The sequence below is a fragment of the Lepidochelys olivacea genome, assembly GCF_965140295.1.
Source record: "Lepidochelys olivacea isolate rLepOli2 genome assembly, chromosome: 14".
Taxonomy (NCBI): domain Eukaryota; kingdom Metazoa; phylum Chordata; order Testudines; family Cheloniidae; genus Lepidochelys; species Lepidochelys olivacea.
In genome coordinates this window covers 23,278,461-23,566,818 of record NC_140424.1, presented here as the reverse complement: position 1 = coordinate 23,566,818, position 288,358 = coordinate 23,278,461, and the positions used below count along the sequence as shown (strand labels likewise).

At 48.5% G+C, this 288,358-nt stretch overlaps 4 protein-coding genes across 6 annotated transcripts; all 4 read right to left on the bottom strand.

The window, feature by feature from the left end:
* Positions 1-53,487: 53,487 nt before the first annotated feature.
* CCDC42 (coiled-coil domain containing 42) lies at positions 53,488-60,177 on the bottom strand (the record flags this gene model as incomplete). The annotated part of the gene is made up of 7 exons (XM_084646708.1): positions 53,488-53,586; positions 54,159-54,317; positions 55,978-56,199; positions 56,757-56,954; positions 58,693-58,797; positions 58,976-59,081; positions 60,101-60,177. The coding sequence occupies 7 exons, from the start codon at positions 60,175-60,177 to the stop codon at positions 53,488-53,490; spliced, it is 966 nt and encodes a 321-aa protein (XP_084502834.1).
* Positions 60,178-109,855: 49,678 nt separating this feature from the next.
* Positions 109,856-166,880, bottom strand: LOC311530185 (bMERB domain-containing protein 1-like). Of its 2 annotated transcripts, none has more exons than XM_084646661.1 (7): positions 166,743-166,880; positions 149,345-149,462; positions 123,333-123,406; positions 119,137-119,251; positions 115,924-115,997; positions 114,965-115,123; positions 109,856-113,429 (listed from the first exon to the last, which is right to left on the bottom strand). In XM_084646661.1, the coding sequence occupies exons 1-6, from the start codon at positions 166,819-166,821 to the stop codon at positions 115,005-115,007; spliced, it is 579 nt and encodes a 192-aa protein (XP_084502787.1). In that variant the 5' UTR covers positions 166,822-166,880; the 3' UTR covers positions 109,856-113,429; positions 114,965-115,004. The 2 variants fall into 2 exon arrangements, with proteins under 2 accessions (XP_084502787.1, XP_084502786.1); XM_084646660.1 differs by having other exon boundaries at positions 109,856-113,426.
* Positions 166,881-182,038: 15,158 nt separating this feature from the next.
* On the bottom strand, positions 182,039-189,762 carry MFSD6L (major facilitator superfamily domain containing 6 like). Of its 2 annotated transcripts, none has more exons than XM_084646803.1 (3): positions 189,680-189,762; positions 186,247-186,307; positions 182,039-184,173 (listed from the first exon to the last, which is right to left on the bottom strand). In XM_084646803.1, exon 3 carries the CDS (start codon positions 184,141-184,143, stop codon positions 182,182-182,184), a length of 1,962 nt encoding a protein of 653 aa, XP_084502929.1. In that variant the 5' UTR covers positions 184,144-184,173; positions 186,247-186,307; positions 189,680-189,762; the 3' UTR covers positions 182,039-182,181. The 2 variants fall into 2 exon arrangements, with proteins under 2 accessions (XP_084502929.1, XP_084502928.1); XM_084646802.1 differs by lacking the exon at positions 189,680-189,762 and adding an exon at positions 189,540-189,585.
* A 9,747-nt stretch (positions 189,763-199,509) lies between these two features.
* Positions 199,510-259,208, bottom strand: PIK3R6 (phosphoinositide-3-kinase regulatory subunit 6). The gene is made up of 20 exons (XM_084648285.1): positions 259,078-259,208; positions 240,321-240,441; positions 232,371-232,454; positions 228,557-228,648; positions 224,177-224,245; positions 222,892-223,024; positions 221,167-221,236; positions 219,949-220,132; positions 218,352-218,499; positions 217,405-217,491; positions 215,795-216,251; positions 214,505-214,604; positions 212,316-212,438; positions 211,409-211,519; positions 209,887-209,977; positions 208,890-208,960; positions 207,395-207,485; positions 206,567-206,637; positions 204,315-204,427; positions 199,510-202,618 (listed from the first exon to the last, which is right to left on the bottom strand). Exons 2-20 carry the CDS (start codon positions 240,331-240,333, stop codon positions 202,462-202,464), a joined length of 2,265 nt encoding a protein of 754 aa, XP_084504411.1. The 5' UTR covers positions 240,334-240,441; positions 259,078-259,208; the 3' UTR covers positions 199,510-202,461.
* Positions 259,209-288,358: the final 29,150 nt, after the last annotated feature.

Below are 288,358 nucleotides of genomic sequence, written 5' to 3'. Positions count from 1 at the left end.
GACTAACCAATTTATTTGAGCATAAGCTTTCGTGAGCTACAGCTCACTTCATTGGATGCATACTGTGGAAACTGCAGAAGACATTATATACACAGAGACCATGAAACAATACCTACTCCCACCCCACTCACATGACCTCAGGAGGGGACCAAAGCCTGAGCCCACCCAAGCTCTGCAGCCCCAGGTGCGGGGGCCAAAGGTCCTGGGCAGCAGGGTCCTGTAACTTGCGCCTCGCCACCCACAGCCAAAGCTGAAGCCCTCGGACTTTGGCTTCAGCCAAAGGTGGTGGGGCTCAGACTTTGGCTTCAGCCCCGTGCCCTAGCAAGTCTAAACCAACCCTGGTGATCCCATTAAAACAGGGAACCGCTGTACTAAACTATCTGTTACATCTCGTATTTAGCTGTCACTGTGAATACCTTTCCTAGGACCCAGACCTGTAGAAAAGATCTGTGTAGCTTGAAAGCTTGTCTCTCTCCCCAACAGAAGTTGGTCTAATAAACCCACGTTGTGTCTCTAAATATATATATATATATATATATTGACAGAAAATGCTTTTTTCACCAAAATGATTTTTTGCAAACTTTTTGCCTCTCTGATTTTTCTGTTTTTCAGTGAAAAATTTTGATTTTTGGGGGGAATATTTTGGGAAAATGTCACTTTTGCTTCCCCCTCCCCCCATCTTTTTCCCCAGTGGAAAATACATTTTAAAAAATGAGAGGGTTTTGTGTTTTGTTTTTTAATTTACCGCTGAAACAAACATTTGATTTTTTTAAAAAACCTAGAAAATATCCAACATTTTTATATTTTTTAGACATTTCATCAAAAACAAATGAAAATATTTCATGGAAAAATTTGAACAGAAGAAAAACTCCTTTGCTTTGTCAATGGTTCCCAAAATACAGTTATTTTTTTTGGGGGGGGGACCAGTTACAGTTAAATAAGTGCCCGTCTCAGAGCCTGTAGGACCCAAGTGCACTTTTAGCAAGTAACTGACAGAAGAGAGAGAGGCTGTGAGCCAGCATTTCAGGTGTATGGGGAAGTAGGAAAGAAGAAGACAAAGGTGGGGTTCAAGGCTAATGGAGCTGAAGGGGAAGGGAAAGATTGTAAAAAGAGTCCAGAGTACTGATGGAGGGCAAGGGGTGTCCTGATGTGAAGGGCTCTGATTGTTTTGAGCATCCGTAGCTGTTATTTGGCTTGTTCTCTGCTGTGGCATACCTCAAACAGTATAAGAGAGTTCCAGATCTGATTGACATTCCATCCAAACTGTATTCATTATGCTCATCCAAAGTCTCCACTCACCTGTTAAGAAGATCTGCACTTCAGTCTGTTTGCCAGAAGCTGGGAATGGGCGACAGTGGATGGATTGCTTGATGATTACCTGTTCTGTTCATTTCCTTTGAAGCACCTGGCATTGGCCACTGTTGGAAGACCGGATACTGGGCTAGGTGGCTCTTTGGTCTGACCCGGTATGGCCGCTCTTATGTTCAGTCAAAGCAGTGACTGCAGCTCAGAGCTCTGGGTACATACTTGTGTTGCTAGTCCAGGCCGGATTCTGTGCTGCTGTGTGTTCACTGCTACTTTTAGCCATGTTAGCTAGATTATGCCTACCTGATCTGCAGTCACACCTCCAATTACAGCGTGGACAGACACTACGTGTCCAGCTTTATATAATGCCACTGGGGTAGCCCAGTTGTATAATGAATGCTTTGGGATTTCAATGTAATGTTCAGCAGGTGTGTTGGATTCTTGCTCATATTTCACATTGAGCAGGTAGGGTGTTATTCAAGACTGTATAAGATTTGTATTGTAGTTTTCTTCATCTGTTAGCTGTAACTGCTGGCAACTAAGGTTCTGGCTACACTAGAAAGTTGTATGGCTTTAACTATACTGGTATACAATGCCTCTAGTGCAGTTGCCGTTACACTGGTATAAAGATGCTTATAATAGCATAGCCTACTCCCATATGGGAATGGGAATAAGATATCCCACTATAACTGTATCTACAGTAGGGTTGTACCACTCTGTGAGGAGCTCTGTTGATTCCAACGGGTGTTTGTATAAAGTAAGATGCTGTTTACTTTGAGGAGGGTTCTGGAATCTAGGCCTAAATGATTACGCTCAGCCACCATAAGCTGGCAAGCTAGGAGAAACTAGCTTTTTAAAATAATAGATTAATTGCAAATAATATTTGTTGTGAATTTTGCCCTTTTTCAATTTGTGGGTGGACCCTGAATTTTTTTTTAGGTGCGCTCATTTATTTGTAATTATTCATTTTGTAGTTTGGGTGAAGAATATTCAGCCTTTGGGCTGTTCATATTGACTGTGGTTTGCAGTGTCTGATTGGCCAGCTGTGTCACATGGTATTGACTATACTCTCTAACTGGATGAAAAAAGTTTTTAAACGGAAGGTTTGGTTAATGGCAAACAATGAATAACATGCTTTCTGGTGTACCTTTCTGGCATAATAAAGATTCATTCTCAAATATATGAAACCGTCATGAATACTCCATTGTCATCCCAATAATATGAAGCCATGGACTGAAGTTCATAGAATCACAGAAAATTAGAGTTGGAAGAGACCTCAGGAGGTCATCTAGTCCAATCCCTTGCTCAAAGCAGGACCAACACCAATTAAATCATCCCAGCCAGGGCTTTGTCAAGCCAGGCCTTAAAAACCAATAAGGATGGAGATTCCACCACCTCCCTAGGTAGCCCATTCCAGTGCTTCACCACCCTCCTAGTGAAATAGTTTTTCCTAATATCCAACCTAGACCTCCCTCCCTGCAATTTGAGACCATTTCTCCTTGTTCTGTCATCTGCCACCACTGAGAACACCCTAGCTCCATCCTCTTTGGAACTTCTTTTCAGGTAGTTGAAGGCTGCTGTCAAATCCCTCCTCACTTTTCTCTTCTGCAGACTAAACAAGCCCAGTTCCCTCAGCCTCTCCTCATAAGTCATGTGCCCCAGCCCCCTAATCATTTTCATTGCCCTCTGCAGGACTCTTTCCAATTTATCCACATCCATTCTGTAGTGGGGGGCCCAAAACAGCCAGAATGCAGAGATTTGTGGCTGGTCCTTTAAACAGCTTGTGATTTATGGGGGAAATATCTGAAGGACAGTTGAGCCCAGGGCACAGCATTGGGATCTAGATCTGAAGTTCCAGCACTCTCCAGTTTGGATGCAGCATTTTGATTCAGAGGAACATCCTCGTCACGCCCCCAATCCTGCTTCCTAGTGAAGCCAATGAGAGCATGGCTGGGACCGGACCGTAACGGTATAACAAGATAGAAGAAGACAGAAAAATATGGTGTCGGAGAAGAGGAATGCAGCTTCAAGCAGGGCAAGAGGAGGGCTCGAATGAACATCTGGCTCAGAATCTGTTTAAGCGGCTCTGCGGCTTGAGAGTGTATTTAGGGTAACAGCAGAGCCAGCCAAGACTTCCAGAGTTTTGTAAACTAGCTAAAACAAGGCAATATCGTGGCATCAACTGTGGAGAAGAAAGGAATGTTGAAGGAAGCAGAGTTTATTGATCTGACATCCTGCCTGTCAGGGATGGCAAAACAATTCTGCTTCCGCCATAAATCACAGGCTATTTAAAGGCTCTGACCCAAATATATACATTGCATTCCGCCTGTGTAGGACACAGCTGAACCGAGAGGAAACTCGAGCAAGAGCAGTTGGGGGTTAATTGGAGATTAAAGCCAGCTAGTTTCTCAATTCCTCCCCCTTTGAAGAGCCTGGCCTTCTGGATGGAGCTCTGAGGACCAGCCTGCCTTGCTTTAGGCTTTGCTTCTGTTGTTACTTGAGCTGGTTCAGGTTGGTCTACACGTGCTGACATCACACAAAGGACTTGCCCAAACTTAGACAGGAAGCCTGGGGCAGAGGAGGGAATTGAACGCAGGTCTTCCACAGCATCTAACCCCTGGGCCATCCTTCTACACCAATGTCAAGCATTTGGGCTCTGTGGAAATCACAAATCCCAGTATGGTCTGCTTACCCCTTCATCCTTCTGAGGTAGTGCACCTGGGCCAAAGCCAGAGGCAATGTGTAGGTTACAGCCCTTTAACCCAGTGGCTCTCAACCTTTCCAGAGAACTGTACCTCTTTCAGGAGTCTGATTTGTCTTGCGTACCTCAAGTTTCACCTCACTTAAAACTTACAGAATCAGACATAAAAATACAAAAGTATCACAGCACACTATTAGTGACAAATTGCTGACTTTCTCATTTTTACCATATAATTATAAAATAAATCAACTGGAATATAAATATTGTACTTACGTTTTGGTGTACAGTATATAGAGCAGTATAAACATGTCATTGTCATATGAACTTTTAGTTTGTACTGACTTCGCTAGTGCTTTTTCTGTAGCCTTTTGTAAAACTAGGCAAATATCTAGATGAGTTGATGTACCCCCTGGACGACCTCTGCGTACCCTCAGGGATACACATACTCCTGGTCGAGAACCACTGCTTTAGCCCCATTTATACTTGCTTACTGGTACCGTGAGAGTATCAGGGAGCCTAAAATGGTGTAATATACACCTAGAGAAGACCAGAAGAACCTGTAAATTATGTCAATTCAGCCTCACTTCTGAAGCTGACCCACTGAGTTCCAGAGACAAGATGGGTGAGGTAATAGCTTTCATTGGACCAACTGCTGTTGGTGAGAGAGACAGGTTTGGAGCCCCACAGAGCTCTTCTACAGGTCTGGGAAGTTTACCCAGAGTGTCACAGCTAAATACCAGATCAAATAGATTATTGAGCATAAGAAGTTAGCACATATTCTATGGGACCATTCAAGGTGAAATGACCTGTTAACACTCCTGTACTCATAGGACAAAAGGGGGGTGGGTGGGTTACAGGTTGCTGTAATAAGCCATAAATCTAGTGTCTTTATTAAGACCATTTTTTTTTAGTGTCTAGCAGAGCGATAAATTTAAGCTCCCAAGCTCATCTTTTAAATGTGTTGTGCAGGTTTCCTTTGAGGATGGGGACTGATGGACCTTCTCTCACTGATATCCTGGAACCCAAACGGCTACAACAGGGCATGCAACCACTGAGTTCACTGTGTGAGCCTCCCTGATGAGCCCTAAAGAATCCACCATCTTGTGCACTGTGCCTGGCCCCTGAAGAGACCGGGGCATTTCTTCATCGAAGCAGAGCTTTGCTTGGACATCGTCCCCCAAAACTTCCCCTGGCTGGTGCTGTGTGGTGACTCCCTCCCCCGGAGATGCTGTCTGCATGTGGACATAGGCACAGGAACTAAGGGTGCAGGGGGTGCTGCAGCACCCCCCCGGGGTCCTGGTCACTGGCCTCACGTGCCCAGGGTCCTGGACTCAGCTCTGGGGAGGGGGGATGGACAGAGGGGGGCTGGCTTTCAGCACCCCCACTATTAAAAATTTTCCAGCACCACTACATGAGGAGCAATCTGGGCTCTTTGATGAGGCATAGAACCTCTACACTGGGCTCAAAGGGGTGAAAAGGCAATTGTGGGCACAGATAGCCCTGCCCCTCTGACTGGCGAAAGCCCAGGCAAAGGGTGGTGGCCAGGCTGCAGGGGAGAGGAGTTATTTGCTGGCCAGACAGAGGGCTGAGCCTGAGGGGGGAGCATAGGGGGTGAGGCCCAGATATGGGTAAAAAGCTGAAAATTCCTGATTTAGGGTCAGGAACAGAGGCACCTCTACTGCCCTGACAGAGAGGCAAGGGACTGGAAGCCAGGTCTACTACCCACTAGGCCTCCCAGCACAGTATCACAGGGTCTTTCGAGGTGAAACTCACGTTGGAATTGTAAAGCAAGCCTGGAGAACAGGACATGAGTTAGATCTACAGCCCGAGCTAGGCTCCTAACAGGGCAGAGGCCCCTTGCAACAGCATTTTACAGCACATCCTGAGAGCTCTGATGAATCCAGCAAAGCCCATCGCAGCTAAACAGCCAAGCCAGCTGTCTGGGCAGGTTACACAAAGCAGCACTGTGTGTGATTCCCTCCAGCTGATGGGAGCAGCCAGAGGCCAGGGAACTCATGATCAACTACCAATTAGCAAAAGCACTTGGAAAGCCCTCCAGCCAAAGGTTAAGTGCAAGGTGAGAAGATCAGGGCCAGACTGCCTGTGCTGACACAGGTGTGCTGTGGGGGTCTTCCCCCTTAATGAGCCCATCTATGAGCCTGGCAGAACAGCAGTTCCACATTTGGGGGCATGGCAAGGCTGCTATGGCCCAGATCCTCAAAGGTATTTAAGCTCCTAACTCCTCCTTTGAGGATCTGGTGTGTGTTCCTATCCTGCCAAGGGCACATGGTCCCCCAATGGGGCTGTGGGGGAGGCAGGGCCAGGGTTCAGCCTTCACGCACCTGCAGAGCTGGCTGCTTGTGTGGGGAAGCTCTGTAGTGGGAGCTGCTGGAGGCCCTGTGCTTCCCTCCAGCACCTCCCAAGAAGCCCCTTCCCATGGTACAGCTGAGCCTGTCCCCTGGAGGAGGAAGTGAGGGGCTGGTTCCAGGACCCCAGGAGAACCTGTGCAATCCGGGCAGCAGTGCAGAGTGCCCTGGGGTTCAGTGGCATGGTGCTGAGCTCTACTCAGAGCAAGGGCAAGCACAGTGGTAATGGGAAAGGCTGGCACCACCGCGAGCACTTGTGAGTGGCGGTGTGGGGCTGGATAGGCGAACCCAGGGGATCCAACTACCTCTGTAATGTAGACCAGCCTGTAGGCAGTTGTGTTACGGTACGACTTCTTTTTGAAAACCAGGCTCCCTGCTCCACCTCTGGCCCCATTGCCTGCTCGGCCTCTTCCCTTGAGGCCCCACCCCCACTTGCTCATCTCCCCCCTTCCCCCTCCCTGGATCCTCTCCACTCACCGCCTTCCCCGCCCCCATGCCCCCCCTTGCTGGGCTCCCTCTCCTCCAGGGCTGGAATGGGAGCTGCAGCCTGCCGCGGAGCCTGCCTGCAGGTAGGAGGCGGCCCCAGCTGAGCATGGGATGGTGTGGGTTGATGACCCACCACCTTCCCTAACCTGCAATAATGAGACTTCTGGTGTCCAGTCAGTATGTCTGACCGGACACTGTCAGGTCCCTTTTACGACTGGACTTTCCAGTTTAAAACTGGGCATCTGGCAACCCTATGAATGGTATTAAATAAGCCCACAGTGTTAGCGCAGTGGTTCCCTATGGATCACAGCCTTCACCCAAGGAGCTCAACTAGGGTTGGGTGTCCACTGTTCGACCGGAATGCCTGGTCAAAAAGGGACTCTGGTGGCTCTGGTCAGCACTGCTGACTGGGCCACTAAAAGTCCGGTTGCTGGTGCAGCGGGTCCAAGGCAGGCTAGTCCCTACCTGTCCTGGCACCGTGCTGTGCCCCAGAAGTGGCCAGCAGGTCTGGCTCCTAGGCGGGGGGCACGGGGCTCTACGTGCTGCCCCTGCCCAGACCACCAGCTCTGCACTCCCATTGGCCAGGAACCACAGCGGGTGAGAGTGGACCTGCTGGCCGCTTCCAGGGCGCAGCAGGGAGCCAGGACAGGTAGGGACTAGCCTGCCTTAGCCCCGCTGCACCGCTGATTGGGAGCTGCCTGAGGTAAAACCCGTGCCCCAATCCCCTGCCCCAGCTCTGACCCCCCCCAACCCCGAGCCCCCTCCTGCACCCCAAAGCTCACATCCCTAGCCCCACTCCAAGCCCACACCCCCAGCTGGAGCTCTCACTCGGTCCTGCACCCCAACCCCCTGCCCCAACCCAGAGCCCCCTCCCACACCCCGAACCCCTCATTTCTGGCCCCATTCCAGAGCCCACACCCCCCAGTCACAGCCCGATACCCCTCCTGAACCCCAACCCCTGCCCCAACCGGTGAAAGTGAATGAGGGTGGGAGAGAGTGAGCCACCGAGGGAGGGGAAATGTAGTGAGAAGGGGTGGAGCCGTGGGGCAGGGGCGGGGTCTTGGGGCACGGGCGGGGCTAGGGTGTTCAGTTTGTGCGATTAGAAAGTTGGCAACCCTACACTCAACCTGCTTTGTAACCTGATTGTGCTTCCTTATTGCTGCTGGGCCTGAGTCAAGGGTCCCGGCTGTGCTACCCCTCGAAATACCTGGGGAGTGGGAGAGGCTGAACAGGGCTGGTTGGGTTCCTGGTGCGAGTCAGAGCTGCCTGAGGGCTGGTACGGCTGATGGGCCTGGCCAGAGCATAGAGACACCCCAATGCTTTCCCTGCCCTGGGGGATGGGAAGGGTGGTGCAGGACCACAATACCAGCTCTCCACTAGTCAGGGTCCTCCCGCCCCCTACTCTGGAAGAGCTCCCACCTGGGCATCAGGTTTCCAGCCCCTGCGCACGGGGGGAGCAGCACAGGCTCTGCAAAGAGTGGGGTCCTTTGAAATCAGGGGGGTTAGTTGTGCAGTGAGGCAGCAGAACAAGCCCCAATTAATTAACTTTCAAAACACCCCACTGAATTTAAAACAATTATCCCTCTTACAGAAGGGTAAACGGAGGTGCAGAGCAGTGCAATGACTTGCCCAGTGTCCTACGGGGGTTGGCAGAGCCAGGAGTAGGTCTCAGGTTCTGCTGGTCCCATACTCTAACCACTAGACCGTCTCACACGAGCAAAGGAAAGGGCTGTGCTGCCTCTCACCATCCTCTTCTTTTTTTCCCAAGGGATGAAACCCGCAAGAGGGGGCTGTAGCGACACCACAGCACATAGATCCTTTGGGATCCCACACGCAGACTGGCTTTCACGGCACTGCCAAACCCACCCGGTCCCAGCTCCGGCCTCCAGCAGGGCCTGCAGCCCTGTCGACGCACCCATCTGAGTTTATTGCTAAAAAGAGACACTCCTTGCCCCACTTCACTGCCCTTCCCTGGGACAGCGGCGGGGCTGGGGCACCCCGACAGCCAGGGTGAGGACAGTGGGGCTCCGGTGATCTGAGAGTGTGTCACCCAGGCACTCTGCTTTATAACCATATATGTAGAGAATTACGGTACCTGACATGAGAATTTCTATGGGCATTTGCTGTGTTTGATCTAGTATCTTGGCATTAGTCAATTTGTTCTAATATCCTGGCACAAAGACATGTGCATTAGCTATTGAGTACTGTCTTGGGCAAAGCAGATCATTAAAAGTTACTGATTGCTGGAATCAATTATGACATTAACTTTTCAAGGTAAATTTGCTTTTCCCCCTCCTTTTTCCATTGTTAAGAGGCTGTCACGCTAGCAGCCCTGGAAACTGGAGTTATTTGTCCTCCGAAGAGGTACAAAATGGGCACTAATGGGGGAGAGACATGCACCCTGCACTAGACTTGCTGTCCCTAAGGGAGAGGAGGAGTTCATTTGCCATGGTCCGTTCAATTACTTGGCATCGTTGCTGAGATTGCTAAGGCAGGTGGAAGTGGGCTCTTGTGATGTGGACATCTGTCATTCTGGAGTAGCAACACCTATGTTGGCCACCAGGCCCCCTATAGACAGCGATGACGCTAGGGCCCAATCCTGCAAAATTCGGCGCTCTCTCAAATCCGGAGTCCAGGGCACTCAGAATATAACAGGAGATGCTCAGCACCACACAGAATTGGATCCTGAATCACCGCTAGCTCAGAATTAACCCACTGGGCCTGATTCTCCCTTGCCTTGGAGTTTGTGCAGCCATGATACCGACACAGCATGAGTGTGAAGTGGATGTGCAATGTCACCCCTGTGATGCGAGTGAGTGGAGAATTCTGACCGGGTGGCCATTTTACACCCACTTGGGACAGGTGTGTGTAGCAGGTGAGTTGTAAGGCAGGAGGCAATCAGGTCTGTTGGGTTTTGACTGAGGTTTGTGCTGATCCTCATGGCAAATCCTGGTGAAACGAGCATGCCGTGCCACATTCCCAGAACTCTGTGCTGGCCCCAGGGCCAGTGGCACGCTGTATCCCTGCCAGCAGGAAGAGAGAGGAAATATCTTGTTTGATGATTGCATCCTGTGTTTCTAGAGGGCTTGCCATCTATGATAATCCAGATGTTTCCTGTCTCCCTGCAGCTGGGAGCAGCTATTTGCTGACTGGCTGGAAGTACTTCCTAATCCTAATGTGTCAGTGGGGATTTCCCTATGGAATCCGAGGGAAATTAACTTCCAGGCAGATTCTCTTCCCAAAGCCCTGATGACCATTTTCCCCCTCTCCCTGAGGATGAGTGCCTTCTGAAGGTCATGTAGCCCAGCACCTTTGGGCGGGAGTGGAGCCTGAGGCCTCTAGTTCTGAAAGCACAAACCTCTACTGCCCGAGCTGCAAGATCCAGCTCCGTTAGGAGAGGCTGTAGCCAGCTGACCAACCTGTCTGTGACCCCACCGCCACTAGCGGGGACAGAGTGCTGCACTGAGTGGGTCCCAGTTATTGAGCTGTGAGGGCCCCACGGGCGCACGTCCAGTGGATTCGAAATGCTTGGATATGATCAAATCAGCTTTGCTGTGATGCTGGCACCTCCCATGCCAGTGTGTCTGGGGGCTTCCTGGTGTGTGAATGAGACATTTCCTAGGATGCTACCCTAGGCCATGACCCCTTGCATTTCATTCAGTGCCTGAGCTCAGGTCTGGCTGGTTAGTAAGGAGTCTGGACACCAGAGTGACAAAAGGATCCGAAATCTATAAACAAAAAGGCAAGAGGTGTGTGCCTAGATTTACTGAACCTGACACAGGTGGTAGAGAGCAGCTAAGTGAGGCACTGACTGTTAGATACTACCCGAGGAGCCATGACAAGCCTTTGTCTGCTTCTCCTCTTCCTTACACCGGTAAAAGAAGTGGTGCTTGTAGTGCAAAGGGGCAGTAAAGGTGCTCAAACCAAGAAGCTGAAGATTGCCCCGGGGGCATGTCAGAGAGTTGTGCTGCTCTGATGATTCCTGGCAAGTGGAAAGGCCCTGTGGGGGCTGTGACTAGCTTGCATAAATTAGCGCAGCCCCAAAAGATGCCCCAGAGAACTCAAATTCATCCCTATCACACTCGTATGCTATAGCTTGCATCTGTGTGTACCTCTGAAAGTTAGGCACGGCACTGTGCTGCTCTGGTGCACTGGCTGTGTGCCTACCTCACATATTCACATGGAGCAGGGGCAGCTGTGCTGCTCTCCGCATCTCTCCTGCAACCAGGCATCTGTGTCTACCACATCGAGCAGACTGCACTGCCCCGAGCCCCGTGCAGCTTGCCACCTGCTGCCAGGAGGGACGGCGTGGGGAGGTCAAGAGGACAACTGGCATCTCCGGGTGCACTGTAGCTGTGGTGACCTCGGGGGGCTCTGTGGCAAGAAGAGCTGAGGGATTTTTTGAAATAAATAGTTTGAATGACTTAGAAAAGACGACATTACATTGTAACCAGGGCTGCTTATAGCACCCCAAGCCCAGTGCTTTAAAATGAAGGGAATTAAAGCTAAGGTTCTTCATAAATCACCATTTGAAAAATCCAATCTGCACATTTCCCCTTCCCACCCCCCGGGATTCCAAGAAGTGAAATGAGGTGATCTAGAGTAAAATATTAAAAAATGCCTCAGTGACTTAGGAACCTATGTCCCATTTTCAAAAGCGTTTTAGCACTTGAAACCAGATTTTCAAAGCTATTTAGGCATCTAAAGATGTAGCTAGGGGCCTAGTGGTGCTGTCAAAAGCAACTAGGAACCTAAGTCCTATTGAATTAGGTGTCTAAGTACTTTTGAAGGTCTGCACCATAGGCACTCTTGAAAATTTTATCCACTAAAAATGTAATTCATGCCTCAGGCTGCTTAATCTCTCATATACAGCCTTAAGTACCACTATAATAACAGATAAAACAATTCCCTTTATCTGTAATATTACACAAACACGCTGTGTTCGCTATGGGGAAAAATGCATTCATTTACGATATCTTGTGTATTGTTTGTTGGAAAGAACCTTACATAGTCAATGTAGTTGTTTATGGTCTTGCATTTTTTAAACACATTCACTTTTCTTAAACTTTTGACATTAATTTGATAAAAACCTAATTATTAAATATGTGGTTCTGTGCTAGTGTAACCCACACACCTCCTGGGTGTGGTGTGAGTGAGTGAGAGAGAGGGATTGGATTGGTTTGAGATTATAAATCTGCTCTACAGCCGTAGCTAACAGCCATATGGCTTTTAGCTCATGTGGTAGAGGCTCATGCACTAAACTCCAGACGCCCCAGGTTCAATCCCACCAACTGACGTCCGCGGTCCATCGGCATTTCACTAATAAGAAATGTAAGTGAATGTCCATAGACTTCATTTCATCCATTTACTTTATTGTGTAGTCTGTGGTATGTATATCACATACAAATTTTGCTTTTCAATAAAATAAGTGGTCATAATTAAGGTTGTATAGGACAATTTAACACCATAGTAGAGAAATTAATTACAGTTTTAATAGAAAAATGTGATTATGTCAACTTAAGCCTTTGTACCTTTTTTCCCAAATAGGATTCCATTTTCCAAATGAATAGTTATGAAAAACTTTAACTTTTAATTTCTTTCATTTTTAAAGCATTGAGTTTGTGGTGTTATAAGCAAACTTAACAGTAATTTCACATAGTTTCTTGTAAATCATGTTTCATATTTTCATTCATGTCGATCTTTTCATTCAAAGTACTTTTTTGGTCTACAATCAGATTGAAGGAAATAGACCATACACTCATGTTTCTTAGAGAAAATTGTCTCTATTCTTTGATAGATTTTGTAAAGGGGGTATGTAAACATTTGCAAATTCTGCAGCACTGGACGGAGTATATACATTTGTTCATTCTGTGGTTGTACTTCAGAGACTATCAATTGCTTGAGATATATATGTTTTATTTCTATCTGTCACACTTACAAGGACCCATTACAGTAGTATCTGAGGACCTCACAATCTAAAATTTGCTCATTGTTTTCCTTTACTCATTTGAACTCCAAGGAAACATGCTGGCATTAAATAAATATGGAAACTATTAATAACTTCTATGCAACATTATATAACTTCTGTATCATTATATATAATGTTATTAAACGAAAACACTTACTTTACCTTCAGTGGACTCACACTGATCCTCTGCTGATGTGTGCCCTTTTTCAATATATTTCTATTCAGATCTGCCTGCAGTGCTTCATGGAAGTTGTAGTTTGATGGCTTTATGCCCTCATTCTCTCTTACAGGCAGCTCAACTACATTTTTCATGATGCACTGCAGCCTCCCTCTGACTCAGCCATGTGGTGCATCATGGATGATATAGTACAGCCAGTGAGCCCCTCCTGAAGCATCTGAGCTACAGTTCCCAGGAGGTACCGTGGCATTTGAGGCATTTGCAGTTTAATAGCGAACTGATTCAAAAACAAATGTTTTAATGTTTCCAAATCGAAATGTATTAGAACTTTTTTGCATTCTGTACAGAAGTCAGTATTTTGACTTTTTGTCCCAATTCAGGATGAAAACAGAGAAATGTCAGACTTTTTTCTCATGGGATGCAGATTCCAACATTTGCTCAGCTCTAGTTCCCAGCTAAGCTGCCTGCCCATATTTTATAGCATGAAGTGAATGCCCTTGAGTCTCCAACCTTCCCCCTTCCCTTCCCCCATCTATCCAGCAGAGCTGAAGCCCCTCTGCAGCTCCAGCAGAGTTTCCTTCTTTGCCAGGGAGACTGGGGTTGGCAAGTGGTCCCCTCCGCAACTGCAGAATCACTGGCCTGGGGACCATGGTGCTGTGAATCCCTTGACAGTGTTTTATCTTCCGTCAGGGTCACCATATGGAATTCATTCAGAAGAGGCATGTGCAGAGCAGAGGATGGGGAGGCGGAGGTGGGGGGTGGCTCTCTTCCAATAGTCACTGCTCTATCTAGGTTTGTCAAAGGGACACTAGGGGAGAGCGGGCACCTGGCAGCCTGCTGGGAAGAAGAGCCTGGGTTCAGCTGATGTTTCAGTGAAATTGCTTAAGAACAGCTCATCCGTGGAAGAGTCTGATCCCAGCCAAGCTGCCGAGGCCTGGGTAGACGTGCTGCAGAAGTGCTGGTAATATGAGTCCCAAGTGCCTGTAAGCTGCTTTCCCTGGCACCACTGTTCTCTCTCTGATTTCAGAGAGTCTGGGAATGGGAGGGAGGGGGGCTCACTCTCAGCAGAGCCAGTTTCCCTACTTCTCCCTTTTTTCAGTGCAAAGGTGGCTCAGAGCTAGAGCCTGGAGAGTGTGAAATCGGCCTATGCCTCCATCATCCTCAATCCAAGCAAAGAACAGTGGACACTGGCTAGTTACTGAGCTGGCTCTCAACACCTTGGTATCAGAGCGCTTCCGCAGCGGTTCTAAAGAGACAGACAGTGCTGAGAAACTCTCTCTTCCTCCCCCAATTTGTGGGAGGAAAGTAGGATGGTGGATTGTTTCCTTACGTCTTGTTTCTCTCTCTCTCTCTCTCTTCTTGTCACAAATGCTGAAGGATCATTAGAAACAGCCACATTGTGGCACACGATCAAGGTGTCTGAACAGTGGGCAACAACACATTTATTTGGTAAGGTTCACCCCGCTTCCTGCTGGGGAATTGTCTGAACACGTGCCAAGAGTGCCATATTGCTGTGCTATTCAAGGGGGCTGCATGGATTTGGGGAGGACAAATAGCCCCTGCTTTGTGTCCGAGCCAGGAAGTGCAGGGAGGCAGGAAAGGAGAACAAAGGAGGGACCCAGACTGTTTCCAACTGGTAAGGAGAATCAGCCAGGGGCTAAGTTTTGGGTGATGGTTCCATTCCCATGGGTTTGGCCAGCCCCAGGTCTCACTGATCAGCCTTTGGCATGTGAGAGAGGAAGGATGTTAGAGGTTGTCTCTGCCACAAAGAGCTTGCAGTTATGCTTTATTCCTTGGGATCATGCAAATGCCACAATCTTCCCGTATCCTTTGCAGGGGGTTAGTCAGGGAAAAGGAGCCGCATCTCTGTCTCTCCGTCTGACTACATGGTCTCTGGGTGCACAACATGGGCAGTGGGAGACAGTAGGATTCTGGGGTACACTGGGAGCATGCTGTGGTGAGCTATGGGTGACATCAGATGCATCCCTCTCCAGCTGCAAGGGCTCTAGTAGTATTAGACACAGGCCTTCTTGCTGACCAAATCCCATTGGGAGCCTCACTGGATGGGCTATACCTGATTCTCCAGCTACACTCTGCAGCCTTGGGACAGAGAACATGGCCAGTCACTGGAGCAATAAAGGAACAACCGAGACTGCTGCACATCAGACTTTCCTCCTAGCTCAAAGGAAGGCAACCCTACCAGTATGGGGAGGGTTGGAGAGGGTTATGGAGCAGCTCCTGACCTTTCAGAGAAGAACCTTGGTAGGTTTCTTTGGCAACCTGTTAGCTGGTGGGTTCTCAAAAAGCACTTACTAAAAGGGGAGAAGGGAGCTGGAATGCGGTGGACCCCCTGGGACAGCTTTTGAGAGGCAGGTGCCCTCTGAGTGTTTGGTCATAGGCCTGCTGGGAATTCAGAGCTAGGATAGCTGGCCTGTGAGATTGGTGATATATCAGTCATATATTTATGACATCTTATTTTGCAAGCAGTTGCACTGATTCTAGGGAGACTGGCCTAGCGAGAAGGAAGCTGGAGAAAGCACTCCTGGGTCCAGAGCTGAGAGTCGAGGCTGTAGTATGGTGGGGGTTGGAGAATCAGTCAGACCCGCCAGAACAAGCCCAGGCTGGTAACACCAACCTGGGTGCTATGAGATATTAGTACGTAATGTGCTGATTGCCCCAGTGCCCCAATTAACCTTCTGTCCCAGAACTAACCCTTCTGATCTTTCAAATGCCAGCACCTAGAAACCAGCACAGTCATCACCAACTCTCCTGCAAAGGGGCTGCTTCTCCATCTGCCCCAAGAAGCAAGACAGCTTCTTTCTCCTCCTCTAATCTCAACGGAGGGGAAATGCTTCTCCCATCCGTAGCACGCCCAAACCTCTGTAAACAGCAAAAAGATCATGGAGAGAGAGACTGGCTCTCAACGCAGGCTGGTGCTGCCTCTTGCCAACCAGGGTGTTAGAGCTAAAGCTGGGGGAGAGGAGAGCTGTTTGTAGCACAGGCTCAGCGTATAGCCGTGAGCCAACTATTTATCCTTTCCGTGCCTCAGTTTCTCCACTAGATTTGGGAAGGAGAAATTAGGGAATGCTCATAAAGCACATCGCGAATCTCTCCTGGACAGTGCTGGAGGGGGCAGAGTTTTATTATTATTAAGGGCGACAATCAGTTCAGTTTCATTCCACAGTTAAGCCCACCACGGTCTCACCTGAAATGCACAGCACGGCTCTCACCTGAAGGCCAGTCAGATGACCTCTTTAGCTTGATTTCTTTTTAAAACGTCTGGAATAAAAGGAGAAAGAATACTATCCTCCTACATCATGTCTGGTAACACACTCAGGATGAGAAAGTGGCACAGCGCCACCTACAGGAGCAATTCAGACAGAAACAATAGGTCCAACTTATAGATCCAAGGAAGGATTTTCTGCAATGGGTTTGCTTGTGGCAGCATCAGGGGGTGGCAGAACCGCTCATTGAAAGGATGATTTGCGCTGGGGAGAGTGGTAAGTGGTGGGGCTGCAGCTGGTCTTGGGTTCTGAGGAGGAACTAGGGAGAGATGCAGTCTCTGACTGAAGTGTTTCCTAGTCATTCCCCGACCCCAGAGTGAAAAGGGCGAGCCGTCAAGGGGTCTGGTCAGAATCTGAAGCGATTTCTCTCTTACAAAGGGCTTGATTCTCCTCTCATGCCATTCACATGGGCACGTAGCTCCCTCAGGGGCTTGACTCCTGATTTACACTGGGGTAAAGAGAAGGATCACACCTCAAACCTTTATCCTGACCAGTCTCCTACCTTCCTACTGCATTTGCTCCAATCCCTCAGACAGAGACAAACACCTACAAGATCTCTATCAAGCATTCTTAAAACTACAATACCCGCCTGCTGAAGTGAAAAAACAGATTGACAGACCCAGAAGAATACCCAGAAGTCACCTACTACAGGACAGGCCCAACAAAGAAAATAACAGAACGCCACTAGCCGTCGACCTTCAGCACCCAACTAAAACCTCTCCAGCGCATCATCAAGGATCTACAACCCATCCTGAAGGACAATCCCTCACTCTCACAGATCTTGGGAGGACAGGCCAGTCCTTGCTTACAAGCCCCCCAGCCTGAAGCAAATACTCACCAGCAACCATACAACAGAACCACTAACCCAGGAACCTATCCTTGCAACAAAGCCCGTTGCCAACTGTGTCCACATATCTATTCAGGGGACACCATCATAGGGCCTAATCACATCAGCCACACTATCAGAGGCTCGTTCACCTGCACATCTACCAATGTGATATATGCCATCATGTGCCAGCAATGCCCCTCTTCCATGTACATTGGCCAAACCAGACAGTCTCTACCCAGAAGAATAAATGGACCCAAATCTGACATCAGGAATCATAACATTCAAAAACCGGTAGGAGAACACTTCAACCTCTCTGGCCACTCAGTAACAGACTTAAGGGTAGCAATTTTGCAACAGAAAAGCTTCAAAACCAGACTCCAACGAGAAACTGCTGAGCTTGAATTCATATGCCAACTAGATACCATTAAGTTGGGTTTGAATAGAGACTGGGAGTGGCTGGGTCATTACACATATTGAATCTATTTCCCCATGTTAAGTATCCTCACACCTTCTTGTCAGCTGTCTAAATGGGCCATCTTGATTATCACTACAAAAGTTTTTTTTCTCCTGCTGATAATAGCTCATCTTAATTAATTAGCCTCTTACAGTTGGTATGGCTACTTCCACCTTTTCATGTTCTCTGTATGTGTATATATATATCTTCTTACTATATGTTCCATTCTATGCATCTGATGAAGTGGGCTGTAGCCCACGAAAGCTTATGCTCAAATAAATTTATTAGTCTCTAAGGTGCCACAAGTACTCCTGTTCTTCTTCCTTAGCTGCGGTGCTTCTTCCGAAAAACCAGCCATCCCCAACAGCAGGTGACCCTGGTCTGATGCATGGAGAGCTGGCATGGCCTAGTGCTTGAAGCCCCGGCCTAGCACCCAGCTGTGGCAGACTCAGAACTGGATAGGAGGAAGATGCCTCCTCCCTACCCGTCTTTGCATGAACGTTTGTGGCAGCAGCTGACAATCAAAATTGTTGCCATTGCTGACTGTGCCACCCCCAGAGTCCCAGTTTCCGCTGCCCTCTGAGAGCTGGTCACTCCACACTGGGATTAGGGCTCAGACCTCGGCCTTACCTGTTCTGTGGATAAAGAGCCCCCTCTGTTCCATATCCCCAGCTGTGCAAAGGGGAAAACAACCAACATCAGCATCGTGACCGTGCAAAACCAAAAATGAGCCTCTCAGAAAAAAGGGGATTCAATGCCAGAGCCAAAGCCACAAACAAGCAAACACCACGAAAGCCATCTGGAACGAGAAGCGGGAGTGCTGTGCTGGGAATGTCGTCTGATCTATTAGGAGGGGTCTGGCAGCACATGCCGCTTGGGGAACAGAGCAGAGAGAGTTTACAGCCAGCTGCTGTTTCATGATAGGCCAGCCATGAGTGTGGCTGCTAAAAGTCCTGTGCCCTGAATGCCATGGTATGCTATTCTCAGTGGCCATGGGAGGGCAGTATTGCTTGTGCATGTAGCTATGGAACTGTGGTGGTTTTGTTCTCTGGGTACACTGCCTTTAAATTTCAAAGCCCTCCTCCAGCAGGCAGAGGCAGCAGCTGGTTGGTGATTGGTTGCCATTTACAAAGGAGCTGCACACGCTGTGCTCTCTCCTGGTGACTTGACACGCTTCCATAGTCTAAAGCAACAATTGTAGGCGGGAGTAGATGCTACTGAGACCCGCTAGTGAGTGTATCCCAGAAGCCCCTTTGGGGATGATCCACAGAGGTTATGAGTTGGTTACAGTCCTGCCTAGGGAGAGTTGGCATTTTAGCTCAAGCTGCAGTAGCTTCTGAGTTTAGCTCTGGAAGTTGCTGGCCCAATTCCTGGAGCATCAGCCAAGGGTAGTAGCTCCCACCTTTGCTTGTTGCGGAGAGGAAAAGATGTGCCTTTTGGTAGTGGGATGCTTTGATGCTCTCCTCCATGCAACTCTTATCGACAAGCTGCTTGGTGGCCAGATCAGGCCACATCCCAATTCCACAGGGAATTTTTTCATTTTGGAAATGTCAAAACGAACCATTTTGGCAATTTCCAAACTTTTCTCTTGACTCTTTTGAGTTGGGCAGTTCATCAAACCCAGCCCCGTGTCACTCACTCTTTCACTTCCGACGCATTGGCATTTTCTAATGACGAAACAATTTGTCGGCACATTCCTTACCAGTTCCAGTTCCAGACAAACGACCTTCCGTGGCTGCATGTGCAAACTATCCCAGGCACCAGGGGAACACAGCAACCCTGGATCAATTCAAGTGCAGAGCCAGAGCCTTGGTGCTAACCTTTGGCGTCCAGGTGGGCCCAGTAAAAGCAAGGCTCAGATATTTCTGAATGGTACTCAGCACCCCAGGCAGGGAATCTCCTGCCCTGTATGTTGTATGGGCTAGATGGGATGGACGTGGTATGTCAGCTCCTAACACAGGACGCCGTCCTGCTCCTGTTTGAATCAGTGGGAACTCTGCCAGTGCCTTCAATAGGACCGGGGAACTAGATCCTGTGATTTTCATGCTGCTGCAGTGCCCTATTCACAGGAGGTGCCTGGGCTTTTCTGTAGTCCCTGTGTGCATCCCAGCGTTGCAGCTCAGTGAGTTGCGTCTGCCACTGGCTTTGCTTGCTGGTGGTGCATTAGCAACTGCGGCAAATGGCAGAGTCTGCACAAGCTATGGTAATCTGAGCCCACCAACCTGCACAGTGTTCAGCTAATGTGCCTTGCCCTTCCGCTGCCTTTGGGTTTCCTGCCGAGGTTCGCCACAAAGGGGCCGACTGGTGTCAATCGACAGTGGCTTTTATGATGTGGACACAACTGGACCGAGACCGGTCATCTCCCGTTCAGAGGCCAGCAAACAATCCTGGGCTGGCACGAATTGGTGATGTCAATCTCATGATCAGTTCTCTGATTCCTCCAGTTCCTCTTGCTCAATCGTCTTTCAAAGACAAACTTTAAGCGTCTGTTTAAGTTTTGCCCCTTAGGAGACATAAGCCAGTCAAAGCCAAGAGGCCAGGGGAGAATTTATTTCCAGGAGATGTAGCATCTACTCCCAGTCTACAACATTCTCTGTTCCTCCAGGGAGCTGAAACATGCGTGCCGTGGGCTAATTCAGCGCTTTGGCAAGTCCAACGCCCCCTTTCCATATGGCTCTTGTTCTGCTGCTGTCATGTTAGTTGGTGGGGCTGAGATGAGTCGGAGCCAATTCAAAGAACAAGCATATTTGAAATGTCACTGTCTTGGTCTCTGGGGAAATAAGAAACGTTGACTCAAAGCCCATAAACAACATTCCAGATTAAAAATGTATTAGCTTGCTGTTTCCTTGCTCCCATCAACAACTCAGAGTCGTGTGTCTGTTTGGACAGGCTCCCAGTCACCCCTCAGCACAGGAGAAAGCAACTCACTCATGGGACAGCTGCTGCCTTTGAGGGAACTTTCAGCCCTCCAAGGATTTTAGGACTTTTTAAAAATTTTGGCTGCTTCTCTGATCCCCTCCCCTTGTCCCAGAGTCCCAGATACCGAAGAGCTGGCAGCTGGGTCACTGCTAAAGAACGTGGGAACGAGCAAAGAGCTGGTGTGATCTACTGGACCGTTGGTGCCTTTGTCTTGTAGCGAGACAAACCTCAAGTGGTTTGGATGGGATCAGCATCCCAGCACATCCCTGCTTCTCCTAATCTTAGCTGATTAGTCCATAGGCACCGACTCCGTGGGTGCTCCAGGGCTGGAGCACCCACAGAAAATAATTATTGGGTGCTCAGCACCTACTGGCAGCTAGCTTTCCCCTTCCCCGCAGTGCCTCCCGCCTGCCTGCTGCCCCACCGATCAGCGCCTCCCCGTCCCTCCCAGTGCCTACCGCCTGCCACAGTCAGCTATTTTGCAGCATGCCGAAGACTCTGGGAGGGAAGGAGGAAGGGAGGGAGGAGGAGTGGGGATGGGTCATGCTGGGGGGAGGGGGCAGAACTGGGCAGGAATGAGGCAGGGCATCATGGGAAGAGGCAGGGTGGGAGTGGGGACTTGGGGGAAGGGGTCGGGTGGGGGCAGGGCCGGGGCCTGCTTTTCGGGGGGTGGGGGTGGGCAGAGGTCAGCACTTCCAGAAAATCAGGTTTCTTTCAGGTGGCCCTACTTGAAATCACTGGGCATTTTAAAAAGTCTTGCCCCAGGAGAGCAGCCTCCATGGTGTTTCAGCCTGATTGGGGCCTAGCCCACGGCAGGAAAAGCACATGAAAAGGAGGTAGAAGTTGACCAGACTTGTTCTAACCCCAGAACAAAGCAGGACCCAGGTTGTGGGGAGAGCTTTTGGGTAGCGTCTTCTCTTGTTCAAACTGCTTCACTCGTTCCTACGAGTAATGGCGAGAGCGTCTGTGACTCTGAAGTGGGGACTGGGCCTAAGGACTCGTGGGCTTGGTTCCCAACTCTGCTCCTCGTCATGCTATCTTGGGCAAGGCCCTGCTCTGTGCCTAAGTTCGTAAAGTGCTTTGAGACCCTCCTGTGATAGGCGCGAGAGAATGCGACGTGCTGTTCTGAGCGGCATGACGCAGAAGGCGCAGCGTTGGGAACCTTGGGCAGATTTAAGAGGCCAAACATAAGCTCATCTCGGTCCATGTGCCCCTCCCTCCCCCGTTCGGAGTCTTGTTCTGATGAGCAGTGCTCTGCTATGTTGTCACTGAGGGCCATCCCCCTAGTCCTGTGTAGGTCTGCCCTGCAAACTGCAAGACCAGCGCATTTTGGGGACAAAGGAATGTGTCGTCGGGGGGCAGGCTGGTGGGATGAGAGTGAAGGATGTGGAGTTAGCCGGCAGTGGGGCCTGGCTGGGTCCCTGCACTGTTCGTTCCAGACTCTCTACCTTCGGCTCTTTGAGACGTGTGGAATTATCTAGAGGAAGTGCCACATTGGGCCCTGGACTCTTTTGGAACAGAACAGTTTTGCTTTGGGAGTGGCCTGTCTGCAAAGTTCCTACCGCTCTTAGGGGGCACAATATATGGAATCAATCACCAGATTTAACAATATGTGAGGAGCCGGGGCAGGGGCACTAGGGCCTACTGGAGGGTCCTGACAGGAACGACAGCCTATTGGAGACGGCACAGTGGGGAGCAACAGCTGTGCTCCCTTGTTCTGACCCCATTGGGAGACTGGGGGAGAAGTGGGAGGGCATCCTCGGATTCTAGCCCATCCCTGGCTTTTTGCCCTGCCCCCATACATACCCGGAGGCGGCAGTGCTGGATCATACACATGGCTCTTGCGACAGGATCAGCGATGCTAGAACCAGGATTTAGAAGTAGCCTGGAGTTTATTACTGGAAACACAATCACCTTCTTTATTCTCCTAAATTCCTGGCCCCTTTATGCTGCTGAACTCCTGGATGTATGTTAACACCCAGCAAGGTGAGGGTGCAATTTTCTTCCTTTTGCTGGGCTAGTCTCTCTCTGGTATGCACATTTGGGAGGCACAATCCCCAGGGCACTCAAAGGTTCATTTTCTTAGCCGCTCGGTGAAGAGCGCTGCTGTTCCAGGGACTATTTTCTTGTATAATTAACAATGTTTTCCAGCTGTAAATACGCCCAGGGGCTTCCAGCCCTGGGAGCTTGTTTGTTAAATGTGGCTGTAAATCAATAAGTGCGCAGAAAGTTGGGTTGCATGACAGCTTGGAGATCACCCCCCTCACCTGGGATTGTGAAAGGCAGGGGTTTGTGCTGATGTCCAGGAGAACAAGGCTCTGGCAATCACACCAGCAGCTGGCTGGAGAAAATGGCCTGATTTAGGTGCCTTTTTCTGTACCATTGCACGGTCTGGCTGGCCCAGAGGGGAGTGGGCAGCTATCTGGTCGATCCAAAGGGGAGTGGGGCTCAGCTTCCCAAGGAGAAAGGGGGTGTGACAAGCCTGCCGAGCAGCGATAATGTCACACCCTAGGTGGGTTGTCACCAGCTGGGACTGAACCTGGGACCTCTTGATCTTACTGTGGGGCCATCTGCTGCCTGAAATAAAAGGCCCAGCTCTGTTAGCTTAGACTGTAGTGGCTCATCCACCTCTATATGTGGCCCAGCCACCGAGTTCTCAATGTAAGACTTGGCCCCCTCCCTATGATGGGTCAAAAGAAACTCCTGGGTCCAGGCAGCCTAGGGTTTTGGCAGAATTTAGAGGGAGTCAGAGCACCACCCGGAGTGGGTGGGGGTTTCTGCGCCATAGGGCAGCAGCGGGGAGGGGCTCTGTGGCACTTGGGAGGATGCTGGGGTTCGAGAGTGTCAGGCCACCTTCAGGGAGCAGGCATTTGGAGGTTGCTGGGTTGCACGAGCTGGCGTGACGACGGAACTGCTGCCCTGGGGTGATGTTGTAACACTGGGCCCACAGGAGGGTTGAACCCATGGCCTCTATGAATGGCTGAGCCTCTTCTGCCTGAGCTAAACGACCCATCTCTGTCAGCTGAGGCCGTAGCAGGCTTGTCAGCCTGTGTCTGTGGCCCAGCCACCTCCAGGGCACAGAGCGTTACGCATGCACAGCTGGATCAGCTGCTAATGGCAGCCACTGCCTCCGGGCGGGAAGACAGTGCAGGGGGGCCCTGATGAGGCATACCGTGGAACTGAACTGCGGCCAATGGGACTGGCAGGGATCCCCAACTATCCCTAGGCAAGGGGACCACCCAGGGACCAGGGGAGGGGAACACTAGCCAGAAATACCCCCCAGGGCCAAACGAGGGCTGACTCCATCATTGTAGTTGGTTAAAGGAGGGAGCATTTTACTTGTGCTGTGTGTAGCTATGAAAATGTCTTGTATGACCGCTACAAAGCCTTTTGTTTTCTGGGGGCTGCATCTTTGAATGTCTAAGGCAGGGGTAGTCAATAGGTGGATGGTGGGCAGAATCTGGACTGCCAGATGCTTTTGAACAGATCCCTATGACATTCTGTACCCCAAAGTGACACTCTGCACTCCATATTCACCATAGTGATATGAGTATGATATGATTATGATGCATCTTGTACAAAATATGTCATAGAATAGAATATCAGTGTTGGAAGGGACCTCAGGAGGTCATCTAGTCCAACCCTCAAAGCAGGACCAATCCCCAATTTTTGGCCCAGATCCCTAAATGGCCCCTTCAAGGATTGAGCTCACAACCCTGAGTTTAGCAGGCCAATGCTCAAACCACTGAGCTATCCCTCCCCCCTTGTCATATGAGGTGTCAATGGGAAAGTTGTGGATTGCTGAATACGATTATTCTATTTGTGTGCATGTATCATTTTTGTATCTGGAATTATGAATATTGACTTTGCATCTGTATTTCAAATGTGTTTGCTCCTGGATAACTCCCACAAAGTACAGTCAAGCAAGCACATTATGAATGAACTATTCAAGATAATGACCCATCAGAGAAAACAGTGGGCCATGGGAACAGCTTATCCTCACCTAATGGTCTTTCCTGTGAACATTCTAGCCAGAAAATAGGTAATGGCCCCTGCCATGACTCATTGAAGCATGCAAGGGCATGTGACTAAGTCATGTGATACTGGACTCCTGTACTTTTTCCACAAACGGTGCTGGGGACTTTGCTTGGAACAATGAAATTCCCACCACATACAAGAAGCTATAAAAGGGGAAAATGACATCACCACAGGGCCTCACTCCTCCTCCAACACAACACCTAGGAATACCTTAGGAACAAAGACTGAACTGGGGGAGGTGGTCCCAGGTGGGAATAAAAGGAAGCCCAGCCTGTTTATGGAAGATTGGTGGACTGTTTGTACCATCAGGGTGAGACACTGCTTGGTTCAAATCCTGTCCGGTTTATAGAATTTAGATTGCAATTTTGTTTATTTCTTAGGTTACCCAACTTTGGTCTGTACGCTGTCACTTATAATCGCTTAAAATCTATCTTTCTGTAGTTAATAAAATTTGTTATATATTTTTCCCTAAAACAGTGTGCTGTTTGAAATGCATGAGAAATCTACTCAGTGAACAAAAACTGGTGCATGTCCTCTCCACATTGAGGGAGGGGTGGACTGGGTAATAAACATACACTGGTCAGGCTTTTGACCAGGGCGGGACGGTACAGTTCCGGGGTCCTAGGCGGAAAGCTGAGGAGAATTGGCTGGAGCCTCTCTATTGTTAGTTCACGAGTGGCTAAAAGAAGCATTCATGTAACTGCAACTGGACATGTCCATGTTTGTGTTCGGCTGTGTGAGTGCAAGTCCTGGAGAGGACTGCAGTTTGTCACAGCCTCACAGTGTGAGAGAGGACCCAGACTGGTATGCCAGAGGGCTCAGTGGTATCCCAGTTCCAGGTTGCACCCTGGGGAAGTCTGTCACAACCCTGAAATCTTTTAATTTACTTATTATCATTATTGTTATTATTTTTTATTATTATTTACTCTGGAGTCTGGACCTTGACTATACCTTGACCGAGAAATTTGGACCTTGACAAAAAATAATTGACTACCCCTGGTCTAATGACCAGTGTGACCTCAGAGCTTCTGCAGATTGTCACAGAGGCCATGCACATTTTGCGCTTGCTCTCGGGCGTGCTCTCTTGGAGGCTTTACTTTTGTTCTTTCTTGTTGTTTGTCCTTCATCCAAAATTCAGATTGAAGTACCTGTTTGCTCTTTGTGCGTGTGGCAAAGCAACACTAGGAAAACAGTACGCAAAAGGGATGTGCTACCTGCCTAGCACAAGACAGACATCCATCTGGCCAAAACTCCTTAGATTGCAGGGTTGGGAGGTCTGGATGGCCAAGGGACTAGCCAAGACAAAAGGTAATGGATGGATGCACCGTGAATCCCAGTCGCCAACAGCAGGCACCTGTGGGCCAGGGGGAAGCAAACACCAGCCTGCAGTGAGAGGGAGAAACATAGGTTTTTGATTCCAGACATCAGCTCAGCACCGCTGAGATGTCTGCCAACCACAATTGTATTCCCTGCTGCTTCCCACTGGGTCACCTGCATGGTGAGTTAGGTTGATGATCTCTATCCTACCTAGCCCATCCCTGATGAACTTTCCCTGCCTATTTCCATTTCCTCCTGCCCGGCCCTGTGGCATGGCTCCATCCCCCACTGATCACTGCTTGGCTGATTCCTGAGGTTGTGGTTTTGCAAGAGCCTCTAGCTGGCCATCATCCTTCACATGCTGCACCTTTTGGTGCCTCTGCCCTGGCTGGTTGGGCACCCCCCATGTGGCAGAGGGAAGGGTTTGATGGGTCATGTCCTGGCTGCACCCTGTTCTCGGGTGTTTTTTCTTAGCATATTTTCCCTCCTTGGAACCATGGGGCTCCATAGCAATCCAGTGGCAGTAGGAGAAGGGAGGGCTAAAAACAGGACAACTCATCGCTTCACACCCCTTTTTTAGTATGCAGCAGCTGATTTGTTTTGAAACAATAAAAATCCATTTCCCTCTAGTGCCCAGCAGAGGGCAGCACATGCATGGTATTGCAGGCGGCAGAGCCCTGTACCTATGGCTGTAACAATAGGGGTGTTTCATATCGCGATAGCTATTGCAAGTTACAATCCTAGTGGAGACACGGCTCTGGAGAATTTACCCCAAGGGAGCTAGCTGAGGTCAGCCCCAGCTGGTGGGATAGGGTTGACCTCGACTAGCTACATCAAGGTCAGATTACCTGCACCAGGCCTCCTCGGGGGTTGTACATTGTCCTAGCTATCTTGGGGTAAGAACACACCTCTTTTTTGCAGTGAAGGCGTAACCTAAGAAAATGGCAGAACAAGGGGAGCGTGTGGGGATGGGGAGGTCAAACCTTGGGGAAATCACCCTTCTTTCGGCTAAGGATGGAAGAATTAGCCTGGGTACAGCCTGAGCCAGCCAGAACTGTGAGTTTCTTTACTGAAGTGCAAAGTCCATTGAGTCACTTTTCCTTCCCTGGTTTTGATCATGGTCTCTGCACATGTGTGCTGCAGCTGGGAACAGAGAGTGGAAAAGAAAACCAGATCCACACATCAACTTCTCCATTTCAGCACCCTGCTCCTGTGAGTATGGAGCCATACATCAGTCACGAGGACGGGGTGGGCATCCGAATGCACGGAAAGCTCCCCAGCGACCATCAGCCATTCCATTTGGAAGGGCCTTGTTCACTCTTTGCGCTTTCTGATGTTGCTGTTTTACATAGTTCCATTCATCAAATCAGGAACGAGGTAAAAGGCCGTGTGATCAACCACACACGGCCGACAATGGAGCTGGTCGCAACATTTCAAAATCTGACATTTCGATGGAAAGCACAGGATGAACTTTTACGAGAACGTTCATGAAAATTTGGACTTGTTTTTCAACCAGCTCCAGCAGATGGCTGGCAGGAACTTTCCAAGGCGGCGAGGGGGGCAGGGGGAGTTGACTTTGACCCCAGGGTTTCAGACAGTTTTGGGGTGGGGGGATGGGGAGTTGTGAAGCAGGAAGCCAGGGCCAGAACAGGTGGCAGCAATGCAGACAGAAGAGGGTCTGGGGAGCATAACAACGGCCATCCTGGGTCACACCAAAGGTCCAGCTAGCCCAGTGTCCTGTCTTCCGACAGTGGCCAATGCCAGGTGCCCCAGAGGGAATGAACAGAACAGGTTAATCAAGTGATTCCTCCCGTCTCCCATTCCCAGCAGGGTGAAGTTTGAGAAGGGGGCCAGCGAGGAAAGAGTGGGTTCTGGGGATGTAAGAGGACAGACGTGACTGGGTGTTCAGTGCCAAGAAGGGGGAGCAGAGTTGGAGCTGGCAGTGAGAGTGCAGGCCTGGGTGGCTTGCCATGGTGATGGCTGGAGCAAGCCAACATTCTGCATGAGCATCAAGCTCTTCCTTGGGGTTCGTCACTTGCTGAAGTGATTTTCTTGCCTTGTCTTGGCCTGACTTTACCAACAGGCTGGGGACTTGGATTCCTGCTGTGCTCCTAAACCCAGCGTATCGTTTGCATTTCCTCCCTGTGATGCAGGAGACAGGCTGAACCCAGCACAAACCTTGAGACCCTGGGCACACAGTCCAATGGCTAGAGCAGTACCTCCCCTGAACCCCCACTTTCTGAGGTGGGTATGGACAGAGTCACCAGTCGGCTGCGTCAGCTCTGCATGCAGCCGCTTTGCACAGCCAGAGCATCACCAAGCTGATGGCACTTTTTGGGGAATCTGGCCTGCTGATGACAGTCAGCCTGCATCACCCTGCTCAGACTCCATTGTGGCCACATCTGTTTCCTCACCACATGGGTCTCCATTGCGACGTGCGTGAATGTCAGGTGCCCCCTTGCCAGGGCCCCGCACTGTGACCCCAGATTTGTTAGTTATACCCAACTGCTGTGAGAATGAGGCTCTTGCTTTTATTATTATTACACATTATTATTCATATTACTGCCCTTGCGCTAGGCACTGGACAAACACTGACCCAAACGAGTTCTATTTCATTCATTTATTTGTTTCTTAAATGGCTTTTTAGGCAAAATGGAAATTTTTTTTGGTGAGAAACTGCCCTTCTCATTGAAAATGGTCGGGTTTTTTGTCCAAAAAACTGACGATCTTTTCCTTTGGTTTTTGTTGAAAAAAGAAGGTTTTTATGAAAAGTGTCATTGAAAATGAACTTTTTTCCTTTTGGTTTTGGTCAGAAGTTTTCATGGGGATCGAAGTCATTGCCTGGCCAGCTCTGTCTATGTGCACAGAAAGAGACAGTGATGCTTGGGGTTAGCTCTGGGGGGCAGGAAAGGAAGACCTCCCCCCTCAATGAGCTGCCACATCTCCAAGGAGATGTGTGCGGCACCCTCTGCCCCCACCCTTCCTTTATGTGAGAGCAGACAGATGGGGTGCCCCCTGTCGGGGCACAGTGAGATCACATTGATTTCTCTGCACCAACAGACCAGTGGGGGAAATGGACCAGCAATGCATCAGTTTCTTCTTCCAGTTTCTTATTCTCCTCTCTGCCTGATCGGGGTCATTTTTCACCCTGATCCTGCCGTGCTCAGGTCAGAAAAACAGCTCTGGCTGCTTCCAGCAGGCGAGGGCTGGTGGATTGGGCCCTTTTGGCTTCCTGTCATGGGAACATTCTGCTTTTGGGAAAGAATTTCCCACTCGCCCATCTCACAGATAATTCAAGTCTCCAAATTGGGAAACCTCTCATGGGGAGAGGAGAGGGAAGCTGAGGCCAGAACACTGAGGATTGAAGCAGAGTCTCCGTTTAATCTGTTTAGAGATTAGACAAATACAGATTTTGACATCAGAGCCAGAGGGGTGATGAAAGACTTCTGCGTTCTCACTGCAGAGGAGCCAGATGTTCCCTGGGAGCTGCTTGGACGGGTCCAAAGTACACGGCTCCTTTGTGCAGCCAGCCCTGGGGCTGCGGCCTGGGGTGGGAGAGGGGATTGACAAGTTCACATCACTGGCTGTAAGGAAAAGGATTTCTGCAGCTTTCCTCTCTGCCCTGTGGAAACAGACATGGCATCTGCCCTGGGGGTGTCAGGCTGGCTCTGAAACTGACTGGCGCTTGTCAGTGCTACTTTGTGCCATCATGCCGTTGTGAGTCGGTCCCAGCTGAGACTGTCCCAATGATCCCAGCTGAAATGCCCGCACTGAGGGCCAGACGCCTTGCTGAGTTTCTCCAGTGTGACGCTGCTGAAATGCTGCTGCGTGTTGAGATCACTGGGGCTGCAGGGTCTAAAGCTGAAGAACAGCGGTGGGGATTCAAGCACAGGGCATGAGCACAGAATCAGCCCTGGGACTCCCCCTGTTCTAACCCTCCCTCTGCCTCAGGCATGTTTCTTCGTCTGCCTGCACTATGCCTTCCCCCTCTGCAAATGAGGCTACTGGGCCAAATTTGGCTGTTACAATGATGTAAATCTGGAGTAAGTAGAGTGGGCTTGAACTCCAGCTGCACTGATCACAAGGGGCAAGAGGCAATGGTGGGTCTTAGGCACCTTTCTGCTGGGAGCTTAACTGGTCCCTGGTATACATTAGAGTAGCCACAGGGCTGCTCTAACTTACAATAGGTGGAATGATCCCCTTGGCAGCATGTCCCCAGAACACAGCATGCTCTATCCCCAACCCCATCACACTCCCTCCCTGCCCCCAGCCAACCCCAGAATGGGGGGGTGGGCAGATGGTGTAAACCTGACTGTGCCCCTCAGGGATTCTCCAGCAGCACAAAAGGGACTGACACTGGGCCAAGGATCTGGTCCATTGCTTCCGACTGGCTGACTTTGGATTTACAATGGTGTAAATGAGTGTAAAATGTCATACAAATGTAGGGCTGGAAGGGACCTCGGGAGGTCATCTGGTCCAGACCCCTGCACTGAGGCAGGACCAAGACAACCTAGACCATCCCTGATGGGTGTTTGTCCAACCGGTTCTTAAAATCCAGTGACGGTGATGCCCCAGTGGTCCAACACAACCTCTGACTTTCCTATATTAGCTCAGCATACAGGCAGATCTCTGGGCTGGTCAGCCAGCCGCAGCTGCAGTCTCCATGCTACCGTTTTATGAGGAAGGGCCATGGCCTCAGTCAGCAGAGAGCATCCCCCCCACCCCAGCGTACCTCCATTGTGCAGTAGGGAACTCAGGAGAGGTCTGTATGGCTTGTCTTCTCCGCCCCATGCAGAGCTGTGTCTGCCCCACATGAGGTAACCCTGTGTTATCAGCCTCTGATCCCGATCCTATTGAAATCAGTGGAAAGAGAAGATTCCCCTTGACTTTGACAGGCCCTAGATCAGCCCCTGAAGCTCTGGACCTCTCCGCTGATGCCCTCCTTTTGAGTTTTATGGATTGGAACCGTCTCATTGTACTGTAGCGCAAGAGCGATGCTGCTATTTAATTAAATTTCAGCTCTCAGCATGAGCGCCCATAAGGCTGCATTAATGGAGTTAGAGCTCATGCTCACACTTCTAAAGAAACCGTTGTAATGTCTTTAGCGAGAGAGGAAAACATCTTGCACACAGCACACCGGGGTGGAGGTTTTTACTCCGTAAAGATGTTTAAATTGTTCCTTTAATATTCAGTAAAATTAAGTCATGTTGGGAATTATTGGCTCTACACTACTGATCTGAACTCAGCCACACGTATCCAGGATCACATCTGCAGCTGAAGGAAACTGATTTCTCGTCTAAGCTGATACAAGCCACGTCAGCTGAGCATTTGGTCCGTAGAGAGGAGCTGGAGACAATAGACCCCGATTCTCAGCTGGTGTAAATTCCTGTGTATCCACTGACATCAACAGAGCGACATCAATTTATACTAATTGCACCGGGCTATAGTGCTGCAGCTACAGCAAGGGACATGAGCATCATTTGATTAATGGTCTAGTTCTCTTAACAGGTCCCCAGTACGGACATGCTACGCAAGAGCGCATGAGTATGCCAGTGTGCGTGTGGGGGGCGGAGGGGAACTGATGTAAGTGCATCTTCCATGTGTATCTTTTGTGAACAGCACACTCGGTAGTACACACAGCAGTACAAGATGCAACATGATGTAGCCAAGGAACAAGTGTGTGATGACATGAAGGCGATGGGCCATGCTGTCAGCAGTGTCGAAGGGCCAGATTTCCAAAGGTAGCGAGGCACCTGGAGACTCAGAGAGGGGCCCAGTGGGATGGTCAGATGTGCCCAGACACTAGCCCCTATCGATTTCAGCTGGGTGAGGCACCTGGGCACATCTGACCATCCCACTGGGTGCCTACCTTTCAAAATCCAGCCCTAAGCGCCTGACTCACTTGTGGAAATGGGGCTTTTAAAAATCGCATCCTGTATTCTGAATCCACAGAACCACGCGGTGGGGACGCAGTGCGGGCTGCTATGCACACAGCATGCCACATACCAAACCGCAAAAGGAAGGTAAAGTTAAGGCACCTAACTGTACATACCCTCGTCTCCACTGAGACACACACCTTACCATCCCCTCAGATACCGTACACTGCATGCCATGTACCGCATTCTCAACACTGCCCCCATCTCACCCATCCGCACACACCCCTGTACCAGGTGACTTCCCCCAACCGCTAGCCATTGTGGATGTTTGGAGCAGTAGTGGATTGTGCTGGGAGAGGGTCAATGGTGGAGCCAGGTTTTGCCACTGGGAGGGTGATAGGTCACTGGTGGCAGGCAGCAGTGGCTCCTGTCCCCTGGGGCTGGGCCGGCTCCCTGCTTCAGGCATTTCAACCTGGCATGGGGGGGTCGCAGCACCATTCACATTTGGCCCAGCTGCCCCTCCATCATGACAGAGGGGCAGCTGAGTCAAACCTGAGTGGTACTGCGACCTGGCACATGGGGTCACAGTGCCACACGATCCTGTGTGCCAGGTCACAAGGCCTGGAGCAGGGCGCCGGGCCCAGCCACCACTGGCAGGTAACAGCGGGGTGGGCTCGCTTTCCAGCCCCATGGGAAAACTCATGTTATGCACCTCCTAGGGTCAGCTGCATAATCTGCTAGAACAGACACCACACAGAGACCTAATGGCTGGGTGCAAGGGAAGCACTGGCCCCCGCAGCTCCCTTATTAGCTCAGCCACTGGATAGGGTAGCTTAAGGCCATGATGGAAGGATGGTGCCCTTAGGGGCCAGAGTGTTTGCACCTGCCCACCCCCATCAATTACACACACGTCCAATCAATTATGCACCTGTACATCCAGCCCCATCAGTTAGTTTTATGTGCACCCAGCCCCCTTCCCCATCCATCAGGTTTCTGTGCACCTAGCCCCAATCAATCAGGTTTGCATGTAACTGGCATCAATCAGACTTGTGACAGATTTCCTGCAATTTCCTGCAGTATCCTGGACAAGCCTTATTGAATTAAGTGTAAGGATCTTGGGAGTTCACTGTATTAAAAATGCAGATATTTCTGTATTGTTGTTGGGAGGCTGGCAAACCCAGAGAGGGGGGGAGCCAGGAACGTAGGCCAAGGCTCAGGCGGAAAGCAGCGAGGTGTGCAGTAGGCCAAACCTTGGTTGCTGATGAGAGGGCCCCTGAGCCGGGACTTGGAGTAGAGGGTGGGCCCAGGTCCCCTGCCAGTCACTGGCGAAGTAGCCCCGGCAGGGCAGTAAGCAGGCAGACTGCCAGAGCCCATTTGTCAAGAGGGACTTTGATACCCTGGAAGGGGGGCAGAGCTATGGTGACCTGGCCAGAGACTGAGTCATGAAGAGGAGGCTGTGGTTCCTGGAGTGAGATCAGCAGGGCAAGAGGGTGACGGGAGAGATGCAGGGAGGGCACAGTGCCTGGCCAGAGCTAATGCCCAGGATGGCCAGCAGGAGGCACCACCAGTGGGGTGTGAACCCCATGACATGTACGTACAGCCAGCTGAGTATGCGTGCGTGTTTGCTCTGTGCATGCAAAGGGGTGTGTGTGTGTGTGTGTGTGTGTGTGTGTGTGTGTGTGTGCACTGGGTGAGTTTGCACTATCTGAATGTGTGCGTGCACGCTGTGTGAGCGCATCTGGGTGAGCATTGGTGTGTGCGCACTGAGTGCACACCTGTGAGTGAGTGGGTGTGGGTGTGAGCACGTATGTACTGTGAGCCGGTACAGGTGAGCACGTGTGCACACACCCTGCGTGACCATGTACAGATGAGCGAGTTGTACAGGTGCGCACAGGCACAGCATGAGCGTGTAGTGCTGAGCCTAGGTACAGGCACGTTGTGTGGGCACGTACATGTGAGCCTGCACATATGAAGGCATGTGTGTGAGCACGCAGGGGTGAGCACTGGTAAGTGCATAGCGAGGATCACCTGTGGATTTGCGTGCACATGAATCAGTGTTCACTGAAGAAGCAGGGGTGTGCACAGGAATACAAATTTGGCTGCTTTTGGAGGGGCACTTTCTGTGGCCCCCTGCAGCCGGAGGCGCTGCCTTTCCCCTCCCCTCAACCGCAGCCGGAGGAGCTGCCTCTCCCCTTTCCCCACTCCCCCCGGCTGGAGTAGCTGCCTCTCCCCACTGCAGCCCCAGCGGAGCTGGCTCTCCCCTAGCAGCTGGAGGAGCTGGATCTCCCCCCACAGCTCCAGGGTCAGAGAAGCTGTCATCTTCTCTTCCCCCCACCCCACCCACCCCGGTCCTGCCCCAGGGCCAGAGGAGCTGGCTCCCTGACCCCCTTCCCCAGAGCCAGTGGAGATCGCTCTCCCCTGACACCCGGAGGAGATGGCTCTCCCTCTGTGGCCCCGGGGCCGGAGGAGACCAAGCCCCTGCTTGCCCCCCTTGCGCACATCCCTGTGAAGAAGCCAGTTTCACCAGAATATTCCCAACCAGCTGTAGTCACATGTCCTAAAACACCAAGGAGGGGCAGAAAAACATTTGCTGAAGTGCTGGTAAAGCGATCAATTGGTGCACAGGGCCCAGAATGCAGAGCTGGGCAGGCAGAGCAAAGGAGAGACTGGGGTACACATCGAACTCTCATTTAAAATATGACTGTCTGCAATTTCTCAAGTCAGAGCAGATTCTGTTAGTGAACTGGGAATTTAGCCTATCCTCAGCTGATGTAAACCGGAGTTTGATTCCAATGGCACTACATCCATTTACACTAGCCCTAGTTTTCTCTAGGTAAACCTAATCTCTTTGCCTTCTACTCACTCACTCTGAGATGGACCCGCTGATATGAATGACTGTAGCTCCATTGAAGTTAATGCAGCTCTCTGATTGTGGGGCTGGTGCTATGCCAGCCCCAAGTAGATTAGAGCAACCTTGAGGCTGCTCTACCTTGTGCCAGCTGGTAACAGCCCGCAATGGTCTGTCTGCCAGCTAGAAATTGCCAGTGCATAGTAATACTCCAGCAGCCCCCAACACAATCCGCACATGCCCCTTTAGGTGGGGGACCGTGGCAGGAAGTGGTGTGGAAGCTGCCTACGCTGGCTTTATTCCCTGCCAAGGGAATGCAGTGCCAGAGCAGTGCCGAGAGACCAGAACGCATTAGAGAACCTGGCCCCATACTCAGCACCTGAACTCTGTTCACCGTAGAGATGGGCTTGAGCCAAACTTCCAGATCCAAACGCCCTCAGACTTGGGAAGAATCAGGGTCAGGAGCTGGATGGGAGAGTTGCACCTCGGGCCCATCTCTACTTTACTCCCCGTATCATTGTCCATTTAGGATGGGCACCGTGGGCTCAGGGCTGCTGAGATATTGGGGCATCTGGCAGAGACGTGTGAAAGAGAACAGATAAACTGAACGCAGCTACTCCTGTCATTTAGGCTGTAATGAGGATTAGCATTCCAGCTCCCCCAAAGTCTTTAATTTAAAAATAAACACTGCAGCAATTAGTTTAGCAGCATGGTCCCCAGAAGTCAGCTCACAACTGCGGAGCGCAAGAAACATCAAAGCTTGTGCCAGTGACTGGTTTTGAAGAGCTGCCATAATTGCATGACTGCAGTGCGATCAGGGGGAGCTGCTGACGCAGGTTCATTGAGGACCAGCGGAGCAATAAAAATGTCTGCTCTCTGGAGGCTGTGATGAGTCATCCTGGCCTGCCTTGTTGGATCGGTAGATGCAGGGGCTCTGCACTCTTGGCACTGCTCATGGAGAGGGAAATACACAGTGGCAGCTGCTGAACGGGGCTGAATTCTGAGTCTGCAGTCAGGCTGTGGGGAACGGGAGGGAAATCTTTCCCATTGCTACAGCACCATGCGCCCTAGGGACCCCAATGAGCTTTGCAAGCCCTTATGCAGGGCCTGCTTCGCTCACCACTGAAAGGGGCAGGAGACTGAAATCTAGCCCAAGGATGCTTCCTTGACAACTAATGTAGCCTTCCTCAAGGATTTAGAAGGGATCTAAGCCCTCAAACCGTCCCTTGGAGCAAGTTATCCTATAACAGCCTCCTATGGCGTTTCCTGCACTGTCCTTTAAAGCTGGCTACTGGACTAGATGGAGCATAGGTCTGCTCCAGGCTGGCGGTTCCTACATTCTCACTTGCATTCTCATTTTCTGCTTTCCTTAGCTCTTCAGAAACCAAGGAAATTCCCCACCAGTGACTCTGTCAGTGACCTGCTAAGGTGGCATAGTCCTTTGCACTTCCTATGTAGTTGTTGTCTGGTTTCTCTTTATACATTTTTGACAGGCATTCTCTGGATCTGTGCTCCGGCTGTGCCCGTGAACCTGACTGATGAGCCTCCATCAGCCTTGTCACAGTTCAGGGCACCTGCCCCGCATCCCGCTGTGTAGCCCGGCAAGGGCACCCACTCTAGGGTCCTAGCAGCTCAGCCGTCAAGTCTTCTGGGTGGAGACCTGCATCTCTCTCCTGACTGGTGTTTTTCCTGCCTACGCTGTGTTATTCCCCAGCAAGGCAGATGGCCTTACCTGGCCAGCGTCTGCACTTTGCTTTCTCTCCAAGACTCTGAACAGCGTCATTACCCACAGTTATGTTACCACCCAGCTCCTCCCCACAGAGCTGTGACTAAGCATTTTAATGCCCGGGGTGAGCAATCATATTTGTGCCCCCTAGAGATGACGTGGGGGTGGGAAAAGTCACATACCCCTCCAGATTTCTGCATCCCATTTAGCACAGAGGTTTTCAAACTGTGGGGCACACCTCCCTAGGGAAATGCACCCCACAGTTTGAAAACCATTGCTTCCTGCCAGGAGTCGGCAGATCAGAAGCTGGTGGGAGCTGCCTGGCCCGCATGGGTCCCTGATTCTCCGCACCGGGGGAACTGAATGGCTCCCAAACACACCTCCCTTCACCCAGGGAGTGACTGCAGACTTCTTCCCTACAGCCCCCTCTGTTGCCAGCTTCCTGGCTTATATAGGCTTCACCTGTTCCTGCAGTGCTGAGCCTGTTCAATGGGAATCCCTGCTCCCTGTCTCCTTCTCCAGGTGTAGCTTGGGCAGTTAATTGGCCCACTTAGCCATCTTCACCCGTCCAAGCCTTGTGTGGGGTGAATGCCCCATCACCGTCCACACGCAGGGCATGTACATCCACATGCTCACCCATACGAGCATAGGGAACACCCCCCGTTCACCTGTAAGCGCACGCACACGCACACTCACACACTGAGCACACACACACTGAGCACACATGCTCACACTCACACACTGAGCACACACACACTGAGCACACATGCTCACACACACACACTGAGCACACACACAGTGAGCACACATGCTCACACACACACACTGAGCACACACACACTGAGCACACATGCTCACACACACACACTGAGCACACACACACTGAGCACACATGCTCACACTCACACACTGAGCACACACACACTGAGCACACACACACTCACACACTGAGCACACACACACTGAGCACACATGCTCACACACACACTGAGCACACACACACTGAGCACACATGCTCACACACACACACTGAGCACACACACACTGAGCACGCATGCTCACACTCACACACTGAGCACACACACACTGAGCACACATGCTCACACTCACACACTGAGCACACACACACTGAGCACACATGCTCACACTCACACACTGAGCACACACACACTGAGCATGCATGCTCACACTCACACACTGAGCACACACACACTGAGCACACATGCTCACACTCACACACTGAGCACACACACACTGAGCACACACACACTGAGCACGCATGCTCACACTCACACACTGAGCACACACACACTGAGCACACATGCTCACACTCACACACTGAGCACACACACACTGAGCACACATGCTCACACTCACACACTGAGCACACACACTGAGCACACACACACTGAGCATGCATGCTCACACTCACGCACTGAGCACACACACACTGAGCACACATGCTCACACTCACACACTGAGCACACACACACTGAGCACACACACTGAGCACGCATGCTCACACTCACACACTGAGCACACACACACTGAGCACACATGCTCACACACTCACACACTGAGCACACGCACACTGAGCACACACACACTGAACACACACACACTGAACACACATGCTCACACTCACACACTGAGCACACACACACTGAGCACACAGACTGAGCACACATGCTCACACACACACACTGAGCACACACACACTGAGCACACACACAGTGAGCACACATGCTCACACACACACACTGAGCACACACACACTGAGCACACATGCTCACACTCACACACTGAGCACACACACACTGAGCACACATGCTCACACACACACACTGAGCACACATGCTCACACACACACACTGAGCACACACACACTGAGCACACATGCTCACACTCACACACTGAGCACACACACACTGAGCACACACACACTCACACACTGAGCACACACACACTGAGCACACATGCTCACACACACACTGAGCACACACACTGAGCACACATGCTCACACTCACACACTGAGCACACACACACTGAACACACACACACTGAACACACATGCTCACACTCACACACTGAGCACACACACACTGAGCACACACACACTGAGCACACAGACTGAGCACACATGCTCACACACACACACTGAGCACACACACACTGAGCACACACACAGTGAGCACACATGCTCACACACACACACTGAGCACACACACACTGAGCACACATGCTCACACTCACACACTGAGCACACACACACTGAGCACACATGCTCACACACACACACTGAGCACACACACACTGAGCACACATGCTCACACTCACACACTGAGCACACACACACTGAGCACACACACACTCACACACTGAGCACACACACACTGAGCACACATGCTCACACACACACTGAGCACACACACACTGAGCACACATGCTCACACACACACACTGAGCACGCATGCTCACACTCACACACTGAGCACACACACACTGAGCACGCATGCTCACACTCACACACTGAGCACACACACACTGAGCACACATGCTCACACACACACACTGAGCACACGCACACTGAGCACACATGCTCACACTCACACACTGAGCACACACACACTGAGCACACACACACTGAGCACGCATGCTCACACTCACACACTGAGCACACACACACTGAGCACACATGCTCACACTCACACACTGAGCACACACACACTGAGCACACATGCTCACACTCACACACTGAGCACACACACTGAGCACACACACTGAGCATGCATGCTCACACTCACACACTGAGCACACACACACTGAGCACACATGCTCACACTCACACACTGAGCACACACACACTGAGCACACATGCTCACACTCACACACTGAGCACACACACACTGAGCACACACACACTGAGCACACATGCTCACACTCACACACTGAGCACACACACACTGAGCACACATGCTCACACACACACACTGAGCACACGCACACTGAGCACACATGCTCACACTCACACACTGAGCACACACACACTGAGCACACAGACTGAGCACACATGCTCACACTCACACACTGAGCACACACACACTGAGCACACATGCTCACACACTCACACTGAGCACACACACACTGAGCACACATGCTCACACTCACACACTGAGCACACACACACTGAGCACACACACACTGAGCACGCATGCTCACACTCACACACTGAGCACACACACACTGAGCACACATGCTCACACTCACACACTGAGCACACACACACTGAGCACGCATGCTCACACTCACACACTGAGCACACACACACTGAGCACACATGCTCAAGCTCACACACTGAGCACACACACACTGAGCACACATGCTAACACTCACACACTGAGCACACGCACACTGAGCACACATGCTCACACTCACACACTGAGCACACACACACTGAGCACACACACACTGAACACACATGCTCACACTCACACACTGAGCACACACACACTGAGCACACAGACTGAGCACACATGCTCACACTCACACACTGAGCACACACACACTGAGCACACACACTGAGCACGCATGCTCACACTCACACACTGAGCACACACACACTGAGCACACATGCTCACACACACACACACACTGAGCACACGCACACTGAGCACGCATGCTCACACTCACACACTGAGCATGCATGCTCACACTCACACACTGAGCACACACACACTGAGCACACATGCTCACACTCTCACACTGAGCACACACACACTGAGCACACACACACTGAGCACGCATGCTCACACTCACACACTGAGCACACACACACTGAGCACGCATGCTCACACTCACACACTGAGCACACACACACTGAGCACACATGCTCACACACACACACTGAGCACACGCACACTGAGCACACATGCTCACACTCACACACTGAGCACACACACACTGAGCACACACACCCTGAGCACACATGCTCACACTCACACACTGAGCACACACACTGAGCACACATGCTCACACACTCACACTGAGCGCACACACACTGAGCACACATGCTCACACACACACACTGAGCACACACACTGAGCACACATGCTCACACTCACACACTGAGCACACACACACTGAGCACACACACACTGAGCACGCATGCTCACACTCACACACTGAGCACACACACACTGAGCACACACACACCGAGCACACATGCTCACACTCACACACTGAGCACACACACACTGAGCACACACACACTGAGCACACATGCTCACACTCACACACTGAGCGCACACACACTGAGCACACATGCTCACACTCACACACTGAGCACACATGCTCACACACTCACACACTGAGCACACACACACTGAGCACACATGCTCACACACTCACACTGAGCACACACACTGAGCACACATGCTCACACACACACACTGAGCACACATGCTCACACACACACACTGAGCACACACACACTGAGCACACATGCTCACACACACACACACTGAGCACACACACACTGAGCACACATGCTCACACACTCACACTGAGCACACACACACTGAGCACACATGCTCACACACTCACACACTGAGCACACACACACTGAGCACACATGCTCACACACTCACACACACACTGAGCACACATGCTCACACACACACACTGAGCACACGCACACTGAGCACACATGCTCACACACACACACTGAGCACACACACACACTCATGCTTACGCACACACAGTGCACACATACCCATGCTCACATATGCCTGCATACACATACAAGCTCACACACACTATATAAGCATGGCATTGCAGTCCTGGGGGAGGATGGGTTGGGGGTGGGGGAGACAGGTTGCTTTACCCTCCATAGCTGCACCCAGCATCAGCCTCTGTCTGCTAGAAGAGAATCACTAGTCTCCCAACCCATCCAAAGCCATCCAGCTGCGTGATCACCAATACAGGCGGATCAGCCTGCTCATATGAAGGATGGTCAGGATCGGGGTGCTCAGCAGTGTGCCCGCCAGGCTGCCTGACAGTGATTGGACAATGGCGCCAGCTCTCAAAAACCAGCTGGGGTGGCTGGAGAGGAGTCATGGGACTTGTTTAGTTTGACCCAAAGTCCCAGAATTCCAGTCAGTTCCAGTAGGCATCCCACCATGTACTGTGAGAAAGCCCCAGAATGTATAGGGCCTCATGGTGGAACCGTGCACCATGGGATAGCTGCGCAGAATGCTGCTCGGCAATGATTGCCAAGGGAAGTAAATTTGGGGGGGGGGAGGGATAGCTCAGTGGTTTGAGCATTGGCCTGCTAAACCCAGGGTTGTGAGTTCAATCCTTGAGGGGGCCGTTTAGGGATCTGGAGCAAAAATTGGGGATTGGTCCTGCTTCAAGCAGGGGGTTGGACTAGATGACCTCCTGAGGTCCCTTCCAACCCTAACCTTCTATGAATCTATGAATAAGTAGCTTTAACCGGCAGAAACCATGCGGAGTGGATGCACTGCTTTCGGACTTTCTCCCTCATTACTTACAGCGGAAAAACGTGGTCTGAAAACACTTTCGTATGCAGCCAGTCTGCTGCTTCTCTCCCCAGCTGCCGGCCACTAGCAGCACTGCAGGACGCTGCTGCCTGTATTCTCCTTCCCGTGCTTTCAAACCTTTTGCTATTTTCCCTGGAGGCTGAGGATGGCATTACTGCCCCATTTATGTGGCTTTGGGGCTAGGAACCCGCCGCACACACAGAAGCTCACAAAACTGAGTGTGCTGTTTTCAGCTGAATATCCTGATGGCTCTTTTGATGCAATACAGGGATGTATGGCTCGCAGGGTCCCATTCAGATCTGTTTATTATTAGTCATTCTGTTCAGAGTAGCAGATAATTGCTTTATAAAACCCAGAACCAGCCCATGGCCCTCACTCTGCAAATAATCACAGTGTAACTCAGACACACATGACACACGAGACAACAGTTCAGTGTCTTATCCCAACTCCCTGAGCTGAAATTCAGGGTATTCACAGCTCAAACCCCCCATTTTATAAAGGGACCGAACCAAACTCCGGATCCGAACTGCCCAGAACTTTGTGGTGCTTGAACACTGGATCCGGAGTTTGTGGCTTGCGCCCATGCCTGGTTTGAAGAAAGTTTCACCTTAATCAGAGAGGAGGCCAGTGCAAGGGGTTTGCTGGGGGAAGTGTAGCCAAAGGAGGGCTTTGAACAGGAGTGGTTGTGCGCTAAGTCACATGGTGAGTGGGACACTGTTATTGACAAAAACGTGTAGCCAGTTGTTGTTTGACTCCACTCGCGGCTGGTTCTCAGAAGTGTTCAAGAGCCCATATAACCAAATGTAGCCAAATTTATTGTTTAAAGAGAAAGCAGGACAATATGAAAAGGAGACACACATTCCCCCCTTCTGGGAAGCAATGCTTAGCACACAGCATGGTCACCTGGCACAGAAGGTGTGCTTCAAAGACACGCATTTCATCCAGCCATATTTACAGGATGATTTTACAAGATACAAAACTCTTTACCCATCACTAAAGTCCAACCCCCCAGTTCGTTACAGTTCTGTAACTGGTTGTTTTGTTCTGTACCTTTTTTACCGTAGGTTTCTCTATGTTCAGGCCATTCCCAGCCTGTGCGAGGCCTCACCAGTTATGTATCTTGGCTTTGACAGGCTTCTGTTTTCTACTGCCAAAATGTTGTGGGATACTTGGCGTGGGTGAACGGACTAGCGGGGAGAGCCTAATACATGCAGGTGACAATCCCAACACTTTATCTATCTATAATGCATTTTATGATGTTAATTCCATGCACATAGCACTCATTCATGTGGCGTATACAACCCCAACATGTATGTATTGGCCAACATGGTTCACTGCAATAACATACATGTTAATGTACAGCCAGCACATTCAGGGCCTGATCCTGAAGGGTGCTGAGCACCAATAACATACATTTCCTGGGAGTTCCTGGGAGCTCCTCAGGATCAGGTCCTGAGGACTCTGGATCAACCTCTGGAGGAGTGAATAATGCATCCAACTTGTGAGTGGGAGCCATGATCACACCAGGGTAAATGACAAGTGAAAATAGGTTTGCTGGCCTTCACTTATGGTAATTCCTATCAAGCCTCATCCCTACCACACATTTCAGCACCTGAATCCCTCCTACCCTTCAGATCCCCTCCTGGGCCCCTTACACTCTGCTTCTGACCCCCCCTTGCCTCCCAAACTACTGCAGCGGGACCTCACCTGCATCAGGAACTCAGGGTTTGGCCCATTAGTAAGTCCCCTCTGTCCTTCAGTTTACCCACCTGTAAGATTACTGAGCCTCACCCCAAAGTCCATGCTCAGCATTTCCTCCAGCAAATCCCCCATTGCTGTCAATGAGATTTTTGCCCAAGTAAGGAGTGAGTAAATACTGTTGAGGAGTGGGCCCATGATCATGTAGGAGTGAATGCTGAGAGTCACAGGGGGACTAGCTCCTGTAAGAGAGTCGCAGCATGGCTGGGACTTCTCAGCTGCCTCCCAACTGGGCTTAAGGGAAGGCACCTGGGCCACAGGAAAAGGGAGGCAGGAAAAGGGCGGGTGAGAGCTGCCTGAGGAAGAAGAGAGAGACTCAGAGAGAAACAGCAGCAGTAGCAGCAGCAGAGCTGGGCTGGACCAGGGAGCTGTTGGGAAGAGCACACGGTGAAGATAGTTGTTGGCGAGGAATGGCCAGAGCGGCTGAGATACAGGAGAGCTGGTGCAGAGGCCCTGAGGAGCCAGGAGAACCAGCCTGGGGTGGGGAAGCAGAGCCCAGAACAAGAGGGTTGATACTGGAGGGTGGATCCCAGGAGCAGGGGTCAGAGTCACGGGCAGGGGTCCTGTGGAATGGAACACTGTGGGGAGAGGCCTTGTGGCGGAGGAGGACTGTGAGAAGCTGAGCCCAGGGCCCGTGGGGTGGTCATGGTGGGATGTTCCCCGAGCAGGGGAGGACTCACAGGTGAGGAGGCCTATGGAGTGGAACACTGTGGGGGCCCCTCTCATGGGAGACCTGACTTGGGGCTCCCAGAGAAGTGCTGTGATAGAGAAGCGAATCTGGGATCTCTTGGGCAGACGGCCTGGACGGCAGAGCCCTTGAACAAAGGCAAAAAGAGGCGGGGAGCAGGCAGGAGATGGCCTGTGGGGAGAATGAGTGGAGATGAGGTCCCTGGAGCGGGATGGGAACTGCTGTGATCTGTGGCATTTTAGGGTGTGGGGAAGAACATTTTTATCACGAGGGCTCTGCATATTATTTCACATGCTCATGAATAAATTATCCCCAAAGATGGAGCTTTGAATGGACCCTGGGAGAGACTGTGTTCCCTTTTCTAGGGAAACTGAGGCAGGCATACTGGTTGTGCCACGGCCTGCTGCAGCTGGGGTGCTTGAGGTGGGGGCTACCCTGTTACAATGAGGTCCCTATTGCTGGCCTCCTGGAGCCACTCCATAAGTGGCATTCTTAATAATACATGTAAGCAGTGTCAGGATGAGCTCCACCCTGACATCTGGTGGTGAGGTGTGGCAAGTTGTGGAAAAGAACTTCAGGGGCCGATCTCATTTGCATAGGCACACCCACCACGCCTAGAATGAGACCATAGCTGCCCAAATGGTCACTTTGGCTGCTGTGGGATCCCCAGTGTCTCTGTTATTGGGGCAGGAAGAATAAATTGTTATTACCCTGATTATGGGAACTGTGCTTGGAACTGTACGTGGCCTTTTGTTACGATGGAGGGATTCACCATCATCTAAGTAGCACTCGCTAGGCAAGGGTCATGGGTTCCAAAACTGTGTGAATGGAGAGAGGCTGGGGACAAGTATTAATACTTGGTGGCATGGGCCCCTTGGTGAGGGCCTTACATGCTAATTGCACTTCCTCCTCTCTCCACTGTGGAATATCAGAGCTAATTTTGATTTCATTAGAAGTCTAGTTATAGGCTGCTGAGCTCACTTTGGGCTGACAGTGCACCAGCACTGGGGCTCCCCTATTATAAGCTGAATTCACCTAAGCGCTGAAATCACTGAGTGTTGTGTTAAGTAGTGGGGGAGCCTGAAGATATATTGTGGAGCAGTTTGCAGGACGGCTGGCGAAGCAGTTCGACACGGAGCAGTGTGTGGATGGCAGGAGCTGCTTGTGGGCCGTGGAGCTGAGCGAAGGAGTTCGTGGGGCGGCTGGCGGAGCGGAGCGCAGCTGAGCAAAGGAGTTCGTGGGGCGGCTGGCGGAGCGGAGCGCAGCTGAGCGAAGGAGTTTGTGGGGCGGCTAGTGGAGCGGAGTGCAGCTGCGCGAAGGAGTTTTGTGGGGCGGCTGGCGGAGCGGAGCGGAGCGCCGCTATGGAGCTATGGGGCGGTCAGCTTCAGATCACGTAAGGTGCCTCTTACCCCCGTCCCATTTCCACCCAGGTTGGGAGGTAAAGCTCCGCCAATAAACTTTCGAACTCTGGGGCTGCCCTGACCAGGGACAGAGACTTTTGGGGCATTGGACTTTTGGGGTTGCTGGACTCAAGAACCAAAGGGAAAAGGGCATGCCCCAATTTGCCTGGGGTGGAGTTGTTTTTGCTCATGGGTTGTGTTATGAATCCGGTTGGTGGTGTTTCCCCAACATAATGCCACATTGTTTCTCTGTTATTAAAAGACTTTTGCTACACTCAGACTATGTGCTTGCGAGAGGGGAAGTATTGCCTCTTGGAGGCGCCCAGCGGGGGTGGTATATATTTGTCCCAGGTCACTGGGTGGGGGCTCGAGCCGGTTTGCATTGTGTTATTGGAATGGAACCCCTAGATATTGAACCCGGCCCTTGTTGCTGCCAACTCTGACGGGCAGAAGGGTTACATACAAATACCCAGGCTTCTGAGTAGCTGCTTCCTCACTGCCGGAGCTCGGGCCTCTGACCTCTGCTAGGCCCACACCTTGTGTGGCCTCCTGACATATGATCTTTGTCAAGCCTGAGTTACCAATAAGGTAGCGCTGCAGAAAGAGCATCGCTGGCAACTCACTTCACCCTGGAGCTCAGATTCACTCTTCATAGAGTCATATCAACAGTAAATGCTACTGCTGAACATCGCCAGGAGCACACTGGGCCCAGCAACCTTTTCATCTTGGGCTAATGCACACTGTCAAATGCACCGATTGATGCCTTCATTTCACTAACAATGCTCTTCTTCTCCTGAGCAGGCCGATTCCACTTGCAGAGATAGACCCTTCCCTCCCCCCACTCTCCCTTCCTTGCAATCGCTACACCAGGAACTGCAAGAAAACAGCTTGATGATGTGTTTTAAACCAAGGACCTATCGATGTTTATTCTGGGGACGTGGTACAAGCGAAGGGCCAGGTTGTGATCTCGCTTGCACCAATGTAAATCTCCAAGGGTGTCACACCAGTGCAAATCCCACAGAAGTGTGATCTGAGTCGGGGCCTCGGCAGGTGAAAAGAGAAAATATGGACTATACATGCGCACGGATAGCAACATACAGACATTGATTTAACTACATTAAACCCAAAGACAGGGGCCAGATTCCAAGATCAGACTCCCAGGACATGTAACAGTCCTAACAGACAACCCTACACTAACAATCCCTTGTGGGTGGATGTATGCATGAAGGCAGAAGTGTTGTGGGCAAAGCATTGTTAGAAGCAGCTGGGGAAGTCCCATGTTCTCCCCTCCCCTTGCACTATGTGAATCTTGTTGATCTTAAAACCTCACAGCTCCAACAATCTCAGGTCAGTCACCCTGCACCCAAGGACCTGCTCCCTCCATCATTGTCCTGGTTCCCCAACCACCTTGGAACACTCTGTCGCCCTTTGCACACTAGCAGCATTAGTGCCCTTCACCAGCCCAAGCTCCCTGGGCTCTCTACCTATGAGACGCCAGGTCCAAAGAGACAAGGGATGGATGTGGTGGGGAGACACACATAGGAAAGACATGGGATGGAGGTAGTGAGGAGACACAAATAGAAGAGACAAGAGATCGACTGGAATTTGTTGTCCACTACAGCTGCTGGGAACATTTTAGATGAAATGAAATTTTGCTGACGCCACCATGTTTCATGGAGACACAGCAGTTGCAATGACCGTTTTGTTAGGAAGAGGGCATGCTCTTCTTGTACTCCATAGCCTGGTTGTTGGTGCAGTGGCCTGGGATGTTCCAAAGTCCCTGCTTTGTCTGAATCATGCTGATCTGGGATGGAAAAACTCTGCTATGGAGCAGGGATTTAAACCTGGGTCTCCTACATCCCAGTCCGGTGTCCCGGCCACCTGCCCCAAATTGAAAAGCTCAGGTTTTGATATAAAAAAAGCCCACCCCAGACATTTTGACACAATCCCATTTGGGTGAACATGTTCAAAAGGCTTTGGTTTGTTCCCATCAGAACAAAAACAAGTTTGGAAACCTCGAACGGTGCCACAAAACCAGGCTTGTCCCACGGCCAGCTCTAGTGGCCACGCATCCCCGTTTAGGACCAAACTTGCTATGCCATGTGCTGTGCTGGCCCAAGCTGGCTGTTGAGAGCGAAGTAGCTCTGTGCACCGGGGCGGGGGAGAAGAGGAGCAATACTGAAAAGGCCCTGGGAGGCTTTTCTTGACTGTCGCTGGGCCCCAGCCCCCATTGTCCGGCCAGCAGCTTGGGGGCATTCAGAGAGGAAAATGACATCAGATAATTTGTAATTAGGCCAATCCTGTGTCCCAAGCTTTTGAATGAAATCAGGACAATGCTGGGGCTCGAGGAGGATCTTTACTTTGGTCTGCTTGGACTTGCGTCTATTGCTCCTCTTTTCTAGTCAGGGTCATTATCACAGCTGTGGTGCCTGTGAATGTGGCATCCCCAGTCAAAACTCCAGAGATTTCGGGGGACAGTCCTGAGGTGACCTGAAGCCCCCCAAAGTCTGAGATGAGGCAGGCAGGGAGAGCAAGAACTGGATTGCTCTTCAGTGCCACCCTGTGCCTGACTCAGGAAGCGCCATTGACTGGACAGAGGAACCCTTGCCCTCAGCCGCCAATGTGATGCCAGGACCTGTGTTTAACTAGGGGTGGGGAACAGCAGAAGAAGGGAAGTGGGGTGATCCTGCCCTATTAAGAGGAAGAGCAGAGACTAGGAAAGAAAGAAATGCAGAAACAAAGGGAAGGAATGAGGAGACTGGCAAATACCAAGGGGTGCAGAAAAGTGATGCAGAACGGAGTAGATGAAAAAGGAGCCCCGGGACTGAGAAGTGAATGAATGATTTGGGGTTGTGTCTGAGTTTCTCTTGGTTACCACCTGCATGGGCTGGGAGCTGAAAGCATCTCCAATAAGTGTCCCATTCTACAGCTTTGTAATGATGCTGGTGTGTAGCAGGGGCAGCAGGCAAACCCTGGAAAGGCAAAGCAAGAGCTTATCAGGGACTATTTGAAACCAGATGCCTTTGAATTAGAAGAAGACATGATCCAGCTCATTACTTCAGCAAACAGTTCGATCCCCTGAGGATTGGCTGATTTTTATAACTAGATCAAGTGATTATTTGGCGTTTGTTTATAAAAACTCATTCCGGTGCTGAGCCTTTCTGCAATTTTAAACACTTTGAAATGTGCCCATCCCTAGTGTCTGCAGGACCTTAACTCACCTGTTACTGACTATCTCAGGGCACAGGGGAGCTCCCGAACTCGAGACTAGTCCGTGGTTAGCTGCATGACTAAGCCTCAGTCATCATGTCTGCACTGTAGGAGTAGCCACACAGTGCTCATTAAACTCCTAAAGTCCTCTCCCAGCTTGCATGGGTTCTGTGTAAAAACTAGGGCCTCAATCCTGCAAACACTTATGCATGCAAATATTTTTAAGCATCTGAGCAATCAGGCAGTATGCAGTGGTGCTCCTCACGTGTTAGTATCTACAGGCTCAGGGCTTAGGATGGATCCTCTGAGGCTGGTCTGTACCTTGGTTGGCCCAAAGCCCTGGACAGGAATCTGGAGGCAGTAACCCAGGTACATAGATACTGCCCGCGTGTCTCACTGTCCACACACCCACACGCCCTACCCCCACCCCGATTTTAATAACTGTTTCCGAGTGGTGTAAATGAGGCCACAGGGCTTGTTTTATCACCGGTTCATGTGCTGTTGTTGCAAGGCAGGCATGGATCACACACACAATGCAGCCCCTCCCCAGCCCACCAGCCCGGGGCTCACACAGTGAGCTGTTTGCTAGTATTCCACCTTAAAAACCAAAAAGGAAGAACACATGAGGTGTTTTCCTTTCACTGTGGTGGTTTGCCGTCTCCGATCGATTCTCTGGCATTATCCAAAGACTAGGCTCGCCGCCTTTCTAAAAGCTTCTCTCCAAAATAAATATTCATTTAATTCCCCCTGTTACTGCCAGGACTTGAGTTTAAAGCACTCCCATTACGAGAGCTAAACCAGTACTGATTTCAGCTCAGGCTGATTTCAGTTGATTGGATCCCACACGCCTCCTTACTCCTGGCAGACTGGTCTGAATTCCAGGGCCTCAGCACAATGGTTACCAATGCCTAGAACAGGGAGTGAAGAGCCAGGCTTGCCTACACAGGAACATTATTCGAGTATAAGCTAAGGTGTGCACCCTGCTCAATGGTATCAGAGGCCTTTATTCACTTTAGCTGATGTCACTTGGGAAGGAGTGTAAGCTAAACTGAAAAAAAACCAATCTTATACCAGAATAAGGTGTCCACACAGAGGCTATACTGGTACAGCTAGATTGGTTTAACTTCAGAGTAACTAGTAAAATGTTCCTGTGTAGACAAGCCCACAGGCTGTTGCTCTGAAGAGATCATCGTCTGAGGCCAGTGAAGTCTGAATGGAAAGTGCGAATGATAAACAACTCGTTAATCCTTGGCAATGTTTCACAGCTGATGGGAAGCCAAGTCCCTGTGTTCTCTTTCCTGTCACATGTCTGCCTTGCCTGGAGCGCCCCCTGCCCCCTTTGGCCTAGATTGGTCTGCCCCTACCTTGGCAATTATGGTCCCTGCTCCCACCTCCCTCACTTGTCTCTTTCACTCACCACGTCCCATATTAACACTTTCCCTGGTGTCTCCTATCCAGCTCCGGCCTCAGGCCTTGTAGCCAATTATTTCATTTAATAGAGGTGTTGTTGTGGTTAAGTATAATTAAGTCAGGTGTGATGGAGAGGTTTACGTAGGATACTATTGTAGGAGTATAACATTAGGTATATCAGTAAGTACTGCAAGGCCTAGAGGATGAAGCCTGTCAAATTTCAGTTTAGCCATGTTAGGTCTCAGGCCTATGGAGGGTTGACATAAGTGACCCAGGAATAACTGTGGATCAGTAAAGGTACAAGATTCCTGTAAAGAATGTGCCCATGGGTGATGTTCAGGAAAATATGCCACAATGTCTAGACTGCAAGATATTAATGTAACACCATGGGAACTTTTGCAGGAACCTCAGGTCACCATGGGGATGTGTTTACATAGATGCATAATGGAAATAAAGTAGGGTTGCCAAGCCTCCAGGGTTGGCCTAGAGTCTCCAAGAATTAAAATTAATCTTTAATTAAAGATTATGTCATGTGATGAAATCTCCAGGAATACATCCAACCAAAATTGGCAACCCTAGAATAAGGGGAACTAAGAGGGTAACCTGTGGAAAGCAAGGCACCCCAACCTTTATGGGGTGCAGAAGTACAGATAAGGAAAAGGGGGTTGGAATTCTTGTACATATGCATAAGATGGTGGGTTTGGTTATAACCCAGGATAAAAGGATTTCCTGCCCTGGTATGGATAAGGTGGGAAGGCCCCATCAGGAGACTCCCCCCCGCCCCCTCCCCAAAGGATGGCTACCTGTTGAGAGAGCCGTGAAGCTCTCTGATATCGCTGGGTATGTGAATATGAACACGCTGCTGGATATTGCACGGGTTCGCTTGGTGTTGTTTGTGATTGTGACATTGATTGTCTGTGGAGTGGAACGTGTAGTAAAGACACAATAGCTCACTTGTAGCTGTGTTTGTGGTTGCTGTGTTCGTTCTTCATCTGCTCCTAGAACCTTCAGGGTAAGTCTCACCCCGCTGATTGTAAAACTGGAGCAGCCTGGGGACAGACTTGCTCTCTAGGGACAGTGCGCTTTAACACAGAACTATTAAGATGCCTACTCAAACTGAAATAGGGCAACAGCCTCAAGCCATTGTTCCTTACTTTGCCCTCTCCAGAGGCTTGGAATAATCCCCCTCCTTTATTTAGATTGGATGATGGTGGGTATTTGTCAAGAAAGACCCCACACCAGCCCAGCAGCCCCGCTCCCCCAAAACCTCCATGCCAGCCCGGGAGACTGTGACCCAGCGATCTCTTGGTGCCACCTGGCAGAGGGCACGGAGTGCCTAAGGGTTAGAGGGATCCCCTGGGTCTGGGATCTGCGTACTAGTTCACTCATGAATGTCATGTCTACTGAAAGCTTGTGTCACACTGATCATCACCATCATTGCAAGACGTATACAGGAAAACTATATGAGGAGTTATGTGTATAGTGTAAAAACGGTGCTCGGTAGGACTGTGTATTAAGGCAGGTCACCAAAGGGTGATGCACATGCTTCTCCCAGGCAGGGGGCAGAGACGCTTCTCTCTTTGGCTGGCCACGGGCAAACGGAATATTGTATAGTTCTCAACAGATGTCCATCTACAGTCGGAGCCAAATGCGAATCAGTCAATTGCTGGAGCTGCAGGAAAATATTAAACCAGCAGGGGGTAGCCTGTTTAGGAGTTAATATGATGAACGTTTGAAACTATATCTGGGGAACAGAGGAATCCCCAAGGATTCCTTGAGGAAGTGACCTGACAGTGGGAATTGGTGCCTCACAAAGATGGGTTCTCCTGGGCAGCATCACAGAGACCTGCTCCTCCCGCAATCCCTCCTGCCATCCCAGAAGACTCTCTCTCTTCCCCCCAACCCCTCACACCAGCCTGGGACACCAACTCCCCCAAACATCCCCCCGACCTGGGAGACGCTCTCCTCCCCCAGCCCCTCAAATCTGCCCCTGCACCCACTCCCCTCCCTGAATTCCTCACCCCAGCCTGGGGGACCTGCGCCCCTCCCTCAGCCCCTCAAACCAGCCCAGGCACATGCTCCCCCCTCTCAATCTCTCACACCAACCCAGGGCACCCGCTCTCCTCCCCAGGCCTCCTGCCAGACTGGGAGAGCTGCTCCATTCCCTCCATATCAGCCTGGGGGAATTTTTACCACGGGAAAGTGACCTATCCCTGAGTGAAGTGAAAATGCTGTAACCAGTCCCTGGGTGCAGGGGGAGGTTCAGGGAATCAGATAGAGGGGGATGCATAACAGTCAGAGCAGTCTCTGCCCTAGCCAGAATGAGGTGTTGCTGGGAATGAGACACAGGCAAACCCATTGGGTTTACCAGTCTCTGGCCCAGCCTCCTCATTAGTGCCTTTCTGGGGTTGGGTTCGCCGGGATGTTCTTTCCCTGTGCAGAACATCCCACTCTCTTAGTACCGAAGAGGATTTGTGGCTGTGATACTGGGGGAGCGATCATCCCCCCCGGGAGAGCTGGGCAAATAACTGGTTTCTTTAGTCATCTACCAATTCCGAAAAATCAGATCACATATTAGTTTTGGGTCAAGTTGATAACTAAATTCCCAAAATTTTCCACAAATCAAAGAGTTCACTTGGTATCGAACTAAGCATTTTGTCTGACCCAAAATGGAACATTTAACTTTGGTTTTGAGCTTTTTTTTTTTTTAACATTTAAAAAAAATAATAAAATGGAAGGAAACGTCTCATGGAAACAGAATGTTTTGAATCAAAAGAAATGCTTTGGTCAGAAAATGTTGAAATGAAACGTTTGGAGTTTTGGGGGATTTTGGGGGAATTCAGGAAGAGTTTGCGAAATATCTTGGTTGAGCCAAATCTATAGTTTTCAGCAACAACGTGTAAGTGGAGAAATGCCCCCAGCTCTATGTCAGGGCGCTGTGGGGTGGTTTTTAATGTAATGTGAGGAACAAACTCCATGAAAATGACGTGGAGTCTTAGAATACATTGTCTTTATAACACAGACAGTCTCCGTTTGCCCAGGAGCTCAGAGCCAGGAGGACGGAGAGCACCAAAGTACAGTCTGCAGCATCCATGGGAGACCCTTTCCTTTCCTGTCTCAGCTGGCCAAGCCTTCCCTTGGCAGAACAGGGGCAGCTGGTGTTTCCCTTACACGTCCTTGACCACAACTATCATTGATCGGCTTTGGATGTCCTTCTTTCTCACCTCTGCCCAGATATCGGAGAGGTCCTGGATGAACTGCTGGATCTGGGGTAGAGAAGAGAGATGGCAGGGCTGGAGGTTTAGGACTGCTTGGAATGGCTTTTGCAGAGTGAATAGCAGGTGTTTGGCTCCTCTGAAAGGCACATTTCCCATGGCTTTAAATTGGTCTGCAGAGGAGGAGGACTGGACATTTGCATCCCCAGCTCAGAGCAAGTGGGATGGCTCTTTGGGGGCCAGTCTTTGAGGGCAGGGAGCCAGCTAATGGAAGCGTGGAGTGATGGCCCAGATACACAAGGGATTTGTAGCCAGTTCAGTCACCCGCGGTCCCAATTCATCCAGCCTTCTGCCTCCACAAATAGACCCTCCCTCTCCTGCCCTGGCCCCTCTCTGGGGCGAGAGGGGGCAAGGATCAACTCAGACACCATGCTCATTTATTGCTGGTGTACACCCCCCTCTGCTCTGCCAACAGCACCCCAGCTCTGTCCTAAAGAGTCCCCTCCAGGGTGGGGTGAGGTGCCTGATATACTCTGTTTTCTCCAGGCCTCTCCTGCAGCTGGGGCAGGTGCTGCTCTCCTTCCCTGATCTGGGGGTGAGGGTAGGCATCAGCCTGGCTGTACCATGTCCAGCTGCTTGTGGGTGTCCTCCACGGGCACGCTCAAGGTCTCCTTCAGTTGCTTGCTCACACTCTGGAAGAGGTTCAGGGTGGCCATCTTGATGGTGCCCAGCATGAGGGTTTTCTTGGCGGCTGTGTTCTGAATGTGGGCCCAGCGAGACTCCTGCGGAGAGAGGAGAGGACGGCAGAGAGCATGGAAATAAGCTGCTCAGCAGAGAGGGTGGCAAAGCACTGGAGATACCAACTTGATAGCGGCCCATCTGCCACCTGGGCAGTACCCACCCTCCCCCTGGACACTACACAGCATGGATCTGTCCTTTCACTTCCATTCACACCTGGAAAAGCCTCGGCTCGGGATCATGAGCCATAGCTGGTGATCATCATTACGAGAAATCAGCAGAGTAATGGCAAGTTCCCAGAATGCACCTGCACAAGCAGGTCAGAGTTCACAAGAGTTGGTTTGGGGAGCTAAGTCTAGTGAGCATGATGCAGAGGGAAGAGGTATGGACAGTCTGGGAGCACTGGAAAAGGCGGGGGGAAACTTAAAAAACACCCTGCTAAAGGGGCAGCACATTGTAATGCTGCTGGGAAAGAAAAACAATTCACACCACCAGCAGCAGCCAGCGTGCCTTCATCAGGGAATGTTCAAAGAGGTAATGATATAAATACTGTATAACAGTACTAGAAATGGGGAAGGAACCAGAACCAAACAATAAGACAGGATGCGTCGCATTTGGAAGGTTTTCTTCACTTTTCTTGTGATTTTAAATGAAAGCTTGGATTGCAGAGCACAATTCTGCAGCTACTTCTAAAACAGGGGGAATTATGCAGCTATTTACGCAGTCGTGTCATCCCATCATTCACAGGGCCCTGGCTACCAACCATGAACCAGGAGGACCATGACAAATATCTGCAAATCTCTGAAGGGTATAAACAGAAAAGAGGGGTGAATCAAGGGCTATAAGGGGTATAATTTGGAGTCATGGATTACACTTGGACAAAGCAAAGGCTGAACAGCTGCAAAACCATAGCCATGCTGAGGTTTCTGAACCCCTGGGATCTTCATCCCAGGGACTGGTGAAAGCCCCAAGACTTGAGGCCTATATAGCTACATTAGACAAAGCCATGGAGGCCCTCCTGTGGGGAACAATCCAGCCCTGGCCCTGGGGGATAGATTGGATATGACCAAATAGGTCTCTCGTATCCCAGCAGTCTGGTCTAAATGAGAAAAAATGCACCCACGTCATGCCATTGCTTTATTGTCACCCCCAAGCACCCCCTAGCGTAGATGCAGGGTGACCCTGACTCAGCAAGCTATTCACACCTGTGCCTAACATGAAGCGTGGGCAGAGTCCCACTGGTCCCCGGTTCAGTACTCCAATGAATCAGGGCCTTATGCTGGGTTAGGCCTCTCTTAAATCAGTCTAGCTTCGGTCGCCATGCAGAACCAACTCAGGCGAGACTTAAATTGTGGCAAGGGCAGCGGCATTTGGGGTTTTCCCTGGTGTAGATAGACAGATTTTAAATCGACCGAATGGAACTCTCCTGCTATGCACAAGGGCTAACGTCTATGATTCTGTGACCCACCAGTGCTCTGAAACCCAGGGTCTGTCCTCCTGGCCCAGTGCAGTCATAGATTGAACCCTGGGATGACCCACTGGGTCAGGGGTGAGGCACCCACCCAACAAACAGGGTGGCAGTATCCTGCTGCCTTGCCAGCCTCCTGTCCCACCACTGCCCAGCAAGCTGGGAGAGTCCCTCTGCCTGTGTCTGCGGGGAGGAAGAGGGCTTCCTCGGGGCACGTGTATGGGGAGCCCCCTTACCCAGACGATGACATCACTGCGGGCGTGGTCAAAGCGCATCTGCAGGCGCGCCAGCTGGTTGTTGTGCTGCAGGATCTCGTCGTCCTTCTCCTCCGTGTAGTGCGACAGGCGCATCTTCGCCTGCTCGATCATCTCCAGCCCCTCCTGCGCCGACTGCATGAGGTCCTGGTGCATGCCCACCAGCGTCTTGTACCGGCCAATGACTTCCCGTATCTCCTCAAACTGCAGCACAGTGCACTGGGCGTTACTGCCCCGTAGCCCTGCACGGCACACGGGAGCCTGTCACACTGCCACTTGGCGGCACTGATACCCAGCCCAGGCAGGGAAGGACATCCCCTCCCCTCTAACAGGGGAGAATAGCACATCTGCCCCAGAGTATCCTTACCACACCAGCGCTCTCCTGTGTCCCAGCTTCGTCATCACCCCTACCCCAGGAAAATATCACACCTCCCCCTGGCCTGAGCCTCCCACGCATGCATGGGAGGGCCATGCTCATCCCAGCCTCACCCTCTGTTCCCTGGGCCAAATCCCTGGGGTCCCACCTCCACTTTGCTAAAACTTCCAGTCCCTTCCCTAGGTCCCTGCCACACAGCCCTGCTCCTTTCTCTGGCTCCTTTCTAGCACAAGGGAAACCCATCTCACCTCCTCTACACTCTCTACGCCCAGCTGCAGGGAACCCTGGGCCCTGCCTCATCTCTCCCTGAGACTTTTGCCGCTGCCCATGGTCCCATCTCAGCTCCCCATCTCAGCATGTGGGAGCCCCTAGGGTCCAGGCTCACCTCCGACACCTCGACCACCGTCTCCAGGTACTTGTTGAATATGGAATACTGCTGCAGCTTGTTGGAGAGCTGCTGGTGCTCCTGTTTTAGGACCTCCATGTCCAGCTTGGCCTTGGCCAGCTCCTTCACCCTCTGTTTCTTCAGCTCTTTCTCCTTGTTGGCTTTCTTCAGGGCCCTGATTCGCTTCAGGTCATTTTCCTAGCAATCCCCCCCGCCACCACCCCAGAAAGGAAACCCCAGACAAGAGATGTGGGAGGTTAGCGATGTGACCACATCATAAGGAGGTGCCTCCTATCCAGCCCCACGCCCCTCCAACATCAGCAGTACTTGGAAAAGGAGAGAGACTATGGTGGCGTGGAGGAGGGGAGGGGAGAAGAACCCTGAATGAGCCATGATCATGCCAATGGACAGCAATCGAGCTAGACAGTCACCAGCAGCTGGCATGGGGTCCCATAGCTTCCACGGCCATTGGCACCTAGTCCTAAGGAGGACTGCAGAGAACACCCTGCTACCAGCACTAAGGGAAGATGTTGGCTGAGACTTTGGGATGGATGCCACTTAAGCTGGGCATGACAAAGCTGGTGTTGAAGGCTCATGGCAACATAGAGCAACTCACCCCTGGCCAGCCCCTCCTGAGACCTTCTCTGGCAGAGATACAGAGTGAAGAGGCTCTGGGGGAGGGGCCCTGGCAGATAACATCATGGCTACTGCCCTGCAATGTTCATTCCTGTTCTATGCTGAGAAGAGAGTTGAGAGGGAGGGAGTCATGGGTGTGTGCAGGTGTATCATGGAGGAGCCCTCTATACATAATGGGAACAGGCAGCTGTGTTACAGCTCAGGGGTGTGTGCGGGTGTACCACACAGGCGACGTTCACATGGAATGGGAACAGGTGGCTGTGTTACAGCTCAGGGGTGTGTGCGGGTGTACCACACAGGAGACGTTCACATGGAATAGGAACAGGCGGCAGTGTTACAGCTCAGGGGTGTGTGTGGGTGTACCACACAGGCGACGTTCACATGGAATGGGAACAGTAGGCAGTGTTACAGCTCAGGGGTGTGTGCGGGTGTACCACACAGGAGACGTTCACATGGAATGGGAACAGGCGGCAGTGTTACAGCTCAGGGGTGTGTGCGGGTGTACCACACAGGCGATGTTCACATGGAATAGGAACAGGCGGCAGTGTTACAGCTCAGGGGTGTGTGCGGGTGTACCACACAGGAGACGTTCACATGGAATGGGAACAGGCGGCTGTGTTACAGCTCAGGGGTGTGTGCGGGTGTACCACACAGGCGACGTTCACATGGAATGGGAACAGGAGGCAGTGTTACAGCTCAGGGGTGTGTGCGGGTGTACCACACAGGAGACGTTCACATGGAATGGGAACAGGTGGCTGTGTTACAGCTCAGGGGTGTGTGCGGGTGTACCACACAGGAGACGTTCACATGGAATAGGAACAGGCGGCAGTGTTACAGCTCAGGGGTGTGTGCAGGTGTACCACACAGGAGACGTTCACATGGAATGGGAACAGGAGGCAGTGTTACAGCTCAGGGGTGTGTGCGGGTGTACCACACAGGAGACGTTCACATGGAATGGGAACAGGCGGCAGTGTTACAGCTCAGGGGTGTGTGCGGGTGTACCACACAGGCGATGTTCACATGGAATGGGAACAGGCGGCTGTGTTAGAGCTCGGGTGTGTGCGGGTGTACCACACAGGAGACGTTCACATGGAATGGGAACAGGCGGCAGTGTTACAGCTCAGGGGTGTGTGCGTGTACCTCACAGGAGACGTTCACATGGAATGGGAACAGGCGGCTGTGTTACAGCTCAGGGGTGTGTGCGGGTGTACCACACAGGAGACGTTCACATGGAATGGGAACAGGCGGCTGTGTTACAGCTCAGGGGCGTGTTATGTGAGTGCCACTGGACTGGTTGTACCTGTATGAACTGCTCAAATTTCTTTATATAAGCCTTCAGCTGAATCTCCTTGGCCCTGAGCTCCTCCCATCGGTTATTCAGGGCTTCCATCCTCGTCCGGAAAGCCTACAAGGATCATGGAGAAAGGCAAAAGGTGAGCCAGCTGTTCTGACTCAGTGAGCCCCCCTTCCGGTGCCAATAGTCAGTGTTCCTGCACCCTGACCCTCCAAAGCAGGGCCAGAGGCCAGTGGGACAGATTTTGCACTGTGCCTCTCAGGGGGTCCCTCACGCACGCCTCTCTCACCTCCTTCTGAGCCTCCATAGCCCTGTGCACCAGCGTGGCCTCTTTCTTCTTCTCCAGCAGCCGAATGGATGGTGATGGGGATTGCTCCTCCGTCGCTGGGAATTTCCTGCAGCAAAGATACAAAAGCTTTCCCTGTGGGGCTGCCTGTGGCTGCGCCCATGAGCTCAGTGCTGCCTGCCCATCGCAAGGGAGACGGCCTCGTTGTTCGGTCGGCCTGTGCCCTGGGGGCTCTGAGCTACTCGGCTAGGGCTGGGGTGCCATGGCAGAGCACCATGTGTGGATGAAGCCCAGGGCCATGACCATGGAGACTGAATTCTACTTGTGCCCAGGGAGAAAGGCAGGATGGGAGGGAGATCGAGGGATGTGATCATTCCCCTCTATTCGGCATTGGTGAGGCCTCATCTGGAGTACTGTGTCCAGCTTTGGGCCCCACACCACAAGAAGGATGTGGAAAAATTGGAAAGAGTCCAGCAGAGGGCAACAAAAATTATTAGGGGGCTGGAGTACATGACTTATGAGGAGAGACAGAGGGAACTGGGATTGTTTAGTCTGTAGAAGAGAAGAATGAGGGGGGATTTGATAGCTGCTTTCAACTACCTGAAAGGGGGTTCTGAAGACAATGGATCTAGGCTGTTCTCAGTGATAGCAGATGACAGAACAAGGAGTAATAGTCTCAAGTTGCAGTGGAGGAGGTTTAGGTTGGATATTAGGAAAAACTTTTTCACTAGGAGGGGGTAAAGCACTGGAATGGGTTACCTAGGGAGGTGGTGGAATCTCCTTCCTTATTGGTTTTTAAGGTCAGGCTTGACAAAGCCCTGGCTGGGATGATTTAGTTGTGGATTGGTCCTGCTTTGAGCAGGGGGCTGGACTAGATGACCTCCTGAGGTCCCTTCCTACCCTGATATTCTATAATATTCTATGAGGGGAAAGGTGGAGGGAGGGCAAGGGAAGGTGGGAGAGGGAGAGATGGTGGAGAGACAAAAAGGCAGAAGGGATGTGGGAGAAGGACTGGATGTGGGGGAAAGGAGAGAAGGAGGTGGGTGTATGGGACAGAGGAGGGTGGAACAGTGGAAGGCCATAGAAGGCGGGGGATGGATGGGATGGGGAGGGGAGCGTGTTACTCACATCAGCAGCTTCAGGAGCTTCTGCCCATACTGCATGCGGAAATACTCCGACAGGTCCTCTTCCTCCATGGTGGCCATTGTGTCTGCTCCCCCCGGCGAGCCCTGCTCTGGCCCCACCTGTGCAGCCTCTCCCTGGGGCTCAGCTCAGCTGCCCTATGTAGGAGTTAGCGGGCTGGCGTGGGACACACCCACAATCCCTGAGCACCTCCCTCCTGCTCTTCCCAAGGTCCTCTCTTCCCTTCCCTCCTTGTCAGAGCCCCCAGCAGACAGAGGCTTGGTGGCTGGCTCCATGTACCGTTGGAATCCATGGAACCCCAGCAGCCAGGGTTGGACAATGCCAGGTGGTTACTTAGCAACCTTAAAGCTCCTGTCCCTTAAGGGGAAATTTGTTCCTATCTGGCTGGGCTGCAGGGAGCCATCGCCCCAGTCCCCAGCTCCACTGCTGCATCCTCCCCTTCCCTTCCATGTCCCCTTTGGGAAGGGAGGAATTGGATGAGCCTCTCGGGAGGTCCAGGTCAGCAGGGCTGAAAGCCCGGTGCACAGCCTGTGCTCCTCCTGCTGGCCCCCCGTGCACCGTGTCGCTAAGCCGATTGAGTTGGCAATGGCCATGACATGAGAAAGGGGAGGAAGAGGGAAAGCTGTCAAAGGTTTAGCCATAACATACATGGCATCTTTGTAAAGACGGAGCATTATTGCTGCCAGGGTTCGGGGGACGGCAGGGGGTTCCCTCATGCTGCACAGGTGACAATTCTCCAGGGTCACCTCTCTCTGTGCCCTTCACAACCATTGCAGTATTCCCAGCAGGAAAGGCAGCTCCTGCGTGTAGGCAGGTGTGTCCAGGAGGAGGTGAGCATCAGATCATTATAAAATTCAATATATGTATGTGTATGTTAGTCACAGTTACAAGCCATAGCACCTCAGTCTTTTAGTTGTGGAGGTTCCCAGTTCAATCTGTGTTGGCCAACATGGGGGCAATCACACACACACAGTAGATCTAAGATATTTGCTCAGAACAAAACATAGAGAAGCCCTGTGAAGACTCATGCTGTGATAAATAATAACATCCCAATGAGATCCGAGCCATGCAAATGGAGCATTCTACTCCCTGACCGGAGAACTGTAATCCCCAGGTCCTTTTCTGCAGAACTGCTGCTTAGCCAGTCAGTCCCCAGCCTGTGGCAGTGCATGGGATTCTTCCGTCCTAAGTGCAGGACTCTGCACTTGCCCTTGTTGAACCTCCTCAGATTTCTTTTGGCCCAATCCTCTAATTTGTCAATGTCCCTCTATATCCTATCCCTACCCACCAGCATATCTACCCCTCCTCCCAGTTTAGTGTCATCTGCAAACTTGCTGAGGGTACAATCCACGCCATCTTCCGGATCATTAATCTGGGGTATACACTGAGTTTGCCTTGCAAGATGTATTTACAGCAGCTAAGCTGCAGTTAGTTACATTTGTGCCCTTCTCAGTGCAGCTTGAGTGACCTGATCCCTTATATCAACTAGGGAGGTTTCCTGCCCTTCACATGCTGCCCAAAGGAAAGAGGCAGGCTCAGGCTTATTCCTAGTGAATGAACAGAGAACTGGCTTGGATAAACAGTCCTTAGGGCTGGATTTCAGGCTTCAGGCTCTCCGAGGTTTGGTTCTCTCTGATACAGGTTGGAGATGGACGTCTCTCCCTGACAGTCTGTTACACTTTGGCCTTGTCTACACTGAAAACTATTGTACCCCTTCCCAGCCAGTGGCGCAGCAATGCAGTTTAAGTGCCAGTGTTCACATGGCTCAGGCATCTTTACTAGAGCTCGGCAAAAAGTTTTGACCAAAACGTTTGTTCAGAAAAAAAATGCAGATTCAGTGACACAGAAATCTCTTGCAAATTTGTGTCAATTTTGCCAAATTGTTTCAACTGAAAAAAAATCCCCCAACTAAAATTCTGAAAAAAATGACACATTTCATTTTGACATTTTCAAAATGACTTTTTGTTTCAAAATGTCCTTTAATTTTATTTACGTTTTTTTAAACATTAAAAAATGTTCAAGTCAAAACAAAATGATTAATTTGGGGTCGAACCAAACACTTCAATTGACCCAAAATGTTGGTTTTTTACTTTTTGATTTGCCAAAAATGTTGAAACCCAAAATGATTTCTTTCAATTGTTCAGAATTGTCTGTGAACCAAAAAATCCATTCTTTGCCCAGCTCTAGTCTTTGCCACCTGAGAGCTCTTTGTCCCCCTCTAGTGGCTAGAGCTCGGGTAGCAGGTTGTGAACCTGCTATTGCCACTCATCTACCAGGCCAGGCCATTCAGCTGAAACAGCCAGAGGAACTGAGGCCAGTCCTCAGGGCCATCCTTTGGATTTATGGGGCCCTACACAGTATTATTAAACTGGTGCCCCTATTCCCGACGGTAGCCTGGGCTTGCAGCCCGGGGCGGGAAGGGACGAGGCAGCAAGGATACCGAGTCACCCAGCCCACCTCACGGTGGCGGAGAGTCACAGTTCCCCGCAGAGATCCCCGTACCTTCTGCCTCATGCAGAATGCGCCACACCAGCGCATTTGGTTCTGTGAATACAGCCCCTGCCTAAGGAGACTGCAGCGCACGCTGGGTGTGTGGAAGCCGACCTGCTCTTACCTGCTGTCATGGGCGGTGGGTGAAGCTGCCGTTTGGGGAGGCTATAGGGTGACCAGATAGCAAGTGTAAAAAATCGTGATGGGGGGTGGGGTGTAATAGGTGCCTATATAAGAAAAAGCCCCCAAAACTGGGACTGTTCCTATAAAATCAGGACAGCTGGTGACCCTAGGAGGCTAGCTCCCCAGCCAACCTCTTCCACCTGTGGCCCCGCCCACATTCCACCCCTAGTCTGCCCAGGCCCCACCCTCTCCCCACGGTCTCCCTCCTCTTCCCTCCCACTCCCTAGTCCCTGATAACCCCTTCCAGCCAAATCCCTGAACCCAAATGAAGCAAATGATATTAGAAAGAAATTGCAGAAGAGTGGTTTTTTTAAAAAAAAAAATAATGGAGCATGTTTTACACTCCATGCCAGATGGTAAAGACTGGACATGCAGAAGGTAAGGAGTAATGGTCTCAAGTTGCAGTGGGGGAGGTTTAGGTTGGATATTAGGAAAAACTTTTTCACTAGGAGGGTGGTGAAACACTGGAATGCGTTACCTAGGGAGGTGGTGGAATCTCCTTCCTTAGAAGTTTTTAAGGTCAGGCTTGACAAAGCCCTGGCTGGGATAATTTAATGGGGGATTGGTCCTGCTTTGAGCAGGGGGTTGGACTAGATGACCTCCTGAGGTCCCTTCCAACCCTGATATTCTATGATTCTATGATTCTAAGGTACCTAATTAAAAGCACTAAATTTGGGAATAAAAAATGTCAGTCACGGGGATTTTGATATACCCTGAAGTTTGTCAGAAATTTATTTGCAAAAACTTTGTAGTAAGGGCAAGTCAGCTGTCCTGCTGAATACAACATTAAATATTATGAAATACATGATGCAGCTCTTCTCTGTTTTACATTTTCTTAATCAGTATTTCTACGCTGATTTTATATTTTAAATGTACTCTTAAGCCTTCATAAAGTAATCATTCCAGATTACTACATATGTAACTCACTGAAACAAAGACATTATTGTAATCAGTCACAGAGGTTTAGTGTGTTCATAACAATATTCATTGCTTTTAGAAAAAGGGAATATTAATTTACTTTGTGTGATCTCCACAACAATAGACATGTTTATGAAATTTCATCAACTTTAAAAAAATGTTTCCAAAGATTTTAGGCATAACAAAGGATTTTACATCTTACTAAGGTACTGATTTTGCTAGAGGGTTCTCTTAAAACTAGTTCATCAAATAGTCAGAAGTAAAGAAAGGGAAACTCGTTTGTCCAGCTATCTGGAACGAAAAGGGTGTTGTCCCTTTAAGAACTCTCTTCAACAGGGGGCTGAAGGGAGAAAGGGATGGACAGAAAGGACAGGAAGACTTTGGAAGCAAGTTTTTTGCACTACAGTAATTAAAATTAAAATGTGTATTTTAGATAAGGGTGGTCTTTTGAAGGATTTGTTTAAAAAATTATATGTCTGAAGATCCAAGCATTTAAGGCTAAAGATGAATACTCAAATTGTGCATCTAAAATATGCAAGGATTTTTTAGCGATGTGATTTTATAGTCTTCAGCAACACACTAATGAAACATTTTAAAGCAAATTTTAAACTAAGGTCCTGTAGACTAACATGTTCTGAGTAAATATTACAGTAATGCACAATTGGTTTTGTCAGTAAATTCAGAAACTGACAGTATATACCTAGGTTTCAGAGTAGCAGCCATGTTAGTCTGTATTTGCAAAAAAAAAAAGGAGGACTTGTGGACCTTAGAGACTAACAAATTTATTTGCGCATAAACTTTTGTGAGCTACCGCTCACTTCATCGGATGCATTCAGTATATACATAGGAGTTGGCAAATGCCTGTGAAATGGCTTCATTACCACCTGAAAGGCTCTTTAACAGTTTCAATGTTGTGCTAATAGGTCTGGCGGGTTGGAAGGCTTTTTCATTTTTAAGTTACTAGATCCCCTCCTGAGGAAGACTCCCCAGGCTGCAGCAGCTAGCTGTGGGAGCCTGCAGGAAGGGTCAGAACAGGGATAGGAAGAGGTGGGAGGGTGGACACTAAGAACCAGTTGGAGAACACTTCAGTCTCTCTGGTCACTCGATTACAGACCTAAAAGTGGCAATTCTTCAACAAAAAAACTTCAAAAACAGACTCCACCGAGAGACTGCTGAATTGGAATTAATTTGCAAACTGGATACAATTAACTTAGGCTTGAATAAAGACTGGGAGTGGATGGGTCATTACACAAAGTAAAACTATTTCTCCATGTTTATCCCCCACCCCCAACCCCCCACTGTTCCTCAGACGTTCTTGTCAACTGCTGGAAACGGCCCACCTTGATTATCACTACAAAAGGTTCCCCCTTTCCCCCCCTCTCCCCCCTGCTCTCCTGCTGGTAATAGCTCACCTTAAGTGATCACTCTGGTTACAGTATGGTAACACCCATTGTTTCATGTTCTCTATGTATATAAATCTCCCCACTGTATTTTCCACTTTATGCATCCGATGAAGCGAGCTGTAGCTCACGAAAGCTTATGCTCAAATAAATTGGTTAGTCTCTAAGGTGCCACAAGTCCTCCTGTTCTTTTTGCGAATACAGACTAACAGGGCTGCTACTCTGAAAACTAAGAACCAGGGGTGCCCCAAATTTTCGGGTGCCCTATGCAGCCGCGTATGCTGCGTATGCCTAAGGACAACCCTGCTAGTCCTTACAAATTGTCCAACTAGGGGTGTTTGCACCTACACTAGCACGTAAGCTCTGACGAGCAGTGCAACGTACAGTTGCTGGAAAATTGACACATTTCCTAACTTTGATGCCTCATTTATGTATAATGAGAGTTCCAAAAGCAACAAGCTTAATGAAAATCATTCAAGCTTAAGCAGAGCATGTCTTCTTTCCTGTCCTAATTCAGCTCCGTTCCCTGCTGCCAGCTGTCTGAGATGACAGCTAACGTGTGTGTGTGGGGGGGCCTACCAAAAACAATCTACTGTGAACAGCACACTGGGAGCCTTAGCTGGACTAATTAAGCCCTGACTGTGCTTGGTGCTAGAAGAGACGTAAAAACGTCTCGGGTTGGAAGCGCTGGTGGGGGAGGTGAAAGTTAGTGGACTTTTAATTTTGTCAGAAAAATACCATCAGAGCAACCGAACAAGTTGCTTTGCATGGCCAATGCCCACGGTTGGCATAGGTGATTCTGGAGCGTCTGGAGGTTGGGGGTTCATAGTTCCTTTCCAATGACTAAGTCTGTTTTAAAAATCCAGGGGTGCTTTAAACTCTGAGATGGTTCCTCATTTGCAAAGTCCTGTCCATGAGTAACAAAAGCCAAGACGGCCGGAGGGGGGGGGAGGGAATGGGCCCAATTTTCTTGGAAAATTTCATTTTCATTTTTGACACGAGTCCAGCTTTCGTTAGGAAATCTTTTATGGTCACATCCTTGCGACCCTCTTTCACTGTAAACAGGAGTGAGATGAGAGAGCTGGCCAGGCATTCCAAACCGAGAGCAGACTGATGGGCTCCTTTCTTATTATGAGATGGCTCATTTAGAGACAAGCGACCCTAGCAAAGCAGAAGTGCCTGGCTTTTATCACTGGCATTCAGACTAGTCATGTCAGCAAACAGCCATTTGCTTCAGGGGCAGCAGAAACTGCTCTCTAGTCCCTGCAGGCTCCGGGGGTCCAAGCAGAAGAAGAGAACTTGAGATATTCCTAGTGGGGTGTTTGGCAGCGACAGGGTTTCTTTTAGCTCAGGGGCCTTGGCTAGTGTCTGTCTTTATAACCCACCTGAAGTGGGTTTGGTGGCCTCAGGGGTCCAGGTCCCCTTTAGAAATGCCCTGCAAAGTGTCCTGTCCCACTGGGAGGTAGTGCTCAGGAGTAATCAGGGTGCAAAAAGAATTGCTTTCCAAGAATGACAGCTAGGAGTTAGGTCCCTGCCGGAGCAGTGTGTGTGTGTCGAGGTGGGGAGGGGGGACATGTTCAGCAGCATGGGACCCTCTCACCTTTCGGGGGCAGGACTTTTCCCAGTGATGCCACCTGAAAGAGCACAGAGATTCATCCCAGGAACAAAGACCAGAGGAAACAGCAAGGAAGCTCCCGTAGGTCCGTGGTGATGTTTGTAGCTATGTAAACGTGGGAGAGATGTTCCCATTCTGCTCTCTGTGTCCATCCAGCACCTGTAACTATAGAGGGATGGATGCTCCGCTGCCCTGCGCCTTGTGCCATCAGTTAGAACAATGCACAGTGAGCATGCCCAGCATGGCTAGACCGAAGTGGGAGTGCTGCTTTCCCTGCAGTGTGCGCTGGGGTAAATGGCTGCGTGAGGTGCAGGGCTTTTGTGACTCAGGCACAAAGAATCTCCCTGCCCCTCCTGGGGAGCCCAGAGGGAGAAGTGCTGTCTGAGTCAGTCCAAGATGAGTGTCACAGTCTGTGCTCTTTCTCATTGAGACTTTACATTTGTTCTTACTTGGTTGTTTTCCTTTATTTCCCCAGACTGGACAAGTGTTTTACTCTCTGTGAGCCTGATCCAAACCCGCTGCAGCCAATGCAAAGACTTCCGTTGTTCTCAGTGGGCTTTGGGTCAGGCCCTGAGCATGGTAGACATGCTCAGACGCACTCCCTCACACTCATACACACCCGGGGGAAGATACTGCAATTTCTCCTTCACCTGTTGCATCCTTAGCCCCTTCCCCAGGCGAGCGCCTCTGCCCGGAGCGCTGGGTACGGATACTGGTGTCCTAGAGATACACCCTTTCCCCTTTTCCCAGAACAACAGGTGAAAGTGCAGCACAGAGAGCCAGGCCTCTGCGGAGGAAGCATGGGACGGATCCTGGAGCACATCTGACAAGAAAGCCCCCAGCCCAGCTGCCTCCCCCTTAAGAGTGAAGGGGAAGCATCCCCATATAAATGAGTGTGCACATCTCTCTCAGGCCACCTGGCCAGTCTCCAGTTCATTACTGAGCCAGAGGGTTTTATGGATCCCGTTGAGACAAGGCTCCCTACTTCCAGCTAATCACAGCCGGAGTCCTGCAGCTGCCAGCATGTCACCTCCTATCAAGGCTTCATCTGTCTCTGCTTCTCCATGCTGGGCTCCTAGACCTTTCTCATTACTGAGGATATGGGCATCTTCTATTGCTTTCCCAGCACTGCAGAGGAAAATACAAACAGCAATCGTAGCAGCCAAAAGAAAGCTCTCCCCCCACCCCCGAGGGAATGAGCCCAGGTGGCAGCTCATGGGCAAATCCCTCTCGCTGTCTGCTGGGCACCCATCAGCATCTGCTACAGCACAGGAATAGCCAGGCTGGATCAGAACCGAGGTCCAGCTGCTACCGTATCCTGTCTGACAATAGCCAGCACCAGATGCTTCAGCAAAGGGTCCAATAAACCCCACAACAGACAGATACGGGATAATCTTCCCCTGTAAAGTCTCATCCAAATCCCTAGTGGTTAGAGATTGGTTAATGCCCTGAAGCATGAGGCTTCATGTTCCTTCCAAAACACTTCTTTTAGCATGAACTGTTGTGACTCTGGAAATTCCTGTTATCCATATAATCATTCAATGCCTCATTGAATCTTGCTAGATACTTGGCCGCGATGACTTCACCTGGCAGCAAGTTCCACAGTCACTTTTCCCACATGGTGTGTAATTAATTTCCTTTCTCAGTTTTGAATTTGCCACCCTTCAGTTTCATGGAAAGTGCCCTTGTTCATGTGCAATGAGGCAGGGTGAACAGAAGCTACTGATCACCCTTCTCTAGACCAGTCTGAATTTTATATTCTTTTATTTTATAACATTGATTAGCCCTGAGATTTGTGCTTCCGCTCTCATAAATAAAGGCTCACTGAATGTTTGTGAATACCAGGGGCCAGGAAACTCAGGGAAGTGGGCTGTGCATTGTACTCAGGTGGATATTCACAAATACGGGTTTGTTGTAGAGCAGTGGTTCTCAACCAGGGGTACGTGTACCCCTAGAGGATCTCCGAGGTCTTCCAGGGGATACATCAACTCATCTAGATATTTGCCTAGTTTTACAATAGGCTACATAAAAAGCACTAGCAAAGTCAGTACAAACTAAAAGTTCATACAGACAATGACGTATTTATACTGCTCTATATACTATACACCAAAATGTAAGTACAATATTTATATTCCAGTTGATTTATTTTCTAATTATATGGTAAAAATGAGAAAGTCAGCAATTTGTCACAGTCAGCTGGGACACTTCTGTATTTTTATGTCTGATTCTGTAAGTTTTTAAGTGAGGTGAAACTTGGGAGTACACAAGACAAATCAGACTCCTGAAAAAGGTTCAGTAATCTGGAAAGGGTGAGAGCCATTGGTGTAGAGGCCTGGTTCCCTGTGTTCTGGGAAATGGGGAAAGGATGTCTCTTTAGGACAGGGGTATCTGTACCCAGTGGTGCAAGTAGAAATCATTTCTTGCTAGTACTGCACTCATGGGAGGGACACAAGGGGAGGCATGTGACCTCCCCATGTGACCCTCCATGTGACTCCGTACTGCCCCACCCCCAGCCCAGGACTCCAGGCTCTGTCTGTCCCCTCTGATACCCCTCTTTGTATATACAAACATCAACATGCTTAACTACTCACTTTCCCCCCAAATATGTAGTAGTATTCAGTCTGTTTATATGGAATATGGGAGTTGGGTGAGGAGCCATTTCAGCATATGTATGACTTATTAAAAGACAAATTTTAAGTAGAACTGTATCCTAAACTGCTTTACGGTATTGTACCCAAACATTGCATTGCAATGGGGGATTCAACTTGTTTTACAGGAACAAACTCCTGAAACTCTTACCAGCCCAAAAAGGTGGTCCATACTCTTGCAAATAGTCCCATTGTCTTCAATGGGATTGATCAAATGATTAAGGGTTTACAGAATTAGGTTCCAAGTTTGTAAATTGTTCTGGATTAAACTGACAATGCCTGAGCTGTCAGATCAGAAGGAGCTTCATTCAAATAAAGGTGGGCAAATGTGTGATAAGTCTTAGCTCCATTGCTAAGATGAGGAACATATTTTCAGCAAAGTTCTTGGCAGATTCCTGAGGCAGCTGGTTTAAGGCTGTCAGTGTCCAGCATTATAATCTTCGCTTATAGTTCTCTCACCGATGAAGCTGGAAAAGGAGACAATTGTTTTCTTTGTTTTGCTGCTCCAGTTCCAGTTAACAAAATGCATGTTAGACTAGTTTGGCTGCAAAGAAGAATGCTAGGTACACTGGGGATAACACTTGATTCCCATCAGGCTGCAGAACTGGGCTGACATCAGAATCCAAACATCCTCTGGTCAGTGCAAGCAGAGGCATTCCTCTAATGATTTGGACTTGATGTGCTGCAGTATGGATGTCATGGATAATTCAGACCAATGGGGAGAAACAGAATCAAAAACACTGTTTAGACACCTTCTGTCCCCCCACCCCCCCCCACCCCCTATCTCTCTTGAGGACTCCTGATCAATGTAACAGCATAATACATATGCTAACAAACTTAAACAAAGCCTTTGTTTAAAATTGTTAGCATATGTATTGTGCTGTTAAAGCCATATAAAGAATGAATGTCCTCCCTCGCAACATTCTGCTCCTTTAAGGAGCAAAGTACAGCCCCCACCCCCGGAGGGGAGGGGTTAGCCCCAAAGTCTTTCCGGTACCCCATACCCGCTAAAAATCTCTTGCCGGTACTGCGTACTGGAGGGTACCGTCCTACTTGCACCCCTGTCTGTACCCAGCACACAGAGCAGAGACAGTCACTTGGAACGGATGAAGGAGAGATTGCTGTACCTTCTTCTGGGTGTGTATGAGCGTGAGGGAGTGTGCACAGCTCTGTGGGCATGAAAAATTTCAGCCTGAACAGATAGTTTGTCAAAGTTTTACACAACTGAAAACAGGGTCTTATAATGGGAAGCAGAGGACAACCTTAATAACAGGCAATTTTTAGCAGCCCCACCTCTAATGACAGTAAGAATAGTAAGAACTTGTAATATAAATGACAGACACAGCCTAAAAGACAGAGGATGCCTGAACTTTACAGACTCTTAGACCACTGACTGTATGTTTGTTCTTAGTCCCTGGAACCAACACAACTACAGCCATACTGCATACTCTTTAACAAAAACCCATTGAAGAAACTTCATCTCCTGTTGCATTTGGCTTTGCTGTAGTTCTGCTGGTCCCTAGGAGGTGGTGTTTGTTCATGCCAACCTGAGCATTGCAAGCATGGCCTGTAATGGAATGCCAGCTGTTTCCATTTCTTGCTAAAATTCCCTTCGGGAGCTGTTAGCTCAGTGTTCAGGTTCAGCTCAGTCCATGCTGAATATTTTCAGCGATGTTCTTGCTCACTGCAAATTTATGAATGAATGAAAATTCATTGTAGTGGATTTTAGCCGTACTGATCAAAGTAAGTTGCCCCAGGGCCACGGTTACTGGCATCCTGGTTTGCTCTTTCACAGGTCTGTTTGAGTGGGAATGTGATACAGTGGTAAGGTTACCAAGTAGTGACTCAGGACACTTGCATTCTAGTCCTGGTCCCGTGCCTCAGTTTCCCCATCTGTAAAATGAGGGTACCTGCTTTTTTAGCCTGTTTGAGATCCAGGCTCTAAGGATGTTGCTATCCCTGGCTCTGCCACCGGTGTGTTGTGTGTGAGATCAGGAACAGCACTTCAGTTCTCTGTGCGTCAGTTTCTCCTTGTGGAAAATGCATCTAGTGATACTTAACTGCCTCCCAACCCCCTACTGTCCCCCAGCTCCTTCCCCAGCCCCCCACTTTACATTTCACAGGGAGGTTGTTGTGAGGTTTAATTCACCATATCCCTAAAGGTCCTTGAGACCCTTGGATGTACAATGCCATAGACATGTGAAGAGTCCCTCTCTCCGTCAGAGCATTGAGGGCTAGAGGCCCTGAGGGAGAACCTATGGGCACTAGCCTTCCGAGCTGACGGACTGAGGAGCGTCACCTCCAATGCAAGTAGCGATCGTCTGGGTATTTCATACTCTATTTAAATGTCTGAGATGCAGCACTGGCAGCAAACACACAGAGATGGGGTTCTCTGCGGCCTTTCCTGGGTGTGTTGAAGCACAGCTTAGGACTGGTCTCCTTCGGCTCTTGGGGGCTACTAAGAAATAGCTCTCGCTGTCCCTTATAACATTCTGTTCATGTGACATCGGCGCTGGTGAAAGGTGCTAGACAGGCAGGGCTGGGATTGCTGAACTCTTTATCTACAGGGCAGGGGCAGCAGCCATGGGAGCTTCCTATGCCCCACCAACATGCTTCAGCCTTCTGTCTTTCCCTGCCCCCACTGCCAGCAGACACCCATCTTCCATACCCTCCTGTCCTGGCCCCCACTTCCCAGAACAGGCCCCCTGACGTTCTCCTTTCCCACAGCCAGGTGACTGCCCCTCGTACCATATCTTGCATCCTGGTCCCCAGCCTCCCAGATCTTCCCCCACTACATCCCTGCCCCTTCTGCCCCCCAACGCCTTCTCCCAAATCCCCCCACCTCTTTACTCTTTACGCCCCATGGGATGTGTGTGGGTGGGAGTGCTTTTGGGGAGCTATCAACTTCCCATCCCTCCCTTGGACCCCTCTGCCCCATATCTCCTCCCAGGCCCCCACAACCCCCCCCCCCCAATGACTCCAAACCCCACTCCTGAAATCCTGCTCCAAATCCTGGAGTCCTTATTCAACTACCCCAGCGGAAGCGCAGAGTCGCTCTGAATATATACAGGGTAACTGAGCTCAGAACTGAGCTTGGGGGCACTTTGAATGGGTGGACACCAGGAAGGCCTCAGGGTATGGCTTTGCAGTATGACGGGCCAGACTGGGATCTCACTTACGGTGGCACAAATCAGTGGAGTTACAGCGGATGGGAGAGCCAAGGCAGCAGGCAGCACTTGCAAGGGGAGGAAGAGGCTGCTGGTGGGGGCAGTTTTGGTGTTTTTTACAGTTGCCGTGAAGGAAGAAGGAAAGAAAGAGCTAGACTTGGTAAAAAGGAAAAGCGAAAGTGAAGAAAACTGCTATGCTCCAGGTATGCCATGTGCCACAGAGCCTCCATCTTGATAACCCCGTCTCCAGCACCACACTTGGCTGGATCTGATTGAGACAGTGATGCTGGCCCCTGTAAGGCACCGTTAATCATGCCAGGTGCTTGTCTGGTGTGCGCTAGGTTTAAAATCCCCTGTAAAATAGCTCTTAAGTTCCCAAGATGCAGACGCAACAGACGGTGATGCTGAGAGTTTTGCTGCCTGGTAGGGAAGAGATTCCCTTCAGCGATTTATTTCGTGGAGCTGTGGCTCATGCTGCCCTCCATACGTGATGCAAATTGAGCACAGGGCTTTACTGACTCTGCTGATGTTCTGTTTGGTGGGCAGGAAGGAGGCAGGGATGTAAAGCCCTCTGAATCCAGCCTGATCCTGGGCTCCCCAGTCAGGAGTAAGTCAAGAGTGTAAGTAAGATCAGACCCCTGATTTCTGCTCTGCTGCTGTGAGGGAGAGGAGGGTTTTCTTGGACTGTCCCTAGTCACCATTTGCTTCTTTCATCCACACACTGTGGCTTTCGCTCTGCTCCTTTGTCAAGCGCTTTCCTCCTCAATAGACTGAAGATTTCTTTTTAAAAGGGTTTCTATCATGCTCTCCATAGCAACTGCATCAGCTTGCCATGAATAAATTACCTCTGACGTGACATGGCTTATTAGAATATCGAAAATATCATTTCTGAGTCAGATCTTTCTAGTGGGAACATTTTCAGTTCATTCTCCCCCCATCCAACCCGGCCTCCACTCTCTCTTTCTAAAGAAAACTGCATTTTAAATCCCCTCTGCAGGCTGAAGCTGCCAAGGGCTGATTAAAAGGCAGGGTAAAGTTTCCTTTCCTGGCCTTCGGGGGCTGCTGGAGCACCGGAGAACATCTATGTAGGTGGATAGCTTGTCAGAACAGCGGAGCTAGGGCTCAGCGTTGGCATTAACCTTGAAGTCTGTTGTCCTGGCATCTCCTCTTCGCACTGTTGTTTTATGTATTTTTTCAGTTACCAGCCTCCCCTTCACATTCGCTGTCTTGGCTGCTGCAAGTTGAAAGGACGTGGCACGAATTCTTCTCACCTTTACTTTGGCTGTAGCCCTTTGACTCTGGATTTACCCCAGCGTGGATGAGAGCGAGATTTGACCCTTTGGTATCTGTTTATTTCAATTCAGATAGTTTCCAGTGGGGAAATCAACATTCACTTTCTTTCAAATGAACTGGTGTCTCTAATGCCACAGTCATAGCTCGGATGTTAAGGCTGTGCCGTTCGAATGAGGTGCAGGGTGTAATGAATTGGGTACAGATGGGATTCAGGTTTGCAGCTCAACCCAAGCAAGTGCTGAAGTCTTGCAAGCTTGGATCCCAAACACTGCACATCTCCTGCACTGCACCTCTCCCGAGATCAGCTGTTCTCCTAAGATCAGCTGTTCTTGCAGGAGACTGCTTCTATAACCTGCACCCAAAGCAGATCAGGATAATAGGGCCTGGTCCCTTTAAGGGGGCATGAGTCCAGTTCACCTGTAACTAATTAGCCACCTCCCAATGCGGTCAGGTCGAAGGCAGGTTATATATAGAACCCCAGGCAGTGGGGCGGAAGATAAGGCAAGATAAGGGAGGGAACTGTGTGAAATCACCCTCCCCCCAGGGAGCAGGAGCTACTGTGGGGAAGAGCTGGCACAGAGGAAGAGCTGTCAAGAGCTGGTGGGACAGGACTGTCTGGAGCTGGGGGACCCTACTGAGCAGAAGGCTCATGTGGTAGCCCCTGAGCAATGGGGAAGATGCAGATCAGCCAGAGGCCGGCTGATCCCAAGAGAAGAGGTCGTCTGGAGGAGCTGCCAGGAGTGTAGGACTTGCAGGTAGACAGCCCTGAGGTGAGGGTTGTGGGGGAAGAGTTGTAAGGAGCTTGGAGAATGGCCAGCAGGGTGGGGGCCCTGGAATGGGAGGGGGCACAGGGATTACCCTCTCTCAGGGAGGTAACTTGCAGAGCGTGTGTCCTGCAAAAGGGAAAGCAGAACTGGAGAACTGCTGCCTTTTTAACTTTAGGGTTGGTGACCTGTTCCACTCTGAGGTACCTGTGAATAGAGGCACTTGTGTTAACCTGTAAACAGGACTTTTATTAAACTCTGGGAGGGACATTGTTCCTTTCCTGGACCAGTCAGATGACTGCTGGCCTGGATGCCTCAGGGGACTGAAGGGGAAACTGAGACAAGATGCATCTATTGCTCTGTGGATGGCCACTTGAGGGGGTTCTGGTGGGGCGAGCCCTATGACAGGGCCTCTGTTGCTTGGGATCTGACCCAGCCTCCAAGGCACAGGGGCAACTTTGGATCAGGTGGTTCACATCTGGGCTTTCACTTTAGGTCCATCTCTCATTTTGATTCAAGATGAGCTTAGAAAGCTGGGTGTGGGTTTCGCAGAACCTCCTCAGAACCAAACCTGTCCCAAAGCCTGGGGCAGTTGAACACTGGTTCCACTGTATCCAAATTGCTGAATTTCTGGAAAGTTCAAGATAAAGGTTTGGTCTGGGGCCATTTGAACATTTCTATTTGACTGAAGAGCTTGTGTGCAAAGCCTTGAGTTTGCTGAGTTCTCTATTGTCATACACGGGCTGAAAGGGATCTTTCCCACCCTGTGGCCATGGATGGAAATCTAGAACTCCTTGGAGCTCCACTACTTGGTGATTGCAAGGAAATGATGGGCCAGTCGCAGGGGGTCCAGAGCTTTGGATGGGGTTGGAAAAGCACCTAAAGCCAGATCCTCAGCTGGGGTCAATTGGCATAGGTCCATTGACTCCAATGGAGCTACTGCAATTTGAATCAGTTTAGAATCTGGCCCCTAGACTTTTGGGTGCTTCTCCAAACTATCTACACTCCTTAGGCCTGCAAAGTTCAGCTGAACTCTGATGATAACATGCTCTCTCCTTGCATTTCTGATACTTCCTGTTGCTGTGCCAGGCAAGTAAGTATCACAGGATCAGCCTCTTCAACTCTTGGCCTGAACCAGGCCATGCACAGTCAGCTGTGGAAGTGGAACATAATGGGCTGGAGGGGTGAGACAGTTAACTGAAGTCATTTCCCCCCTGAAAAAGGGAGGGGCTCAGACAGAGTTTGTTGCAGGTTTGTGGGTCAGTGGGGGGGAAGGAGAGCAGCCTCTTAACCTAGCTGCTAGGGTTAAGGATCTAAAAGTTCTGCTGGTTTTCTGAGAGTTATTTGAAAATTCCTCAGACTCTGAAAATCCTGGGATACTTCTGGTCTTCCCTGGCTTATCTTCACTGCAGTGTTAGCTCGAATGTAACTTGAGTGCTGCCCTAACTCAGATCCCCAGCCCAAATCTCTGGCTCCAGTTAAGTGCTCTTTTAAACTCAAGCTAACTGGCCCAGCGGCACCATGGGTTAGACTTGCATGCTGCTGATGCTCCAGCTAGTAATGCAGCGGGGATGCGGCTACAGACTGCTGCTCCTGTTAGCGTAACTTGTCAGCTGCTAATGCAGTGCCTCTGGGCAGCTCAAGTGCTGTTTCCCTGTGTGGATGCTCTAACTTAAGGGGACTACGCTGAGCTCGCTGTTGCAATGCAGACAAGCCTGTGTCGTCACTTCTGTTCATGTCCCAGCCTGACCTTGGAAGTCACCGGTGCAGTATTACTATTATGTACCTTCTGGTAGCACAGTTGGCCTAGCTGAGGCCAGGATCCCATAGTGGTGGGCTCTCTAGCTGTAGAAGGTAGCCCCAGCCTCTGAGAGCTTTCAGTCTCAGTAGACCAAACCAAGGGTGAGAGGGAAAGTGGGGAAGTGACTTTTCCAGGGTCACAGAGTTGACCAGTAACAGGACTGGGAACAGAACCCAGCACTCCTGATCCCCAGCCTGTATCTGAGCCACTAGGCCACACTGCACCTGCCTCTCTGGTGCAGGGCAATGAATTAAAAAGTTAAAGGGATGTCTTCCTGCCTCAGATTCAGTGTAAGTGGGTGGTGAGTTTGGTTTTCTCCAGACCAGCTCCCCACACCCCAGTCTCCTGCTTCAGTCTGGAGACAAGCCTGAAACAAACCCCCAAGTTTGAGCAGCCTCAACTCAAACTTTGGGTCAGGATCTGGTTACGAATGTCCTGGCAAACCCCTGTATCAACCCAGAACACTGAATCTAACCCCCAAAACTTTGATGGGGAGCCACTGGGGATGGGGTGGAGGAAGAAGATTAGGAAGATGGGAGCTGAGTGACTTGGCTGCCATCCCTTGCCTGGGAATCTTCAGGCTGAATATTCTTGTTCTCAGGAGTTTTAAAGGTTAAAGGAAAATTCCGCAGTGCTCCAATGGCTCAGTGTTGTACATGTCAGGGGAGCACAGTGAGCGCATCAGAGCTTGGGGAGGGAGACGTTGTACAGATTAGTGGTGACGCAGGGCCGGCCTTGCTCTCCAGCTCTGCAAGATTGTATCGCTTTCATTTCACTTTGCCGCTGTAGAACAATAGCGCAGACACGCAATACAGCAACAGAAAGGGTTCTTCTGTCGCTGTAGTTAATCCACCTCTCCGAGCGGTGGTAGCTAGGCTGTGGGAAGAATTCTTCCATTGACCTAGCAGTGTCTACAGCAGCGCTTCGGTTGGCTTAACTATGTTGCTCAAGGCTTGACATTTTTCACAGCCCTGAGCAGAAAAGTTAGGGCGACCTAGCTTTGTCGTGTAGACCAGCCCCAAATATCTTTCTGAAGGTAAGCCTTTTATCCAGCTTCAGGGAGAAATTCTGTGGTTGTGTTGGGTGGTTGTGGTGGTCTCATCTGGCTTTGTTCATCCCCTTCCTTCATGGGCCAGGGGGAGCAAGGGATCACCTGCATTGCCCTCAGCATGTTCCTAACACCTGCCTCTCTGCATTAAGCTAATGATGACTTATCAAATCTCATGCTTCAGGACTTCAGCTGCAGGGGTCAGGAAGGACACACCAGACCAGTGCACAATTGGTCAGATATATTCTGGGCACAAGGGGGTGTTTCACCTTCCTCTGAAGCATCAGAGATTGGCCATGGATGGAGACAGGCTGTCAGATGGGATGGAGTGGTGTTCTGAGGTGATACAAGGAATCCTTTCTACATGCCCGGCTGGTGGGTCTTGCTCACGTGCTCAGGGTCACCAGATTTAGCATGAGGAAGGAATTTCCCCCCCAGGTCAGACTGGCAGGGACCTTGGGATTTTTTCATCTTCCTCTGTAGCATTGGGCATGGGTTGCTTGCTGGCATCAGCTGGATATGGCCCATCGGATCGGAGCGGGGTCCGCCTGGCCCCAGCCCGCGGGGGCAGGAACCGGGTTGACAGTTCCATGCCTTTACAGGGGTACATGGGTCACCTCACTCTCTGCGAGTGGCACACAACACTGTAGCTTCCTGAAGACTGAAATGTTCAGGTCTAGCTAAAGGCTTTGGGTGTAATACAGAGGTCTCTAGGTGAAATCCCGTGGCCAGTGGTTAGAGGAGGTTACAGGAGATTAGAACAAATGAGCTGATGGCCTTAAACTCTATGAAAAATGCTGGGTTTCCTGGTGAGCCTGATTCACGAGTGTTCACTAAACAGTGCATTCCCTGCATGGCTGAACTACCCTTTACAGCCTTCCCTTCTGCCCCAAACAAAACAGCTTGTGTTTCTTGGCGAAATAAGTTCCAGGGCCTGCTTTCGATGAATATTCAGACAAACAAAACCGTGCTCAGACAAGCATTCACCAAGAAGGAAAGAAGAGGGGCTGCAAACAGAGAGAATCTATGGTTTTTATTTGAATGAACAGCCATTCATATATTTTAACATGCCCCCAAACAACAACCACTATCCCACGGGAGATGGTGAGGACCAGTGGACAGCACGCTGGACTTGGACCCAGGAGACCTGAGTCTTATTTCTGGCTCTGTCACTGGCCTGCTAAGTGACCTTGGGCAAGTCATTTTCCCCTCTCTGCACCTCAGTTTCCCCATCTGTTAAATGGAAATAATAAAACTGACAACCTTCGCAAACCACTCTGAGATCTACAGATGAAAAGCAGTAGGTTTTTGGAATCTGATACTAATTTATAGTTTATTGAATAATATTTTTCAATAGTTTGGTAACCATTTCTTTAACGTTAATTCATTAGTTAATTAGACTCAGACTATCATGGAACCATCATGATTATCTAGTCTGATGTCCTGCACATCGCAGGCCACAGAACCTCACCCACCCACTCCTGTCAGACCCCCTAACCTCTGCCTGAGTTACTGAAGTCCTCAAATCCTGATTTAAAGACTCCGCCATTTACACTAGTTTAAAGCTGCAAGTGGTCCATGCCCCATGCTGCAGAGGAAGGCCCTGAGTGAGGTCATCCACATGGGGGTTTAACATGGTTTAACTTATGCACAGCAACTTCACATCTTTAGCTGATTCACCCTAACTTTCCTGAGTGACCCTATGTAGACGTGGGCTCAGTTCCTTTTAATGCTGAAGCAGCCGAGTCTGAGTGAAAAGTTGCCATCCGGGTGCGGAGTTTGGGCTGTCACTCTAGGAGACTTCAGAACTATTACTACATTAGCCAATTAGTTATAGGCATGGGTAAAATGGCTGTTTACATCTCTGATGGCTTCCCATCCAACTTGCCAGTGGGACAATGCCCTAAATGTTTTAGGAAGTTTCCACTAGTGGCTTGAGCTACACTTCTAGCTATGCTAATACAGGTTTTGTCAGTCAGGGGCATGAAAAAGCCAGCCCCCCAGCTGACAGAGCTATGCTGACAAACCCCTTGAGCTATGCTGACAGAAGAGCGCTTCCTTGGGCATAGCTAATGTCAGTCAGAGGGGTGGTGGTCCTACACCGGCAGAAACACTCCTGGCAGCATAGACTGTATCTAATTTAGGGGGCTATGCTGCCCTAGCTGTGCCAACGGTCTATGCTCCGGAGCCTGTCTTTGTCTACACTGGCACTTTCACCACTAAAACTTTTGTCACTCGTGGGTGTGAAAAAACACATCCCAAATGACAAAAGTGTTAACAGCAAAAAGCACCAGCGTGGACAGCACTTTGTTGGTGGGACCCGCGCTGCCGGGGATGAAGCGACCTCCCCTTGTTGGAGGTGGTTTTATTTTGTCACTAGGAGAGCGCTCTCCCGGCGACAAAGAGTGACCACACAGCACACCTTACAAGGGGGCAGTTGCAGTGGAGCAGCTGCGCCGTTGTAAAGTGGACAGTGTAGACAGAGCCTATAGCCTGAGAGTATTGCAAAGTGGTTTACAAGCATTCCTGTATTAGGCTTTGTCTACACTAGAAGGTTATACGTCTTTAACTATGCTGGCACCATTTCTAGCCTCGCTGCCCCCTCCCAAAAGAAGGCAATAGATCCTGGACTTAACAGAGCTATTGAACCAAGACTTTTAATCCTCCCTAAAGTCAGGGGATAAGTATCTGAATGCACAGAAGGAGCAGATCTGCTGTGCCAGAAGGTGTCAATTTACGTAGTCACTGTTAGACCAGAATCCCACTAAGGGCATTAGACATTGTTAATATTTTTCAAACACACACACACACCCCACCCCAACCCATTCACTTTCCTGAACCTCTGAGATTTGGAGCTTTGCTTTGGTTGTGTGATTGTACCCCCCCAGTTCCCCCATCCCTGCACTGCCCTGCATAGCTGCTACGTTAACTCGTGTGAAATTGTCACCGCACTGGTCATAGCATGGGAGTGAAAGCAAAGCTGAATGGTTGCTGCAATGGAAATTATAATAACAATAGGAAGATCTTTGATCAGCTCTGCCAAGACAGCACGGGAGGTAATCCAGGCCCAGCCGAGCCTGCAGAAACAGCCTGAGGCATCCAGACTGCACAGGTTATGCAGAGCCAGGGGATCTTCTATAAACCCTGTTTTAATTTTCAATTTGGCAGCTCATTTTCCCACCCGGCTTTCATCTCTTGTGAATTTCCTGCCATTAATGCCAGCCGCTGACCTCCATGGCCTGTCTCTCTCTAGCAGCACCACGGAATCTCTTTCTTGTTATAATTGGGGTGAGCAGCCAGTTCAAGAACATTTTATTTTTAAAGTACAAAGAAGACCCTTGCCCCCGCCTCCTTGCTCCAGTCAGAAGGATCACAAATTGGAGCCGTGCTGGAGATAATCGAGCGTCTGATAGGAAACTCAGGAGCGCTAGGCAGCGCTCCCACAACAGCAGGCACCTCTGCACCGCATGCCTGGCGCTGAGTGTCTCCTTCAGGAGGAATTTCCTGAAGGGACACTTGGTTCAATGCAGCACGAGCACAAGCAGGGACAGAGTAGCTTGATTGTTTGTTAGTTTCTTTTGGAGCTGACTGCAGAGGCTCAAGGATCTGCTTTACAATGGGTCAGTTATTTGGGCAGCAGTAGCCGCTGTGCAGGGTAATGAGCGAGGCAGGGAACAGGTATTTTATTTTCTGAATACCCTAGTGGGTCCGAGCCTGCTGCCCTCAAAGACAACGGCAATGCTCCTGCTTGGCAAGCGTGGGAGCAGGGGTGGGCCACGGCGGCTGAATAGTGTGGGCTAAGTTCAGCCAAGATGCTGCAGGGAGGTTTGTCAGTGGCACCTGTAACTGACCCCACTTCAGGCCGTGGCCATTGGATGTCCAGAGGGGCTCAGTGCCCACACATGGAGCCGCAGTTTCAGATTGCCGTGTGCGCGTTGAGGGCTGAGCACAGTGGGAAACCCAGCTCTTACGTGAGATGCCTAGAGGGAACCCCCTGTGGGCAGGGGGGGTGGAAGAGCTGCTCTCTGCACCATGAGCTCGGAGGCCAGCGCTGCGGGCACCCCCAGCCCATGGCTCTATGGGCTCCAGCCCTTGGGGGGCCTCATTAGCATTCGCACACTCTGGGTAACAACCGGCTGCTTCACCAGGGCTGCCAGCAACAAAGGATCAAAGACCCTCAACACAGCAGTTTCACTGGTTACAGCAAAATGTACCAGCCCAGCCCCTGGGGAGCCCAGCAGAGGGTACGGGGGTCCCTGTGTCTCTGCATTGTCCTCCTGCCGGCAGCCACTGCCCTTGGTCCTTCCACTTCAGCTACTGCAGCCCTTCAGCTCCCCGGCTCCTGCCCTGCTGCTCTCACGCTGCCTCTGGCTCCCTCCCCAGCCTGGTCCCCTCTGGGCTCAGCATGTTCTTGCCATGTGGTGGGCACCATGGAGCCCTCCGCTGGTTGGCTGTGGAACTGGGTAATGCAATCCCCCTGCTGACTAGATCCATCCCTCCAGCTCATTTGGGGAGGGGGACGGTACCCAGGAATGCTCCAGCAGGTGCATTACAGGCCTTGCTCTGCCGGGCAGGAGCCCTGTGCCTAAGGGGAACCGACCCCCATGGAGGGAATGCGCTACACTCCCCCCACTCCCTCAGGGTCTCTGTTAAAGGAGGGAGCATCACTTCACAAGCAGGGCCCATAGCCACTCGGGGGCCAAGGGTGCTCAGAGAGCTGGCAGAGACGCTCACTCTCTCCAGCTGAGAAAGCTCCCAGTCCACATCTCGAAGGCCTCCAAGGGAGTTCTCTGACAAAGGAGGAAGGGCAAGACTTGCCGCTCCTCCTCCCTCGGTAATGCCAATGCCCTGGGTGAGTCATCAACAGGGATCGAACCTGCCACCTCTGCACCTCTAGTGCCTGAACTAACCAATCTGGTTCCATTAGCCACAGCTGTAACAAGCTTATTAATGTCTGTATGGCCCAGCCACCACTAGACGGGGACAGAGCCCCCTCCCCCCAACCTTGAGTGCGTGGGGCATGTGCTTCCAAACCAGATAACAGAATCCCTCTTCATGCCAGGAAATGTAACTATCGGAACAAAGCTACCAGACTTCTGGTTTCAAGATCAGCATCATGCTTTGCAACAGACCTGTAATATCCTAAACAAACCTTATGGAATGAAGATAAACGTTACTGAATTAAGTTAAACCTTACTGAATTAGTGGTAATACCTTTGGGGAATGTGTATGTGGCATAGTTCTCTAGTAGGGAAAGGGGGATGCTGATGAACTTCCTCCATTTTCAGCCTCTGAAGCTACCCATCTCCTGGGAGAGATACGCATATACTAGTTCAAACTGGATTCTCCAGCAGAGACCAACAGACAGTGAAAAGTCTTTTGGATAAATAGCCTGAGTTTAAGCTGATATGGGACCTTCTTCTTAATCCAGCCAGTGGACTGGACCCTGGTCCACGGAGGGCCCCAGTCCTTAGGGGAGGATTGGAAGGACTAGGCCCACTGAGGCCCCATGAGACAGGGTGTTTGTTCTGAGCTGAAGTGATGAGCTTGTAACCACAAGGAAACCCCTTAGGGTGGGGTGTTGAAAGATGGCTCCTGCCAGAGCCCATGTGAGAGCTGGAATGAACTCTAGTGAGCTTGTTACCACATGTGTAGGTTCTTTTACTGTTTCTAACAGGTTTCCTCTGGAATGCTTGTCACCGTAAGAATAAAGTAGGCTTGGTTAGAAAGAGCTGTGTGATAACTTACAGCTGTAGTAATCTCTCTGGTATCAGTCTCGGAAGCGAAAGCAGGCAGGTCTGTTTAGGCAGATTGTCTTTGCTGGGAATAACACAGTGAAAGCAGGGAACTGTTCAGCCTGGAAATACCCTAGTGAGAAAGAAAAGAGAGGCAGATCTCCACCCAGAAAGGCAAGGGCTGGGGAGCTGGAAGCTGGGAGTGGGTGCACTTGCCAAACCGCTGTGGGGAAGTACAGGTGCAATTGCCCTGAACTGTGACATGCTTTTCATCAGGCAAAAGCCACAGTGACATAACTCCATCTCCTCCTCTGTTAACTCTCAGTATTAAGCAGTCCATTCAACTTCAGCCACCCAGGGCCACATTTGGTGCAACTCCACAGACTCGCGCCCGGTCTGACACCGGGTGTTCTGCCTTACCCTGCAGGTTTCTGTATGTCATACAGCTGATTGCTCAGAATTATATTTCATTTTTTGCAGCACCAAAAAGCAAGCAGGTAACTTATTGCAAGTGTGTGGTCAAATGAAGTTATTAGTGCAACCGTGGAGCCTGTTGTTCCCCTTTGCATCCAGATAACAAGAAAACATGTGACAGCAACACAAAGAAGCAGGGCTGACGTTCAAAGACGCCACAACGCTGAATAGCATTTACCTTGAAAATATGCCAGCCATTCTTTGGCACTAATGTACACAAATGTAAAAGCACAGAACTGATAGGCCAGCAGATATTCCCGTTCTGTGCTGTAGCTATTCACAGACTTCCGTTGCCAAGGCTGTCTAGCCAGAGCCAAGTATTTGGCTTTACACAGGTGTTAACTGGAGTTATTCCTGCTTTAACCCAATGAGATAGGAGAATCAGGCCCAAATGGCACTCAGGGCTCAGGTTTGAGGTCAGCGCTGAGTGATAGAGCAGATACAGTGTTCACTAATGGCCTCGTAACTAACCCCATCAATTCTCTTCCATTTCCTAGGGAGATAGGGGGTGGAGGTCCTTAGGCTGATTCCCCTCCTCCCATTTACCACAGTAAATCAGATGCAGCTCCGTTAAAGTCAGCAGAGTTAGGTGTGAAAAGTGGGCTCAGAAAGGCAGGGTACCCTCTCCTACACACATGCACAGGAAGGTGGTGGAGCTCAATCATCAAAGACAGCCCAACATATACAATATAATCTTTTTTTCCATAATCACATGAATTTGGGGCGATCTTACGATCTTTGGGTTAGCAACACTGGGGATCCCTAAAGCTTCTTTCTCTCAGCTGCACTGCAGAGACTTTGTCTAGAGCCTTCCCCAGGCCTATCATCCCTAGGCCAGGATTAAAGACAGAGTACACCCGATACTACCAATTCCTTTGCTATTCCCAGTCTGTCAAGCCCCACCTCACTCCTTTGCAGGGCATCACTGCCAACTGTTAGCCTTTATGTACACTAATGTGGGGCCAAACATTTCCAAAATTTCAGTCTTGACAAAAAGTTTCAGCCACATGTTACCCAGAATTTTTGAAAAATCTTTCAACCAGCTGTAATAAATGTGACCATTGCACTGCGGCAATTCCCCAGCCAGTCCAAGCTGTGATGGCTTGCAGTTCCCCTAGCATTTGTAAGGGAGGAAAGAGGGTTTTCCTTGCGAAGTTCCTAGCATTGCAGATAGAATCATGGAGGAAGCTGATTTTGCCATGACTATCTTCCTTCCATAGTCTGCTGTAGATAATATCTATAAAACTGACCGCTGGCGTGCTGACACCACTGGCTATCACGCTAGGCAGTATTATCTCATTATTTCCTTGTGCTCCCCATCTCTCTATCCATAGCCCTCTGTTGTCTCTGGTTTTATACTTGAAATTTAAACTCTTTGAGGCAGGGTCTTGCCTTGTGTTCTGTGTTTGTACAGCACCTAGCACACTGGGGGCCTGGCCCATGAATGGGACTCCTAAGAGCTACCACAATACAAATAATTAATACATTAATAATAATAATAGTGACAGACCCTCACCTGGTGTGTGGAGTCAATGGAGCTACACCTACTGAGAACCAAGCCCATAGCAACTATTCAGTGGGGCCAGTTGTGCTCAGCCAGGGAGATGGAGTGCATGTAGTCCAGTAGGACTTGTACCTCTCTAACTGTTGGAGGCCTTGTGACAAATGACAGAGATGCCGGCCACACATATGCTGAGCCAGATTCAGGTCTGATGGAGCAGCTGTAACTCCATTGATTCAATCTGGAGTTAAACCCACCTGGGACTTGACTATCTTGAATAGTTTTGTATCATCTGCAAATTTTGCCATCTCACTGTGTACTCCTTTTTCCAGATCATTTATGAATATGTTGACTAGGACTGGTCTCAGTACAGACCCCTGGGGGACAGCACTGTTTACCTCTCTCCATTCTGAAAACTGACCATTTATTCCTACCCTTTGTTTCCTATCGTTTAACCAGTTACTGATTCATGAGAGGACCTACCCTTTTATCCCATGACAGCTTACTTTGCTTAAAAGCCTTTGGTGAGGGACCTTGTCAAAGGCTTTCTGAAAATCTAAGTACACTATATCCACTGGGTCCCCTTTGTCCACATTCTTGTTGATCCCATCAGAGAATTCTAGTAGATTGGTGAGGCATGATTTCCCTTTACAAAAACCATGTTGACTCTTCCCCAACAAATTATGTTCATCTATGTGTCTGACAATGTTCATTACTATAGTTTCAACCAGTTTGCCTGGTACTGAAGTCAGGCTTACCGGCCTCTAATTGCCAGGATCACCTCTGGAGCACTCCTGAACTCTGGAGCTGTGTCAGTCTGGAGCTGTCTGGATCCATTAGAGCAGGTGACACTAAGAGGTCAGAGTGCCTGGGCTGGAGGGGGTTGGAAAGGCAGTCCTGAAATGGACTGGGTAGATTTATGGCTCAATTCCTAGCCCACTGGGTTACAGCTACTATCCCTGTCAGGGGAGGGATCCTGTAAAGCTGCACACCTGTGAGGATTCCCTCTGACTGCTCACATGATTCAGGGTTTGCAGGCACAGGCCCAGTTCAGAGCCCTGGCTTCAGGCCTAGTGAGGCTGTTTGAGAATTTCTACTAGCTTACAGCTAGTTTCCACTCAAATAATGCATCTGAGCCAGTACAGATAATGGGTGCCCAGAGGGATCACACATTCCCAGCATGCACTGGAGGGGTGGGGGGGGGTGGCATGTGTCCCCACCCCATACAACCAGAGATGTTAGTTAGAAATGTAAAATATTCTTGCTGGAAGGTTGCAACATAACTTCATGTCATAGAATTCAGAATAAGAAAATACACAAAACAGACAAAGCAGGCTGCTCTCCGAGACAACAAGGCACAACCGGAGGCACCAAATCCATGGGTGCTCTATGAGCACCCACGTGGAAAAATTAATGGGTCCTCTGCACCCACTGGCAACCAAGATCCCCTCCCCGCCCCACCTCACCTCACCTCCGCCTCCTCCCCGAGCATGCTGCGTCCCCGCTCCTCCGCCTACCTCTCAGCACTTGCCACTGCAAAATAGCTGTGTAACAAGCCCGGAGAGGGACTGGGGAGGAGCGGGAACACAGCGTGCTCAGAGAAGGAGGTGGGGCTGGGGCAGGGATTTGGGGAAGGAGTAGGGGCAGGGAGGGGGCGGAGTGGGGGCGGGGACTTTGGGGAAGGGGTTGGAATGGGAGCGAGGCAAGGGCGGGGTAGGGGTGGAGTCAGGGCGGGGCTGGAGGCAGCACTGGGTCAAGCACCCACCGGTGCCAGCAGAAGTCAGCGCCTATGAGCACAACCCACCTCACCTAACTCTAGGCTGGCTGTCTGCAGACTGACTTTGATTGCATGCTTCCCTACAGAACGCCCTGCCTTCAAGCAGGACCAGGAAAACCACGGAGAATTTAAAATGATAAATCACATTTTTAACACAGTTTTCAATATACCACATCTATAAACAGGAAGATAAATGGAGTCTGATGAAAGGAAGAGCTGAACCTTTTCTATGAAGACATCAGGAAATATTCATTGACCATTGACTACAGATAGCTTTCCATTTTTAAAACCTTTTTTATTGAACAAATAAGTGTAACAAATGTATTGTAACAAATAAGTTACAGAGGACGTAATGTACAGTTTGTTCATGCACAAGCTTAGAGTAGTATGTGGAACAAAAGGATAAGAAAAAACAGCAGGGACCAAAAGCAAAGTACAATCGGCACCCAGAGATCCTGACGGCAGAAATAATCCTTGGAGTATATTAGAATTTATATACACGTTTTCACCTAGACAGACAATAGATTCAGCTCTGCTTAGAGAAACATGAAGATGGCTGATGTAGTTTATTAAGGGTGAATCTGAATCAAAACTTTGGATGTTGAACAAAGTCAAACTTTAAAAGCTAAACTGGCTCTGAATTCTAAGACTGCCCTTTATACAGGATATTTGTAAGACGCAATCAAGCTCTTTTATGGAATCAGGTAGCTGAAACAATAGGAGCCTCCTCCTAAAACACAGGCACATGGCAAGATTTGAATAGAAGCTGGACCATGTGGCCCAAAGGATTTCCCTGGAGAATGGCATAGCAAACACTGGGGCTGGGACATTGGTTGGTGGAGCTGTGTGTGTCTGTGTATGGGTGAGAAGCAGCAGAAGGATACAGAGAAGAGGAGAGAAGCCCCAGACACAGCCAGGCAAGTACTGTAGTGTGACTCTGGGAAAAAAGTTGAGAGAGATTTTGGGTAAAGTGCTGGCTGAGAAGAGACTTAGAACTGTGAGCAAAGAAACAATCTCCTGTTGTTTGATTCCTACTGTGTCCAGGGAAACTGGACTTTGTACATTATTTCTTTGCAAATTAACAGGATTGCCTCAAAGTAATGCCTGACTCCATCATCAATTTCTCCTACCCACATTCCCTGAAAATTGGCTAACCGCTTGGGTCAAAAAGGAATAATGATAGAAATAGAATCTAATGCCATTGCCTTGTTTGTTAACAGAGCTGATTGACTAGTACAAAAAATGATTCACAGATGTTTTCAGGAATAAGAGCACTCAAGTTTATTGACTGCTCCTGCTAGGGTCTTTATTCAAGAACCTACACATAGCCAGGGAGAGGTGTACATGACAAAATTCACAAGTCTTCAATGTTTCATGAATTCTCGCACAAATGTTTCATCAAAAACTTTGAAGATGAAAGCTGGTTATTTGCTATTCCTTAAATGTTTCATCCATTCAATCAGGGAGCAGAAACAACAGCATGTGTCATAGGTGACCAATGGGAATAATGAATAGTTGCTGAAGGTCAATGAGTGAAGACTTAACAAGCAACCCAGAGTCATGGGCAGTGCGTGACTCCTGGATTTGGGGAGGCTGGAAGCAAGTGCCGGAAGCTCCCTATCATAGAATCATAGAATATCAGGGTTGGAAGGGACCCCAGAAGGTCATCTAGTCCAACCCCCTGCTCGAAGCAGGACCAATTCCCAGTTAAATCATCCCAGCCAGGGCTTTGTCAAGCCTGACCTTAAAAACCTCTAAGGAAGGAGATTCTACCACCTCCCTAGGTAACGCATTCCAGTGTTTCACCACCCTCCTAGTGAAAAAGTTTTTCCTAATATCCAATCTAAACCTCCCCCACTGCAACTTGAGACCATTACTCCTCATTCTGTCATCTGCTACCATTGAGAACAGTCTAGAGCCATCCTCTTTGGAACCCCCTTTCAGGTAGTTGAAAGCAGCTATCAAATCCCCCCTCATTCTTCTCTTCTGCAGACTAAACAATCCCAGCTCCCTCAGCCTCTCCTCATAAGTCATGTGTTCTAGACCCCTAATCATTTTTGTTTGGACTCTCTCTAATTTATCCACATCCTTCTTGTAGTGTGGGGCCCAAAACTGGACACAGTACTCCAGATGAGGCCTCACCAATGTCGAATAGAGGGGAACGATCACGTCCCTTGATCTGCTCGCTATGCCCCTACTTATACATCCCAAAATGCCATTGGCCTTCTTGGCAACAAGGGCACACTGCTGACTCTCATCCAGCTTCTCGTCCACTGTCACCCCTAGGTCCTTTTCCGCAGAACTGCTGCCTAGGCATTCGGTCTGTAGCGGTGCATTGGATTCTTCCGTCCTAAGTGCAGGACCCTGCACTTATCCTTATTGAACCTCATCAGATTTCTTTTGGCCCAATCCTCCAATTTGTCTAGGTCCTTTTGTATCCTATCCCTCCCCTCCAGCGTATGTACCACTCCTCCCAGTTTAGTATCATCCGCAAATTTGCTGAGAGTGCAATCTACACCATCCTCCAGATCATTTATGAAGATATTGAACAAAACCGGCCCCAGGACCGACCCCTGGGGCACTCCACTTGACACCGGCTGCCAACTAGACATGGAGCCATTGATCACTACCCGTTGAGCCCGACAATCTAGCCAGCTTTCTACCCACCTAGACATGGGGAGGGCCCACAGGTGCACAGACAGTAGCCCTTCCCCCCTGCTCTGTCCTGAGACCCGCCCCTGCTCAGCCTCCTGTCCCCCGAGACCCCATGCACACTCCACCTCTGACCCCGCTCCGCCCCCTCCTCTGAGCCCCCCCCAAACCCTCCTCTCCATCCCTTCCTCTGAGGTCCCCCCCGTCCACTGCTCACTCCTCGGGGAGGGGGTGGAAAGGAGCGAGTGGCGGGTGGGGGGTTCTCGGCGGAAGAGGCGGAGCAGGGATGGGAAGAGGAGCAGCGCAAGTGGGGCCACAGGGAAAGAGAATGAGCGGGAGCAGGGCCTTGGGGCAGGACCACGGCTCAGGTGCCCTTTCCTGGTTTCCCAGGTGTGCTGCATCCTGTTTGGGGAGGCTTAGCCTCTCCAGCCTCTTATACCTGCCACCCATGCCCAGAATCTGGAAATGGTTCATCTCTCCCCCATTCAGTGAATGCTTACAACCAATGAGCATGTTGGTCCTGCCTGTTGGTCTAGCGCAGGGGGCTGGACTTGGTGACCTCTTGAGGTCACTTCCAGGCCTACATTTCTATAAGTCTGTGTTAAATGAAAATCAGGATGGTTTGCAAAAGATTCACTTACAGGGAAAGGGGCTAAATTGATAGTGAATGTTGTACATCATGAATAGACTGGTGAGTTTTCTCACTGTAGCTTTTTGTGTGCAGTGATCAAGGAGCTCTTTTCTAAGTGGAGTACAAAAGCAACATAACCATTCTGATGGTTGTTAGGTCTTTCCTGCAGTGGTTATAAGGAACCCAGGTTGTCTGATACCGGACCCTGATCTTTCCATACTGCAACCCATATGAAAGAGAATTTAAAGTCATGGCTGTGACAGAGATGGCAATTTCCTGCAGATTCTCGGGAGACCTTATTGAATTAAGATTAAGTATTTTTGCAGTCCATTGCATTAAATGCAAAGTTTATGTATTATTGTGGGCAAGGATTGTATGTAAGCTGTCTGGGGCTGGTGGGGGGAGATGTGATGTGAGGCCTGAGAATTCAAAGAACTGTATTGAAATTGTGCCATATGAGAATGGAGTTTTGGGACAGTAAGTGTGAAGTGGATTTCTTGGGGAATCCCTAGTGGAAATTCCCACTGCTGATTAGGCAAAAACCCAGTCATTTGAAGCTATGTCCTGATTAGAGGGGATTTGTCTGCTGATTACATGTATCTGGAGACTGGAGATCAAAAGACGGAGCTGTATAATGAAATGGCTGATCTGCCCATGCTTCCCAAACGTAAATTGTCCAAAAATCCCCTTGCACCAGAACTTTGGGAAGACTCAACTTCCCTCCCAGGCACTGTGTCCTGGGGAATCCTCATTTGAGAATTTCAGTACACAGCAAATATTCACCATTCTGTGATGGTTAAAGTCAGGATTTGGGTTGATGTCTGCAGAGCACATTTAATGAGAATGAAAAGTCAGACTCAGGCTTTTGTGTTTTACATGTTCGTGTGCAGCATGGATTTGTCTCATTATCCAGAGATTTGTCATCATTATTCACCGCCTGTGAATTTGGAGGTTTGATGAATGCCAGGGGAAAATGTACAACATAGTGGGTGAGGGAATGAACCCTTCAGAAGTTGTCTACACAGTGTACAGCCAGTGTGTGTAACTCTACTCACTGGTGCCTGTGGTTTTCTTTGAACAGAATCCCGCCCTGTACACCCAACCTCCTTACCTCCCGCCATCCTAATGAAAAGTGCATGGGACTAAGAAGGGTGAACTGGTTAAGGTAAATGAACCTAATGCTCAGCCATTCTGCCACCAGTGTTAACTACCGTGTATCACAACGTGACTAAAAAGTCAGGTGTTGACGTCGCCATGGCGTCTCCGAATAGGCTGGCTTAATGGGTCACTCACAGCTCTTGGATGGAGCACTGTCATGCTGGCCAAAGAAGCAGACGTATAATCAATAGATTCTAAGGCCAGAAGGGACCATTAAATCACCCAGTCTGACCACCTGCCTAACACAGGCCTGAAAATTTAACCCGTTTACTCTTGTGTTGAGACCAATAACTTGTGTCTGACTAAAGGGGGAGGAAAAGCTCATTAGTTTGAGCATTGGCCTGTTAAACCCAGGGTTGTTAGTTCAATCCTTGAGGGGGCCATTTAGGGGTCTAGGGCAAAAATTGGGGATTGGTCCTGCTTTGAGCAGGGGGTTGGACTAGATGACCTGAGGTCCCTTCCAACCCTGATATTCTATGAAAGCATCTCTTCCAGCTTGGATGTGACGACTACAAGAGATGGGGAATCCGCTATAATGGCTCACTGTCATCATGCAGAGGTTACCTCAGTTGGTCTGGCACCCTGCTGGGGCAGTGGCAAGGAGTGAGTCTGAGAGACAGGCCAAAATCCAAAAGACTGTACAGAGTTTTTGGGGTGGAGCACACACACCAGCGCTGGAGACAGACTAGGTGCTTGGAGAGCAAAGGGCGAAAGAGCTGGGGTGGAACCCTATACGGTATTTGAAAATACAATGATCATTGTGAATGTTTGCTCTTGCCATATCTGAGACTGTAAATATGTGAATAAACTCAACTAGGAATACGGTATCCCAAGTGCGGTTTGGCACCTCCCTACAAAGCAATAACTTATCCCAGAAGTCCAACTCCTTTTCAGCCATCAGCATAAGGGCAATAATTACTTCTCAGCTACTGCATGTGGAAGGAGAATACCCTGTCCTCTGAAAACTTAACGTCTGAGAGGCCCTGTACTCGTTCTGCTACATTACCATTGTTCTGGGAGGTGAATGGCAGTTTTCAATTGAGCTGGCTCATAAAAGAAAAAGGAAGCGAAGCTTTATACATATGTGCACATGCACATTTTCCATCATTAAGTTAGCTCTGCTTCAGTTGGTTCTCTCTTCTGTAAAGTGGGGATAACAACACCTACTTCACCTGGGCTTGGGAACCTTCATTCATTAATGGTTGTAAAGAGCCTTGAGATGCTTCAAGGGAAGTGTTACCTTAAGACACAAAGAACAGATAGACCCCTGCCTGAAAGAGCTTACTCAGTCTAAACAAGACAGACACAGAGTAGGTAGGCAGTTTAGAGGATACAAGAAGAAAGGGGCATTTGATTAAATGCAAAAGTGAGGAATTCAAAGCAGCTAAAAGGAGATACTTTTTCACACCGTGCAATAATTACTTTAGACTGTGGAACTCATTGCCACAGGAAATCATCGAGACCAAGAATCTAACAAGATTGAAAAAAGGGGCTGAATCATTATCAAGAAGATCCAGAGTTACCATAATTAATGACAATACAAATTTTGGAAGGGATAGTAAACCTTGCTCTTCAAGGCTTGATCCGATCTCTTTTAGAGGCCAGGATGAGACCTATGCAGGGATAGATTATCCCACATGTGCTACTGCAGGAATCTTACATTTTCTTCTGAAGCATCTGAGACAGGACACTGGGCTAGATGGACCAAGGGTCTGATCCAGTCTGGCAGTTGCTGTGTTCCTGTGTGGAAGCATAGCACTATGATTTCTATTCTAAAAATTATTATTCATGTTATTGTTGACTCACTTATTATAATGTGTTAGGGCAGCCCCAATAGAAATCAGGGACTCACCATACTAGGTGCTGCAGCTACTCCTAGAAAAAGCCAGTCCCTGCCCCAAGGAGCCTACAAGCTAAACATACAAGTGGTGAGAGGAGTAGCGGGGGACACAGGCACGAAGAGGGGATGCAAACCTGCCCAAGGACACACAGCAGGTAAATGGCAGAGGCGGCAGAGGCAGCAAAGGCCTGGACTCCCGACTCCTAGCCTGGTTCCCTATCTACTGGAGCACACAGCCTCCCTCTGCACCGCAGACAGCCTAGAAGTGAGTGGTTAGGAGGGGTTTTAATGAAGTCAGGCTGTAGGCAGGGGGTATCTCACATCTGGGGAGGGGAGACAGAGGTGAGTACAGCAGACGACCTGGGCACCGAGGAGGGTGTGGTGGAAGGTGTGAGCGGAGACCTGACATACTAGGGCAGTAAATGGGAGGCTGTCTGTCGACTTCAGCAGGATTTGGATTGGGCCCTAGGCTGGAGCTGTGAAGGCAGAGCTGTGTATGGCCTCATAGGTCATAAGGGGCCATGTAGGCGCAGGAAATAATGTGCTGTGGCCATGCAATAGCACTCATCCCCAGCTCTTTTCTAGCACGTCTCCTCAGTAGATTCCAGGCCTCATTTTCTGTGCAACCGCCCCACACACACAGACTCACACACCCCCGCCCTGCACTGCTGTCTCCTGAGGAGGCGGGGAGGGCAGGGCGGTGATGAGAGACTCAGTAGCTGTGAAGCACTTTAAGCCAAGGAAATCTGATTCCCTTTGTAATGAGATTCACTGAGCAGGGTTTGTTTTCATTTTGATGGAGTGACTCACTTATTGGCCCAGAGACAAGCAGCCACGGGACTGGCCTTCATGGTGAGTCTGGAAATGCTCGCTGGCTTGAGAGTTTCCTAGGGAGACAACAGCAGGTGCAAACTGGCAGAGCTGCATTAAAGACCATGGAGCGTCCCTGACTTCTTGTTCCGCTAGAGCCAAACACAGAAATGTAAGCAGTGTCAGGATGAGCTCCACCCTGACATCTGGTGGTGAGGTGTGGCAAGTTGTGGAAAAGAACTTCAGGGGCAGATCTCATTTGCATAGACACACCCACCCAGCCTAGAATGAGACCATAGCTGCCCAAATGGTCACTTTGGCTGCTGTGGGATCCCCAGTGTCTCTGTTATTGGGGCAGGAAGAATAAATTGTTATTACCCTGATTATGGGAACTGTGCTTGGAACTGTACGTGGCCTTTTGTTATGATGGAGGGATTCACCATCATCTAAGTAGCACTCGCTAGGCAAGGGTCATGGGTTCCAAAACTGTGTGAATGGAGAGAGGCTGGGGACAAGTATTAATACTTGGTGGCATGGGCCCCTTGGTGAGGGCCTTACATGCTGATTGCACTTCCTCCTCTCTCCCCTGTGGAATATCAGAGCTAATTTTGATTTCATTAGAAGTCTAGTTATAGGCTGCTGAGCTCACTTTGGGCTGACAGTGCCCCAGCACTGGGGCTCCCCTACTATAAGCTGAATTCACCTAAGAGCTGAAATCACTGAGTGTTGTGTTAAGTAGTGGGGGAGCCTGAAGATATATTGTGGAGCAGTTTGCGGGACGGCTGGTGAAGCAGTTCGACACGGAGCAGTGTGTGGATGGCAGGAGCTGCTTGTGGGCCGTGGAGCTGAGCGAAGGAGTTCGTGGGGCGGCTGGCGGAGCGGAGCGCAGCTGAGCGAAGGAGTTCGTGGGGCGGCTGGCGGAGCGGAGCGCAGCTGAACGAAGGAGTTCGTGGGGCGGCTGGTGGAGCGGAGTGCAGCTGCGCGAAGGAGTTTTGTGGGGCGGCTGGCAGAGCGGAGCGGAGCGCCGCTATGGAGCTATGGGGCGGTCAGCTTCAGATCACGTAAGGTGCCTCTTACCCCCGTCCCATTTCCACCCAGGTTGGGAGGTAAAGCTCCGCCGATAAACTTTCGAACTCTGGGGCTGCCCTGACCAGGGACAGAGACTTTTGGGGCATTGGACTTTTGGGGTTGCTGGACTCAAGAACCAAAGGGAAAAGGGCATGCCCCAATTTGCCTGGGGTGGGGTTGTTTTTGCTCATGGGTTGTGTTATGAATCCGGTTGGTGGTGTTTCCCCAACATAATGCCACATTGTTTCTCTCTGTTATTAAAAGACTTTTGCTACACTCAGACTATGTGCTTGCGAGAGGGGAAGTATTGCCTCTTGGAGGCGCCCAGCGGGGGTGGTATATATTTGTCCCAGGTCACTGGGTGGGGGCTCGAGCCGGTTTGCATTGTGTTATTGGAATGGAACCCCTAGATATTGAACCCGGCCCTTGTTGCTGCCAACTCTGACGGGCAGAAGGGTTACATTTTTGGGGGCTCGTCCGGGATCGCCTGGGTCAGTACCCCTCGCAAGCACCTGTTGAGTGATCCACTACATTGGGAAACAATTTATATATTTTTTTTGTTTGTGCTTATATTTTGAGGAAATTACTGTTTGTATAATGGCTAATATGTCAGGTTTGTTGGGCCCTGGCTCAGCAGCTTCTAGCTCGGAGGCTGCAGCCTCGGCTGATGATTGGACAAAAGCTCTGGGGCAAATATTGGAAAAGGTTGTGCTGCCCCATGCTGAGTCAGACTCTTGTCGTAAGTTAAGATTATTTGCTGGGGAGGAGGAGTTTGAACCCTGGTTAGAGCATACCACTGAAATGCTGCAAGAGTGGGCCGTACCAGATGCAGAAAAGCGAAGATGCCTTATAGAGAGCCTTGGCGGCCCAGCATTAGATGTGATTCGCACCCTGAAGCTCATTGACCCTGGGGTCAGTGTGAAGGACTGCCTAGAGGCCCTTGAACACAACTTTGGGAGCGTAGAGGGCCCTGAAGACAGCTACTGTAAGTTCCTTAATTCCTGACAACAAAAGGGCAGAGATGGGTGGCCGCCTTGGCTAGCTATGAGTTCAGCATTCAGTACCGATCAGGGAGAAGCAATGTAGATGCAGATGCATTGTCCAGGCGTCCGCAGGCTCCAGAATTTGCTGTGATACCCACAGATGGAGTGAGAGCTATTTGCAGTGTGAGTCGCCGAGAGCCAGAGGCCCGTGAAGACTTTCAGGGATGTGTTGCAGAAGCTTTGGGCCTGCCCCCTGAATGCATGCCTTCTGCTTCGGTGAACTATATTGCATTAGACCAATCTCCTTTGCCCATGCTCAATGCGGCTGACTGGCAAGAAGCCCAGCGGCAAGATATTGACATTCGTGATACACTACTTGCCAAAAGGGAGGGGCGAAGCCCAACTGCGGTTGTCCCACCTAACCCGGAGGGTAAACTACTATTGAGAGAATGGACCAAACTAAAACTGATTCAGGGAGTGCTACACCGAATGACCACTGACCCTTTACAAAAACAACGAGCACAACTAGTACTGCAAAAAAAGTACAGAGCCCTGGCCATGAGGGCCCTGCATGATGACTTTGGGCATTTAGGGATGGAGAGGACCCTGGAACTTATTCGTAGTAGGTTCTATTGGCCCCGAATGGCTGAAGATTTTCGCAGGAAATGTGAGACTTGCGCTCGATGTGTTCAAAGGAAAACTCTGCCCACGAGGGCTGCATATCTCAAGAACATCACCAGCAACAAACCTTTGGAGTTGGTATGCATTGATTTCTTGTCTGTAGAGGTAGACAAGAGGAATGTTGGAAACATTCTAGTAGTGACTGACCATTTTACACGGTATGCACAAGCATATCCCACACGTGATCAGAGGGCCACCACCGTTGCTCGAGTATTGTGGGACAAATATTTCTCAGTCTATGGATTCCCGGCTCAGATACACTCTGATCAGGGGCGGGATTTTGAGAGTCACCTTCTGAAGGAGGTGCTGAAGATAGCAGGAATTAAAAAGTCTAGGACAACGCCTTATCACCCCCAAGGTGATCCTCAGCCAGAGAGGTTCAATCGAACCCTATTAGATATGTTGGGAACTTTGCGACCAGAGCAGAAGGCAACCTGGAGCCAGCATGTCGCATTTCTGGTGCATGCCTACAATGCCACAAAGAACGATGCTACGGGAGTCACCCCATATCTCTTGATGTTTGGGCGAGAACCAAGATTACCCATAGACTTGTGCTTTGGTGTATCAGAGGATGGAGATAGCTATGAAACTCATCAGCAATATGTATCCCGACTAAGAGAAAAGCTGCGGGATGCTTATCGCTTAGCTACCGCTGCGGCTCGGAAGAACGCAGACCGCAACAAACATCGATATGATGCTAGAGTGCGTTCGCAGGAGCTCCAGCCGGGGGACAGAGTCCTGCTGCGAAATTTGGGTATTGCTGGCAAACACAAGATAGCTGACAGATGGAAGGCAATACCTTACCTGGTGATGGAAAAGCTGGGAGATCTGCCGGTCTACAAGATCAAACCTGAAGACGGTCCAGGGCAAATAAAGACGGTGCATAGAAACCTTTTGCTCCCTGTGGGGGAATTGGTAAGCACCCCTTGTGAGATGGGCCACGGCAGGGCCGCCGGGCAGAACAGAGGTGCTAGACCAAAGCCGCCATCCAACACAGACAGTGGGCCCCCTGCAGCTAACTTACCCCTATTCTGCACATCTGAGAGTGAGTCTGAGGAGGAAGACACAACCCTGATGTATCCTGGGATGGAGACAAGATTTCAGTCTCGATCAGCTGAACCAAACGAGAGTTTTCCCTCTTCCGCCCTAAACCCAATGGCGGAACTATTTAGGCCCCTTTCTGATACCCCGGTGCTGCTGATGAGACCCCCCTGTGATGACACACACAGGTTATTGGACAATGGGGACAGACAGGTAGAGGATGCCCAGGTGCCCAGGACATCTTGGACCCTCCAGCGTTAGAACTAGGAGTGCAGGGGCCTACGCCAGTAGCCGAGGGACCCTCCAGGGAAGCCTCTCCATCCGTCACTCAAGAGGATGTTCCCCTTACTTCGGCAACAGAGATTCTCAATAGACGAGACAGGGTGATAAGACCAGTGAAACGGTTAACTTATGATGCACCTGGGGTGACTAGTGAGGAGCCAATACATTTAGCACACAGGCTTGTGGAAGCTAAAGTGGGCTTCCTGAGGCCCTTTGGAGGAAACCAATGAGTTGGTATAAAGGGAGTGTGATTTGTCGGGACGACAAAGTCTCGGCTGGGGGGAGGATGTAAGCAGTGTCAGGATGAGCTCCACCCTGACATCTGGTGGTGAGGTGTGGCAAGTTGTGAAAAAGAACTTCAGGGGCAGATCTCATTTGCATAGGCACACCCACCCAGCCTAGAATGAGACCATAGCTGCCCAAATGGTCACTTTGGCTGCTGTGGGATCCCCAGTGTCTCTGTTATTGGGGCAGGAAGAATAAATTGTTATTACCCTGATTATGGGAACTGTGCTTGGAACTGTACGTGGCCTTTTGTTATGATGGAGGGATTCACCATCATCTAAGTAGCACTCGCTAGGCAAGGGTCATGGGTTCCAAAACTGTGTGAATGGAGAGAGGCTGGGGACAAGTATTAATACTTGGTGGCATGGGCCCCTTGGTGAGGGCCTTACATGCTGATTGCACTTCCTCCTCTCTCCCCTGTGGAATATCAGAGCTAATTTTGATTTCATTAGAAGTCTAGTTATAGGCTGCTGAGCTCACTTTGGGCTGACAGTGCCCCAGCACTGGGGCTCCCCTACTATAAGCTGAATTCACCTAAGAGCTGAAATCACTGAGTGTTGTGTTAAGTAGTGGGGGAGCCTGAAGATATATTGTGGAGCAGTTTGCGGGACGGCTGGTGAAGCAGTTCGACACGGAGCAGTGTGTGGATGGCAGGAGCTGCTTGTGGGCCGTGGAGCTGAGTGAAGGAGTTCGTGGGGCGGCTGGCGGAGCGGAGCGCAGCTGAGCAAAGGAGTTCGTGGGGCGGCTGGCGGAGCGGAGCGCAGCTGAGCGAAGAAGTTCGTGGGGCGGCTGGCGGAGCGGAGCGCAGCTGAGCGAAGAAGTTCGTGGGGCGGCTGGCGGAGCGGAGCGCAGCTGAACGAAGGAGTTCGTGGGGCGGCTGGTGGAGCGGAGTGCAGCTGCGCGAAGGAGTTTTGTGGGGCGGCTGGCGGAGCGGAGCGGAGCGCCGCTATGGAGCTATGGGGCGGTCAGCTTCAGATCACGTAAGGTGCCTCTTACCCCCGTCCCATTTCCACCCAGGTTGGGAGGTAAAGCTCCGCCGATAAACTTTCGAACTCTGGGGCTGCCCTGACCAGGGACAGAGACTTTTGGGGCATTGGACTTTTGGGGTTGCTGGACTCAAGAACCAAAGGGAAAAGGGCATGCCCCAATTTGCCTGGGGTGGGGTTGTTTTTGCTCATGGGTTGTGTTATGAATCCGGTTGGTGGTGTTTCCCCAACATAATGCCACATTGTTTCTCTCTGTTATTAAAAGACTTTTGCTACACTCAGACTATGTGCTTGCGAGAGGGGAAGTATTGCCTCTTGGAGGCGCCCAGCGGGGGTGGTATATATTTGTCCCAGGTCACTGGGTGGGGGCTCGAGCCGGTTTGCATTGTGTTATTGGAATGGAACCCCTAGATATTGAACCCGGCCCTTGTTGCTGCCAACTCTGATGGGCAGAAGGGTTACAGAAACAAGAGCAATGGCCATGACTGGGTCTCTCTGGGCCAGGTGTTCTGGGGGTGCTGTTGGCTCAGAAATGTAGCATTGCAGAATTAGCAACAACAGCAATGGAGCTTCAAACTGATGTCCGCCCACCTGCCTCCTGGCTCATCCGAGCTGCTGGAGATGGCATCGGGCATTTTGGCACTGCCCGTGTCCCTACATCCTGTCAGGGCACTGACATTTCCAAAGGGGCCAGGCACATCTGCATTCAGCAGGGGAAAGACAGACAGGGGATTCAGCCATTCCCCACCACCTGTGTTCGCTTGGAGGCTCCAAGAGCACACTGCTACAGATAACAGGGAAAGGATGGATTCTGATCAGCAAATAGCAGAACGGGAATGATTCTGAGCCCCTGAGCTCGTGGCTCAATGTCTGACGTGTCTGAGTCAGCGAGTGAGGCTGTCCTCTGGGGACCGGGCCTAGAGAAAGGGACAGAGCACAGGCCAGATTTTCAAAAGGCCCCTCAGCATGTTGGGTGCTGCTGCTCTGTTTTGGAGGCTGGCACTTGTTTCGGTGCCTAAAGCCTGAGCTCTTTTGAAATTCTGACCCTGATTACCGGTGTCGAGTACTTGAAAATCTCCCCTGAGCTCTTTTGGAAAGCTGGCTCCTGGCTGTCACTGTGACCGAAGAGAGCTCTTCTTAAGGTGTAGTGGAAAAAGCCTGTGGTTTGGGACCTAACGACAAGCATTTGAGTCCTAGCTTCTGTGTGTGTGCACTAGACAGCAATTGTGTCTGTTCTCGTTAGCGCCTGGATTCTTGTCAGCCGCTAGAAGGGCTCTCCCATAGACTAATGCGCAGTGGAGTTGCTGCGGAGTAATTTAGAAGCTGATGACAAGCATGTGATGTGTCAGAGCAAACCGTTCTCCTCGTTTCTGTATAATATGCTGTCTCAGGCATTCAGCCTTTCGGCTGTGATGCAACATCGTTCCCCCATCCCCTTCCCATGGGCTGTGTGTGTGTCCTCTGCAGCTTTCTGAGCCCTACATGCCACAAGAGCACATGTACTGTTTCGTTAACAGTGTAGTAGGAAGCCAGGTGGGAAAGGGACTCAGGAAGGCCCTAGGCAAGCTGAGATGGAAGGCCCTGTGCTGCCGCTAAAGTTAACTGACCTTAGCGAGGTGAGTTAATGCAGTGCATGCCAAGATACCAGGAGTGGTCAGGGTGGAAAATGTTTTTGCATGTGTAACGCCAACAGACCCTGGTCATCGGCGGGTGGGATCAAACCTGAGGAGCCAAATGCATGAGCCTCTACTTAATGCCATATGGCTCTTAGCTAAGGCTGTAGAGTAGACTCATTAACTCTCTCTAACTGGTCTTGATGCCACTTAACGGGACAGAACACCACACCCAGGAGGCATGTGCATTATATACTTCCCTCAGCTGAGGAAGCGCGTCCCGAGCTTCAGAGACTTCCCAGTTGATATCCTGGATGAGCGCCCACTTGTAATGCCAACAGACCCCGGTTGTTGGCGGGCAGGATCGAATCTGGGACCTCTGGAGCTAAACACATGAGCCTCTACTGCATGAGCTAAAAGCCACATGGCTCTTAGCTGAGGCTGTAGAGCAGACTCATTTTCTCTCTCTAAGTGGTCTCGGTGCCACTAGATGGGACAGAGCACCACACCCAGGAGGTGTGTGCGTTACACATGCACGCACACACACCCCACTCCCCCGCAAGGGGCCAAGCAAAAGGCTGGCCAAGCAGCACAACAAATAATGACCCGCCAATGAGAACAGAGCAAAAAAAAAAAAAAAAAAAGGCCGAGCAGTGCAGCAGTAAGGTCCCTGCCTACCTGCTTCTAGGACTGGCCCTGTGCATACTTGAGAACACTAGATGGGGCCTTCAGTGAGGGGAAGGGGAAGCAAGATGGTGGCGCGGCTCGTTTCAATATGGAATCCATTTTAGTTGTCCGAACTGCTTGTTCTTTCCACTCAGAACATGACAGAGGAAAGGGCCATTGGCAAACTGGATTTGCGTTAGAAAAGAAGGCAGATCCTAAAGAAGACCTCCATACTGATCGTTGCTCCTGTCTTAGAGCATGTCTACACTGCAATCAAAGATGGGATTACAGCTCGGCTTAGCATACCTTCGCTAGCTTTAATCTAGCTAGCACAGCTCAACAGAGCAGTGAAGATGTAGTAGCACAAACCTGGCATGGGCTAGGGTTCTGGGTGGGCTTGTACAGCATCGTCACCGCTCTTTTGAGCGAGCTAGGTGCTGTAAACTAGCTAGAGTAGCCGGATTAAAACTAGCACAGGTCGGCCTACCCAAGCTCCCATTGCACCTCCGCATGCAGTGTAGACATACCCTTAGTGCTATGCTGGGAGAGCTGTCAATCAGAAGGCGTTTCCTTCTAGCTTTTCTATCCATTAGCCCTAGTCTCATCACACGGCTTGGTATGGAAGCTTGCAGAAGAGCTTGTACTTCGGATTTTTGTCGTCTGCTCTCAAATTCAAGAGTACATTTGAAGGAGGCTGGGCAGTGTGGTTGCCCATAGCAACGGCAGCCTCTGGAGTTGGATGAGTCTCCCGCACTGGTAGGCACCCATCAGTTCACCCAGCCTGCTGCCGTCTTTCTCGTTGTCAAGAACTTTCCCTTTGGTTTTGTAAGCCTTGCAGAAAGAAATCTGGGTGGTGATTTGCAGCTGACATCAGCAAGTGATAGGAGAGAAAGGAGTGACTGCAAGGGTCTGACACTAATGGCTGTCCTCGTTTTTGATATTGCCTTGAGGCAATTCTTGGGGGAATCTTCTGCTTGGTTTTCCCTTTTTCCTCCCTCTGGCTGCAGGGAACCCTTTACACTAGATTTTTCTGAGTGGTTGTGTAGTTAGCCTCTGGTACAGTGTTCGGTGGCACTTTTGGATTCCACTGAAAACTAGGAATTTCCCCATTTCCACTGATGGAGGTACCTGCCTGAGGAACCTGGGCAGATCATTGTGACATTGAAGGGCTGGGTCAGAAGCCATCCCTTCCAGCTCCACTTTCCATGGGTGTTCTAGGGAAAAAGTCTACACACAGGAATGCTTCTGGGACATTTTAAGCAAATGTTTGCCAATAGATATATGCTAGGCAGAGAATCCACCACAATAATAGGTACTCCGTGCATGGTGTTAATATAAAATACTTTATGTATTAGTGTTGGGAAGTGACAGTAACTGAATGTATTATCCTCTCCACATAGTTCTGTTCACCCTCGTCAAGTATCCCACAACACTTTGCAAAGCTGAAGTCAGCTTTGGCAGTAGAAACTGGGAAACTTGTCAAAGGCAAAATACATGAATGTTCTGCCCTGGAACAAGCTGGGGTGTTACCTTCACTGACCAGTATCTGGAATGCTGGTATCCAAAACAAAGATAAGGAAGGTCCAGAACAGTATGTTAAGGAAGTGGTGGGAACTGGTGGGTTGGATTTTAGTCACGTATAAAGAGTTTTGAAACTTGTAAAATCATGCTATAAATACTCCTGGCTGAAATGCATATCTCTGAAGCACACATAAGGTGACCACGCTGTGAGAACTGGCTTCCCTGAAGGAAGCTGTGCATGTCTCCTTTTCATCTTGTACTGTTTTGTCTTTAAATTCGGCTACGTTTGGTTATTTGGTCTCTTGACAAGTTCTAAGACCAAGTTGTGAGTGTAGTAGTCAAACAATTGGCTATCCCTATATAATCAATACAAATATAGGAGAATATTTCCCCAAATCTTGGCACCTGATTCTGATTTACCCTCATGCACTCACGGAACAGAGGCCCAGACTGTCAAAGGCGACTAAATCCCTTTGAGGATCTGGGCCATAAACAATGCTATGACTACTGCAAGCCAACATGACTTATACTGCGGCTTCTGGAGGCTGAATCCTTGCAGTGAGCAGCCCACGAATGACCTGGAGGCCTAGAACGACTTGACAAATGCAGCAAATAAATGAGCAGGACCTGCAAATTGCTCATGGGCAGCTGAAGGAGGAAAAGAGGAGAAAGTAAGTCAGGGAATAAATTATTTGCTTTGAATCGTTCACTCTGCTTTGTCATCTGCACAGGGCCACCTTTGGCTCCGACCAGCCTGATCCATTTCAGGGATTTCTGCCTGACCATTTTACTTGCTTCTTGGATCTCCAGAGTAGACTGGATGGATTTGTCTGGCTGTGGATTAGTTCTGGCTTTAATAAAGGGACTGAGCTGTTTAGCACCTCTAGGATTTCCTTACCTTTATCACTACTTTCCTCCCCAAAAGAGAGGGGAAGAAATATTTCCCTTGGGAAAACGAGGACCTGCCTCTGATAGGGCTCTGAGGACTCACTCATCCAGCATGGCTGTCAGTGACCTTTGCCTGAATTGAATTGCCTGGGGCATGAGGGAGGGCACTTGCTGGCTGCTCCAATCTGGGCTGGGGCAGGGAATCAGGAAGCCATAAAAAGCTGTTAGTTCTCATGGCTTCCCCTTTTCCCCTCTCCGGGGCTGCCTGCGGTGGCTGTAGGGGAGGGGAGCCGTCCTGTGCCAGGGACGGCCCTAGGCTCAGGCAGAGCCAGTTGAGCAGGGAAGCAGAGGATGCTCTCTCATCCCTCCCCTGTGATACGGAAAGCAGCTAGTTGCAGAGCTTCTCTGACCCTAAAGTGCCCCTCCATCTCTCACCCAATATGCCCCGTCCAGCCCCACTTCCCTCCTCCCCCAGGCACAGGCCTGAGGGAACCGCATGGAGCTGTGAAGCCTGCCATGAAGGGGTATGTACCCCCAACTCCTACCGCCCACTCCCCTGCTCAGCAGAGACAACCCAGGTCTGCTGCCTGGGAGACCCCCAGAGGATGTAGCAGGATTGATGCCCCTCAAGCAAGATCTGATTGTTGATTGTCATGAAGATGTAATTTCCTGTTATGTTTCCTACCAGTGATTCCTATTTCTGGTGCTGAGTGAAAACAAAGGCTTTCAGCGGCATGATTCATTTAGCCATGAGAAATGAACTGTGGGCTAAGATTACTTAATCAGGCACCTAGGTTAAGGATCTATGCTGCTGCATATAATAAATAGCTGTGTGTTTTAATTGCCTGCCCCCTCCTTGGGAAATTGTAGGGTTTTTACAGATTTCTTTCTTTTGGCAGTGAGACGAGATGGTTAAAGAACTGGAATAAACCTACAGTTTGTTTTGTCTTATGTTAACAAAAAATCCCCAATATTTTGAAGTGTTGCATATTGGTTAAAGCTGGAATCTGTCAACATCTATTCTGAAGGGTCCTATTATTCCATCAGCTGTGGGCTTTAACTCATCCAATACAGTCTACACAATTCTCACCTCTGTTATTATCTAGGATTGCTGCTGAGAGCTAGTGAAGTGACCTGACGTGTTTCACAGCAATGTTTTTGTGTATTAGTCTATAGTGTCATGAACTAGCTAGGGAATATGTGGTGCACCCTCCCCCTCTACTGAGTGAATCAGAATTACTTGATTGTGTGTCATAGCCCCTATGACACAGGCAGTGACTCTCCTCTAGCTCATGTGGTAGACAGAGGCTTATGCTGATAGAGCAGCAGGGTGTGGATTCTATCTCTGGTGACACCACCAAATGCTGCGTGGCCACGATGGGAAACATAAACCATAAAGCACTGATGGCTGGATTTGCTGCAGTATCTATTGTGGGGATTAGAGGTCCATTTGAAAGACTAGCTGCACTGAGCGTTTGCTATATGCTACATGTTTATTGGTAAACAGATGCACAGAAGAGTTCAGACACCTGCGTTTATAACCATCTGATGGTATGGAGCTATGCTGACGAGCCCCAAGTCCATGACACTACTATCAGCTGGGGGAGAGGAGGCAGGCCATCTGGTTGCTTGTGCGGACAACAGCGAGGTTGGTGAAGAAATACAGCAGCCCAATGACAATACTGTATCTGCTACCAATCACTCTACCTGGCCTGGCCTACATGTGTCCGAGCTCTGGGACTGGCTCTCATTTGGGATTCAGGAGGTCCCTCTGTCCCACATTAGACCTCTTCCTAAGAAGTAGAATATGGAGGTTCTGGGCTGGGGGCGGAGGATCAAAATTTATTTTTACAGTGTTAAGCTGAATTTCCTGCTGGTGGCAGGTGCTGGCTTGACAGCCCTACAGTTTGAAGTCCTCTGTTGATCTGCACAATGGAGATAGCACGGGCAGGAGCAATTTACATCCTCCGCCCTCCATTCTTCTTGCCCTCAATGTGTCTCAACTCCAACCTGGAGGGACCAGAATTAAGCTTCTCATTCTGTTTCTGGCGTCTCTGCTACAACTGCTACCAATGTGGCCAGCTGGTCCCAGTCAGGTGGCCTTCATGCTGCAGATACCTCTCCACTATGGAATGAGCTGAGAACTTACCCATTCATTGACCTGGAATCATGGGCTGTCAGTTGGCAATGACTTTCTCTGTCTACTAGCCTGGGCTGGATTGCATAAACTATAGATACAAAGTTCTCTATCCCGTTATCAATGACCTGAGCCATCTGGTCCCTAAAATCAGTGTATTGCCATTGAAGAAGAAACTTTCACACTTCACTGAACGTTTGCTTTTTATTTTGACATCAATAAATTGTCCCCATTAGGTTGTTTATTTACAGCTTTTGGGAGCAGGGTTCAATGTGTGATCTGGAGAGAGAGCAAAGTCTATCACAAATCTGCATTTGCAACAAAGTGAAATGAGCTCTAGACTTGGTGGAGAATGGACATGGTGGAGAGTGCATTCTCCATCTCTGTTTTCTTGGGTACAATCATCTTTAAGTGGAAGGGACAGACCCTCAGCTGGAGTATAGTAGTGTAGCTCACTGACGTCAATGGTGCTACACTGATTTATGTCAGTTAAGGACATGGTCCAGTGTTTTAAGTTGAAATAATTGCAGAGACCACTGGAAAGCCCAAGAACAGCTACTTGATTTTTACTGATATCAGACATAGAAGCCCTGCATGGAACGCTGAATGTTGAGACAATATCTGCTCTCAGTTTAGTCCCAAACGTTTTTCGTATGTTTGAAGTCGTTGGCTTTGTAATAAACGATCCCCCCGCGTTTATCATTGCAGCTCCCAGCAACACATATGCAGTGGCAAAATGATTATACCCAGAGCAAATTATCATAGAGGGCTGGATTCTCCACCCTGCTTGGGCGCTGCTTGGGCACAATGGTGGGGTGGTGGGCCAAGATGTTGGTCAGAATTCTGAGACCGTGTCATCAGGCCCCAGCATAACACAGAGTTTTTGACGAGCACTTCCAATTTAGATCACTGGCATAAGGGCCCCCAGTGACTGTATACCTATGGCGCATCAGGCATCACAGAGATCTACCTGCCATCCCTCCCCCATGCCCTCTCTCTCCCCTTACGCAGAGGGCGTGTTGGTACAGGAGCAGGGTCTGCTTCCTCCAACTTTCTGCCAGGGAGAGCTCCCCCATTCAAGGGAGTCTCTGCTGGTCATTCCTGGTTAGTTTAAGCCCCCTTTGCATGGCAGGAGTGGACCGGTGAATCCGGCCCATATGGTGTGCAGTGCAATTGGATCCTGGATAGCAGATGGAGTGTTTGGCCACAGGCACTTCAGTGAACGGCTCAGTATTAGGACCCAGGGTGACAGCTCCATTCCTTAGAGCCCTGGGAAATTTTCCCAGTCCCCCAGAGAAAAAAAACCTAGCCTTTGTGACACTTAACGCAGGAGGATCTCACGGCTGTCTATGGTGGGACCCACATCTAACTAGAGACATTGACTCTTGCAAAACTCTCCTCCCATTCACTATCAGAAAGAACACCTGTCCTCTCATTCGCTACCATGGGGCCATCTCCCCTCCCACCGGCTACCACAGGGATTACTTGCCTTCCTATTGACCAATGCAGGGACCACATCCCTTCCCATTTGCTATCATAAAGAACACCTTGCCTCTCATTCGCTATCATGAAGACCACCTCCTCTCTCATTGGCTATCACAGGGACCACCTACCTTCCTATTTCACACTGAAGGGACCACGTCCCCACCCATTGGCTTTTGTATACGATCCCTTGGACACCTTCAGCCATTGCACACATGGCACAGTAGTCTTAGGGGAGTTTTTAATGTATTCATTGCTGTCTTTCATGCCATGCAGCTGGAACAAGAGGGAGGCACCCACACTGCAGGACCAGCCAGCTCTCCAGGGCCCACTAGCAAGAACACAGGGAGCAGTGATGTGCTGCGAGCCCCAGATTGGGAACCACTGACATAGCACAAGAGGTAGTCAAATGACCTTGGTTCCTGTAGGGTTTGAATAGTAGATCACGCCTAGTGCAGTTAGGGTTGCCAAGCCTCCAGGATTGTCCTGGAGTCTCCAGGAATTAAAGCTCAATCTTTAATGAAAGATTAAGTCATATGGTGAAACCTCCAGGAATAGGTCTAACTGAACTTGTCAACCAATTGATCTTGCGTGGGAATTTGGGGACACATAGTGAGTGACTGGCACCTGGCAGTAGCTTTCTGCTGTATGCTAACAGTTCCGATCAGCTGCTGAGCCAGATATGTGCCCTGCCCGAGCTGCTCCAGAACTCAGAGGTGCCTGCATGTTCCTAGCGCTCCCGCCATCGGTATCAATGCTGAGAAGGCAATGCCTGCTCTCCACGCTCGCACTTCTGAGGCCTAGCTGTGTGCTGGGCCGTCACACCCTGTGCAGTGTTCACTTGTTTGACAATAGTAGTCAAAGATCATCACCTTTAAACCCTAACACTGAAGACCTTGACCGTACTTCCTACAAGTGCCCAGTAAGGTAGGGCAGGGTTATGGGTTAGGTGTTACCACCCTGTTCTCTGTCCCTTTGCACAGCCTGATCCAGGCCCTGCAAGTGCATGATGTAGCTATCGTCTGGAGGCTGCACACAAGGCTTACAGTGGGCCGGGCAGGGTCTCCAGCCCCTCTAAAATATTAGACAGCTTGGAGGTGGGGCAGAGGAGGCCATCGCTGATTTCCCAGCTGGCTACTGAGCAGCGCCCCGCACTGGCAGACAGGGAGTGCGGGATCGGGCAGTGCTCCAGATTATGTCTGCACTAACTGTGCGTGTGTCTCCATACTCGCGGATACATACTCATGCTAGTTCCATGAGCATCATGCTTTGGTGCCTCAGCACCCCCTGCTTTGCCAATCCATGCCCCTGCACCTCTCTGCCATTGCCCTTCAGGCTTGACCAATGGCCTCCCTGCTAGCCCGTCCTGGGCATGGCATCCGCACACCTCTGCCAATACACCTCAGTGACCCTCAGCACCCCTGCTACCCTAATCCAGGCTGCCACATAGCTCTGCCAATGCACCTCAAGCGTGACTCACAGCAACCCCGGCCACTGCATTAATGATCCGTCATACAGCTCTGCCAACGGGCTCAGTCTGAGCTCGAGCACCCTGACTCACGCCCTGAAACTCGGGTTCAGAAACCCAGCACCTCCCATTGCTCTTAAAAAATGTTTTGCCCCCCAGGAAGGGGTTAAAGCAGATTGAAAAAGGAGGCAGGGCTCATTGGTGCTGGTGGCTGCCACCCTCTCTGTGGAGGGGGCTGTGTTATCAGCTGATGATGGGCAGGAGAAAGAACAAAAGAAAGGGGGAGCTCAGTCCCCGCTTCCCCCCCACACCCCTCCCAAGCAAAAGTGTAAGTGCCCTGTGCAGGGTTGAGGGGGGGGCATCCCCAGCATCTCCACCCTCCTCACCTATAAACGGCACCATTTAGACATGCTGAGGACAGAGAATGCAAGATCCACAAATCAAAATGGAGACTCTGGGACGTCTTGCCCTGGAAAAAATGTAAACCCTGGAGGCAATTTCCTGCATTTGAAGCGATTTCAAGACTATTTCAAAAGAAAAAATTATGCAAAGGAAAGTGAACAAAGGAACTTGAGCTGATATTTAACTGTGACTGCTGGAGGCTTTCTCTGTCCTCCTATGCTATCAGCAGATGTGCCCCAGAGTCATGCAAGCCAGTGGATGACACCAGAGCAGGTTCCCCACTGGCCTGTCTGTATGGATGTTGGGAGCCGAGCCTTAGCTGCCATCTCAAATCCCTGCTCCTACACAGCCACGTCCTCGGCATCGCTGTGGGTAGGGCTATCAGATTTCGGCACCAGGCTTCCCAGATATGTGTATTTGTTTGGGTTTAAATAGAGGCACAGAAAAGCAGGGTGCTCCTTTATGCTAGATCATACTGCACCATTAGTTTAAATTACACTACACAGCCAAACCAGCAACATATTGCCCTCCTCCCCACCCCCAAACATAGTAAAACCACAGGAAGAAAACACTGATTACAAAACAGATCAAAATCCCCCCAGCCTCCACCCAATCCAGCCACCTCAGCCCTTCTCAGATGCCTCCCCAAAGAGGCAGACAGCACTGGGGGGCCCTGAAGGGCCACACATTTGGGGCATTTCAGACCAGGTTTGGGCGTGAGCAGCAAGTTGAATGTCTCTTACAGAGACCGCCCTCCCTTGGCGACCAAGGGCCAATGGCTCAAGCAGCTCTACTGAGCCCAACTGCAGCACTGTGGCATGGGGAGCGGGGCGGTCTCTCAGGTCCCAATCATTTAGGGCTTTACAGGTGACGACCAACACCTAAATTCAAGAAGGTGTATGACAGGAGAGCAGCCCGGGGCCCATTGGCCACAGCACTCCAGGGGTCACAGAGCAGCTGGGAAGCAGCAATGAAACAGTCAGATCAGGCCTGGATACCGTAGCTCATGGCCTGAGATGTTATCCTACTTTGCTACGGCCTGGGCCATAGCTCAGCGAGCCCAGAGACGCGGCAGCTCGGCGACAGAGTGTTGCCTATTCTAGGAAGTGCCAATCTGCCATTGTAGCAGGCACTAATCTATGGTAATGAACCAGCCAATAAGTAATTAATGCAGGCACTAGGCTGAGACCACTGAACTCATCCCTTAGGTGAGCCTATATTGTCTGGCTGCAAACACAGGCAAAGCACTGAATAAACCAGCTGGAGAGGAATTTAAGCAAGACGGAAAAGCCAACGGGATGCCCGCTGGCAAGGTAAGGAAGCAGGGCTGATACGCTCTGTGTTTTGGCAGTGCTGATTAACTGACATGCAAGGGACTCAGAGCTGGTTCCGGACGGGATGGAGGGGGGATTACTGTCTGGGCGGGGCATAGTTGGGATAAAAATGGCACCAAGTGCATGGAGCAGGAAATGCATTGAGGCTTGAAGCGGTATGTGACCACGCAGGTTCATCAGCTCAGTGTAAGACACGCCACCAGCCAGCCCGCAATTGACACACTGACAGGCAAAAGCAGACAGGAGCTTCAGCGCATTGCTGGGAAGGCTTTGCTGCAGAGCTGCAGGGCCAGCCTATCAGGCAAAGAGCTCGTAGGCCATTGTGTGCATGGGAGAGGATGCTCCAAAACGTCTGCCAGAGAAAACCTTTGCCAGTACGAACGGCAGAATACAGGCAGGGTAGAAACGCTCTGAATGAAGCTCAAATGGCAGTGACCTCAACCTCCACTAGCAATGATGGACAGAGCAATGCAGCCCCAGCCCTGCAGGACACATGGCCAGAAAAGGAAGAGGGCATCTGTCCTGCTGAGCTACTGCAATAATGGCTCTGGCTGTGATGGCAGCACGTTGGCGTGGGATAGGAAGGGTTAAAATGAGGCCTGGATTAACCCGGTGCAGCTCTGGCCTTTCTGACCCTCTCAGATGATGTTTCCAGGTCATCTAAGTTCTTTGTCCAAAGGGTGAGTCAATGAAAAGAATCAACACGGGTTCCTAGTCACAGGGCAGCCAGGGCAGCCAGCTACCAGGCAGAAGAATCCCAAGGCTAGACTGGCACAAGTGGGTGCTACAACTAGGCCAGATATTCTCCTCTCAGTCACCCCACTGATTCCCATAGGGCTGTGCTGGTGTAGCCGAGGGCAGCAGCTGAGCCACTGTACCAAGGCTGTCAGTAGGAGTTTCTTGCTGTGCCTTTCCCCATCCCTCTCTCCCCACCGTCGCTTTCTATGTGTTTTTCACTCTGCTCTTTGCCGTTTTTCTCTCCTTCCTCTTTGCTCCGTCACCTTTTCTCCTCTCCGGATCACGGACCCAGTAACACTGGGGTTGGGACAGAACCCACAGTGCTCCACTGAGTTTAAAACCAGTTTGCCCCACCCCAGTTTGAACACAGCAGGGCCGTACTCAGGACGTAAGCTGTTGAGAACGTGGGTGGTGTGGCATAGTAGACAGAGCAGTGCACTGGGAGTCCGGACACCTGGTTTCTGTTCCCAGCTCTACTGCTGGGTCTCCTTGCCAAAGTCACTTCCTGTCTCAGTTTCCCCACCCCTAAAATGGGGCGAATAGTACTGACCTCCTTTGGAAATCACTGAAAGCTGCTGAGGAAAAGCTCTGTATAAAAGCTAGGTATTATTATATTATCATTCAAACCCATACGGACATCCCTTCTGGACTTGAACTCTAACCTTTCTCCGAGCATTACCCAAAACCAGGACTACAGGTTTGGCATGGTGAGAAAAATGTCCCAGATACCAAGATCTTCCTTGTCCATGACTTATCTTTTTGTCTGTGGTTTTAATAAACTCACCCCACAGCAGCAGCTCCTGCCCCTCCTGCTCGGGGCATTGTGACCAGGCGCATGGGTCACAGCACTGCTCAGGTTTGGCCAGGCTGCCCCTCCATTATCATGATGGAGGCGTGGCCAAGTCCAACCTGAGCAACGCTGAGACCACGTGTACCAAGTAGCAGTGTGGGGAGCAGGGCCCAGCCCCATGGGACAGGGAGGGATGGCTCAGTGGTTTGAGCATTGGCCTGCTAAACCCAGGGTTGTGAGTTCAATCCTTGAGGGGGCCCTTTAGGGATCTGGGACAAAAATTAGGGCTTGGTCCTGCTTTGAGCAGGGGGTTGGACTAGATGACCTTCTGAGGTCCCTTCCAACCCTATGATTCTATGACAGGAGTCACCACTGACTGAGGGATAAAGGTGGGGTGGGCTCACACTCCACCCCAAACTCCACCTGGGACTCCTCCTCCTCGTTTGTCATGGCAATTTTTATCCACAATCCCAAACCAGTGACTTTTATAAATTGACCATGCCTGATTTGTGACTTCTGATACAAGATGCTGTGACAAATCTGCAGCCCTACCCATAACCACAAAGCCCGTGACAATCAAGCAGAGTGCAGGTATGTGTAAAATCGAGGCTTTCCTAGAACGTGTCCTTTGGAGGCAGCCCATAGAGCAAAAGAGCCATGAAATAGTATGAAGCTAAAGGCGTGCTCGACACCCAGCTGCAGCATCACAGTATTTCAGGTGGGTGGGGAGGGGTGGGGCCGACGGTCACTGAATGTAAACTTTCCAAGGTCTTTTTTGATCCTGTTAAGAACAAGAAGCAAACCCACTTCAGTTGCACCTGATCTGCTGCTGGATAAGCCCCGTCCATGCTGAGATCAGACGGAATTTGATTTTAATGTGATGAAGGCGACTCCCACTTAAGTGGCATCAAGAAAACAAGCCAACGTCCAAGCTTGCACCGGCCCTCTTGGAAATGTCTTTCCGTCTTTGTGTTGCTGTGGGAAGCATGAGGAATGAAGGGAGGTTGAAGCTGTCAGGAGCCACAGACTCTGCCTGCAGGCCTGCTGGGAAAGGAGCAGAGAGAGCAAATGGATGTGACACAGGAGTCAAACCACCCCCCACACACCCGCTGAAGGGCTGATCCCACGTGGGCAGTGCCCTCCCCACCAGGCTCTAGAGTTGTCCTCATGCGCTTTCCCAGGCTCAGTGACTATTCATCATTCACAGCGGCAATTCGTAGTCATTCATAATGACAGCGACTGGTCATTGGGCCAGGGAACGCGAGCGAGAATGACAGGACAGCCTGGTGTCTAGGGATCGATGTGGCATGGGAGTGGCTCAAGCTAGCTACCCGAGTCTTGGCTCAAGCTAGCTACCCCTGCATCTGAGCTCTGGTGGCTAGCCCAAGGGCCCCAATCCTGATCAGAGCTTCTGGGCACTTCCTAAACAAAAATAATCAAAGTCTGAAGGTATGGTGTTTGGACAGCTAGTTTGCTAGTCTCCTTAGCATATCCGTCTCTTGACAGCATCAGTAGGAGTTATGCATATACATTCCCTGGGGTAGAGTAGTGTTATAGAGCATTGCCTTTATTCTGTCCTTAAGAAACTCTGTTTGTAAAATAAGGTCTTACGGTTGTGCGCTCTGTTGTTGCCAATGCTAGGTAACTCCTGTAGATCTTGGTGGCTTATAGGTAACCTGCTAATGAGAGGAAGATGGGAGGGACAGGCTAGAGTGGTTTTGGGGCTGGACAGAAAGACCTACTGGACAGAAAGACCGGCTGATTTCTCAAGCTTTCAGCGTGTTAGGTGAAAAAGACAGAGGGCCAGGTACATCTGTGCTGTAATGCCATCGACGTCAGTTACACCACGCGCGAGATCAGTTTGACCCAGGGATCCTTCCTTTCATAGGTGCTGGAAATAGGGGTGCGGCAGCACCTCCTGGCTTGAAATGGGTTTCCATTATATCTAGAGTTTACAGTTTGGTTCAGTGGCTCTCAGCACCCCCAGTATACAAATTGTTCCAGCACCCAAGTTTTCTTTAAACACAAATAAGTCCAGTGGCATCTAAGCAGGTGGAGGTGGGAGTGTACTGAAGAGGAAAGGTCAGGCCAGCCCAGGCCTTCCCTTGTTTAGCTGGTCGGGGATTTTTCCATCAGAAACTGCCAAGTCATCAACACCACAACTTTTCATGAGGTGGTTTTGATGAAGTTTTTCAAATTTTGGGGGGGAAATATTTTTTGGAAATTGTTGAAACGTTTCATGTCAAAACTGTAAAACTCTGGTTGGTGTTTAGAAATGCAAGCTAATTTAAGTTAAAAATTTTTTTTTCATTCTCAAATTTTAAGCTAATTATAGTTTTAAAAAGTTTTTTAAAACATAGAAATGTTTCCATCAATTCAAGTTGGCAAAAAATTTAGAGATTTTGCATTTTGGTTCCCGATTCAGGAATATTTGTTGATCTCTCAAAATATTTCAACAGGCAGGAAACCCATTTCCTGCCCCACGGGGCTCCCCAAAGAACGACGGTAAGGGCAGGGCCATGAGGAAATTTTGCTGGCTTCATGGTTGGCGTCTCTGAGAGCAGGGAGGTCTACGTTACCCATGATCTTGTCCTGTGCAGAGGAGACCAGGGAGTGAGTCTACATAATGGAACAGGTGAAACTGCAGCATTCCTTGAGCAGGGTGAGGCCTGTTTTGGTCATGTATGGTGTGGAGGTTTGCTGTCCTCTGGACATCACCTTCTTCTCTTTGACAGGGGCTGTTAAAAAGATCTTGTTATCGTAATGGTCAACAGCAAAAGACCAGAAGGAGGGCTAGTATCAGTGTCACCTTGTAGGGCTTCCCTCACTGGATGGGACCTGGGTCCCAAGAGGTCAGGGCTGGGATGTACCTCCCAAATGACCAGGGCTGAGACATATGTCCTTAGGAGTCATGAGACATGTCCCATGTGATCTCAGATGCGATCGAGTGGGCCCAGACTGGACTTGCCTCCCAAACAGTCATGGATGGAAAATGCCTCTATTATTGCCAAGGATGTGCACATCTCACTTGGCCAATGATCTGCCTCCTCTGTGGATAAGAAAGAGTCCCAGAAGAAGGAGATCTGCTCTGAATGACCCTAGATGGAACATGGGAGACAGACTATCACTATTTTTATTTTTGAGGATCTGGGAGTGCTCAGATAACAGGGTGATGGGGGCCACATAAGTAGCTGGGTAGAATAGCAGACATGTTAAATACCTGAACCACAGAGGGGACAGCCACCCCAACCAGCCCCCAAAGCATCTTTGTGGAAAATCCAGGCAAGAAGCAGAACCGTGACATGTATATCAACCTTTCATCTTCCTGGGATATGACACTTTGGCATCAGAGACAGGCAATAGCCCCTCTGTTGAGTTGCAACTCCCCTCCCACTCTTTCTTCTGGTGGCATATGGTCCCAGCGTAAAAATCGCTGGTCTGTTTATAGCAATTAATTCTTGGGACTAGCCAGCTTTGTAAACAGGATAAAGTGCCAAAGAGATGTCTGTGTGATGAATAATATGAATCGGGCGCCTACTTGCTTTCTGGAGGCAGCTTTTGGAGAGCTTCGTTTGCAGGAATTCAGCCATTTCTTTGTCTTCTTCTCTTTCCCTGCGACAGGAGGAAATTGGTTCTTGCTTAATAAATGGGCCAGTGAACCACTCAGGGTACACAGCAAAATAACCCCACGGCAGCCAGTCTCAGACCCCAGCTCAACTGACATGGGCTTGAGGGGTTTGCACTTCTGGGCTGGAAGTGGCAGTGTAGCCATTCCCTCTCGGACTGGAGCCTGGCTCTGAGCCCCTCCCCTAGCTGTGTTTCAGAGCCCAGAGTCCAGCCTGCATGGGAATGTCTACACTGCTGTTTTTAGTGCAAGTCCAAGTCAATTGACCCTGGCTCTGAGATTCACTGCCGTGGGTATGTTTTTTCCCATGTAGACGTACCCGCAGATGCTCGTTTTGAGTAGGGTGACCATATTTCTCAAAGGGAAAACGGGACACCACGTGGGGCTAGTCCGCCCCCAACCCTCCGCCCCTGCGCAGGGCTGGCCCAAGCCGCTTTCCCGAGCCCCTGCCTCCCCTCCCCTGCACAGGACTGGCCTGAGCCACTAGCCTGAGCTCTGCCTCCTCTCCCTGCCCCCCCGCCGCATGAGGCTGGGGTCGCTGATTGCCCAAGCCCTGCCTGTCCCCTGCCCGAGCCCTGACTCCCCGCCTGCGCAGGGCTGACATCACCACTCGCCCCCCGACTCCACATCCCATTTTTTTGACAAAAGTGGGCATTTGTCCCATTTGTTCTTGCCAACTGATCAAGTGGACAAGAGCAAACAGTACAAATACCCATTTTTGCCAAAGAAGTCGGGATGGGACAGGACAGGGCTTAAAATATAGTCACCCCAGTTTTGAGCCAGAGAGGCATTGTCTGATTGGAGCACAGGACTGGGAGCCAGGAGATCCTGAGTTTTGATCTCATCTCACCATCTAATTTCCTTTGCAATCACAGGCAAGTCTCTTCACTTCTCTGTGGAGTGAGTGTATGGGAGAAGGGGGCAGATTTCAACTTGTCCCAGTGGTACCAGCCAGTCTGCTACTGTCTGCGACATTGAGTGGGGACTGGCACCTTTGAAAATCCCAGCTTTTGTGACAGCTGCCATCTTGGCCAATGCACTGGGGATTGAACCGGGGACCTCCAGAGCGAAAAGCAGGAGCTGCTACATAGCTTGAGCTAAAGCCTGTGTTGATCAGCTCAGAGGGGCACCTGTGACTCACACGACCAGTGGATTACACTTTGAAGATGGCGACTGACCTCCAAGTGCTAAGAGCTATTGTTTCCCCAGTGTATCATAAAACCCTTTCCTGTTGACCCAGCATGGATCTGAGTGGTAAGCCATCTAGCCTCTGTTCTCTCCAGGTGACCCCCCCTTCTCGTGTGAGATACTGGTGTCAACACATTAGAATTAGCCACGTTACTTTCACATCTTCAGTTGGTTTCCTTTCTGCACACACAGTGTGTTCAATAGTGCAGGGCTCTCTGCCTGTCTGGCATTTCGGGGTGGGGCCTGGCCCTGCAGAACTGGATGTCAGCTGGACCGCCTGATCAGACAGCTTTAGGACTTGCCTCTCCATGCAGGGATGGGGGTTAGTGACTGCCCCCCAAGCCCCGGCAAACAGATCCAGCGGGGTGGAGGCGCCAGCCCGAGGAGGCATGCACCGTAGGTGGCAGAATTAAGGAGACATCTCAGTTTGCCCAACAGGTGGCAGAGCACGGCTCAGCAGCGTGCAAGCGAGGGGCTGCAATGTGCTGTCCAGATGGCATGATGAACAGGAATGCCCCAGGCCCCCAGCACAACACCCATGGGCGACTACGTGCGACGGCAGAGCTCAGGTGACTGGTGTCTGCAAGCAGAGACGTGTTCCAAAAACCGTATTACATTCCGCTTGAATCCTCAGCGAAGGCTTGCAGGGGTGCCGTGCTTGCTGGGGAGAACACAGAGCCCTGGGGAAAGCCAGAGTCACATGCTGCCTCAGCTTTGAATAGGCCTGAATGGTTTTGTTCTGCAGCAGCTGACTGGGCCTGATTGCCCTTGCTTCCTGCCTGCTGCGGCATGACTGAGGGCTCTGCAGCAACTTACGAACCCTTCATGCAGACAGACCTGGCTTAGAGTTACCCCACCCTTTGCATTTCAGGACATCTTTTTGCACAGACTTGGCATGTCATAGAATCATAGAAGCTATGGGTTGGAAGAGACCTCAGGAGGTCATCTAGTCCAACCCCCTGCTCAACTCCCATAGCTAGCAGCTGCCCCTTTGCTTAAAGCCACGTCCTGCTCAGGCTGTTTGCCAGAAGCTGGGAATGGGCGACAGGGGCTGGATCACTGGATGATTACCTGTTCTGTTCATTCCCTCTGCGGCACCTGGCGCTGGCCACTGTTGGAAGACAGGACTCCGAGCGAGATGGGCCTTTGGTCTGACCCAGTATGGCCGCTCTTATGTTCCTTCTATCACCACCAGTGCATGTTGCCTTTCCCCTGCTTCTGCCCCATTCTACACCTCTAGGCCGGCTTATGGCATAAGCACTGCAGACCGTATACCTGTGGTCCCAGTTCCTAGTCATGTGATTACATCGGAATCTCAGCTTTCATTTTAATAAGGAGTCTGAAGAAAAGCTCAAAAATGTGACCCGAGTGTAATCGATGCTGCATGGTCTGCCTGAGTCTGCAGACAGCCTGAAACAATAGCTCTGAGAGGTGTGAACTGCCCCATACCAGCTCAATGGGGTATTGACTCCAGGACCCACCGCTTTGGGGATCCCCTGCCAAAACCTTGCCAACAGAAGACTCAGCACGCGGCAAGAGGAGAAGAGTGCAGTGGGGCTGGCCCACCCAAACAGATACACCTGGCGGCTGGAGTGAGTCCAGGGGAGCCACTTTACTGCCCCCCTGCCACTCTGGGGAAGGATAAGGGTATGCCACTGTCCCTGCCTCTCTGGAAGGTGTCCCCTTGACACAGCCACTCCATGTGGGGGATGGAGCCACAGTGTGCAGAGGCGGGGCTGCGAAGGTAGTGCCCTGGGGGGCAGTGTTATGATGTGTCTAGTGTCCCGGGCTGCCTTAATCCGACCCTGCACAGCTCCCTAGCCGCTGAGCTGTTCTGTAAATTTCCTGCCCCCAGTGCAGACGCTGGGAGTCTGACATGCTGGAGCTCTGCCAACCCCTGCAAGTTTCAAACACACTTGAGTTGGCTCATCCAGGTACCTCAGTCTTTCAAATTCAACGTCATCCACCAGGAAATCCCGGGTTTCCACCAGCTTGTGTATCTGCTGCACCAGTTCCTCCTCCCTCTGCTTCTCCTCGTTGGACTTTTCTTTCTCTGCAGCATGGAGAACACAAACCACTGTTTGTTCTAATGCACCGAAACATAGAAACCTGTGATCCTAACTGTGCTGCAGGCAGGGCTGGCTTCTTACGTCTGCCCTGCAGGCGGACATGTGACTGCAACACATGATGTCGACCTGTCCAAGCTGGCTTTGGTCTAGCTAGCTTGATGAACAATAGCAGCGCAGCATTTGTTCAGCCTGGGCTGCCTCCCACACTGAACAAGTCCCACTGACTTTCCGTGAAAATCCACAGATTCAAAGATACTAAGGCCAGAATGATCCATTATAATTAGTCTGGTCTCCGTCCTGCGTAACACAGGCCATCGAATCTCTCTCAGTGATCCCAGATTTTCAGTGGTGCTAGGGTGCTATGGTGCTATGCCCCATCTCCCATTAGAATCAACAGGGACTAGGTATGTCCATCTCCGAGGCAGTTTTGAAAGTTTTAGCTAAAATCCTCACTGAAATCCCAAGGGGTGGCCTAACCCTCAGCACCCTGGATAACCTCCTGTGTCTCTTTCCACTGTGCACAAAATCTGGGCAACCTTCAAGTCCCATGTACATAAAACTCTGGTAAATACACAGAAATGTGGAGATGATTTAAGCAGCATTAAAGATAAATTACTGAAAGACTGAGATTGGCTGTGTATGCAGCTGTGTTTTTTAAAACCACTCCAGAGTTCAGGCAACCACTTCCAAACTCAATCCAGCACCACGTGGCTTTCCATCAGCAGTCCTCCTCCAGCTAAGTAAATACACTGTGCAATCCACGATGTGGAACAAACCTGTAGGCTGGATCTCAGCAGCGCCTAAACTGGGTATTGACTTGCAGTTTAAAGCCTTCTATATATTGACCCGAGACACTGCTGCTAGGGTCTGAATGGGAGGAATTGTCATAATTATTCCACAGTGTTAGCAGCCTCCGTAGGCCACAGAAGTTTCTCCTACTTCTCGAGTGAAATTTACCCATCAGCACAGGCCTCTCTTACATCCTACTTCAGTTCAAAGGGTAAACCACAAATGTGTGTCCTGGAGGAAACATATGTGGGGTTTCCAGATTAGCATGTCTCTACAGAAAAAGGGTTGTCCAGTGAGTAGGGCACTAGCCTGTTGTTGGGAGGTCTCCAGTCAACTCTCTGCTCCGCCACAGACTTCTTGTGTGGCCTTGGGCAAGTCATTTAGTCTCTGAGCCTTAGTTCCCCATCTGTACAGTGGAGTTAATAGCACTGCCCTACTTCACAGGGATGTTGTGCATATAAATAATTCAAGTTCGTAAGATGCTCAGATACTCCAGTAATGGGGGCCATATTAGTACCGTAGATAGATGTCCAAACATGTTAGTTAATCTGGGTTAATTGACAGTCAATTAACTTGAGTTAAAAGCTCTAGTGAGGCATATTCACTTTTAAAAATATGCTTCTCGTTTGTAGTTTGAACTTTGCTGGCTTCAGATTCCATCTCGACCTTGATATGCCTTTGTATGTCAAAGATATCCTGGCCATGTGAGCTTTCTAGCCTAGAGAGGTTTGGCTAAGCCCTGGGCAAGCACCCATATGTTTGGGGTTCTTATCTGAACCTAACCTCTGCTGGATCTGTCTTTTGAAGCGCTACTGCGAGTCTTACAAGTTCAGTGTTTCTCATGAGATTTGCAGCATGTCCTGAGTTGACGCGCTGGATCCAAATTTTGCAAATGGCTCCGGTCTTTATAATGGGCAGACCTGCTATCTCCCTGTCCCAGTCGGAACATCCCTCAGTTATAGGATCAGGTTCAAAATCTGAATCGGGACCTACATTTTGTGGATTGAGCCCATCTCTAACCTGAATCAATCTGCACGTTCCTGGTTTATAGGCATACCTGAAGCAGCAGTGATATGGCACAAGAAAGACTCAGGCTTCAAGTCATCCTAGATCTCGAGATGCCCTCCAGGTAGAGAACAAACAGAGTCTTGTAAATGAGCTAAGAAGCTGTTCTGAATGTATAGACCCTTCCTGCTTCAGGGATTCAAACAGCACAGCACTGCGCTCTCTAATGCTTCATTGCATCTCCTGGGACCTGTCAGATCTGCAGAGTGAGACTTGTGGCTGGAACAAACTTAAGCCCAGACCCTACTGTTTATGGCCCCAATACAGGGAAACACTTCAGCATGTATTAGGCTCATTCCCATCCAGGAAAGCGTATGATTAAGTGGTTTCCTTAATTGGGACCTGAATTAGGAACGCCTGACAGGAGCCATTTCCTTAATGACACTGACGTGACCAGCTCTGCGATGAAGTTATTTTTACTCATTATTATTTAAGCGCTGACAGTGAGCTGCTGCTGTTTGTAGCCTAGAAGACCTGGCTGCTGTCCAAAGAGGATTCGGTCGAAAGAGATGGGCAACACACACAACACATTGGGAGATGCAGGGGAAGGTCCTGCCTTTGGACCTTTTTCCCGTTTACTTCAATGGGCTTTGGAGACACCCTTTAGAGAGTGGGGTGTGGCTTTGTCTTGCTTTGTTTCTCCCCCAATGCTCTCTTTCCCTCTGTGGAAGGATAGTGCATCTGCCAGAAGTCAACATTTGAAGGAAAGATTTGAAAGGGGGAAATCTGGGCACCCGGGGGTTGGATAAGGAGTTCCAGACGGCACGGCAGAAAGCTTGAAGACCAGAGTGAGAGAAGAGGTGAAGGAAGAGGTGGAGTGCAACTCGGCAGAGTGATGGGGGCAGGGAGAGGACACCATTTTAAGGTGCTGCATGATATAGGGAGGAAAGGGCAGAATTTCCTTTCCGAGGATGTTTTGATTTTCTGTTTGGCTGGTTTTTCTCTCTCCAAAGGGTACCTGAATGTTGGGTATGTCCATATCGGGGATCTCTCCACACTGTCTGGACTGGATCCTCACACACGTTAAGGCTCCGGTACTGCACTCTGCCAGTGTAAACAGGCCTTGGTGTAAAGGAATATGAGGCCCTCTCCTTTCAGTGGACGTACTTACTCCAGTTACCCAGTGAGAGGCTTTCTGAAATTGTCAAGCTATGACTATGAATCCATTAGCCGTAACCCTTATTTACAAAGAGACTAACTACATTCCCAGTACATACCTGCCACAATGTGGGCTCTGGTGGTTCCGTTATCTCCGCCTCTCTGAACTCAGGCTGGACAAGAGCTTTTAGGTGCTGAAATGCACAGCCCTCCCCAGGACAGAAGGGTGTGTGACACTCCCCGCATGTGCCAAGCTGCTCACTGTCTCTAGCCCCCTGTGATTTCTGGCAGGCTTCCTCCACCAGAGCCTGCAGCATTTCCTATGAACTCAAGGCCAGCCTGCCATCTGCCCCATCTCCTCGCTGTCAAAAGGCTGGTGTTAAATTTCTGCTATGTTTTGTGGTAACACACGAAGAAGAGGAGAGTTTTCCCCAGCAACACCGACATCTGATGACTCTAGATGCTTGGTCCTGCCTTTAAAGGCCTCACTCCCCTCCCACCACCAACAGAAAACTTCCAAAGGGGCCCTCTACCAAGGGATTCCAAGAATCCTCCTCCTTCTGCTCCTGGGGTGCCATTTGGAGTGGTTGGGGTTAACTAGAAACCCTGCACAATGTGAGAGCGTAGCTGGGCCTGTAACAGACTTGTGTCCTCTGTGGATTGGGCACAGAAGAGCATCCTGTAACATACACTCACCAATGGCTTACAAAAAGACTTGGGTAACAATTTTTATTTCCTTATTTCTTTTCCTTTTCTTGTTTCTTGATGCTTCCTTGTTTGGACCAGGACAAGCAGTGGAAGAGACAAACAGCCACAGAAAGAGATGATCTAGTGACAATTCCAGCCTAGCCAGGAAAAGAAAGTCCCAGCAATATTGCAAGAAGAGCTGCTTTTGTGAAAGAGCCCCAGGCCAACTTTGCAGACTCGAGAGGTTCAGAGTTGGATCCAAATGTCTGGTTGCTCATCTGACTTGATTGCCTGAACTTTTGGAGTCCTGCCTGTTACCTTGTGTGAACATATCCAGGAATAAAGGGCCTGATCAAAAGCACTCCCATCAACTTCAAGGGCTTTGGGATCAAGCCACAGAAGCTTTCCAAAGTATCTGGGTCTTACCTGGGAGTGCGATGAGTTTCTGGAGCTCCTTTTTCAGCCGACTGATTTCTTTGCAAAGCTGAATGTCATCCATCCTGCAGAGACACAAACAAAACCACTTAGGGCTGGTCTACACTACACAGGCCAACGTAAGGCAGCTTATGTCGACCTAATTATGTCCAGTGCAATGATGCAGGAACACTTTTACTAGTGGGGGTGCTGAAAGCCAGCCCTCTTACCCCTGTCCTACCCTGTCCCCCCCAGTCTGGGGCCAGAAGCAGGGCTGTGTCTATGGGAGGAGGGAGGGGCCTGGATAGGGCAAGGGGGCCGAGGCTGGGGGTGAGTGTGGGGCCAACAGCCAGGACCGCATGTGCGGGGCTGGGAGCGGAGCCCTGGGCGCGGGGCTGGGACCCTGTGTGTGCGGCTGGGAGCAGAGCCCCATGTGCAGGGCAGAAGCCAGGACCCTGCATGTGGGGCCAGAAGCAGAGCTTTGGGTTCAGGGCCAGCAGCTGGGACCCCGTGTGTGGGTCTGGGAGCAGAGCCTGGGGCACGGGGTACAGCAGCTGGGATCCTATGTGCAGGGCCTGGAGCAAAGCCCCGGGCATGGGACGGGACCCTGCATGTGTTGGGCCAGTAGCAGAACCCCAGGCAAAGGGCCTGGACGCCGCATGTGGGGCTGGGAGCAGAGCCGGGGTGGCAGCTGAGACCCTACGTTGGGGGCCAGAAGCAGAGCCCCAGGCATGGGGCTGGGAGCCCGCATGCAGGGCCAGGAGTGGAGCCCTGCATAAAATCTGGGGGTGCTGGAGCTCCCCCCCCAAACCCCTAGTTCCCACGCCTGTTTGTCAGTGTCTAAACTATAGCCTTCCTCCTGCCGATGTAAGTGCCCTACAACACCAACACAATAACTCCACCTCCACGGAGGCATAAGGCTTATGTTGGTGTAGTTAGGGCAACCCAGTGTCTGTGAAGACACTAAGTCCCTTCTATCAGCTGTTGGCTGTCTTGTCAATTTCACAGCAGGCACCCTGAAATTAACAAGAAAACTGGGCAGCTAGAGCCCTGCTTCCCCCCCCCGCCCCACCCTTGGAGAGCTGGGCAGCTGGACCCCGCTCCCGGCTGGGAGGAGAATGGACTCCGCTCCCGGCTGGGAGGAGAATGGACCCCACTCCTGACTGGGAGGAGAATGGACCCCGCTTCCAGCTGGGAGCCAGAGCGAGAAGCCCTGATGGCTTCAGACCCTGCTCCCCGTCAATTTGACAAGGCTGCCCAGCTCCCGGAAGGGAGAAGGCAGGGGTGTGTGGGAGAAGCTGGGGCAGTTGGACCCTGCTGCCCGGGGATGAGACGCCCCAGGCAGCTTCCCCTGCTCCCCACACTGCTCCTTTTAAGTAGGTGGAAGAACTGCTGGTGAGGAAATATGCAGGAAATGGCCCACCTTGGTTATCATACACATTGTGAAGAGAGTGGTCACTTTGGATGGGCTATTACCAGCAGGAGAGTGAGTTTGTGTGTGGGGGGGGTGGAGGGTGAGAAAACCTGGATTTGTGCTGGAAATGGCCCAACTTGATGATCACTTTAGATAAGCTATTACCAGCAGGACAGTGGGGTGGGAGGAGGTATTGTTTCATGGTCTCTGTGTGTATATAATGTCTTCCGCAGTTTCCGCGGTATGCATCCGATGAAGTGAGCTGTAGCTCACGAAAGCTCATGCTCAAATAAATTGGTTAGTCTCTAAGGTGCCACAAGGACTCCTTTTCTTTTTGCGAATACAGACTAACACGGCTGCTACTCTGAAACCTGCTGGTGGGGATGCGCACTACCGACCCAAGAAGGGTTGTGTGGACATGCACCGCCACAATAATTACTGCAGTGATTGTAAGTTGACCTATTATAGCTTTTGTGAGTGTTAAATGGTTTGCACCATTGGTCATGTCAAAGCAATCATTGCATCATTCTAATGGGACCTAACAATGGAGCTTTATTAAAGCCTGGCTTATTCTCTCTGTCCTGACAGTTGTGGACAGCTTCCGAAACATCGTGTCAAAGGGGTTCCTTTTTCTTTGTACTTATTTAAAAATTTTAAAGCGTTCAAAATAGAAAGTAAGACAGTAGAATCCTTGCGGAATTAAAAAATGTAACAGAATTCATATTTTAAAAAACAGGACATTTGTAGGTTTCTAATAAGAAGCCTGCAGGTTTAAGCAAGAAAAAAGAAAAATCATCCAGTCTGCACACAATATAATGTCACAACCTAATCCTGTCTGCAGAATTCCATTTCAATGCCCTACTAAAACGACCAGCACACCGTTAATCAGCAAGCGTGATGGTGATAAGATAGCCAAGAATCAGGCACAAACCAATGGAATGATATCAAGATTCCAATCCAAATGTACCTGAAGCGCCAAGTTGGGATCCAGATTCAAAGTGCCCCAGTGCTTGGGGGTGCCTGACACTAGCGCTTAGCTTGGGAATTGTTTCTAGTTAAAAGGAATAGTCTTTAGTTAATGATAGTTCCCGAAGATGAAGTTTCTCAGCAGCTTGAGCCCCAAATTGTGAGCATTTCAGCTGGAGCATCATTAGCTGCTGGCTTCTCACCTGGGTTTGCTATCTGGAAAGGAGCAGTGTAGAAATGAGCATTCATTTATCTAAATGAAAAGGGAGCTTGTTAGCCCATGCATTTGCTACAATCCAATTGTACGATCACCGAAGAAAACAAAAGAAATAACAATTGTTTGACAAAACCCTGGAGAGATGTTGGTATCTTCATTTAAGGGCCCAATTCAGCAAATCCTTATTCACTTAACTTCAGTAGGGCTACTCACATGAGTAAAGTCTACCCATGAATGAGTGCTCCTTCTGAGGGATTGAATAGATGGGGGTTTCCCTAAACCCCTTGCTATGTACCTGGTAGACCTTGTGCACCTTCAAAACTGGATCAAACTTAGATCCCTCATCCCAGATACAATGCCAGTTCTCCCCATGCCATCCGTAACACCAACAGCCTGAGGTTTTTGCTGATTACTTTTCACTGAAACAGCACTGGGATATTTCATGCTGTCCAGCCCGAGGGCCAAATGATTGAATCAATTGCTTATAGTTTCAATGATTTTTCTCACACACAGATGCATAGATTATGCAGCCAGAAGGAACCATTGTGATCATCTAGTCTGACCTCCTGTATCACACAGGCCAGAGAACTTCCCTGAATTAATTCCAGTTTCAACTAGAGCAGATCTTTTAGAAAAACAACCCATCTTGTTTTTAAAATGTCCCCTGATGGAGAATTCGCCACACCCCCTGGTAAGTTGTTCCAGTGGTTAGTTATGGTCACCGGTAAACATGTGCTCTTTATTTCTAGTCTAAATTTGTCTAGTTTCAACTTCCAGACATTGGCTCTTGTGTGGGGTGGGGCTTTCTACACAGGTTTTGGTTTTTCTCAGTTCCTTGGCAAACACCCAAATTTTCATTGTGAAGCTGAAAATTTATGGATCAAACACAAGAAAGAACAAGAAATTAAAACAAGCATTTATATTGAAACTGATACTGAATGATTGTTTGTTTTGCACAATCAAAATCCGTCAGGTGTTTCACCTTTTGGAGGCAAAATATCAGAGTCTTATTTCCAGAACAACCTTCACTGGATGAAAAGGAAAGTGGGTTAATTTTAGTTTCAGTCCTGATGGGTGAAAGGTATTTACTTCTCCTGTTTCTAACAGAGACACTCACACAAAAGGTGAAGGAGAGATAGGATAGAAAATGTGGTGGAAATACAGCTTTTGTTGATGTCTTTGGAACACTGGACAGCAGGTCGGTTACAAATGGATGCTTTGGCTAGCAGGTCAACCGCAGCACCTGTTGCTTAGACCCTGGTTCCCCTTCAGGCCAGGGATGTCATCCCATTGGGTTTTTTTCTCCTTAGGGCAGGATTGTAGTAATCTCATCTTGCTGTGCTGATGCAATGCAGCTGATTTCAGGATTGGATGGAAAGTCGAGAGAATGAGAGACAGGATAGGAGGAAGGAAAGAGCATGAAAAGCAGCCCAAAAGGAAGGGAACAGAACTCTGCAGTGCTGGCAATTAGGTATCCCCACTGATGGGCTGAGGACAGGATGTCATGATGATGTGATGATTTTCGGAATTTATGAATGAAAAACAAAGTTCTTTGAACAAGAGCAAGGCTTAATGACTTCCCTGTCAGAGGAAGAAAGCCTTTCAGTCTGGTCTGTTCCTTCTATTCTGGGGTCAGAGAAAATGAGACAAGATGAGCGGAGATGCCAGCTGGGACAGGAGATGGGAGATAAAAATGTGGGTTTTTTCAAAGTCTCTTTTTAAGAAAACCAGAAAGGGAAAACGTGGACAGCATAGTTCAGCCCCTCAGTATTTTGTCCATCATGCCAATTTTGGTCCATTAACTTCTGGTTCCATGTCTTCTGCTTTTACCAAGCATGATTTCAACAGTTCTTGAACGATATCAGCAGGTCCTTTTTGTTTGCACTAATCCAGCTTCTCTGTCTGTCTCTTGCACTTGCTCATAATATCCATTTATTAAAAACAGCCTGACCATATTTTCCATGGTTGATTTCCAAATCAAAAAGTTTTAGATTATTGGGACATCTTATGAACTTGCACATATTTATTACATTGAAGCTTACAATTGGGGTGAATTTTAAAGTCCAATAATCAGAACAGCGCTCTTCCAGTGCCCCCAGCTTCTGCTTTCTCAAGACTACATCTCTTCATTGCCTGATCCACAGCCCACAGAAATCAATGGGAGTCTTTTTGTTGATTTCAATTGGCCTTTGTATCAGGCCCTATCTGTCCCAATGGTATTTCTAAGGCAAAATTTCTTTCTTGGCATCTAAGCTCCCTGGCATCTAAGTCCATGAGTTGGAGGCTTTCACCGTGCATTTATTTGTATGGATTTTTCAAATCTACAAATATAGATCTATAGTGGAAAATGTGAATCCTTCTTACAGTGCTTCCAAATTACAGGGCAGTGACTCTTCTGATCGGCATGTAACTCGTGATTCGGGATCGGCACGCAGGCCTGAGAGTCAGGTGTCTTGGCTTTGTTTCCTAGGTCTGTGACTGGCCGTTTGTTACCTTGGCCCAATCACTTAGCTTCTCTGTACCTCAATTTCCATACCTGAGGCGTCAAAACCGAGCAGCATCTAATTTCCTCCATGTTTTGCATGTAAAGTGCTGTCCCAAACAGTACACTGTGTTTTTCATTTTTATGATAACAAATTAAGGAATAACAAGTTACAGTTCATTTGGAGCCCAGCTCCCCTGGGAATTTCCTTGGCCAAGCAGCAGTGATGCTGACTGCTTATAGATTTAGCTGGGTTTCCATGCCAATGTGAAGATGTGCTTCCAAAGACATTTTCCTTTAATTAAGAGCTAGTTGAGGGACTTTGACGATTAGAGGGTTACTTCTAATTCCACACTGAACTCTTGCTGAATGACAGTGGAATTCCCCAGGGTTGGTTAGTTCCATATTCACAGACCTTCAGGCCTGATTTCCCATCAGAGCAACTGTCAGGTTTTTTCTTGCATAGCTCCATCTGCCATATTATCAGTTCTTTCTCTGAGGCCAGACTGGGTTCAGCATCAGAGAAGGTGATTGCAGGGGAATGGGAGAGCTGTGGAAGAGGGAGGGGTGGCATTCTGGTGTGACAGGTGTCACAACACACATGCACACCAGGGACTGGATTGTGCGTCTTGTTCCTGGAGTGCCTCAAGGAGTAGGTCCCTTCCCCCACAAGCCACTGCATAACTTGGTTCTTGTGCTCTTGATGTATGTGGCCTGAGTAGTCCTGAGCTGATAAAGGGACTAGAAAGCCCACTATAGGCAGGGAGGGGTTGCTCAAACCCTGAGCAGAGAACAAGTCCGTCGGCAGAAGGAATGCAGTCCTGGGCGACCCCAGGACCAGATATGGTTCTACTCTAACAGAAGCCATCACTGTATATTCCCCCAGGGCTCCCAGCCTCGCCAGCCAGGCAGTTGCTCGTAGCCACAATCTATCACAATCTATCACTATGGCCAGATGGCCAGTTTGATTAGCAGAAGAGCTGACTCAGACATTCACCTGGGGCTGAGGAGGTGAATGGAGCCTAGCTGCCTACGCATTGGGGTTGGGAGTTTTCGGCTGTTTGGAGTATTTTTAAAAATTGTATCCATGTCCCCGCACTACATCCTCGCTTCATGCAGGACAGGAAATGAACATGTCCAGGTATAATGATGATGCTTCTCTCGGGGTACTCAGAACTGTGTGCCACTGTCTTCCAGCTCTCGGCCTCAGCAAGGGAGAGCTTTGCTGCACACAGCAGTTATTAAGTACATAGTACACACACCAGCCTATTAGGTTAGCTGAGAACTCACTCTCCACTTTATACATTTTATAATAAAACAAGAATCAGTCTATTAGCAAAGGAGAGAGATGTAAGGGATAATAGGTACAGGTGAAAGAGATATGGTTCCAAGTAAGACAAAACAAAACAAGCTTTCTAGTGACTAAAACCATTTCAGCAAGTTACAATCTCTGTCTAAGCAGGTTTCTCACTTATAGTCAGTTTACAACTACTTTTGCCTCCCTGTCCAAGAGGATCCACTTTTCACGAACTCAAAGGGGGCTGCTCCCCTTTGTACCGTAGGTGGTGGATGACCCAAATGTCTCTTTGCTCCCCCTTAATATTACCCCAAAGTTCACTGTTTCTGTTTCAAGAGCCTGGAAGGCTTCCTGGGGGTGCAGATTCCATCCCCTGTTGAGGCTGTTAAACATTCATCTCCCCCACTTGCTAGCTTGATGGCTTTGTTTACCCAATATGTCCTCTGCGATCAAGCTGCTCAGATAGGTAAACAGACATGCCTTTGTCTAGGCCAGGCTGTGCTTTATACACTGCCGGCCAAACACATTTTAAGAACATCTATAACTCTTTGTACACACCCCGTACATATGTCATGCAAGTGTGTTACCAGTGGGCATAGGATATTTTACACAACACCTTTGACGTACGGATTCTGAGAGCAGTGAGTTGGGGCACTGAATGTGTCAGGCCTGATGTGAGGTATGGTCTGGTGTGTCCTCTGCCAGTTGGTACTGAGGGGCTCCTGGGGACACAATGAACTACGTGGTATTGCAGACCTGGCCAGCGTTTGGAATAATTGCTAGTAACAGTATGGTGTGGCTGCTGTTCTGCTGCCATTGTTTCTACCGTGCTGTTGGTATGCATGGCATCTCACTGACACGTGAAGAGTCGATATGAGCCCAAACTAAAACTCACGATCTGAAGACACACAGCCTTTGGGCAACCTTTAGAGGTCAGACTAGATGATCACAATGGTCCCTTCTGGCCTAGCAATCTATGAATCCAGGTCTAAAGTTTGTGTCTCATGCCTGTCTGTAACAAAGCAGTCCTTGCAAGGTTCATGCCCCAAGAAGCATACAATTTAAGGGCCTTATCCTCAGAAGTGCTAAGCACCTGCAATTCTTGTTCATTTAACAAGTCCACCATCACCTCAGATACAACTTGTCACCAGGGCCCACCTCTGCCTCAGAGACACCTGAGGCCTGGGCCCACCTCTACCTCAAAGTCTCCTTGCACTGGGGCCCACCTCAGAGACCATCATGATCAGGGCCCACCTCTTCTGCAGCTACACCCAGGTCAGGGCCAGGGCCCACCTCATAAACACCTGAGCTGAGGACCCAACTTGACACAGAGGAACCTGAACCTGAGACTCGCTCCTTCCTCCACGGCTTTGCTCAAATTGGGCAGATGATGTGTGTTAGAAAACATGTGAACTAAAATATTTTAATTAGCAGGCTGTTAACCACCACCCAACACCTAGGATAGTTAATCCAGTCCAGACAGCTGTCTTTGGATGCACTACAAAGTTGAGTGATGTTAAACAATGCTAATAAAAGGGTGTGAGCTGACATGTTTACTAACACAGCTCATTTTCCCAGTCTAGACAAAACCTGAACATTGTAAATTTTGCAAAGCCCTACTGATGCCGTAGAATCCTATCATGGTTCAAGCACACATGTGCTCAAGCCCATTCAATGTTTTGCAAGTCCCTCAGAAAAGCCTTCAATCTGTGAGAATGCTGTTGACATTTCTAGGTATCCAGGCCCAGTGCTCTGAGTGACAAGCAGCTGTCTAGATTCCGCTACTTATTAGCTTGTGCTGCCTTCAGCTGATATGTCTTTAGTTCACTTTAAAGTGTGGGTTGCTAAGCATCCATTCTGCAGTTCAAACAATCCTGTGATTCACCATCCTTTCACCCCTTTGGGAATGAGTCATGTTTGGACAGAGCTGCCTAAAGCTGCAGCATTGTCAGCTGAGCGGAGAACATCAAAATGTTAATTAGGAAAGGGAAAATAAATAAATAGAAAGGAGAAGAGCATTAGTGGTGCTGTTGGAGTGACCGGGACCTGCATGGCTCTGCTGTACGAGCAAAATATACCAGCTGCAAGACATATATATATTTCCTCTGGACTCTGTCATCTTCTGCTGCGTCCAGCAGCTCGTTGACTTCTTTGGATGGCAACAAGCTCAAAGAAAATAATGAGTGTGTGTGTGGGGGGGGGAAGTTTAGCTTGTTTTAAAGAGTATTCTCCAGCTGCTGTGTTAGCCATTGACTAGCTGCAGAGGTGCTAATTTCAGAATTGTGCATAGGTTGAGCAGGAAGCCAGCTCTCTATCATCTCTCCATCCCATCCCACTCATTTGCGTACTAGCAAAGCACAGAGTTCGGGTTACATGAAAACAGTTTGCATTGCCATGACCACTTAATGATGACAGGTGCCTTCAAAATACTATCAATAGACAGATCAAAATGCACAAAAAATAATTGCTGCTAGACTAGGGAAAAACGAAGAAGCAAACCACCGGGTGGGGGTGGGAAGGAGGACATTGTGCAGAGCTACCTTAACATAGGAACTACCATCAGATCTGGGCCCAGCAGCCTGTCTCCATCAGAAACCGGTACCAGATGCTTCAGAGGCAGGTGCAAGGTAGTAGGCAGACACGTGATAACCTGCTTCTAGGGAAAATTTATTCCCCATTAGAGAGGAGCTTGTGCCCTCAATCTGGTATCTTTATACCCCTTCTAAAATTCTTGTTTTTATTATTCCTTACTACCATAACCCAGGATGTTCACACTACAGTATTCATATAAATTTGGTGTTTGAATCCTGATAAGGCCGGGTCTGCACTAGGAAATTAGGTTGGTATAACTGCATCACTCAGGGGTGTGAAAAATCCAAGCGACGCAGTTAAACCAACCCCAACCCCCGGTACAGACAGCACTAGGTCAACAGGAGAATTCCCCCATCAACCTAGCTTCTGCCTCTCGGGGAGGTGGAGTAGCTACGCCAATGGGAGAAGCCCTCTGGTTGGCATAAGTAGCATCTTCACTGAAGTGCTACAGTGGCACCACTGCAGCATTTTAAGTGTAGACAAGCCCTACATAAGCTCATAACCTTATTTCTCTCCCCCTGGCCCTCCTTTCCTATGTTTCCCCAAGCCTCATTGTTTGCGTTCCACTTCTTGTCACATAGTAACTTTTATTTAGGTTGCAAGCTGTGGTGCCAGCTGGCAAAAGGGTTCACTGTTCTTTACGAGCAACTCTTGGCTCAGACCCGACAAACTCACTACACCCAATACACCATTTGCATGGTATTTATCCATGATGGGTAGCATGTGAGGGCTCTGCTAAATGCTATATTTTCATTGCAAAACAGTATGAAAAGCTGAAATTTCAAAAGTTTCCTTGGTACAGAAATTCTGAAGTATTTTGCTTCAGAAATGTCGAAATGTGTCGTTCTGACATTTTCACATAAACATAACATTTTGGCATTGCAGGAATCAAGGTTTTTCATTTGGGTTTGTTGAAACGACCCAAAATGTTTCATTTTCGGTCATGTCAACATTAAACTCCATCTTCGTATGGTGATGCATCATGGGAGTCACATAAGTCTGGAGCCTTATGGGAGTTGTCAGGACCCTGACAACTCCAGTTTCCCCTGTGGGCCAGCCCCCAGTCAGACTACAAATCCCATAATGCACCCAGAGTCATGTGATATAATGATTCACCACACAACACTGTCAGAATGAAATCAGCACATAGCCTTATGGGAGTTGTAGCCCTATAGGGAGCCTGGCCCATAGGAGAGAATGGGGGCCAGAACTACAACTCCCATAAGGCAATGCACCATGAACAGTAAAATGATATTTAAAGTTTTGTTAAACTTGATTAGAAACGAAATATTTTGGGTCAGGTCAAAAAGTGAAATATTCTGATTTGGGTCAAACCAACGCATGAAAATGAAAAATTTCATTTGGATTTCATAATTTTTCAGCAAAATCAAAATTTTTCTGTGGAATATTTTGACTTTGCAGAAGTTGCGTTCGCCACCAGAAAATCATTCTATCAGAAAAGTCCCACCAGCTCAAGTTACACACGCATTGTAGTACGGTCCTGCTCAATGTCCCATATTCTATGTCTGAGCCAGGAATAGAGCTCAGCTTTTCTGGGTCCCAGTCCAGTGCCTTAAACAGCCTTTGACTTCTTGCAATCCTCTGACTCATTCACTGACCATCCTGTGCCATGAATGAATAAGGACTCCTGTAGAATAAATAGCACACAGTCATGTAATAAAAGACTGCAGGCAGGATTAAAAAGAACCTTAAGTGACTCGAGAGCCAAAGTTCCACTGACTTGCCATGAGAGTTTTGCTTTTCAGTAATTTATGCACTTTTGAAAATCCAACCTTATATCATAATGCACAAGAACAAATAAGTCAAATGAACAGATTGCACAGGCAACCTTAATTCTGGCATTCCCTAATTTTGGAGTGTTTGAGGTTACAATCTTAACATGCTTTAATGTAGTGTTTTGTTTGTAATTTCCTATGTTTTTAAAAAAAAGAAAACTGAAAAAAACCCAAAACCCAGAGGGTGGCATTTTCAAAAGCACTAGAGGATTTAGGTATCTGTCCTCCACTGAAAGCCAATGGGAGCTGGACACTTAATTTCCTTAGGTGCTTTTGAATATCCCATCCTGAAATTCCATTTTGTGGAATCGTGCCAATCCCCCTGCATAGGCCATCAGCGTGGCTAAAACCCCAAGCCTTTAGATCCACAGCAAAGCCCTCTATCAGTTGAGATAAAGGATTTATTTGTGCAGCAATAGGTTGTTTCCTCCATGTGGACCAGTCACTAGAGGGAGACATGACACATGCTTTGCCAGTGGCTTACACAACTAATTGCTAGACAGCAGAGCAGTGTTGGGACTCAGGAGCCCTGGGTCTTTACTGTCCTATTCTTGCCTCTGGAGGGCAGTGTCCAGTGGTTACCCACAGCAAGCCAGTCACATGGATTTGGCACATTGGTTCTGATAGGCAGTGTGGCTGGGTGGATGAGATTTGCCTTCTGAGTGCGCCCAGATGAATGAATTAAAGCTGGGAAGTTAATGCACATAAATTCAAGTGCACGAACTCCCTCCGCCGCCCATGTGACAGTAAAGTAGCCTTAGTTTGCTGTAGCTTAAGTATCAGAAGATGAAGCCACAGCAAAGTAAGGCCATTTTATTTCTGAGGGAGAGCTTCCACATGGAGGGTTTAATGTGCTTTAATTTTTGCAGATTAACTGCACATCTTTAGGTAACCTACATAGTAAAATTCCAGGATTGTCACACTGAAGCCTATTGTTTATGAAGAGTCAGTGTGAAGTGTTGGAAACAGCTACAAGCATGGCTGAGAGCTCTAAATATCACCAGGTTGAACCATCGCTGGGTTTCACTGTCTGTTACCAGCCAATTTTTAAGTTCCCAGCCATTTTGCCTTTACGAATTACGGTGAAGTGGCCAGCTACAGTAAGTCATGTATCTATGACATGCCAAGACTCCTGGACCATTGTGATATCATAGGTGAGTCAACCAATCACAACCCTTATCTTACACCTAATTTGCACACAGCAATTTCATTGGTTGTAAGAGAGAGACTGCACAGATGGTGGATTACTTGGCCCAACTGCCACCTGCATACATCAACAATCTCCCACCACAACCTGCCCGAGACACAAATCCACACAACTACCACACAGCAACACAACCAGTAGACAATAACCACAAACACAAGTAGCCCCTCACCACAGCACACATTCCTCATTCGCCACCTGCACAAATCAAGACAACTCTCCCAGCAACACACAACCCACGCACAAATCAACACAACCACCCACACAACACAACCAGCAGACACAGTAACCCCAGACATTACTTGGTAGCCATTCTAGTCCTCTAAGTCAGAGTGAAGCAATGGAAACAGCTGCAAGCCGGTTGAGAGCTCTTTTTGTTCATAATAGCACCACATTCAGGCCTCACGGGGATTCATGTTCTCTTACCGACCAATTTTTTAAGTTCTTCACCATTTTTGGCTGCATGACTTTATGAATTACACCCATGTGCCAGCACAGACTTTCATTTGAACTTTCCCGAGCATCCCTGCATAGAAATGCCCGTAAGATCTAAGGTCAATGCCCAGCTCTGTCAGAAGTGACCTTGTCGAACCTCTCAGTTACCTTATTTGTAGATGGGATGAATGATACCTTCAGGGCTGGGATGGGCACACATTTATCAATACCAGCCAGCTGAGGAGCTGCGATTTGAAATCACGGTTCCCTACTGAATCCCAGTACAGTGGTGGCTGCTGCTGCAGTGGTACATGCTCCCATCCAGGGCTCTCGTGCTATGCCTACCATGTGTGAGTCTCCATGGGGGCTCAGATTCCTGTCTTTGATCTTCCACAAAACTTATAGGAAACCCTAAAGGGTATCCGCACAAACCATGGCAGATGTGGCTACTTGATGCATCAATGGAAAATTAAAAACTCTCCAGTGTGCAACTGTGGTCACCCAGAACAGACCATGGAACATATAACGACTCAATACCCAATTCACAAATAGGAAGGATCATTTCACTCCACTACTCCTGACGCAATTATCTGGCTTACCCACCTAAATGTAAAATTATAGCTCTTGCTCTAGATATCTATCAGCCAGAAGAAGAAGAAGAAGAAGAAGAAGAAGTGGGGCAGGCTGTGGGGCTGGAGCATGCTCAGTGCAGTCTTTTTAATTTTTAGAATCATGTATTTACAGTGGGAGGGAATTATAGACATTTATCGTCCCCCATAAATGAATCCTTCCAGCCCTTTAAACATTTTCCTTGCTCTTTTCTCGGTTCTCTTTCATTAGTTTATATATGTTTAGTGATGAGGACCCAGATCCTCAAATGAATGGGCAAGACACTGAAATATCTTTGAGGATCTGTCTGTTGCTGAAGACAATTTCCCAGGGGCAGTCTCAGCAGAGCTAAACAGATTGGCGCTATTTCCTCCTTCCTCCATGATTCTGTGTCTAGCATACGTGGCCCAATTTCATACTGGCTTTTTTATGATCTTTATGTAAGGGGACTGTTGCCCCCTTACTAACATTCAGTGGGGGTGTTTTAGTTGGCTAGCTCCCAGTACTAAAAGGGGAAGGGTCTATGGGAAATCAGGACTCTGAGACTGACATCCCCCTCAGGGAATGGATGGCCAGGATCCCCTGGGGGACTAACATGAAGGGGAAAGGAGTCCAGGAGAGCTGGCTGTATTTCAAGGAATCCCTATTGAGGTTACAGGGACAAACCATCCCGATGAGTCGAAAGAATAGTAAATATGGCAGGCGACCAGCTTGGCTTAATGGTGAAATCCTAGCGGATCTTAAACATAAAAAAGAAGCTTACAAGAAGTGGAAGGTTGGACATATGATCAGGGAAGAGTATAAAAATATTGCTCGGGCATGTAGGAATGATATCAGGAGGGCCAAATCGCACCTGGAGCTGCAGCTAGCAAGAGATGTCAAGAGTAACAAGAAGGGTTTCTTCAGGTATGTTGGCAACAAGAAGAAAGCCAAGGAAAGTGTGGGCCCCTTACTGAATGAGGGAGGCAACCTAGTGACAGAGGATGTGGAAAAAGCTAATGTACTCAATGCTTTTTTTGCCTCTGTCTTCACTAACAAGGTCAGCTCCCAGACTGCTGCGCTGGGCATCACACAATGGGGAAGAGATGACCAGCCCTCTGTGGAGATAGAGGTGGTTAGGGACTATTTAGAAAAGCTGGACGTGCACAAGTCCATGGGGCTGGACGAGTTGCATCCGAGAGTGCTGAAGGAATTGGCGGCTGTGATTGCAGAGCCATTGGCCATTATCTTTGAAAACTCGTGGCGAACGGGGGAAGTCCCGGATGACTGGAAAAAGGCTAATGTAGTGCCAATCTTTAAAAAAGGGAAGAAGGAGGATCCTGGGAACTACAGGCCAGTCAGCCTCACCTCAGTCCCTGGAAAAATCATGGAGCAGGTCCTCAAAGAATCAATCCTGAAGCACTTGCATGAGAGGAAAGTGATCAGGAACAGCCAGCATGGATTCACCAAGGGAAGGTCATGCCTGACTAATCTAATCGCCTTTTATGATGAGATTACTGGTTCTGTGGATGAAGGGAAAGCAGTGGATGTATTGTTTCTTGACTTTAGCAAAGCTTTTGACACGGTCTCCCACAGTATTCTTGTCAGCAAGTTAAGGAAGTATGGGCTGGATGAATGCACTATAAGGTGGGTAGAAAGCTGGCTAGATTGTCAGGCTCAACGGGTAGTGATCAATGGCTCCATGTCTAGTTGGCAGCCGGTGTCAAGTGGAGTGCCCTAGGGGTCGGTCCTGGGGCCGGTTTTGTTCAATATCTTCATAAATGATCTGGAGGATGGTGTAGATTGCACTCTCAGCAAATTTGCGGATGATACTAAACTGGGAGGAGTGGTAGATACGCTGGAGGGGAGGGATAGGATACAGAAGGACCTAGACAAATTGGAGGATTGGGCCAAAAGAAATCTGATGAGGTTCAATAAGGATAAGTGCAGGGTCCTGCACTTAGGGCGGAAGAATCCAATGCACTGCTACAGACTAGGGGCCGAATGGCTAGGCAGCAGTTCTGCGGAAAAGGACCTAGGGGTGACAGTGGATGAGAAGCTGGATATGAGTCAGCAGTGTGCCCTTGTTGCCAAGAAGGCCAATGGCATTTTGGGATGTATAAGTAGGGGTACAGCGAGCAGATTGAGCGACGTGATCGTTCCCCTCTATTCGACATTGGTGAGGCCTCATCTGGAGTACTGTGTCCAGTTTTGGGCCCCACACTACAAGAAGGATGTGGATAAATTGGAGAGAGTCCAGCGAAGGGCAACAAAAATGATTAGGGGTCTGGAACACATGACTTATGAGGAGAGGCTGAGGGAGCTGGGATTGTTTAGCCTGCAGAAGAGAAGAATGAGGGGGGATTTGATAGCTGCTTTCAACTACCTGAAAGGGGGTTCCAAAGAGGATGGCTCTAGACTGTTCTCAATGGTAGCAGATGACAGAACGAGGAGTAATGGTCTCAAGTTGCAGTGGGGGAGGTTTAGATTGGATATTAGGAAAAACTTTTTCACTAAGAGGGTGGTGAAACACTGGAATGCGTTACCTAGGGAGGTGGTAGAATCTCCTTCCTTAGAGGGAAGGTTTTTAAGGTCAGGCTTGACAAAGCCCTGGCTGGGATGATTTAACTGGGAATTGGTCCTGCTTCGAGCAGGGGGTTGGACTAGATGACCTTCTGGGGTCCCTTCCAACCCTGATATTCTATGATTCTATGATTCTATGACAGTCCCCAAGAAGAATGGGGAGAGGCCAATGCTCCAGGTCAGCCTGAATGACAGGCCGGGCAGGCTAATTAGAGAGTCAGGAGGCCAGGGAGGTCCCGTCCTCCGTGTGAGCTGGATTTGCCTGGGACAGACGGAGTGGGGCCGAGCTAAGGAGAAAGCAGGGGCCCGAGCTGAGCTGTGCCAGATCCAGAGAGAGCAGACCCTGTCCTGGGAGCAGAGCTGCAGCCCCAAAGCCAGAGGCACAGCCCAGAGAGAGCAGACTTGCCCTGGGTGCAGAGCTGCAGCAACCAGAGCCAGAGGGGCCAGAAAAGCAGCCCAGGAAGCAGGTCCGTGCTGGGAGCAGAGTCACAGAAGCTGCAGAGCAGACCTGTCCTGGGAGCAGAGCTGCAGCAACCAGAGCCAGACGGGCCAAAGAAGCAGCCCAGGGAGCTGGAGGCAGGGCAGCAGCCGTGCTGAGACAGAGTGGTGGAGCTGGGGCTGGAGCAGTCCGGAGCTGGGTGCGGTGAGCAGCTGAGGAGACCGAGGGGGACCCTGGGCAGCGGGCCCAGCACAGGGAGACGCCTCAGCCAGAGGCTCTGCAGGCCAGGCTTGGATCGTAACCCCGACAGGGCGGGGGCGACACTGAAGAAGGGTCCTGCCACTTAGAGCCTGGGAGCGTGTGGCCACCACGAGAGCGAGTGTCCAACCCACAGCATCTCTGCAGCACAGCCAGGGCCTAAGAAGGAGGCCTGGGACTTACCAGGAACAGACCGTGAACTGCCCTGACGTTCCAGAGACACTGTTTGTGATGTTCCCGGCCACAGAGCGGGGTGATGTGTTTCCTTTAACCTTTCCCATTTTTCCTTATTCTTTTTAAAATTGATTGTTGATTAAATAACTTGCATTTGCTTTAACTTGTATGTAATGGTCAGTGGGTCAGAGAAGTGCCCAGTGCAGAGAGAGTACCCCAGAGTGGGGACACCCTAGCCCCTGTCCTAGGTGACCACAGCAGGGTTGGGGGTCGAGCCCCCCAGGAATCCTGGGCCCAGCCTTGTTGAGGTTACGAGGACTCTGCCAGACAGGAGAGTGGAAGAGGAGTCCTCAAGGGCAGGGAGGCCACTGGGTAAAGGAAGTGGGAGCGAGGACTCAGATCCTTTCGCTAGCCCACTTCACCGGGGTAGTGCAGAAGCCTGGAAAGTTCCCCACAAGAGCGGGACTATTCCCCCGCTTACATTTAAGCAGGGTCCCTGTAGCCCACACGCTGTTCCCAGTCACTGTGCCACACCGGTAGAGGTGACCTTGGGCTCTTAATCTTATTATAGCAAAATTAAGCCGAAGAGAGGGTGACTATTGATGGAAATTCTCCTGTGTTCTGCATCGCTGTATTTAGTCCTTTAGAATCAGGAAGGTAAGTGCTCAGTGAGATTATTTCTGTCCGTAATGTGGCATTAAGGAGATTCAATTACTTTCTCACAAAAGTTGTTTTGTACCATTGGCTGACCCCTTATAGGAACATGAAGGCCAAAGAACTAATGATACTCTGGGAGCACAATGAAGGGGAAAATCGCTTTTATCTTTTATGTACAAGAAATAACAAAAGAATGGCTCAGTGTATAATGTGTAATTGTAGGCACAGTTTCTGAGACTGCGCAGGAAGATCAGACCCCCAAGGTGCTTTTCAACACATCTATGAAAAATGTTCTTCTGTCATTCTAGGGACCAGCAGCTGTCAATTTCTTTTCTGATCAGTGATGCATTCACCCTTTCAGTTCTGCAGGATGTAAATGGGCATGGCCAGGAAACGTTCTCCCATCCCACCCCCAGCAAACGTGACTGGAATTTAATGTGTCACCTTAAGAAGTCCATGAGCCAGGCCCCAGTCATCCGTATAAAAGGAGCACATCCAATGCATGCAGTTGAATGTACCCCTGTGTCCACACCCTACACACTATTGTAATAATCTTTGTACAAAGTAGGCCTGGTGAGGTATCATTTGAAAACTCATAATTTGCTGGTCATTTTTGTCCTGATAAAATGCATGCGGCAACATTGTATGTGAAGTTTTAAGATCCCCCCTGTACGGTGTTGTAAACACATGTTCCTAACTGCGTCTAGAAAACAGGTCTGTCTCAAACAAAGGAAGGTGTGCTCTGCTTAAACTGCACTTAAGCAGTAAGCTTAGGGCTTGTCTACACAGGCAAGTTTTTTTGCAGTAAAGCAGCTTTTTGTGCTCAAACTGCAGACATGTACACACTGCCAAGCCACTTTGTGTGCAGAAACTCCTCAGTTGCAGCGCTGCAAAACACCCACCTCGGGGAGAGTGGTAAGGCTATTCGCACAGAGACTCCAGCGCTCTGTTGCCAGTGTAGACACCTGATTGCATTCTGTGCTGTAATTGGCCTCCAGGGCTGTCCCATAATGCCTCAAATGACCGCTCTGCTCATCTGCCCTGGAGACATGTGCCTCTCCCTTTTCAAAGCACCATTTTGACAGCCATTGTGTACAAACCATTAATGTGGAATGCTCATGCTGTTGAATACAGAGGCAGGTGTGTGTGTGAGAGAGAGAGAGAGAGAGCAAGGGAGAGAGAGATTGCCAGCAGAGAGCCCAGGGAGGGAGGTGGGGGATGATGTCGGGGTTTCCCCCTCCCCCTGCCTCAGGACTGGTTGCTTCCTGCCACCGTCTGAATTTACAAGACAGCATGCTGACACACGCTTTGTCCCCCAAAACACACTGTCTCTCCCCCTCTCCGTACACACACACACTCCCCATCACACACTCTCCCCCCCCATACACACACACTTCAGCTGAAAAGCAGCTGGTAATGTAGTAGGATGCCCATGGAACAATGGAATTGGGAAAGCTGCTCAGCGCCCTTATTCATGCCAAACCCGGGTGGGATTCAGACCCTAGCACTCTGCCTATCTCGCCTGGAAGGCCTGCTCCGATCAGCGTGCTCTGAGCACACAGGACAGCTGCGGGTGCGCAGGTCAGGAATTTGGAGGGCAGGCTGGGTGTGGGTCTCCTACAATAGCCAGTGGCCAGGGCACTCACCTGGGAGGTGAGAGAACTAGATTCAAGTCCCTGCTCCACTGAATAGTTATTTATGCAAAGTGGAACAGCTCCAATAGGAGAGATTGAGAGAGCCCAGCCCGGAATACCCAACACTCTCGTGGTTTGAGTGCTCCCCTAGAAGAGGGGAGAGCTGGGTTCAGGGTTCAAGTCCTTGCTCCAAACTAGGGTTTTGTTTCCACGTCTTGCACCTCCCAGCTGAGTCCCCAAACCAGTAGGCTACTGGCTCTGGCCTGCCTTAGTCTAACTCCAGGAGAGGGTTCCTGGCTGTGAATCCCGAGAGGGAGGCACCTCCCTTCAGCCCAGATGTAGGCACCCAGCTACCTCTGAGGGGCAGGGTTTAGGCCACTCTTCTCTCCTTGGCACTTCACTCCTGGCTAATTTAGCCCCCAGCCCCCCCACACACACACCCCTCCACTTGCCAGCTTCTGTGAATCCCATTCCTAGTGACTGACTCCCCAGGCCTGGGGACCTAACTTGGGGCTATGAATTCCACTGGGCAGCAGGAATCACGCCCTGGAGCCCCACTTTCCGTTGGTCCCAGCTGCTTTAGAGTGTAGCCAATGAAAGACGCTGAGATGCCACGCCCTGTTTACCAGGTAATCTCTGATTTTAGGAGCAATCGTCTGTGCTGAAATTAACAACAGAAATAGAGACACTAGGAGAAAGGCCCATTCTCTGGCTGCCTTTTCCTTCCTTCCTCTCTCACAGGCCAATTAGCATAGCAGTAACCAGCTCCCACTCGCCCTGGCTGTTGTGAAGCGAGGGCTAGGGCTGTCAGCTCTGCTCTGGGTCACACACATACGTGCAAAGGAAACCTCCTGGGCTGAGTGGAAGAAATGTTTCATTGCCTCTTCGCTTAGGGTGGAGATGAGGGATGCTGCAATGGCAGCCTCATGCAACCAACTCCATGGGTGCTCTGGGGCTCAAGCACCCATGATTCCAGCCCCAGGACTGGCGGCCAATCAGCTGCTCAGGGAGCGGAGAGGAGAGAGTGGCAGGTGGGCAGGGGCTGCCTCGAGGGAGGAGCAGGGGTGAGAAGACGCGGAGCACCCACCGGGAAAAATGCAAATCAGGGTCTGTGACCCCTTCCCTCGCTGACAATACAAGCATGGTCACATCCTTCATTTGGCACATCCTGCTGGTGGCAGATGCTTGTCAGGCTCCTTCAGCACTTTGTTTAATGATCTGTCCACAGGGTGTAGAACAAATCCATGTCAAGTGGATTTCAGGTAGCCAAAGAAACTGCAGCTCCTCTGATCCTGCCTGAAGCACTCAACTAGAGACTAGTGTGAGCTGCAAAGTGGCTATGGGGTGCACTGGGCAACATGATTCGTATGGCTGATAGATCGCACCATTAATGGGGCACTCGTGAGCTGAGTGGCAGGTGTTTGCAATGAGGATTCTGAGTTCACCTCTTAGTCCAGTCAAATTGCAGGGCTAAATGGGTGGTGTCTGCACCCCTAGAACTCTGCCTCACACTGGCACATAAGCAAATAAAGTCACCATGAAATGCATTGACCTTCGTCCCATTCATAGCCATGTACCATTCATAGCTGTTACTTCAGTGATTCCTGAATGAACATAAGGTTATTTTCTACTGGATCTAGGGCCCAATGCTGCAATCTTCCACCAGCAGGATGAGCCAGTCTGTTAGAATTTGGATAGTGAGTAATTCTCAGACTTATTTACATCCCTGAGATAGCAGAGAAACCACACAGGAGATGCCACTGTTTCTTGGGGAGTTAATTCAAGTTTTAAAACCCACCGAGGAAGGGAGTATATTTACTGGTTAAAGCAGAGGACTTGGATCTAGGACTCACTTGAGTTCTATTTCTGACTGTCATTGACATGCAGGTGACCGGGGTAAGTCACATCACCTCTCTGTGACTCAATTTCCCCATCTGTAAAATAGGGAGAATTATACCTATCCTACACAAGAGTGTAGGACGGCATAACTAGATTGATCATTTGTAATGATATAGTTTGTAGAGTGCTTTGAGATCCTTGGATGAAATGTGCTGCAGAAAAGCAAAGCAAACGAACATAAAGCTAAACTACAGTGAAATAACCAGCTTTAACACAAGCCATCAAAACCTGAGTAGTTCAGACTGAGGGGCTGATATCCTTCCGTGACTCCAAATTGTGCTTACTCAGTTCCTGTGCTTGGGGCAGAGTTGGAGTTAAGATGGGTGGGTTAAGCACTTTTGTGCTCCCCATACCTTGGGGCCATGCAGGGCCATGCTCAGCCTTTGGTATAAGTTAGAAACCCTAAAGGCTGCTCTAACATATAGTCTATTTTCCATGGTCCTCTATGAATGGGGAATAAATACAGGGCAGCACAAACTAACTACAACCCCTCCCTAACCCTGCTCACTGCCTCCCACTTCCCACCTCCAATACCCATTCCGTGTGAGCGGTGGGGAGCAGGGCTGACACAGAGCCCATATGCCAGCTCTAGAGTAGCTGGGGAAGCCTTTATCTTAGGGAACTGTTTCTGACCTCTGTGAGGCCCCTGTACACTGCTCAGCTCAAGATGGAGCATTGCATGCTGGGACCTGCAGTTTGTATAGGCCACACCTCTCTATTAAAGATGTGGGCAGCTCCAGAACTATGTGCATTGCAGTTCAACTGTCTCAGTCATGGAGTGACTCAGGATTTTGTTCTAACACAGACTGTTGAGTCCAGCAGTGAAATCAGTCCCAGGGAAAATCCCCTTCCTTGGCTTCTGGCTGCAAAGGCTGCAGCAGTCACTGTGCTGAATCAGGGAGGAAAAGGCGATGGCGCAGGTGGGGATCAGGCAAATGCTAATCAAGACTTTCTTGTGCAGTGTTTCCCCTTTGTCTTGATTTGATCAGAGAGGATTCCCCAAGGAGGCCCTGGGAAGGGGAAGCATAGGAGAGTTTTAGGAAGAGGCTTTACAGTGATGCTACAGTTCAGTGCAGAAACAGGTATGTCCAAGACATGCGGCTATATGACAGCAACATGTAGACAGACACGGATATCTGGGAGGGCCTCTGTCTTGGCCGACCACTAATGTGCTGCGCTAGATTCAGGTTCCCATCCCAAGCCCCAGTTCATGCTCCCCAAACGACAGCAGCCAGGGTCACTGTGGACATGCCAACAGGGTGGGAGCATTTTGTCCCTCATCACCGGCCAGTTCAGAATATCTTTCTGCATCCCTTGGGGCCTCATGGAAAGCTCCCTCCACTAGGGAAGGACTTGAAGAAAGGGGAAATTATACTCTGAAGCACTGAGGAGACGAGTGGAGGGGGGAGAAGGGGGAAATACCAAATATACTTACCTACCTTTTTACATGTCCTCATGACCCTTTGCTGCTGTAAAGGTCCATGCACCCCAGTAAGGGGTTAAGGCCTGTCTACATGAGAAAGTTATACCGAAATAACATGAATTGGCCTTTAAACTGACAGTGTTAAACCGAAAGCAGCATGCACACTCTTATTTTGGTGTAAGAATGGCTTATATTGGTTTAATTAAACTTGTTCCAAATCAACTTAAGCTAAATAGAATCCCCTCTTACAGCAAAATAGATAGAGTTTGTGGAAATTTTTTCAGTCTGAAAATGCAGTTTGTTAAAATCAAAACATTTTGCAAGAACATGTCAAATTTCACTGAAATTTTCAAAGGAAACACTTTTCACTTTCTTGTTTCGTTTCAGTGATGTCAACCATGTCATTCTGATAAAGTGAAAACAGTTTGTTTCAGCATTTATTACAGTAAAACATTTGGTTTAATATTAAATTTCATAGTCCACGTAATCTATTAGATTTAATGTTTCAATACAACATAAAAGTCTAAATTCAGTGTTCTGATATTACTGAAACAAAACATTTCAATGATACCAAATGGAAATTTGGGGTTTTTTTTTCATTCCATGGGAAATTTCAAGATTTTGGCTTTTTGTTCCAATTTGGAATTATATTTTTTAAATTTCAGAATTTCCCATGCAATGGAAATTCTGCCTTCTGACAAGCTCGAGAAATAAGCATGTCTCCTCAGCCTTTTGCACAGCTTTAACTATATTGGTTTAAATTCTCAACTCACTCTATAGCAATGCAACTTTCTTGTGTAGTTAAGATCCTGTCATGTGAGTCATGGTTCTGAAGTGAAGGGAAGGCTCATCCCTGCTGTTAGCCAAGTCATATCTCAGCTTCCTGCTGTTGTATCGCTGATACTGGCAGTTTAAATTCCCCCTTTAGTGCTCAGACAGCAAGCGATTGCATGAGTCATAGTTACAAATAAAGTTGCGGGGAATCTCAGCAAATCTTCCAGTGACCTTGGGCTGGGTAATGGCTTCATTGTCATTTCAGGTTCTGAAACAAATACTTCTCGTTGCTCTAGTCACAGCCTGCTGGGTTCAGTTGGATCCTTGAGTATCAAGGCCTTGGGGCCCTCAGCAGAAGCAGCCTTAGCATTTTGAGAGGTGGCCAGAAAAATTGTGTTGTTTACCATCCTTCACCTCCACCAGTCAAAACCGATTCCTGGCCACCTTGATCACACTGCTCTGCACAGGCCTGGTGTCAGGATTCTGGGCCTGGTCACCCCAAATTTAGCTGATTCCATTTACATATGAACTGTGTGTGTGAATCCTTCATTCCCCCCACCAGCCTCCTGCTGCAGAAATAGAGCCCAGCTGCTTATTCCTTTCAGTCCTAGTGACTGGTCTACATTGCTTTGTGTCAGTGACACACTGAAGAATCTTCACAAGAGGAAGGGCTACAAACTTATGTAAGCAGAGTCTGAATGAGCTCTCCCCTGACATCTAGTGGTGAGTTGTGGAAAAGGACTTCAGGAGCTGATCTCGTTTGCATGGACACACCCACCCTGCCTAGATGATCAGCATGATGGGATTGCTTGCCCAAATGATCAGTTGTGGCTGGTGTTGGATCCCCAGTCTCCTTGTTATTGAGGCAGGAGTAATAAAGTGTTGTTATCCTTGTTTTGTGAACCAAGGGCAGCAGAACTCTACCTGGCAGACCCCGATGGAGGGACTCACCCTCAACGTAAGTGCTGTCGTTAGGCAGGGGACATGGGTTCCAAAGCCCAATGAGTTGAGAGGGGGGTGGGATAGTTGTACTTGGTGGTGTGGGTTTTGTTTAAGGGTTGTAAGCACCATTTGTCTCTTTCTACAGTAAAATAAAAAAGCTAATTTAGGCTGAGTTGAGAGTCTTGTTACATGCTTTAGAGCTGAAATCACTGATATCTAGGTCTAAGTATTAGGCCTACTTTGGGACTGTGTCTCTATTGCCCAGTATGCACCAGCAGTGAAGCTTCCCCCACTAACAGCTGAAATCATTGAGAGCTGTTTTAAGTGGGGGGGCCCTGAGACATCTTGGTGAGTGGCCAGCTGGTGGAGAGGCACGGCCAGCAAGGCGGTTGGTGGAAAGAAGTGGCCAGCAGAGCGGCTGGTGGAGAGGGTTAGAGCAAAGCCCCACAGAGAGGTATGGCAATCGGCCATTGGGGCGATGAGCAAGTGCCCGAGCAGCAGAGCATGTATTGTGCCTCCTTACCCCCTGTTCTATCCAGGGTGGGAGGTGAACTCTGCAGATGAACCTCTGAACTCTGGGGCTGCATTGGCCAAGGACAGCAACTGTGAGTGGGGTGCAGAGAAGGGACGGGCATGTTAAAGGAACTTTTGGGTTGCTGGACTTAAGACCCTAAGGGGAAAAGGACACTGCCCAACTTACTTGGGGGTGAGTCTTGTGTTCATGGTTTATGTTTATGAATCCTAGTTGTGTTGTTTCCCCAAATTAATGCTAAAAGAAAAGGAGGACTTGTGGCACCTTAGAGAAATTTGAAAATTTATTTGAGCATAAGCTTTCGTGAGCTACAGCTCACTTCATCGGATGCATTCAGTGGAAAATACAGTGGGGAGATTTATATACACAGAGAAAATGAAACAATGGGTGTTACCATACACACTGTAACAAGAGTGATCAGGTAAGGTGAGCTATTACCAGCAGGAGAGCGGGGGGGAAAAAACCTTTTGTAGTGATAATCAAGGTGCGCCATTTCCAGCAGTTGACAAGAACGTCTGAGGAACAGCAGGGGGCAGGGATAAACATGGGGAAATAGTTTTACTTTGTGTAATGACCCATCCACTCCCAGTCTTTATTCAAGCCTAAGTTAATTTTATCCAGTTTGCAAATTAATTCCAATTCAGCAGTCTCTCGTTGGAGCAAATTAATGCTGTTCTACTTCCCTCCTTTTATTAAAAGGTTTTGCTTCACACAGACTCTGTGCTTATGAGAGGGGAAGTATTGCGTCTTAGAGGCACCCAGGGGGTGTAATTGTCCCAGGTCACTAGGTGGGGGCTCGAGTCGGTTTTGTGTTGTATTATTGAAAAGGAACCCCTAGATACTGAACCCAGCCCTTGTTGCTGCTGGCTCCAGCTGGCAGAAGGGTTCCACTTAAAAATGAAAGATGAAACTCCCCTTTACACTCCTTGCTCCAAATGAATGGCTCTAGCCACCAATACTGTGATGTATGAGAGGTGGCAGAAACAAAAGCATCCAAAACACAAAACGGCTAGTCTCATGGGGATCCTAGAGTTTGTGTCCGGAAGCCAAAATTCACCCCTGTTGCCAATTTGGATGGCCTATTGTGGATGCACACCCTCAATTAAAGGGCTGATATGACTATGGCCTTCTCCTCTGGCTGCTTTCCCCCAACCCACCACCATCACCTCACCAGGGATGTGGTATTTTCTCCACCAATTGATGTCTTTAAAACAAGATTGGGTTTCTCTTTCTAAAAGACGTGCTCTACCTCAACCTGAAGTGGTGGCCCTGATGCCTGGATTACCAGGTAAAATTCTACAGCCTGTGTTATGCAGAAGGAAACCTCAGTCACATCTGGGTTGAGCTCCAGACAACTTACTTTCACTCCTGCCCCAGTCTGCATCAGGCACTGGCTATGGCACTGAACCAGTCACACAAGACACTGGTGGGAGAATTTCTCCGTGACATTTTTCACCAACTCCACTGGCTGTTTTTCACAATGCAGGAATCTTGTTAATTTTGACAAAATGGCTGGTTTTGCTCACAAGTGCTGAATGTCAAGCCAGATTCGCTCCCAGGTGGGCTCCCTTTCAAATGGGGAAACCCCCCTGAGCTGAGACCCATTCTGCAGTTCCCTAAGGATGCTTTTCACTCTAATGGCTGATGTACCACCCATGGGCCAGAAGAACTCACAGGAAAATCCAAAGGAGGAGACAGGAAGCTGGCAACCTACTCACATGTATCTCAGCTCTGATTCCCTTCTCACCAGGACCTCTCTTATCCTCTCGATTTTAAAGAGTTCCCCTTCTATGTCATCCACAGTTGTAGTCGAATCGGCCATGGAAACAATTTCTTCTGCAAATGAAACGTGAAAGGAATTGGGTTAGAAAGCAGGAGACAAGAGATAAAAGTGGCTTGTTGATCTAGGGGTTTGATTCTTGCTTTGGACACAAGCAGGTTTCTTGTTCAAATCCCAGAGAAGCCCGTGCAAAGGCCAGGAATGGTCCTGTACCTTTGTTTAGCTTAACAAAGAGAAAGTTAAGGTGCGACTTGATCACAGTCTGTAAGTACCTGCACGGGGAAGAAATATTTGAAAATGGGCTCTTCAATCTCGCAGACGAAGGTATAACCAGATCCAGTGGCGGGAAGTTGAAGTGAGTCAAATTCAGACTGGAAATGAGGTGCATTTTTTTTACAGTGCGGGTAATTAACCTTTGGAACAACTTACTGAGGGTTGTGGTAGAGTCTCCATCATCTGCAAGTTTTAAATCCAGATTGGCTGTGTTTCTAAAAGATCTGCTCTAGTTCAAACAGGAATTAATTCGGGGAAGTTCTCTGGCCTGTGCTACACAGGAAGTCAGACTAGATGATCACAATGGTCCCTTCTGGCCATATTGTCTATGAACCTATAGATGTATGAAAACAACTCATGGAGAGACTGGGTCAGACACTGATCCCAGGACACCCAGGCTCAATCCTGCAAAGTGCAGGATTCCCCAAGCCAGCACAGCACACGTACGCACATGCTTACTTCAAGCTCATTGGGCCCAATTCTCATTGACACTAAGGCCCCTTTACAACATTCTGAAAGCATAAAGGGGCCTTGCAGTGATGTCAATAGAATATATTGCCATGGAAAGCCCCCTTTGCCCTAGCACGGTGTTGCAAAGGAGACCAACCCTGGCTTCGCACCAGCATTTAAATGGGGAGGTGACAACAGTCAACTTGACCCCAGTGCAGTGGAAGGCACACATGTGAACAGCCTGGCCGGTCCTGGCCTCATGCAAAGCAGAGTGGGATAGCTGTTGGAGGGCTGCCAAGCGAGCACGAACAAGCAGTGTGTGCACACAAACATGAGTCCACACTAACTCAGCACACAATGAATTTTCTACACTTTTAAAGTGGACTAAAGAAGGTGTATCATAGTGCACAATAAACGCCCTGTGTAGACAAGCCCATTGCTTTCAGTGGAGCTCTTCATGGCTTCAGGTTCATTGCTGGATTGGGGCAAGAGAGTTCTGCAGCTTGCAAGCCGGAGCCCTAAATCTGGTGCTACTTCAGTGGTGCCACTCTAGATCGTGATCAGATTCAGGATCAACGTATCCATGGAAAGCTGCTGTGGGGCTGGATTTCTCCTTTATTTCTATTTCCTGGACTTTGCCTGATGTGCCCCTCATTGGAACGGATCTGCTCAGGACCCACATTACCATCAAGGCTGACTCAGGTAGCTATTCTCTCCTCCTAACTAGTATGCAATATGCATGAAGGGCCCACTGTGACGGCATGCTTCTGAAGCAGGCAAGCCAGAGAGGCCGAGCATTAAGGAAGCTCTGTCATTTTCCCTTCTTTCATTAGATTCACTAATTATTCTTTCAAAACCAATGAGTCACCAGACTTTATTCTGACGGCAAATACTAAAAACACCAGAGACCTCATCCTCCATAAAGCAGCAAGACAATTAATGAGATAAAAACTGCTGGAGGGGGAAAATGAATCTGCATCTCTGAGTCTTCTGATAACCCTAAAGTGCTTGTGTTTTGCCTGCTGGAGATGAGGCAGGCACATAGACCATGTTTTTTGCCATGGGACACACCCGGCCTTCAGTTATCCTGCTCAGGGTACGTCTACACTACGGAATTAGGTTGAATTTATAGAAGTTGGATTTTTAGAAATCGGTTTTATATATTCGAGTGTGTGCGTCCCCACAGAAAATGCTCTAAGTGCATGAAGTGCATTAACTCGGCGGAGTGCTTCCACAGTACCGAGGCGAGTGTTGACTTCCGGAGCGTTGCACTGTGGGTGGCTATCCCACAGTTCCCGCAGTCTCCGCAGCCCATTGGAATTCTGGGTTGAGCTCCCAATGCCTGATGGGGCTAAAACATTGTCACGGGTGGTTCTGGGTACATATCATCAGGCCCCCGTTCCCTCCCTCCCTCCGTGAAAGCAGCAGCAGACAATTGTTTCGCGCCTTTTTTCCTGAGTTACCTGTGCAGACGCCATACCACGGCAAGCATGGAGCCCGCTCTGGTAACCGTCACCCTATGTCTCCTGGGTGCTGGCAGACGCGGTACGGCATTGCTACACAGTAGCAGCAACCCCTTGCCTTGTGACAGCAGACGGTGCAGTACGACTGGTAGCCATCAGCGTCGTGTCCGAGGTGCTCCTGGCCGCGTCGGCTGGGAGCGCCTGGGCAGACATGGGCGCAGGGACTAAATTTGGAGTGACTTGACCAGGTCATTCTCTTTAGTCCTGCAGTCAGTCCTATTGAACCGTCTTATGGTGAGCAGGCAGGTGATACCGATTGCTAGCAGTCCTATTGCACCATCTTCTGCCAAGCAGCCACGAGATGGGGATGGCATGCAGTCCTTCTGCACCGTCTGCTGCCAGCCAAAGATGTAAAAGATAGATGGAGTGGATCAAAACAAGAAATAGACCAGATTTTGTTTTGTACTCATTTGTTTCCCCCCTCCCCCCCCCCGTCTAGGGGACTCATTCCTCTAGGTCACACTGCAGTCACTCACAGAAAAGATGCAGCAAGGTAAATCTAGCCATGTATCAACCAGAGGCCAAACCAACCTGCTTGTTCCAAAAGAACAATTACTTAAGTGCACCATTTCTTATTGGAACCCTCTGTGAAGTCGTGCCTGAAATACTCCTTGATGTAAAGCCACCCCCTTTGTTGATTTTAATTCCCTGTAAGCCAACCCTGTAAGCCATGTTGTCAATCGCCCCTCCCTCCATCAGAGCAACGGCAGACAATCGTTCCGCGCCTTTTTTCTGTGCAGACGCCATACCAAGGCAAGCATGGAGGCCGCTCAGCTCACTTTGGCAATTAGGAGCACATTAAACATCACACGCATTATCCAGCAGTATATTCAGCACCAGAACCTGGCAGAGCGATACCGGGCGAGGAGGCGATGTCAGCGCGGTCATGTGAGTGATCAGGACATGGACACAGATTTCTCTGAAAGCACGGGCCCTGCCAATGCATGCATCATGGTGCTAATGGGGCAGGTTCATGTGGTGGAACGCCGATTCTGGGCTCGGGAAACAAGCACAGACTGGTGGGACCGCATAGTGTTGCAGGTCTGGGACAATTCCCAGTGGCTGCGAAACTTTCATGGAACTTTGTGACTTGCTTTCCCCTGCCCTGAAGTGCATGAATACCAAGATGAGAGCAGCCCTCACAGTTGAGAAGTGAGTGGCAATAGCCCTGTGTAAGTTTGGAACGCCAGACAGCTACCGGTCAGTTGGGAATCAATTTGGAGTGGGCAAATCTACTGTGGGGGCTGCTGTGATGCAAGTAGCCCACACAATCAAAGATCTGCTGATATCAAGGGTAGTGACCCTGGGAAATGTGCAGGTCATGGTGGATGGCTTTGCTGCAATGGGATTCCCTAACTGTGGTGGGGCCATAGACAGAACCCTTATCCCTATCTTGGCACCGGAGCACCAAACCGGCGTGTACATAAACCACAAGTTTCAATAGTGCTGCAAGCTCTGGTGGATCACAAGGGACGTTTCACCAACATCAACGTGGGATGGCCGGGAAAGGTACATGACGCTCGCATCTTCAGGAACTCTGGTCTGTTTCAAAAGCTGCAGGAAGGGACTTTATTCCCAGACCAGAAAATAACTGTTGGGGATGTTGAAATGCCTATATGTATCCTTGGGGACCCAGCCTACCCCTTAATGCCATGGCTCATGAAGCCGTACACAGGCAGCCTGGACAGTAGTCAGGAGCTGTTTAACTACAGGCTGAGCAAGTGCAGAATGGTGGTAGAATGTGCATTTGGATGTTTAAAGGCGCGCTGGCGCAGTTTACTGACTCGCTTAGACCTCAGCGAAACCAATATTCCCACTGTTATTACTGCTTTCTGTGCGCTCCACAATATCTGTGAGAGTAAGGGGGAGACGTTTATGGCGGGGTGGAAGGTTGAGGCAAATCGCCTGGCTGCTGGTTACACACAGCCAGACACCAGGGCAGTTAGAAGAGCACAGGAGGGCGCGGTACACATCAGAGAAGCTTTGAAAACCAGTTTCATGACTGGCCAGGCTACGGTGTGAAAGTTCTATTTGTTTCTCCTTGATGGAAACCCCCGCCCCTTGGTTCACTCTACTTCCCTGTAAGCTAACCACCCGCCCCTCCTCCCTTCAATCACCGCTGTCAGAGCAATAAAGTCATTGTTGCTTCACATTCATTCATTCTTTATTCATTCATCACACAAATAGGGGGATGACTACCAAGGTAGCCCAGGAGGGGTGGTGGAGGAGGGAAGGAAAATGCCACACAGCACTTTAAAAGTTTACAACTTTAAAATTTATTGAATGACAGCCTTCTGTTTTTTGGGCAATCCTCTGTAGTGGAGTGGCTGGTTGGCCGGAGGCCCCCCCACCGCGTTCTTGGGAGTCTGGGTGTGGAGGCTATGGAACTTGGGGAGGAGGGTTGTTGGTTACACAGGGGCTGTAGCGGCAGTCTGTGCTCCAGCTGCCTTTGCTGCAGCTCAACCATACACTGGAGCATATTGGTCTGATCCTCCAGCAGCCTCAGCATTGAATCCTGCCTCCTGTCATCACGCTGCCGCCACATTTGAGCTTCAGCCCTGTCTTCAGCCCACCACTTACTCTCTTCAGCCCGCCACCTCTCCTCCCGGTCATTTTGTGCTTTCCTGCACTCTGACATTATTTGCCTCCATGCATTCGTCTGTGCTCTGTCAGTGTGGGAGGACAGCATGAGCTCAGAGAACATTTCATCACGAGTGCGTTTTTTTTTTCTTTCTAATCTTCACTAGCCTCTGGGAAGGAGAAGATCCTGTGATCATTGAAACACATGCAGCTGGTGGAGGAAAAAAAAAGGGACAGCGGTATTTAAAAAGACACATTTTATAAAACAATGGCTACACTCTTTCAGGGTAAACCTTGCTGTTAACATTACATACATAGCATATGTGCTTTTTGTTACAAGGTCGCATTTTGCCTCCCCCCACCGTGTGGCTACCCCCTCAACCCTCCCCGCTCCCTGTGGCTAACAGCGGGGAACATTTCTGTTCAGCCACAGGCAAACAGCCCAGCAGGAATGGGCACCTGTGAGTGTCCCCTGAAGAAAAGCACTCTATTTCAACCAGGTGACCATGAGTGATATCTCACTCTCCTGAGGATAATACAGAGAGATAAAGAACGGAGTTGTTTGAACGCAAGCAAACATACACTGCAATGCTTTGTTGTACAATGATTCCCAAGTACGTGCTACTGGCCTGGAGTAGTAAAGTGTCCTACCATGGAGGATGCAGTAAGGCTGCCCTCCCCAGAAACCTTTTGCAAAGGCTTTGGGAGTACATCCAGGAGAGCCGCGAATGCCAGGGCAAATTAATCCTTTCACATGCTTGCTTTTAAACCAGGTATAGTATTTTAAAAGGTACACTCACCGGAGGTCCCTTCTCCACCTGCCGGGTCCAGGAGGCAGCTTTGGGTGGGTTTGGGGGGTACTGGCTCCAGGTCCAGGGTGAGAAACAGTTCCTGGCTGTCGGGAAAACCGGTTTCTCCACTTGCTTGCTGTGAGCTGTCTACAACCTCATCATCATCATCATCATCTTCTTCATCCTCAAAACCTGCTTCCATGTTGCCTCCATCTCCATTGAAGAAGTCAAACAACACGGCTGGGGTAATGGTGGCTGAACCCCCTAAAATGGCATGCAGCTCATCATAGAAGCGGCATGTTTGGGGCTCGGACCCGGAGTGGCCGTTCGCCTCTCTGGTTTTCTGGTAGGCTTGCCTCCGCTCCTTAAGTTTCACGCGGCACTGCTTCGAGTCCCTGTTATGGGCTCTGTCCTTCATGCCCTGGGAGATTTTGACAAAGGTTTTGGCATTTTGAAAACTGGAACGGAGTTCTGATAGCACGGATTCCTCTCTTCATAAGTGAGAATGAGGGACGTTTCCCTCTGGTGCCTGAGGCAGACAGGCTAAAGCACCTGTCTGTAGAGCCAGGTAAAGGAGGGCTGGCATGGTAAAGGCTTGATTTGTCAGACCATCAGGACAATGGTTCTAGTCTCACATCCCCATGTATGTGAGCTCTGTGGCGATAGATCTGTTGCCTGCAACATTGGGTACATATATACTCTGTAATAAAAGAACTATGGCACAGCTGTGGCTGGCCTAGATCAGCTGACTAGGGCTTGGGCTGCAGGGCTAAATATTGCAGTGTAGATGTTGAAGTCCAGACTCTGAAACCCTGTGAAGGGCGTGGTCTCGGAGCCCAAACATCTACACTGCCATTTTTAGCCTGAGTCAGCTGAACTGGGCTCTGAGACGCAGTGCTGTGGGGTGTTATTGCAGTGCAGATAGACCCACTGAGATCAGCCAGTCCCCTGGTTCTTCAAATCTTTCTCACGGCCCTAATATATCAGCTGCCTCATTATAATTCACCTTCATTATCAGAAAATCTAAATGAGACTGGTGAGTGGCTAGGAAACAGATGTCTCCCAGGACAAAAGGGCACCAACATGATGCTAGCTCTCCCTCGGGGATCATTGAAATGAATCCTTATTTGAATTGCAGGAGCGACTAGCAGTCCCATTCAGAGTACCATTGTGCTAGGTGTTGTACAAACAGGACAGAAAGGCCATCTCTGCCCTGAAGAGCCTATAATCTGATACTTCATAGGGTTCATCCAAGGATCTCAAAGCACTTTATAAACATTCATTGAGCCTCACGATGCTCCTCTGGGATATGTGCGTTTTATTATTCACATTTCCCGGAGGGTGAAGTGCCTTCCTCAGCCATTCGGCTGCGGATTTTCTCAGCCCTCCTTGTGTATTCACAATTATTCAGTGAATAACCTACAAGGATAATTCTTGGGGTGTGGACCAGCAGCTGACAGGGCTGGATATCATAGAATTGTAGGGTTGGAAGGGACCTCAGGAGGTCATCTAGTCCAACCCCCTGCTCAAAGCAGGGGCAATCCCCAATTTTTGCCCCGATTCCTAAATGGCCCCTCGAGGATTGAACTCACAACCCTGGGTTTAGCAGGCCAATGCTTAAACCACTGAGTTATCCCCCCGCAATGGGTGAGAAGTGGGATTTGAACCCATGCCTCCATACGAAGACCAGAACACCCAGTCCTCAAGAGAGGAAGGCACTTTAAGCTTTGCGCCTTAGACCACTCAGCCATCCTGACACTGATATCTGCAATGTGATCAGCCTGGGTTGGTCTGAATGGACACGTGGCTCACATGCTGTTGTCCCTGTTCCCTGGGACCATTCCAAAGCCTAGTCATGTTAATGGGAATCTTTCTACTGGCTTGAGTGGTCTTTGGATAAGGTCTTAATTGAGAACGACTTTCATTCTTCAGCTCTGCGATGTGTGCGCGGAGGGCAATAGCACGGCTGCATTGCGAGTGAGTGTGCTAAACATGGGCCTCGCCAGAGTCAAAATCTGCTCAACCCCATGGAAGGCTTTCCATGGACTCCAATGGGCTCCAGGTCATGCCCTTATTCTGGAGTGTCATGATGAGGGTGGGCTAAAACCTGGAGATTGGCATTGTGTTGGCTGCGAGTGATTTCCTGGCCTTTTACCGCCTGGGTGGCTGTGGGGAAGTACACTTGAGCAGCCTCAAGTGTAAATTAACAAAGAGTTTGGTGTGGGTACTTCCAGCACATGTACAATCTGCTGAGGTTTCACCTTTAATCTCACTCCTGATTCATAAATACAAAGTGCCGCAGGAGAGCCCCATTCAGTGTGGAATGGAGCTGGTTTGTTAGACAGATCATGGGCTAAAGTCCCCCTGTACCAACAGGAATCCTCGTTTCCAGTTCCCTTGTTCCTCCTTAGTCACCCTCAGGCTCTGGTCTGTCACACAGCTGTCTGCTAACATCACCTCCCTAGGTGCTGATTGCTCAGTCCTGGGACTAGGGCACAACCAGGGTTATTTCTCTGGTTCCTCTAGTGCGTCCTGGCTTTGCTAATAGTGTAAAATGAGCTACAGCCTTAACAGCTTTTCCCTGCACTGTGTTTCAAGGGTACTGGCCCTAGGCATGCCTCTGAAAGGCACATTACCGCAGCAATGGGTGTCAGAAACTGGGGTCTGGGTGGTCACCGCTAGTGGTTAGTGCAGGAGTCAAGCCCAGTGGTTGGCGCAGGAGTCAGGACTAGGAGCCCAGGACCAGAGCCAGGTTACCTGGAGTGAGGCAAGGGGCACTCTCACAAACATGAGCATTCACCAAACCGCTGCTGGGTTTAAGAGCCGGTCTGCTGACTCTTCCCACCAGTCAGGCTGTGTGGCCAATCAGGCAGCCTGCTACAGGCCAGCTGTGCTCATTAGGTTGCTCAGAGGCTGGCTCTGCTACTGGGCATGATTCCTGACAATGGGCAAACCCATCAGCCCTAAGTGTCTGGGGCAAAGAGGAGATTATCTTAATCCTGCTACATTTCACCAGCAACTGGGCACAGGATTCCTCATCACTTCCTGCCCTAACGTGCTGCTCAGCGCTGTTAGTGTATAATGACTGCTACCTTTCCGCTTGGAGACGAGCGTGCCAACGTGCTGTAAAGGAATTGGCTAGTGTGTCTGTGAGCCATTGTCCTCTACCGGATGGAATCAGAAATGCTCCACTGTGTACAACGGGCCCTCTACCACTAATTCCTAAAGGAGATCTTCCTTTAGCTCAGTTGCTAGGGGCCTTCTGCCCATGGTGTTAGGATTACTGACCACCGCAAAGTGATAAGTGACTACCGGTTTGTTACAATGCAGTACACCTGCACACCCAGTCACCCTGGGGTCTTGTTCTTTGCCGGACATGTGCTATCTAAATGTAATTACTCTTATTATGACGCTCCGGCCGAGCCTGCTGCTGATTTGTTCTGCTTTCACCAAATGTGTTTCACTGCACTGCCAGATAACGGGGCGAGTAATGAAAATAATGGTCTGAACGGCTTATCCACTTCAGCGCCTCTCTCATTCACTCATATTATAGATTTTAAATGCAGCCCTGAAACAGCCATGAAATTGTGCAGTTATTTACGTCTCACTTCTGGCACCAGACTTAAAGGACTAGGCTGATGGTTTTATAGCTGCTCTGATAAGTAACGACTTGGACTTAATGCAGGTTTCATTAGCTGAGGACACAGGTGTCATGGCCAGAAAACAGAGCTACTTCTAGAGTGTAAAGTTTCAAGCTCCAATGTCCATGAAAGTCTATGGGAGCTAGGCTTCTAAGTCACCCAGGTGCTTTTGAAAATTTACCTATGGTCTGTTGGTCTGAGCAGAGCACTGGATGGCAGAAACTCCTGGAAAAAGAACCCCCTGCTCTGATGAAAACTCCCTCTGTAACCTTGGGCAAGTCCCACTGATTTCAATGGGAGACAGATGCCTAAATAGCTTTGAGGATCTGGCTCTTAGCCACAATTTTTCCAAACTGCCCTCTGGTTTGGTTGCAGAGTTACAGTTGTCTGACTGTTGTGGTAATGGATGGGCGGCGGAGGGAGGTGGGATGATGCATGTAGCTGTATGGCTTTTTCCTGGTTGTTGTGGTTTAGTTGGGCATTATTTGCCTTTAGCAACCTTTACTGCATTTAAGAATATATATACTGCAGTACTGGTCTGAGAGTACCAGTGATTTTGCATCCAGCAATGTAGCATGGCTGGCAGGTGCATGGTTTTTTTAGTAAGTTTCATTTTGTTCCTATATGGTGCTTCGTCCACCCTCTGATTCTCTGTTATTTACTGACAGGTTTCAGAGTAGCAGCCGTGTTAGTCTGTATTCACAAAAAGAAAAGGAGGACTTGTGGCACCTTAGAGACTAACAGATTTATTTGAGCATGAAAGCTCATGCTCAAATAAATTCCTTAGTCTCTAATGTGCCACAAGTCCTCCTTTTCTTTTTTCAGAGTAACAGCCGTGTTAGTCTGTATTCGCAAAAAGAAAAGGAGTACTTAGTCTCTAAGGTGCCACAAGTACTCCTTTTCCTTTTCTTTTTGTTATTTACTGTACCTGGAAAATACAGAGGTGACATTCACTAGCGATGACATACGGAGGAACAGGGCTGCTTCATGGAGCTCCAGACACAAGAATACCCCATTTCTCACCTCATTTGAAAACACTTGTTCCAGTGAAAATTGTTCCAGTCAACCCCCAACCTGTCACTCCTGGCTCCTGTGAGCATTAGATAAGGACCAAGGGATTGAAAGTTGCCTTTGAGTTGTGCCAGTGCTCTTTGGACAATAAGAGACACAGAGAAAATAATTGTCCAACAAGATTGTCCGTTACATGGAATTGCAAGCGAAGAATTTCCTTTGGCTCAGAATGATGGGAAGGGGGGACCCATCCCAGAGGAGTGGAGAGTAGAGCTGTGGATGAGAGGACACAGACCCCTGTTATTCCACAAAAGTCTCCTTGTGCCATTTAATTCTGATTCAGTCAGGAGAAGCCAGTGAATATGTATGGAGGTTCAAAGATAACTGGCCATGGTCTAGGCCAGGACACTGGACTGGAGGGACCCTGGTCTGATCCTACCTGGAAGTTCCTGTGTTCCATTTCTGATGGGGGGAAAAGATGGCCCCATCAGTGGGCCTATGATCACACTGTCCTGCTCAGACAGCCAGGCATCCCAAGGCATTTTGCACATGACAACTGAGCTAGACAACAGGATCAATAATGTATTACTGGAGCAAAATGACCTTTCCACAGGCCCCATTTCAACCATGCAACCCAAAGAAGAGAGCAGAGTGTTGATTTAAACCCAGAGGCAATCTGATCATCACACACTGTCCTGGGGAAGAGAGTAGCACTAATGAGGAGTGTAATAGCTACAGATTTTCACTGCATACAGCTTTGGTGGAAACATTTAGACAGCCATCAGCCAGCTGGGTATGACTCACAACAGCGCTTGGAGCAGATCTGTTTCTAGTGAGCTACATCATAGAATCATAGGACTGGAAGGGACCTCGAGAGGTCATCTAGTCCAGTCCCCTGCACTCATGGCAAGACTAAGTAATATCTAGCCCATCCCTGGCAGATGTTTGTCAAACGTGCTCTTAAAAATCTCCAGTGATGGAGATTCCGCAACCTCCCTAGACAATTTATTCCAATGCTTAACCACCCTGACAGTTAGGAAGTTTTTCCTAATGTCCAACCTAAACCTCCCTTGCTGCAATTTAAGCCCACTGCTTCTTGTCTCCCTCCTGCTTGTAACAACCTTTTATGTACTTGAAAACTGTTATGTCCCCTCTCAGTCTTCTCTTCTCCAGACTAAACAAACCCAGTTTTTCAATCTTCCCTCATAGGTCATGTTTTCTAGACCTTTAACCATTTTTGTTGCTCTTCTCTGGACTTTCTCCAGTTTCTTCACATCTTTCCTGAAATGTGGCACCCAGAACTGGACACAATACTCTAGCTGAGGCCTAATCAGCATGGAGTAGAGTGGAAGAATTACTTCTCATGTCTTGCTTACAACACTCCTGTTAATACATCCCAGAATGACATTTGCTTTTTTTGCAACAGCATTACACTGTTAACTCATATTTAGCTTGTGATCCACTATGACCCTTTCCACAGTACTCCTTCCTAGGCAGTCATTTCCCATTGTGTATGTGTGTATCTGATTGTGAGTATTTTGCATTTGTCCTTATTGAATTTCTTCCTATTTACTTGAGACCGTTTCTCCAAGTTGTCCAGATCATTTTTAATTTTAATCCTGTGCTCCAAAGCACTTGCAACACCTCCCAGCTTGGTATCGTCCGCAAACTTTATAAGTGTACTCTCTATGCCATTATCTAAATCATTGATGAAGATATTGAACAGAACCAGACCCAGAACTGATCCCTGCGGGACCCCTCTCATTATGCCCTTCCAGCTTGACTGTGAACCAATGATAACTACTCTCTGGGAATGGTTTTCCCACCAGTTATGCACTCATCTTATAATAGGTTGTGTTTCCCTAGTTTGTTTATGAGAAGGTCATGTGAGACATTGTCAAAAGCCTTACTAAAGTCATGATACATCACGTCTACTGCTTCCACAAGCCTTGTTACTCTGTCAAAGAAAACTACTAGGTTGGTTTGACATGATTTGTTCTTGACAAATCCATGCTGACTGTTACTGCTACTGGGGTCATGATGAAAGACGCCTGATTGATTGGCAGTCCCAGGGACTGAGGTTCTCTCCACACTGTGAGCTGCCGGGAGTTGCTGAGTGCTTTCAATTCCTACTGCAATCAGTGGGAGTGGAGACCTGGCAGAATCAGCCCTTAAGCCACATCCACAGGGTGCACGTAGCATGAGTGGCATATATTCCCCTTCCCCTACAGCGTTGTGCCACAGCCTTGCCCTAGAGGAACCCCAGAATTGCCCACAGTATTCAAGATGTGGGCGCATCATGGCTGTACATAGTGTCTTATTATCTATGCCTTTGCTAATGGGTCCTAACATTGTTAGCATATTGAGCAGATGTTTTCAGAGAATGCTCCACGATGACTCCGAGATCTCTTTCTTGGGGGGTAACAGCTAATTTAGACCCCATCATTTTGTATGTGTGGTTGGGGTGATGTTTTCCAATGTGCATTACTTTGCATTTATCAACATTAAATTTCACTGGTGCCCAGTCACCCAGTTTTGTGAGATCCCTTTGTAACTCTTCCCAGTCTGCTTAGGACTTGAGTAATTTTGTATAGTCTGCAAACTTTGCCATCTCACTGTTTACCCCTTGTTCCAGATCATTTATGAATATGTTGAGCATCCCTGGTCCCAGTACAGATCCCCACTATTCACCTCTCTCCACCATAGGCATAATTTGACTGCTATATTTGGAGCGGGGGGAGCAGCACACACGCACGTGTGCACTGAAGCCAGTTCCCTGGCTCACTCCCCCTGCCTGGAGTGGTAACTGAGCTACCAGTGCTAGTGGTGGGAGGAGGGGATGGGCCAACTTAACAGCTGCTTCTGCTGCCAAGGGGACACTGCATGCCGGGCTCCTGTTTCCCCCTCCCCCATTCTTGTGTCCCCTTCTCTTCCCCATCCCATCAGCCTTCCACTCCCACTGTCTCCTGCCCCTATCCCCATTCTCCTGCCCCATTCCCCATCCCCTTCTCTTCACCCTGCCCCATCCCATCCCCCTTCCTTTTCCACTGCCTGTTCTTCCCTCCCCACCCCTCTTCCTCAAGTATTTCTTGAGAGCGCTGTGGGTAGAAATAGAGGGGTGTGCAAAGGGAATATGAATAAAATCATAAGCAGCCTGACCTTGAAACTCCCAGTGACCCAGGGAATGGGAAAGGGCTGTCTATCTACCTTAGGGTTTAGTACTGCTGCCCATCACCATAGTATCTGGGTGCCTTCCACAGAAAATCAATAGCAAAGTCCCTAATGGACTTCATGGCCCCTTTGGCTCTTCTCTCTTTCATGGCAAGAGCTCTGCTGTATTGGGTCAAAGGGGGGTCAGTGTTGGGGTTTGGGGTGTAAGGGGGTCAGTGTTTAAGGTTGGGGTGTAAGGGAAGGTCAGTGTTGGGTGGAAGGCGGTCAGTGTTGGGGTCTGAGGTGGAAGGGGGGTCAGTGTTGTGTAGAAGAGGGTCGGTGTTGGGGTGTGGGGTGGAAGGGGGGTCAGTGTTGAAGGTTGGGGGTGGAAGGGAAGGTCAGTGTTAAGGTTTGGGGGTGGAAGGGGATATCTGTATGTGAGTGGTGGTCTCACGGTGCAAAGGCTTTGCTGAGGAAGAAGGTTTCACAGCGTTTTTTGAAGCCGCTCAACCTCTGGATTCACGTGATCTTCTCCGGGTACTCGTAGCACAGCCGGATCCTACGGTCTCTGTGACAGAGTGCTAGCTGTAGAACCCTGGTCACTTGTGTCACAGAGAAGATATACTGGCTTAATCGGGAGCAATTAACCTCTTATGGTGGAGATTGTTGACACTTGGGGGCAATGGCTGGGCTAAGGAGGTAATTAGTGCAATAAGGGAAGATATGTAATTGGCAGAAGGCAAAAGCTCAAAGAATGGCTGGATGGAAGGCTCAGGAGAAAGGAGCAAAGTGTGAGCCAGGTATGATGTCAGGCTTGTGAGAGGGGACATTAAGATGAAACTAGAGTCCGTCAGGAATTTTGGAATGATACATTTTTTGTTGGAAAATGCTGATTCGTCAAACCAAAACTTTTCAAGGAAATATATTGGTTGCGATGCCACTTTGATCAGGAAAGGTTTCTCAGGACCATGGTGGAACTTACGGTCAAAACAAGACAGACACCTGCCCCAGAGCAGCCTGGTGGTGTGAGTACTCATCTGGGATGTGGGAAATCCAGATTCATGTCTCTGCTCCAAATCAGGGACTTGATCCGGGCTCTCCCACATCCCAGGTGACAGCTCTTGCACTGGGCTATTGGCTATTCTTGAGTGGGTTTCGCTGACTCATGAAACATTTCAAAAGGTCTCTGTTTTGTTCTAATTGGACCTGAAACAAATGTCAAAACCTCCACATTTTCCGCAAATCAGAATTCTTGTTTTCTGGTCAGCCCTAGATTTGGGCTCCACTCCCTGCCCATTGCTGAGGTGGAGAAAGCACAATATGAACAGTACAGCATTACTCTGTATGATTTCACTGCCTTCTGTACAAAGAAAGCATGAATTAATTAAGCCTCACAAGCTCATCTGCGCCCCTGGGGAGGTAAGATTTCGGACACAGTCCCACATGACATTCTCATAGGCAAACTAGGGAAATGTTGTCCAGATTAAATTACTATAAAGTGGGTGCAAACCAGGCTGATAGACTGTGCTTAAAGAGTAATTAACGATTTGCATCAAACTGGGAGGGTGTATCTAGTGGGGTCCTGCAGGGGTCGATCCTGGGTCAGGTACTATTCAATATTTTCATTAATGAGTTGGATAATGGAGTGGATAGTATGCTTTTAAAATCTGCAGAGAACACCAAGATGGGAGGGGTTGCAAGCACTTTGGAGGACAGGATTAGCGTTCAAAATGATCTCAACAAATTAGAGAATTGGTCTGAAATTCAATAAAGAGAAGTGCAAAGTACTTCACGTAGGAAGGAAAAATCAAATCCCCATTTTGTAGTTGTGTAATAACTGGCTAAGTGGTAGAACTGCTGAAAAGAATCTGGGGGTCAAAGTGGATCACACATTGAATATGAGTCAATGTGATGCTATTGCAAAAGAGGCTAATGTCATTGTGGGATGTATTAACAGGCATGTTGCGTGCAAGACCTGGGAGGTAATTGTCCCACTCTACTCAGCACTGGTGAGGCCTCAGCTGAAGTACTGTGTCCCAGTTCCGGCTGCCACACTTCAGGAAAGATGTGGACAAACTGGAGAACATGCAGAGGAGAGCAACAACAGTAAAATGTTTAGAAAACATGACCTATCAGGAAAGGTTAAAACAACTCGGTACGTTTAGTCATGAGAAGGGAAGAGCTCATAACAGCCTTCAAATATGTTAAGGGCTGTTATAAAGAGGACAGTGATCCGTTGTTCTCCACATCTGCTGAAGGTAGGACAAGCAGTAATGGGCTTAATCTGTAGCATACAGATTTAGGTTAGATATTAGGAAAAATTTTCTAACTCTAAGGGTAGCTAAGTTCTGGAACAGGCTCCCAAGGGAGATTGTAGAATCCCTGTCATCGGAGGTTTTTAAGAACAGATCGGACAAAAACCTGTCAGGGATGGTCTGGGTTTACTTGGTCCTGCCTCAGTGCAAGAGGCCAGACTCGATGACCTCTCGAGGTCCCTTCCAGCCCTACAGTTCTGTGATCATCCCCATTTCACAGGAGGAGAAACAGATACATAGCAGGGAAATGAGGTGCCCGAGAAAACAGAGCAAACGAGCAGCTGCATCTGGAAGAGAACCTTGAAGTCCTTGGCTCACTGCTCTAACCACTAGCCCACACTCCCCATGCTGTTACGTAGCAGCTGCTAAAACAGCTGCTGCTGTGTGTCTGAAGACACCATATACTCGGCATAAATAGTCTGGATAAATGGATAACCATCAATCTCCCCACCACAGCTGTTGCCGGAACCACCAGCCCTGCGATGCTCACTTGGGGAACCGTAAAGCAGAAGCTAATAATATTTAGTAGCGTGGTGAATGTGTAAATTCCTGAATCTTATCCTCATCTTCATTATTCACCATGATGGTCTCAAGAATCAAATTAACAATGGGCCACTGGAGCCAGGAGGGGATCATTTTTCAAAGGTAGTCACAGCTTTGGGGGGCTCTGGGGATTGATGCGTTATCTTTTAATAAAAAGAAAAGGAGTACTTGTGGCACCTTAGAGACTAACCAATTTATTTGAGCATAAGCTTTCATGAGCTACTGCTCACTTCATCAGATGGCTTATGCTCAAATAAATTGGTTAGTCTCTAAGGTGCCACAAGTCCTCCTTTTCTTTTTGCGAATACAGACTAACACGGCTGCTACTCTGAAAGCTATCTTTTAATACTTTCTCCACCCAGAGAGACAAGCTAGGACATTTCTCATTTACTCTAACCCAGTCATCCACCCCTTCCCTCATCTGCATCCCCAAAGGCACTGGAGTTTTGCCACCTCTGTGCTCTCACAGCACAAACTCCCACCTGGAAGAGCTGGTGTGAGTTGATTTTGTGAATGAACAGAGAACTCTTGGTTCCCAGCCAGGTTTTCCTACTCATGAGCCTGATCACCTGCTTCCTCCAGTGCCTGCCACTATTATGTCCCTACTGCTGAGCAGAAAAGGACTGTTTTGAAAATTCCTATTGCCTTCACCCTGCCAATGAGCTATGCAGGCACCCAGAGGACACCCCCCCCCCCCCAGTGCCACCAACAACCCCTTAGCTCTAGGGGAGGAGGATGGGAAAGTCCCTGACTTACCCTTGTGAAACTTTCAAGGTGATAAGAAAAACCATCAGAGGCACTGAATATTTCTAAACACCCATTCCCCTGTGATTGCTATGTACCCCCATCATAGTCACTAGCACCCCTGCTACATAGAGAAGGGAGCTAGGAGACCAATCCAACTGAGGTCCCGCTCAGACCGCATGTTATTCATCAGCAGGCTCTGCAGGCATTGAGTGCGGATTTGAGTCCGTTGCCTGGAGAGGTGGCTGAGCTCTCTCATCAGCTGGGATCTCAGGGGATGCCTGGCTGCTCCACATGCATGCAAAGCGCTCTCACCTCTGGCTGGGTCTGCAGCTGTCCACTTGGTTGACTCCAATGATCCATAGCGGGTAGGCGTCCTGCTCTCCTTTTCCATCCTAGCCCCTTTCTTATTTTTAATAAGACCCTAAGAAAGGTGTCGTAAAAAAAAAAAAAAGAAAAGAAAGAAAGAAGAAGAAAGCAAATCCTCCTGAGCCCAGAATTCCTCAGGCAGATGCACTTCTTAGGAGCCGGTTCCAGAGGGAAGCCAGAGCCCACCCTTTGAAAAGAAATGTATTAAAAGAGAGAGAGAGAGATCAAACCAAAAAGAAAAGAGAAGCCTGACACCTGCCTGGCAGCTGCTGTCTGATGATTAGCCTTTGAGATGCTTTTGCAAAGCTGCACGGATATGAAATAGACCAGAAGCAGCAGGAGGCGAGATGTAAGTGTTCATTATTGGACAGAGGGGCGCCCTCTGGTGGAAGCAAGGACAAGAAGCTTTCTTGAACACCGTTAGTCCTTTCTATACTTACAGGATGGACCCCTGTTACTATGATGCTGTGCCTCACAATCTTTAACATACCTGTCCTCATAACATCCCTGTGAAGTTGGGCAGTGGTATTATCCCATACTTTAAAGAGGGGGAATTGAGGCACAGAGAGACAAAGAGGGAGATTTTTTAAGGCACAAATGGCACTTGCCGTCCATTGAAAGTCAATGGGAATTTAGTGCTTAAGTGACTTTGAAAATCTTCCCCCCATGTGGCTTTCTCAAGGTAGCATAGGAACCCTGTAGAAGAGCAAGGAATTGAACCCAGGTCTCCCAATATGCCAGCTAACCTAACCACTGGGTCAGCCTGTGCTCCTACACTTCTACCACTCACCTCAAGACACATCCAACAGAGGAGTAACCATTCTGCTATCAACTCCAGAGTTATCTCCTCCCTGGACAAGACCACACTAAATATGGGAAAGTCATTCAAGCTGTCTGTCTCTCTGACCAGAAATTCCATCCCGACTTGAGGAAACTTTTATCAAAACTGGTATGACAAATCAGCACCTTCCAACCAAAAAAAAAAAAAAAAAAAAGTTTTGCCCAAGAATTCCCAACCAGCTCTACCCACGAGGCAATAGAAAACACAGTTGGTTCTTAGTCTAGTGCTGATGTGCAGGAAAGCCAGGCAGTACTGTGTGGAGAGTCAGGCTGACACAGAAACAGGGATTTTTGTAAAAGGCAGAAGGAAACCAGAGAAATCCCACCACTAAATCATCTGTTCTCTGTTGCTGTACAGTAACACTCCAGTCAGAGACAACGAGTTCATTTGCCCCACCCATCACCCTATGGCATCGAGGTCTCTCTGTGACACTTCCCACCCCAACTGCTCCTCACACTATGGCGACCTTCATTTATTGTTAATAATTAATCAGCGCCTCAGCCACAGACCAACCTCACTGCACTAGGCGCTATACCAACACAAAACAATCCCTGCCCTTTATTTGTGAAATTCCTGTATATCCGTTAAGTGCCCAATGCCCCTCATGTACGCTCCCCAAAAGCCTTGTGTAACAAATACCTAAGTGTGCTGGCTTCTGTACCCATGCCTGTTGACTACTCCTTCCATATGCAGCTCACAGTCCTTCCAATCCAGCGTTTCTGAAACTGGGGTCAGAGGACCTCTGGGGGTCCCCGAGGGTACTCCAGGGGGTCCACAGGCCCGGCTGATCAACTCCTCCTAGCAAGTCCAGCGGCACTGCAGGGCTAAGGCAGGCTTCCTACCTGCTCTGGCTCCGCGCCGCTGCCAGAAGTGGATGGGACATCCCTGCGGCCCCTGGGGGAGCAGGGGGTCTCCGCACGCTGCCCCTTCCCCAAGCACCAACTTCACATTGGCCGGAAACTGCGGCATGGCCTGTGACCTCCCTCTTGGGGCCTCTCTTTCTCCTTCATTCTCCTGGAGATCCAGTGCCTTCAGCAGGTGACCAGCTTCTGATGCCTCTCTGGTTTGCAGAGCATCAGACTCAGGCTAACTTAAAGATTGGCTGCCTCCCTGCAGATTCCTATTTAACTTGCTGCTCCCAGGCCAGATTCTTACACTTGTAAGTTTCCCAGCATATCCCCACAGATTTCCCATTTGAGTTCTCTGGCCCCAGGCTTCCTGCTGGTTCCGAATGGGATCTCTAGGTACTGAGCGTGCTGCCCAGTTCCTCCCCATGCCTTTACAGCAAGGAAGGCTCGTGCCACTTACAGTCCCACCCCTGAGCCCATCATGTATTTTGTGTGATAGAACTATGGGCCTGTTAGGATTTTAGCACACAACACCTTTATAAACTTCCTCTAAGTCCTTAAACCTCACTGTGTCTGGGTCCTGTGGGACATGGTAGGCATTAGTGGCTACCAAAAGCACCTTTCCCAGCACAGTTAAAAAAACTGATCTTTTCATGCCACTGTCTTCAACAGCATCTGCATGGAAAGACAGCACAACTCTAGCCAGATTCTTCTTTTGCATTAATCTGGAGGCCCTTCACAGACCTATAAGTAGCCATTTTGCCATTCATCTGCTTTTAAGTTCTCTTCTCAGAGCACCAACACGAGAACTCTGGTTATGCTTTAACACAAAAGAAAGAAGTCCCTAGTGTGTGGGTCTCCTGTGGCACATGCATCTGAACTGAAAACAAAATGGCAGCTGCCTCCTGAAGACAGTGGATTCCTAGAAATGTAAAGGAGTGTTACACAGAAAACAAAGTAGCAACAGGTACATACCCCACTGCTTGGTCCTCAGCCTCTCTATCTGGATGCCCTGTTGCTTCAAGCTACCACACATGTGAGCTAAGAAACTTCAATGAGAGTCCCTGAGGACTTCAGTTCTCCACCTCTCATCATACACAAGGATAATCATCCTGGCTAGAGTTGGTGTGATGAACACAGGAGAAATTTGTATTATATTTTATAAATATTGTGTGTATTTCTGCCTCTGTGATTACTATTGTGTTGTCTGGTGCATGCGGGCAAAGAGTTACCTCAATTGTGGGTTGTTTTACACCTCTCCAGAGAAGTGAGAGAAAAACAAATATTCTGGAACTTTGCAGCGTAACACTACTGGATTTTGTAAAATTCAGAATGATAACAAACATGAACCCCATAACACAGAGAGAAAACAAGCTGCTTCCTAAGGCAGAGCTTAATTGATTTAAGCTAACTCTTTCCAGACTGATGCTGCTCACACACTTTGATACAGAACCCCCTGGCCTGCAAGAAGTATCAGGAAACCTCCCCACTTTTAAAGTGATAGCTTGCAATCCAGGACTGCAGATAGTGATTCTCTCTCAATTGCAGGTCTTAACAGACAAATCCACTGCTGGAAGGCTGCCTCTGATCCGCTTGGAGAGATGCATAAATCAGATTGACCAGGTTCAGGGATCCCAGGACAGGCAAAGGAATTTTGATATGGATCAAAAGACGGTGTTGTAACTCAGTGGGTGAGACACTGACAGAGAATCACACTGAGCCCACGGCAGCCACTGCAGGGGCACAGTCTGCCTTGCCCAGCAGCTGTGGGATGATTAGGACAAGTGGACCTACTGAAACTGGAAAAGGTTCAGGTTTAGGTAAGGTAATGGGTGTATAGGCCTTTTGTTGTTTTAACCCTTTCATCCCTATGTTCTTATGGATAAATAAATACTTTATTTCGAAGAGACTGCATTTTCATACTGCAGAAAGGAAGTCTAGAACAGGGCCCAAAACCCAGAGGACACAGCACGGGTGAATATGGGTGCTGTGACTTAGGGACTCAGCCTAAAGGTGCGCTGAATCATGGAATTCGACCCTGAAAGAAATACAGGTGTAGGTCCTACTCAGTTGGAAGGGTGCCCATGGAGAGAGGGAATGAGAGTTCAGTGGTAAAACTTATGCTGGAACCATAATAGCTGGTCAAAAATTTTCCAGCAAAACTGTTTTTCTGTAGAAAAAGGGGCTTTCTACAAAATTAGTTTTTTGGCAATAAGCATTGATTGGCTTTTTGGAAAATTCTTTTGATTTTATTTATTTTTTTTTGGGGGGGGGGGGGGGAACTGAACACCTGATAACCAGAAAAATGGTGGTTTTTTGGCCCAAACCCAAAATATTTTTATTCCAAAATCCGATGGCAGTGCCTCATGGAAGTTGTAGTTCAGTTGCCTCATTCCCCCATTCTCTATAGGCTGGGCTCCCAAGCTGAACTCCACGTTCCCTGATGCATGCCAGCCACATGATGGGAATGATGCACTACCTCCCCTCACCAAGAGGGAAACCCATGGTGTATCAGGAGAAATGTAGGCCAAGTGGGGAGCCCAGTATAAGGAGGAGAATGGGAACATGAGGTACCCAAACTACAACTCCGATGAGGCATCACAGCAGGATTTCAGAATCAAGACTAGTGTTTGATTTTTTGCCCCAAATTTTTTTCTACAAGGGGAAAAAAACCATTTTTCAACCAGTTCTAATTCTGGTAGAGCTGTGTTCCTACACTTTCAGAGAGCAATGAGAAAGACCAATTTCCTATGTAGACTAATAGAGGCAGCCTGACATATATTTACAATTTAACTCTGGGTTTTTAGACTACAAAATGAAAGCTTGCACCTTGCATTGCCACAGTTAGACTGGACTTTGTCTTGCAGAGGAATGGTTAAGAGTTAATTGTGATATAGGAAAGAGTTGATTAGAAATATGGATGTGACAGTCTGCACTCTTATGTTCACCCCTTTTGCAGGACTATGATAAATTGTGTATAAAGTATGCCTTGTGAGGTATCATTTGAAAACTCATAATTTGCTGATCATTATTGTCCTGGTAAAATATGTGTGGAAATATTGCATGTAAACTTATAAGATTCCTCTGTATGGTATTACTAAGACATGTTTCTAGTCTGGGGGAGCAGCCACAAACCAGGTTCCCAGAAACAAAAGTCTAGCCAATGCTTCTGCCAGGTGTCAACAAAATCAAATGGACCATCATCCAATTAAGTGGCCATTCTTTGGCAAGAAATAGGATATGGGCAAAAATCTACATCTTGACAAAGAAACAGCTGCCGGTTCCCATTCACACAGACTTGCTGCCTCCTGAACCTCAGATGGAGATGATTCTCGAACTATAAGAAGGGAGAGCAGACAACCCAAATTCTCTCTCCCTTTCTCTCTACCCACTGCATCAATAACACTTTAAGAACAAAGGAAGCAGTACTGGACTGGGGGAGGGATTGAAAATGAAAGAAATTCAGCCAGTAAGACTTCTGAAACAGGTGGTGAGAGAGATCTTTGCTTTGAATTCACTTCGCTTGTTAAGTTAGGTATTAGTTACGCTTTATTTTTATTTTCTTGGATCTAATTCTGACTTTTATGCCTCAATACTTGTAGTCACTTAAAATCTATCTTTTGTAGTTAATAAATTAGTTTTATTGTTTTATCTAAACCAGTTTGTTTGGATGAAGTGTTTGGGAAACTCCATTTGGGATAAGAAGATTTCTGCATATCACTTTCTATTAATAAAATGACAGACTTTATATGAGCTTGCATTGTCCAGGAGAGAGCCAGGCAGTACAAGATGTACATTTCTGGGGGAAGTCTGGGACTAGGAATTTACTGGTGTTGCTCTGCAGTGTAATTCATGAGTGGCTGGCCACAGCACTCATACAACGTAACTGGGAGTAACTTACATGCTGTGTGAAAGCAAAGCAGTGTAAAAGGCACCCCAGGGTGTAGAACTGAGGGAGGAAAGCCGTTCATTGGTCCAGCTCATACCCTAAGTCAGTGGTCGGCAAACCTTTCAGAAGTGGTGTGCTGAGTCTTCATTTATTCACTTTAATTTAAGGTTTCGCATGCCAGTAATACATGTTAACAGTTTTTAGAAGTCTCTCTCTATATATATTATATAACTAAACTATTGTCGTATGTAAAGTAAGCAAGGTTTTCAAAATATTTAAGCAGCTCCATTTAAAATTGAATTAAAATGCTGATCTTACGCCACCAGCCCGCTCAGCCTGCTGCCAGCCTGGGGTTCCATTCACCTAGGCTGACAGCAGGCTGAGCGGGGCCTGCGGCCGGGACCCTGGCTGGCAAGGGACCGGTGGCAGGCTGAGCAGGGTTGGTGGCTGGGACCCCAGACTGACAGTGGGCTGAGTGGCTCAGCCCACTGCCGGTCTGGGGTTCCATCCACCGGCTGTTGCCAGCCAGGGTCCCGGCTGCTAGCCCTACTCAGCCCACTGCCAGTCTGGGATCCCGGACCTGCCCACATAGAGTGGATACCTACCTTCTCCCTGGTTCTAACCCATTCTCTTCCTCTCTCTCTCTGCACTGAGCTGAGGGTGGGAGTGCACTGAGCACAGGGCTGGAGGTGAAGGAGCAGGCTGGGGGTTGGGGTGTACGGTCTGGCCAGGAGCTAGAATGAGGGAGGGGGCTCAGGGTTGGGGCAGGAGGTTTGGGTGTGGAGTGCTTACCTGGGCAGCTCCCATTTGGTACGAGGGGTGCAAGTGGGACTGTGGTGGGGGTGGTGCTGGAGCTCCTGTTTGGTGCTCAGGGTGGGGGTGGGAATGTGGGGGGTGTAAGAGTCAGGGCTTGGGGGGGCTGGGTATGTGTGGGGGGTGTAGGAGTCAGGGCAGAGGGCTGGGGGCATGTGAGGGGGTTCAGCAGTCAGGGCATGGGGTGTGGGGTTCTGGGTATGTGTGAGGGGTGCTGGAGTCAGGGCTGGAGTCGTGGGGGGGTGCAAGGATCAGGGCAGGAGGCTGGGGTGTGTGTGAGGGGGGTGCAGGGGTCAGGGCAGAGGGCTGGGGGTGTGGGCTAGGGTCGTGGGGCTGCTCCCAGCCCCCTGCCCAGAGCGGCTCACGGCAGGGGGCTGGAGGGGATATGCCCTGATTCCACCCCCCTTCCCCAAGGCCCCGTCCCCACCTCGTCTCCACCTCCTCCCCAGAGTAGTGAGTGCGCTGCAGCTCCGCTTCTCCCCCTCCCTTGCAAGGGCCATCAGTTGATTGGTGGCAGGGAGGGAGAGGAGAAGGGGCAGGGACCCAGCACGCTGGGGGAAGAGGCCAGTGAGAGGGGACCTTGCCTGTCCTGCAGCAGCAGCCAGCAGGACCAAGCTTCTTCATCCTGCCCCTGCAGGGGTCGGGGGGGGGCACGTGGAGAAGAGCGGGCCAGGGCAGGCAGGATTTTTAATGGCACGCTGCTGCCTGTCAGGGTCCCGGCCGCCAGCCCTGCTCAGCCTGCTGCTGGCCTGGGTTCAGCAGCGGGCTGAGCGGGGCCAGCGGCTGGGACCAGGCAGGCAGCAGCGTGCCATTAAAAATCAGCTCGCATGCCGTCTTTGGCACGTGTGCCATAGGTTGCCGACCCCCGCCCTAGGTAATGCCACACTGGAAAGTATTTTTTCTTACGCTAACTTAGAGTTTAGGAAAGACCCAACATTCTGTTTGGACAAGGGAGGACAAAGCCCAAAAGATGTATTTAAAATGAAGGCACTTTATTACTATTAAAAACAGGAAACAAGGGAATTCTGCTTGTGTGTCCCAGCCAAGTTCAACAAGGGAGGCTTTTATAATCAAATGCTGGTGTTAACATTTACAATGCACCTCAAAGGCAGGTGTGTGTATGGGGAGTATCAATAGGTAAGCTGGTGTTCTGGGAACCATTCCTTCCCAGAGGCGCATGACCCTCAGTACAAGAAACAGAGATGTGCAGAAAGAAGATGTGTTAGCATTTTATAAATATTCTCTAACTTAAGAGTGAGGGAAGGATGATCTGGTAGTGGACTGGATCTCACAAGATGTGGGTTTAATTCCAGGCTTTTCCAAAGACTCCTTGTGTGGCCTTCGTTTAATTGATTCACCTCTGTGTGTCTCACTTCCCCTCTGTAAAGCACAGAGAATACTGACCTAGCTCTCAAGAATATTGTGAGCTATTACATTAGTGTAATTAGTCCTCCATTAGTGTTTGAGAGGACTAAAAGCTTGAGTGAATAAATCAGTAGATGTAGACAAGAAAACATCCATTACAGCTAAATTTCAGGCATTTAGTATCAAACTTTTTTATTCCAAGAAATACTTTTGTTTAGTTGAATGTAAATTGAATTGTAATGGATTGTTTCATCTGGAGAAACCATTGGATGGAGGCTTTTGAGGAAAGAGACCGCCATTCTCTTAAGGGAGGCAGAGAAAGATGAACACGACAACAGCAAACGTGCAGGTGAAGGGGAAAGAGAAGGCAGTGTGCTCTCCCCTCTGAAGCAGTGCCGCAGAAGGTGCTTCAGGTACTGCTGAGGCACAAGAGGGTGAAATGATCTGTCCTACAGGTACAAGGCCCCATCATAGGAATAGATTCAGTGATCCTGATCCAGATGCAGTGTTACCAAGTTAGGACGAATATTTTTAAACCCAAGTGCCCAAAAGTCACGTACCTAAATACATATTTAGACACATAGATAAGTGTCTACATTCTCAGAGGTGCTGCACGCCCATCCGTGCCAATAGGAGCTGCAGGGGCTTGAGACCTCCTAGTTACTTGCCTACATTTGAAAACACTGACCACAGCTGCCATTGGCTGCAGTGAGATTTTGAAGATGAGACCTGTCATAGGCTGGGATTTTAAAAAGCATCTTAAATGACTCAGGTGTACTATTCCTGTTCACTTTCTCTTGACAGTGAAAGTCATGTAGGTGCTTTTGATAATCCCACCCAGGAGCCGTACAGCTCAGTATGGGATGGAGTGGTGCCCAGTGCCAGCATAACACTGACCCTCTGCTCAGCTGGAAAGATGGATTTTTTAATTATTTTAAATACTACTGTGGTTGACTCCAAAATACCATGAGCGAACTTCACCCACAGAGAAAACACAACCCTATGGCTGCAATGATAACCATTAGAAGTCATGAGGTGGTCACAGGTTCCAAGGGCACAAGTCATGGAAGTAAACCAGAAATACCAAGTCACCCATAACTAAGAGCAAAGAGAAACAGCCTAGTCTTAAGTCAGTCAAGGATTTTAAACAACACAACATTTCTGATTAGTTAAAAAGGTATTTATTCTGCTTGTAAACTCAGTGCAAATATATACAGATGACAAATGAGGAAGTGTTTATGAAAGGCAGAGGATTCTGGAAATGTTGATTTCAAATTGAAAGACAGCAGCAGAACCCAGCATGGATGACCTGTGATTATTCACAGCAGTTGACGTGAATACCTTTTCCCCCTCTTAATAATCAATGATTTGCAAATACAGTACCATCACCTGCACTGTATTAATGCAGTAATTTAGGGTATTAAGGAATGCAATATCTGGCAGTTGACAAGATTGTGTTTTTTGGAAAATATATAACCTCAGTATTTTCATGAGCTGTTCAGCCCAAGGAGTACCTTGGGCTTCCTAGTTCATGCACTAAAAGTTTTTAGGAGTTGCACTGTACTTTTCAACTTTTGGTCAAATCATTTATTGTTAATGAGGCAACCAAAATCTCTGCAAAGGCAGGAAATGGCTGTTTCCTGTACAAGTACAAACACCTGTTGGTTTATTTATACTTCAATTTGTTTTGAAAATCAAGCCACTAATTATTGTACCTCAATTAGACATGTAAAATGTAAAAGAATCCCAGCATCTGACTGTGACTCAACTCATTAAATGAAGATCATCTGCCATAAAACCCGTTTGTGAGCTCTCAATGAGAATCACCTCAGATTTGTTTTCACTGCTCTGCATTGCAGGGAAAAACAACAGTGTAAACAGTTTGATCAACAGAAGAGTTGAATATTTACAGGGATATTCTCTTCTTCAGGAATGTAAATCACTATTGGCCAAAATGAGAATGTTTTAGACATTTATACTGTGCTACTAAAAATACAGGATTTAATCTAGCAACAGTTAAAGAATCACATGGCTGAGTTTATGATCCAATTAAAGCATGAAGGTCAGTTTGCTCCACAGTACACGCTATCATCATCAAATAAAATCACTTTGCAAAACGGACGGCAGAAGTAATTTCAAATGAAAAAGTTACATTCAGATGTGTTGGACGTTCCACATGGTAAGGTTGGAAGTCAAGTAGCAAGCAGGCCAGCACATTTATGTTCCAGTCAGCATGCCCTGTGCAAATCAATTCTCAAGTATAAAGGTGTAAGTCTGACTACATGCACAGCCTTCCTAAGTCCTAGAATTCAAGGCTAAAAGTCTTTAATGGACCCTGTTCTAAAAGGATTTTAACATTAGGCTGCATAAGAACTGATTTACTAATAGCAACACTTCCAGTGTAACTGAATAATATGTCTTAAAAGCCCAACTATTTCTCTGTACATAGTTATTTCTATAAAAAGCCAAAAGGTGCATGTACATTGATATCCAGTAGAAAGGGTACATATATTAAAAGCTTAATATTAAAGTGCATTGCCCAGTTCAAGAAAACAGTAACACAGTCTCTATGGTATTTGAGATATGCTGACAAATGCCAAAAAGATTAAACTGCAGGTGGGAAAACATTAAGACAGACATGGTGATTCAGAGCTCTTTAAAAAGGCAATTATTTGAGCAGACAATAAGAAATTTTCATATCGAGCCAAGCGCACACAACAAAATACACAAGAATCAAAGCCTTCAAAAATGCTTTTATGATGAAGCAAGGGCCATGTACTGTCAATTAACCGCCACATTGTTAAACTTCTGCCTATGATCACATTCAAATATATCACTGGGCAACACAAGGCAGTGATGGTTACCTGCAAAATCTAGGTTCCTACATCCAGGTTTTACCAGCTCTTTTCAGTTTGGTGAACCTGAAATCCTATTCTTGTGGAAGAACTATAAAATAAATGTTTGGCTCCTGATTACTTGACAAGTCATGTGATAATTCAGCTGTTTTCTATTGCTTAACTCCATAGGGATCAACAGTAGGGAACTCTGGAATCATCGTTAATAATTAGATTGCATATGCAAACAACAGTAACATGACTGGCTCAGAGGTCAAATTACAAGATGTTTTTGAATTCATTCTATGTCCAATCAAACCACATACACAAAGTTCTGTTACCTGGCTGGCTGGATCACAGGACTATACTTTTTCACTAGCCATCTAACGTTATCTCCCCATTAGACTGGGAGGGAGTAGTTTTAGATACTAGAGTGATCGTCACTATAGAAACCCTAGAAGAAGGAAGTTAGAATAGATGAAGAAAGCAAACTGTTATACTAGAAATCCATAGCCATAGCAGAAAAATTTCTAAATATTACAAATGAAGATATTAAGATTAAATTTGTAAAGGTGCCTCAATCTAGCCTCTATTTTTGGGTCACAAACTACTAGCATTTTAGGCATTTCTTTACCTAATTTGTATGCATCATTGACTTTGGGCACAGTAACAGTATTTGTATTACAGTAGTGCCCAGAGGTCCCAATGAGGATTGAGGCCAGTTAAGCTATGCAATGTACACACACACATAGGAAGACTTAGTCTCTGCCCCTGAACAAGTAGAAACTGGGTCTTTAAAAATATGTCTTTTTGAATGAATGTAGCAATATATACTGTATGCTGACTTCATGTTTAATAAGCTCCAAGAATTCTCAGGGTAAATATTGATATCTGTCTCAGTCAATATTTATCTCTTGGGTTAGTTCCCTACATGTTCACCTATTCAAGAGTCAATACTTGCTTAATATCTCAAAGTGTGTACAAGGTATCTTCAATTATAAAGTCTACAGAAGGTACCATCTGGAGAATTTGCAACATTAGCAATTCAATATCGAGTTCCAATCTTATTTCACTCTTCCAAGAGCTTAAATCTGATTTGGAGCACACCATTCACACAGCCCTCAGAACAGCGTATATTTCAGAGACAGGCAAAAAGAATGAGCAGCATTTTTACTGGTAAAGTAATATGGAAAGTCTTACTGCTGAAAGGCAGCATATTCCATGATAAAAGAGGGCAGATTCAGGAGAGCTGCAGATTTTAAGTTTTGGAACATGCAAATATTCCTATTTGTAATAGAACATTGCTGAAAATATCTGACATTTTTGTGAAGTTACAGCTAACTGGAGCCACCCTAAGGTAATGGACTAGAAGAGATCTATTTGTTACAAGCAGAGCTGGGGCAAGTATTCATTACAAAACCTGAAATCCTTTCTAGAAACTCACCTGGCTTTATATTTCATTACAAACTCAAGTGAAAAAAGCTTTGTGGAAAGGTTTCCTGAGTCCACTGAATCATTTTGGAGCACCCAGGACAATTCTTACAATTCTGAATCAAAAGCATGAAAAATTTACAATTTCACCTGAGTTTTGCTTTGAGATTGTAGTTCTGTTGGAACGTGCAACTTTAAGGAAATCTCAGAAAATGTGAACCACACATGAATAGAAACTAAAGGAAAAGTTTCAGCGTCACACTGTGAAATGAAGCCACCCTGCTGCACACAGCTCTCGTTACAAGGTTTGTATAGGACACAGATGAAAAAGCTAGAACTTAGAATGGTGAAGAAGGTAATTTTCTTAGGTTTCAGTGATAAAAATCAAAACATAAGATGATGCAACCAGTTATTCAAATTCTGGCTATTTGAATCAGAGTTGTGTAACGTTCTGCAGAGTTTAAAGATTAGTTATGGTCAGCAAAGTGACTATGTTGACATCTTCTTACACAACCAATCTGCTGATTTTAGTGACTGAGGCCTTGCCTACCAAAATCAATCTAATCTGATCTTAAAACCTCAAAAAACAAGGATTCCATAATCTCCCTTGGAAGACTATTCCAGAGCTTAACTATGCTTATAGTTCAAATTTTTTTCTTAATATCTAACCTAAATCTCCCTTACTGAAGATTAGGCTCATTACTTCCTGTCCTACCTTCAGTTGCCATGGAGAACAATTGTTCACCATCCTCTTTTAACAACCTTTTACATATTTGAAGACTTATCAGGTCCCCCCAGCGACTGCCCCCAAGTCTTCTTTTCTCAAGACTAAACACATCCAGTTTTTTTAGCCTTTCCCATACGTCAGGTTTTCTAAAGCTTTTATAATTTTTGTTGCTCTCCTCTGGACTCTCTCTAATTTGTCCACATCTTTCTTAAAGTGTGGTGCCCTGAACTGGACATAGTACTGGACTTGACCTCTCCAGTGCCAAGTAGAGCATGACAGTTAGCTCCCATATCTTACATATGACACTCCTATTAATAACAAAAAATGATAGTGAAACAGGAAAACATCCATGCAGGAATTTCATTAATAATTTTGGGCTATTAGTAGGTGATCTAAGTACATGTTGTTGATGCGGGTGTATTTCTAAATCCACCAAGCGTACCCATTCATCACTTATTTTACAAGAGTGAATACGTACGTACTCTACACAATGGCAGTTTAGTTGACATGGGGTTGTTGTTTTTTGAGTCCTAATATCATTAAAAGCCTTGACAAGGTTCATAGTTGTTCAAAGAATGCTAGGGATATGACAGAAGCCAACTAAAGCAAATGGAATTACAGCTAAAAAAAACCAACTAAAAGGTGTTAAGTGAATGTCAAGGACAATTAAATTTTGTCCCTTGCTTTGGTGGGTGGAAGGGCCTGGGGATGCTGTCGAACCAGCAAGTTGAGCCTCTGAAGGGCAGGAGAATCACCTATTATTCTGCACACTGCCCTCACTGTTCATTGCTGGGGCAGGGAGTACTGGAGAGATAGACACAGCCACAAGCAGAGAAAGGGATGGGAAGTGTCTACACAAAGGTGTTGCACAGATTTAAGTAGAAACAGACGTAGTTAATGTCTGTTGTAGACGAGCCCTGAGTCAGTTTCACTTCCAGATTTTTGTGCTGTAAAATCTAGAGTTTCAACCACTGAAGGGGACTGTTTCTGATTAAAAAAAACCTGTTTTCACTGGACTTTAAAAATGTACATTTCCATTGGTCTGAGGTTTTACAAAAGCCTGTTTTTACTAAATTTTGGGCCAAATTTAAGTTCTCTCTATTTATCTAAACATCCCCATGTATCAGAGTGTCTAACAGATGCTGTCCCTTTAAATAATGTACTCGCAATTTCTTTATTTTACTTATGGCTTCTGTCAGATACTTTTTTTTAAAAGTTAAAAGATAATTAATGCTAAGTACTACTGACCACCACTTGCTGATGAGGTATCACGCGATAATAGGGCTGAGATGCAAACTATTTTGACACTAAAATTGTTCCCAGCTTGTTTGGTTTGAATTCCTATAAGATAGTAACATTTTTTTTTCCTTCTGATGGACAAGATAACGTAAGTTTTGTAGCTATTCTTGGCACTAAGACAATTCTCTATATAAAGCATTTCTAGTAGAGTATGCTGCAAGACAAAGTGGATTTGTGCCAGCAAGTTGAAGGCAGCTTATTGGGTTGAAATGACTGACATACAGATCAGTAGTTACTGATGTGTAACTAGCAACAAAATACCACTCAATGGTATCCCCTTTTCTTGCTGGTCGCTTCTGTGCCACTTCCTACTGAATTAGGAAGGTGTTAGGTCAAACATTAATTAAGCCAAGTGCATATTATTTTATTTACAGCTCTTTTATGAGCCCTGCTTCTATTGCATGTTAAATGTGCCAAAATATTTAGTTTGCTTGCAGCTACCACTCTCATGGTTTGTAAAACTTTAAGCATGAACTAGCAAACTATATCGAAACACCCACTAAGTATTAAACCTCATCCGTCTGCAAAGGAAGAATGTAAACTTTTGAAAGACAATATAACTACTACACTGGCACTACACTCAACCTTAGCCTGAAGGGCAAAAAGACTCATGGCCCATTTTTAATAAAGTCTAATATGGACATTTTGGTGAGGTCAGCCAAATCATTTTTATTTTGTAGGTGCCTATGAAGAAAACTATGCTGGCATTTGCATGCTTTTGAGATTATAATTGGACAAATCTCAGGGGTTCTTTAAAGTTACTCATTTACCAGCCCCTGAGAACTGCAGATATATTCCTGTCCAAAGGCACTGAATAATGTACTTTAAAAAACACACGTTGCCCAAACTGACCCCAATCAAAGGGGTGTAAAAAGTGCCATGTTTAATTTGCACAAAATAAAGCAGGTAGCAGCTATCTTTTGAAAGATATAAAAGATGGGGCTCTATCCATCTCTACCCTTAATATGGAGATGCAGTCTGCACAGAGTCCAGGTAGAGGAAGGATAGCACTGTGGTTACAGCAGCACCCTGGGACTTAGGAGATCTATTTATTTTAGCAAATGCATATCTCAAAAGGCCTTCCACTTGGATTTGGGAAACATAATGATTAAGTTAAAAAACGCTACAAATATTTACTATAAATTAATCTTAAGAAAATAAAAGATTTATAAAACATAGTTTTTATACATGGCTTTCCAAGCAAATATGTACACTGTATACTCCACCACTTAGGAATTATTAGTCATTCCTGGGCATTTCCTTCCCTCTTGCCTAATAATTTCATCTTTACACTCTGAATCTGTTCTACTGCAGATTAGCTGATCAAATGTGATTATGTTACCAATTCCTATTGAAGTTCTCATCTTTCATAGCTTTCACTAGCCAGTCCCTTTCCTTCTCCTCGTCTGAGTCACTCTCATCACTAGGATCTGCAGCCAGGAGACGAGAATAATTAATTTTTTTCTGCCGAGGCAACTTAGACTGGACTATCAGGAACAAGATTAACCACAGTGCCAAACTTATAGAGCATGCCCTGTACAGAACTGCGAAGCCAAAGTTGCTCACAACAAATCCCCCTGCAAAGCTTCCCACGGTAGCTCCACAACCATGTGAGAGGCCCTGGAGGACAATGTGCAGAGCTCTCTCCGTCCCAGGACTGGCTACATCGTCAACCAACATATTAACTGCCCACCATAAGGCACCGTTGCTGAAGGCACACAACATCTGAGTAGGCAGTACTGACCACGCATTCCACAGGAACGAATAGTACAGAAGCTGTGCTGAAAGGCAGCCTAAACTCAGTGCAACAGTACCACTACTTGAGAGAGCCCTTAGTAACTTGCTTTTGAAGATATAAAGCAGAATTTCAGCAATCAGTCCAATAGCCACTGAGAGACCCATGTATAATTCACTACTGCCTCGGTCCTGCATTTGCCAGAAGAGAAAATTCTGCACAGTAGATCCAATGACTCCTGTAAGGAAGACGGTGACAGCAGAGAGAATTGTTCGGCCATCACTTCCAATGAGGTTCAGAGCTTTGACAGTTTTGTTCACATGCTCTGTTTTCTTGGAAACATGGATAGGAAGAAAGACACTGATGAGCAATGTGAGTGTGATCAGTACAGCATAGCCATAGAAGTGCACAGAGAGACGAGAGATTTTAGCACTGAGGAAGCAGTTCAACTGATCCACAAATATGGTGATACTGCAGGCTCCTCCAGATGCACCCAAATAACTCCAAACCCAAAGCTTCCCATATCTGTCAGTTGCGTCAACAAAGTCAAGATATTCATAAAGACTGTCATCAACCATCCATTCGAGAGGAGCAGCCAACAGCTCCCAAAACACAACAGCACCTAGCACCATGAGAAAAATCTGGTGCTCACGGTCAAGAAAGTTAATATCTTGTAGGAGCTCAAAGTTGACATCCCGAACTTTCTCAGGGTGACTTGACAGAGTCTCAAAAACATAAGAAGCTCGACCAGCAGGGTGAGGGTTTGTTTGAAATAAAGAAAATTCAGTACTTCCACCAATAGAAAGGTTTTTCTCAGGGTTACCATTCACATTCAGCAGCTCAACCTCTGGAGTTTTGCTTTCCTTCTCAAGCCTACGGATTTGTGTTTCATTTGAAGCGAGTGTCTCAAGTTCTTGTATCATCTGGTTAATTGCATTCATAGAAGCTATCTTGCCAGAAGGCCTATTATGGTAAAGGTCTGCAGTTGTGCCCACTTCACCAGTTCTTTCACCATTCTTCTTTTGTGCATCCATAAAGGTAAACAATTCTTGGAAAGCTGAACTTGTTAGCGGTGGCTTTCCACTCATCACCAAAACATTTGTAGCTGTTCTTAGTGTTTCTGCAGATACCATTTCTTTATTGGTAACAGTATTGGGATTTACAGCACTCAGATTGTTCAGACTCATGTCAGGCACCTCTACTGCATTCAGTAAGCTACTTGATTGCTGGCTTATATTACAATATTTGTACATGACATCCTTGCTCAAGGGTGGGACAAGTGTAAGCAGCAAACCGGTTCCCACTGAACACAGCAATGATCCAGTAATGAGAACTTTCCTTTTACTGTGGCTCTTTGCAAAGTAGGAGCATAGTGGAGCCCAGAGAGATGATATCAAGTGCTTAATTCCTATGATAATACCTACTAAAGGGGCTGTCAACCCCAGCTGCCGGAAGTAAAGAGTTAAAAATGGAATGACACAGGCGTTTCCTGCACTGTAAAAAAAATGGAAGAGGCTGGCAACAGCCAGCGCTTTGTTAACATCCCACTGTTTATTTGTACTCATGGCTTCAGTTGCATGCTTTTCGAATGGGACCTGAAAAGGAAGAAGACACAAAAACAAACCCTTTTTGAGTATTTCATAAATAATAAGTTAGAAGAGAAACAGGCTTTTTAGAAAGTGTCAAATATTTCACTACTTATAAGCCTGGCAGTTCAAATGCCAAGCTCTGAAATGTTTAAATTGAAAAGTTTAAAAATGAAGTGAGCTCACAAAAAGAGGTTTGACTCATAGACTTTAAGGTATGAAGGGACCATTGTGATCATCTAGCTCTAGTCTGACCTCCTGCACATTGCAGGCCACAGAATCTCCCCCCTCCCCCATGTAATAGACCCCTAGCGTCAGGCTGAGTTACTGAAGTCCTCAAATCATAGTTTAAAGACTTCAAGTTACAGACATAAGAGATATTAGTCCAGATGAAAAGGCTGAACATAAGAACAGTCATACTGGGTCCATCTAGCCCAGTATCCTGTCGTCCAACAGTGGCCAATGCCAGGAGCTTCAGAGGTGAACAAATAAAACAGGCAACCATCGAGTGATCCATCCCCTCCTCCACTCCCCGCTTCTGGGGGTCAGAGGTTAGGGACACCCAGAGCATGGGGCTGTATCCATGACCATCTTATCCAATAGTTGGGCCCCACCAAATCCACGACTGTGAAAAATGAGTCACGGACCATGAAATCAAATCTCCTCTGTAAAATCTAGCTATTGGAGGGGAGGGGCAGGGCTGGGGACACCCCAGCTGGGGACTCCTACCAGGCTCTAGCTGCTAGTCCCAGCAAGGCTGCGGAGGGACAGGATTTCCTCTTCCCCTGCACAGCTGCTCTCGGGGGGAGATCAGACCCAGCTCTGGGTACCTCCCCCAGCTGCAGGAAGCTCCATGGTGCCAGCCTTCAGAACCCAGCTCTGAAGGAAATGCACAAGTGAGGGTGGCAATCCAGTGACCCTCCCCTACAACAGCTTTGTGACCCCCTATGGCCCCCTTTTGGGTCAGGATCCCCATGGTTACAACATAGTGGAATTTCAGATGTAAACATCTGAAACTATGGAATTTACCGATTTTAAAATCCTAGGACTATGAAATTGACCGAAATGGACCTTGAATTTGGTAAGGCCCTAATAGCCACTGATGGACCTGTCCTCCATGAACTTATCTAATTCTTTTTTAAACCCCATTGTAGTTTTGGCCTTCACAACCTCCCCTGGCAAGCAGTTTCACTGGTTGACTGTGCGTTGTGTGAAGAAGAAACTGCTTTTGTTAGTTAGTTACAAACCTGCTGCCTATTAATTTCATTGGGTGACTCCTGGTCCTTGTGGTACATGAAGGAATAAATAATACTTCCTTATTCACTTTCTCCACATCATTCAAGATTTTATAAACCTCTATCATATCCCCCCTTGGTTGTCTCTTTTCCAAGCTGAAAGTCCCAGTCTTTTTAATCTCTCCGTATATGGAAGTGGTTCCATATACTTAAATCATTTCTGTTGCCCTTCTATGTACCTTTTCCAATTCTAACAAAACAAATGGTAACAAAACAGCACAAAGTTCAGATACTGTCCCCATTCCTCAGTTTATTATAATAGAGCTAAAAGACACTTAAGAAATGCTATCATCATATCTAGTATTTGTGATCTAGCCAGTTTTGCAGCTACACTTTTGAAAAACTCCACTAACTGTACTTTGTTCTACATCAATGAGGAGGAAAATCATCTCAAATTCATTGTATTTTGTGCCAGAAGCACTTTTCAAACTGTTTATAGATTAATGATACCTGGCGCTCCATGTAAACTCTGAAATTTCCTTCAACAAATCCTCACCGTACACACATTTGAATTTTCCTAAAAAAGGAGACAACATATTTCTGTAGCTCTGCTGGGGATTAGATGCATCAGGAAATGTTTTAAATTCTCCACACCCAGCAGCTAGCAGGGCAGAATGATACTGTAGAAGGAGGTATACTTAGATTTCAGAGTACGGAGAATTATTAACACAGTATATACTATTTGTTTAACAGTGGCAGCATGAAGGTTTCCAAGACAAAATGGTAAATGAATGGCACAAAGACTCTGTACTGGTAAGTGATAAGAATGCATGAGTAAGCAACTTACACAATATTTCTATGGTGCTGGGATCAGGAAGCAGTGTGTGAATCTGGTCACACTTACATCACTGTGAATCAGAAATAATTCTATTAATCAAAGAGTTATACAGTTGTGTGCAAAAGAGAGACCAGACTCGGGCCCAGACGTACTCCAAGACTATTGCTGCTGGATACTGGGAACACAAGTCCCTAATCGGTTTCCTGTTCTAAGGAGAATTATACAGGGATATGGCACACAGGTAAGCACCGGACCAGGGCTCCCTAGGGAGGCTGGGGGATCATAGAATCATAGAATATCAGGGTTGGAAGGGACCTCGGGAGGTCATCTAGTCCAACCCCCTGCTCAAAGCAGGACCAATCCCCAACTAAATCATCCCAGCCAGGGCTTTGTCAAGCCTGACCTTAAAAACTTCTAAGGAAGGAGATTCCACCACCTCCCTAGGTAATGCATTCCAGTGTTTCACCACCCTCCTAGTGAAAAAGTTTTTCCTAATATCCAACCTAAACCTCCCCCATTGCAACTTGAGACCATTACTCCTTGTTCTGTCATCTGCTACCACTGAGAACAGTCTAGATCCATCCTCTTTGGAACCCCCTTTCAGGTAGTTGAAAGCAGCTATCAAATCCCCCCTCATTCTTCTCTTCCGCAGACTAAACAATCCCAGTTCCCTCAGCCTCTCCTCATAAGTCATGTGTTCCAGTCCCCTAATCATTTTTGTTGCCCTCCGCTGGACTCCTTCCAATTTTTCCACATCCTTCTTGTAGTGTGGGGCCCAAAACTGGACACAATACTCCATATGAGGCCTCACCAATGTCAAATAGAGGGGAACGATCACATCCCTCGATCTGCTGGCAATGCCCCTACTTATACAGCCCAAAATGCCACTGGCCTTCTTGGCAACAAGGGCACACTGTTGACTCATATCCAGCTTCTCGTCCTCTGTAACCCCTACGTCCTTTTCTGCAGAACTGCTGCCTAGCCATTCGGCTCCTAGTCTGTAGCGGTGCATGGGAGTCTTCCGTCCTAAGTGCAGGACTCTGCACTTGTCCTTGTTGAACCTCATCAGAGTTCTTTTGGCCCAATCCTCCGATTTGTCTAGGTCCCTCAGTATCCTATCCCTACCCTCCAGCGTATCTAGCTCTCCTCCCAGTTTAGTGTCATCTGCAAACTTGCTGAGGGTGCAATCCACACCATCCTCCAGATCATTAATGAAGATATTGAACAAAACCGGCCCCAGGACCAACCCTTGGGACACTTCACTTGATACTGGCTGCCAACTAGATATGGAGCCATTGATCACTACCTGTTGAGCCCGACAATCTAGCCAACTTTCTATCCACTTTATAGTCCATTCATCCAGCCCATACTTCTTTAACTTGCTGGCAAGAATACTGTGGGAGACCGTGTCAAAAGCTTTGCTAAAGTCAGGGAACAACATGTCCACTGCTTTCCCCTCATCCACAGAGTCAGTTATCTCGTCATAGAAGGCAATTAGATTAGTCAGGCATGACTTGCCCTTGGTGAATCCATGCTGACTGTTCCTGATCACTTTCCTCTCCTCTAAGTGCTTCAGAATTAATTCCTTGAGGACCTGCTAGGTCATCTAGTCCAACCCCCTGCTCAAAGCAGGACCATCCCCAATTTTTTCCCCCAATCCCTAAATGGTCCCCTCAAGGATTGAACTCACAACCCTGCATTTAGCAGGCCAATGCTCAAAACACTGAGCTACCCCTCCCCCCGGAAAAAAAAATCCGCAGCCACATGCAGACCGACCTCCCGACCATGCCCCAGCCCTTTCCGCCCTCCCCTCGCAGAGTGTGGGGTGGGAGTCCAGGTGGGTGGAGGCGGGAAGGGGCAAGACAGGCCCTGGCCTTTCAGCCCCAACGCAGAGAGGGAGGCAGGGTAGCTCCTCTCCTTCCTGGGCTTCCCATGGACCGGGGGCGGTTGGGGCGGGCTGGCATGGGGGTACTGAGGGGGGCATGGGCATCCTCAGAGTCCTTCCCTCTTTGGTGGTCCCCCTTCCGCCCTTCCCGGGGCCCCCCATGGGCATCCATGGGCCGCCTCAGGCCACACAAGTCTTTGAACCACCACCTTCCACGGGCCGTGAGGCTCGCAGAGAGTGCTAGATACCTGGCTCCTGGGTGAGGGAAACGGTTCCAATCCCTCTGGGTTGTCCCCCGCCGCCGCTTCCAGCCTACGGGGTAGGCAGGCGAGCGACGGACGGCACGCGGAGTGGTGCCCGGCACCCGCCAACTGGCTCCGCATTACCTGGGGGGGCATCGTCCCAGAAGGCACACTGGGAAGCCGCTGCCAAGGCCTCACCCCACTCCCAGGGATCCAGGGTTTCCCTCTCTTCCCAGCGTGCCTGGGAGGCAAACGTGACTGGGGCCACCGCCGTTTTTGCATCCACCCCACATGCACCATCCCGGCCGCACACCCCACATTGAGCTCCCTGTCCAGTGTCGGTCGCCCAAGGCCCGGTCCCCGTCATTCCCCACATGCCGAAGCGGTGTGGAGGACTGTCCCAGCGACCGGGGGCAGACCGCACAGGCGGGCAGCATCTCCGAGAGGGTGGGCGGCTCGGGTATAAGCACGGAGGGGATGGTGCAACGGTGGCCCAGCAGCGGACCAGCACAGATGGAGGAGACCCCCCTCCGCCGACCTCAGCCCTGGCCCCTCCCAGCTGCCTGGGAGGAGGGCACAGAGCAAGTGCGGAGGGGGCGCCCGGCCCTCCACGCGCCCAGGACCCCGCCGCCGGGGTCCCCTCCTGCACGTGGGGTGGCGTCCGAGGCCTCGGTCGTCAAGCTGCAACGCCGTCGGGGGACCCCGAGCCTCTCTGGAGCCGGATCTCTGGAGGTTTCTAAGAACAGGTTGGACAAACACCATCAGGGATGGTCCAGGGTCACTAGGTCTGGCTCGGCGGAAGGGGGTGGGGGGGGGCTAGACGAGATTACCTCTCGAGGCCCCCTCCAGCCCCCCATTCCTGGTTGTAAGATGCGGAGTGATGGCAGCTCTTCCACCCACCCATAGGGCAGGGCAGGGGCACCACGGTTGCCCCCCATGTCCCTGCTCTGCAGGGACAAATGCCCATTGTCAACCCAGCCACTGGGCCACCAGGGAGAGCCCCGCCAGCCAGCCAGGGCCACCAGGGGCCTACTCTGGGCTAGGAACAGGGGGCCCTGCCAGCCAGGTCCCACGGGTGGGGGTGGGGGCTCCCCCCACGGCTCCTCATCCGTGGGCGACCTCCCCTCCCGCCGGGCAGGCACCGAGAGACCAGCCCCCCGCCCCTGGTCCTGTACCTGGGGGTTGGCGCTTCACACGCTGCGCCGTACGGGCTCACCCCGGCCACGCACTGCGCACGCGTCACCTGCGCGGGCCTGGCCCCGCCTCCTGCACCTGCCGAGGGCGGGCCCTCGCTCGCGCCCCTCCCGACACCTACCCAGGGGGCCGGGCTCGGCTGCCGCCCGACCCCACGGACCACGCGCGGCGGCCTCGGCAGCGAGGGGGCTGCTGCTAGGAGACGGCCAGCGACGATCGAGCGGCCCTGCTCCCGCGGGCTAGAGGGGCCGGCAGCGGGAGGGGCAGGGGGAGAGCGCAGCGCCCCCTGCTGGAGGGGAGAGGGAACTGCAGCCCGGACCCGCCCGACTCCTTCTGCCCTCCCCTTCTTCTGCTCCACTTCCCCTTCAGGCCCTTCTCCCCTCACATCATCCCGCCCCCTTCCTCCACATGACCTTCCCCACCCCATCACATCGCCCATCCCCCTTCCCTTCCCCCGCAGGCCCTTCCCCCCTCACACCACCGCTCCCCCTTCCCTTCCCTTCCCCCGCAGGACCTTCCCCTGCCCATCACATCACCCTTCCCCCTTCTCCTCAGGACCTTCCCCCCCCACACCACTCTTCCCCTCTTCCCTTCCCCCCTCACATCACCCCTCCTCCTTCCCCCACAGGACCTTCCCATCACATCACCCCTCCCCTTTCCTTTTCCCTTCCCCTCCCCCACAAGACTTTTCCCTCCCCCTCCCATCACCCTTCCCCTCCCCATTACATCACCCCTTCAGCCACAGCCCTTCCTCTCCCACCTCCCCGCCCTTCTCTCAGTCCAGCTGAGGCCTGGCGGAGGATGGGGTGTTGCAGGCCATCACCACCACCACCCCTCCAAGACAGTTCAGAGGATGGTGTTTGCCCCTCTCTCTCTGCTGGTCCACCTGTGTTAGGACCAAGGGCAGGAGTGGTGCTACTGCCAGGCCAGTAGTAGCATTGACCCCCTTTGAACTGGGACTGTCCCACTGGCTTCAAGCAGGGGCAAGGACAGGATCTAGCCTGGCCTATGCTAAGGTATGACAGGGAACCATACCAAGCACCAGGGAGAGCAGCAGGCACCCACCTCTGGGGTATGGCAGGGTAGCCTGAGTGATGATAGTCCCAGTGGTCACTTGCAGCCTTTGTGTGGGGTCAGCAGGTGGCCCGGGTCCACGGGTGGAGATGACAGGCTCACCAGTGCAGTGTGGCCGGTGCTAAAAGTGGGATGCCTGTCAAAATCTAGGAGCAGCAGCTTTGGTAAGATAGTGCTTACAGTGCAACCCTCAGCAACCTGGCTCAGTTAAAAACATTTTTTTTGCTGGGTTTGTCACCCTTTATGCCCCTTCCCTCCTATTCTACACACATATTAAGCACTGAGCGTGGCCTCTTCAGAGACAGCAGCTTTGTGCACTCCACAGAGACAACAGGTCCGAGCACTCACTGAGACCTTGTGATCCATACTATATGTTTAATAAATGAGGGTAGCCCATAGGTGATAGCACACAGTAGACCATCACGTGCAAGAACCCGCTGTCTGCATGGATCAACATGTATTCTTGCATGGTGGGACCTCTAGCGACTGTAGATTCTACTTCTGTGTTAAAGAAGAGGGGCGTCTCTGTAGGGCCCTTTCTACAGCTTTGATGACTATAGGTTAGCCACCCCCACAATAGACAAACCCATCATTTTAGACAAGCAACGCTGGGGGGAGACCCTGCTAATCTTACTTATTTACCTCCTTAACTTTTGATCTCTCCATTTTCCCATTGCTAGAATTTAGCTCTAGTAAATTATATTCTTGTTTAGCAGCACGTGACCAAAATCTGGGATTCTAGTGGCATTAGGCTGTCTTTGGTTTGGGAACATTTTCTCTAGAGCTGGTCAAAATTGTTCATTTTCTAAATGAACAATTTTGACCCTTTTTTTGCTTTTTAATTTTATCATTTAAGACGAAAAGTTGATTTTCAAAAAGATTGAATCTGAATTTTTTAACAATACTTATAATTTTCTGATCAGCTTGTTTTGAGGCTGTATTTGGCTGGCTTGCTGGATAAGGCCCAGGACTGGTCAGAAAACTGGGTGGCCTTTGGCAAGTCACTTAATCTTTCCATGCCTTTGTTTCCTGAACTGTATAAATGGGGGTAATGACACTTATTCAACACAGTTAAACACATTAAGATCTGATTTGAAGCAGTGCAAATAGCGATGCCTATAGTTAAAGGTGGTTTGAAGCATTTGATTATAAAACCCTGTTTTCTGTTGCTTAAAACTTTGCCCAACCTTAACCATTTAGCTGAAATTGTGAGCTGACTTTTTCCATGCTAGCTGTCTGCCTAAGGCTGAAGATTTTTTGGAAATTTTTAGCAAAAATAGTTCTCCTATTTCTCAGAAAGAATTTAGGGAAAAGTATTATTTTGCCCATGTTGAAAAATTCTGAAAACTATTTTGCTGAGAAATCCTAATGCTTCTATTCTTTGGAGCAGGGAGATGAAATTTGTCCAGAGGGTCATCTTTGGTGTCAGGGGGATGTTCCTTTTGCTGTCCCCCTGAAAAAACGCCCAAGTTTGGCAAGAAGCACACATGCACAAACATGTTCCAACAAGCAATTTTTTTTACTTTGGAACTTGAACTGAGTCACATATGCTGTGCGTGTTCATGTCAAGGCCAAAAACCCTAAAACCCTACATTTTATTTGTTGTGTGAATATGAACAAAAGTATTCTGCTAGCTCCTACAAGCCTGATTCTGTTCTCACAGGATTTACATTTCCCCTCTCACTCACCTTTTCACAAAACCATTGTAAAGTTCCAACACCCACCGGTTTGCTTTAGGTTCTATACTAGTCCTCTCCTCCACAGAGCCGGAGATACTTTGACACAGATATGTCTGCTGTACACAGCAATCACAAACGGAGATTGCTGAACAGAACACAAAGTTCATCAGCTATAGGCCAGGGATTCTAATCCTATAACAAGGCTTTGATTTTATCTGACTCCCTGAAAATCTCTCACACTCTCAATCTCCTCCCCTCCTGGATGAGGATCAAAAAACCCACAAAAGCCTGTATTGCTTTGGCCAACAGAGGGTAATTCTGAAATCAAATTAAATACTTGGCTTAGGATAATTCTGGAAATGATGTCACAGGCTGGCTGGATGTGCAGCAAACCTCTTTCAGCTTGAAGGTATGGGCGGTGGGCTTCCATCAGAGCCACTTACCCCTCTACACACTGATTCACGACTCACCCCCACCCCCACACACAGTGTTTGCAATGTAAAGAAATCTCAGATAAATGGAATTATAATAAGTTTCACCCAAAGATACTTGTATCTTTTTTTTTTTAATTTAAGAGAGTGTATTTGCAACCCTGGAAAATACTTTTCATATAGGAGTCTTATTTTTCCTACTATACATTGCATATTAAGAAAGTGATCTTGCATTTTTACAGTGCTTTCCATCCAATTGGACCCCTAAGTGCTTTGCATATTGTGCTGTTTACACAAAACTGTATTTGCAAGAGTAACTTTATCTGCTATTGAAATGCAGCTACCTCTAGGATAGAATTTCAGCTACTGTTAAAAACCACAACGCAACACAATCTAGCTCTTTAAGACAGGAAACAAGGAATAGCCTATCCAATTGAAATTACAGAGGGAATTAAGACAGAGAGAATATGGCTACTCCAAACTGAAATTGACCAGCATACCAGGTTTAGTACTATGGAATTTTCAATTATCACAAAGAGTCACAGAACAGCATTCTGTAACAGCTTGCCGGTGTTTTGGACCAGCACTGACTCAGAGGGAAGTACCTGTCATCTTCTTAAAAAGAAAAACCACAAAAATCACACACCATCCCTCATCACTGAATTGCAGCTTAGAACCCATCAGAATTGATTGAGTTGGAAATGAGGCTATGGTGGCATTACACTTTCACTCATTTTGAGAGACCATTATTAGCTTCTGTTCTCTTTAGGTCTTATACTGAGCTCATCACCATAGTATTTAACTGTTCTAAGGTGCCTGTTGAATGGATAGGCGCAAAATTGTCTGATTTGGGTGGTGTATGTACGTAGCAAGTTCAGGCAGCTTCCCTGAAATAGGAAGGAGAGTTCTGGCTGAGTAGGAGGGAGCTGAGCATCATTTCAGTGGGAGTATTAAATATTGATGGGGTTTTTTTTAACATTGATGTCACTGATTTATTTAAGGAGCTGTGCAGTATGCTGCTGGTGATAAATCTTTCAGAGGCCAACCTCATCCAGCTGTAACCGTGTTCTGGAACTGCAAAGTCTTTTACTACATGTATTTCTGCTGTTAAGTCCAGTTCACATGTGGAATGTCACAGCTGATGGAAAACATGGGGAAGGCTTGAATTCTCCACCTCCACTGTGAAAATGTTCTACACAATAATTTGTATTGCCTTGTGTAATTTCTAACATGACTGCCTCAGTGATTAGCTTCTCTCAGGAGTGAGGCTTTTTGGGGCAGGATGTTCTATGAGAAAGAGATGATTCTTTCATATGTTGTTTAATAATTCACAGTTGATGAGCCTGTGCTTTTTGTCTTTCAACCAACCAAATCTGCCCTGTCTTAAAGAAGGAGCAGGTAGTTTTTATGAAATAATTACAGAAGGAATATTCAGATTCCAGACTAATTGTTCCGATGGACAGCAGAGGATCCTCCTCTTGGGAGGTGAAATAAAAATCACAATACTGATGTAACTGTTCTATTTATTGAATAATCCACTCGGAATGAACAACAAGGAGTACTTGTGGCACCTTAGAGACTAACAAATTTATTTGGGCATAAGCTTTTGTGGGCTAAAACCCACTTCATCAGATGCATGGAGTGGAAAATACAGTAGGCAGAATATATATACACAGCACATGAAAAGACGGGAGTTACCTTACCAAGTGGGGGGTCAGTGCTAACAAGACAATTCAATTAAAGTGAAAGTGGGCTATTCTCAACAGTAGAATACCCAAGGGAGGAAAAAAAAACTTTTGTAGTGTTAATGAGGCCAATGTAATCAGTGTGGCCCATTTCAAACAGTTGATAAGAAGGTGTGAGTAACAGTAGGGGGAGATGTCAAGAATTATAACATTAAAAAACCAGTCGGAGAACACTTCAATCTGCCTGGACACTCAATAGCAGACTTAAAAGTGGCAATTCTTCAACAAAAAACACATCAAAAACAGACTCCAACGAGAAACTGCAGAACTGGAATTAATTTGCAAACTGGACACCATCAAATTAGGCCTGAATAAAGACTGGGAGCAGATGGGTCACTGCAAAAACTTATTTCCCCATACTAATTTCCCCCTACTGTTACTCACACCTTTTCATCAACTGTTTGTAATGGGCCACACTGATTACATTGGCCTCATTAACACTACAAAAGTGATTTTTCCTCCCTTGGTATTCTACTGTTGAGAATAGCCCACTTCCACTTTAACTGAAATGTCTTGTTGGCACTGACCTCCCACTTGGTAAGGCAACTCCCATCTTTTCATGTACTGTGTATATATATTCTGCCTACTGTATTTTCCACTCCATGCATCTGATGAAGTGGGTTTTAGCCCACAAAAGCTTATGCCCAAAATAAATTTGTTAGTCTCTAAGGTGCCACAAGGACTCCTCGTTGTTTTTGCTGATACAGACTAATATGGCTACCACTCTGAAACCTGTCACCACTCTGAATGGTGGATATCAGGTTTCAAGATGCAGTGTGGAGGTGCTGACTCATCCTGAAAGCCAGACAAAATAGGGTAAATCTTCATCTCCAGTGGTGAGCATGGTATAAAGTTCTAAGCAGATAGGTAGGAGTATAAAAGGCTGATTCCCTCCCAGCTAGAATGAAGGAATGATAGGAACTCTTGCTAGGTGAAACTCTAGGATCAGCCATCTCAAGCAGTAATGCACTGAGAGGTTTATGTTTGTAAGTACAATCCTGCCTCAGGGCTTTATTACATATCTGGTCCATTAACCAAGTGTATGTGTTCACCATTTGTTCCTGCTCACCCTCCAGTAATCTGGTCAGATTCCCATCTGCTACCAGAAGACAAGTAGTTGCAATAGCTAGGATTACGCTCTACAATGAGCCTTGCAACAGTCATCCATGCCTTTGTCACCATGCAATGTGCTCCATGTTGGTCTTCACCTTAACACTGCCTGGAAACTGAAGTTGGTTCAGAAGGCAGCATCTTGCTTGCTAAGCAGAGTATATTGCCATGAGCATCTATGGTACTGTTGCTCCAGGATCTGCATTGGCTGGCTGTGGTTTCCAGGCAAAATTTAACCTATAACCCCCTGAATGGATTAGGAGTAAAGGTGGTTAATAATCTTCTGGCAGAACAGTTTTCCATTAGAAAATGCTGATTCAACAGAATCAAAATATTTTGTGGGAATGTATTAATTTCATTAACATTTTTAATGAGAAATTATCAATATGTGTCATTTCTAAAAAAGTGAAAGTGACAAGGTCAAAGTGAAGTATTTTCAGTAAGGAGCTCGCTGTCTCTCACACTTCCCTAACACACACACACTGTCTCTCACACACAGACTGGCTCTTACACTCACATACACTCTGCCTCTCACAAGTCAGTCTCCCAACACAGACTGTCACAAACGCACACACACAGAGTCTCACACTCCCCAACACACAGTCCCCCAACACACAGTCAGACACACACACTGGCTCTCTCTCTCTCTCACACACACACACACACGTGTATTATTGTTGGTACTTCCTGTCAAAATGCTTGTGGTAAGCCAGGAGTGGATAGGGGCTGCAAGAGTGCCGTGGGCTCTGGCAAGATGCAGCCCCCCTGTGACAGTGCAAAGCCTGCCTTGAGCCACTCTGTCTGCTGTGTATAAAGCTTGGTGTGTGTCAGCAATGGGGGTGGGGGAGAATTTTGGGGGTCCACGGGCGGGGGTGGTGGCTGTGCCCCCTCAACACACTGGGGCACTGGTGCCAGCTGGGGACTGCCTTCAGCGAAGCATAGGGGCACCAGTTTAATAATACTGTATAGGGCCCCATAAATCCCAAGGATGGCCCTGTTCAGTATATTTTGTTTAGTGAAAAATGCTGAGATTGACGATTTGGAACAAAACAAAATTTTGAAATCTCAGCATTTCCCTCAGGACAGAAGTTCCATTTTTCATCCACCGTTAATTAGGAGCTATGTACCCGAGAGTCGTTTCTTTCTGCAGTGTTACCACAGTTGAGATCAGCAGAGGCACTTGAGCTAAAGCCCTGTTTAAATGAGAGGGGGCTGCTAACAGGATGTTCTCTTTGGTTGCCCTGTGAGTGTGTAAATAAATTAAATATATGGGTGAGTTGGGACTGTAATCCATTGTATGTGTGTGCTGCATTGGGAGCAGGATAAGGACTCACTCATTTACATCTTCGTATTTCCAGGGCACCAGTCTCCAAGATATCGAGACATTACAGAAAGCTGTAAGATTGCAGAAGGGAACATTTGAGGCCACTTGTAGAGAGACCCCTTAGACATAACTGAAAGTCTTCATATGTAGCCTGGTCCTTCTTTGGCAGTGTAGTCTTCGCTGCCTGCATGTTGCAGAATTTGCAAGTAAAGATAGAATCATAGAATATCAAGGTTGGAAGGGACCTCAGGAGGTCATCTAGTCCAACCCCTGCTCAAAGCAGGACCAATCCCCAATTTTTGCCCCAGATCCCTAAATGGCCCCCTCAAGGATTGAACTCACAACCCTGGGTTTAGCAGGCCAATGCTCAAACCACTGAGCTATGTTGAGCAATATTTTCAAAACTACATAAGGCATAGATTCACCAAAGGACTTAGGTGCCTAACTCCCACCTTAGGTGCTGAAATCCCAGAATCAGCCCCCATTGGAATTCCCCCCTTCTCCCGACACACACACACCCACACACTCTCAGCGGCTGCCACATCTGTAGGTGCCTAAACTTGCTTGGCACCTCCATTTTTGCAGTAAAAGATCCCTAGGCACTTATGTTTGTGCCTCTGTGCATGCGCAGGCATCTGGATGTCTAAATCCTAGAGCGAAGCAAAACCCAGGGGAAAGATAGGCATTCCTCCGCTTAACTCGCCTGCAGGGCCCTAGCCAGTAAGCATTCTTTGAGCTCACCTACTGGATCAACCCCCTATCGCCGAGAATACACAAAGAAGTGGGGCGGGGGAAGCTCTCATAACTTTTAGCCCAGTGGTTAGAGTACTCACCTGGGATGTGGGAAGTAACCAGTTCTCCCTCCCTGTGGAGGAAGAAGGTATTTGAACAGGAATCTGCCACCTCTCAGGTGAGTGCCCAAGCCACTGGGCTATGGGATATTCTGGTGTGGGGTCCCTCAGTCTCTCCTGTTGAAGCTTTGTCACGCTGAATAAATTTCAGAAATTCATTGGAGCAGAGGGCCTGGATCCTGGGTTCCCAGTTGAGTGCTCTAACCACTAGGCTCCAGAATCACTCATGCTTGTGTTCTCTCTCCAAATCATTCTTTCATTATTTACCCACGGTGGAACAGCTTCAACAGGAAAGCTTGAGGGAGCCCCACATGGGAATATCCCATAGCTCAGTGGTTAGGTCATCCTCCTCCTTCACCGCCCCCTTCCCTGCTCCCCCCCCACCCCCCGCTTCTTGTGAAAACAGCCTAGGCACCTAGCCCCAAGAGAGGGTTGAGAATCCCAAGCAGAGGGAGGTGCCCCCCCTGCAGCCCAGATTTACTTGCTGAACTTCATGAGAGCAGCAATACTTAGCACATACCCTCTGGCTTGGCATCTCCCATTTAGGCAGGAAGCCACCTAGCATGCTGGCTTTTGTGATCCCTTTCTGAGGCACCTCCCTCTCCCCATTCATTGCAGAGGAAGAGGAGGTGCTGAACTCAGGCTTTGTGGATCCCAGTGAATTTCTGGACCCCTAAAAGGTAGGTGTGGCAAAGCTCAGCATCACCAGGCCTACATTTCTTTGTGGATCTATCCTAAGTGATTTAGAAGGGGGAGTCACACTGAAAGTCAATAGGCTCTTAAGTCACTTTTGAAAATGGCACTTAAGCTTCTAAGTCACTTAGGCATTTTTGAAGGAGTTACCTGTTAATTTTGTTTATCCAGCATCCATTATCAGACAAGTCTGCTCACTCTGATCCCTTGCCACTTCCCCAGATTTCTTTCTACCTTGGCTTGCCTCTAGCAGGCCCTTTCCCCCAGCACCTTTCCAGGCTCTGTAGAGTCCTCTCCAGCTCTGGTAGCAAGCAAACACTTTCCTCGTGGAGATCCAGCACCAGCCCTTTTATCCAGGCTACTCCTTGGCTCTACCCCTGTGATCTCTCCATGGCTCTGCTGGCATATTAGCAGAGTTCTCTCTCAGAAGAGGCTCCCAAGGCCAAGTAGCCTCTCCCCCTGGGCTTCTTTCCTCCTTCTGCCCTGAAACCCTTCCTTTATGTTAATTAGCCACCCAGTTCCTCCCACTGGGTCTCATTCTTAATTGAGCCTGACACATGCTGTAGTTGCCACCAGCTGCCACAAGTGACCTCTTCAGCTCCCCTTAAGCCTTTCAGTGCCTGTGTGAGGTATGCACCCCATTATACCAACCCCAACCCCACCTCTGCTCTCTACTTTGGAGATTCAACAGAGATGCCCAGAATTAAAGAGAAACTAGGGGGCTGGGGACTTCTCCACTTGGCTTCTAACATACTGGCACACAGGGACTTATGTGTACTCCTCTAATTGCTAACTGCTTGGAAATGGATTCCATCCCCTAATGCAAGCTGTACAATCTCACAATAGGGACAGCAAAGGGAAGACATGGAGAACAAAACTTTCTTGGCCACTTTGATAAGTAACCTCTTTCGACCCGGACCATCTCCTCTTTCACACACATACGCACGTGCCCACACACATTGGCACCCATTTGGGTTTTTTAAATGCCATTTTAATCAAATGGTAAAAAGATTGCACTTTCCAATATATATAATCCATTACACCTATACAAATAATTTATAATCCATCTACATCATATACAGCTATACATTGTTAATACCTATATACATCAGTACAAATTCAAAGCTACCATACAAGCCTCTGGTTATGTCTAGCGTGCCAGGCGAAGTGAACCTATAGTTAAATCCCAAGGCAGGCGGACATGTGAGGAGCTGTTTGTCAGCCTCTCAAATTACTGCCCTACATAGCAGCTCATAGGAAGAGAAGTGCTGGCTTCATCCAGGCATTTCTTGACCTCCTTTTCCATCATTAGTCCTGGGGTTTCCCTTGTATGTGTCTCCCTCTGGGGCAAAATCCATCTCTTTTCCACATAAATTTTATGTAGTTGCTTGTTAATAATTTACAATAAACCATGAGTAAACTGAGGTTAAAGACAATGCTGTTTATGCTGAAGACACGAAAGCCCTGTTGCTGAATGCTTCTGGCTTTGTTTATCTTGTATCCCCTCGTTAGGACTCAGGAGGCTGAGGTTAGCTGAACTTGGAATGAGGTGGCTAAATCTCCTAGCATAACAAAAATATCATTTCCTTCAGGGGCTCTGGTGAGATCCAAATACAAGGAAGTGCAGTGCAGTAGGGGGAAGGAAATTCCCTGGATTAAACTTTTGGATTATTTTTGTAACCCCAGTGATTATGGGACAACAATAGGACTTAGCTTTTTTTTCCCTCTGGAGGAAAAAGTGCAATATACAGTTTTCATAAATGGAATAACAGACTTTGGGGAGCATAGCTCTTCATGAAATCACAGTTCTCGAGTACTTGAGTCACTTGGCAGTACAGTGAATGTCTCAATACACACCCAAGCCATGAGGGTCTCACAATGAGGATGCCCCATGGTGTGTGAGAGATTCTCACACACACATTTACTTTTTTTTGTAATTAAATGATTTGGGGGGCTGCCAGGGTCTCCTGTTGCTAGGGAGCCTCTCACCTGCCATCAGTTTTAAAGGTGATTTACCAGCAGGCAGTATATTTCAATAGCACTTCCTGGGGAATTGTTTTCATTGTAATAGTTTTATGCAATATGCTAAGCTGGGAGTTTGGCTAGAAAGTAAAAGATAAAAATTTTGCAGTGAGGAGCGAGAGTAAATGGTTGTTTCATCTTAAAAATCGCAGAGCAGGGCAGCGATGGGAGCTGCAGGAGGGCTGAGACAATCTTTAAAGCCTACATGGGGGGAAATTTAACCCAAACTTCCCCAGTGTCCACAGGGCCTAAATGTCCAAGAAATCCTAATGTCATCAAAATATTTGGGCCTTAATCAAGGCAGTTCTGTGAAGGGTTATTTAGAGGGGCCCGATCTAAACATTGCAGTCCAACATTTCAAACTTGGATACCTAAAGTTTGGTTGGATACATTCTGATTCCACATTTAGGCACTAAATTAAGTAGCCCCTGATTGTCAGAGGAACAGTTCCCATTGGCCAGACACCAGTCACATCCCAGCCTGGCCACCTGTTCCATGGCAGGGGTGTGGAGTCACCGCTGGGGGCAAGGGGGGATGCTGTTTTCCCTGCCATAGTCCTGTAGGGATTCTGCTGGGGCGTGCAGCCTAAAGTACCACCAGTAGCGCTTGTGAGAGTCTTGCTGGCTTAACCCTCAGCTGGGATGCACTGACTCAGCGCTCCCCTACGGTCACCTTCACCAAGCAGCACCACCCCCTGTTCGGGCTGCCTTGGCTATGAGCAGAATCTCTTGGGGCGTGTGTGCTGCACTTGAGACTTTACGGAACCGCAAATTAACCTGGCCCAATGTGCACTGCATTACAATGCATTACCACCTGTAAACTGCTCTGGGCTCTCAGGCACTCCTCACCAGTCTATAGCATGTGAACCAAAGAGAAAGCACATAAAGGCCAAGAAACTAGAGTAGCCACTGATGGGTTCTCTGGGTAGCTGTTTCTTGCATCCCTGTGACAAATCAACACTGGCAATGAGGTGTGGAAGCAGAGAACAATTTGGGGTTTGTGTAACCCAGTGTTTAGGAGCAGACACTGACAGTCTCACGCAAGGAAGGTTTAATGATCACATCTATCAGGATTTAAGGGAAGCTTTGTTAGCGCTGTCCTGGATGTTTGGGATTAGATCTGACAAGTTAATGAATCTACACTTGGTATCTGAAATGACTTCAGCTGGCAATGAGCAGGAAAGAAGATAGGAACTTGTGCACCTGCCACTATGGGAGCTTTGTTCGATGCTAGCCAAAGTCACTAGCATGGAAGTCCATGGCAGTTTTTCCCACAGACCTCAGTGAGAGCTGGGCAGACCCTAGTGATGCACATGTTCTACTCAATTCCAATCAGCCCTTACAAGCCTTCTTCTTTGCTGAGTGAATGTTTTGAGGCAATTGCCTGTGTCCCCAAGGTGACTCAAATATATTGCTTTGGAACAGAGACTGTAGCTTCAGGTATATCTGTGCAGCACCCAGCACAATGGGGCACTGATCCCTGATTAGGGGTTTCAGACACTACTGTAATATAAAATATTAAATAATAATAATTGCACCTTGTGCCACACCTAAAGCAAGCAGAAGCCAAACTCTGCCAGCTTGTTTCCAATCCTTCTACCGAGAAGCCCCTCCTCCCCTCTCAAGGTATTTTACAGACACACACAGGAGAATAATAGTCTGACTCCTGCTTATCTCCCTCTGTGCTCAATTCCCCAGCCCAGCCGCACTCTCCAGCATTACAGGAACTCCCTGCTCTTCCACCTTCCCCGTGGCTCTGTTCCTTGGCTCAGCCCTAAGCCATGGCATTATAACAGTTTGCCTGATTTTTACTTTCTTCTTTGAGCCCTAACTTCCCGTAGAGTTGAAGCTTTACAAGAGAAATTGTTGCGAAGTCACTGGAGGGGCTTTTAGTGTGTTCTCTGGTCCCCATTCGATTGTGACCCGACCAGGGATTCTTACAAATGCCTCTCACGCCAATTTTTTCTTATCTTCTTCACTGGATGATGCCTGCAAAGGTGTTGATGGGCAACAGCAAAGATTTGGGCATGTATTTGGCCAGTCCCACACCCTCTGGTTCATGCAGGCTGAATTTCATTGTCCTGGTCTTTTGCAAGCAATAGCTGGGTTCCAGGCAAGGAGAAACTTCCACACTGCAAGAGAAGAAACATACTTTCACTAAACATGCTGAATCATGGGCCAAATGCTGATCTCAGTTACACCAGTGTATATCCAGAGTAACTCCATTGGCTTTGGCTGTTGCTTTGGATTTACATCCATGGAACTAAGATGTATAATATGTTTGTAATCTTGAACTGGTTTTTGCTAGAAAGATTATCTAAAGCATATTATTGTTATTATTATTTGATTTACACAGTGCCTTAGGCTAGCCTTAGTTTGATTCAGGGGAATGCCCAGAATATTACAGATGGGCCTGAATCAAAACACCACCTTCAAACTCCCCCGAACTTTGAAGGCATTTGAAATCCATGCACTAATACCAGTTTGCACACCCAGCTGTCAGAACTGCATATGCGTTTATGTGCACAGTTATGTGAGCATGTGTAATGCTCTGGTCTAGTGTATGATCCCATCTCCTCTAAGTGGCTGGTTTGTGACTGTACAGCCAACTTTTGTCACACAAAGGGCTTTTCCTTCAACTCAATTGTTGAGCTAGTTTAAAAAAGGTACACATTTTCATCCACAAAAAAGAATCTTCCTTTTCTTTGTCAAATAATTTTGACTGTTGACATTTTTCAACCAGCTCTACTTGAGTGGTCGCTTGCGTTTTTGTGCTTAGAGTCCTGGGTTCAAATCCCTGCAGATGACTGTGGTGGCTGCATGTGAATTGGTACATGATACATTTTTGTTGTGGATGCTACTTGGGCAAAATTATGAAATTGTGGTTTCTAAAATACAAAGCCAGCCTGCACAAATTCTTGAAAAAAACCTCATTTTTTGCTGCTATAGTATCAAAGCTGCTCACACAGACTACCCACTCCCACCTTCAGATTTCTACAGTGCCTTTTATCCTGAAGGATCCAAAATCACTCCACAAGCTGTAGAGAAGAATCATTTCCACCACCACGGAAATGCTACCACTGCTGGGGTAGAACTCAAGCAGCTATTTAACAGTAAACAACATTATACAACGGTTTCAAGCAAGAAATGAAGATTACTGTATCCATATCCAGTGCATCATGTTCAAACACGCACTTGGATAATGCTTTCTATCCATGAATCTTAAAGAAGAGCTCTGTGGAGCTTGAAAGCTTGTCTCTTTCACCAACAGAAGCTGGTCCAATAAAATATATTTGCTCACTCACCTTGTCTCTTACAAGCAGTAATGAGTTAGGCTTCAGAACCCCCCTACGGGAGGTAGAAGAGTATAATCTGCACCTTACAAATGGGAAGGTAGGAATACAGAGATATTGAGGAAGTTTGTGGCAGTGTTGGGAAATGAGCCAGATCTCCTGGCCCCCAGCCCTCTGCTTGAGCCACTCTCTTTTAACATTTACTATATATGATAAAATAGTTTGCACTGACATACTGTTTTCCAGGCAAAGATCTCAAAACACTTTACAAAGGAAGGTCAATATCACTGGTTTTACCCTGGTGATAGCAGGCACAGGGAGGCCATGTGACTCACCCAAGACCTCTCATCAAGTTAGCAGCAGAGTCAGGACTAGAACCCATAGCTCCTGACTTCCAGGCCTGGGCACTAGCCAACATCACCTCTTCTGTAGTCCTGATGACCCTCGTGAAAAGACATGTTGTGTCTCCGGGGGCGTCTAACTTTAAATCAATAGCTTGTTGCTTGTTAAAAGCCCTGCAGCAAAGTGGCCTTACCTGACCACGTTCGTGTAGGTCCTTCTGAAGTCCTTGTCCAGGCACAGGTTGAAGGTCCTTTGTTCCATGCACTGGATTTTGATATTGCGTGTTCTGATCTTGTTTGTTGCTGACTGGAACAACAGGGAAGAAAAAGCCCTGCTGAATTTTTCACTTACCTTCTCAAGGCTGCACGGAGACAGATGGTGAATGTATGTGCATACGCACATCTATTTTTGAACCTTGGACCACAAGACATGACTGCTGGAATAAAGAGGGAACTGGCTCCTTCCTTTTATTTCCCCCGACGCAAACTGGCCAATATTTTCAAAAGCAGCCAGTGATTTGGGTGCCTAACTTGAGGCTCCTTAAAGGGGCTAGTTTTCAAAGGTGTTGAACATCCACAGCCCCAGTTGAAGTCAGTGAGAGATGCAGAGGCTCAACAATTCTGAAAATCAGGCCCCCTTAAGGTGTCCCAAAATAGGCTTCCAGAATCACTGGCCAGAGTCTCCACAGTAACTGGGGAGGCCTGGTGCTCAAGCAGCCTTACACGGGATTGTTAGTTTTAGAGTCTTGGCGTGAGATCTCCCACCCCCAACTCTAGACCTTTATACCAGTGTGGGAAGGTTTCCCCTGACACAAGCACTGCAAAGCTGCTTTCTGAGGACCCCTTTGCAAGCCCTGGTGTAGCCTGTGGTCACGCTGGAGGTGGGGCAGGGGCAGGAAGGGTGAGTCAGGGCAGGGCTACAGCGCTCAGTGCTGCAGTGATTCTAGACAACACTGTGACTCAGTGGAGATGGGGGAGGCTGCCATAACTTTGACAGGCCCCTAGGGCTGTTTAAGGTACACTGAAGGCCCCAGAGCAGCCCAGGTTTGGGAGGGCACAAAGGTGGCTTATAGCCGCCCTTCCCTTGGGCTGTGAGTCATTGAATCTCACCCGGGCTGCCTGAAATACATGGCAATAGGTGATAAAGAAACAGGCCTTTGGTCCATTTGGCCCTAAAGGACCTGATTCTCAGGATATGTCTACACTGCAACTTGGGGTGTGATTGCCACTCACGTAGGCACACCCAAACTAGCTTTAAGCTAGCTAAAAGTAGCAGTGAGATGTTGTGGCACCGACTGTACAAGCCCGTGTCCCTAGCTCACAACAGGGTCTGTGCTGCCGCAGCTGCCCTGCTAGATTCGAGCTAGCACCGGCGAGCCCCCACAAGCTGCCCTCATACCTTCAGTTATACTAAACCCTCTTTGCACCATTCTTGCAGGGCAAAGGGGCCTGTAAACAAGGATCAAACCCTGTATCTAGTGGATGTTTGTCCCCTGGATCATAATATCTACTACACACCAAGGCACGCTGCTCCAAGGGCAGTCTTGCAGAGGAGAAATGCTGATGCGCGGTGTTCCGTCCAGGCAGTATTGAGGGACAGTGACAGAACTGCTTGGGTTTCCAGCAAAAAGCTGAAATTTGCCAGGGGAGAAAACAAACTGAAACCACTTTCTGACCAGCTGTGTGCAATATCTCCTCCCACTTTTGCAGAGCAATGGGGGATTTCCTTCTTCAGTCTTTGCAGTGGCAATAAGTAAAATCTCTAATAATCATGCTTCTAATTACATTTCTCCAGCTACATCATTCATTCATTCCAAAGGATCCTGAGCAATGGGCCAGATCCTGCAAACCCTGCTGAGCGCACTATTCCTATAGTGAGTAGCTTCCTGCCAATAATAGGCTGTTCGTGGTAGTAAGCAGTAGCTTCAGTAGCATCTGTGGGGTCAGGCACTCTAAGCCCTGCTCTGCATTCCAGGTGGACCCATCCCTGAGAGGATTGGGAGTTTGGGGTGCTGTCTTCCTTTTTTAACGCCCTTATTCTGCAGTGTGGACAGGACCCTTACACCATGTCTGTATAACCAGGTTGGCTGGCCCTCCTTCCTCCCACTCTGCAGCAGTCTGGGATTTCCTGGGAGAGCTCTCATTCAAGCACTGACCTGGCCCAACATTGCTCAGCTTGTGATTCTGAATCACCACCTCCAAGGGACAGGGGCGCCGGGGGTCCCCACACTTTTTACAGGCCATAAGGGCGAGCGACGGGGGGGGGAGAAGGAGGAGAAGAGGAAGGGGCAGAGAGGAGTGAGCGGAGGGCGTGGCCTTGGGGAGAAGGGGTGGGGCCTCAGGGGGAAGGGGCAGCATGGGGGCAGGGCCATGGTTCAGGTGCCTGTGACCCCCCACACTTTTAGGGTGCTTCCACCGCTCCTGCCAAGGGGCCACGGCTACTTACAGAAAACGATCTTCCAGACAGGTTGGAGGTTTTGACGACTTCAGCAATATTTACATCCAAGCACACCAGATCTGCAACAGAATCGGGGCGTTAGACTGAGACTAGAGCACAGGTCAGCCCAGGTTGCCTTGTCTTGCCTTGGCTGGGTGAGGTCTTCTGGGACCCTCCACTGCTAACCCGTGTTGGTGTGCCCACCATCATCCCCAAAGGTTTCTGTTAGGAGGAGTGTCTGTCTGCCTGGGGTGCCTGGGTCCAGCTCCTCGCGTCAGCCCGAGGGGGCACCGGAGAGCAACCCAAGCTACTCCCGTCCTATTCCCCTGGGCTACATAAGGCTGAGAGCACGGCCTTTGCAATGACTCCGTTCTCTGTCACCCCAAGGGGGTGTCTCCACTGGGGCTCCTGGGCCAGATGCAAAGGAGGAGCTAGGACAGTCTACACCAGCTGAAGGTCTATCCCCCAAAGGCTTTGCTTCCTCCCTTCATCCCCGGTCAGGCAAATGCAGAAGAGGTGGGATATAATGACAGAAAGAAGCATAACTGAGTCCAGTGCTGCAGCCTCAGTTACTGGGAGCTCCTTAAAAGCGGGGCATGAGACTCAACAGCCAGATACGTGACCATGAGCTGGAGTGATCATGTCTGCAGCACATGGGTCTGCCCGCAGCGGGGACTCAGCTCCCCAAACCCAGCCAAAGCATGCACTGAGCATGCTGGGATGGATTCTCTGGGAGCCAGCCTCTTCTTTGGCTTTTCCAAGGTCCTGCTCAGGAATCCCCAAAACGCTGAAGAGTTGGCAGCTCAGCAAACAGTGCCCCACCTGGAGAATCCTCACCTTCTGTTTCACTGGAGGGAATGGCTTTCACCACCAGGCCAGTAGATCGCAGCAGGACATCTACCTCCTTCTTCCGATCGCTCACCAAAACCTGCACAAAAGGCTCGTTTCACTCAGTTACATTCATGGTGATTAACATGTTAGGCCTGCATGAAACCAACTGGGTGCCTGATCCAGAGCACACTGGGACAGGCTAAATTTGTTTTTTCATTTGATTTCTCTCCCCGCCCCCTCCCTCTCTGTTCCTACTTTCACATTCTTCCTCTGTTTTTCACTCTGCTCCACTTTTCACCCCACTGGATTTCCTCCCTCTGTGGCTTTTCTCACAGCCTCTCCTAAGCAAACCTGATAGCATTCATGTTCCAGTTGAGCTTTCAAACCCACAGTATTTGAGTGGGTTCGAAACGAGGCAAGACGCGGTCACCGAGCCCCTGCTTAAACCCAGAAAGACACCCTGCCAGCCCCTCTTAATGACAGAAAGAGCATAAGATTAGGAGTGGGGAAAACCCATCTAAACTGAGAGGAAAAAAGGTGGGACAATGATAAATATAAAGGGCCATGTTAAAAAAACAACAACAGAGTCTAAGCTGCTCAGGCAGAACAGGAAATCATAGAATCGTAGGACATGAAGGGACCTCGAGAGGTCATCTTCTAGTCCCGTCCCCTGCACTCAAGGCAGGACTAAGTATTATCTAGACCAGCCCTGACAGGTGTTTGTCCAACCTGCTCTTAAAAATCTCCAGTAACGGAGATTCTACAACCTCCCTGGGCAATGTATTCCAGCGCTTGCACATGTGTCTTACTCAGGGAGTAGCATCACTGATTTCAGTGAGACTGGTCGCTGAGTAAAGCACTACGCAGTCTAAATAACGGTGGCAGAACTGGGCCTATAGGCTTTGTCTAGACTAGGAAAAAGATGTGTGTTCTGAAAAAAGTGTTCGCTAACGTGATTTTAAACACTGCTTAAGGGCTAGTGTAAATGGGGCTGAACCCCTTTACAAACACATTAGCTGGACATAGGCAATGCTCAGGGACTCAAAACAAAGGGAAACGACAACTACAATAGATGATCAAGGTGTTCATTGAAAAGTGCCCCTCCTCTGTAGATGTGCAATAGGAGGAAAAAAGAGGGCTCATTAGAAATCATAATCACACAGGCTAGACTTTACAGTTAACCAGTAAGGGGTCTTGTGCTTCCTAATCAAGATTTCCAGGACAGGGGGGACCATTTGTCGCAGCAACAGCTGGCTCATTATTACAAAGGTTGATCCAGGAGCTGACATCTCTTTTCAGATAAGATGATACCCTGGCACATTCAGCCTGCAAGTAATGCATGTGCTGAAAGGAGCACAGCCACGTTCACAGGGGCAAAAGCAAAGGCAGTTTTCCCTTGCCGCAGCAATCTGCCCCAGAGCCCTGCATGCAGAGAGCTCCCAGATCCACCAAAAGGAGTCCTGCGAGCAGTGAGGCCATGGGACAAAGAGTCGCCTCTTACCTTGCTATATGTTACTGTGAGATCTGCCCCAGGGACTTCCAGCGTTGTTTTCTTCTTTGTTGGCGTATGGTCTGGAAGAGGGAAATCAATGGGAAGTTAGGATCCGAATGGCAACACTGCTCATTCAGGGTATACATTCAGCTGCAATGCAAAGGCACCCATTGACTCCCATGGGAGCAGGATTGGGCTATACTGCTGTAGGTTAGTTCTAACGGCAGCATTAGGAGCCAGGAGGTTTCCTTGCCTGTTCTTTTACCACGTGTCCCCAACCTACCAACAATACTTGGAGGCAGAACGTCTTGCAAATGTTTTTTTTCAAATATCCCCCTCTCCCCACCCCCCCAAAAAAATTCTACATTTTTCAAATTCCGACCTTGCTTGGAAGTACTTTCATGGAAGCACCAGGAAGTTTCAGCTACTGGGATGGAGCACTACAAACATATAATGCCCATGCATGAAGCTTTGCACTAGCTATCCATGTGCTTCCAAGAGCAATTCAAGGCATTAGCCACAATCTATAAAGCCCTATATAGAATGGGAGCGCGTTATCTGCGGGATCACTCTTCAGGCTGTATCCTGCCAGGGGAGTTGTATCCACATGCATCCAAGTACTTGACTCTCAGATGCAGCTGGGAGGTGCTATACCACATCACAGCATCACTATGGTGCATTTTCTAAGCCTGAAGGGCAAGTGCCTATGAATGGGTATTCTGCGGAGCCCTGATTTCAGACTTGAAAAGCCAGTCTTTCCACAGGTGCACTGACGTGATGGCTAATGATTTCCAGCTTGTGAATCATAAGGAGACACATGCACGAGCTGAAATCCTCATCAGCCATTAGATTATTGCCTCACTCCGGGACCTTGTGGCTTCGGTTACTGTGTGTGGAAGGACCCAGGGGCAATGGAGGTAAGTGTGACTGCTTACTAAAGAGAGAGGCAAGCAGGGATGAAGGGGAATTCCTGGTGGCAGAGGAGATGCTGAAACCCACTACGCACCTTTGGGGACTTTGCAATCTTGCACCTTGGCACTCAGCTCGGTGAGGAACACGTCCTCTGCTGGCTCCTGAGCCGCATTGCTGAAGAGAATCTGAAAGAGAAAAAGACCTCTGGGAACAGCTCCTGATTGGTCCCCACATAGTGACCCTCTTTGACATCACAGTCATCTCTGCAGCAACCAGTTGTGATATCACAAAGGGGCTGTAACTTCATATGTGGAACAAGCAACCAGAGGCAAGGTACACACCAGGAATAAAAGTGATTTCATGCACATCTCCTTCGTCACAGAGGACAGCTAAGCTCTGGAAGAAAGGACAGTCCTGCAAAGAGTCTGGGAAAACCTCCCTAGAGTTGCCTGGTTCCATATTTCATCACAGAATCTACACACAGTATCAGGGAGCTCGAGAACTTCCAGAACGAGAACGTGGAATTGGCCAGTAATGTAAACAGGGGGATTTCTCCTGGGGCACTGTACACCTCACCATCAGGTGTCATCTTGACTGAAGTGATGGCTCCCACGCAAGACCCTCAGTCCCTGTACCAGTATGCTGATTAGCTCTGAGGCATGTAAATTCCTGTTTGTGGCACCTGAGTGCTGACAGAAATGCCCAGAGAGTCACCTGGCCATGAGTCTGCAACACGGAGGAGAAAAACTGGGAAATAAAAATAATTTAAAAATAACAAGATCACCAGACATATGACACGAGGATCAAGTGAGGTGGGGGCTGGAACAATGCCAGAGTGATAGGAAGGAGATAAAGTCCTGTGAGGCACTGACAAGATGAGTTACTGGCTCCCCTCTGCGGCTGACCCGCAGAAGATAGCGAGATATCTGGTTCTGTTCCCACCTAATGAATCTAGTCCTTGAAGCAAAGTGGAAAAGGCAGCTCAAGTGTTTGGAGATAGAGGCCCTGGAACAGTTCCTGCTAATGATCTAACCAAGTGGTCTCATTAAAGTCCTTCGGTAATTGTTTTTGTCTCATGTTGAATGTCAGGTCTGACACTGATTCTGTTTCAGAGAAGATGGCAGGAAATACATGAAAGGTTTCAGGAAATCCAGATACCCTGCAGCAATGAGGTAGAGTCTGGCAAAACCTCCCATGAGTCACCTGATTCCATATTTCATCACAGAATCTAAGCACAGAATCTGAACAAAGGGAACTTGCGCACCTCATGAGCAAACCTGGGTCCAGTTAAACAGGAACCTGGGACCGATTTATGGTTCAGTGCCAAAAATCACATGAAATTAGCTCTTCTGCATGGCCCTGAGGTGACCCAGAGGGAGCCCAATGGCTCCATCTCAGCTTCCCTATGAGATTTGGAGGATCACTAGAACCAGGAGCTCAGAGGGAACACTGGGGGCTGGAGACCATGTAGATTAAAGCTGATATTTGCATGAAAACCTGGGAGCTTTGCACAGCTGGGCCAGCAAGCCCTCCTCCACATCGGGGATGTGAACTAGGGTGTGGTTTGGGGCTGTTGCTGGTGTGTTATGTTAAAGGAAGACAGACAAGGCACTGACCTTAACAGCATAGACCTGGAAATAGACTGGCTGGATGCCCAGGCGCACGTAGTAAGCGATCACATCAATAATGAATGGGTCAGACCTGAGGTACATGCTCAGGGAGGAGGGCTGTGTGGAAAGCACAGTTTGCATCACCTGCAGTCACTTCTCTGAAATCATCACTCAGATCTTTATCCCTCTTGGTAAATTACCACAATGAGGCACCCCCCCCCCCACCGCACACACTGAGAGTGTTCCATTTCTACATGGAGATCAGTCAGAGAAAGACCACAGAGGAGGAGAGTCTCTACCCTTTGCCATCCCACCCAACCGCCCCTGTTTAAAGCAGATCTGACAATGTTTTGAAAAAGCCAGGCAATGAGAGCTGCAAATCCCCTTCACAGACAGGCTTTTCAGCAAACACCTCATTTTGCTATTTCACTTCCCCCACCCCAGTTACTAAGTTTGCAACACTGAGCCTTGACCAAAGACAATCTGCTGCAGTGAAGTGCCCCAGCAAGGATACAGCTCTTCATCCTTCCGTCCCATCCGTTTCAGAGCATGGCGTCTACTCACTGGGTGGGGGCAATGTGAGCCCATTTCCACCCCCTCCCCACCACCAATTCAGCCATCCCGCACGACTGCTCTTGGAATATTCTTACAGGAATAAAAATGATCAAAAACCTGAACAAATCATTAAATATTGGGAAATCACAGCCCTGCAGACCACATAAGCACAACCGTGCACCCCAAAATGTGTGATGCTGCCATTCTGTATTTTCCACATGACTGAGAAAGTACAGAACTCAGCGAGAAACATGAGGTGGGCGCTTTTAGCCTCTGAGAAGTTCATTCAGAGGCCCCATTGTGGTTTCTGAGGCACCCGGCACAAGTAGTGCACAAAAGGAAGGGTTCCCCCTCGTACCATGGTGGCCAGCTTGGGGATCATGTGACACAGGGTGTTGATGTTGCTCTCATACCAAGGGTCAGCTTTGCCCAGATACACAGCCAGCTCGCAGAGCTCCATCTGGCCAGGCGTAGTATGATCCTGGAGGAGGAGAAACACACAGCACAGGACAGTCAGCTCCTTGCACCTGCTTGTTATGCACGGAATAATATCCCTCAAGGAAAGGGTTAAAGACACCAGAAGCTAAGCAAATGACTGCTTTGACTGGGATGCAATCTTGCTATTAACCCAACCTTCTCCCTTGGTGGGTATGTCTAGTCTGCAATCCGAGGTGTGACAGCAGCTCGGATGGACACGCATGCTAGCTCTGCCTGTGCTAGCATGGCTAAAAAAATAGCAGTGTAGATATAGTGGCTTCAGCAACGCTAGGACATACCCCGTGTCCTCTGTATGCTTGTAGAGCCCGCGTGGAAGCCCATGCCACCGCAATTAAACTGCTATTTTTAGCTGTACCAGAGTGGGTAATACAATGCAAGTGTGGTTCACACCTGACGGAGGGTACGTCTACACACTGCAATTGGGAAGTGTGATTGCAGCATGTGTAGACGTTCCCAAGCAAGCTTTGATCTGGCTGGATCAAAGCTAGCTCAAGTCTAGCTAGATCAAAGCTAGATCAGGGAACTATAGCGGTGAAGCCGTGCCAACGCGGACAGCTCGTTGGGCTAACCCTGACCACACAGGACCCTGAGGACATATCTGAGTGGCTGCTGCACACACTGCCGCAGCTTTGCTGTTATTGTTACCAGAGCTAGCTTTGAACTAGCCAGATCAAAGCCAGCTCCAGGTACGTCTACACATGCCGCAGTTACACCTTCCAAACGCAGCGTAGGCAGACCCTCAGTAACCTCCCAATCCTACCCCCTCTCCACTGTGCACTCTCACTGGCCGGTTTATGATCCTCGTGGAGTCGTGTCAAGTTTTGATGGTCAGCTTTTGGGGGCAGGGTCTGGGTCTTTGCTTGCGGGTGTGGAGCTGCTAGAACATTTTCTGGAGCTCTGGGTGCTCCAGAATAAAGACAGTTGGTGAATTAACTTAACTAACAATACTTGCCCACGCTGTCAGGATATACTGCCATTTCCGGGGCACATTTACACTGCCAGGAGCTGTAAATGGTCATTGGTTTCTAATAGGGACCATGATAGCATCTCAGCCTTGTGCTGATCCAAACGGTATCCTCCCTCTTTCTGGCTGTCCCAACTTCTAACCTCATTTAGACCTTGATCCTGCCCTGAACTCCATGCCGAAAGACCCTTGAGTCTCCGTGTGGCCATCCTGATGCCAATGGAGTCCGTGGGGACACAGGGCTCCAGGGCGTGGAACTCGTTGCAGGATCTGGCCTTCAGTAAATAATGCTGTTCACTTGTAGCAATTTTCATCCAAAGAACTCAAAGCACTTCACAAACATGGAGCTCATTAGGCTGACAGGTCTTTGGATAGAGACCATCTGTGTGTTCTGTATTTGTACAGCACCTGATGCGCTGAGGTCCTGATCCATGACTGGAGCTCCTAGGTGCTAACATAATAATACTACCAACATTTTACAGATGGGGAAACCGAGGCACAGTGAAGCAAGGTGATTTGCCCATGGCCACGCAACATGTCAGTGGCAGAGCAAGAAACAGGTCCCATGTCTCTGATGCCACATATCCCCCTAGTACAGGCACAGACTCAGAAGGAAAATAGACTCATTTTCACTGCCGTAGTGTTTGATTGGAAGCACGGATCAGCCAAAATGAAAAACTGTTTCCCTGCAAAGGCCCTATGCATGATCCTAAGCTCCTTCTACAGTCCCAGAGTAGCTGGATGCATCTGTTAAAATGACCAGCAATAAAATAAGTCATGTTGAGATCTTAAATATCATCTCTAGGTTTCATAGTCAACACCCCATTTGGACAAACTGAACCATTGATACCTTGCTCAGAGCTATGGTTTCAGGTTGTCTGCAGACTCAGCCAGACAGCCCTGCACTGGGTTCCATTTGGTAGGTTTTTTCAGAGCCATAAGGGCTAGACACAAAATCTTAAATCCTACAGAAACCTGGTGGGCCCCCAGAAAAACATTCCAACCAGCTCAATCCAAGCCCTGGTAACCCGTCTGCAAGGCTGCGAGGTGAGAGAGGGTACAGGCCCCCCTACGTGATCGCTCACCTGAGTGGGCCAGGTGTCTGGCTGCCCCTCCACAACAGGGATGTAATAGAACTGCAGGTTCAGCTTCGGCGTCAGGAAAATACGTCTGGTTTCTCGTTTCCTTGAAATAAAAAACAAAATACATTTGTTTTTAAAGTTACAACGTTTGCTATAAGCCAACCACAGCCAACTGCTTCTGTGGAATGAGAGCCCACAGCTGCATCCTGGTAGGGCCCCGAAGTTCAACAGCATTGCTCCCTCAGTGTGGGGACAATTTCCACCACTAATCCCCTCAGGGCTCTGTGCTCTTCACACTCCTTTCCTATGTGTCTGGGCTGCATTACCATAGTGTCTGAGCAGGTCACAATCTTTATTTACCCTAACAGCAGCCCTGTGAGGCAGGGCAGTGCAGTCATCAAAAAAATAGACCTGGAAATGGGGTACAGCCCAAGATCCCTTAGGATGTCTCCGGGGAGGAGGAGGGGACCAGGGTCATGCGTCCCAGGCAAGTGCCCTAACCATGGTACTATCCTTCCTCCCGCTCTTCCCACCAGCTCTGTTCTTTAGGCTCACGGACAGCTGGCATGTCGGGCCTTACCACACGTTAATGTAAATCCATGCTCACCATGCAGCGCTTTGGCCTTCTCTAGTGTGTGTGTAAAGGGGGGGGGGGGTGGTCACAGAGAGGTCTGTGAGCTGGAAAATATTTCATTTGTCCCCAGTGGAAAATTTCAACTTTTCATAAAAAAAAATGAAAACGCCAGGAGTGAAAACTTTTCAGTTGTTGCTGCCTCAAAAACCCAATTTTCCATCAAAAAAAAGTTTTCACATGGAAATGTTTGATCAGCCCCATTTACATTTTTGCTGCAGCCTTTGAGCTAACAGCACTGAGCCTGTCACCTCAGGCAGCTGTGGCACTTGCTTTTAACGCCAGAGGTTCAATCCTGGCTCCCAGGGGCGTGTGATACTTTAACACTAGAATCCCACCACATCCCTTCCTGCTGCTCCCAGATCATCCTTCCCCTTCCAGACTGCAGCCCACCACAGACCTGGTGCCTCTGAGGCCTGAGCCTTCGGTGTTACCTAGCAGGAGAGGCGACTTCCATGAAGCTCTCATACCAGCCCAACCCCCCACCCATTCCATTCTGGGCTCCCTCTTTCCTTTCCCCTGTTAACCCCACAGCAGGACAGGTGGTGGCGTGAGGTGGAAGCAGCCTGTTGCAGAGCCTGTGCCGGACAATCCTCCCCAGTATTAGCCATCACTGCACCCTGCATAGAAACGCCTCCCCTCAGAGGAGGCTGTAGCCTTACCTCAGTGAGTAATAGGCTTGGGCCAGTCGCCCCAAAACCCTGTCATCCCCCAGAACCACAATCCGGGCAGTGTACAGTCTGTGGAAGTGAGGCATGGGCACCAAGTTGCTGTCAGACTTCCTGTGCAGCTTCCCAGATTGCTTTGCCCCTGGGCCATTGCAGCTGTTCTGCAGCAAGGCCATGCTCTCCAAAAGGCATGCCTTTTTCTTAATGCCGCCCTTCCTCTGGAGCCTGGCATGCTCCACGTCAGTGCCACCGGGCGGCAGCAGCTCCTCGCTTGCCGCAGGCAGGTCCCGTTCAATGCCACTGTCGGTGGAGAGCACGGAGAAGCGGGTCTGCTCGCAGTAGTCGCAGTCAGACACGATGTCCTGGATCTCAAAGTTGTCCAGTTCCTGGCTCAGGCAGTCCTGCTCGCAAGTCTGCGACAGCGGGCGGACGAACAGCACCAGCTCCTTCCCTGCGCAGGGGAGGAAAGCCCGTAAGTGATGAAGGCCAGGTGCGCAGGTGGGAGTCATCCCCAGGCCGGGCCAGTGGGAGCTGCAGGTGCTCAGGCCACTGGCTTAGGTGCCAACTGCTGGATTTAGATGCCTAACTTTAGGTTCTACATCTTCGATCCAAAGCCCAGTGACGTCTGCGGAGTCTTTCCATTCGCTCCAGTGGGCTTTGGGCCAGGCCAAACAATCTGAACATTGGCCCCTCTGTCTTCTGAAATTCCACTGTAACAAACACTAACCCCATTGCCTCCCTGCATTTCACATCTGGAGCGTGCCCTTTCATTGGTCATGGAAGAGAGGCCAAAAGAAACGGGGGAGCCCCATACCACACAGGCACGCACTGGGCAAGTGGGGGTCACACCAGCTACCCCTACAGAGGCATGACAATGGACCTCAGTCCTGATCTGTAGCTGCTCCTGCTACTCCAGCCCTGGGACCTCAGACACCTCTTCCAATAGAGCTAAGTCTGGCCCTGCGGATCTTCACTGCTATCCCACTTGTGGGCCTTTCCCAAACAGAATCTGCCAGTCAAATCAACGATCCAATAGCCTCTCACCAAATCCTCAAGAAGGAAATAGAGCAAGGCCACCCCAAATCCAGCACAGGACTCTGCCTCTGCCTCAGTTACCCCACTCATGTGCAAGCCAGCCCACGTCCAGTGTGTCAGTGACTCTCCATCAGTGTCAATATTTCAGTCCCTTTCCCCAGGGATACCTTTACTGTTCACACACACAGTTCAGCATCAAAGCAGGTAAACCTGGCCCATCCTACTGCCTGTATCTCCAGCCAGGTCTTCCACCTAGGTGGCTAGACCCCGCTTCTGCATCCTCCCCTGACCCTGGCTCTTCTGCAGGAGCCTCTCTACTCCCAGCAGCCCTCACCTTAAGTGAGCTGCTTGTTGGCCTCCTCTGCTCAGCCCAGTTCCCTTAAAAGGCCACCCCGCCCTGTGACAGGAAAGCTTAGTGCATTAACCCAACACACTGTGCTGCCGATCCCCTGCTCTGGAACCAGGAGAAATAAAACTTGCCTCCCAACCATCTGAGCCCGTTATTTGACAAACACTTCTCAGACTTAGACACCATCAGGGTTTCATTTCAGTCACTTAAGGGCACTCACAAAGCTGGTCTTCGTCGGTCCACAAGTGGAAGCTGATATTTGGGTTGGGCAGCGGGCTGCCATGGAGCCCTCCTGGTGATCTGCCTCCTACAGGAAGGGGAAGCACTCGGTTAACAGGGGTCCTTATCTGCACCTAGTGCAGCTCAGCCAGCAATTTGGTAGATGAAAAGAAACTGCCCATTAAACATGAGGGAGCAGCCAATTTTCCCACACACCTGCACTGGAAAAGCCCTCCAATGATTTGCTCTAGGTTGAGTTCTTCTAAGCCCCAACCTGCCCAGGGGCCCAGCTCATAAATGAGAAGAGCGGCTTAACCCTCCCACCCGTTCCATAAAGCTTTAGACCAGGCTCAAAACAGCAGAGCGTCCCATGGCATCGGGGGCTTAAATAAGACTTTCTTTTAAAAAAATATTACTCATCAATGCATCAGAAATGCGGCACTGTGCATGCACAGCAATTAATCAACTTCAATTCAAATATATGCCCCTGCAGTTCATCAGAGCCCCATGTACATCCTGGAACCCTCCAGGTATGGCCTAATGGTATTAACGTGCCTTATACCAGTATATCTTATTCCCTGTCCTATACGGGGATAAGCTATACTAGTTGTAAATGCCTTTATACCCCAGTTGTAAATGCCTGTATAACGCCTTTATACCGAGTTGTAAATGCCCGTATAACTGCATCTGCACTAGAAGGGCTGCAGGCTTTAACTGTACCGGCGTAGTTAGAGTAGTCCCACTTGAGTGTGTACACAAGGCCTTTGCATCCCAGTTGCTCTGGAAATGGTGAACATGCACTGCTAGGATTCAGGAAAGCTTAGTCAACCGCAGAGACTGCTCAGATTGCCCTGAACTCAGTAGCCACAGCTGTTCCTGGGACTGGTGCCCTCACTGGACATTCCAGCCCCTTGATTCCTATGCTTTTGGAGTATACAGCGTACTTACCTCCTGCTGAGGAGTTCAACACCATGCTGTAGATCTTCTCCAGCCTCTCAGCGTGCCGGCCACGGTCTGCATTCATCTCACTTCCTGTACACTCGACGGCTGCCACCACTTGCCGGAAACAGTGCTCTAGTTCATCTGTGGGCTTATTCTGTCACAGAGAGGTGCTATTAATAACTCAAGGGTATGAATATTAGATACACTATATGGGCGAGGCATATGGAAGGGGGAGACTAAAAAACATCCACTACGTTTTGATGGACTGAAGTCCAACCCCATCATTTCACAGCTGCTGAAATAAAAGAAACCATTAAATAGCATTAAACTTTCAGGGTGCATCTACACAGCACAAACAGACCTATGGCAGCAAGTCTTAGAGCCCAGCTCAACTGACTTGGGCTCACACTACGAGGCTAAAAATAGCAGTGTAGACAGGACCCTCTCCCCTTGCAGTGTCCCACAGTTTGGACTCCAGTCTGAGCCTGTCTAAATAGCAAATTTTTCTGTCTCAGAGCGTGAGTCCTGTGAGCCTGAGTCAGCTGACCCAGGCCAGCTGCGGGTTTTTTATCTCCATGTAGACGTACCCTCTGACAAACTGTCGCCCTAACATTGGGGCCAGTTCTGGCACGCTGCACAGACCAATGCAGCAGAGATGCCAAGTTGGGAGGAAGACAGACTAACTGTTTGGTCCTACTCTAAGCCAGCTATGCGCTCCATCGGCTGCAAGGCAGAGGTAGCTGCTGAAGTTCATGCTGGAGGCCTTAGTGAGGGCAAGATACTCAGCAGCAGAGCAAATGGGCTCTTGAAACAGCTCCCAACGGGACATGAAGGGAAGAGGGTTCTGTAGAGGATGATGGTGCCCCTAAGCGAGAGACCTTCTCCAGGTTTATGTTAGATGGAGGGCTCAAAATAAACAGTGCTTGCTGGGCTCCACTAACGGGCCTGAACTGGCCACGCCTATCATGCTTGGTCCCCAGTGCTCCCTTTAAAAGGCTACTCAGGAGAGTGGGACATTTTCCTGTTGAGACATACTTTTCACAAGAAAATGGCTTTTCATCTCAAACAAAAAGTTGCAGGGAAAATTATTCATTTCAAGTCAATTGTCTGGTTTTTCAAGGCGAACCTGGAAATGGAAAACCAAATATTTTTAATGAAAAGTGGACTTTTAACCTGAACAGTTTTCAAAAACTGAAAAAAAAAATTAATTTTGGGTTTCAGTTTTTGTCAAATGTGGGAAATTTCAATGAAAATGAAAAAAAGCCCCCCTAAAATTTATTTTTTTGCAAGTGTCCTGCAAAAATAATTAGTTTGTGTTTTGACCAACTCTATTGTCCAACTTTCAAATGCACAATGGAAGTGCTCACAGCTACCAAAGTACACTAAACCGCGCACACATGTACTGTATATTTGTATGAAATCACGCATCACAGTAGCAAAATCTGCTTTCTATGTCAGTGGAAGCTAGTGGGGGCTGAGTGCTTCTGAGAAATTGTTCACTTCATTGAGTTGTCTAAATGAGAGCAGAGCTCTTTTGAGAATCTGGCCCCACATAAACGTGGGTCAAGTTCATGGTGATATGAAGTTGCAGTTAAGCCATTACCTGAAGGATCCTCTGGAAACTTTCAACATCACAGTCCTCACCCAGAGCCGCCTGCACAGCACGTGTTATCACATAGCACATGCATGATCTGGGATTCTGATACATCTGAGCAGCTTTGACTTCAGTGACTAGTGAATTGCATACAGCCTTGGAGAGCAAATCTGGATCTGCAAATATGAAAACTCTGTGGAAATGAAGGGTTGAAAAAATAGATGCATAAAATAAATGAATATGGTTATCAAAGCAGAGTATGCAAAAAGGTAGGAGTCAATGAAGACTGGGAGGGCAGGTAAGGCATGCCATTGTACATCTAAAATGCAAGGTGATGGCTGCCACTTTAATGCTTCAGGGCTTATGCTGTCAACCAGCCAGTGTCAGGAAGAAATTCATACTGTGGTGTAACACTGCACAATGAAGGGATTAAAACCTGCTGAAGAAGCCAGCATTGTTCCCCATCTGGAGCAAGATTAGATGGGTCATCGGCTTTTTCTGGTACAGCTGGGTCTATTCCCATGTTGGGTCTAATCTTTCAGGCAGAGGTTCAGAGAAGAAAATTGTCTGCCACTGGGCCAGGTTCAACCCTGGTGTACATGGATACAACATGGGGGGAGGGATAGCTCAGTGATTTCAGCATTGGCCTGCTAAACCCAGGGTTGTGAGTTCAATCCTTGAGGGGGCCATTTAGGGATCTGGGGCAAAAATTGGGGATTGGTCCTGCTTTGAGCAGGGGGTTGGACTAGATGACCTCCTGAGGTCCCTTCCAACCCTGATATTCTATGATTCTAACTCAAGTGAAGCCAGTGGAGATGCACCCTCTTACCCAAGAGTTGAATTTGGCTCATAGTAATTATTCGCACTCTCAGACTGGAATGAATATTTTGGGTCAGCATCATTCTGCTCAATTAAACAGAGCTGCTGCAGATACTTCCTGTGCTTCTATACCTGTCTAGGGGAAGCTCCCTTCTCCTGGGGCGTGGAAAACCAGCTGGAATAGTCAGTAAAACACCGGCATCCTGACACCAAGCTTGTTTTAACAAACCTGAGATGCCACTGACGTCTATTGTATTCTGCTTTGTAATACCACTACCAGGGCTTTAATTTTGCTCCAGTTCTGTGCTAGATTTTTGATAGTATTGCCCAGTGCCATTAAATGCTGTGTCCACTATGCAGTAAAGGGACAAATTTTGTTGCAAGATTAAAATGCCAGGCAGTACGTACCTTTCCTGATAAGGATATGGGTCGCTCTTCAGACTTTGTTCAGAAATAATCATTCGTTGGTATAACACTCCTAACAAATAAAAATATGCACATGCAACAGATAGTAACAAGAGAGTGGCCTGATCCTGCTCTCACCCCGGCATGAGTTAAGAGTAACTTTGCTAAATCAGTGGAGCTACACGATGATAAAGCAGGTGTGAGAGGAGAATCAAGCATGCGTATATATAGCCCAGAATAAAGTAGGAAAAATCTAAAGGGAATTCTGCTAGAACACATGAAAACACCTTCTGTTTAGGGATAATCCCAGGTACACACTGCCTGTATTTCATGTCTTTTGCTGACTAGATTACAAATTAGGGGGTGGACTCTGAAGCAGATGCAGGAGAAAGGGCCTGATTTGCTGATGACTTTTACCCTGTGTCATCATTTGTGTCAACACGAAGTCAAAGCAAACTGCTGCCACATCGGAATTGTGGTGCTTTCCACTCCCATTGCTGCAGTGTCCATGATGACCCAAGGTGCAAGGCAATGGAGAAACTGCCCCAAAGATCCTTGTCCCATTCAGCTGTTGCCAAGGGAGAGTGGTCATGTGGTTAAAGTAGTGCTCTGGGAGATCTGTGTTCTCTTCCCAACTCTTCAGCAGAGACTGTGCCTCAGCTAAAACGGGAATAATACATCTCTATGTGGTGGGAGGGCCTGTTTGGTGCTCTAATGTGATGGTGATGGAAGCCATGGGGAAAAAACCCATAAATAAGAATTTTAACAAATAAGGCAGAGAAAACTGAAAATACAGGATTTCGGCAGTATTGTTTCTAAACACACCTATTCTCCAGACGACACTAACTGGCTCTTTAGTATTTAGCACCTGCTTTTCATAAAAGAGATGATGAGAGAGCAAACGTTGGGAAGGCTGCAGGATTAGGTTTGATGGAGATTTCTCATGGCAGGATACAGATCTAAGGAGAATGGGTTTACTGTGTGGTTTTATAACAGTCTGTCACTAGTAACTGTTGTAGAGCACTGGACTGGCCCTGCTGGGCCCATTGCATTTCCACTGCAGACCAATTTCCATTGTTGATTTTTGGTTTTAGGGGATGGGACTCAGAAGTTCTGGGTTCCGTTCCTGGCTCTGCTCCAGACTCCGTGTGTGTAACCTCTGGGAAACCACTTCATCTTGTCTATTGGAATTGTGAGCTCTTTGGGGCAAGGACTCTCTTTTTGTTCTGGGTTTGTACAGCGCCTAGAGCAACGGGATCCTGGTTCATGACTGGAGCTCTCAGGCCCTATTGGTAATACAATAGTAAATAACTTAGCAAAATGCGGCTCTGATCTCAGTGAATGCCTCTGGGCACAACTGTAATCCCCATTAATAGTACAGGGGTGGTGAGTCTCCTTGAGATCTGGGCACAGAGGGTCTCTTCTAAGCACAATTCTCCTCCTTTCTGTGAAGAAGGAACTTTTGCTTCCTTCCCCACATCATTCAAAGTGAGGCTGAGGTCTCCAGGAGAAGAGAGCACGGTGTGACAGTCTCCTGTGCTGCAGCCATTCAGAGAACAGAATGGGAGCACTCGCTGCCTACAAGAGGACCTCTTAGACACTTAAAGACACAGTGAAAAGAAAATACCCATCACCCTTCTGGGGACGTAAATAATTACTAAAGCAAAGACATCACCATTTCATAGCTACACCCCACGCCACAGGAGAGATGCCATGAATTCCACAAACCTGGTGCCACTCTTTCTGTTTTTAACCGGAACGCGTAGTCCAAGCCAATGGTACAGTAAGGTTTTGGCAGGGTTAGTAGCTTTTTACAGAAGTCATACACTCTTTCATAGAGATCGTCTGAAATGCAGGGAGCCTGGAATGGGAAAGGAACAGTTAACAAGATCCCAGCTGAGATGGAGCAGCCTAAACATAGGCTCCCTGTGGGGGAAGCTCTTCACCATATGTGAGAGCCATAAGAAACAAGCAGCTCAGGGATGCAAGGACTCAAGATTAAGGACAGGTTTCAGAGTAGCAGCCGTGTTAGTCTGTATTCACAAAAAGAAAAGGAGGACTTGTGGCACCTTGGAGACTAACAAATTTATTTGAGCATAAGCTTTCGTGAGCTACAGTACAGCTCACTTCATCGGATGCATTCAGTGGTTCCGATGAAGTGAGCTGTAGCTCACGAAAGCTTATGCTCAAATAAATTTGTTAGTCTCTAAAGTGCCACAAGTCCTCCTTTTTGTTTTAAGATTAAGGACCAACTTCATCTTTGGTTTAAAGGATGCAACTCTAGCTGACATCGATAGGCCTGCATCTGACCCTAAGACTAGACAAAGCAATGGAAATTCTGCAGAGATCTAGAAATACCCTCTTGCAAGGCTGCAGGGGCCAGATGTCTAAAGGCATTTAGGTGCCTAAGCACATAAGAAAATCCCATTATGTACCTATTTGCATTTTTATACGTTTGCATCTAAATACCTTTAAAAATCTGGCTCGAGGTGACCTGTTTAAACCCTATTTATTTCACATCCCATGTTATTAAAGCTGAGAATTCAAATGCACAAAATTGGGAAATTTAAGGTTCTTGCAGAAAAACTGATCCAGCCATATTACACAGGCAACATTTTTGAAAATATTCTATGTAGTTATACATGTACTGTATATATAGGTACAACATGGCTGACTGAATGGTGGGTCTGATTTTAAGTTCACCTAGTAGTAACACCTAGCTCTTATATAGTGCTTGTCATCTGCAGATCTCAAAGTGCGTTACAAAGGAGGTCAGCATGATTATTCCCATTTTACAGGTAGAGAAACTGAGGCACAGAGAAGGAAATGACTTGCCCAAAGTCACCTATTACAGAGCGAGGAACTGAACCTAGGTTTCTTGTACCCTCTACTAATACACTGTCCACATGGCCACACTACCTATTCTGCTATAAATTGGGTGCAAGTGATCTCAGGGCCAGGCCCCATAGCTTTGAATTTCCCTGAACTGTTAAATACCATCTGCAGATCTTACCTTTATTAGCGTGTACATTAATGTATGAAGCAGGGGGATGATGTAACGTCTATAATCTCCTTTTTCTGCCTGCAAAATCAAGCCAAACAGTTAACTTAAGCTCATGCTGCTTAATGACTTGCTGACTGGTGAAGCAATTGAGTGGTGTTTGCATCAGAGGAAGGAAACCCAAATGAAATGCTGAGCACACCCTGCTCTTTTAAGGCACAAAGCATGAATTTCAGCAAGACAGAAATGCAGGGGCCTGCCAGCTTGGTCCAAGTTCTCAGTCCAAATAGATGCGTAGATAATGTCTGAGGAGACACACAACACAGTGTGTGTGTTACAGTCTTTCCTATATTGTTTAAGGGTCTTTCCTATATCGTTTAAGGGGGTTTCAAGTGCCAGGTCTGTAACTGCCCAGTGACAGAACTCTCTTTGTTTGTAACACAGTACAGTAACTCCTCACTTAACGTCATCCCGGTTAACGTTGTTTCGTTGTTACGTTGCTGATCAATTAGAGAACGTGCTTGTTTAAAGTTGCGCAATGCTCCCATCATAATGTTGTCTGGCAGCTGCCTGCTTTGTCCACTGCTTGCAGGAAGAGCAGCCCATTGGAGCAAGCTGGTGGGGGCTTGGAACCAGGGTGGGCCGGCAGCTCCCCCATCAGCTCCCTGCTCCCCTAAGTTCCCTGTGAGGCAGCCGCCCAGCAGGCTACCAATTCCTGGGCAGTTCAGCTGCCCCTCCCCCACTGCCATGTGCTGCTCCTGCCCTCTGCCTTGGAGCTGCTCCCGGGAGCCTCCTGCTTGCTGTGGGGGTGGGGGTAGGGGTGGGAGGGGCGGAAGAAGGGTGCTAATGTCAGGATGTCCCACTCCCCCCACACTGCTATCACACACACACACCCGCTCCTTTACCCGATCTCCACGGGGGTGAGGGGACACGGGAGGGCTCAGGACCAAGGGAGCTTGCTGGCAGCAGCTGCTGTCTCAACTTGCTGATCTACTTTAAAAGGCAGTGTACTTAGAGTAGGGTCAGTGTACTTAAAGGGGCAATGCGCATCTCTCTCTCTCACACACACACGGTGTGTGTCTCTGTCTCTCTCTGCCATGCTGTCTCCCCTCCCTCCATTCCTGCTGCCTTGTAGAGTGTGAGGCTACATTAACAATGTGTTAACCCTTGTGGGCTCAGCCAAGCCGAGCGCTAGTTCACCATTCAGCAGTAAGGCATTCCCTGGGAAATATCCCACCCTCTTCCACCCTCTGACTCCACCACCTCAACCAAGCTTCACAATCATCATTGCTGTGTACAGTATTAAATTGTTTGTTTCAAACTTATACTGTAGTCTTCCCCTCCCCCCATTTACATTAATTCTTATGGGGAAATTGGATTTGCTTAACATCGTTTTGCTTAAAGTAGCATTTTTCAGGAACATAACTACAACGTTAAGCTACTGGAGTAGCAGTAGCTTCTATGCAGCAATGCCGAACAGCCAATGCCAGGGCTGCCAACCGTCAGGGGTTCAAAAGAGAAAATTCCCCAGAAAAAAACCAGGAGATTTATTAAAGGCTCACAGACCCTAGTGCCCAATGCAAGTATAACACCCTGGCCTAGTGTGGGTGTTAATGTCTCTGGCTAATAGCCTGCCACAGCAACCATCCAGTCTGCTACTATGGGCTAGCTACAGGCATTCTGCCTTTGGTCAGACAGCAGGGGCTTGTGCTTTTCCACACTGGAGAGCCAGGTTTGATCCTTGTGGCAAACTCCGGTAGCTATGCTTTGCAGCACTAGTGCAAATGGCATAATAACCTGGAAGGAGCAGTGTCTCTGTGTGTCAGTGAAGAAGCACATAATCAGCTGCAGCCACATCACCAGTCAGGTGTACAACAAATCCAGCTGACCCCTCTCGCTTTACTCTTCCCCAGCTCTCAGACATTTCCACACCTTTTCATTCTCTGCTTTCCCCTGCCTGCTCTTTTCCCTGCCAGCCATCCTTTGGGAGACCAACTCAGCAATGGTGGTGGAGGGGAACAGGAAGCACACCTAGCCTCTGCTAAGGGAGAGGGCTCACTGTATCTGCTCTGATCACTGAGATAAGGAGCCTGCTGCATTCACTCTGGCAAGCAGCATGCGGTGGTTTGTGTTTCAGACCGAGACCTTTCTTTTATAAGCAGAGAGCCAGAACCCAACCCTTGCTAAAGAGATGGCATCAAGTGTCAGTCAGCCAGCTTAAGCGGCTGCAGCAGTGGCAAATCAGATGCCAGTGCCACCACAACGTGACCATGGCATGGAAATCTGAGATCATTATACACAGAGATAAACACTTGGAGCCAGACTGCGGGTGTTTGTGTGGGTGGGTGTAGGCGGACAAGCAGATGCAAAGAATTTCTGCCCCCTCCTTCCCCTGCCTAAGGCCTTGTGGCTGTCAGAAGGGCAACAAAGAGAAGGGATCTCTGGCCTCACTCCATCTCTGCACCAGCCTGCAGAGCAGACAGAACACCATGGGGAGCAGCCTGCACTGCCACCCAGCTCAGGGAGAATAGCCCTAGAGCACTGCCCCCCAGCCATGCTCCTAGCACCCTGGGGCCCCCAAGCCAGGGCCTGGGAGCAGCTCTGTACTGGCTGGGGAGAGCTCCGTCAGGGAGAGTAACCTAGGGGGCATTTCCACCCATTTAAGGCCCCTTGACACTGGTCACACACATTTATTATCAGTTTAGCTATTTCAATTAGCGGGGTGATTTTTTAGCAATACAGATTTTCTGGTACAGCCCCTAGTGTGGATGCAGTTATACTAGTATGAAGGTACCTTATACTGATATAGCTTATTGCTCTTCCCTACAGAAATAAGCTAGACCAGTATAAGGCACCTTTATAGCAGTTTAGCTGTACCCGCACTGGGGCAAGTCGTACTGCTTTAACTGCCCCGGTCTAGTTAGAGCAGTACACCTTTTGTGTGTAGACTAGGCCTCAGTGTTACTGAGAATCTGGCCCATAGGCTTCAGCACTACACAGAGTGGGCAGGCCAGGCCCTGGAACTGGAGGTAGGGTATCTGAGTAACATAAGGAGAGAGGATAATGGCTGCGTAGTAGTGCAGCATTCCAGGACCAGACAGTCCTGGGAAGGGCAGGTGGGGCAGACAGGGTTCACTCTAGGGGTACAGGAGGGTATAGAGCAGCTAAATTATAAACGGGGGGGGGGGGCGCAGTGTCAGTTGTTATAGGTATGCTGGGCTTTGTGCCAGAAGATGAACATAAGAGTGGCCATACTGGGTCAGACCAAGGTCCATCTAGCCCAGTGTCTTCCGACAGTGGCCAGTGCCAGGTGCCCAAGGAAATGAACAGAACACGTAATCATCAAGTGACCCTGTCGCTCATTCCCAGCTTCTGGCAAACAGAGGCTAGGGACACCATTCCTGCCCACCCTGGCTAATAGCCATTGATGGACCTATCCTCCATGAATTTATCTAGTTCTTTTTTGAATGCCCAAAAAACAGGAGGTGAGATACTGGGGTTTCTCAGCCTCAATAGGACAGGGAACTGGCCTACAGTCTGTGATCTGATTAGCGGCCTGCTTGTGGGGAGAGGTGGTGATGTGTAGGTCAGATGGGTGGAGGAGAAGTTCTGTGATCTAGGCATAGGTGGGCCCTGACACAGAGTAGTCATACAGCTTCTTGTAGCACCTTAATTCTAAGCTACCAGACATTCAGACATTTGTCCTTAACCACAGCACTGTATTTCCTAATTCAGGTGACACCAAACAAATCAGGTCCTTGTGATAAACCCGCTGAGCAGCTGGAGGCCAGGATGGGGCAGTGTGGTGAATCTCCTAAGGGTGACTCTTCTGCTGCTCTCCTCCTCCAGGCATGGAGGGAGATAGGTCATGGGGGCTGGGGAGGAGGTTCCATGGCAATTGAGAGAGCAGCTGGGGTCCCTGGGAGGAGTGTGGTAGAAGGCAGTTGGTGGATTGCTATCTGGACCCACCCACCCACTGAAGTACGTACACAGCTTCCCCAAATTGTGGTGTTCACAGCATGCCACCAAATTACAGGAATGAGGCTGGTGACCACACACTCTCCCAGGCGACAGAGGAAATATTGCACAGCAGAAACACAAATCAGCCCCCACAATAATTCCAGCCTTCACTGCCCCCTGGTTCGGCCATCACAGGCACTGAGCTGTGCAGTTAACATCTCTGTGCTCAAAGTCAGAGCTCCAGAGATGGCTGAGATCTTCCTTCCCAGCAACATCCATAACAGCAGGAAGAGGCCACTGCGGGCACTGGCCTAGCGACCCAGTCAGAGATGCCATGCTAAGGAAGGCCATATAAAGCCATGAGATGGGTATGCTAGACCTGGACTGATCTGGTACCAGGCACCAATGGCAGACATTGCTCTCTCTTCTTACCCTTTCCAGCTCTTTCACCAGGATTTTAACCAAGATGGTGCTGTTGAGGGGATTCCGATCAATTTTCTTATGCAAGGTCCAGCGTAGCATCCCTGTAAGACCAAGAACAAGGGAAAGGTCATCCAGCAGAAAACAGTGCTAAGGAGGGAGTGCACCATGATAGCTAGGGGTGGGAACTAAGCCATGAGACTTGTGTTCTATGTCTGGCTCCACCACTGACTTAGGGCACGTGCATTCTTAGTCCTGCCACAGCAAAGAGGGCTGGATTCAATTCCTTCTCAAGGGCTCCTTCCAGCCCTATGTTTATATGATTCTGTGATTTTTGCTGGTATAAACTGCATCTCCTCTAGGGGTTTTTGCCAGCTTACAGCTTGTAACTATAACCAGCAAACCCTTTTAAGTGTAGACAGGGCCTCCATGGGGAAGTTTACTGGCATACATATACTGGTACAATTATACCGCAATAGCTATACTGGTAGAACTCATCATGTGGACACTTATTCTGGAATAAGTGTGTCCGCATGGGGGCGCTATACTGCTGTAATTACAGTGGTGAGTTTCCCCATGCAGACAACAAACCTTTAGTTACAGCAGTGCAGTTTCTGTGCATGGATAAGTCTTACCTCCCGGAGCACTCTGACGGGCAGTTATAGTCCCAGGGCTTCAACGGAAGCCTCCCACACTTAACACTGCACACGTTTTTAAATGGCGAGAGATGCTATCTCTGAGCCATCACCTTAGCCTTAGCAGCGCTGTCAGTATTCGTGCACATGAGAGAGCTGGTAGCAGTGCAGAGTCTCATGCCAAGGATAGTATCATCAACCCCAAGCAATCAAAAATCATCCGAAAGTCCGTTTGTTTTTTTTTAATCGCATAATTTTTCAGCCAGGTGTAAATAGTGGATTCTTTTTTATTTGCTTGCTGGGTTTTGAGCCTTTAGCTCGTAGTGGGGTTACATTTTCACCCTTGTCTCTGCCACTGTAATGGCTGGAAGCAGACTGTTTTAAAACAATTGTAGCAGAGAGTCTCAAGGCCATTTCCTGATCCCAGGAGCTGGGGCTCTAAGGAAAACGACAGATATCGTGAGACTTGAAGCAGAATCATGGGAGTTGGCAACACCTAGAATGTAAGCGCCTGGGGCAGGGACAGTCATTTTTATTTCCCCTGGTTTGTGCAGCACCTAGCATAATGGGGCCCTGGGCCATGACTGGGGCTCACAGGTGCTACAGATACACAAAATAACAACAACACTGCAGTGATGAAGAGATGACTATGCACAAACACTTCGCCTAGGTTACAGCGGGTCTGGTCTTGGTTTTTAAATGAAGGCTGAGGCGCCCCAGTGAGAGAAACCAAGAAACAGCAGGCTGCCTCCATGCATTAATTCTAATCTCCGAGTGACCAGGGCCAAGGCACAAAGTATGTGTGTGGGGCGTGGGGGGTTTGACGAGTCCCCCTCTCACTACTACCCCTCTGGAGCTGTGTGCCTTGCTTTGTAAAAATTGTCATTAAATCCCTGAAACAGGATTGGATAAATCCACGAATATAAGAACGGCCACACTCGGTCAGACCAAAGGCCCATCTAGCCCAGTATCCGGTCTTCCGACAGTGGCCAATGCCAGGTGCTTCAGAGGGAATAAACAGAACAGGTCATCATCAAGTGATCCAGCCCCTGTCACCCATTCCCAGCTTCTGGTAAACAGAGGCTAGGGGCACTATCCCTGCCCACCCTGACTAATAGCCATTGATGGACCTATCCTCCATGAATTTATCTTCAAGAGCTCTGGAACAATTTGTATAGTGGGGGTGCTGAGAGCCATTGAACCAAACTGTAAACCATGTATATAATGGAAACCACTTCAAGCCAGGGGGTGTGGCAGCACCCCCCCCCCACCCTTAGTTCCAGCACCTATGTTTATCTAGTTCTTTTTTGAACCCTGTTATAGTCTTGGCCTTCATGAAACATGCTCCATGTGGCTGGCCAAACGAAACTGGTTCCTCATGGCTCCAAGGCAGAAGCCACTGCACAGCAAAGATGTGAGTTTGGTCAGCAACAATGGGATGGCTCAACAGCAGCCTGCCTGCCAGGCTCTCCCCATGACGTTACAGAACACAGCACTCCCTGGCAGTCCTGGTCTGTAACTGGCAGCAGCATCCAAGAAGACAAAAGGTCACAGCACATGAGGGCTCCGTCTTGATCCCAGCAGAATGCCACCGGGACCCAGCTGCAACACTGCATGCTGGGACCTACGGTTTCCATTACAGAGATGAGGGCAATGGGAATGTGCTCCGTGGTAAGAAAATGAGGCTGCTGGAATATTATCAATAAGGCACCGGACAGGGCAGTGGTTGGGCCCCTCTGGCTCAGACTGCCGGCTCGAGATGTGATGGCGTCCTTTATGCACCTTCCCAAGCAGCAGCTGGGAATGCCTGCCCCATGCGTCATCTAGTGGCAGAATTCCACGTACCCGTTTTGATTGACAAACACTAACAGACAGACTCCTGGGGACACACTGTGAAAGCTGCAAGCGGAGATTGTTATGGTCTTCATTTTCCAAGCAGCTGGCAACAATTAGTCATGGAGCCAGATTCTACACTCAGTTATGTTAACACCAATCTGGAGTAACTGTGCTGACTTCTGGTACTACCAGAGTAACAGATTAGACTTTGGCCCATGGCCTAGTGGTTACAGCAGGGCACTGTGAATCAGGACTCCTGGGTTCTATACTTGATTCTGTCTCTTACAGCAAACAAGGTGCTCTGGCTCTAAGCTTCATTTTACCCTGGTATAAAACAGAGATGACAACACAGGCCCGCGTCCCAGAGGAGATGGGGTGTGTAATGATTTCACGGTAAAAAGCCCTTTGAGATCTTTGGAAGGAAGGGGCTACAGAAGGGCAAAGGGAGTATTATTATTATCATCATCACATCTCTATACAGATTCATTGTCTATTGAGCATTCAGATTACTGCGGTTGCCGTCACAGACTTTGAAATGCTCGCTGCTGATAACGTACAATAGCAACAAGGATAAAATTCACATATTTCAGTTTTGCAGAGACTGAGGATTCATTCAGGATCAGATCTAATTTTAATTAACGGTAACATATTCTGTGCATCCCCAGCAAGATCTATTTTAATTTTAATTCAGGCTGCTAAGGCTCTGGAACCAGTTGTTTGACTGACAGTGCAAGGTTTCAACTCTCCATAACTGGGGCATGTAAATAGCCCCATTCAGCTGAGGAGCCCAAAGCATTTTACAAAAAAGGGTTTTGTTCCCATGTTACAGACGGGGAAACTGAGGCACAGAGAAGTTCCGCGAGTTGCCCAAAGCCATGCAGTGACTCAGCGATGTATCTGGGAATGAAACCTATGACCTCCGTCTCTCAATGTTCTGGTCTAATCATCCAGCCCTGCAGATTAATGAAGGTTATTGGAGACCTTGTGCTGAAGGAAGATGGAGGAGGCTGGCTAGAGCTGCTTTGGAAGCATCATACAGAGTAGCTATAGTAAGGAGATTTCACAGTAGGAGAAATGGGTGCCCAGAACCAAAAGTTGGTTGAAAATTTTAGTCCCTCTGGGACCAGCCTTGCAAGCCAAGTGCACACATCAAGGAGATGAGAACAATGTAGAGCATCTGCCAGTGATTCAGTCTGAGTGCGGTGGGAGAATACTCCACCAACAATGTCCTGGGGCCTTCTGATCCCAACAAAATCAGAACAAACAGCCAGGGCAGTCTCTGACACTGACCTTGTCTGAGGCACAGAGAACAGGAGAGAGACAGTGCCAGGCAGCTGAGAGAGGGCCTGTCTTACCTCGCTCACCCTGGAAGGCATGATGGTGTCCGTCGAGTTCTCGAAGGAGGGCACGCACGCTGCGCAGAATGTCCGACTCCACCTCTGGCGCAAAGGGAGGAAAAGGATTTGAGCAACCAGCACAACTCTGCTATACTTGGGTAAATACTGGCATGTGGCTCGCTGCATAGGCATAAGGCGCCTACTTTGTATCACCTTCATTTAGGGTAGGTAGTTTTACAAAGGTTATGGAACTGGGGAACCCCAGAGATAGTCTCAGTAGACTAAGGCCAAAATGTTCAGACATGGTTACTACAGCTAAACTGCTAAATCCACAGTATGAATTCCCTGAGCCACACAGCAGGATAAGAAGCAAAGGGTCTATACAGAGTTTTTGCAACAGAAATTCTTCAAAGAATTGTTCAGGGTCTGCAGGGAAAAAAGTGATTTGCTGACAGACCATCTGTAAACAAAGAACAGAAACACCTTCACATTCGGGTGCAGCAGTAGCTTCTATGGAGCAATGCCGATTGGCATCAGCTGAGGAGCTGGCCAGCAATAGGAAGTATGGTCATCATGACAACTGCTCAGAATTTGGGGGTGGGGTGGAACGAAGCAAAACAATCTTGTTCAGACAGAGTTCAGGTTGTAATACATTGCAGGGAACCTTGTCAAAACGGTGTCGTTAACACGTTTGATATTTGAGAGTCAGGAAATTTAGAGTTAAGGTTATTTCAGAAATCTTAACTCTGTTCTCCTCACCCTACCTTTATGCCTATGTCCTTCAGGCACTGTGTAGCCACTACACTTCAAATAAAAGACATACCCTCCTCACGTAGATTGGACGCTTTCTGCAGGAAGGACTATCTTTCTCTTCTGTGTTTGCACAGCCCCTAAAACTACAGGGCTATGCTCCATGACGGGCTAGCACTGCTAGGCAATAATACAAATAATAATAACCACGGTACTGCCCCACTCTACTGAGTGAAGTACAAACTCTCTCGCCCACCATACAGGAGCCAGTGGCATTCAGCATATTGCCTGTTTCCTTCCATTTATGAGCCAACCTGCAGACCCGCCTTCCGACTGAGGTCAAGAAACCTGCCACATATTACCCTCTATGTACAAATAGCTCCCTCCTGCATCCACAATTCAACGAAGCCTGTCTCAGCCCCTCAGTCACCCTTCCATATAAACCACAAACTGCCTTCCGCTCTAAAAACGAGAAACATCTTAGTCGCCATCTTAGTCGCCTTCCTGACTCAGTTCTGAGACCGCAACACTCATCGATAGCTATATGTTGTGCTCAGCCTGGCATCATCCACTTTTCACATACTGGTCTCAGACCTTCAGAGCACCCCATTTTCCGAGGCAGGTTATAAACACAGAGGAGCCATAGGGAAGCAATGAATTCCCCTTGGACATCTCTCTGACACATAGGGAATTAAGGGCCATCATAGAGGGGGCTCTGTAGGGAGCAACCCACAAAACAGCTAAGTACAGGAGAAATACTAGGCAGGAAATCTAGTAATCAAGTTAATAATCAAGGAACTTCCAGGAGGATAGTAAGTTTGGACCAGCTGTTCTGTGTAAATGTGTAAAAGTAATAGGGTGGGCCAGGTGTCTGATTCAAAGCTCATTGGAGTTAATGGAAAGACTTCCATTTATTTCAGTGAACTTTGGATCAGGCCCTACAGCAGCATAAATTCAATCAAAACCCAAGGTCTCTGCTGTTCTAAAATCAGTACGTCAGTCTGACAACCACAGACCAGCTTCCAGGGACTTAGTGTGTGTCATTAATATCTAGATCCAATTTGCTGAGAGCTGGGAGAAGACAGGCATAGAGAAAGAAGAGAAATAATCTTCAGATGAAACAATTAAAGCTCATTTATTCCATAGCTGTAAAAATCCTGCTCCAGGACCCCAGAGGCATCTTGCCTTTCTCTTCATTAAAATAATCCATTAATTAATTAAAAAGAGATAATGCATTAAGATAATGAAAGATAATTCAGATTTGCATTGTTTAATTCTTTGCAAAGGGCCTTTGTACTTTCTCTCTTTACAGGAAGATGCAGAATGGAGTTTGCAAAACGTTCCTTGACTCAGAATACAACAGTTTCATTCTCTTAACCTGGGCCATAACATGCATCCAGTTCCACTGATATGGACTGAACTGCAGCCTGGAGGTCTGTATTTTACATTATGGGACTGAAAGCAAGTAGTATTCTCACCTTTTTCCCCAACAGAATTATACACACAACCTGGCCAAAATTTACCATCCTCTTGGGATTTCCTTTATTATTAATTTAATTACCAAATTTCCTGCCAAATGTGCAGAGTGGATTTTGGGACACTGAGCACAGTATGTAAGTGTAGGTGTCATGGTCTCAGAACCATGTCAGGAAGACGACTAAGATGACGGTGACAGTGGTGTTTCTAATTTTTAGAGCAGAAGGCACTTTGTGGTTTATGTGGAATGAATGGTGACTGAGTGTCCGGGACAGGCTTTGTGAAAGAAGGGTCGGCATGGTGGAATTGTGAATGGGGAGGGAACTATTTGTGGACTGTACGTGCGGGAAAATGCTATGGTTTCCTGACCTCAGTTGGAAAGTGTGATGGCTCGTAAATGGACGGAATGAAGCAAAATGCTAAACGTAGCTGGCTCCTACGTGGTGGGGAAGAGAATCTGTACTTCATTCAGCAGAGTGTGGCGCAGTACATTGAGGACTGCATCATAGGCCTTGTCTACTCACACACTATCATCAGTTTAAGATATGTTTACACTACAGCACTGCAGCTATGCCACTGTATGCTGTACGGTAGACACTTGCTATAGTGATAGAAAGGGTTTTTCCATCGATGCAGTAAATCCACCTCCTTGAGAGGTGGTAGCTAGGTCGAAGAAAGAAATCTTCTGTTGACCTAATGGTGTCTGCACCAGGGCGTAGGTCGGCTTAACTACATCTCTCAAGGGGGAGAATTTTTCATCCTCCTGAGTGGCATAACTAGGTTAACTAAAATTTAGGTAAAAGGAAAAGGAGTACTTGTGGCACCTTAGAGACTAACCAATTTATTTGAGCATAAGCTTTTGTGAGCTACAGCTCACTTCATCGGATGTAGCTCACGAAAGCTTATGCTCAAATAAATTGGTTAGTCTCTAAGGTGCCACAAGTACTCCTTTTCTTTTTGCAAATACAGACTAACACGGCTGCTACTCTGAATCCTAAAATTTAGGTGTATACCTCAGTTAGCCCTGGGCAGATTCTAATTTCAGTTTAAGAGTGGCTTATTCAGAGAGAACCAGTGCCAATTTCTGCAAGTATTTCTATATAATCTGGAGAAATTTGAGATCCTCTTACTAGAGAGTGCATATAGATTACTGTTCCTGTCAGTATCCGCCAATGGTAAGGAGGAGAAGCTGTTTCTACCCTAAACCTCTTTTCTCAGTGGCTCATAACTTTTCTGAAGCAGATTTTGGGGGGGGACGGGGGGGGGGACGACTGAAGGTTTTCTTATTCTTAGCCCCAACCCAAAGGTGAATGTTGGAGGGAATTCCAGTAAAATTGGTTCAGTTGCTAATACGCAAGTTAAAAAAGTAATAGTGTTTGTCCAAAAGTTCCAGTTGAAATATTGTATGCAGTGTAGTTGTAGCCGTGTCAGTCCCAGATTATTAGAGAGACAAGGTGGGTGAGGTTAATGGGCCATTCTACCTCGAATGGTCTCTTATAATATGTGCTAAATACTTATGCCAAACAATCTGTTCCCCCTGGCATTTTGCTGTGACATTAGGAGTACCTTTCCCAGACCCGAAGAAGAGCTCTGTGTGGCTTGAAAGCTTGTCTCTGTCACCAACAGAAGTTGGTCCAATAAAAGATATTACCTCACTTACCCTGTCTTACTAATTGAAATATTTGCATTCTGACCCATAAAAAATGGCTAATGCTAGGGGGTTAGGTTCTCATGTACACTAAGGTCCCTTTACTCCACTCTGGCAGCTTAGAGGGGTTGGTGGTTATGTCTACACGACAGACTTCTGACAGCATAGCTATGTCGGTTAAGGATGTGAGGAAAAGTGATCCCTGACTGACAGATCTGTGCCGGCAAAAGCCCCTAGAACAGATGCAGTTATACCGACACAATTTTGTTTTTGCCAGGATAGCTGCATTTGGAGTGGTGGCGGAATAAGCTCTACCGAGAAAAGCAGCTTTGCCAATGTAGCTGCATCCACACTAGGAACTCTTTTCCAGTATGGTATATTGGTATAGCTAACCCGGTAAAGCACTTTTAATGTAGGCATGGCCTTAGTATTAATGAGAATCTGGCCTAGAATAATCTATGGCAGTAGTGCCTAGGTGCTATACAGATACAGAACAAAGAGACAGCGCTGGCTCTAACGAGCTTATTATATTCCTCCATTAGAGGAAGGCCAAACTACTCAGGTTGGAGGAAAATGCATTCAGTATTTTTACAAATATGGCTTGATTCCCTTCTCGCAGACGCTGGTGTAAATCAGAAGCGAGCCCAGTTCAGTCAGTGGAGTCAGATCCCTGGACATTTTGGGCTGAGTTTTTCGAAAGCTCTCTAACGGGATCTGGTGCCCAATTCCCATTGAAAAGAAAACGTCTGGGAATCGGGTGTCCCAGTCCCACACTGGCAGCTGGCAAACATTCCCATTCTCCTTTCCCCATGCATTTACCCCAGAGTTGCTACAGGGCACCTGAGTTAAGGATGCTTCTGTGAATGAAGGCCTCTTGAATTAAGGAGTTGGTTTATAAGGACACTTGAGCTAAGAGAGATAAGGTGGGTGAAGTAGTATCTGTTATTGGACCAAGAGACTGTCTCTTTCACTAACAGAAGTTGGCTCATTAAACATGTGTTGTGATATGATTAAAATATGACCATGTAGATCATTGTTGCTACCACTGTTATATAATTGCAACAAATCTTGTACAAAGTATGTCATGTAAGATGTCAATGAAAAGGTTATTGTTTGCTGAATATGATTATCCTATTTGTATGCATGTATACTTTTTATATCTAAAGTTATGAATATTGCCTGTCCACCTCTATTTCAAATGTGTTCACTTCTGTGGTCACACCCACAAGGCAGCTTACTTCTTGTCTGGCCAGCACATTGTGAAGGGACTATTCAAGCTGAATGACCCACCAAAGAGCACTTAACTCACACTGGACCTTACAAGAGGCTTATCCCTACCTGATGGACCTTCCTGTGGAAGTTCTAGCTAGAATATGGGTAACAGCCTCTGCTATGACTCAGCGAAGCACGCAAGGGCATGTGACTAGATCATGTGACACTAAATTCCATCTTGTTACCTGTATTTTCCCCCAAACTGTGCTGAGGGCTTTGTTTGGGACAGTGAAGTTCCCTCCACATGGCAAAAGCTATAAGAGGCCCTGGAAACATCTCAATTTTATCTCTTTCCTGCTCTGAGCTCTGGACTTATACTAATGGGAGCATTCTAACCAAGGGACTGAGGACCTTCCAAATCATTTGGAAGCAACCAGAGACTTAACAAGCCAGCAGTTTATTCCATCACTGCTCCAAGCCTGATCCAAGAACTTTGCAATTATTGTACGTATTTGATTCCTTTAACCAATTTTAACTCTCACCTCTTTCTTTCTTTTTATAAATAAACCTTTAGATATTAGAAACTAAAGGATTGGCTGTAAGCATGTATTTGGGTAGGATTTGAAATATTCGTTAACTTGGTGGGTAATGTGTCTGATCCTTTGGGATTGGTAGAACTTGTTATATGATGAACAAGATTTTTGGTAATCCCCATCATATTTGACTTGGCTGTCTGGGAGGAAGCCCAAGGCTGCATTGCTTTAAGGCAAGGGTGGGGAATCTCTGACCCGTGGGCCTGATCTGGCCCTCTAGCTAGGTGCAGGGGCAATCAGGGAAGCTCTGAGTTTGCATGCTCCTACTCGCTCCCGCAGGCGCCGCCCCCGCAGCTCTCATTGGTTGGGAACCGCAGCCAATGGGAGCTGTGTGGGCGGCACCTACGGGCGCGCCGCTGGCTGGCAGTGCACACAGCACAAAGCCGCCTGGCCACATTGTGGCCACTTCCAGGAATGGCGAGGGGCCAGGGCAGTGGGGGAGCCTACCTTAGCCCCACTGCACTGCCGACCAGGAGCTGCCTGAGGTAAGCAGCGCCCGGCCAGAGCCCACGCTCCTCACCCCCTCCTCCACCCCAACCCACTCCCAGAGAACGCACACCCACCCTCAAACCCCATACCCGAGGTCGGAACCCCCTCCTGCACCCCAACCTCTTCCCAGAGCCTGCACCCCAACCCCCCTATCCCAGCCCTGAGCCCGCTCCCGCATTCCAAACCTCTCAGCCCCAGCCCGGAGCTCCCTCCCGCACCCTGAACCCCTCATTTCTGGCCCCACCCTTGAGCCTAGGGGAAGCCCCAAGCCGCCGCCCACCACTCCCTGCGAGGCTGTGTGTGGCCTGCAACTGATTTTTTTCTGTGGGTCAGTGGCCCCAGATAGAAAAAAGGTTCCCCACCCCTGCTTTAAGGGAACTGTGTTTTGGCTTCTGTGTAGCCAATTGTAGAAGCTGTTTTGTTGCTGGCTTGGTGAAACTAAGTATTGGAATATCTACCAGTTTTGGGAATTGTCTGTCCCATTCTTTGAAGTTTGCCCGAATTGAGCAACCTCAGCGTGGCCCCCCCGGGACCCCGAACGATTTTGCCTCTCTCGCATATCCTGGGACCAACAGGGATACAACAACACTGCAACCAAATTTAGCTAAGGATATGTTTGCTAAGGAGTTCTGCATTAAGGACACCTCGATTAAGGAGGATGAGTAAGGTTGCTACACCTCCTAGGATGACCTGGGGTGTACTCCTTGCTTTCCAGTTAATCATAAGGATGTGCCAGTAATGAACCAGCTGGCTCTATGCAGCATTTTCTATCCCTCTTTTCCTTGTCCTTGCTACAGCACTGATCGATAGCTAAACGCTAACTTCACCGTACCATGTTACTGTAACTGAATTACAGATGTTGTGTGGAGCGACGCCTATCCTGGAATTAAGGCTGCATTTTCCATTCTAAAGGGCCTTTCCCAGATGCTTATAACTTTGTCAAACATTTACTTCTAAGGCTGAAATTTTCCATGTTTGGTCTTGGGCCCAAAGCAAATTTTCTCAGGAAGCCGAAGCGAAAATGGTCAAATCTGAATGGCGAATCTAAGCTGGAGGCTCAAACAGCCCTGTGCAGAGAGCCAGCAAAAGGCCCTTGAATTACTTAAGTCCCACTTAGATACTCTTTTGAGGATGTAAGTGGGACTTGTAAAGACACTGAGCTGGCCTCAGGAGACCTGCGGTCAATCCCTTGCTCTGCCACAGGCTTCTTGCATGACCTTGGGCAAGTCACTTAGTCTCTCTGTGCCTCCGTTCCCCCATCTGTACAATGGGGACAATAATCTTTCCTTTGTCTGTCTTGCCTATTTCACTGTGAGGTCTCAGGGCAGAGGCTCCCTCTCACTGTGTGTTTGTGTGGTGCCTAGCACAATGGGGTCCTGATCTCGACTGGGGCCTCTAGGTGCTACGGCCATACAGATAGTAACAGCTTACGCAGTGTATTAATACCTGTGAGGTAGATAGGTAAATGTCATCTCCACTTTACACAGGGGGAAACTGAGGTACAATGAAAGGAAGTAAAATGGCACTAGAACCCAGTCCTACAAGCAGCCTTTCTCCTAGACTGCCAACCCTCCACCTTAGTCATACCACCATCTTTCCTCCCTGGGCCTACTGGAGAGAGTTACTGCTGAGCTACCCACCGCAGTACCAGCTCAGCAGGACAACCTCCCTAGTCATTAGATGGACTTATTTCTCACCCAGCCTCTCGCTCTGCTGAAGCGCATAGGGCTGCCTTGGCCAGCTTGCCTTTCCCTGCTGCCTCAGCCCACCCGCTCAGGGACATTGCTGGCAATCACAGACCTGTGTTCTCCATGAATGGGCAAGGAGCAGACGTGTCTGTCTCAGCACTTCTCGAACAACAGGGCAAGCAGGTGGCAGCTTCTCACTCAGCACTTGCATGGCCTTGCGTCCTGGTTCTTGCCTGCAAAACAAGAGAGACGCAGGTGAAACTGCAAGACGAAGGTGGGATCAGACCGGCCCAGGTGTGAAAATGAGAGAGGAAGGGGGGCACAAATAGGGAGATGCCACTGAAATGGGCAGCCACAATGGGCACAGAGGGTCAGGTTCCCAGGAGAGCTCAGCATCCACCAGGGAGCCCACGGGCCCTAACTGCCCTCTTGTTCCAGGCTCAGCAGGGGCCAAGGACTGAATGAGCCATGGAGGATTCTTGCTGCACATGCTGCCCCTGTTCTCAGGACAGAGAGAGGCCTTTAGTCTCCGGGGCATTCAATCTGCACTGCTCACCATGAGAGGTCTAGTATAGGCCCCTCTGAGCTGCCTGTCTCTTACTAGAATCTCCTCAGGACCTGCAAGCTTGTCTCTGTGACCAGGCCTGTGGCAGCCTCCTCCTGGAGGGGGTCAAGAGAAGACCTGCTGACGCCCTTGCTGCACAATCCCCACCTCCCTGTGCAGGTGCACCAGAGATTGGCCCTGGCTGGTGTCACCAGGACCAGAGACCTCCTGGGCTCCGCCTGAAAGGACTGGCTGAACCCTGGGTGCTTGCCCTGCACGTGGGGCTGCTCACACTATCTGCTCCATGATGTGAGGGCTGCCTGCCCCTGCCTCTCTTACTTATCTCGAGCAGACCCTGCAAGAGGGTGCACCCAACCTGCCCCTATCCCCTCACCCTCCAGAGCTCACCATTGTGCCCCTGCTCCGCAAGCCCCAGCAGCCATGCCCAGTACGCTACCTGAGCATGCCAAATGATATCCAGTCAGTCCATCTCTGAACCATGCCTACGGAACATCTCCATGCTCTCATGCCCCATACCATGCATTTCCTCACCCTCACGTCCCACCCCAACCCAGCTGCAGGATGTCCTACCGCGGGCCAGTCTTTATTCCACCCCGGTACCTCGGCCTACTGGGGATATTAGTTGGAGCTGCATGGAGCTGTGAGCATGGGCGTGGTTCACAGGTGCCGACACCTGTCCCTTCTGCAGCGAGAGAGACACCCTGGCGAACACCTGCCACCAGTGCACAGCCCCTTTTCTGGCTCCTCCAGAACCTCCTGCTGAGGCACTGGCTGCATTTCTCCTCACAGCTATTTCTGTGCACGCAGCTCCCCCTCTGTGGTCCCACAACGGAAAGAGAGCTCCTCGTTAGCCTCCTCCTGGCGCTACCCATACTGGCCACCCACCAGCCTAGGAGCGGGAGGAGGGGGCTGCTCTACGACCACAAGGCCTTTTCCCATTTCCTGGTTGTATCACGCACCCAGACAGAGTTCCTCTGGGCAACATCCACTGACTCCCTGGACACTTTCACCAAGCAGTGGGCACTGCCTAGGGCTCTCCGCTGGGTCCCCCTCTGCTACCCTGGTTTTACCCCTTTCATCTGCACTCCCCTTCCCATGTTTTCAACTTTTGTTCCAAGCGATCAGTTGGCTCCTGGGTCCTGTGGCCCCTCCCCCACCTGGGGGGTGGGCCTTTTACCTTATCCCTCCCCCCAGAATTCAGATAGGCTGCACTGCCCACCAACAGGGCATTCACTGGGAACGAGCCAGGGGAACTGCCAGGAGGGTTGGAAAAGGAGAATGGGGACTCCCCAATAAAAGTGGGTAAGGATTTAACTCAGGCAAGCTGGCACCTGTCGGGGAAGCAGGTTTGATGGAACAGAAAGTGCCAGGGAAACAACATAGGGAAAGGCCTCTTGGCCTTTCCCTGGGCACGGCCAGAGGATTTGCCAGGGCAGTGGCGTAGCTGCTGCAGCTGAAGCAGTCTTGACTAGCGGGAAAGCACATGCCTAGTTTGGACTCCCTGCTGCCAGTGCACAGCAAATGGAAGTGTAAAAGGTACACGCTGTCTCCCGCATCCCCTTGCAGCCAGGCACAGAACTACAGGGAGATCCTGCCTTAATTTCCCTGGTGCGGCCATCTGTAAGGTCAGCAAGGTTGATACGTATTGAACTGTGCCCCCCTTCTGAGGGTCTTGGTCATTAGCAGAAAATTCAGCAGCACCACAAGAAAGCCCCTCACCCAGGCTTCTTAGCAAGGAGGCAGACTCCAGCTGAGCATGTCAGTCCCATGTTTACAAGGCTGCCCCAACCTGGATTCCCTCCTGGAGCCACAGCCTTCCTGCCCACCCCCTCAGAGGCTGGGCCTTCTGCAGCTCTCCGGGAGCTCCTTACTCTGGGAGCACTGCTCCTGGGCAGTTCCCTCTCCCCACCAGCAACCTTGCCCCAGCAGAGCTCTGGCAGCCTTTCATCAGGTCCAGGTGCTCTTCAGCTAACTAGCTGCCAAGCAGCCACCTAGGCAATTAGCTGCTCAAAGGTGGGCTGAGATGGGCTCGTTCACCTCAATGAAACCCATCAGCCTGACTCTCCTCAGAGGGGCCAGCCACCCCATGGCAGGCCGACAAAGCAGAGACTGGTACCTAGTACTTGTCACGTCTAAAGCAGCTTCACAGAGATGCTAATGGAAGAGCTCACTCAGTGAGTCACTGATGCGCTGGTGCTGGGCTGTCCCATGTTCTCCAGCCAAACTGAAGGGAAGGTTGGGAGGGGGGTCCCCCTGACTAGGATGGCACGACAGGTGCCATTGCAGCCCTTTGGAGAGGCCTTCTTGTAGAAACACACTGCAGAGCAGATCTAGGCCTTCGGAAGGTGCCTGGTGGCACCAAGGGTCAGGGATTCTCCCAGAACAGCCCTTGGTAAATAGAACACCCAATCCCCCTCACAGGATCTTTAACCCCCTCCCCCCCATAACACACACACACACTGTGAATGGCACAAGCTGAGCTGTAGATGGTCATCCAGATCTTACCAATTATCCTGGTGTCAATCGGGCATCACGCCAGTGAAGTCCATGGGGCTGACTCTCTTTTGCCCTGCAGCTTGCCAAGTCTTTTACACTAGTGCAAAGTGGGTAAGATGTTACTGCCCTGCTCTGCTAGTGCTTTCCACCCAGTTGGCACTGGTGCAAATGATGGTAGTGGGCAATGGTGAGTGGGGCCCGGTGGGGCTATCCTGGTGCACAAGCTTGTCTGGGTTAGAGGAGAACCTGTTCATGCACATCTCAGAAGCACAGTATAAACATTTCCAGCCAGTGTCACTCACTTCTAGTCTGTTTGCCACAGGGCTCTGCCTTGCTCCTTGACTGAGGGAGAAGGAATGGACAGATCCCCACTGGACACTAGATTTCCCTCAGGGGAAGTGGGGGTGGGGTATTGCTGTGAGAACCCCATGTTAAAATATTAGCAGCCCATCCTTGAGGTGAATATCGTTATTTCTGCTTTATACGTGGGGAAAAAGAAACCCAAAGAGATTAACTGCGCTGCCCAGGAAGTAAGTGCTAGAGCCAGGCATTGAACCCAGGCGTTCAGTCACACAGAGTTTGTTCTTCAGCTGACTTTGAAAAGTAGAATTGCTTTACTTTAGCTCCTCCTAGTGCTTCTCTCCCCCTGGATTTGGGCTCCTGCCGGATGCCCCTTCAGGGATGTAAATGACTTGATTTGAGGGATGAAACCTGCCCTGTTCCCACCCCACTGCCTATGCTTCCTTCTCAACAAGAGACGCTGTCCTGCAGCCAGCCAGGTGCGCAATGTACAAATCAGGTACGAGTGTCACAGCACAGCAGTGGGCAGCCTCGCCTATACTGGCCTCTGCCAGGACAGGCTTAACTCACTGGCTGTCCCGTCACCTAGGGAGAAGCAACACCACAGCCATCCCCACATCAAACCCCTCCTAATCACAAACCAGTGGCTCAGAGAATCAGCGGCCACAAGGCAATCTCCCGCACAGCTCTGTCAGGGTCTTTGAAGGGCACCAAGAGAGGAGCCAGCCAGGAACCTGATGGCTTCCCCTGGCGCTGAGACCTCATTGTTCTCTTCAGAGACAGGGGAAAAAAACAAGAAGTGGAATAGGAAGGAAGGGTGATTTGGCTGCGTCACACCACCATGATCGCTCTGGCATGGCTGGGACCTGGCCATCACTGCTCAGGAAGGCCGAGGACTGGTTAGCGGTTCATGCTGCAGAGCTGTGTGCAGGAACAGGACTGGAGTAGCAGGGAGGCTGTGGGTTGCGACTAAGGGGAATTCAGAGAGCTGGGTGTGGGGAGCCCAAAACTGGCATGGTGGGGAGTTCTGTGGGTCGAGATTGAGGAGCATTGAGAGAGCTGTGTGCATGAGGAAGGTGAGCCCAGGAATGGATAGCAGGGGAGACGGGTCAGGATTGAGGGGCATCAGTAGAGCTGTATGAGGCTAGATCACGGTACACTCAGCTTTAGCGAGTGCTGTCAGCCACTCACTTACAAATGGACATGCTCAGGTTGGCGGCAGGGAATGGGAGAAAAGAAGGAATTAATCTGGCAGCTTATCCATCAGCCAGCCAGCCTGTCACAGGACAGCGAGTGACAGGGAGTGCCAAGGGAGGAGGAAGAGAGGTGGGTACTGGAGGAAGTTACAGATGAGCATCGGGCGGGTTCTTCGTGCAGTCACAAGCTCCAGGAACTTCCGAACTCTTCAGCAGCAAGGCCAGGCAGCACGGACAGTGACTGGGTGGGCTCTGTCTGTGTCCGAGTAGGAAGGCTGTCTTGCTGTACTCGTGGAGCCTGCATACACTCAGAGACAGCCGGTTGTAATGCCCTCCAGATAGCTGCCCTGCCCAGAAACGGTCTGACACACCTCACTGAAGGACTAAGAGCTATCCAGACCGCAGCCTGGGGCCAACCACTTCGACTGTCTCTCAACTACTGGCCCATGCTCATGGAAAAATGGGTTTCTCCACAGGGGCCCATGAGGGGGAAGAGGCAAGTGTGACTGGTGGGTCTGTAGCTTCTAGGTCATAGCTCAGAGATGGGATCCTGCTCTGTGCTGGGGGCCAGCCATCGTCACGGGGTCAGAGCAGGAGTGAAAAGGCAGGAGGAACTGACCAGCCTGGAATGTTGGTGAACTACAGACTCCCAGATGGAGTGAGATCAGACCAGAGGATGGGGCATCTGAGGACTTTTGTTGTTTCCAAAGATCTGTAACTCTCAAGTACTTCAAGAGTCAAGTTTCCATGGTTAGGAATCCCATTGCTAGGCTTGTGTCCCTTGTTTTTCTGCCTTGCTGTCCCTAAAGGGGATAGTTAACGAGAAGGCCAGAGTGCCCACAGCCCTGGTGGAGCTCTGGGGTGCATGTGTCACTTATGGCAGGGCTCGGGAGGCCTGAGTTACTGGTTTCAGGGTCTAAGGTGATGGGGTGGCAATGCCCCTGGACAAGTGTCAGACAAGAGGTCTCAGCCCAGGAGTGTGCCCTACAGGTCCTAGACTCTGCCCAGACCCAGCTATGGGACCCAGTGTTCAGGTGGACTCACAACAGACTGGTGATGGCACAGAGGGGGACTGTGCCAGGCTATAATGCCAATGACTAGCACTGGTTAGGAACTTGCTGGTGAAACAATTTTTTGACAAAAAATGGAAACAAAATATTTCATCTTGGGTTGGTCCGACATTAAACTATATCTGCCTTGGGTACTGCAATGCCTTGTGGGAGCTGTATTCAAGGTGAATCATGCTCCCATTTTCCCGTGGGCTCCTGGTCCAGACTACATCTCCCATAATGCAATGCAGTCACCCCTCTGCCTGAGCCACGTGCTGCATTATGGGAGTGTGGGGAGAGCAGATTGGTTCCTGCTGAGAGTGGTGGGAGCACAAATTAAAGGTTCGCCCCCCTGGACCAGCTTGAGTTACTCCCCCCCACCCCCTGGGCACGTCTCCCCCCCCCCCCCTTACCCTTAGTGGCCCTCCCTGCAGCTCCCAGCTGTTTGCTGCTGCCTCTCCCCAGGACCGCAGCTTGCAGCTGACCGGCTCCAGGAGCTGCCGCACGTGGAGGGGACCTGGTCAGCAAACTGTGGCAGAAATCTGGGGGGGTACGTGACCCCCCATGACCCCTATATGTCGCCTCTAATTGTGAGTGCATGTGATTTAACATCAAATAGACCTGATCCAAAATGTTGTGACATTTCCAAATCTAAATTTTTCAAAAATTTTCACTCTGCTAAAAATTTTGACTTTTTGTCCTGCTTCAGGATGAAAACAAATGTCGAAATGTCAGATTTTTCCACAGGATGGAAACTCTGATTTTTGCTTAACTCAGCTGATGACACTTTAAGTGGCACAGGTGGCAGGCGGGTATTGGGGATTGTGCCTTCTAGTGCCAAATGGTACAGCAGAAGGCAGAGAAGGAATGTGTATCCCACAACATCCCACTTGTTCCATACTGGGACCCTGCGCCCTCCTAGCAATATAGGAAAGGCAGCATGCCTGCAGCCCCCTGACACCTGTCTGCAACCCCCAGGCTGAGAACCTCTGTCCTACAGCCTTGCACATTCACCTACAGGAACAACCAGGAGGGAAACAGAACAGGCCAAGCAGTGTCAGCGTCAGAGAAATAACATCAGGCAGCTACCCAGCTATAACACTTGAGCTAAGGAGAGAGAGCCTTAGTGGCTGGTCATTGAAATCTGATGGTTTAAGAGCCCACTGTCCAAGGGCAGAAAGAGAAACAGCCATGGTATCCTGGAGGCAGTGGTGTAGATCACCCAGCTCTCATTCAGGCAGCAGGAGGGTGACTTGAACCCGATCTCAGGTTGATAACCTTGGGGGAATAAACAGAGCCCTGAAAACCTGCTTCATATCTGTGGACCATTTTTGCAGATGGTGGATTGGATGCAGATAGAACCGCGCAGGGCTCTACTCACCGACGGTGCCTGACCCGCGGCGTCCGGCTTGGGCAGCCCGGAGGGCACAGTGCACTCGGGGCTGGCGGCCAGCAGCCAATGGTTGGGGCTGGGCGGCAGGTCAGAGTCGGGGGCTGTCCAGCAGCTCGGGCCCCTTCGGCAACGCCAGTGTCCCCACCATGGCTCGGCCTAGCAGCACTGGCCATGCTCCCAGTCCCGGGCCCAGCCTGCTGGCTCCTGGGCAGCAGGGCCTGCCCCCGGGCATGGGGATTGGAGTAGGCGGGGCCCCTCTGCCCCCCCCCTGTGCCCCACTGTGATGCAACAGGCACAGCTGCTGCCGTCGCTCACAAGCCCCCGGGAGCAGCACGGGATGCAATGTCCCTTCCCCCTAACCCACCTCAGCACTGCCTCTTCTCCTTGAGACCCCCACCTGTGCGCTGCCCCTTACCCCAGTCCCCACCCTTGCGCTGCGTCTTCCCTGCAAGACCCCACACCCCCACTCTCCCCCCCCAGGTCGCTAGTCCTTGTGAGACAGCTTGCTGGGGCAGTGCAGATGCGGATACAGGTAAAAGACAGCTAGCAGATCGCAGGTTGATCCTGGCAGATGCAGATCCACATTTTTGTATCCACGCAGGGCTCAATAAATTCACAGCATTTGCTCTCTGGAGACTGTGATAACTGCTCAGTTCTCAATGCAGTGTCACCGCTGGACTGGGGAGGGGACAAAGGGGGAAGACAGACAGATGGACATCACCAAGAGATTGAACTTGGAGAGATCCAGCCAGCCAAGGGAACTGGGGAGCGGGAGAATTACAGTAGAGAGCCCAATCCTGTGAACAATTACTACCAAGCCAAGTGCTTATTGCCATTGTGGGATTGCCCATGTAGCGAGCCCCATGCAGGACAGGGCCCTTCTAGATCAGTGTGCATGACTCACTGAGAGTGTGCTGCTGTTCAATTAATAAAATGTTTCCTGAAAAATCTGCAGGTTGCAAAACCTATCCCTCCCCCTCCAGTATTTATTTCTGGCTCCAGGCACTGGGAACCAGACCTGGCTCTCTGCCATTCATGCTGACTTCCACTACTCTCTCGGCAGCAGCCTGCTCCCAGTTAGTACAGCTTTGGAAGCGCACCGCATTGGGGTGGGGGAGCTTCCAATCCTGATGGCAGCATGCACTGTTCCAGCAGCCGATGGAAGAGCAGAGGCAAGAGCCAGAGAGAATAAGAGGCAAAAGCTCCACACATCCTTCCTGGGATCCATTTCTAAGAATCCCCCTCCCTCTCCATGCAGCCTGGGTGGTAGCTCAGTCTAGGAACTACAGCAGGGAGTGATTCTGTCCCTGACTTGGCATTGACACAGTGTCGCTTTGAGGGAGTCACTTTGCTTTTATGTGCCTCAGTTTCCCAATCAGCATAGTGGGGGACAACACTATTCCCCCCACATATGGGGAGTTGCTTGGCTTAGTTAATTCATGTCTGGAAAGTGCTTTCAGATCCTCAGAGGGAAGGCAAATGGCTAATTATTATTATTATTGAGTCAATCCCTCGCCTCTCCCGAGCTCTGAGTGGGAGGAGGGCTCCGACTACAACAGCGCTTCCTGAGAGCGCACAGTGCTGCTCTGTTCAGATTTCTTATCTTACCAGCCTCCTTATCTCGCTCAGGCTAGAGTTCACCTTGACGGCAGCAGAGCACACTTCACTTTTTCTACTTCTCTCTTTCCTTCTTTGGACAGTGTGATCAAGCAACTTGAGAGCGGCCCCTTGCCCAAAGATTACACAGCAGCCTTGCAAGCGATGTTACTGAAGGCATTTGGTAATAAATAGCTCAACAATTGGAGACACTGCCTACCAGCAACACATGCAAGAGTGCTGCAATCCAGTTGCGAGCTCACCCCTGGCAGGGGCCAGGCTAATGGCCGGCACTTAATCCTCAAAACAGGGGCAGAAGCTCATGGGGGCATTTTCAGAGTCACTTCTCTGGCTATATCGGTGTCTCTGAGTTAAAAATAAATGTCCAGTGAGTCAGTCATTAACCAGAAGACACGTGGGCTTACACCAATGACAAGTGCTCAGGGACTCTCGCTCTCTTGATGTTTTCCTCTGTTCTATTTTTAAGGTGTATGTCAAGTACCTATAGTGAATACAGCCGTCTCCACTTCCTCTTGCTACCTCTTATTTTGAGCACAGAGGCAACAAATACCCTCAGCCTCCTGAGCTCATGCGGCTCAGCTCCGTCTAGAAAACTGCAGCTCATAGACTAAATATCCACTGGCTTCACACTTCTCTCCTTCCCCTCAATGCACATTAATACAGTACAGAAAAGCAGCAAACTTTCCTTGGGCCCATCCCATGGAAGCCATCTTGAGGCCCAAAACCATCCCTTCCTCTCCACTGCCTGGAAACGGTCAGAGGCCTCTTGGGGGAACGAGCTAGCTTGCCCTGGTCACCCAAAGATCCGTCTTCTATCCTAGCTCCAAGTTTGTGGGGCTGCCCTGCAGGGGTAGGCACCCCACTGCCAGGAGAGACTCTCAAACTCTGTCCAAAGAACAAGTTCCCATTTCTTATTAAATACATGGTTCTGCATCTAGGCACACAGATGGGACCTGGCTCTAGAGGCCCTGGGCTCTGGACAGTAGTGGAAGAACCTTATATAGTGCTTCCAATATCACCAAATCCTAGCCTTCCAAAATCACTTGAGTCACTTTTTCAGGCTTTTCTGTGCAACCACAAGGACTAGAAACTTACTCACTTTATTTTTAAGTGGAGATTCTCACATAGTCACATGGCTCCAGGAACTGGAGCTTCAGGAAAAACACCAGACTTTGCAGAATTTGTGAGAAAATCTCCAGAGTTAGCAACACCACTCGTCCTGTCAATTTCTGTATGATTCTATTTTTAAAAAGTGAATTTACTGCTTGAAAAGGTACCAGCCCACCTGCCCTGGAGACTGGAATGCTCTCATTATCCACAGAACAGGTACAGAGTGGTGAAGCCTCCTTCAGATTGCCACAATGATGGCTGCACCACTGATCTCTACCTCCTCTAACCCCTGGAGGTTTTTCGAGGCCATGGGGTGCTCATGGAGTGTCTCTTAAGCATGACAATTATTGTTAATGTTGCTGGTGGTTTTCCACATTCAAAGCTCACCTCCAGAAGTTGGACGGGTGAGCTTGTTTGGCCAAATTTAGAACCCAATCACAAACCATGGGCTTTTAGATTTAGAAATGAGCTCCAAAAAACCTTATAGATAGGAATTCCCCTTCATTCTGAGCAAATGCACTAATTTAAAACTTTGGACTCCCCCGGCTGTTGTAGAAGCAAGAAAACAATTCCTTAGCCTTTGCACAGCAGAAGCTGAAATTTAGTTAGCAATCCCTGTTTCTTTTAAAGCGGTGTTTTCCAAACTTGGGATGCCCCTTGTTCAGGGAAACCCCCCGGGGGGCCAGGCCCGTTTGTTTACCTGCCGCGTCCGCAGGTTCGACCGATCGCAGCTCCCACTGACTGCGGTTCGCTGCTCCAGGCCAACGGAGGCTGCGGGAATGACGGCCGGCACATCACTAAGCCCACGCCACTTCCTGCAGCCCCCACTGGCCAAGAACAGTGAACCGCGGCCAGTGGGAGCCGCGATCGGCCGAACCTGTGGACGCGGCAGGTAAACAAACCGGCCGGTAAACAAACCGGCCCAGCCCGCCAGGGGCTTTTTCTGAACAACCGCGTCCCAAGTTTGGGAAACTCTGTTCTAAAGTAAAGCATTGTTTTTTCCAAAGGAAATTTAATTTAAAGTGCAGCTCCACTTTGAAAGATTACCCTCCCCCTCCATGTATTTAGTTGTATGTTAATTTAGACAGATTAGAGACACAGGAAAAACATGGAGGACTTGTGGCACCTTAGAGACTAACACATTTATTTGGGCATAAGCTTTCATGGGCTAAAACCCACTTCATCGGATGCATGCAGTGGAAAATACAGTAGGAAGATATATATATACACACAGAGAACATGAAAAAATGGGTGTTGCCATACCAACTGTAAGGAGACCAATTAATTAAGGTGGGATATTATCAGCAGGAGAAAAAAAAAAACTTTTGCAGTGATAATCAGGATGGCCACTCACTGCAAAAGGTTTTTTTTCTCCAGTGCTGATGAACACACCCAGAGCCAGCAAACATGGAACTCTGAAATGCCCTTTGGACACCATCACTTTTTGGTGGACCCACTTATTAAAGGGAAAGATTCTCTGGCAAAGCATCAAAATGTGTGTGGAACCCAAGCCAGCACCCAGCTTACCCGATCTTCGTTGTTATAGATGTGGGGCCAGATCCTCAGCTGGGATGAGCTTCACTGACATCAATGGAGCTGCACTGATTTACACCAGCTCAAGAGCTAGTGGCTAGCTGGTGAAACAGAACATTGCAGGAGGCAGAGAAACAAACCACAGGGCTGCTGTGCTTAGCCTTAGAAAGCAAACACCAGCATATGGCCCTGATCCTGCAGACTCAGGTACATGCTCCACTTTCTGCCCTGTAAGGGAATCCCAGTGAAGCAAACAGGACTACTCAGCTGCACAAAATCATAAAGGTTTGTAGCATGGGAGCCTAGGGTCTGGTCCACACTAGGGGCTTCTGTTGGCACAGCTCGGTTGGCCAGGGGTGTGAGGAAGTGTGATCCTTGCCTGATATAGCTGTGCCGCCAAAAGCCCCTAGTGTAGAGGCAGCTATTCTGGTAAAACTGTGCTTTCACTGGTGCTGCTTATTTTGCATGTGGGAGCAGGCAGAATAAGCTATACCAGCAAAATCGCAGTTTTGCCAGTATAAGCCAAGTCCACACTAGGAGCACTTTGTTGCTACAGCAGATGTAGCCTCAGAATGTTGTTCCCTCGGGCAGCCACTGGGTAGCAGCCCCAATGGGAAAGCAAGTCACTGCAGAAATACGACAATCATCTACAATTTGCTATCGTCTCCCATAACAATCCAATGAAAGCTACCGATGTGGGCCACATCTACACTAGGAGCACTTTAAGGGTATAAGAATGGTGGTACACGCTATAGCAGCAAAGGTCTCCTAGAGCAGCTGCCCTCTGGACCCATATAATAAAATCGTCCCCACAACCAAATCAAATTATGCCAGCCAAAGCTTTGTTGGGTATAACTGCATCTATATTAGGGGCTCTGATGGCATGGCTCTGTTGGTCAGGGATCACATCTCATCACAACCCCTGACCAACAGAGCTCTAGTGGCAAAAGTCTGTAGTGTAGACCTGGCCTTAGTATAGACAGTTTAAAAACAAATGGAGCTAGACCGCCAGCATGAAACAAAGAGATATGCCAGCAGCAGCATCTGATGGCTAATGATTCAGGCTCTGTTCAGTTTTTTCATGACAAATGCCTATTTTGGAAGGGTTGGTAACTCGCGCAGGACTGGAACCAGGCACATGTTACGGAAGCAGGGTCTTCGCAGATTACTAATAAAAAAGGAAATTCTACAGGAAAAATGGCTCCGGAGGGGGAGAAAAAGGAATTATTTCCAAAAAGAGACAAGTCTGAGGAATAATTCCTAGAAGCACCATCTCAAATGAACTCAGTCTCCTGGACAATAAAAAACATCAGAGTCCAAGAGGACAGAGACTCTGAGACATGCCATTGCACTGTATGAATACTGCAGAACCAAAAGAGTGATGGAGAGGTGGAAATGGTCAACCGCAGAAACAGGGAACTCTGGAGACTAATGGGATCCAAAGAGTGAAAGACAGCAACTATGTATAATGCTAATTTCCAGAAGGAGAATGGGGTGCGCTATTTGGAATTAATAGCTTTGAGTATTCCAGTATCTTTCTCACCAATGCCCTACACAGAGGTACAATCATCATCTCCCTTCTCCTATACCCCAGCATTGCACTGGGTGCTCAGGTTGAGTTGTTTGTCATTATGACCCTTAGATCCTTTTTCAGAGTCACTGCTGTCCAGGATACAGTCCTCCTCTCTGTGGCTATAGCCTGCATTCCTTGTTCCTAGAGGCATATCTCTGCATTTGGCTGTATCGAAAAGGCAGTTGGTTTCAAAGGGCCCAGCTTCCTCAGCGATCCAGATTGCTCTGGGTGACTGCCCAGTCCTCATCATTATTTCCTGCTCTGCCAATCTTTGTTTCCATTTGCTGCTGCTTAGCTGACAATTTGTGGCTCGGTGTCATGTGGTATTTCCATTTCCACCACAATGTCCACATGCATTGTCTGCTTTGCTGGGGGCGCAATTCTCGTCGTAGGGATATCTGAGAGTGAAGCCAGAGGGTGGGCTCAGAATGGGCACAATGAACCCAAACTAGGCATTACATTCCCTGACTGCTGTATGAGACACCTGCCTCATCCCTTGCCTAGTCCTGCCTAGGGTCTGAGAGGGATTACCCTGACTCCAAATCACAGGGTCAAGATCCTACATAATGCTGCACCCACACCGCTGGGTGGGTCAATAGCAGCAGGAATGGAATCTGGGACCTCTGGATCTGAAACCAGGAGCATCTGCAGCATGAGCTAAACGACGCAGCTCTAAATGTGGTGCAGTCACCACCAGAGGGGACAGAGTGCCATACGGTGTGGGGTGACACATACAGGTGACCAATCTCACCACCCCATCACTGCTCTCTGGCAGCTTGAGGTCTCCTACGATAGGGGACAAAGCAAAAGTCCTTCTCTGTTGGGCTGATCTGATCTGATCGACGGGCTCCACATCCTATGAGGAAGCAGCCACTCTGCCCCACCCTAGGGAGGTCAGGTGCAGCACATGGGGACAGAGGGAAGTTGGGCTTTTCTCCCTAAACCAACTGCAGTGGGGAGGCAATCACCTAGTGCTGCTGAAATCAGAGGGTGAGCCAGCTCCCTCCCGAGAGAGGATGTAGGCAGAGATGCTCTCCCAGCAGAAGAATAAGGGAGGAAGCAGCATGCCTTCCCCTGCTGTTGGATTGGGACTACAGGGCTGCTCTTGTTTACTAACAGGTTTCAGAGTAACAGCCGTGTTAGTCTGTATTCGCAAAAAGAAAAGGAGTACTTGTGGCACCTTAGAGACTAACCAATTTAAATTGGTTCTTGTTTACTAGTTATTCATTCATTAACTCAGAGATTGCTTTAGTGCAGTGGTTTTCAAACTGCGGGTTGCGACGCAGTACTGGGTCTCGGAATGGAAGGCACTGGGCCGCGGCGGCTCTGGTCAGCGCCGCCGACTGGGCCATTAAAAGTCCCGTCAGCGGTGCTGCCCAGCTAAGGCAGGCTAGTCCCTACCTGTTCTGACACTGCGCTGCACCTCGGAAGCACCCAGCAGCAGGTCTGGCTCCTAGGCAGAGGGGCCATGGGGCTGCGTGCGCTGACCCCCCCCCGAACACCGGCTCCGCACTCCCACTGGCTGGTTCCCTGACCTTCTCCCACACCCCAACCCCTTGCCCCAGCCCTGAGCCCCCCCAAACCCGGAGCCCCCTCCTTCACGCAAACCCCTCATCCCTGGCCCCAGCCCAGAACCTGCACCCCCAGCCCAGACCCCTGCCCCAGCCCAGAGCCAATCCCACACCCTGAACCTCTCATTCCCAGCCACACCCTACAGCCCTCACCCCAACCCTCTGCCCCAGCTCTGAGCCCCTCCCACACCCCAAACCCCTCATCCCCAGCTCCGCTGGGTCGTGGGCATCAACAATTTTCTTCAACTGAGTCACCAGAAAAAAAGTTTGAAAACCACTGCTTTAGTGTGAGTATGCGCTTGTAGATGTGTGTGTGTGTGCATGAGTGCACATGTATGCATGTCCATACGTGTGCATGTATGTGTGTGTATTTATATGCATGCATGTTCATATGTGCACACACTTGTGCATATGCACGCACATATTTGTTTACACGTATGTGCATGTTCCTATGTGTGCCTGTGTGAGTGTGCAAGCATGCATGTGCATGTAGGTGTGCTGCCTCACCGATGGTTTGCTAGTGACACTACTGGTTACTCTGCTCTTCTTGCCATCTAATTAAACACATGCAGAGGAATGTGCAAACTGCAACCTAGTCTCCAGCACTTAGGGAGCAAAATAGCAAACCAGGCTCTCTCCACTGGCCCCTGCCAAACATAGCAGAGTACAGCTGAGTGCATGTCTCTGGACTGGGGCAACATCTCCAGAGTCTGACCAAAGGAACATAACTGTGTCCCCTGTACCAGGCCCTTATAAATAAACTGTCTCAAACTCTCTCTCAGCACGAAGTGTTCTCCAGGGAGGATCTAAAGCAGGGAAGACCCTGCTCATTCTCCAGAGCCCGAAGAGAAGAGAAGCAGCAGAAGAGTTTACTACAGCGTAATACACCAAACAGGGAGGCAGAGTTGCTGACAGACAGCCTCTGCACGATCACAAGCAAAAGCCAACAAGAGAGCAGGGGAATCCAGCAGGGCCCATGTATTCCTCCTTCCCACCAAGAAACTTACACATGGGGATGCTTGTGGGTGGGAGGCGGAGGGGGAGTCCCCATAATTCTGGAGATGAATCCAAGTTGCCCCGCTTTCTAGGGGCCAGTCCATTTATAGGAGCTCCCACATTCTGCCAAATGTAACCAGTGGCCCACATCTTGGGGGTAAAATCTCTCTCCCCTCTGACTCATCCCCTCCAACTCAGACTGCTCTTACCTTCCCTTGGATCCTTCTGGCTTGTAGGTGCAAAGCTCTCCCCAGAGCACAGAGCTCCCCCAGCATGTGCATCACAGGGAAAATAAAGAGGAGCAGGAGCCTGTGGATGAGGCAGACCTCAGCAATGCATGGTGTGCAGGCCACGGTCCATGTTAGTCCAGAGATCAGCCATAGGAGGAATGGGCTATGCTGAAGAGCTGCAAGTCCACTCTAGCCTTTGCATCAACAGCCAAGTGAAAAGTGTTGCAGAGCCTGAAAGGGTTTCGCTTCTGGATTTTCTGTCTGTGAGCTCTAAACTCACTGCTCACCGTGACCACAAGCCTTCCGTCCAAGAGCAGGAAGGGCCCGTAGACCCCCGTAAGAGCACATGACTTACGGGGAAATGACGGCTGAGTCGACGGGGAAAATATGACACACAACAGCAGAAGCAGAGGTGGCGCCCCAAATACAGGACAATCTTGTTCCCATCTTTCCCACCAGTGAGAGCCTTGCCCCAAGCACCTCGCCTGTCACTAATACCCCGGTTCAATTCGTAAATCCTCTTTTAGTAATCAGATGGGAGCCACGTTTTTAAATGTTGTAGCTTTTTTTTTTTTCTAACTGGGTGATTCTCCTTTGTGGCACAAATGGGGATTAGATTTTCTTCTCCATTACACTCCCTTTTCTGCCAGGAGTGTAGCCTTCTGTGACTCATCAGCTGGGCAGGTGCAGCGTCCCTCAAAGAGAGCCTCCAGAGGGGGAGTCCAATCGAGAACTGCTTGAAAAAATGCCAAGTTTTCTTGAGGGGCAGGGATTGGGGGGGGGGGGGAATTGCAGGAAACTTTGTTGAAAAAAAATGGTTTTTCTTCAATTTTCAGTAAATATGCTGGGTTTTCACTGATAAAAAAACCCTCTATTTTAGAAAACTGAAAGCCGACTTTCCCAGCAATTGCAGGCATATGTATGGGTCCGTTTGGCGGCTCGGAAGGCAATGCAATTAATGCAGATCAGCATGGGTTTATGGAAAACAGATCCAGTCAAACTAACAATATCTTTTTTTTGAGGAGATTACAAGTTTGACTGCAAAAAGTAATAGTGTTGACGGGGCCATCCCGGGGTGGGGGAAGGCCTGAAACATAGACTCCAAGTTTCTAATCTGCCAGGGGGTGCTCCGCCCAGGCCCTGCCCCCACTCCACCTCTTCCCCCCCTCTTCCTGCCCCCACCCTACCTCTTCCCTGCCCAGTTCCGCCCCCTCCCCTGAGCACGCTGCACCCTTGCTCCTCTTTCCTCCCCCGCCAGCACCAAAAGAAATCTGATGAGGTTCAGCAAGGACAAGTGCAGAGTCCTGCACTTAGGACGGAAGAATCCCATGCACTGCTACAGGCTGGGGACCGACTGGCTAAGTGGCAGTTCTGCAGAAAAGGACCTGGAGATTATAGCGGACGACAAGCTGGATACAAGTCAACAGAATCCTGATCCCCATCAGTTGGCTAGTGCCTGGAAGTGAAGATGACCAGCCCTTACCAGCTCTTCTGTGTGTCAGGGCGCCTGTCACTCCTAACCAGCCACACCTATTGATGTGGCACCTTAGAGACTAACAAATTTATTTGGGCATAAGCTTTCGTGGGCTAAAACCCACTTCATCAGATACATGGAGTGAAAAATACAGTAAGCAGTATATATATACACAGCACATGAAAAGATGGGAGTTGCCTTACCAAGTGGGGGGTCAGTGCTAATGAGGCCAGTTCATTTAAGGTGGAGTGGCCTATTCTCAACAGTTGACAAGAAGGGGTAAATATCAATAGAAGGAAAATTACTTTTGTAGTGCTAATGAGGCCAATGCAATCAAGGTGGACGTCAGCCATTTCCAACTGTTCAACTTTCAACTGTTGGAAGTGGCCGATATTGGTGGTATCACCAATATCAGTCAGTGGTAATACCAGCTGGACAATGGGGTGGGAGGAGGTATTTTTTCATATCCTCTGTGTATATATAAAGTCTGCTGCAGTTTCCACGGTATGCATCCGATGAAGTGAGCTGTAGCTCACGAAAGCTCATGCTCAAATAAATTGGTTAGTCTCTAAGGTGCCACAAGTCCTCCTTTTCTTTTTGCGAATACAGACTAACACGGCTGTTACTCTGAAACTTCTCGTGTCTTGCTTACAATACTCCTGCTAATGCGTCCCAGAATGATGTTTGCTTTTTTTGCAACAGCGTTACACTGTTGACTGAAAATTTAGCTTGTGATCCACTATGACCCCCAGATCCCTTTCCACAGTACTCCTTCCTAGGCAGTCATTTCCCATTTTGTATATGTGCAACTGATTGTTCCTAAGTGGCATACTTTGCATTTGTCCTTATTGGATTTCACCCTATTTACTTCAGACCATTTCTCCAGTTTGTCCAGATCATTTTGAATTTTAATCCTGTCCTCCAAAACACTTGCAACCCCTCCCAGCTTGGTATCGTCCGGAAACTTTATAAGTCTACTCTCTATGCCACTATCTAAATCATTGATGAAGATATTGAACAGAACCGTCCCCTTAGAAGTCAGTGGCAAAACTCCCACTGGCTTCTAAATAGGAAGAATTTCATCCTCAGAGCTGCTCTCAAGTTGCAGCACTGCAGTCATTACTCCCCCAAAGTCCCTGGTATTGCTGTCGGTATTATAGCTGTGAATTTGGGGATTTCTTCCAGAGTGTGGCCTTCACAGTCTCACCCTTCAACTCCCTAACTCAAGCAACTGCCTTTCTTTCACGGGCCACATGTCTAGTCTGTGAAACGGACATGTGATGAGAAGAGTTTTCACAGCATTGGGTGTCAAATTATGAGTCAAAAACTACACATCCTGGAGGGTGCCTGGAACAGTCAAGTGCCAAAAACCTAAAGAAAATAATGACAAAACCAGGAAAATAGTCTCTCTCCTAAAACCCCCTCTATTAACCAACGTGTAGAGTTGGGTCATTCACTGCCAGAGAAATGCGCACACAAGTTTTAGGAGAGTTATATATAGTCCAGCTGCAAAGCCAGGCTCTCAGGTCTTGGACATTGGTGTATTTACACAAATTCAGTAAGCTAAGTACATTCCATTTATCTTGATTACCAGCACAAGCGGCTACATTTGCAAGGGAAATTTAATTGGGAACAGAGTGTGAAAGACACCCCCCGCCCCCGCTTCCTCCCTGTCAATCACTGCTCCAATCCAGAAGCACTAATCACATCGCAGAAATCAATACCCTGGCTTGCTACCAATGTGAGGAATGAATTCGTACAAATACCGTGACAGGTGATCGGTCCCGAGCCGTCCTGCATGGTGAGGCGGTGCGTCTGCAGCCGTGGGGCAACATGCAGAAGCATGTGTCCGTGCTGGCTCGCCACGCTATGACAGGTGTCCCTTGGAGCGGATCAGAATTCACACCCCCCCCACCCCACCGCCCCGCACTGCAGGGCTGCACCCTGCTCTCTCACAGCCACTTCAGAGCGAGATCAGTTGTGAAAGTAACACATAAAGCGCTTTACTCTAAAGTTACAGAGCTCTCACTCCGTGCTTGCCCAGCTGGAGTTTCCTTTTAGCTCCAGTGAAAGCTGCAGGAGCAGAGAGTATCAAATGGGACCCTTTGTTTACTGGAAGGGAGCAGGGCAGCTGTGGAAAGGCAGATCCACCCCCCTCGCTGGGTTTCAGAGCTTGGTTCCAGCCCCAGTCCAAACATCTACACTGATCATCACAGAGTCAGTTGATCTGGGCTCTGAGACTGTTTGCCATGGGAGTCTTTTTTTTCGCAGCACCTCTCCCTCTCTCTCTTTCCTAGACCTTAGCCATTCCATGCCACTCACCGCTGCTGCTTTGCAGCCCCTTGTGATTCTGTGCTGGGTGCATGGGACTCTGCCGTTGCAAACAACAGGAGTCTGATTCTACACACTGCAACTTGTGCCATCAGTTACACCGGTGCAAAGGGTAGATAAAATACTATGTCCACTCACTGACACCAGAGGTAGCATTTCATGCCCATTTTGCACTCACTGGGCAGATTCTCTTCTCACACCGGTTTTACACTCATTGACTCCAATGGAGTTACTCCTGATTTAGGGCCAGATCCTGGGGTCTGGTCGAACTGGATGCAGCACAGGTTGGGGTGTGTGTACAAAGGTGGCATAAAGCATACATTGTATTCTCCAATCCTGGAGCCACTGTGTGCAGCGTTACTTTACATGCAATAATTTATAGCAGTCCAAGGGCTGTTCTAATGTATGCCTCCTGCTAACGGACCCAAGGATCAAAACCACAGCCAGGGATAAAGACTGTATAAGGCCTTGTCCCATTTGGCTGCAGCAGGAAGAGGGTGACATAAAAACCCAAAGATACTGAACAATAGTTCAGGAAAAGGAGGATGCAGTGAGACATTGGTGTGGTGCAGCCATGAGCCCTTTATGTTCACTGCTGCTTGAGTCTGAAGTCACAACTAAAACTGAGTAAAACTTTCATTATGAAACCCCAAAACCACATAAAATTCAGCTAGGTCCAGGTTTCATTTTACAGATTCAAATAGGTTACTGGGGTGGAGGAGACTCTAAAGAAAGGGAGAGAGAGCCTGGGTCCAGTTTAAAGCAAGTTTGGGCTGATTTATGGTTTCACCTCAAACCTGGCTGAACTTGTGGTTGTGGCTGGTTCTGATATGAAACCAGATGCCCTCACTCTGGCACCACTCCTAGGCATGTAGATGACAAGCTCAGACTTTGCTTTCAGGCAGGATCTGCTTCATGTTCACTGCTCTTATGAGGATCATTCCTGCCAGGGGACTCATATTTGCAGAGAGCAAATACAGGGGGAACCCAGACACAGAGGAAGCCAATTCATTACAGAATTCAAAGGGACTTATTCACAGCATTCACTCCACTCCCATTAGCAGCTTCTACTGTGTCTGTCAGTGTCTCAGAGTCCATAGGCTCAAAACTCTTTTGCTAAATCTGCACTGGGAAGTGCAGGCTAGTTCCTGGATACTAATGACTCTTTGGGGAATTCCTCATTCACGTCACCTTCAATTACTTCTAGGGGAAGAAAATTATTTTCAGGAAGCATCGGTTCTTTAAATTTAGCATCTCTACTTCCATTCCCAAAGTCAGCTTCAGAAAAACAATTCGGGGGGAAAAAATAAAATAATTCCCAAATCCACTGCCAAACATACTCAGAAAAAACAACCAAGCAAAGCCCTTCCACCTGACGGGGAAGTCAGAGCAACTGGTGCCCAGTTCAGCATAGCAGTCCTGGATGATCCTGGAAAGGGGGAAACTTTGCCTGGAAAACACAGGTATATTTCTGGGCTCGAAAGAGTTCTGCAATAGGCTAATTGCAGGGATTCTCCATACAAACTGTCAGGAACAGTATCCCCGATGAGGCCACGGCACACCTGGTGGCTGAGCTTTGTGCTTTGTCCTCACCCACAACCATTTCAGATTTGGGGACAATTTATACCTTCAAGTCAGTGGCACTACTATGGGTACCCGCATGGCCCCACAGTATGCCAACATTTTTATGGATGACTTAGAACAACGCTTCCTCAGCTCTCATCCCCTAGTGCCCCTCCTCTACTTGCGCTACATTGATGACATCTTCATCATATGGACCCAAGGGAAGGAGGCCCTTGAAGAATTCCACCTGGATTTCAACAATTTCTGCCCCACCATCAACCTCAGTCTGGACCAGTCCACACAAGAGATCCACTTCCTGGACACTACAGTGCAAATAAGTGATGGTCACATAAACACCACCCTATACCGGAAACCTATTGATCGCTATACTTACCTACATGCCTCCAGCTTTCATCCAGGACACATCACACAATCTATTGTCTACAGCCAAGCCCTAAAATACAACCGAATTTGCTCCAATCCCTCAGACAGAGACTAACACTTACAAGATCTTTATCAAGCATTCTTAAAACTACAATACCACCTGGGGAAGTGAGGAAACAGGTTGACAGAGCGAGACAGGTACCCAGAAGTCACCTACTACAGGACAGACCCAACAAGGAAAATAACAGAACACCACTGGCCATCACATACAGCCCCCAGCTAAAACCTCTCCAGCACATCATCAAGGATCTACAACCTATCCTGGAAAATGATCCCTCACTCTCCCAGACCTTGGGAGGAAGGCCAGTCCTCACTTACAGACAGCCCCCCAACCTGAAGCAATACTCACCAGCAACTGCACACCACAGAAACAGTAACCCAGGAACCAATCTCTGTAACAAACTTCGTTGCCTACTCTGTCCCCATATCTACTGTAGCGACACCATCAGAGGATTCAATCACATCAGCCACACCATCAGGGACTCATTCACCTGCACATCTACTAATGTTTCTATGCTATCATGTGCAAGCAATGCCCCTCTGCCATGTACATTGGCCCAACCAGACAGTCTCTATGTAAAAGAATAAATGGACACATATCGGACATCAGGAATGGTAACATACAAAAGCCAGTCGGAGAACGCTTCAATCTTCCTGGACATTCTATAACAGATTTAAAAGTAGCCATACTTGAACAAATAAACTTCAGAAACAGACTTCAAAGAGAAACTGCAGAACTAAAATTCATTTGCAAATTTAACACCATTAATTTGGGCTTGAATAGGGACTGGGAGTGGCTGGCTCACTACAAAAGCAGCTTTGCCTCTCCTGGACTTGACACCTCCTCATCAATTATTGGGAGTTGACTGCATCCACCCTGATCGAATTGGCCCTGTCAACACTGGTTCTCCACTTGTGAGGTAACTCCCCTCTCTTCATGTGTCAGTATATAATGCCTGCATATATAATTTTCATTCCATGCATCTGAAGAAGTGGGTTTTTTACTCACGAAAGCTTATGCCCAAATAAATCTGTTACTCTTTAAGGTGTCACCGAATTCTTTGTTGTTTTTGTGGATACAGCTACCCCCTGATACTTGACTCCATACAAGGGTGTGCAATACCGTGACTTGCTTTAAGGGACTTGCTTTGAGGGGGAAAGCAACATTTCACAGATTTAAGGTTCGATATGTCAAGCTGCATAGGGATTATAAAATACCTTTCCACAGACATAATTAAAAATGGTTCAGTCTCCCCTCCCTATTAATTATTAGATTGCAATAATATTTGTGCATTAGGGATGAGTGAATGCCACCAAAGAAATTCAGGGTCAGCATTTAGGGTCAAATTTCAGGGAACCTCTAACTGTCGATGACAGAGGACATTATAGTATGATAGTGTGCTTATGCATAGAATAACCTCTTGGAACTCAGAGCCCTCAACTGTCAGAAAATGCTTGATGAGAGAGGACAGTACATCTGGTAGAAGGAATAAAAGCTGAATGTTGCACCATCTTAGCTCTCTGTTTCATTACGTTTGAACACTGAACACAGGCCCTTCTCAGTTTCTATCCCGGAAGGACTTTACTGATTTTCTTCTATCCATTTCTTTATCATTATTATCATTATTTATTAGTTGTGCTATCCACAGGGTTTGCAGGCCCTCATTCAGGGATCAGGGCCCCAGCATGCGAGGCACTGCACACACTGCAGAGTGAGATACACTCCCAAGAACTGACAGACAGAAATTAAGAGGAGACTCAATCAGCGGGCTGAGTTGGCAAAGAGAGGATTACGGTAGTGATGATGAGGGCATGTGACCCTTTCGACTCGCTGAGAGCAGAAGGTGCAGGTTTGGAGTCAGTTTTATAAAGGTTATAAATGAACAAGAGATATTGATGAGATACAAGAAACTTTGTGGTGAGAATAATTTCATTGGAATTCACTGATCAAACTCCAGCCGTGGTGGGAAGAAATTCCAAGTGGTTACTATCTGCCAGCTGTTTCAGGGGCCTGTGTGCAATGATCTGGTGGGTGTCAGCAGCACTGTGCATCCACAGCACAAAAAATAGCAGCTGTCCCCCTTGTTAGCAGTTATAGCAGAGACCACTGAATGGGCTGCACAGACTGAAATAGCCACTGGCCCAAGGGGCGGTCACTTCAGGTCATGGCTCAAGCGCAATGACTGGGAAGCGTGGGGGAAGCTCACACTGCTGCTGCCTGTGATGTTCCAGCTCTGTGGATAAGCAGGGAGTTTCATTCTCCAGGGCTGGCAGTCCCCCACCTAGCCCCAGCATGAAATTCACTTAGAAAAAGGAAACCATGTATATCCTGTTAGGACAATTTCCAGGGCCCTTTTTTTTTTTTTTTTTACCAGGGACAGAGTTTTCTCTCTATCTCACATCCCCCCCAGATTTCTAATTTCTAAAATCTGCAACAATCCCAAATGTGACAAGCACACATTAGCGACACAATGTCATTTTTGTGGATCCCCCGCCCACCCTTCCAAAAAAGTTTCCAGTCAAGGACCTGATAAGAGAACCACCTATTGAATGATGCACTGATCTAAGAGGCAGACCCCCTCCGAAAGAGCTGAGAAAGCAACAGGAATATGACAAGACTACCATTTCAGTGCAACCAAAGCTATGCATTCAGCAGCAGCCTGCTATATGATAGACGAATGCTACCTACTTCTTCTAGAACAGCCACTGGGGCAATCTGCCAGTGTCATGTGCACCTGAGGTCCCATCCCAAACAAAGGCAGCAGGGCGCAGTTCTTGACAAGCCATCTCCTTGCCTGCTCTGATTGTGCAGCCAGGCAACCTAATCCAGCTGCTGGCTTTCTAGGGGCTGTGTTGCATGCTTCAAAGTCTGAAAAAGTCTCAGTAAAAAGGGAAGTGCCTGTGTTATTTCAAGATGACTTCCGCTTTGATGAAAGATGTCTCCCAAGGAGAGAGCCTTGTTGTTCGCGATCTCCTTGGCAATCTCGCAGGGCCCGGGGTGGGAGAGGAAGGGCCGAGCATTGCGAGACTTTTCTACTCTTCAGAAAACAAATGAATGTTCAGGTCAGGTGGAGACTGTATAAAACTTGGGGTGAGCCAAAACTAACAGTAAGTGGCATGAGTCACTTAGCTGGCATTACCACCTCAGCCACAGCTCCAGCGGGGTGGCGTGTGTTGGCTCACCCCACCAAGAAACCATGCATGGAACTTCTGTCATGATGCCAGCCTGCTAGGAGGCAGCGTCTGAGAAAAACAAGCCTTGCTAAATATACAGGGCACACACATAAACAATGTTGCTAAGAGCGACAGGGAGGCATCTGGCTAATGCATGGCTACTTTTCCAACTCTACAGTCTAGCTTTGCATTTCTTCTGATAACAGTGCCACTGTGCATTTCTATAGGGCCTTTCATCCCTGGCAGGTCTCAGAGCACTTCACAAGCATTGAAGTGTCTGGATGTCTAGCTGGTGAGTCTTGCCCACATGTTCAGGGTTTAGTTGATCGCCATATTTGGGATCGGGAAGGAATTTTCCCCCAGGGCAGATTGGCAGAGGCCCTGGGGGTTTTTTGCCTTCCCCTGCAGCGTGGGGCACGGGTCACTTGCTGGAGGATTCTCTGCACCTTGAAGTCTTTAAACCATGATTTGAGGACTTCAGTAGCTCAGACATAGGTGAGAGGTTTATTGCATTAGTGGGTGGGTGAGATTCTGTGGCCTGCATTGTGCAGGTCAGACTAGATGATCATAATGGTCCCTTCTGACCTTGATATCTACCAAGATATCTTGATATCTGATCTTGATATCATATAGATATGAGATCTATTCTATATCTAGAATCTTGATATCTATGATTCTATGATTCATTCTTCTTCACAGGAAGATCAGTACTGCCCTCATTTCACAGACAGGGAAACTGAGGCACCAGGAAGGGAAGTGATGTGCCCAAGGTCACACGGCAAATCCGTGGCAAAGCTAGGAACAGACTCCGCAAATCTTGACTCTCAGTCACATTGTCTCACCATGGGAGAACGCTCCAGCCTGAGATACAATTACTTGACAGTCAGTCCTCTCCTGCTTATACTTTGTGATGTCAGAAGGAACCGTTCCCTGTATAGCTCACGCTCCACCCAGAGTGTGAACCAGGGACTTGGTGTCCTAGCTGATTAGTTGTATTGCATGAAGTCCAGCTCCCAGGCTTCCTAGGCTTCCCTGGGATTTTATGACTGAGGTAGGATGATGTAGGATTGGCCAGGTAATTCCCAGGAACACTGGCTGCAGGCAGACAGCAATCCTGATCAGTGGTGAGTCAAGCTATCACCATCCATGATTTGTTAAGGGACGAGGCCCCTGATTTTGCATGTACAGCCAAAGACTTGGCAGCAGGAACATTATCCACACAGCCTGCTCTGGCGAGATATTTCAGTATGAATTGAGAGGTGACCAGTGAGTAATTATGGGCAGCTACTCACCTGCCTTTCCCCCTGGTTCAATGTATATCTGAGCTATGCCAGGTACTGTGGATAACATCAAGTCTGAGTGTCCAGTTCACCCAAGCTGGCTGCTGCAGTGGTGCAGATATGCAGAGTCTGCTTGACACTAGAGCCTGATTTAAGGCCAGCTAGCTGAAGCTCAGTAGGGATGACTGAGGTCTTGTTGGTAGATGGTGGGAAGCATCCAGAATGGCTGGCAAATATTCAGTCAGCATGCCTGACTGAGGGAATGCAACTCCCAACGGGGATACAGATTTATAACTCGGGGGGAGAAGGGTGAACTGGACCACCTAACTTTGTTAGATGCCCAAGCGTCAGCCATAGATAGGAGCCCTTTTTCCTGCCCATGCTGGGGTAGAATCATAGAATATCAGGGTTGGAAGGACCTCAGGAGGTCATCTAGTCCAACCCCCTGCTCAAAAGCAGGACCAATCCCCAATTAAATCATCCCAGCCAGGGCTTTGTCAAGCCTGACCTTAAAAACTTCTAAGGAAGGAGATTCCACCACCTCCCTAGGCAACGCATGATGAGTAAGATGAGTGTGACGAGGATTTTTTGGATGCTGACCTTGCCACACTTATTCACGCTCTTGTCACGGTGATACTAGCCTACTGTGATGCATCCACTCCACAGGTTACATCCTGAGCCCTTTTAGACACTCAGGCTAGTGCAGAAACAGCTGGTCTACAGAGCAGGACATCACCAGGCATTCGCGTGGTACTTTTGTAGCCAGCCTTGCAAGGTATGTACATGCCAGATATGCTAAATATTCGTATGCCCCTTCATGCTTTGGACACCATTCCAGAGGACATGCTTCCATGCTGATGATGCTCATTAAAAAAATAATGTGTTAATTAAATTTGCGAATGAACTCCTTGGGGGAGAATTGTATGCCTTCTGCTCTGTTTTGCCTGCATTCTGCCATATAGTTCATGGTATAGCAGTCTTGGATGATGACCCATCACATGTTCATTTTAACACTTTCACTGCAGATTTGACAAAATGCAAAGACACCAATGTGAGATTTCTAAGGATACATATAGCACTTGACCCAAGGTTTAAGAATCTGACATGCCTTCCAAAATCTGAAAGGGATGAGTTGTGAAGCATGCTTTCAGATAGAATCATAGAATCATAGAATATCAGGGTTGGAAGGGACCCCTGAAGGTCATCTAGTTCAACCCCCTGCTCGAAGCAGGACCAATTCCCAGTTAAATCATCCCAGCCAGGGCTTTGTCAAGCCTGACCTTAAAAACCTCTAAGGAAGGAGATTCTACCACCTCCCTAGGTAACGCATTCCAGTGTTTCACCACCCTCTTAGTGAAAAAGTTTTTCCTAATATCCAATCTAAACCTCCCCCACTGCAACTTGAGACCATTACTCCTCGTTCTGTCATCTGCTACCATTGAGAACAGTCTAGAGCCATCCTCTTTGGAACCCCCTTTCAGGTAGTTGAAAGCAGCTATCAAATCCCCCCTCATTCTTCTCTTCTGCAGGCTAAACAATCCCAGCTCCCTCAGCCTCTCCTCATAAGTCATGTGTTCCAGACCCCTAATCATTTTTGTTGCCCTTCACTGGACTCTCTCCAATTTATCCACATCCTTCTTGTAGTGTGGGGCCCAAAACTGGACACAGTACTCCAGATGAGGCCTCACCAATGTCGAATAGAGGGGAACGATCACGTCCCTCGATCTGCTCGCTATGCCCCTACTTATACATCCCAAAATGCCATTGGCCTTCTTGGCAACAAGGGCACATGTCCTCTGGAATGGTGGTTGAAGCATGAAGGGACATATGAATCTTTAGCGCATCTGGCATGTAAGTATCTTGCGGCACCGGCTACGACACTGCCATGTGAACACCTGTTCCCACTTTCAGGTGACATTGTAAACAAGAAGCAGGCAGCATTATCTCCTGCAAATGTAAACAAACTTGTTTGTCTGAGAAATTGGCTGAACAAGAAGTAGGACTGTGTGGACTTGTAGACTCTAAAGTTTTACATTGTTTTATTTTTGAAGGCAGGTTTTTTTTGTACATAATTCTACATTTGTAAGTTCAACTTTCATGCTAAAGAGATTGCACTACAGTATTTGTAATGGGGGAATTGAAAAATACTATTTCTTTTATTTTTTTGAAGTGCAAATATTTGTAATAAAAAATAAATATAAAGATGTCTTAAAAGAGCAACACTCCGATGCAGAAACTACAGAACCTGAACCACCAAATTAAAGAAAATCAGCCTTCTGCTGGTGGCATCTGACTCAGATGTTGAAAATGAACATGCATTGGTCCGCACTGTTTTGAATCGTTATCGAGCAGAACCCATCATCAGCATGGATGCATGTCCTCTGGAATGGTGGTTGAAGCATGAAGGGACATATGAATCTTTAGCGCATCTGGCATGTAAGTATCTTGCGGCACCGGCTACGACACTGCCATGTGAACACCTGTTCCCACTTTCAGGTGACATTGTAAACAAGAAGCAGGCAGCATTATCTCCTGCAAATGTAAACAAACTTGTTTGTCTGAGAAAGTGGCTGAACAAGAAGTAGGACTGTGTGGACTTGTAGACTCTAAAGTTTTACATTGTTTTATTTTTGAAGGCAGGTTTTTTTTGTACATAATTCTACATTTGTAAGTTCAACTTTCATGCTAAAGAGATTGCACTACAGTATTTGTAATGGGGGAATTGAAAAATACTATTTCTTTTATTTTTTTGAAGTGCAAATATTTGTAATAAAAAATAAATATAAAGATGTCTTAAAAGAGCAACACTCCGATGCAGAAACTACAGAACCTGAACCACCAAATTAAAGAAAATCAGCCTTCTGCTGGTGGCATCTGACTCAGATGTTGAAAATGAACATGCATTGGTCCGCACTGTTTTGAATCGTTATCGAGCAGAACCCATCATCAGCATGGATGCATGTCCTCTGGAATGGTGGTTGAAGCATGAAGGGACATATGAATCTTTAGCGCATCTGGCATGTAAGTATCTTGCGGCACCGGCTACGACACTGCCATGTGAACACCTGTTCCCACTTTCAGGTGACATTGTAAACAAGAAGCAGGCAGCATTATCTCCTGCAAATGTAAACAAACTTGTTTGTCTGAGAAATTGGCTGAACCAGAAGTAGGACTGTGTGGACTTGTAGACTCTAAAGTTTTACATTGTTTTATTTTTGAAGGCAGGTTTTTTTTGTACATAATTCTACATTTGTAAGTTCAACTTTCATGCTAAAGAGATTGCACTACAGTATTTGTAATGGGGGAATTGAAAAATACTATTTCTTTTATTTTTTTGAAGTGCAAATATTTGTAATAAAAAATAAATATAAAGTGTGCACTGTAAATTTTGTATTCTGCGTTGTAACTGAAATCAATATATTTGAAAATGTAGAAAACATCCAAAAATATTTAAATAAATGGTATTCTATTATTAACAGCACGATTAATTGCATGATTATTTTTTTTAATCGTGCGATTAATTGAGATAAAAAAATTTTATTGCCTGACAGCCCTACTAAAAACATATGGCACCAGAGTTCTGTGAGTTAAGCTGGCTGGAGTTTGTTGTTTTAACCCATGTAAGTGGTATAGCATGAAGTTACTTAATATTCAGGTTGATGGAGACAGGACTTGCTTTATCTATCAGTGATCTTACTGATCAGTGGTTTGGTGCCAAGTACAATGAAATGCATGGGTGGAGCAGTTCATGATGTCTGTGTGGACTATAAACATGTATGATATGAATTTGACATTTTGTAAGAGTGCCCAAGAGCATGGGATGATTGTTGCTAGGTGACACATCTAAACAAATAAATAAAAAACAGTTTCTTCTAGATCTGGTTCAATTTTTTGTAGCTAATAGTTTATCTGGTTAATTTAGCACATTCTTCTGCTTGCCAAGTAACCACAAAAAAGGACACAGCTTTCATGGTCATTATTCATGATTATTCACTGGCTCATTTATACAATAGATTCCTGGCTTGTGAAATAGGCAACGTGATTATTTGCTGATCAGGATTCATGGCTAGAGATGAATGATAGTTCTCCTAACTCACATGGTATTTTTGTTGTTCTTTGACTGGATGACTTAAGTGACCAAACCAGCCACTGAAGCTTTGATTTTCTCAGGAAGAGGATGGAATGGGGAAAGAAGGCAGAGCTGTCAGATGATGAGCAGGTCAATGGAACAGCACTCCATGTTATATTTTGTTCTGTCCTCATTTGCTCTAGAAAGTGTAATATATTTGGTTACATACAGTGGACTCCAGAGTTAAAAATAGATGGTTTCCTTCCTGACTGAGGGAGGAAGACAAAGGTTAGGTTTATGGGCTGTCTTACACATTAGCTTGTCACATTAACACCAAGTAATTGTGTGTGGATGTGCATGGTCCACTTTATAAAACTGTGTTCTGATTCTTGCCTAGTTCATTTAATTGTCTGAGTGCCAGTCACTTAGGCAGGGGTGTTTAGAAGAAAATTATATATACAACCACACAAATTGTCTGTCAAGGGCATGGATTGAAATTTACTGCTATCATTTTCTGGCCATGCTTTCACTCCCAATCTATTCTCTATGTGTACCTGTGCATTGCTGTTGCAAACAGTGCTTTCATGTACCCTGGCCCTTCTCGATGTATAACCCGCATTAGTGCAAAGTCTCTAACAATTTTTTCACTACTGTCACTGACAATTCCCCAAGCAATTTTAATTATTGCTTATGCTTTTGCGCTCCTGTCTGCAAAGGATAAAGTCATGCACCCTAGTCAGTGTCATGGGAATAACTATATTTAGGATGCCAGGTCTCTGGCCTCAGGTTTTGGGAACTGCTGTGTCACTGTTTAACGATCCCATCATCTTTCCATAAATACAGCAATATTTCATGCAGTACCTGTCTCCACCAAGACTTACCCTATTTGCAAACACTTTAGTGAATAAATCATTTGGTACCCAAATGCTGGTGCAAAATGGAGCTGAGAATCAGACTCACTGGCTTTATTTTTGATGTGTTAGCCCCCACGCTGGTTGATTCAAAGCCAACAACCCATTCTTTTCACAGAAAGAGCCAAAACACAAGGCGTGGTAGTAATGGGGAACTACCCAAACTTCTGTTGGAAAAGTAATACAGCAAAATATAAAATTTCCAGTAAGTTTTGGAATGTGTTGGGGACAACTTTTTGTTTCAGAAAATGGCGGAAGTAGCCAAAAGGGCAGCCATTTTACACTTGATTCTGACCAACAGGAGGAATTGGTTGCAAAAATGTGAAGATGGAAGGCAATTTGGGTGAAAGTGATAATTAAGTGAGAGGTTTCATAATTCTAAGGAAAGGAAGAAGTGAGAGCAGCAGAATAAAGACAATGGACATCAAAAAAGCAAACTTTAACTCAGAGAGCTGGCAGGTAAGGTTCCATGGGAAGAAAATCTACAGGATAAAGGAGTTCAGGAGAGTTGGCAGTTTCTCAAGGAAACAATATTAGAGGCACAACTCTGTAAGCTATTCTTATGTAAAGGAAAGATGGGAAGAATAGTAGGAGGCCAGTATGGCTCCATTAAGGGCTTTTTAATGACCTGAAGATCAAAAAGTGCAAACATGGACAAATTGTTAAGGATAAGTACAAAAGAATAGTGCAAAGCAGATGGGGTCAAATGAGAAAGGCTAAGATACAATACAAGGGACATAAAAGGTAATAAGAAGAGGTTCTGTAAATACATTAGGAGCAAGAGAAAGATAAAAGTGTACATGCTCTACTTAGCTGTGAAGGAGAGCTAAAAACTGATGATACCAAGAAGGCTGAGGTGTTTAATGCCTATTTTGCTTCATTATCTTCGCTAAAACTGTTAATGGTGGCCAGATACTCAGCACAATTAATATTAACAGCAAGGTGGAAGGAACAGAAGTAGGGAACAAGCTGGTTAAAGAATATTTAGATAAATTGGATGTAGCCAAGTCAGCAGGATGTGATGAAATTCACCCTAGGGTACTTAAGGAACTAGTTGAAGCAATCTCTGAACTGTTAGCAATTGTCTTTGCAAATTCATGAAGGATGGGTGAGGTCCCAGAGAACAGGAGAAGGGCAAACCTAGTACCTATCTTTAAAAAGCGGGGAAAGGAGGACCTGGCCAATTATAGGCCAGTCAGCCTAACTTTGATACCTGGAAAGATACTGGGACAATCAATTCGTAAGCACCTGGAGGATAATTGGTTTATAAAGAATAGCCAGCATTGATTTGTCAAGAACAAATCATGCCAAACTAACTTAATTTCCTTCTTTCACAGGCTTAGTGGCCTAGTGGAAGGGACGGGGAGGGGAAGCTGTAGAAATTATATATCCTGTAGAAATGATATATCTTGATTTTAGTAAGGCTTTTGACATAGTCCCACATGACATTCTCATAAACAAACATAGGGAAATGGGGTCTAGATTAAATTACTATACAGTGGGTGCACAACTGTTGAAAGACCATTCTCAAAGAGTAATTTTCAATGGTTTGCTGTCCACCTAGGATGGTTGAGGGGCCCTTCAGGGGTGAGTCATGGGTCCATTACTATTCAATATTTTCATTAATCACTTGGAGTGCACTTATAAAATTTGCAGATGACAACAAGCTGGGAGGGATTGCAAGAATTTTGGAGGACAGGATTAAAATTCAAAACCACCTGGACAAATTAGACAATTGTTTGGAATCAATAAGATGAAATTCAAAAAAGAGAAGTGCAAAGTGTAACACTTAGGAAGGAAAACTCAAATTCACACCTACAAAATTGGGAATAACTGGCTAGGCAGTAGTACTGCTGAAAAGGATCTGCGGATTATAGTGGATTGCAAATGGAATATGACTCAACAACACAATGCTGTTGCAAAAAAGACTAATATTGTTCTAGGGTGTATTAACAGGAGAATTGTATGTATGACACGGGAGGTAAATGTCCCACTCTACCCGGCACTGGTGAGTATTGTGTCCAGTTCTGAGCACCACACTTCAGGAAAGATGTGGATAAATTGGAGAGAGTCCAGAGGAGAACAACAAAAGGGATAAAAGGTTTACAAAACCTGACCTGTGAGGAAAGATTAAAACAACTGGACATGTTTAGTTTTGAAAAAAGAACACTGAGGTGGGGACCTGAAAACAGTCTTCAAATATGCAAAGAATGGTTGTAAAAGAGGATGGTGCTCAATTGTTCTCCATGTCCACTGAAGGTAAGACAAGTAGTAATGGGCTTAATCTGCAGCAAGGGCGATTTTGGTTAATATTAGGAAAATTTTTCTAATGCTAAGGATAGTTACGCTCTGGAATAGGCTGCAAGGGAGGTTGTGGAGTCCCCATTGTGACGTTGTTGACATAATCTGGGACCATATTGATCATCGTTGCAACCAAGGTCCTGTAATGGCACCAAATCTTATATAAAGGGGGTCAAATGAGGTGTCTAAGACAAGGTTATGATTCGTTGATTATGATTATGCTGTCTATATGTGTGTATCATTTTTGTAGTTGAAGTTATGAATATTGGCTCTATACTGTCTGTATTTCAAACTTATGCTATGCTTCTGGGTGACACCCCAGATAAGTTGATGTCAGCTCTTCCTAGCCTGCCCATTAAGGACCATCAGCTATACAACTGACCCACTGAGAGAAGGCAGACACACCTTGGGACTCAGCAAGGTGTGCAGGGACATGCCTATGGACAGAGCTCTGAGGTTTTTCCAGGCCGTGTGAGGAACAGCTTGTCTTTGGAACCAAGAAAGAAAGACCACATGGCAAGAGAATATAAAAAGCTGCTGCAGCTCCTCCATCTTGTCTTCAATCCTGCTTCTGACCTCTGGAGGGACTTTGCTACACTGAAGCTTTGAACCAAGGACTGAAAGACCCGTCCCAACTGTGGATGTACTCCAGAGACTTGATTTGAACCTGCAGTTTATTCCATCCCTGCTGCAAGCCTGAACCAAGAACTTTGCCATTACTGTATGTAATTGATTCCAGTTAACCAATTCTAGCTCTCATCTATATCTTTTCCTGTTATGAATAAACCTGTAGATTTTAGATTCTAAAGGATTGGCAACAGCGTGATTTGTGGGTTATTGACCTGGGTCTGGGGCTTGGTCCTTTGGGATCGAGAGAACCTTTTTTCTTTTACTGGGGTATTGGTTTTCATAACCATTTGTCCCCATAATAAGTGGCACTGGTGGGGATACTGGGAAACTGGGGTGTCTCAGGGAATTGCTTGTGTGACTTGTGGTTAGCCAGTGCGGTAAAACCAAAGTCTTCTCTGTTTGGCTGGTTTGGTTTGCCTTGGTGTGCACAGAAACCCCAGGCTTGGGCTGTAACTGCCCTGCTTTAAGCAATTTGTCCTGAATTGGCACTCTCAGTTGGGTCCCGCCAGAACCAGCATTGTTCCACCCATCATTGGAGGTTTTGAGGATAGGTTGGACAAACACCTGTCAGGGATGGTCTAGGGCTACTTGGTCGTGCCTCAGTGCAGGGGGCTGGAGTTGATAACTTCTTGAGGTCCCTTCTAGCCCTACATTTCTGTGATTCCTTCAAATGTACTTGCCGATTCATGAAATCTCACTCAGCAGATTTCAAGGCTCGAGCCTCTGACAAGACGTACCCTGGCCCCTTTCATTCCTTCTGATACCTTTGGAGTTCCCTTTTCACCCACAATTTCCAGTTTCTGAACTTTCATCCACCCCGTTATTTACTGTCCAAGGATCAGTTGGCTGCTCAAGGAGCTCAGTCAGAAGAGGAGGAGGACACTGAGTCATCTCACCAGTTTCCTTTGTTATTGACACAACAGCTCCATTCCATGTGTGCATTTCTGACTCATTTTTGCTCACCCTTTGGTTACATGTTGTAGCTCAGCACTGCTATGGTGCTGGAGACTGCTGTGGGCTCAGAATGCGGAAGCAGAGCTTATCGCTTGAGCTAACCTGCCGGCAGATTTCCCCCTTGCTGAAGGGTTCAAATCAGCTTCCTCATGAGCAGCAGAGGTCAGGTCTGCATTTCTTCCTTACAGATCTGAAGTGGCAAATTTTGGCATTTTACAGTCTGAAGGAACTCAGCATTCCCTATCTGCCAGCTCACACTCTGACACTGACAACCCTGGCTTGCAGATAGTTCCTGTGGAACACTGCAGGACCTATATATGTTGCTGTAGCCATCAGCTGTTCTGGTCTTTGATGCCTCTCCCACCCTGAATTTTACCATCCCTATTCCTGTCAATCCCCAAGCTTCTTCCACTATGAAATCTACTTAGATTAAGGAAGCCATGTATCTCTTGCTGGGGAGCATTTCCTGGAGGGGGATGACACCTCTGCATACCATAGATTTCTGTTCACTAAAACTAATGGATTTCAGTCTAAGCATCCACATTATGTGTTTAGCTTAATATTTTTTCTATGCCAGGTGACACACAGCACCAAGTGGAAGGAATTAGCCCCTCCCTGGCCTCTCCGATGAGACTGCCCATTGGCGCCAGTTGCATGCTGGGTTTTAAGATGGACATTTTTCTCCTGAGAATTGGGCTAAGGGTCATCAAAATCATTTAATACAGTGCAACAAACAGCTCCTAGACAACTCGGACTCACTACCCACCTGAGCTGGATTGGAACTGGCAACCCAGAGGTGAAAGGCTTTGCTATGACACAAAGCAAAAGCAGGCTGAATTACCTTTAGTTTAGATTAAGAAAGCAAGGAAGAACAAAAGTCAAGTCTCCAAGGCTGAGGGCAGAGCCATCCCTTGGGTAGGGCGAATCGGGGCGACCACTCCAGGACCCGCACTTTGGGGGGCCCCACGCTTCGACATCATGGTGTCAGATGCAATACTTCGCACGCACCCATCAGCGTGTGTGTGTGTTGCTCGGGGATCCCGGGGGACCGGTATCAATCCGTGGGGGGATCCTGGCGGTGGTTTTATTTAACCTCATTCGTTAGAAATATCTCCACACAGCTCAGGCACAGGTGAAGAGCTCTCCTCTGACATTAGTTCAAACTAAAGGGAAATATGTCAAACAGAACGGGGATTTCCTGCTCTAGAGCAGCGTGCTGTACTTTTTCTGCCGTGATAGACATTGAAGACATGAGGCGCTGTGATTTTGCCAACAATAACACCTCTCCTGACAGCATGCATGCTAAGCTTTGCTAGATCCTGCCCTGCTTAGAAACCAGCCTTGCTGTTCCAGTTCCCTGGTTCCCAGCTATGCTGATTGCAGATTGTTTGCTGTGAGGTGCACACGCTGTTCCTCCTCCCGGTCAGCCCTTAACGCAGTGCCCTTGGCAGCTGACTCAGAGCCTCCCTTAGCAGCAGTACTGCACCAGGAGTGCTTACAGCTGCGCTGAGACTTCCAGCAACCAGGATCTGTTGTCAAAAGCCCTAATAGCAAATAAGGCCAGAAGCCAGAATGAAATCCACTGAACCTTCCCTCTCTCTACTGCTTGTAGGAGCTCAGTTCCTGTTTTGGTTATAAGCACACTCACACGCACCCATCCCCACACCACCCATGCCCACCCCACACCCTCCCCCACATGCGGTAAAGTAAGAAGGGCTCCTGTCTCAGGGGAAATTCTTCCTGGAATCACATTTGTGCTTCAGCTGCCACTCGTGGGGCGTTTGGTTTCCCCTACCTGCATGTTGTGACTATGTGACTACTTTAATAACAGGCCCCCCAGCTCACTGACTTCGTGATGAGAGCTGAAGGAGCTTGAGGGAGGAAAAGATGCGGCATGAACAGCGCTTCCTGGAAGACGTGGGCTGCATCCAGTCCAGAACCGGAAAATAGCCTAGACCAAAGCCTTCGTCTTGCACCAGTCAAGTCAATGGGAGTTTTTCTACTGACTTGAAGGGAAGCTGGATCAAGCCCCAAGATCTCAGCAGCCATTTTGGAGCCAGGGCTTTGAATTTATCCCCGGTTCCTCCCTCAGCCACCGGAAATTCAAGGAGATTTGAGTTAAGATTCTTGGTTTTGTCGCATTTCTGGGAAATATGGGCTTGGGAGAGGTATGGGGGAGGGGAAGCTGGGTAAAGAGACAATTTTGCAGCCTGGAAAATGGACCAATTTTCTGGGTCTGCCTCATACTGAGGAAAATGACCCTCCTATCCAGGGGTGAAAGTAGCTGAAAGGACTTACCTATGCAGGGCGGCCAGGCAATGAGGGGGAGGGGGGGTGGCGGCTCTGGGCTCCGGGAAGGGGCGGGGCCTTGGGCAGAAGGGGCAGGGCTGAGGCCAGACTCCCGCAGCCAGCCCTTCAGCGCTGCGTGGGCTGCACCGCCCGGGGCTCCAGCGGCGATATAAAGGGGCAGCTGTCCCTTTTGCCCCTCCACCCCGTCAGCGGCCCTGCCGGGACGATGCTTAAAGCGCTGCCGCAGCAGCGTTTTAACGTCGGCTGTGGACCGGCAGCCACTTTCTTACCAGTACACCGTACCGGCTTGTACCGGCCCACGTTCACCTCTGCTCCTGTCCACAGAGGTCTGGTCCGGAGCACCAGAGCTCTGCTCACAGGATCCTAAATAGCACAGGGGTTGTCACTGAGGCTCGCATTTCCCCTCACACCATCTGCCACCTCGTTGGGATATGTGTCCCCCTCCACCACCCCTAATGCTTCATCTGACCACATGGAAGCCCTTCTCCAAGAGCGCTGTGGGAATCAGGCTCTGTGGTGTTTTGGAGAGAAAAGGAGAGGAGTAGCTCTCCATGGCATTCTCACCTTCTCCTCAGCCCCAAGAGGCTGCATAGATCCCTCCGGCTCACTTGGTAAACTGGGTGCCCAAGCAAACAATATGCGTTTTAATATGGCTGAATGTAAATGTGTACCTCTAGGAATAAAGAATACAGGCCATGCTTACAGGATGGGGGACTCTATCCTGGGAAGCAGGGACTCTGAACAAGTTTTGGGGATCGTAGTGGATAGTCAGCTGAACATGAGCTCCCAGTGTGGCACTGTGACCAAAAGAGCTGGGATGTATAGCGTGGGAATCTTGTGTAAGAGTAGAGACATTAATTTACATCTGTATTTGGCATTGGTGTGGCTGCTGCAGGAATCCCATATCCAGTTAGGTGCCCACAATTCAGGAAGGATGTTGTTAAATTGGAGAGGGTTCAGAGAAAAGCCAAGAATGATTAAAGGATTAAAAAAATGTCTTATAGTGATAGGGTTAATCTAATTAAAAGTTTAACAAAGAGAAGATTAAGGGGTGATGATTACAGTCCAAAAGTATCTACATGGGGAACAAATATTTGATAATGGGCTCATCAATCTAGCAGAGAAAGGTCTGACACAATCCAACAGCTGGAAGTTGAAGCTAGACAAATTCAGACTGGAAATAGGGTGTTCATTTTTAATGGTGAAAGTAATTAACCATTGCAAAAATTTACCAGGGGTCCTAGTGAGTCTCTATCACTGCCAAATTTTAAATCAAGATTGGATGTTCTTCTAAAAGATCTGCTCGAGGAATTATTTTGAGGAAGTTCACTGGCCCGTGTGATGCAGGAGCTCAGACCAGATGATCACAATGGTCCCTTCTGGCCAGAGAATCTTTGAAACCCTTTGGGGAACCATATTCTACATCAGGCATTAATTTACACTATGCACTTGCACTCCCTCAGAGAGGAGCTTTGCACAGGTGGCTCCTGTGGGGCTGTTGGATGAAATGAGGAGGTGGTTCTCCATCACAACCACCACCACTGAAGATAACATTGATATAACTGGCTTTTGATTGGCAGCATCAGCAGAGAAGCCAAGGAGTGAAAGGCAAATGGAGATTCTCCCCCTGTGAGGTTGTCCTTCTGGGGCAGGGAGGAAGGAGCTGTGCCTTACCTGGTCAGGTGAAGAGCTAAAAAATGTGGGTGTTCAGGGCTATTAACTCAGGACATTCCATTGGAGATAGGTGAAAACAGGGATTTGAGTCCCTTTTCCCTGAGGAAGCCATATGTTAGATGCTGTGAAGAGGGTACTCACTAGTCCTTATGCCCTGAAGTGTAGAAAACTCCCTTGATTGCTACATCTTTCATCTTGACAGTGGTATCCAAGCAAGTAGATTGTAGCTGTGCATGATTGTGATATCGTTTATGTCACAAGTGAAACAGGTTCAGAAGAAGGCTGAAGGGCAATAGATTGATGTTTGCAATTCCCATCGTCTTCGTCAGCTGCTCCATATTAAGTGGTAGGACAAGATCAGCCACATGGATATTCATAGCCAAACCACCCTCCACACAGTGTGTTCTCCACACAAAATGGTGCTCTCCACACGTTGACCTCGCACATACAGTAGTCACATGTGAGGTCTCACCATGCATGCAAGTGTAGAATTGCATGCCTTACTAAAAATGTCATGGCTCGTCAGTCTTAAAGCAGACATCCAGCCTGGTTTCCTGTATATGAGTGCGGATTGGCCCAGATAGGAGAAACAATTCTGAGTAGAACAGGTTGAAAATTTTACATAAGAACATAAGAATGGTCATACTGGGTCAGACCAATGGTCCAGGTAACCCAATATCCTCTCTTCCAGCAGTGGCCAGTCCCAGAGGCTTCAGAGGGAATGAACAAAACAGGGCAATTATCAAGTGATCCAACCTCTGTTATCCACACCCAGTTTCTGGCAGTCTCCACTGTAACATTTTTTCAACAGAAGATTACTTTCAAGAAAAACGTCCAGTTTGATCAAAAACCAAAAACGTTGCTTTTCATTTACTGAAAAATGAAACGTTTCTGGATTGTGGAAGGTTGTGTGTGTTTTTTTTAAAGCCCCACCCCCAAAAATAAAATAAATAAATGAAAACAACAAACAGTGAAAAATGTTCTGCTGAATTTCTTTTTCAGGCAAAAAAAATCCTGCCTAGCGCTAGCTCTGAGAAGAGCATGGGACTCCAGTCACATCACTCACACTGAGGTGAATGAAAACGTCATGTCCTTTGAAAACTGAATGTACAAGAATTAAAAGCAGGAAACATGGCTGCTTGCCTACAGGCCAATCAAAAGAGGGGCAATCCAAATGAATTGATAGGGATCGATCCAAAGAGGAAGATACCAGGTACAGGATTTCTGGTAAAGGAACCAGCAAGGCCTTTAAAGCAAGGGTGGGGAACCTATGGCCCAAAGGCCAGATCTAGCCCGCTACTTAATTTCATCCAGCCTGTGGCAAGTTTCCGCACTGCGGGCCAGAATCTGCAAGCCTCGGCACCCCTCTGTGGGGCTGGAGCCATGAGTGTTGGCTCACGCTGCTGCGGAAGGAAGCTAGGTTTGCCAGGCCCTTAAAAGTCCAGTCGGCTCCGCGCAGCGCCAGGAAGTGACCGGCCCTAGGTGCAGGTGCGATCAGGGAAGCTCCATGTGCTGTCCCTGCCCCCACTCTACAACTGCCATTGGCCGGGAACTGTGGGGGCAGTGCCTGTGGGTGCGAGGGCAGAGCCGCTTGGCCATGCCTCCGCCTAAGGGCTGGACGTGGTGGCCGCTGCCGGGAGCAGTGCAGAGCCAGGGCAGGCAGGAAGCCTGCCTTAACCCCACTACACCACCAACTGGGAGCTGCCTTAGGTAAGCACTGCCCAGCCAGAGCCTGCACCCCGAACCCTCTGCCCCTGGTTGGAACCCCATCCTGCACACCAGCCCCCTACCCCAACCCAGAGCCCCCTTCTGAACCCTAAGTCCCTCTCAGATGGTGCATCCCAAGTGCCAGGCCCCAATTAAGTGCCTGGCCCCAACTCCCTGCCCCAGCCCTGAGCCTGCTCCCACACTCCAAACCCCTTAGCCCCAGCCCCAGCCCCTCCTGCATCCCAATCCCCTGCCCCAGCTTGGAGCCCCCTCCTGGACCACTCATTTCCTGCCCCGAGCCTCGGCAGCCCCCACAGGGCTGTGTGTGGTTCGCACCTGATTTTTGCTGTGGGTTAATGGCTCCCGATAGAAGAAAGGTTCCCCACCCCTGCTTTAAAGCTTTTTACTTTAATCTCCAATATTCCCAGCCCTGGTGAATTCAGTCACGTTTGATAACACGCAATCATCTCCAATTAACGAACCACAAATGAGAGGAGATTAAGTAGCTCAAAGAAGAAGAGTACAGGTCTTGGCAATAACTTCCTTAAAGTGGGAGCTCTCGACCGAGAAGCAGAAAGGACCTTGTGTGGTTCTTGGGTCTGCTCTCCAGATATGCTTACATAAATCAAGGACCATATTTTTCAAATGCCCTCACTGCAAACTCCACCTAGAATCCTTTTCACTGGGAATAAAGACTCTGCTTGTGGTACATAGGTGGTGATTTTGGAGTGGAGTCAAATCCAACTTGCTCTCCAACCGGTTCTGCAAGAGATAAAATATGCAAAAAACTTGTTCATTTAAAGTAAGTCAGCTCAAGAGACACCCAGGGAGTGGCTTACCTGTGTTGGAAGGGCCATTTTACAGTCACTTTTCAGACTCGGAGTCACCAGCACTTTAGAGATACTGCGTGAATTTCCAGCCTGATTTATAAGACTAAGAAAGCATAAGTTCATTGCTTAAACATAGATAGATTCCTGCACGTGCCTGATTTGTCAGGCAAATTGCATCCATAATGCTGTCCCTTGTGCCAGTTACATCCCCTTAAGATTGTTGCCTGCTGTGTTTATCAATAAACAATTATACCTAGCTCTTATATAGTGTTTTTAATCAGTAGATCTCAAAGCACTTTAGAGAGGAGGTCAATATTTTTATCCCCATTTTACAAATGGGGAAACTGACTGAGTTACAGTGCAGTGAAATGACTTGCCCAAGGTCACCCAACAGGCCAGTGGCAGAGACAGGAATAGCTCCCAGATCTAGTTTTAAATGATTTGATCTACCTTTCTTCAGGTCAAATCCTTCTTCCATTGGAATCAAAGGGAATTCTGTTGCATCAGCTGAAGGGCTCTCGTGACAGTGGAACACACAATGCAGGGCCCATAGTTGCTTCTAGTAAAGGCAAGAGTATAGGCTCGCACATAACCTGGGGAAATCTCCCATACTCTTTTGTTTCCATTCATATCAGTCTTGTGAAGAATCCCCTTTTGACACGTTTCCCATCAATGACCATCTCTGAAGGCGCTCACTCCAATATGTCACTGGGTGACCCAGTCACCATTTTACAGACACATTTTTGTTCAATTATGGCTATATAAAAAAAATCTAATTTTTTTGGCAAAAATTAGTTTGTTTTTCAAAGGTATTTTGCAAAAGTTTTGCAATTTATTTTAACTTTTTTATGTCCTAGTTTTCCTTTTTATTCCCCCTCTTTTCTAGTTTCCCAGTCATTTGCAAGCATGAGGGGAGAGAGAATTAATGATGGGAGAAGGAAAAAAGAAAAGACAACAGTGGAAAGTAAGAAAAGGAGAAATGAAAAAAATATTTAAAAAAATTCACACACAAAAAATCAGGAAGTCAAAGACAAAAGGTTCTTTTCAAGCCCAGTGCAACAAAATCAACTTTGCAATTTTTTTTTTTTTTTTTTTTTTTAAATTTTTCAACCAACTTCACTCACTGGCTATCAAGGGCATCTCCTCACCACTGGTCATATGGGACAAACTAACATGCATAGCAGGACATACTAATTCTTTGGTGATGTCTCTCTTACAGAGGTATAGTGAGCTGCACCAGGGGTGCTGAGTGAGTGTTCAGCCTCACATCACACACCTCTGTAACATGCTGTGTTGTTTACAAACTCTCTCTCCCTTCCCTCCCCCCCCCCCAAAAAAAAAAACACCCGGGGGTAGTGTGTGGAAAGGCTGAAAGGTGTCAAAATGAAAGTGGCTCACTAGCTGTACTTAAAAGGCACTAATGATGTTAAAGAACCAGTGTTTCTGAAACTGAATGACAGCAGCTTGTGACAGGGTAATCCGTCATTTTACAAGGCTGTTTGGATTTTTATTTGTTAAATTTTTTCCTTAGTAATTCAGGTCATTTGCTTTTCTGGCTTTTTGTGTTTTGTGGAGGATGAGGGCATGAGCGAAGGGAATGTGGATCACACTTTATTAGGGGTACATTTATAAATAGTGTCCAAAGGGCTAATACAAGACAGAGATTTGATCAATTGTTACAGAGTCCAACAGGTTGCTTATGTTATAACCATCTTTATTACATACTACTCTGTGGCTGTAGCTTGCTTCTAAACATCGATTAATCTTTTCAACTATTGGTAAATGTACCCCTAATCTAAAGTGGGAAGAGGATAGGAATGAAGTGTGAAAGGGAGCACAGACCTGTTCGGAAGGCAAAGGCAGCCTCCTGGCTGATGTGTGTTATATATCAGCCTGCACGTCCAATCCATGTATCTGAATTACACAGTCAGGGGAGTAGGGACTTGAACTCAACTCTCCCACATCAGTACCCTAACCACTGAGCTATAGAATCTCTCTTGTTCCACCCCCACCCCCCCATGAATATTTATTTATACAAAGTGGCACAGCTTCACCAGGTGAGACACAGAGACCCACCAACTGGTTCGGGCACTCACCTGCGAAGCGGGAGACATGAATTCAAAACTCTGCCCCACATGAGGCCGAACAAGGCTTTGAATGTGGGGCTCCCATGTCCCAGGTGAGTGCCTTAGGCACTGGGCTAGGGAGCATGGGGGAGGGGTCCTTCACTCTCACTCCAGGAGCGGGTTCATGGCTGAGACTCCTGGGCAGAGATAGACACCTGCCTCTTGCCTGTCAGCCAAGTGCCTACGGCTCAGATCAACAGTAGTTAGGTGCCTACCTACCTTCCACCATCTGGGCCTGAGCTCCGCCCTTTTCCTCTGTATTTCACTCCTGGCCAGCTCCCCGCTCAGCATGCTGCCTTCTGAGAATCCCTGTCGTAGGCACCTCTCTCTCCCCACGCCTTGGGTGCCTCACTCGGGGCCGATGAAGCGAGCTGTAGCTCACGAAAGCTCATGCTCAAATAAATTGGTTAGTCTCTAAGGTGCCACAAGTACTCCTCTTTTTTTTTTTTTTTTTTTTACAGAGGCTAAAGTTCATGAGAGTTTTTCAGTTCTCATGACTAAGTCTATGTTTTAGTCACAGGTATTTTTTGTAAAAGTCCTGGACAGGTCACGGGCAGTAAACAAAAATTCACAGCCCGTGACCTGTCCATGACTTGTACTATATACCCCTGACTAAATCATGGGTGCTCTGGGGGAGGGGCGGCCCAGGGGTGCCATGGGTGCTCGGGGGATGGCCCAAGGGCACTGCGGGTGCTCTGGGAGGGGATGGCAGCATGCAACCTGGGACCCCTGCTGCTGGGGGGGTGGGTGGCATGTGGCCCAGGACCTCTGCTGCTGTGTGTGTGTGTGGGGGGGGGGTGCACAGCTTGGGACCCCCCGCTGTTGCTGTGGGGGCGTGGCGGCACAAGACTGATCAGGCACCCCCTGGGCCAGCCGCACTGGCCGCTGCAGAAGTCACGGAGGTCCCGGAATCCGTGATTTCTGTGACATCTGTGACAGACTTGCAGCCTTGATCATGAGGATATGCCAGTGAAAGGCAAAGGTTCCAGTGGATTCTTTTAATGCTACAGCAACCTGTAGGTTGTTTACAACAGGAATGGATGTCGCGAGCTATGACTCCTGACCAGGTCCACTATTACAATTGAGCTAGTCTAGTAGTAGCCAAAAAATCATTCCCCTCTGCGGACTGTTTGATGGTCTATGAGGAAAAGATTGGTAGCATCAGTCCACCTTCAGCAGGGAGTGTCTTACTATGCCAAGTGCTAGTCTGGGCTCATTCCAGACGTGGGCAAATATTGAAAAAAAGTGTTCCATGATAGTGTGAACGTTTCAATTATTTTGTTCCATCCGTGCTCCCACCCTGTGCTTTTCACATAGATTTCCAGTGAGCGTATTTACTGAGAGGAACAGTGAATACCTGAGAATATTCGGGGAAAGCAAATGCTGAATTTCTAATCATGAGTATTCACACAGGAAACCTGATTCGATAGTTATGTTCTTCCAGAACCAAGCATGGCCCCAATCCTTCCATTGGGTCCATTAGTACGGGGTTTGCCATTGCAGGGTCAGGCTCCTCATGAGCAGTAGACTCCATCAGAACAGCTCCAGCTTCACCTATTGAATGCTCACCACTGCAAAGGGGTTGCGAATGGGTGATGGAGAGATCTGTGTGAACAATGGACTTTTTGGGTCACTGTGAATCCTGAAAAATGTAAAATCATTTTAATTTTGAGCCTTTTGGTAACGTTGTTATTTTTAAAATAAAATTAAAGGAAATTTCAAAACTAAGGCATTTCAAACAAAATAAATCTAAAGCTTTCATCGCAACAGTGTCAAAATGCAATGTTTAATTTTTTTTCTGTTTTTTTTTCAACCAAAACAATTCAGTGAAACCGACATGAATTCACAAAATGTTTCAGTGTTGCCAAATCTGCATTTTTTTAATAATTTTTTTTTTGTTCCACCCAGCTCTAGTTACAGATAAGAATTATTCCCAGGAATTTCTCAGTATCTTTAATTTCAAACAAATAATTTGAGAAAATGACAAATGGAGCACACAGTAAAAAGGTGACGTTATGTCATGGGTTTATGAATTATTTGTACCAATTATGCATTAATTGGGGGGAGGGATAGCTCAGTGGTTTGAGCATTGGCCTGCTAAACCCAGGGTTGTGAGTTCAATCCTTGAGGGGGCCATTTAGGGATGTGGGGCAAAAATTGGGGCTTGGCCTGCTTTGAGCAGGGGGTTGGACTAGATGACCTCCTGAGGTCCCTTCCAACCCTGATATTCTATGGCTCTATTAAGATCTAGTTAATTCTAATCCTGTAAACACAAACAATTAAACATTTAACATGTCTGGAAGTGCTGGGTCATGCTTCTGATAATGGTCCTTACAGTTTAGAGCTGATTAAATATCTGCAAACAATTCCAATACATTATTCCATGAAAAGCAGCAAAACTCAGCTCCATAAAACGTAATTCTGGGGATTAGCCCTGTCAAATTAACACCATGGCTGGAGCACCATCTCCTTCGCTCCCTCTAATAGGCAGAATTTACTTGAATGTCGCCCATTATATCTTAAAACCACAAACCACCTTGTCTACAAGGAAGCAGAAAGAAAGTACAGAGGACACTTTGACGTTGTCACTTACAAGAACAACTTACCTAGCAAGAGGAAGTGACTGGAAACATTACATTGAACAAACAAGTGGGCAACAAGAACTACCCACCACTGAGCCAATTACCATTAACCTGGATGGTGGAAAACCCTGACAACATCCTTTTATGCACGTTGCTCCGTCACCTGAACAACATGACAAACACCTCCTGTCCCATCTTGGTTTCCCCAGGTTCACTTATCCAAATCCTGACCTGGCAGATCCCTGCTTAGCTATAAGAGCTGATGAGATGCCCACAGGTGCTATGACTGAGCTGAGCTTGCAGAACAGAAGGCAAACCCTTCCAATGCCAAGGCTTCCCCACATTGTTCTGGTTAAAAACTGCAACCCATCCCTCCCATAGTCTGCACCCCATGTGTTAAAAGGGCAAGTGGACCCTTGGCAAGGGCGTTTATACAGCTGAAGTTTTACATGGTTTTGAACAGTACACTGGGCACAACAGAAGGAGTATTACATCTATTTCTAAATGGTGATGGGCTGTGAGCTGGAGAGGGAAATGAAGCTGTACTAAGGTACAGGTACTAATATGAACTTCATTCACCAAGGGCTTCTGTCCCAGGGCCAAAGATTTGGGGGTTTTAAAATTATTATTTAGCCAAGTTTTCCTGGAACTTTGTGGCTTACGGGCTTGTTTACAAAGGGAAAGTTACCGGCAGAGCTATATAATTATACCAGTTATACCCATTATGCTCGTAATTTTCCCTGCGTACACAAGCCCTCAAAGTTCCTGTTTTTCAGCCTACTCTGAATGATGGGTGTAATGGTACCCACCTGTGTGTTAAAGTAATTTCTTCTAGCTAGCCAACTGGCAGGGCTACAATATGCTTTTATAGGTATAATTAGGTTGCTGTTTCCTTGTAGGAAGGATCGTGTGTGGTTTGAAGGTACTGGAGTCACAAGTTAGACAAATCCTGGTTTACAAATGCCATTCAGGTGTATGGGCTGAAAGAAAAGTAATGGATGACTCAGCCATGGCACAAATTTGAGGAAGTTTATGGGGTTCAGTTCCACTAAGCAGCAGAAACAAAGAAGTTGAGATTTTCAAAGAAGTGCAGGGAATTCAGGCCAAGTCTGCAACAGAAATTTTTGTGGGTTAGGAGTGTGATATATGTATCTTTTTGATACATTACTATACAGGCAGAAGTTTCTAGTGTAGATGCAGTTATAGGACTATAAAAGTTTTTTATCCTGGTGTAGGAACTGACAAACTATACTGGCAAAAAGCACTCCCTTACTGGTATAAGCTGCACTTACACTAGGAGGGTTTGCTGGTGTAGCTATACAGGAATTTTCTAGTGTAGACCTTGCATTAGTCCTTTTAATGGAAAATGTTCCTAAATCCCCAAGGAATCTAACTGTGCTTAGGGTATGTCTACACTACGAAATTAGGTCGAATTTATAGAAGTCGGTTTTGTAGAAAGCGTTTTTATACAGTCGATTGCGTGTGTCCCCACACAAACGCTCTGAGTGCATGTAGTCGGCAGAGTGTGTCCACAGTACTGAGGCAACCGTCGACTTCCGGAGTGTTGCGCTGTGGGTAGCTATCCCACAGGTCCCGCAGTCTCCGCCGCCCATTTGAATTCTGGGTAGAACTCCCAATGCCCGATGGGGCTAAAACATTGTCACGGGTGGTTCTGGGTACATATTGTCAGGCCCCCCTTCCCTCCCTCCTTCCATGAAAGCAAGGGCAGACAATCGTTTTGTGCCTTTTTTCTTGAGTTACCTGTGCAGACGCCATACCACGGCAAGCATGGAGCCCGCTCAGCTCACAGTCACCGTATGTCTCCTGGGTGCTGGCAGACATGGTACTGCATTGCTACACAGCAGCAGTTTATTGCCTTTTGGCAGCAGACGGTGCAGTATGAGTGGTAGCCGTCGTCGATGTAGTCCTGGGTGCTCTTTTATCCAACCTCGATGAGGTCAGGGGCGCCTGGGCAAACATGGGAGTGACTCAGCCAGGTCATTTCCCTTTTAAGTTTCGTCTCATGGCAATTCAGTCCTACCGGCAGTGCACTGTCTTTTAATCTGCAGCCAGCAGAAGACAATGGCCAGCAGTCATACTGCACCGTCTTCTGCCGAGCACCCAGGAGATGACGAAGGCTAGTGGTCGTACTGCACAGTCT

What these genes read in the sequence shown, in the direction of transcription:
- MFSD6L (XM_084646803.1), bottom strand. Translation starts at nt 184,143, where the DNA reads ATGAGTACAAATAAACAGTGGGATGTTAACAAAGCGCTGGCTGTTGCC.
- LOC311530185 (XM_084646661.1), bottom strand. Translation starts at nt 166,821, where the DNA reads ATGGAAAAGGAGAGCAGGACGCCTACCCGCTATGGATCATTGGAGTCA. An exon ending in AGCTGCAGACCCAGCCAGAG is followed by an intron (nt 149,463 to 166,742) that starts GTGAGAGCGCTT and finishes TTTCATTTGCAG; the next exon opens with AAGAAATTGTTTCCATGGCC. An exon ending in GTTGAATTTGAAAGACTGAG is followed by an intron (nt 115,998 to 119,136) that starts GTACCTGGATGA and finishes CTCCTGTCGCAG; the next exon opens with GGAAAGAGAAGAAGACAAAG.
- PIK3R6 (XM_084648285.1), bottom strand. An exon ending in AACAGAAAGAGTGGCACCAG is followed by an intron (nt 221,237 to 222,891) that starts GTTTGTGGAATT and finishes TTTATTTGTTAG; the next exon opens with GAGTGTTATACCAACGAATG. An exon ending in GTTGAACTCCTCAGCAGGAG is followed by an intron (nt 217,492 to 218,351) that starts GTAAGTACGCTG and finishes CCCTTCCTGTAG; the next exon opens with GAGGCAGATCACCAGGAGGG.